This window comes from Accipiter gentilis, chromosome 1 (assembly GCF_929443795.1).
Source record: "Accipiter gentilis chromosome 1, bAccGen1.1, whole genome shotgun sequence".
Lineage (NCBI taxonomy): Eukaryota > Metazoa > Chordata > Aves > Accipitriformes > Accipitridae > Astur > Astur gentilis.
Window position 1 is genome coordinate 20,243,378 of NC_064880.1, and position 268,227 is coordinate 20,511,604.

The following is a 268,227-nucleotide window of genomic DNA, read 5'->3' on the forward strand; positions in this document are numbered from 1 at the left end:
GGCAGCATTCCTCCTTTGTTCTCTACTGGCGTCTGCAGGAAAGAAAATCTTTGGTTCCAGGCTGAAATAATTCCTACGGTGGTAGCTGTATGCTTTCAGTGTATTGGGAGCAGAACATCAGACTAGAACAAGGCCTTCTGCTGAACTGGCTTTAGAAGTGCACTTGTTAGTGCTAACTGCATTTTTTAACAACCATGGACGGGGAGGTTGAACACTGCCTTGGCAAATGAGTTATTTCACATTTAAGACTTGTGCTTTTACAACTGGTTCCCTGTAGCGTCGCATCCTGAAACTAGGCTTACTGGTATTGTCTGGGGCACGGCACATGGATCTGCAGGACCCTGTTTGACTTTCAGTACTTTTTGTTATTGCAAGTGTCAGCGTCATACCTGAAATGAAATTATGCTTGTAACAAAGCCAGGCAAGCCTCGTTCTGATGTCCTTGGTCCTATTATCAGCACTGCTGGAAGAGGCATTAGAGCATCCTGAAGGAAGTAGCTGGGGCAGAGGGAAGGAGATGCCAGGACTAGGCAGAGTGAGCATGAGGCAATGCAGTACCACCGTGGATGGGACGTGAATGAGCTGGGCCTAAAGAGTCTTGGTTTGGCTGCCAGTTCTCTCAAGTGAAGCTTGACTACAAAATTGTGAACCTCAGGCAACTAGGAACTGTGATTTCTTGCTTAAAGCTGGTGTATTCCCTGCCACAGAAACTGGATTAACTCCTTTAGTGACAGTTTGTAGCACAAATCCTGGCTGTTTAATTGGATTTATCATGGCTATTGGGAGCATAAATGTGTTTATGGATTTGTTGTGAAAGCTTTTTTGTGTGTTTTTCTCTTAGCAAGTCAACTTCCATGTGGTGCAATTATGTTCAAGATGTTCCCTGTAGCACTGGAATAATGTCAGATTATACTGTGTGTGCGTGTTGTTCTTCAAAAGGATTTTATCTGAGGCATGATGCACTGTGTTGGAAGGAGAAAGGGAGCTTAGTCTTTTATTAAGAAAGGCATGTAAAGCTTAAAATGCAAGAAATTCTATCAAATCCTGGTTTATTATAGAGAAATGCTTGTCTCTGTCTACTGAAAAGCAAAACTTTTTCCCTGTTAACTTCCTTCCTGCTCCATCCAACTCTGAGAACTAAGTCCATCTATCTGCAGCTTGCTACTTTTGTGCTGCAGCCTTTTTGGTACTGAAAGGTTGAAGCAAACACAGCGAGACATTTCAGAGACAAGAGTCTGGGGCAGGGGTGGGGGGGGAGGAGCGCAGGGAAGAGGTGACTTTCGTTTGGTTTGGAAAGTTTCTTGGTTTTCGTTTGGTTTATCGTCCCGTATAGTTTGGCCTAGAAACTTGCAGCGTGTTTAATGCAGTGGTACAGGAACCCCACGTGAAGCCTGCTCATGTTCCCAGCCGCAGGGCTGCCGCTGAAGGGATGCTGTGGTACAGGAGCTGCCGTCAGATGTCAGGGGCTACAGCAAACAGTGCTGTGCTAGGGATGGAGCTGGCCCCTAGTGCTCACTGTCAATTTTTTTTTTTTCTTTTAATTAACTTGGATAACAATGCAATTTAACAATGTAATTTCCTGTCTGATGGCAGTTCAGATATTAAATGTCACGTCTGCCTAATACTTTCATTCTTAACTATGACAAGTTTTCCCAGCACTTCTAAAAGAGATAGTTGTGATACATTTCATTCCGGGCTGAATGATAGTCAGAAAACCAAATTTGTTCTGTAACTCATTATTATTATTACTTATTGTTGTTATTAGTAAGCCTTGTAGAGGAGTTACTCGGAACAGCAGCACAACAGTTCTCCCCACTGTGGTAAAAGTCAGGATTTTCAGATGCTACCATTTGGAGCCTGTAACCTATTACTCTGTGTGTTGGTTGCACGTTTTCTTTTTTCAAAGTTGCGCTGAAGGGCAATTTCCAGGGACGTGCCTCTGCTCTCTCCTGCCGCCTCTTTAGTCCATCCCCACCTTACAATGTCTCTCTGTCCAAGGGAAAGCTGCCGAGCCCTTGGCTGAGGTTGGCAATGCAGTGAACGATGCAGGCATTGGAAAACTAGAAAGCTCAAAACTTGTGTTCCTGTGACCAGAGAGATGGATAGAAAGATCAAAGAAGAGGACATGCAACTTGAGAGGGCATAGCGGGCTGTGGCGTCTTAGGGAGCGAATAGAAGACGGGCTCAGTGCCTGTGATGCACAGAGCATTGCTGTTGCAACAAATAGAGTACCTGTGCAGCAAAAATGCATATAGAAAGGCACAAGGAGCTTGCAGCTGTGCTTAGTCTGCCTGTCATCAAGGAGGTCCTGGCAATTACTTGCCTTTCTGTCATAAGTACTAATGAGGTAAGGGAGCAGGAGAAAGGACCTGAGCAGATCAGTGCTAAGTGGAAAGGAAAATCCGTATAGCAAGTACTCACTAAAGATAAAGGTGAGGGATCTCTGGCAGTCAGATTTCTGGTGGGCCTATAGAGATTCACAACAGCTGAGAATCAGGCCCCAGAAACTGAGTGGCAGCAGAGCTGCAAGCTGAGTAACTGTGTATGCAAGCTTTGGGTAATATTTCTCATTGACTTAGTAAACCCAGATCTGCAGATCTACTTTGCTGATTAAAAATTTGGCCTTGCTTTTAAAGACAAAAAAAAAAAAAAAAAAAAAGACAAAAGCCTGAAGCTCTGTGCAGGTATGCAAGCGTGTACCCAAGAATGTAGAAACACACCTTTGTGGGCTTAATCGGATAGATATCTGCCAAACTTTCCAGAACAGTTTGTGTGTTCAGAAGAAAATCACCTTTAAAAAGCACAAAGTATACTTTACAGAAGCTCAGTGTCCAGGCTGTTTTACAGAAAGCAGGTTTTTACTCTGCTTCAATCTGGTTAAAAAGCCTGAAAGATGGGCCATTTTAAAGTGTTTCACAAGACCCACGAGTCTTGTAAAAATCCTATCACATTTTTCCCTCCGCTGAAATCATAGAAGTTATGAACAGTAAAAGAGCTGTTAAATCACAGATAAAGAATGCTGCACAATGGGTTGGTGAAAATAAATAAATAAACCCCCCTACTTTTCCTCCAGCTTCTAATTCCCCGGGCATGAATTCAACTGGTAAAAGCCAAGTATTGCAGCTCACACTCAAAAAGGAGTGGCACGCAGCTGTATCCCTTGCAGAGTTGCCATTCCTTCTCTTGGTTTCTTTACTGCTCCGGGCAAACAGAGATGTTAATACCACTCCTTTATCTAGCACGCTTAATTTCCCCACCCTCTACCAGCTCAACTTCTCTGGCAGGTATGTTGGGGGATGGTGGACCCAAGCTTTCATCTGCTCCCAAGTCTTCTGCTAACAAAATTGCCTGTTTGTGATCCCACAGAACCTGCTCCGTGCCCGGACCCATCCGGGCAGGCAGGTAGGAGGTGACACCGTGTCTGTATAACTCAGCTCTATCAGTGCTGCTACTTCAGTAGTGTTAGGGTACCCGCACCCCCTAGATATTTTTATGACTAGAATAAATCCTGCCTGGAACTACTGCTGGGATCTGTGGGTAAGTGCTAGGCTGGCCTTTCAACTTTTCTTTTTCTGTATTTATTTCTTATGTCACTGTAATTGTTGAAATCCTTCTGCTTTTAGTTTCTTTTCCCTGAAATGCTGTGGTCAGATTTCCCAGACATTGTGTTCCTTGTTGGCCAGGAATTTCTAAAGACTGAGAAAGAATTGAAGGAAAGCACTAGGCAGGGGGTCTTATGTGACCGTAACCATAAGAGCATTTAATCAGAGGGAAAGTCTCAATTTCTATTTCGGTCACCATTTTGGAGCATGTATTGGAGGTCGGGAATTACTTTTGGCACAGATAAAAGTAAATTCAAATAATAGGAAAAATGTGTCATTTTTTTGCCAGTATTTTGTGAAAAATTGAGGAGAAACAACTATTTTTCATTGCTTATGTGTTGAAATCTATATGATTAAACTGGGAATATAGCGCAGTTCAGCAACTTTGCTTGTGGCACAGAGAGGAATAGTTCTGCTTCTCAACAAACCTGAAACGTTCTCGCTATTTAAGAGATTTCTAATGACTTCTCGTTGCTACTTTTTTCAGGTTCCCATTTTCACACATTTTTTCTTTCCCACAGGCACTTCATCCTCTCTGTAACCGGTTCCTGCTAGAGAAAAGACAATGGAAAAAAAGAAAAGAAACCCAAATCACTGTTAGTCATGAAGTTAGAGTTGCACACAGTGTTTTTGGTGACATCCCTCAGAGCTAGATCATTGCCACCAGCCGTACAACAGACAGCAGGGAACCCCAAACCCTGGTCCTCAGTTAACGTGGTGGGGAGGAAGCAGGGCTCACCAAGCATCGCTGACAGTGTCCTCTTCTACCATCTTGTAGTGGTTGATCTAGAGCCTAATCCACTTCTCTGTGCAACGTAAGGTGTAGCAAAAAGGAGCGGTTTGGACCACTTAAAGAATCACTTCCAATGGTATTAGCAAAAGAAAAATTATTTAATAGGAATTTATGTAAAACCATGACTTCACAGTATTTGATGGCAAGGTTCACTCTGTTACTTAATGCATGGATGAAATGCACGCAGGAAAATTAAGTTAGAATCAGACTAAAATTAGGTATTCAGAGACCAAAAATGCAATAGGTTAAAAAAGAGACATATACAAAGAAAAACCGAGTTAGACTTGATTTCTCATGATTTGTACAGAGATCAGGAATGTAAAAAGGGTAAGGGAGACCCTCCCGTTGAGTCACGAGGTTCAGAGAAGACCCCCTTGCTCTCTGAACTCCTGTCGGAGCTTAGGTGCGGCTGGATCGATTCCTAGTCCCGGACTTGGTCAATGGTTTATATCTAAAGGGACTGTAAGTATAACAGCAGCCTGAGATTCATGCACGGTTGAAGAAAGTTCACGACAGTAATGCAAGTATAGATTTGAAAAGCAGTAACTTGTGATATACTTGCTATAGAATATTCAGGTTAGTACGCATACACGTGCATAAAGGCACTAAGATATACATAAGCAAGCAAAAGAGGTATACCTGTTAAAAATTCTCCTCAAGTTCAGTGAAAATACTCACGTTGAATGCTTCAGCATCTTTCTCAATGGGCGAAGGTCAAGCCTCAAGGAGCGGAGAGTATCAGCCCGAGTCGTGTCGGCTTTCGGCAGCAGAGCTCCGATTTTTGCAAACTGGAGAGTTTGCGAGCTCTGACAGGCGTCCTGCTCGGAGGGAGATGCTGGTCACAGCCCGCGGCGGTCCAGGAGAGCTCAAAGGGTCTCACTTAGTACCGCTGCTTATAGGTCCGGGAGATGATTGGCTTTAATCATCAGCAGATTACTGGGATTCCAGTAGTACTGGTACCGTTTCACATGAGTTATGATTCAGATAAGGAAGGCTCTGGGGCTGTCCGAGAATGACTCAAGATTCAGATACGGGATGCTCCAAGGGGAAAACTGGCATACGTCCCAAGGTTGTCAGGAGAGAACAAATTATCTCTACTTTTGTTTTTTTTGTTTGTTTGTTTTTGCCAGTGGGAGTGCTTGGGACGGTCTGCATGCCCCCCTGTCTTAGTCGTGTGAGAGTCCCTGGCATGGCAAAGGGATGCTTAACCACCTGACTCGTTACACTTGTGCTAAGGCCTAGCGAGACTTCCCAAGTTCGTAGATCAGCCCAAAGAGGGGAAAGAAACGCACCACCACGTAAGGGGAGACAGTTAGCAGCAACCTTTGGCTGTTCAGCTTCTTCCTTATTGCCCACCACCGTGTAGGCTCTGCCATCTGATCTTCCCTTTAGCAGTAAAAGTGGAGGGTCAGTAACACCCTTGAAACATCCTTCCATGTAAAATTAAACGTGTCCTGCTTTCAGATTGTTGCAAAATTCCACACATTGTAATGAACTGCGATACTAATTTATTGTAAAATATCTTCTGTGTATGTTAACTTAATGATCCAGGTCTTGCCAATGGTAAATAAGTCCAGTGTAGAAAAGGCTTATGGAATGCGCAAACTGCTCATTCCTACAAAAATGTCATCTGTTGTCAAAAACATCTGATCATGTAACATCTCTAGCTCTCTCTTTCTTGTGGAGTAACCCCAGAACTACTTACACCCACTCCTGCAGGTAGCGGGTCTAGTGAGCAATTTTAATGTCTTGCATAGTGAGGATGCTGATGTAAGACTTCTGAAAACAGGTACAAAGATGTATTGATTTTAAGAAATAAACTTGAGGTAAATACCTGGCATGGAAAACTTTAATCCAAATGATTAAAGTTTAGCAAGATCAAAGTATCTCAAAACAGGGTTTTTTTACAGGAAATGGTAGGTAAGAGATGAAGCTCTCAGCCCTGCTAGTAATCATCACCTTAAGATGGATCAGCACCTTAAGAAGATCGTATAATTTTCTGTCTCTGAAAATCTGGCAGCTGATTTTGAAAACAAAAAGGTCTGTACAGCAATTATTGGAATGTACCTTGTAGCTATCCACATGTTACTCAAAGGTGACCATGTCTTTTCTGCTTTGTTTCTTAGCAAACCCCTTGGAAGGGGTTCTGCATGTATTTTGGTGGTGTTCAATACCTGTATGTGACCTTTCTCACTGATGTCAAACTTGCACAGAGGAGAGCAAGCCGCAGGCTTTGCTTGTGTGTGTCTGTTGCTAAACCCTGGGTGTCAGATGTCTGTGTTGGCCACCAGTTGCTTTCTGACAGTTCACAAAGCTAGTCTTTGTTCCAGTTCATCCAGCTGTCACGGGTGCTCTCTGAGGCACCGCCACCTGGGTCACATAGCAGGAAAAGACAAAATTTGCTGCTCTACCTGAAGGAAGCAGCGAGAAGAAGAAAGAGGTGGGTCTCCTTACTCCAGATGCAGCAGAGGTGGCCATGAAGCTGGTCCCAGCTGTCAGAGCCGGTGATGCTGTGGTGCGTGCTTCCAGCTGCCTCAGAGGGGTTCGCTTTGATGCAAGCATGTGAGGTGACCAGTCATCTTTGTGGATTAGAGGACGAAAGATTGCGGTTTATTTGTGTGTCGGTCGCACCAGGATATCCCAAGCATGGGTCAGAACCCCATCGTGCTGGATCCTGTTGACAAGACAACCCCCGTTTTAGGAGTATGCTGTGTGGATTCAGCAGGTACGGATGGTGGGGATCAGTTTGATGAACAGATACAGCGTTTAGCAAAAAAAATAAAATCCCCCTTTCCTAAGGAGAGTGATTTGTAGGTACTGTGGCAGGACTGCCTTGAAAGACAGCAAGATGCCCGCTTTATACCTTTGGACAGATGTTTTGCCACATGAAGAGCACTCTCTCTGAAATGCAAAGTGCCTGTTCCGTGGTTATTGTGCAGTGGATTTTCCCTGTGCTGGCTTGTCACCATGGTGCTGGACTGGGAAAGCTGCAGATCAAAAGATTTACGGAGCTGTATGGCTGAATTGTTTCTGCTTTCATCGTCCATTTAAAAAAAAAAAAAAAAATCTAAAGGGAAGATGAGAACCTGCCTGCTTTAGGTTCATATGCAAGTAATTGTAGGACTAGGCAGCAGCAAGGTACTTTCTCAAAGATGAGTAGATGGTTGGGCCTCTTCAGGAAATCTGCAGCAAAGAGGTCATTCAAAAATAACTTTTTGAGGCTAGAGAAAGTGGGTGAAAAGAAATAGCTAATGAAAAGGAGAAAACACTGATGAAAGGAAGTGTTTTATCTGATAGCAGAAGCTGTTGGCTTTCATTCTGATCCTGTTGTTTTTTCTGTGTATAGCTTTTAGAGTGCTCTTAAGTTGTCTCAAAAGGTTATTACTTTTCCAGTAGCATTAGAAGGGCTGAAATGATATTTGCAATAAGGGTAAGTGACTCTCTTGAGGTTTTGGCACCCACAGCTCCAGATTAACTGGAAATGCAGGCATTTAGTAAATCTGAAAATCAGTGCCTCTCGGTCCTGCATGCTCCAGAGAAGCCAACCTAACTTTTGTGAATAGGACCAGAGCAGGAACACAGTATAACGCCACACAAGGGACATACATCTGGAAAAATTAAGCCACCCAGAATGAATGCCAGCTCATTAAGGTGGTGGCCTCTGTTCTTTTTTGTCCAGACTATCTCATCCATGGAAGTCAGGGAAGCCCTGCTGTTCGTTGCATCAGTGGGAACAGCGAGATTTCCCTTTCTGGTATTAGTTTTGGCTGACCAGAGGTGTAATTCTTACAAATTTCTGTAATTTAAAATCACCTCAGCTTTACGGTTCCCAGGGTAAAAGAGCTCCATTCAAAGTCTGGAGTACATTAAAGCAGTGACTGCTAATCCAGAACTAGTTCTTGAGGCGCTCCGTGAGTAGGGAGATGGCTTTAACCACAACAAGGTGAAAGGCCAGGGAGGACCTGGCAATAAGAAAACCAGCACAGGGGACAAGAGGATAATACCAATGAGGTATATGTATATATGTACTCCCATATACGCAGCTGTATCTCAATTGTACAGAAATGTTCCCTGCTTCGCCAGCAGTTACTAACTTGTTTTCCTTCCAGAAAGAAAATCCTTGACAGACTTGAAGTGATGAGTAATGACTCCACTTTCTTCCATTCCAGCTGCCACACAGGCACGTAGGTTGGTCCCTCGTTGGCCCAGCAAATTTGAACATCTTAATCTTTTTTTGTTGTCCCATGTCTGCCCTATCACTTACCGGTTGCTCGCTGTTGTGGTGTGGTGGGGTCGTCTTCCCTCGGGAGACCCTGCAGTTGTTTTTGCAACAAGAAAGAATATTACTGATAAACCGTGGTACACGTCTAGGGAAAATGTCAGCGCTTAAACCCGAGTCTTGCTTTTCCCTCTGAGTTGTCATTGCTGGATCCTCTGCCCTTCCTTACAAGTGGGTTTGAGGAGGTGGTTGTTTTGGCTGGAATTGGAGAGGCACAGGTGGTACCACCAGCTGTAAATTGGAGGAGGCACTTCCTGATTATGACCACTGCCTACATGCAGAGCGCTGCCAAGAGAGTTGCTGTGGAAGGCACAGAAGCCTTCTCCTTACTTGGAAAAAGGGCCTGGAGGATAATCGTCGCTCCCCTCTCCCGCAGGCTTTCACCTGTAGGCTTCAGGCTTCTTTGCAAGCACTTAGTTTCCCAAAATGCTGTGATGTGAATAACCCTCAGCCGTCACTGAGAGGTGGATAAACTGAGGCACTGAGTATTTAAATTCACGCCTCTAACAACATTTAGGCACTCAGGTCTGTATAAAGACACCGGGAGCTCAGGAGATGTAAGTGCGCGGTGCATTTGAAAGCCAGCTTACTTTTTTAAGGGACTCTGGTGTGGATTCAGATGTCTGCTTAACCATGGCCAAAGAAGTGGTGAATAATACCTTGACCTCTGCAAGGTCAAGATTTTGCCCTCCAGCTTTATATGTCAGTGGCGAGAGGCTCCTACCAAGCTGCAGAGCGAGCACGCACTGGGCTCTCCTGTGAGGAGTTTGGGATGTTGCTCTTGGTGGGGGGGGGGTGGGGTGTTTTCGGAGGGCACTGCCGGCTACCTGCTTACACAGGACCATCCTGGTCTCAACCGTGAGCACCCACTGCCATTTCCAGTCATGTATTTTTATTGCCAGGTTACAATTTTTTAATTATTGTCTGGTGCTCACGTCTTCCACCTTCACGTAATAGAGGCCTCTGTTGCTGGCCCTGACTTGCCTTGTCTTCAGGAAATTTGGGGTGCCTCGTCTCCTCGTTTGCTGAAAGCCCTTTCCCTGGGATGATTCCTCGGCCCGTTGCCGCCTCACGGTCTTGGTTTTCATCTTTTGTCCTAAACGTGGGTCTGCTGCACGGCGAGCAGCAAGCGAGGGAGAGGCGTCGGAGGATTAACCCACCACCGTGTGCTCCTCGCCCACGCACACGAGGAGGGAGCCAGATTAAAAGATTAAAGTTACAAACTGAAAACCCCCTCGGGGCTCCTGATGAGATCTGAGCTCCTGGCTGCGAAGCCAAACTCCCACTCCGGAGGTGCACTGCCGCGCACGCTGTCGCTCGCGCCGGCGCTGCCGGCTCCCGCCATCCCTTCCTGCTGCTGGCTCCGGCTATGTTTACAGACCAAGAATTAAATAATAGACCAGTTTTGCCCTGAAGGAGGGTCCTGGGCAATGCCTCGGCAATAGCCAGCGTCTCAGGGGGATGGCTGTATGCTCCCCCTTGTTGTACTCCTGAGCTTTCGGGGTTTGCAGCCTCTGCTGGCACCTTGTCCGCTCACGTTGCGGCTGCTGGATTGCTTCGGTTGGGATGAGGGCCGGAGCTGGTGCGGGAGGGGTGGCGATCGGCAGCCGCTGATGGTGGCAACCGTGTGGGGAGGCTCGCAAGTCCTCTGATGCTTTCCTGTCCCTTCATTAGAGGTCTCATACAAGCCTTAGCCTAGCAAATGTACTGCTAGATATGCTCACAGTTAGTGTACTTTCTTGCTTTTCTCCCCCCGCCCCACCCCCATATCTTCACTAGGACTGGGCAAAGAACGTCCTTTTTGGTTTTATGGCTGAGAGGCACAGAAGTAAAACTGTGTCCCAAACCACAAGCGCTATTGCTGTGACTGTGCCTGTATTTTTTTATTTGACCAAAGCAGCGAGTCTGAGCCAAGATGATGATCCTATCACCATCACAATACTCAGTGTACTGAGCTCTCAAAAGCAGTTTTTCTCTGATTACACACACACACACACACCCACCCCGTTTTTACATTTTGGGGTGCTTTTTATCAGAAACGGGCCATTTCAAAGCAAAAAGTTCAGCCCTGCTATTTTGAAAATGTTGAAATGGTATATTTTGACATCTCAGCAGTTGTTCCTCCTCCCTGTGCTCAGATGAAGATTCCCAGATGAAGCTCTTCATCAGACACAGGCTGAACCTGTGAAGATGTTCAGCTCCTCCAGGGCTCCATGTTTCATCACATTCCCCAGCTATCAGATGTTTTGCCCAGCTCATCCCAAGTGCTTAGGTGACACTGGAGCGGAGTGAGCATCAGAACCTTCTCACCCTTGCAAGAAACGGTTCGGTGGCTGGACAAGCCATTGTTAGTTTGACTATCAACTGCCTGCCCTGCTGCCCTTCCCCACCTTTGGCTGTAGAAGCATGCATCGCTCGGGTCTGTCTCTCAAGGGAGGACAGCAGCAGGACCTGTGTTTCCCGAGGGACTGAAACGGGCATGGCTAAAACACCATGCAGGTGCAACTTTAAAATGGAGTAATTTCCAGGCCCATGCCTGTTTTGATGGAGACTAAATGAGAAGTTTTAGCAAAGTCTTGTTTTACGAACCGTATGCTTGCCCAGGTCTTTGCCTGTGATGAATCCGCATCCTCTAACTGATTATAATTAGCGCACTATTTTATTTACATAGGATTGATCTAATTCAAATGACTAGATGAAATTCTTTGATCTTCAGGGTACAAAAGGTGAGACTATGATGATTTTAAACAGTTGCTCCTGGCCATAAAATCTATCTATTCATTTGAAAATCAATGGAAAGATATCACTTGCCGCGTTGATGAGATAATTTCCTCTGCTCCTCAGCCCTGACCCTGTTCTCCTGGTTTTCACCCTCCTGTCAAGTTTAAATGGCTCTTTTTCTGGAAGCTCTGCTCCACACCATCCTGCACAGCTTTCTGTGTGTGTGTGGTACTGTCCTTTTCATTTGAACCCACTTTCTGATTTACGTGCACCGAGCACACAAACTCTTTTTCAAAACTCTTTTCCCAACCATGCATTCAGTCAAGCGTCGTAGCTGGCAAAAATACACGCTGCTCCATATTTGTTCTTTGTTGCATTGGATGAATTTATAGCTATAGTGTTTTGGAGACTGTAAACTTTCTGGGGCATGGTCTCTAACGAGTGCTGTCGTCTGTTCAGCAAGTCCTGCCCGTTGCACGATGCCATGAATATTTATGATGCTAGAGAATAATCCTTGCCTCTGACCCAGCGCTCTTCATCAGCAGTTCTAGCATTGCTTCACTGAGGAAGCAGTCAAATCATTATCCTAATTTCCAGATGGGGAAACTGAGGAGCTGCAAGGTGAAATAACTTGCCTGACATTGGCAGGGGGGAGCTAGGAAGGGAGTGCAGCCATCTCTGGCCCCGGCTACAGGGTCCAGCCACTAAAGCCCGCAGCCTCCTCAATGACAGCTAATAAAATTTGTGTTTATGCAATGCATTTTTCTCTTCCCCATTAAGAGTGAACAATTTAAAGTGTTTTCTTCACCGGCATTAATAGCTTCCCCGAGAAATATGTTTCAACACGCATTTTCAGCAGTACTTCTGCGTGTGTTGTGCCCCAGCTAGCAGCTGTGACCTGCTAGCAGGAGGCAGACTGGGGCGAGGGGGAGAAGTGGCACCTACACCCCTGCGCTCCGCTTCTCTTCCTCCTCCTCCTCCTCCTCCTCCTCCGCCGCTCCTCCGGTGGCAGCCGGGGAGGCTGGGGACCGACCACGGAGATGTTCTGCGTGGAGCTCCTTGGGGAGCTGTACCAGCTGCTGTGTTGGCAGCCTTGGAGTTGCCTCTGGGTCTGACTTGCCGTCTTGTCTCCTTGAATATAATTGCTTGCTGCTGATTTTTTTTTTTCTTTTCTTTTCCTTTGATTCTGTGGCATTCATATCCTACTCAGATTCTTTGTCAATCTTGCAATCTGGGGAGTCTGAGGAAACGGAGAACTGATCATCTGCAGATTTCTTCTGTATATTACGAAAGTGTCCCTATGCCATGTGTGATTCCAATCTTTTTTTGTTTAATCAGACAGAACATCAGAGAGTCAGACTGTACCGGCTAGGCCTGCGTGCCGAGCAGAGAAGGAAGGAGCCGCTTCTTCGGAGATACTCCCTGCTCCTGGCTCCGTAGAGGTGACAGCACATCTGTCGCTTCCCCCTTTCTAACCCTGCGCTTTGCCTCCCCGCACTGCTCAGCCTTGCAAATTTTCTATGGCTGAGCACGTTATCTCTCTCGCAGAGCCCGCTGGGGCAGGACTGCTTGAACAGCAATGGCTACGGGGAGTCCTCGAGGAGCAGCAGAATGCGTCTGCCTCGAAATCTGCACGTGCCATGGATGAACCCATTTCTTGGGCTTTGGAGGTCTTGGAAACCAAATCGCTTCATGGAACTGGCCAGAATTTTAATGATACCCACCCAGGTACCTTAGCACCGTGGTCGGAAAAAAGCATGTGTAGAAGGTTGGGTGGGTTTATTTGGGTGCAGGGGTGTGTGTGCTCTTTAGGCGTTACATTGAATGTTCATCACAAGCTTTTCGGCATTCTGTAGGGCCTGTGTCATGAAGATCAGACTAGACAGTCCTCACACTAGGTAAGGGTCTTAACATTTGGCATTTATTCCCTAGCTGGCAAACATTTTAGGAAAGAAAGGAGGTCTGAAATAGAGGTTGTCTTCTGAGCTGTAGTTCTGCTACCTCCATCGCTGGATCCACCTGATTTATTTGCTTTCTTAACGTTACAACTTCTTGCTTTCACCTGCCTACTCTCAGTACGCTACAACCGTTTCAGAATCAAAATATAAAAGCGTAAAACCAGCTATAAAACTGCCAGAACTCCTTCCATCCCTCCCTTCCCATTTGTGCAGGGCAAACATCTTCTGAAGGACACTTTTACCTCCAGATGTCAGGACATTTGGGGATCAGGCTGGGTGCTGGTTTGTCCTCTGTGGGATGTAAGCAGAAACAGTACCTGGGCGGGAAAGTATTTGAATTTAAATGATAGGATAGTGCTAAAAAACACTGTAAAAACACTTCCCTGCTTTTTGCTGGGAAAGTTTCAATTTGTCTCATTGGCTGCCTCTGGCTTTTTGCCCGGCCTTCTCAGATCTGCTGGTGAAGGGAGACAGCAGAGCACGTTTGTCCTATTCCTCTTCCCCAGCGTGAGATGCCAGACTGGAGCAGATACGGCACCGTTCCTGGTCTAAGCACGCGCCACAGAGGGGGGCTACAGTCTACTCAGCCCTCTCCTACATCTGCCCTGCTATATTCAGTAGCCCAGGACGGGGCTGGGTTACACCTCGTTCGCTGGCAGCCGTCAGAAGCACAGCTGAGCGTCGTGAGCATCTCTGCAAATCCATTTGAATGCTCCCGAAGCAGTAACGTTAGTCTCCCTTTCTCTAGGATAGGCACGTGCAGTTCCAGGTGTGCAGGATCTCTGCCCGAATCCCAGCACAGGATCGCCCTGGGTGGACTTCAAAGGTGTCCTGGGAGCTTCTTGCGGGAGAAGGGATTTGCTTCGAGCATCCCTGGTGAAAATTTGACTTCCCATCTTGACGCGCACCGTCCCCGCACCTTTTCTCCACAGGAGTGGCTGCATTTGTGTGGCACTGGATGCATGGTATATAAAGCATTTAGGACGAAAAGTCTATAGAAGTGTGATACTAATAATATTTTACAGCTTTAATTACCATGATTGTAGTGCCTAGAGGCGTATGCAAAAACATTTTGAGTGGGAGGAGAGAAGGCAGCGCTGTGAACATTTTTGTGGTTTTGCTGGGCAATGTGCAATTGAGTTTTCTCATGGGAACCACGGCACGCCAGGGAAAAAAGCTGCCTCTACCTCCTCGTCTGCTCCGTCGGGATACTGGATCACACCCCGAAGTCGAGGAGACAACCACAGTCGCTCCCGTTTCAGGCAACGGCTAGGCTGACTGTGCCTCCCTCTGCTTTCAGAGGGGCTCCAGGTGCAGGTGCTGCCCTTTTCCGCAGGCAACAGGTATTTTCCCTCCGGGAACATCCCTTCCCTACAATCAGCGATCGGATCAGCGGCAGTTTCGCCTGCGGGATGATTTCAGGATTGGGCAATTGCCGATTTGTGGCGTGGATTTGCCAGCAGCCCCAAGAGCAGCGTGCCCCTTTCTCGGTCAGGGTATGCAATGCAGAAGGAGCCCTTGCTCCCGCCCATGCCATGCGTACGGGGGCAGGGGACAGACAGAGCGGACAGACAGAGGGGCCTTGTGCGGCTGGGCAAGCCCCCCAGTGCCCGCCTGGCCCCCCCCCAGCACCTGCCTGGCCCCCCCAGCACCGGCCTTCCAGCACCCTTCCCCGCGGGAGGCTGCGTGGCACCGCCGATAGGCCTAACGCGAAGTCACTAGCTCGATGGTCACGACTAACTGAAAAATAGGAAAATACCCCAGGCAGGGAGGCGAGTTCTTGAAGTTCAGGTGTTACAAAATAAAAACCGAGATGGAATAAAGATGCTTGCGTTTCCCTAGCTACAGAATGCAGTCCTGCATCTTTAGAAAACTTTTTTTAAACTTTGTTCCTAGATCACGTATTAATTTTCAGACGTACTGATGTAGTTTCTGGGACAGGGATTTGCCATAGGTTCATTACTGAGATTCTACAAAGGCAGTAGCCTTCTATTTGGAAAACCGAAATTCAATTTTATCTGGCCTTGGTTACCAAAGAAACAGTCTGTGACACAGCTTCCTCATGGGCCGGTCCCTGCTCAGACAAACACTCTCTGACAGCCAAGGTATGGATTGGAAGGCAAGGAAAATGGAAAGGAAACCCTGTGTGATAGGTATTCCCGGCTGTGGGAAGAGTTGGATGTTGCCTACAAGATGAGCACTTCCCCCTCCACCCCTGCTTCATCCTTTTTTTATTGTTACCTGCACCAAACATGATTTACATTATTAAAAACTTATACTTTAATCAACTCTCCACCAGTTAAATAAATACACGTTACCATTTCTCCTCACTTGAGCTGACACTTGGTATTTTGTACAGATTCTTGTGTATTTTGCTCAGACGCAAAAACCGAAAAGAACAAATTTCAGTGAAACCCCAGTACCTTAAACAAGGGACCAAGTTTTGCCCCCAGCCTTGCTAAGACTCCCGTGGGGAGCAAGAACGCCATCTCCCATTGTTGTATTAGGTGTTGTACGTCAAGTTTGTATAATGAAAAATCTACCGCTGGGCAATCGAACAGCTAATGGAGATTAGCTCGTAAAGCCATAGATGGAGATCCTTGACATCGCCACCCGAGCCGTCGCCGTGAGCTGGTATCACTGCTACACCCCGGGAGAACGAGAGGCGGGCAAAAAGGAAAATCGACTTTGCTCCTGCTCGGTGTTTTGAGTTCTGCCACTTGCCGTGCTACCCAAACGCATCTCGCAGGCCGTGGGGTACCCTCACCTTGGGAACCGCCGAGGGGTAAGGATGTCCTTCCTTCCTTCCTTCCTTCCTTCCTTCCTTCCGGAGGGGGGGCACTTCCCCAGCAGCAGGCGGGGGGCTGCAGGAATAGGGCTGGGCAGCTCTCCGGCCACCGGCCAGTTCGAGACCGTTGGGCGGCAACACCAAACTCCGGCCGCGGAGCCCCCCTTTCCCACACACCTCACACTTGACACGCAACTTGGACCCAGCCCCAGGGCTGGTGCGTTTGGGGCGTGCGGGGCAGGGAGGAGGAGGAGGAGGAGGAGAAGGAAGGTGGCGTTTGCCCCGGAGAGGTGATGTCTGGTGTCCCGCAACCTGGGGGGCGATGGGTGACTCGGGCCGGCGGGCCTTCTCCTGGCCAGTCCCGCAGCCCGGGCGGTAGCTGGCTGGAAGGTGTCACCCCGCGGCGGAGCCCGGCCCGGGGGCAGCGGCCCTGGGCGCCGGGCCCTGCCAGCCAGACCCCGCTGCTGCGGCCGGCGGCCTCGGCCGGCCTTCCGCCGGGCGCTCGCTTCGCCGAGGGCGCGTCCCGTTCTACCTCAGCGCGGGGTTCACCGCACAGCTCGCTCTCCGCTTCTGCCACCCCCTCCGGCACCGGCCGTGTGCCCGCACCCGCGGGGGCTCGGCCGCGCGGGTCCGGTCCGGTCCGGTCCGTCCCGTCCCGTCCCGTCCCGTCCCGCAGGGGTATGACGGACCGGCAGGAGCCCCGGCCCGGGGCGCACCTCCTTACGCCCCCCGCAGCGGCACCACCTCCCGCCCGTGCCAGCGGAAAGTTTGGAACCGCGTCTTCCAGCGGGGCCGCCCGCTTCGTCCCGGCCTCGGGGGGGGGGGGCCCAGAGCCCGGACGCCGGAGCCCGGTCCGGCCCGGCTCGGCTCGGCTCGGCTCGGCCGCGGCGGGGCGCGCTGCCGGGCGGCCGGTGCCGGTCCCGCCCCCGCGCGGCGGCGGCGGCGGCCCCCGCCAGGCGCTGCGTCACGCGGCGGCCGCGCGTGGGCGGGCGGCGGAGCGCGCGCGGGATCTCCCCATGTGACCGCGCGGGAGGGGGCGGTGTGTGTGCGGGGCGGGGGCCGGCGGCGGGGCCGGGGCTCGAGGGGGGGGGGGGTGGGGGGGAAAGGGCGGGGGCGCCGCAGGCCGCTCCCTCCCGCCGCCCGCCCGCTCGGCCTCCGCGCACGGCAGGCGCGGCCGCGACGAGGCGAGCTGCGCGGGGCGGCGGGGCGGCCGCGCGGCCCCCCCCCGGCGGCAGCGAGGCGGTGGCGGGGACCGGCTCGCCCACCCGCCCCGTCGATGGGAAAGGAGGAGCCTGGGCCGGCGGCGCGCAGGCGGGGGGGGCGCTGGCAGGAACTTCGGCGGGGCTGAGTCTGCGGCCCCGGGACGGCATCGAGGGAAGCCCCGGGCAGCCGGCGGCGGCGGCGGCGGCAGCCTACTGCAGAGTACGTGCGGGACGGCCGGGGGGCGGCGGGGGGGGGGGGGGGGGGGTGGTGCGCGGGGCCGGGGAGCCGGGGCAGCCCGGTCGCGGCCCCGCGGGGGACGGCCGGAAGGAGCGGGCGGGCCGTGCGTGGGTGATTCCCGGAGAAATCCGGCGCGGGGGGGACGGGGGAGTGGGCGGAAAGTACTGAAACGTCCCTGCCGTCTCCGCTGCCGCGGGGCGGGGGCGGCGGGGCGGGACGGGACGGGACGGGACGGGCCGGGACGGACCAGGCGGGCCGGGCCGGGCCGGGCGGGGGCGGCGCCCCGGCGGCGGGCTGCCGGTACTGCGCGGGGGTACGGGGTGGGGGTGGCGGCGCTGTGGTACCGGCCGCCCCCCTTCCCCCCGGGCAGTGTGGTGCCGTGTCCCTCCGCGGCCGCTCCCCCGCGCAGTGGTTCACCCCCTCCTCCCGCCCCGCGGCCCTTGGCGGGACGTGAGGGCTTGGCCGGGCCCGGTGGCTCCGGGCGCCGCCGGCCGGGCCGGGCCGAGCCGAGGGGGGAGACCGCCCCGCCTGTCCGCCGCCCGACCACCCGCGCCTCTCGGCGTAGCCTTTACGGAGAAGCGCCCCCCCGGGGAGGCTTCCCGCGGTCGGCCGGGCCCCGGCCGGCGGGTGTTCCTGTCAGCGGGCTCGGCCGCTGCGAACTTGGTGGCGGGAGCGCAGCCCCTGCCCGTGCCCGCTGCGCCGGTTTCCTCCGCGTCGGCTCCCTTCCGGGGCCGCCGGCGGCCGCGTCCCGGCTGGCGTGACCGTCCCCGCGGCCGGCTCGGGTGGGAACCGTGAAGTGCCGGGGCCCTTTCTTGCTCCGTGCGCGATTTTATTTTTATTTTCATTGCACGTTTCAAGTTTCTTATTAGTTGTGGCGTGACAGGCATCTGTATTTGAACGTGAAACTCGCTTAATAGGTTGTATTTTGGCACATCTCAGAGCTAGACAAGACTACTTAATTTGCTAAGTCTCGCTTCTGCAGCTACGTGTAATTTTCTTCTCCTGCGAAAAGTCCTTTGGAAACGCTGCAAAAATGTAATGAATATGCAAAGCAGCCAGCTCTCAAATCCAAATCCGGTTTGTCTTCAGAGACTTTTCAGAACGCCCAAAGTGATCAAGATGTATTATGAAATAATCGCTTTTCCCTAAAATACAGGAATGGGGTATTTCGCACTTTCTCCTTGTGCATATTCCTAATTTAATCGGTGACAGTTCAAATATAGTTCACCTGAAATGAAAATCTCTAAAAAAATCACTTAGGGTTGCTCAATTGCTTTTACTCCTAGTGCAGCCTTAAAAAGCAGGAAAACTGCTAGTGAAGTCCTTGCCCCGTGCTTACATCCCACAACTCCCGAGTTTTCCTTCTCCCAATACTTCACCCACGTCCACCACCTGCTTACTGCAGCCGCCTGTCTTCCTGCCACCTCCGGGAAATGTGCAGCTCTGAACTCGGACCAGGCAGAACGGGCAGAAACGGGTGTTTTCCCGTGGTTAAAGATGTTGAGCTGGGCTGCCGCCACTGCCGGTTGTCTTGATAGAGGGAGCCGGTTGCAGAAATAGGTTGCGATTCCTACACTGGTTGTTTACAAATATTTAGTAGTGCTGTGTGGTGTCTCTCTGTGGCTTTTGTTTTCCTTTTTCCTAGGAGTTACGTTTGTGGTCAGAGTTAATTTAAGGTGACATCCAGCATTTGGAGAGGAGGGCATGGCATGTGGGGTGATAGGCTGTGGATGTGAATGAGGTAACGTGGAAAATCAGAATGCATGGTTGTGGGTTGCAAAGGTTGAGTGAAAATCTAACTTGTGATTTCCTGGTTCTTCCGTGGCTGTAACAGTATGCAGCCTTGCATGTATTTTAAACAGCTTTGTCTGGGGAATTTCGTAGCTTCTTTGTTTGTAAAAAATGTAAAAGACAGCTGCTTTTCCCTCTGTGTTCTCACACTCCTTACTGGTATGGACAACGAGCAAAGAAGGGGGAGAAGTAGCAGCTCAGCTGCCATCGCCGCGTTCATTTATTCCTGCAGACCCTCCCGTGCCAGCTTCGCGTTCCCGCCTTTTGCCGTAAAAGGGTTTGCAGTTGGCCATACCTTAGAAGATCTACCTGCTCGCTCCTAAGGCAGCAGATCGTTCTGGATAGCTTCTTAGGGTTTGCCAGAGGACATTAGCAGGCTGTTACTCTTGAACCAGGTTTGTCTGGGATCCCAGATTAGAAAGCCTAAGACTTAGAGGGCAGGCTGCGGAAGAGGGGGAACACATGCAGTGCCCGGGGGTCTTACGCGAGGTGCTCTTCCCAGTGAGGAGCGCACACAAGTCTCCTGGCTGCGAGCTCGCCCTGTGTCTTCTCGTTGCATAACCTCTTCTCGTGCTCACCCTTTGCCCCCAAAGCACGGCCCCTGCTGCGCTAAGAAGTGAGAACAACAGTGGTGGAAAGCAGTACTTTAGGTGTCTTAGATGCAGCTTAAAGGTCACCCGAAAGACATGTGGTGCTGAGACTTAAGTGGGAGTGCTAAGGGTTTGCCGTAGCCGGGTAGGTAAGCAGAGCCAGGCAGCAACGGCAAATGCCGTGTGTCCCTTGGCTTAACGGTCTCTTACGATTCAGGCAGTGCTGCGCTGCTTTCTCAGCGAACCTTGTTTGTTGCTTGTCCTCTTCCTAAGCCTCATCTTACTCCTCCAGGTCGACTAGCTTACCTGCTTTGCTGGCTTTATAGGCTGCGAGCTGAGCCGAACCAGTGGAGTGGACCGGTAATGTCTGGAAAAGCAGCGTAGCTGGTGGCATGGTGAGGCTGTCTCGGAAAGGGGAGGGAGCCTTCCCCTTCTAAAAGTTTAGAAATACCTGGGATGTCGTTGAGGTGAGTGCAGAAGGAACTCTGTTTAATGAGAGGAGAAAAGAGGTCAAAAGGAAGAGTGTTTGAAAATGCCTTCTCTGCAGAAATCGGTAGCAGTCGTAAATGGAAAATTTGCGTGGCCCTTTCAGGAGTTACTGTACTAAATTTGGAAAACAGAATTGGTCTTTAAAGTACAAAACAAAGGGATTTCAGTTTTGCTTTAAATGCAAATCTCAATGCAGTCTGAACTGTGGACTCGCTACTGACGCCTCCATAGTACATATTAATCCAGTTTTATCTGTCATGAGGAGATTTGTTGATTAGAAGCCTCTAGGTAAAGGCTGCTCGTGGACTGTTTCTGCTCTTCCAGCCTGTGGGCTGGAAAAATGAGCTTCATGCCTTGCCTGGAGCTCTTGGGCCGTGTGTAATTTCACTGCCACTGTCCTCCCAGGATTCAATTTAGCTCTCTGCACAAAGTCCATTTATGTAGATTTATGTAGATTTTGTGCTAAGATGAATGACTTTCGGAGCAAATGGGTATTCTTTTAACAGTTGCATAAGTTAATTTGTGGTATTGATGGTAGAAAGTCAACATTATTTGAAATGGGAGGGTAGGAACAGTTTATTGAAATGCCACTAAACTGTAATCTGTTAGTTTTGTTTGTCTTGTCAAAGTTTGTATGGAATGGGAGGATTTTTCTAAGAAATTCTGTGAAGTAATGACAATTTTTAAAATACTGAATTATGTACCATTTGAAGGATTACCTCAAGTGATTTTCCTCATTTTCCTTGTTGCCTCTCACATCTTTGAGTGTAGACAGTACTTAATTTTCTGAAATTAACTGTTATTTTTGAAAGCTAAACTGTATTTCTAAAATATGTAGCTCTTAAATGCTTCCAGTTTCACCCTGAATTCCAAAGTGTGTGCAGTTCATTAGCTCTTGAGCTCACCAGCAGCTCCTTGCAATGGCTGCTCAGATCTAAATGGCTATTGCTGTCCATTCCGTTTTACAAATACCAGCGTACAAAGAATTATATGTGCAGCTGGTGGTTTTGGGGTTTTTGTATTTTTTTCTTTTTTTTTTTCTCCAGGGCTCCATATCTCTTCTTGAAGAGATTGTTTGTAGGTATCCCATTGCTGCCACATACGTTTTTGTGAAGTTTCTGTTGGCCTCCTAATTTTATTTCCCTCTAGTAGAGTTTAATCAAAGTTTTGCAGCAAAAGCCTGGTATTTCAGATGCCTCCTGAATAGACTTGAGTGCTGTTTGTAACATCTGTACGTTTGAGTTGCTGAAGAAGAAGCACATATCGTAAAGGAAAAAAAAATATGCAAAAGTGCATATTGTAAAAATAAGTTCTGCCTTAGTTTTACTTTTGATTACCAGCCTCCCAATGTCCCTAAGCATACATATATTCTTTCACCGGAGTTTTGGGGGGAGGGGGTTTGCATGTTACTAAAATAGTTTCCCCCCCAGTGTGTGCAAATCATTCTGTAACTGCTGATTTTTGGGGTTATTACTATGTGTTTTTTAAAGTGCAGCATGATAGTAGAGCCAGAGTAATGCTAGCAGACCAGCTCTGTGTTTTAGTTCTGTTACTTTCCCAACCAACTATAAATTACATGCTTTAGACCTTATTGATTGGTGGTTTAGCTCAATACAGTAATACTGGAAATTACCCGCCTGTAGTTGTGAAAGCCATCATAGAGTGAAGTGGTGTGTGTGTGAGAGATCTTAGAATTCTCTGAAGAGTTTATTATTTGTGGGATAACTGTGGATAACGGGTTTTATGAAGTTGAAACTTGTGCAAATGTTTTTTCTGCAGCCGTAAGTGTAGAACACTGCTGCAGTTTGTCTGTTGGGAGCCCTCGGAGCGCAATTGCTGCACTGCTGAATGGTATTTCATGTCAGAATTATCAACGCCATGCAGGTCTGTTAGCAAATAGAATGGGCAGGTGAATTCAAAATAACATTTTTAAACTGTATGTGTTGGAATCCATCAGTATTTTTGCTTTGTCTGTGGATGTTCCTGCCATAATTGAGCTCAGTAGAAGCATTAGGTCCTTTTTATGCGAAATGGGGAAAACTGTAGAAATACTTGGTTCTGAAACACCCTTTTACTGACCCAGTTCATTAATCCTCTGGGGTTCTGTGAAGCACTTTTCTTCTTTGCTCTCCTTTTACAGTCCTCCACACTGCTATGGGGGGAAACGATTTGAGAATTCAGAAGAATTGAAACTGATGAGCTTTTTTTCTTCAGGGGATCAAGTATTCAGTAATTCTTTGGAGTGTTTTGTGATCATTTTGATCTGAAGATATAAAAGAGAGTCAAGTAGAAGCAGTGAGCAATATTGAATGACATTCTTGGGAACAAACATGAAGTGGCAATGCTGAAAACAAGGTGGCTTTTTGTTTGAATCATCTTTTTTGTAGGTGCATCGCAACTATCTGCTGATTTGTTTTTTCACAAATGTTTCCATTAAGTTAACTAGTCAAAATATCAAGCTTTCACCCCTTTTCTCACTTCGTACGTGTTCTTATAATGAGAGAAATAAATCCTGTCCCCTGAGTTGACAGCCTTACGGAAAGATGGGCGGTGGGGCGGGATGCATCTGGACGTTGGCATTCTGGTGCTCATCTTCCCTCTGTTTTTACTGTTTGCAGGTTCTGTCATCCGTGATGGCGTCAGCTCTACCCAGAACCCTTGGGGAATTGCAGCTGTATCGAATACTACAAAAAGCAAATCTCTTATTCTACTTCGATGCCTTCATTCAGCAGGGTGGCGATGATGTCCAGCAGCTCTGTGAAGCAGGTGAAGAGGAGTTTTTGGAGATAATGGCTCTCGTAGGCATGGCTAGCAAGCCGCTTCATGTCCGAAGGCTGCAGAAGGCTTTGAGGGACTGGGTCACAAACCCTGGTCTTTTTAACCAGCCTCTCACCTCCTTACCGGTCAGCAGCATTCCAATATATAAGCTGCCGGAAGGGTCTCCTGCGTGGCTGGGGATATCCTGCAGCAGTTACGAAAGGAACAGCAGCACCAGAGAGCCTCACCTGAAGATTCCCAAATGTGCTGCCACGACATGTGTGCAGAGCGTGGGCGCAAGCAAATCTGATGTGGTGGGGAACTTATCGCTGCAGAGCGGCAGTGAACCGAGACTCTGGCAAGGACACCACACCACAGAGAGCGAACATAGTCTTTCCCCGGCTGACCTTGGCTCTCCAGCTTCACCAAAGGAAAACAGTGAGACCCTGGATGCCGCTGCTGCTCTGTCAGTTGCTGAATGCGTAGAACGTATGGTTCCCTCCCTGCCCAAAAGTGACTCCAATGAAGTCAAGGAGTTACTGAAAACAAATAAGAAACTGGCAAAGATGATTGGTCACATCTTTGAGATGAGTGATGAGGACCCTCACAAAGAGGAGGAGATCAGGAAGTACAGTGCAATATATGGCAGATTTGACTCGAAAAGAAAGGATGGCAAGCATCTCACCCTCCACGAGGTAAAATACCATGAGCGACAGTGGGCTTCCTCCCCTATTCCTACACCTTTTACAAGATGCTGTTCACAGGGTACACTTTGTAAGGGCACTTCTCACTGGGTGACGAGAGTTGTGTGTTTTACAGGACCTGTAGGCAGTCCTGCCCTGGGATAGAAATCTTGGGTGCAGTAGAAGTACCCTTTCTTGGGGCTGTGTGTGCACTGGTGACCTCACCTTGGTGTCATCAGACTGCTCCGTTACTGGTGCGGCCTATCAGACAGAGGTTTTAAACAGTTTGGCACTGGAATAACAAATCAGCATTGCACTGAGCGTGGCCCTTGGGATTCTAAGCATCTGGCACATTTTTAAAGCAGTCCTGTCTTGATATTCCCTTGCAGCTTTGAGAGTAGACTGGTTGTTTGGGAGATGAGTAACGAAAATTGCTTGTGTCTGGTAACAGGATCACCTGGCTTGGTTACTACCCTCTGCTGTCTTCCCTCACCTCGAGACCCTGCTCTGTAGCTTGTGCCCTTGAGGTAAAAAGGATTCTGCTGATGAGGTCCCTAAGCCTGGTGGGGTGGGATTTTTTTGTGTTTGAATTGGGATGAAGCTTAATTATACAACCTGTGTGGTTTTTTGGGCACAGTGGTCTTTAAGCCAGTCAGGTGAATTGCAGACTGTGTGAGGAGGAAGGGAAAGGACCATCTCCGTTATTGATCAGTGGCTGTAATTTGAAGGTTTGTCCTGTAATACCTGCATAGCATCTGTTCCCTCTTGTCCTTAAAAGTCCACGCGGGCCTCCTTTGCTTCTCTTCTGGCATTCTTGAGGCTCACACTGCATACATTGTAATGCAATAGGTGTGTCTGTGTGGGGAATAGTTCCCTAGTGCCAAAGTACAGTACAAGAGGAGAACAAACATTAATTCAAAGCAGTGCCAAAATGCTGTTGATATGAATGCTGCATCAGCATTTTCACAGTTAACAGTGATTGCAAAATTTCAGTTGGATTTAAAATTTGGCATGTAAGGCTTAGCTCCCAAAGGGAAAGGCAATGTTTATGTTACAGGAGTGCCAAAAAAACTGTACTGGCTTTAGCCTTTTTTTGCTTCAAGAAGAAGTTTTTGTAGGTGTGTGATCCATAGCGTAAGACTAGGTTCTCTTTATGCTTCTGAGTGGAAGGGCAAAAGGAAACAAGGCATATTTCTTTACATTTTTGTTTATGTATTTACATTTATAAGGCAACTGCACATCACCAGCAGTGACTTCACAAGGGCTTTTACTACAGACTGGGGAGACACTTCCAAGGGAACTTGTCAGTAGTCAGCCGCATTTCTACCACACAGTTTTAGCTGTGCAGCTTTCACTTACGTGCTTTGTGGCTTTATGTTGAACACTTCTAATTTATGAATTCATCCAGTGTGCAAGAACAGATCTCGTCCTACTCCCCTGACCTTGCGGGACTCTCTCCCATAACAGAACAAGTTGCGTATGAGATGGAGGCATGATTTGAAAGGATTAATTGTGTAGATGCCCTGTGTACATTGCTGCAGAGTCAGAATTTGGAGAATGGGGGTCCTCCCCAGCTGAGGTTGGAGGCAGTCAAGGTGTACAACGTGTACAGCTGTGCGCTTTTGCAGTTTCTCTCTGGGATAGCAGCTGCAGAAAATGCTCTGAAATGTGGGCAGACATCTTGTAGGATAATTTCCAAGCATCCAGCAGCGTAATGGGAGGTGGGTGCCAGGGGCAGCTTTTGTATCAGGCGTGTGGTAGGCTCAGGAGTGGCTCTATGAAGCTGGAGGAGTGAATAGTGGCGTGGCAGTTTGAAGGAGCAGGGTAGCAAAGAACTGGAAGAAAGGACGACTGCTCTGCCTTGTTAATTTTTCTTTAGTACTGCAGTACAGATCTTACTACATCATTGTAAAACCATATTTAAAAATGGAATGAGAGCATGGTTTGGCTTTAGGAAATATTTCTATCGCTATTATGATTAAGGGCACAAGATCAAAGGAGTATGTGGTTGACTTATGCCTCACTTACGCATGTGGGGCCTCGCTGAACTTGATGGGAACAGCACACATGCAAGCAAGAAGAATTTGCTCATAATTGGTTTACTGTTTGCTTAAAGAGGCCAGATTTCACGAAGTTTTGTCTTGAACAGTTTTCTCTCCATTTCCGTTTTAAAGCAGCAAATACACAAATAGTAGCAATGAGACCATTTTTTTGTTTAAAATCTGCTAAACCAGAGTTTGCCTTTTGGAAACTCAACTTAAGTGGATTTTTGTTTTTGATGGCTTAAACAACTTGCTGCTCAGAAGGAAGGACCATAAACAACCAGGGAGGTAAGTTTCTGCTTGTTCAGAGACTGTGTTTCTGCACATGTTAATACATTCCAAGGCTGTCATTCTGCCTCGCAGTTCAAGGTTTCTCCTTGCAGCTGGCAATGAACAGCTGAATAAACTTCACTATGAATTTAAAAAGCTTAAGTAGTGGTTAGCTTCTTAATGTAAAGATCAGGGTATCTCTGGCTTCTCAAGCAGAGTGGAGTTGCATGCAAATTAAAATCAGACTTGATGGAATTATTAGTGGTGAATTAGTGAGAATAATCTCTGTTTCACTCTGAATACTGGAGTGTCTCAGAGGGCTTGAGCAGCCATTAGAGGCCAGTGAGAGCTGTAAACACTGAGCTGGTTTGGAAACGTGTGCTGTTGGTAGGGTTATCTGCGTAAGGCAGTGATCTAGCATAGAATCTGATGCAGAATCTTTCAGAGACATTCCAAAACTAATAAACATACTGTCCTTAATCCATCCCATTGTCTTGGTATTGCACAGCTTTTCAAGCACGGAGAACACTTTGTGTTTAAAGTTGGACTGGAGGAGGGATGAGTATGAGGCATGCCCTTGAACTTGGTGACCCCCACGTGTTTGAGTCAGATTTGTAATTTGCGTGTTAATATTTCAGTGCTTGTCTAGGTATCTATAAAACTGAAAAAAATGCTGTTTAATAGTGTGAGAAACAGGAATAAGAAATGCAAGTAATACATTTTGTCTAGCTCGGTCTCTTCCTTTTCTTTTGCTGACTCACCAAAACAGTAGGGCTCAGTATTTAATTATGTGTATTTTAGTGGGGGAATCTATGAACCCCATCAGATGGGAATACACCCATCTCTTTCCGTAGAGCCTGTGTGGTTATGTGCTGCTCCATATCATTAAGGCTTCCAGCAAACAGAATCTTTATTTTTAGGCATGCAACACTTTCTAGCTGCAGTATTATGCCTCCTGAAAAGGCAGGAAGCCATGATGCACTTCAATTCAGTAAGTCTGGATGTGACCTGAAAGAAGAAACCGGGAAAAACAAACAAACAAACAAACAAACATTTGGCTTTTCTCATATATTAGGATAAACAGCATTTGCCTACAACTACCCAAAGCATTTGCAGTCATTTCAGCTTTTTGCAACCTTCCAGCATTTTATTGAGGGATAAAAAACATCTCAAATTATTTTGTAAGCATTAGCCATATTATTCATCCTCGGCAAAGCACTAGCTATCACTGTTACTGAAATTAATGCCTGCTTTGGATGGTAAATCTTTTCATCAGTGTTGTATTAACCTTTTATTTTTGTATTGTGTGTGTCCCCCCGTCCCCCCCGTGTTTTTTCTGAGAAGATAGACATTGTAGAACAACTGTTCCTGTCTAAGGGGTAATAGTTTGTTATTTTAGCACACTGTATTGTAGGAACATAACCACCTAGAAATGTTTCACAGATTAAACCTGAACTTCCCACCCTTGTACATCTGATCTCTGTGAGATTATTTTTTTTTTGCCTGTGCAGAGACTAGAGGATCAGGCAACATACCTAGTTCGCCTGTTAAAGACATGTTTGCCCTCTCATTAGCATTCAGGTATTGTGGGAAGTGCCCTACTCGGATCAGAGACTTTTATGCTAAACACAGGAAAAAATGCTTATTAAATATTAAGAGCAGCAGTTCTGTGTGAGGTTTTACTGGAAATACTGCATAGGCACAGGCCTCTGAGAGAATCTCAGCTCTTCCGATACTTGTTTTTGTTTTTTCAACCTCCCTGGAGAACAAGTGTTGCATTAGGCGAAATATATTTTTTCTAATTTGGATGACCTCAAGCACTGTAGTGAAGGACAGCATGGTTGTGTGTTGTTCATGTCTTACGACAGCTTCCATCCTTCAGGGATGGAGCATGCGGTGTTTCAGGTCAGTCGCTGGCCTCTGTGATTTAATTCACAAGTAACATTCTGTGGTGCGGTAGACGGTGGGGTAAAGGAGCGCGTTTCTGAGCCTTCTCCCGAGAGACACCATTTAACTGCAGACCTGCTGGCCTGTCCTCAGCTTCACCTTCTGTCCAGTTCCATGAAAAGCGCTTCTTGTATGAGTAGTGTTTTTGGTGTCTGAGGTCACACGTGTGTGGTCCTGCGTGTCCTCAGCCACATGACTCTGTGCTGAACTGCGGCTGTTCTTTGCACTGCCAGATCAAGTTTTGGGGATGGCACATCTCGATCTGTCATGAATATTGCTGACTGTGCTGTGGAAAACCTAGCTGCTTTGTAATATTCAGTAGCCTGAGAGACGGAACATACTGTTGACAGTAGCAGCAAAGCAGCTGTGCTCATTTGCGAGAAGCCAAGCCCATTCAAAGCAGCTTAATTTCTAGAAACAAAGAGTAGAAGAGTTGCGGGCACTTTGGGGAAAAAAACACCTGTAGTATTCTGTTGCCCTCTTGCTGTTAATGCTTCATTACAAGTACTGGCTGTTCTTCAGCTGAGGAAGAAGTGAAAATGTCTCTTCAGCCCCGCTCACTGTGGAAGGAGCAGGGAATCTCCTCTCCAGCATCTCAGTTGCAGTGTCTCTTGCCTTAATAATTTTGTTGTTTGTCCATACTGTTGACCGTAGGCTTTTCAGACAGCAGTATTGTTAAGCTGGTATAATCCATGTCAGTATCACCACTTCCTATAGGCTTCTGAAGAGCATTGCGAAACCATTTTCAGCCTCAAGGCTTCCCCCCCCAACTCTGCTCTTTATGAAACTGTTGCCAGCACCAGAGGCAGTAGAAATGTGTCCCGGCAGGAAAACATCCTTGAAACAAGTTACATTTGATTCATGTCTGAAGATAGTCTTCACAAACACAAGGGTGAGAAACACAGCTAAAAAAAGTTTAATCGTTTCTTAAACCATCACCTTCTACAGAATTTATGCTGTATTCACCAGGGAAAGCCATCTGTACCCACACTGTCAGGGTGGTTGTTTTTTTTTTTTTTCTTTTTTTTTTTCCCCCAAGTCCTGGGCATATTGCATTTATAAAAATAGTATTCCCTGTAAACCAGGCTTTGGGAGCCAAACACTGTGAACGTTCAGAGCTACTGTTTTATACTGAGATTTAATTAATGCTGGGATGAGGCACAAGCAGTGCACATTGAGAGAGTCTTACAATAACATTTTACTTTAAAGGACGTTAAATGCACCAACTACATTTATATCTTTCCTCTTCCCAGAGGTTTACCTGGCTTAGTAAGGGTATAAATAAACTGAAGAAACCCTCCAGGGTTTAGTATACAATTATAGGTAATTTTAATTGCAGTCAAAATTTTTTTATTATTTCAGAAGAACAGGTACTTTTACAAGCACAATGGGTGAAATTATGCAAAATCATGAATCCCTGTTTTTGTGTTTGATTTCCAGCTAACAGTTAATGAAGCAGCCGCTCAGCTGTGTGTAAAAGATAACGCGTTGTTGACCAGGAGAGATGAACTCTTCGCACTAGCTCGGCAAATCTCTCGAGAAGTTACATACAAGTATACTTACAGGACCACCAAGTAAGGTTTTAATTAACTCAAAAGGACCTTTACTTTCAGGGAGCTAATCAGTCTGATAGCATTTCTTCTAAAGAACTGGAGGCACTTTCTTCTTGCTCTTTAGCGAGCAAAGTGCTCTTCTGAGGAGGGTAGGAAAATGCTGTTTAAGTTGTGAAGCTTTCAAACTGCTAAGATTTCGCTGTCTTGAATTACCTTTTTATTTGCTCTCTAGTTTTCCAGATTTTGCGGTGATAATGCATGTTGAGAGGCATCTGAGAGGCTGGTGTTTCAAGTATTTGAGGCATTTGTGTATTTCAAGGTTAATGCAAATAGGCAGAGTAGCCAAACCTGCTTAATGTATCAGTTATTCTTTTTTCCATATACAGATTTGCCTTCTTAGTTTCCAGGGAGTGAAAAAGATAAGGTCATAGGGAGTGGCTTACAAACTTGCTTTAAAGGAACTGAAGCTGAGTCCTAATTTCAGTTGTTACTGTTCTGTTAAATGAACTACTTTTATGAAACAGTAACAAAGGCAGCTTAACAGCTTTTAAATCCAATTAAAACTTTAGAATTAATAAATATGATTGAAAGTCTTGATACTTTCTATATAATATTTTTAAATGTTCACTCCCTTGAGTAATGCAGTATCCTTTCAAAATACATTTTCCTATACTTCTAGGGGCTTTTTATGGTTTTCCTTTGCTCCCCTTTCTTCTACAGTGATTACTGTAAATATACATCCATTCTGGGTAAGCAATGCCAAAGTAATTTCTGTAATTCTCTGTGCTCAGGTAGCTTTCCTTTCTGTTCGGAAGAAGAGTGCATGAATCTCTTGACATTTTTGAAAACAACACAAGGCGCTTATATTCCTCTATACTTGAGTGACGTTTATTGTCGTCTCCAAGTGAATTGGAGGCTTTTTCTGTGCATCTCACTTGTTCTTGCCTGATTTATTATTTTTTTTTCTGTGACTCTGTCTTTCATTATTATTTCTGATGGTCAGGGTTAATGTGCTGTTTACTGATATTGTATGTGTCTTCTCTTCTAGATCTAAATGTGGAGAAAGGGATGAGCTGTCACCAAAGAGAATCAAGATAGAGGTACAGTATTGTGACTCCTGTATTTTGACCTATGCATGCTAAATAAAATTCACTTGTTTTGAAGGGATCTGTCTTAAGGAAATTTGTCAGAAAAACATTTGACAGAGAGTTGATGGGTGTGAGAGAGAGAGGTGGGGAACATCACCACTGTCTCTGCAAATGTAAATGCTTGATGGAGAAACCTGTAGGAGCAGGGATAAAGAGTAGGATTTGCTTAATTGTAAAGTTACTCTGTGTTTTGCGCTCTGAGTGAGTAGGAGGGGGAGGAATGAGACTGACTGACTTCCTGTGGTGGAATAAGCTTGAGCACTATGGGAAGTGTCTTCCCAAAAGGCCTCCTGCTTTTAAGTCAGTGTGAGGTGGGGTTTGCTTAATTTGCTTGAGTCAGCTTGTGATCCTGTCCAAAATCCAGAGTTCTGGGTAAGGATTGATGGCGGAATGCTAACCATTTCTGACTATGCTATAAATTATAAACCTGATCATATTGAAAAGTCAAAAGCTAACTAAAAGCTATATAAGTCAACAGAAATGTTTGTGCCTGTAGATATTAATTTACAGTTTTGTGTAATTAGTTTTGTGTAAAAACCACATGTACACATGGCTAATGTATACACCTGCACAAGATGTTGCTTAGGGAGATGCTGGGAGTTTCTTGTTAGGACTGCAAGAGCAACATATATATAGTTTATCTTCTTCTTTGGTTACCACTGCTGGGAAGTAAATGTGAGGCCTTTGAAAAAGTCACTTTTAATTTAAAAAAAAACAAAACAAAAAACCCCAAAAAAACTTGGGAAGTATATGTACCTATGTACCTTATAAGAATAGCAGATCTTCCTTATAATTTATTTTTTAAACAAATCGCTGTTTCACTGTTACATGGGTATCTAATTCATCCTTAGTGCTGTGGGGTTTTTTTATTGTACTTCTGCTCCAAAAGGTGTAGCTTAAATGTGCATTAGAATGTAAGCTAGGCCTGAGCTAGATTTGTATGTGACACAGATAGGCGATATATTCTTTAACTGTAGAGAACAGTTGCAGCATCTTCTGGAATGCGTTTTTCATGTGTAACTCATTCTATGAAAAATGATGCACTGAATGTAAGGCTTTCATTTTTTTCAGTAGTGCGATCCTTTGTTACCTGTACAAAGGCTTTTCCTGTGAGGCAGACCCTGGTGAGAGCAGTTAGTTTTGAAAAGGCAATTATGAATAGGTATGGAGGAGTTAATCTTATTTATTTATTTATTGAATTCTGTTGGTCTGTGTACAGCTGTAGTTTGAGTTTATATTATACAAAATATACACATGCATTGAGGATTTACTGGTACCTTTGATGATAAGTCAGTAATTGTCATTTAGATGTGTTAGGATTTGCTTTGACCTATGCTTGTTCTTTGATCCACAAAAAATAGCAGGGAAATGCTGCATTAAATGATTTTATCCACCTTCAACATTATCTGCCTTGACCAACACGTTGCAGGATGGTTGCTTGAGTGTCCCCTCTTTTGTCCAGTCTAGTCCTACCTTATAAGAGCTAGTGGGGAGCTGCTGCTCCTCTGCTTGAAATAGTATTTCACTGACTATTGGATTTCAGCATTAGGAAGTTTTTCCTTCATTCAGTAATAATTGATGATGAGCAACTATCTAAAATGACACACTGCAAGGGAGGTGCTTTATTCCACAGGATCTTCATTGAAAGAAAAAGTAAAATTAAAATCCTGAAAAATACAGGATGAAACAGTTGTTTTGGAGAGCAGGAAATTTGGACAGCCTTTAGGGGATGTGCATTCTCTTATTTTCTGCATGGTGAAATCTTAAGGTCTGGAAGGCCTGCTTTCTCTAGACACTTTTTAGTTCAGTAATTCTGAGAAAGGATGTTTACTTGATTTTCTTTTTATCTAAAATTACAGTCATATTTTAAAATGCTTGTGAAAATTCCATCTCCTAACTGTATAAATGACTATTTCAGAAATAGGACTTTTTTCCAAAATAAGAAATTGAAAATTGAACTAAATGAAATAATCTTTCATTTGATAGCATAGCATTATTAATTATGACATTACCAGTGTTGTTACCAGCATAAATGTCTTTTTCCTTACAAGTTTGGGAGTCTTCTAAGGAGTAAACCATGACTTCAGTGCATTACAATTCTGAGGTACACTGTAAATCATGGACTTTTCTTCAAAGAAATTAAAAAAAGATGCAGCATTACTAAGTAGGTCACTTTTACATGTGGTGTTTTGAGTTCTTGGGGCTTGCATTTTGCAAAAAAAAAAAGGTCCTTTTTTTAGTAGTATGTTTGGGGATTTTTTTGTGTGTTGTGTTTTGTTTGTTTTTAGAAAAGTGGAGATAAAAATGAAAATGGTAGCAAAAGCTGCAGATTTTTCCTTCTGTTCTAGATAAGAATTCCTCATCCTGTTTTTAAAGTTGTAATGCTTCAATGTGTCTCTATTAGCTCACTATCATGCTAATATCATGCAGAGGATCTGAACATGGGTGGATTGTGGGTTTTTTGCTGTTGTTGTAACTAGGTCTGTCTTTTTTCTTTTTTTTTTTTTTTTTTTTTTTTTTTTTGGTAAAGGTCATTTTGCCTTTCTGTTTTAAGGCTGAACTCTGTATTTTGATTCACCATTCCTTTAACCATTAGTCATTAATGTCTCTGCAAAGCGTGGTCTAAAATACTAGTGCTTGCATTTGGAAAGACTTCGCACCCTGTTTGCATAGTGTAAAAGATTACTGTAAAAAAAAAAGATGAGTTAATTTCCTGAAATATAATAACACTTAAAAAAACCTCCAGAGAGACTCTGAAGGTCATCGTTGAGCAGAGCTAGCAGAGCTGTGTGTGCACTGCCAGGTTACAGCCGTCATTGTAAATTTATCCTCTTCATGAATATGAAACTCACACAAGCATTACAAAGAAACAATATGCCATGAATTACATCAAATTACCTGTAAAAGCCTTTCTCTTCCCCTGCGAGCTCTCCCCCTCTTATTCGTAGAGTGGGTGGGCGAGCTGTGGGAGTGAAGTGTAGAGAGGAGAAGGGAAAAAATTCCAGGCAAATGACAGACTAAAGGTGTGAAGGGAGTGAAAAAGGGAATGGAGTGAATTGGGTTTTGGAAGCAGATGATAAAAAAGGGTCGTCATTCCTAAACCTGCTCTGGACAAGAGCAGGACAGGCAAAGAGGGATGGAAACGTTGCACCCTCCTGCAGAGCAAGGATCTCTCCTGCATAGGTGTTGCGGGGTGGGGGCACCCCTTATTTTGTCATCTTCTGTGACTCAGTACCAGCACTGCTCAAAGCGATGAGCTGTTGTGGCACCAGCTTGGAAAGCAAAACAAGTCACAGGTATATCACGCAGAAGTCATGGAGGGAGAAGCTACTCATCGCTGCTGCTGCTGCTTTGCATTGGGGTTGACGAGGTTCCCCTTCAGAGTCAGTGCGAACAGCCAAGAGAGCAAAGAAAGAGAGCTTTAAAAATATTCTTGCGGTCTGCGGTATAAAGGAATTGTTCTGTGTGTCAGTGTCTCCGTTCAGCTGAACGAGAGGGGTGGGGAGAGCTTGCAAAAGCTAATTTCACAAAGCTCAGTGGGAGTCAGGGGGCGCAGCCAGGGAGACCTGAGTGGAGGCTGCAAGGAAGCGTCTTCCCCTGGTGCCGGTACGGGTGGAGGGAGAGGAGAGAAAAGGCCCACCTCCACTTGTTGTTGCCGAGAAGGTTGAAAAGAAAACCAGTCGAAGTGTGGGATATGTGTTTTTCACAAAAACAGCAAAAGCAGTAGAAGCTACTGTTTGCATAGGAAAAATGTCATTAGGGGGAGCGAAAAAGCACATGTGGGACTGAGAACATCTGCTGCACGAAGCCGCTTGAAAAACAACTGAGCAGCAGCATGGCAAAACAAAAATGCTGTACTGCATGCAGCAGGCCCTCCTGACCGCAGAGGGAAAAGGAACCTCCAGGCGGCAAACATGGTGCAGAGCAGGTCATCGCCTGGCCCAGCCTGCTCCTCGTCAGCCCTTACCGACGGAGCAGTGGGGAGGAGAACAGCCAGCGGTGGGGAAAGGCTCCAGGAAGGTGATCCAGAACTGCATCGTCACCAGAGTTATCTGCGTGACTGACGGGTGACGGTCGCGGCAACAAACAGCAATGGGTTGCCGGGCCTGCTTTTAGGAAACAGCTTTTGGTTTGGTATTGGCAAGTGATCACAGATGCGTTATAAAGAGCCGTGCTACCTGTTTTGTTGCAAAAATACGACCCTGAGTGATAGGTTTTTGTGTATGCAGTTTCTCATCTTCCTACACGTAATCGTTCTCCTCTCCCAAACAAATTCAGGTCTAACTGTGAAAACGGTCAGTGCTAATGGAAATGTGCTGCAAAGCCTTTGTTTCTAGAGGATGAGGTTTTGTGGCAATTTTACCTGGTTATGAAATTTTGCATACCTGTCATGTTTATTTTTTCCCTGAGGGAGTATGTTGGGTGGATAAAAGCAATATGTAGTGTTCAGACAGATTTTTTTTTATTATTATTATTTTTCCCCCTCCCCTGAGCATAAAGAATAGCTTCATTGGCATTATGTTGCACTGAGGGTCTGGCCACCTGACATGGGTCTGACCACCGCTCTGCAGGTCAGTAGGCAGCCTGCCAACGGCATGGACCTTGTAGTCCTTCCTCTGTGTTTTTTCTGAAAGATGGCTTTTCTTGTTCTTGGGCTGTAGCCCATTTGTCCAGCTATTGTCAAAAATGTTATTATTTCAATGCATGACCTCTAGAATCCACAAGGAAAATATACCTGATTTGGCGTACTTTTGATACCTGGGTCTACAGATCCTTGGTGACAGGTGTCACTGTTTTCCAGGTTTGGGTCTATCTGAAGATCTTTAGCTTCCTCTCACATTGTGACAGTCACCTGTACTGTGCTTTTGTAAATGTTTCTGAATGTTCCTCTATTTTACATGAGCTTTACTTTTGTAATGCCAAGTAGGATAAATTTCTCATCTTGAACCTTTGCTTCGATGATTAATTCATTTTAATGGAGTCTGGCAGGCTTTCACAGGAACTTTATTTGCTTTATTGGTACATATGCAAGCTGCAAAAGAGCTTTGCATGTCATAAGCATTTGAGACCGAAAGAATTATTGAATCATGATTTCCCATAGTATATAAACTCTTTGCTACCCTACTTTTAAAATGGTGATATTTCATTTTGTGATACTAGTATAGGTTCTGTGTGAAATACGTTGAATTTCAGGAGGCTTTGCTCAGTTTCTCAAGGTTAGTATATCCAGCTGCTGTGCCTCATTCTCAACTTCATATCAACTTGATTTCTTAAGAATCTCTAAAGCCGCTGTATGTAGAGAGTGACAGAAGCCATGGGCCTGAATCCACCTGGCAAGAGTGAATGTGAACTAGTTTAATGTCAGTGACAACAGTAGTGTGCGTTCACCTGAAACTGTAAGAGATGAGATATGATTGCCTGTGTATGCCATTTTAGATATATAGCAGTTGTTGTTGAAAGGCTATGTGTATTTTATGCACAAACTTAAATGAAATGGATAGCACGAATATGTAAATTGCAGTCCAGAATTTTTACAAAAGTTCAGGAATGGTTTTAGTTGTTTTTTTATTTCTTTTGAGTATACAGAGAGGGTGAAGAAAAATCAGTAATATGTCCCTCTTGGTGTTTGGTTTCTTCTTATGCTCAATAGGATGGCTATCCTGATTTCCAGGACACAGTCCAGTCGCTCTATCAGCAAGACAAAATGCCACTTGCTTTGGCTAAAGGAAAGAGTGAAGACTCAACAGCTCTTAATTCCCAGGTAAACCAACTGCACTACACTGTGAATAAAATAGACCATGTCTTTCTTTGTACATCAATTTTGATGTATTGTTTTGATGACTCAAGTAATTATTGTCAATTTTCAAAGGCTACCTAGCTTTGCTGTGATTGCATCACTCTTAATTTGGGTTTACCTTCTGAAACTGTTCTGACACAGTGCTACAGCTTTACCCTTGTTAGTTCCAAGAAGGTAAGATCTAGTGTAGTAGGCTTGAAAATACGCAATTGCTTGTTGGGAGCAAGTAGGGTACTGTTGGTACAGTATGTGCTGTGTTACTTGCTTTATTAGATAGAAATGGAAAGTTCAAGTTACTGAGTCTAGAGGAACAGAGTAGGCGATCTTGGAGTCCTCAGTTCTGACGTTTCTTGTAAGAAGAAAGGCCAATATATTTAGGAAATAGTGAACCTCTGGATCCGAGAGGATAATTTGCTTTCGAAGTAACATCTAGCCGGGTGGAAGTGCAGTGTTTTCAAGTATCCAGAAGGCTTTTTATAAATGAAGACAGGCTTCCGATTCTTTCTTTGTCTTTTCTGTAGTGTATCCCAGCCTTGAGGCAAAATACGCATCTCCTACTGCCAGTTGTTGCCAAGGAGGGATTTCATGCTAAGCTGCTACAAATTTATTTTGTATAGCTGATTTGGGCAAATGTAATCACCAAATTTTCATGTAAGATTACATTTAAGAGTTACACTCCTGTTTCCTGAGACTAGATGTGTTACCCTGTCTTTTACCTTCTTCTATTGCAAAGTCGTGTACAGTCATAGAAATCTGTTCATTGCAATGCATCAAAAAGCAATTATGCTACATGTTCTGATGTCACATGATTAAATGAACTTCATTTTTGCAAGCTTATTTTCATCTGGTGTATGCTTTAAAGTTTTCATAGGTCACTGCTACATAACAATGGACTAGAGATTTATTTTAAGCTTAAATGTATCGACAACTCTACACGTTTTTCTACAGTGATCAAAAGCATTATTGCTGTTTAAAATTCTGGTTTTATCCCAGTTAAACAACAAAGATGGCATGATTTTATTATTTTTAAAAATTATTTTATAGTTCAAAAGTTGTAACAGGAGTGACAGAACAGCAAAATTAAAGCACACTTGAAAGTAAACTGTTTGAAAATAGTTCCTTTTTTTTTATGTACCTCCCAAGACCAAGCTTGAGCTATCAGTGCTCTTCTGCAGAACCTGATGAGCTCTAAGCCAGAGTAAGTAAATATCGGTCATGTCACTACCCTGCTGTCAGGGTCATCACTGTACTGGAGAAGCTCAGATCTTGCTGGTCTATTACGCTGTCATTGTATTTGTAAATTGTTGAACTATGCTGAGTAAGCAGACTTTCATGGGAAGTCAGGGCTTTCATCATCTCCCCAGAAAAGTTAAGTGCTCTGCAATTAATAGGCCTCTGTACTAGCTGAAACAATTATGGCATTACCTGAAAGAGAAATTATTTTTTTTCCTATCAATCGTAGATGTTAAGTTTGTACACTTTCTGTTCTTATGTTCATTGTGGCTCTTCTAAATCAACTTTCTTGACTTGTGATTTTCTTTTTATTTTTGCAAGATGCTTATTTACATTCTCAAGAACAAGATTATATTGAAAGTTTGAATTCTCTTGGCATTAAAGTCAATGACAAACATTCAGACACCATTGCCTCCCACGTTGCACTGCATTGTTTAGTTTCACTCTCTAGAGGTGTATAGGTCTTGTTCTTCTTCTAGACAGACATTTCACACCTTTATCCCCCACAAACATACTGTCATCCTACACTTTCAGAATGGCAGATTTTTAAGCTTGTGTAGTGCTGTTTCCTAAAATAAAGATTCCAAGATGTCTGGTGAAATCTTGGCATAAGTTTTTAGCAGATGTTGCCATTGCTCTTGGAATACTTTTTGGAATACTTTGTGAAGACATATATTTGAACAGAGCTAACTGGATAATTAAGACGTTATTTCTTGCTTTTCTTGAGATTCTCTTCACGTAACCTGCAGTCCTAAAGTGCAGAAAGTGATTTTTGTGTGTTTTCGAAGAACAGAATTTAATGTTGCATTTCTGCATGGATGAACTACAGCAGCTTGCATTTTAAGTATTCTTGAGTGACTCAGATGTACAGTATGAAAATCTTTATGGGTGCAAAAATATTTTGTTTGCTTGATAGTTTTGAAGAAACTGTAAAGCACACATCTGTACATCTGAGTCAACAAAAACCTATATCTAGGCTGTTAGTGTTATCATCTGATATTGTTTTCTTTCCCTGTTGTGACTCGCTGTATGTATGTATATATAGAGAATTCTTTTTTGCTTTATTTGCAGTCAGAAAAGGTGATGGCAAAACAGATGGAGTTTCTTTGCAACCAGGCTGCATTAGAAAGACGTCTTTCCACAGGGTGTTACAGACAAAACTCAGAAGAGCACAGCCCCAATGGCATGTCATTAGATAATGCTGATGGACAAGGTATGGTAGCTTCCAGGCATGGCGTTCCTGCCAGCAAATACATTTGATATTGTGCAACCTTTGTCAGTGGTGTTATTTATCTAGTATAGAACACTGAGCACTGAATGGACAAGACAAGATCTTTGCCCTGAAGTGCTTACAGTCTAAATAATGCAATCAGATGTACAGTCGGATTCTGCTCTGTTACTCTAATGTGTCTGGGCAAACTGCTTTCCCTATGGATAGCATGGGGAGGGAAGAAGGCAGGGTGCACTACTATTCTTGAGGGCAGAACTTGGCACTAGCTTTATCCTAAGTTTTGAAAACAGAGCAGAATGTTGCATGTCTTTCTGTTCTTGCTTTGTGGAAATTGAAAGTGAAGCAGATCGTGTAGTTGGTACCCTTTTTTGTTTACCTGTTTGTGCAGTCTAGGAACAAAACCTGAGAACCTGGCTATGTAAATGACTTAGAACTAAGCAGATTCTAACGATGTTCTTAGTAGCTTGTTATTCTTCAAAAAAGCTTATGGTTTTGTGGTTATCTCTTTGATTTACCAACTGGCTATTCCTTAGCTTGAATTAATTTTCGGAGTGTTTGTTTTGTTCGAGAACTTTCTGTTTGGATTTCTTTTTTTCCTGTTGTGAAATGAGACAAAATGTTATAAAAACAAGAAATACAACCAGAAGTTCTTGTATCTGTTTTTTAAGAGCTAGTTTGTTTAAGGGGGGTGGGGGGGAGAAGCAGTAGAGGGAGAAAGAGAAACTAAGGGAATCCATATAAGTGAATGTTAAAACATAGGTTTTCATTTGGGTGTATTGGTCAAGCAATGCAGTACACAAGTATACAGGAAGAATTAGGTGTGTGGATCCAGCTCTTCTTGATGGTACAAGCTTCTTTATAACATTTATCCATTGTGCAGTGGGAGTGGGACTTTTTAGGATCTCAAAGGGATTGTGCAGCGAGAGCGGGAATTTTTAGGATCTCAAAGGGGTTTTGAGCAGAATAAAAGAGTTGGGTTTTTTTGGTTCCTTGGTTTGGTGGTTTTGGTTGGTTGGGTTTTTTTGGTATGGCTGAGTGTCCCTTTCTAGCAGTACCTGTGGAATAGTCTGCAAAGCAGCATATTTCCATAAGCCTTGTTTTGCTAGAAATCTTCCCTGAGCAGCTGGAATTTAGGATGCGCTTTTTGCTGATAGAATTTATGTCTTTAAGTCTCTACCTGTTTTTAATATTGTTTTGCTTTTAACGCATCAATGTTTCACTGTGAACAACTTCCAGGTGAAAGACCGCTGAATCTCCGAATGTCAAATCTGCCAAGTAGACAGCTGCAGCATGTTTCACTTGATGGAGAGCAGCACGTTGGAAAACCTCTGTGCAGTGATTTGATCCGGCTTTACCCCAGTGGTGAGGCAAAGTCCCAGTCCTCGGGTTAGTGCTGTCCCTTGTAAATTACCCACCATTTCTTACAAAGCCTGTGGTCAACTTACTAATACGTGGTCTCTCTGAGTGAAGAAGCCAGTAGCTCAGACTGGCATGCTTTGTGTGTAACCTTTTAATCAAGGCTTTGGACGGAACTTCAAGAGGAGTGTTACTTGCTAATCTAGAATCAGATTGAATATTATTTGGGAAGAGCTTAAAGGATTCGTAACTAGGTTCAGATAAGCAAGTTCTGGCATCTGTCTGTCCTCAGATAGTGGTATTGACCCAAACTACTGCTGTTAAATACTTCTGTTGCTGTCATTGTAATGCAGTTTGATTATAACATGGCTTCACTCTGTGTAAAGGAATCAGGCTTCTTATAAAGACTTTTTATTCTGGTTTGTAAGGACCTAGCACTGTTCCTGTTCTGTCAACCAAATCATGCATTAAGTCTTTTGAACTGGTTTTCCCATTCACTGACTTCTGCTCACTGGCAATCCTGTCATTTACCTCTGGCATGGGGGGAAACTCATTATAAGGTTGATAGAAGACAGCAAGAATCCTTTGTGAAATCTATATGGGTGGTTTCAATTTAATACTCGGCACACTGAGATAAAGCCAGGAATTCTTGACACTGTCACAACTTCAGGAATAATAATAAAATCCCACCTGAGTATGAAAGATGCAATGGGAAAGAGGTTATTTGAAAGACAAGATGCAACAGTAGTTGTTTTCAAGACTGGGCAGAATCTTACATCTTCCACTTTGGTATATTGCAATCTTAGCTCACCTTTTTTGCAGTTTGTCCCAATCCCAGTGATAATTCACTTAGTGGAATTTCTAGTTGGGGATTTTACCAGTTCCCTTTCAAAATGCAGGTGAAGAGTGCATCTCCACTAAGCCCTGATGCCAGAGAGAACTGAAGTCAATCTGTGGTGATTACTTTGTCGTTGTCACTGCAATGTAACTGAGGTGGTTCTAACCCAGCTGGGTTAAAGCCCAGTAGGAGGAGGCAGAATTTACTGCTTCAACTCTTAGTATCCATATGGTTCATGGACCGTTTTCTTGAATTAAGAACAGAATATATTTGTTTCCAAGCAGCATCTTTAACATCTTTTTTTTTCTTTCTTTCTTTATTTCTTTTCTTAATGCAGAAGGCCTTGGTATTTTAAAGGATTTTCCTCATTCGGCTTTTAACAACATAGAAAGGAAGGTCATAAAAACAGAACCTGAAGACACAAGATAGTCATTCTGCTCTGGAAAATGGTGTCATAGTAAAGAATGAAACTTCACAAGAGAAAAAAAACCAGCCTTAATAACCAGTGTTGCCTCATTCAAATAAGAGATTTCAATAGCCAAAGCCTAAGAACTGGTACAGTAATCTGTGGAAACAGGAAAGCAAGAGACACTGCAAACTAAAACAGTAATACAGGTGGATAAACATTCCTGTAAAAGTGGTTTTATAACGTGGGAAGATTCACAAATTAATATTGTGGGTCTTCATTATTTAAGAATGTATTATGTATTTGTATAACTTATCAAAGTAAATCTAGATGTCGGGACGTGTATTGAGTCCAGTAGATGTGGCTACAGTTCATTTTACTTGAAATTTCAATGTCTACTTTTAAGTGTACCTAGCGTAGATATGGTTGTTAAACATTTGAATTAAAAATCCTTGGAGAATTAGGAATGCGAACCTTGTGACACAATTAACAGCAAGTTTGCAACAATATTTGTAGAAAAAAGGAAAATGCATAAAATATTTCATGGTTTAAAATGTTATGTGGATATAGCATAGACCTAGACCCTGATTCTGTATTATAGCGGACGTACTTGACACTTAACTATTGTTACATCACTTTCAATGGTTTCAGCAGCCTTTGTGTAACACACTTACAGCATAATACCTACCTACAGTTCAGGAGTGTAGAAAATGCCAGTTAGAGTATGGAAGAGTCCATATGATTGGCTCCCGTTTTGCTGGGAAAAACTATGGTTTGATATACTGTATAATTACTAAAAATCTCATTTGGTAGGAAACCCAAGAGACCAAGTAGCACGGACAGGGCTGCAAAAATTGTGATTCAGACCATTATAACTTTTCGGACTTCTCTGTGGATCTTAAAAGAGAAGGGGGAAAAAAAAAAATAAAAAAGCAAGCCTCCTAGGTGTGGCAAAGATGAAATATGATGCAGGATTTGTGCCTCGGTGTAAAAGGTTGCACCTGATATCCAGAAACCATAAGATCTTTTGGAGGAGAGAGACAAGGAGTTACGTCTTTAGCATGTGACTCCTTATTAAGTGCTGTCCAGCCCACATGATTCTATGAATATACCGTATACTGCATACAGTATGCCAATACGTTTCTTTATATATGTGATTAATTAACATCTGTATTCTTTATTTATTTGACAGTTTTTATTTTTTGTACATTTTCACTTTTGCAGATGTCATTTTATCTAAGGAGAAATAGTCGGCATATAACTTTGGAATTTACCATGGTGTGTTTGTGTGCATCCATTTTTCCTCTGCGCAACTCCCTCAATAAGAGTTGCTTTCCTGCAGTCAAAATGGTTATATGCCTCAGTTTCTGAATACAGTTTTTGCCTACAGTGTGTTCTGGAGGGGGAAGGGAGGGCTGAAGAAAGTAAGTTACCATGCCAGTGGGTAAACTTCCATATTCAGGTGTGCACTTCATGTCTGCAGTTTGCTCTGTGTCATAGATGTGTGTTAACGATTCAGTCACAGTCTATGTTGTACTGAAAGGGTCAGCAAAATGTGAGCTGAAATGTCTACACTGCAGTCTCTTATCACTGTAAACGTATCTAATTATTTTATCACTTTTGATTTGTGGAACAAAGCTTTATAGTAGAAACACCAGTAAACAACTTTTTATACTATTAAAATGTTTGGTTTTTTAAAAAAATGTTTCTTGAACTGTATGGTACTGTTTCACTTACTGAAGTATCTTACTTTAAGCAACGGAGTTTGCAGCTTTGCTGTTAGAAATAAGAGATTGAATGTGTAGTTATATTTCCTCTTTCCTGTTGTGTGAGCTAGTAATACGGATAAGATATTTCTTCAGTTTGTAACGTTAGCCAGTGCCCTGGTTAGTATCCGAGTAGCTTTCATGAGATGTGTATGGAACTTGTTAAAGGACAGTTTAAGGTTTGAACTGTACTGGCATGATCAAAAGTTGTGCGTGGATCACAGAAGAAGCTCTTAAGCTTGCTGGTCTCTTCAATTAAAGTGAGAGGAAGGATAAAGAACTTGCTAAGCAGCACGCTGTTTCAGTTGAGTCCAGAATTTATTTTGTAAACACTAATGTATTAAATTTGCTATAAATTAAAGTATATAACAGTTATATTTTTGAGTTGTAAATACAGTACTTTGTGTCACGACCAGTTGGTTATCTCTAGAATGATATTTCAGTTTATAGTCCAACAGGCCATTTCAGTCTCAATAAGCTGGAAGCAATTTTTTTTACTGGTTTGCAGCTGTGTGACTTTTTTTTTTTTTAACCTGGGGGGCGGGGGGAGGTGGGAGGTACATTCCGAGATTGCACATACATTTGGTAATAGCAAATATTCAAGCATTGGTCTTTCCATGACAAAGGTCTTGGTGGACTGCAACTTGGCTAGCCTCTGGAGTCGCAGGTGAAGCCTTGCCCTCATCTGCTCTTGAAGGGTTGCTAGATTCAGGGTACTCTGGATCAAAGGCCAGCCCTGCAAATGTTGCCTGTTCTTATCCACATGTTTATGTTGTTGCTTACGAAATAAAATTCACCGTGAGAACTCTTTAGTTTCCCCAGGGGTTTTTCCTTCTCTCTTTTTTTTTTTTTTTTTTTTTTTTTTAATTTTATTTTATTTTATTGTGTTTTCTAAAAGGAGGTGTTAATTTTCTGGGGATAAGGGGAGGAGGGAGTAGCTTGAATGGCAGCTCTCACTGGAGGAAGCCTTTTCCGGCTCTTGTGGTTGAATCCTCATTTATGGGTGGCCTCGTTACGTGCACAGCCTGCGGGGCTTGAGTGGGCCACGGCAAAGAGGCAGGAACTAAAACCCAGGAAGGGTCTGCAGCGTGCCGGTCATATTTAACGCCCTTCCCACCTCCCGGACTCGTGCTTTTGCGCGCGCTTATATTTGCACAAGAATGCCAACAAAGCAGATCTGCCAGGAGGTGATCCTAGGCAGTTGTCGGTGTTTGTTGGGAATGCAAGAGACAAAGCACAGCTGCCCAGCCCTGTGGCTGCCCTCGACGCTTGTCTTGGTGATCCACCCTGGTTCAACTCGCTTTCTAAATGACGGCCCACATCTCGATAGTCAAGTGCTAAAGTGTCGCTGGAGGACAGAAACCGAAGGGGAGATGGGGTATAAAAAGGGAAGAGAAACAGACCAGGGAGCAAAAATATCAAAGAGAAGGGGGGGGGGGGACACCCCACCAAAACCCCTCAAAAATGGGCAGCTTGCTGCGATGATGTAGAAGTTGGGTGTGATTTAGAGGGGAGGGGAGAATCCGCTCAGCCCGACGGGGTCAGAGTAGGGTGCCATGCCCCTGCGTTCTCCCAGTCCAGAAGAGATTAAATGTGGGAAATTGGAACCAACGGCTGAATGTTTTTGTCTGCACTTCCAGTGTGATCCTGGCCGGTTCTGGGAGAGGAAATAGGAGGGGGAAGGAAGGAGCTAGGCACTGTCATCGTGAAGGATGGGACAGAATATGGCACAAGTTAGTTATTGATCTTCCAGACTGCACACAAGTAGAATTGGAAAACCTTTAGGTACTTACTCTCTTTTAACTTGCGGCAGCTGGCTGAAGTTCAATAAAAACACAGTGATGCTGGGCAGGCAGGGTCCTCCTAGGGCCCACAGGCTTGCGTCAGGCCCACCAGATCCAGTGTCTCACCCAGGTGCTGTGAAGCTTGGCGCCGTGAGCTCCTCAGCTGGGAAGCGTTGTTGGATTAAACAACTATTACAGAAGGGTCATTAATGTTAATTTCAAATTCAGGAGGTGCCTGTTCCTCAACGCAGCCAAAACCCCTCTTTGTCATTTAAATTTTTATGGCTGGCTAACTGCCTAAAGCTCCTGTGTCTTTTTCTAAATAAGGAATTGATATGAGGGGCAGCAGGGAAGGTGTCCGCTCGTGGGGATGGCTTTGCCCACGACAATGGCTGCAGAACTCATTTACTCCACATTTTCTTTTAGAAATGCAGGGTACACATACGCTAGGTTCAGGCACGGTGATGAGATGTCTTCCAGTGGCCCCTAGTTAAAGCACAAAGGCTCGTTCCCACACTTTGGCTTGGACCCGGGCTCCCGTGGCGGTGGGGAGAGCGCACCGTGCTCCGGGCACCCCGCTCTGCTCCTTCCCTTCTGCGCGGAGCGATTTTCCAGCTGAAAGAGCGGCAGCGTCCCTAGCACCTCCACGCTGGCCGCAGGCAGGCTAGGCTGTGGTTTCGGGGTGCTGGCTGGGGGGGGGGGGGGGGGGTGTCTGCTGCCCCGGGCATGCCTCTGCCGGGGCTCCTCGCAGAGGATCCTCCTCGGGGTCGGGCTGCTTCCCAGCCTTGAGCTGGCGGGGTCGTGCCGTGGGGCTCGCTGGCTGCCTCCTTAAGCAGGAAAATGAGGAGAAATGCCATGAGGCTCTTTTCTGCTGTACAGAAGGGTTGGAAAGATGTTGTGCTGCAGTGATTCAGTGGGGAAAGGATAAATCCCTCACATACACCTACGCACCACCACGAGAAAGAACTCCGTGGGCAGAGAAGGAGCAGAACATGAAATATGAATTTCCTCGAGCTGCTCGGGAGGAATGGCTTTCCAGAGCCCTTCCTCTGGCGGCTCTGTGCTCCCTGAGGAGAAGGTCTGCCCCCGGCCCGGGCTGCTCGCCCTGTCCCATCGCTCGCACCTGCAGCCTTGGCGAAGGGCGAGTCCCCTTCTCACAGGGTTTGGGGCTGCGGTTCCCGCCCGAGGAGACGGGTCGAGGCTGCTGCCCGTCCCCGTGTCAGCTGGCAGCTCCAGCAGGCAGCAGCCCCAGGGCCGAGGGAGGCGGCGGGGGCGGCTCCCACGACGGAGAAGCTTGGGAAACCCTAACGTAGGCTTCTGCCAAGTCCTTGGGTCATCAAGTGGTGCCCCAGACGACTGCTTGCCCCAAAACCACCCCTCACCCCCTCAGCCAAATCTGTGATGCTCCTGACTCCCTGTTCTTTGGTAAGTCCACAAAGAATACCCCGCTCCAGGGTGGGGTGGGGGGCTGCGGTTGGAGATGCCGAAAGGGTCGACGGATGCTTCTGCCCGGTTAACGACACGTATGGAGGTCCTTAAAGTGTGTTCATCCGAGATGTGCGCCATGGTCTCCGGTGGAGTAGGGGCCGCGCAGAGCCTGGCGCACTTGTGGAGTCCCCTGGAGGAGCTGTTGCAGCAAAGGTAGTTGCTGCTGGTTCGGGTACATTTGATTTACATTGCAAGGGGTTTTATTCAATTTTGTTTGCTTTCTTAAATATTTTATATTACTTCTCAGCAAATTTGAATTCCTCCTATGTCTTTAGAGTGCGTGTATATGCAGTTAATTTCCTATTACCTTGGGGATTTTAGACAGCTTCATTCTCAGAGCTATTTAGAAAATTATTTAATCACCTTGGAAAATCCTCTGTAGCCGAAAAATCTTGTGTTTACTTATTACTCGGTTGTAAATTGGTGGTGCGAAACATAGCAGTACTGGGTTGTAAAACTGCACATAAGCCTCCATTGAAATCCAGTGCCAAAATTTAGAAAAAAATAAAAAAATTAACTCTTTGCATGCAGTGACACGAATGCAAATGAATTTTTTCATCTCGAGGTTGGGCAGGAATTTCCGAGGTTTCTGCAGAGCCGAGTAACCCCACAGATTCAGGGTAGCTCATCGGTGACACACCGAATTAGGATGTGATCATATTTACGCATTTTGAAACCCCGTAATGACTCATCCGCATGCCATTAAAAGTTTGCGCTTCGTACATGTGTGTTTGGCTGCTGAAAAGGGGCCGTGTCGAACACCCACGGGGTATCGGGAAGACAGCCCTTCCTCCCGCCGCCGCCGCCGCCTCCGGCGGGCAGGGCACGGAGGCACGGGCACCGGGACGCTGCTCGGCGGCGGGTGCCCGCCTGCGGATCTCAGACCTCTTCCCCCTTGTCCCCAAAAGGGGATTTGCACGGACAGAAAGTAAGTCGCTACCCGGGGGGCCCTTAGGTTCAGCATCGCCATGCCGTAAAAAGAAGCGTGAGCTGGTCCCCCCGGCTTCATACAGAAATACCGGGGGTTACGTTTCTCAAGGACCCACTGAAGTCACTCGTCTTCGTGCTTGACAGCACCGTTTACTGGACCCAGTGCGTGTACAAGAACCGCCTCAAGGGACAAACCCCAGCCTTTTCCCCGTGCACAAAATGAAAGTCCGCGGGCGTCTGGTTGAGCCCCCGGCTGAGCCCGGGAGGGGGCACGGTCCCGGCCTGGGGGTGACGCGGTCGAGGGCTCCCACTGGTTTCGGTGGAGCAGTGTCAGCCTCACGCCCGCTCGGCAGCCTCGGGATCCTCCTCGCGCTCATTCAGGAGCTTCAGCTTTGCCGCCACGCACAGACTGATCTCAGCAGCATCCCTCTCGTATCTCCCCTCCCTGGCTCACTTCCAGCCTCTCCCGCGTGCGCCCGGTTATTACTGTAGCATCCAGCATGTTTTACTTCATATTCATCTCTTTTGCACATACCGGCCCACTCACATATTAGATCCGAATCTTTCTTTTCTTTTTTTTTTTTTTTTTTTTTGCTTGTTGCTCGACGAAGCGGTGAGGCACGACACGCCGCGTGTTGTGACACATCCTGACAGGTCTCGGCGGTACGGCACAGAGCAGCCGTCTCCGCTGCGCCCCGGCTGCCTCGCCGGCCAGACCCACCGGCTGTCGGCAGCAGCCCGCCTTCGGGGAAGCGGAGGAGAGCGTTGGATGCCATGGACGGTGATGGCACCAAAGGTGTCTTCGCTTTTAATATATACCTCTTGCCAAAGCAGGGAGAAAGGCATGGAAAACCACAGCTGCCCAAAGCCTTGCTGCAGTCTTCTTCGATAATATTTTGGCTTTTCTTTCTCACGGGCAGTGGCGGCCACGTTAGCTGAAGATGACTCCATAGGGCTGGTTGGGGCCGCATAGGATTCCCTGCTGTGTTGCTAGCACTGAAAGGTGAAATGCCAGAAATAGTGTGAATAGAGTTTTCAAATTAATTTTGCGTGTTACACATGTGGCCAGTTTTAAGGGAAAGGTTTTAAAGCTTGATAGGAACGATGAGTGGCAAACGGGAGGGAGAGCAGATCCTATCTTCTTGCCGAGGAGCGGTCACGACTGGCTGGGGAAGACGTACCAGTGCATGGCTTCAGCAGGGGTGGCATCCCTGTGGCTGGATTTTTGTCTTTTTTGCATCTTCTGAAATCTCGTTTTTCTGTTTACTGATTTGCCTCTTCTGGAGTGACCGACTCAAAAGGTCTAAAAAGTACTTCTGCTGGCTGGTGGAGTCTGGGTTTTATTTAAATTTGTAGAGGAAAGAAGTTGGAATGATATTCAAAGTGGCCATTTTAAAGTATGCATCCGTCGCAAGAGATCTCTGATGTAACTGTAGACATTTTAATTATGAGATAGAGAAGAATTCATGTCAGTGCTTGAAACCAAGTTTACATCTCATCCTCATGCAGATGACTTTCTCTTGGTGTCGGAAAGGATCCCCTCGGTCCCCACGGAGCGGGGTCCCATCTCGTTTCCCAGAGGCAGTTTGTTTCTTCCCTCAAATAGAGGTTAGGAGGCTCGAAGAGCAGCAGACACCGTGCGAATCGCCTTGCTGGCTCCCCGCTTACCTGGAGTCATTTAATTTCACCCTTCGCTGTACCGAACAGTGGCTGGACAGTGCTGGGTCTTGGGTTGGACGCTTGTTGGGGTGGCTTTGGTTTTTTCCTAGCCATTTCCGTGCATTTGGGGGCAATCAAAGAGACAGAGTCAGTGAAGCAGGTGGCAAGCCTGCGTTCATTGCAGGGAGGAAAAAAACCTGCAGACCAAACTGAAAGGCTTTTAATTAAACCAAAAGATTAGATCAACGAAGTATTACAACAGGTGGTTAAATCCTGCGGCTAAACAGCCCGTGCTTTGTTCTCCGAGTCTGATGCATGAAGAGAAACTTTCTACAGGGCAAACAAGGGATCCTGAATACATGGCATTAAAAGTTTATTACTGGTAACACAGCAAAATTGGCACCTGCGTTTCACAGGGAGAAAGCAGAGACATGTAAATGCACGGCTTACATTGACGGGGCCTCTTGAACGATGTCAAAAGTTTGCATTCCCATGGGACGGAAAGAGACTGATTTGGTTTGCTCCTTGCTGCGAGGAGCCGCTGGCCCCTCTGTGCACCCAGGAGGCGCGTGCTGCTGGCCGGGGACACGGGGGGACGTGGGTCCGAGGCCGTTGGGTTTCCCTGCCGCCTGCCCCTGGCTGGCGGCGGGGCCGGGCACGGCCATCCACCCCCCCGCTGCCATCCCCCCTGTCCGTTAAATTAGCGTGAAGTGTTTTGCTCCTCACGGGCTGTGCTATCTGCAAAGCACTTTGAAGCATGCGTCGTTGGCAAGGGCTTCTGGGCAGTTCTGCAGCCCTGGTGGGGAAGAGGTAGGATGCGTTACCTGCTGCAGCTTACCCTGCTCCCGACCCCGCGAGGTGCTGCCAAACCACCTGCCAGAGACGCCCTGTTCTTTGTGGAGGAGCTACACCTTGATTTTCGGAACGGTTGAGCGACGTTTCACCCTCCTGATCTTGGACACTCAACGCCATATACCTGGAGGGAGATGATGATGAGAAGCCGTGTGCACCCAACGGTGCGTGCATCCAGTCTTTCAACATCCAGGTAGGCACCCCCTGCAGCTCGTTGCTTTTTCAAGCTCAAGAGGAGAAGTCTCCTGGGTCGTGCTGGGCAACACGGCCTGCACGACAGAGGACACCCACGCGGGCCACCAGCCTGCTTCCCCTTGGTCGTGCTGGTAGGTTGGCACCCTCCCGCAGGACCTGTCTGGACCGCGTCCTCCCCTCTCTGGAGCTGCTGCAGGTCACCCCTGTGGCTCAGTGCACGGTACCTGCCGCGGCGAGCGCGGGCAGGGCGAGGGCAGGCGATCCGCGGGCTGTTGGCAGCTCCAGGGGATGAAGTCAGCGCCATGGGGACGTGCCCTCGCGGCGGCTGAGCGGCACAGACAAGCCCAAAGGCATTCCCAACGCCGCTTGTGAGTCCTCCTCCGGTGGTGCCCGAGCGTCAGGACGTAGGGAAACGGGGGCACGTCGTGCCTGCTCTCACAACCGCAAATGGTACCGGGAAAAAGAATCGCTAGTCAGAATTGTTAAAATTTTCCTTTGAATTAAGGCTGGAGCGGGGAGGGGGGGGGGGGGGGGGGGGGAGAAAAAAGACACCCACCGCTGAAGTGTTTGGTTGCTTTGCTCTACAGTCTGCATTCAACAGAATTTGGGGGCATGTCTGTCTTCTTGAAAGACAACAACTCGAAAGCCCAACCCCAAACCCTCTTTACAATGTTCCAGAGGGAGGAATTGGATTAGCTATGGCTGTGCGCCGGGGAAAAAAAAGCAGAGCTCTCATCCGATGCTTTTAAAGCATCTTCTGAGCCACCATGTTAGGAGGCAGGTAAGTATGGCAGGTCCCCGAGGAGGGATGCCGCTCTCCCATAGAGCGGGTACCAGCAGGCACAGCCCCAGCTTGGAGCGGAGCTGCCGGAGCAGGAGCCCCGAGAAGCGGTGCCGTGCCGAGGCTCAGTGCCGCCTGCTATTTTTCGCGGAATGAGGAAAGCGCTCTCGCCTGACCTGGGGGCTTCTTCCCCCTGGGAGAGGACAGATGGTCTCCCAGTGAAGGCGTGGGACTGGGAATCGGGAGCTCTGGATGCCTTTCCCGGCTACATCAGAAACGTGCTATGTGGCACCACCTACTTCTGTGCCCACGTTTCCTCCTCCTCCTTCCCTCTCACTTGCCGCTTCTTCCAGACCTTTCACCTTGCTGCTCGAATGTTTTTTTTTTCTTTCACAGAGTGCTTTTCGCAGACTCGAAAGCCTCCCGGCACGCTGTCGCCAGTACCTGGACCAGACGCCCACTCCTGCCCAGGCTTCTTCCCCCTCCTCGCTCTTCCCATCAATCTCTCCCTTCCCCTCGCAGAGCTGCTGCCATTTGATGTCTCCCCCAGATACTGCTTGTGGCCAAAACTTCTCCTTGCTCTACTTTCGGAGCGTCGCTATCGGTTTTGCCGCTGGCGGTGCACTTGGAGGCACGGGCGATCGGGATGCCGAGGGCAGAGCCGGCAGCGGGCGCGGAGGGCGGTGGGCAGCGGGCAGGGCTGAGCCCCCGCTCAGGCAAGCCTGCTGGCAGGAGCATCCTGATACCGGTGGATGTGACTCACGGCGGAGCAGCCTTGACTCAGCGTATGGGTTTTCTGCTCTGGACTGAACAAAACCTTCAGAGCTGGGTACTGCTCGTCCTCTTGGAGGCATTTGTCCCCATTTGGCTCTGGGTTTTGCTGTAATTTGCTGCTTCAGGGTGATGCTCTTCACTTTTGGCGAGAAGCGTGTGCTTTGTGGAGCAGGCGCTGCCTAGCTAATAAGCTTAGGGCACGGTTTTTCACTCCCCAAAGGCGATCTGTGTGACACGACGCTGCGCCTCCCCTTCCCAAGGGCTCCTCGCAAAGGCTTTGCTTTCCGTGCTCCATCCAGGCTGCGGCTGTCAATGTCAATTGATTTTTTAAGTGACTAATCGCAACATCTAGGTTATTTATTGCTCCCTCAAAAGGATGAGACGCCCACTCCAAAGCAAAAACACCTACGCGGTTTCTAAAGCCGGGTCCAGTCCGGGCTGCCCAGCGTACGTTGCCGCTCCCGCTCACCCGGGGGACAGATCGTCGTGACGAGCCGTGGTTAGCAGTGCCAAAACCTTGGCGGTGTCAAACCCTTGAGCAGCATCCTTCACAGTCGCTGCTCGCCGCCCAGCGCGAGCACCGGGGCCCGTCTGAGGCGGCGTTGGAGGCACGGCTGGCGCGTCGCAGCTGCTCCCGCCTGGGACGAGACTCGGGCTCGCTCCCGCTCCAAGCCGCGTTCACGCGGCTCACGTCCCTCGGGGAGCTCTGGCCCGGCAGCCCCATCCCTTGAGGTCCCGTTCGGTCGGTTTCGACCTCGGGCGCGCGCAGCAGTGACTCCCCGTCTTCAAATCCCGGTGGAAGCCTCCCCTTGACAGACTGAGCGTAGCTCTGCCGGGGCACAGGACCCGCGCAATTAATTCAGGTTTTTCCAACGGCAAAGCGTGGGGATGCAATAGATGCTGTAGTCCTTGTCTTCAGCGTGGCTTTTGGTGGGGTCCTACCTGGCAGTCTCACGAACAAGCTGGGAGGATGTCTTCTGGATGCAAACGCCCGGCGGGGCTGAAAACACCAGAGATCCACACCCGAGCGGGAGAGTGCTTAGAGAGGAGACTAGAGGCATTTCCTAGGACCACCGGTCCTCCAAAGCACGAGGGTAAGGAAAACTGGCTCATCCAGTCTGCAGAGAAAAGCTGGGGATGAGGGAGAGGAGCGATGCCAGCAGGATAAGGGGATGCCAGCGTGTAAACCTTGAACCTACAGCTCGAAGCTTTGGTTTTTCAGGAGCGACCCAAAGGTGGGACGAGCCCGGCGGTGCTGAGGACGGGGTCTGATGCTGGCGACGTCCCCACGTACCACGGAAAGGCAGTAGAGCAGAGCAGCTTGTGAAAGTGCGGCAGAGCAAAAGGTGAACCGCAGGGCTGGTTGAAAATATCTCTACTTTTCATAACCCAACAACACGTCTTGCATGTAAATTAGGTGTCTGATGTGTTCCCACCACCATCAGCAGGATTTTTATCTGCCTGCGAGAGAGGGAGCTGGGTAAGAGCCTTGTGTTACTGAATAATCCTGCAAGAGAGGAGAATATAAGAACTAATTAAATTAAATCTTATTTAATACTTGGCTCAGGGTTAGGAAGGTAATAAAAGAAGAGAAACTGTTTCCTTGTTGTAATATGGTAGAGCGTTAATTAAAAAAAAAAAAAAAAAAAAAAGCCCCAAAATTGTTGTGATGCCAAGTTGCGTTAATATCCAGCTGTTGTGCTTTGCATCTGCTGAAGTGCTGGAACAGTCCTTTAAAATGTATGGCTTTAAGTTTGCATAAATAGAAGCAACGATCAAGGCTGGGGGTGGCAAACAAAAGGGAAAGCAGAGATGCTCTACGGTACAGGGGCAGGAGATGGGGTTTCTCAAGGAGCTTTGCTCTCCAGAGGAAAACACAAACCTACCTCTGCCACTGCAGCCTCCAGCGAGGAAATGTTTCTGCACAGTGGAGGTGATGGGACTTTTCCTTTCCCTATTCAGCAAAAGAGATGGCCAGTAAAGCTGATGAGAAAGCCAAGGGAATATTACTTCATCCCTAAACTTGTAATCTTATAACCTAAAAATTAAGGATTCCGAAACGTCTTTTGACCTTCTTAAAACTTTATTTTATGCAACTCATATAGAAATACTTTATTTTGATATTTTTATAAAAATATTTTTTATTTGTTTTGCTATTTCAATCTAAAAATGTATCATAAATTTAAGGAAAATCTTAGGTTATTTATCTTGGGCCCTTCCTGATAAAACTGAAATGTGCCTTCAAAATATTCTGGACTCACTAAATCTGCCTCTTTTTTATTATTATTATTTTTTTTCCATGGAGATCTGCTGGTTCAGAAAGAATTCAGCAAATTCCTGTGATAACACGTTTGAAGATGATGTTTTGGAAAACCAGTAGGTGATACAGGTATAAAGTTCATCACATTTCAGGATTCTTATGAAATGTCACAAAGGAAAATAATCTGTAGCTGCAGATTTAGAACAAACCCAGATATTTTCAGTTTTCCATAAATCAGAATTTTGGAAAAATCTGATTGTTTTAGAATTTTGAGGAAAACCTGTTGGGGTGTCTCAAAATTTGGTTAGTGCGTGGGGATGTTTTGCCACTCCAACTTTTCATGTCATACCTGCGAAGGCGGGGCGTTACGTGCCTTACAATTACTGAGACATCTTAGTAGGACATAAGAGCTTCAATAATTTTTATTTTTTTATTTTTTAATTAAGAGCAGTTTGGGCTCGATACTGACTAAACTACCTTGCCTTTGTTTCTAGATCAAAGTGGCTCCTGTTCGTGTTGTAATGAAACGGTTTGACAGCTTCACTAGGGCACAAGCAGGAGCCACTTTGATCTAGAACAAAGAACAGATGTCTCAAATAGTACCAGATAACAGCTGCTCTTTGTGATTGTACTGGAAAATAAAATGAGAATATTTCAACTATTATTCTTGTCATAATATGACATGATACAATGACTACTTCTGACATGTAATTTAATAGGTAAAAATAATATTATTAGAAGGAAACTCCACAAAATAAGAATGATTTTTTTTTTATTTTTTTTTAAACGGAGAATCCTTCATTTATAAAGTGGCAATTTTCATCGATAAGCATGTTTCGTCAACAACTGAGTTCTGTTTCAAGTGCCTTTGTGATGGAAAACACTTCGTTTGACCAAAAATAAGGCTCTTGTTAGCTCGGAGGCCTCAGTGCTCAGCCGCCTGGGACGCAGGGATGCTCTTGCAGACGTGCCCTGGGTCAGGGGACAGTGTAAGAGCTTCACTCTGCTGGGATGAGAAGGGGGATGCTGACAACATTGACAAGCGGGGAAGCTGCAGGATTTCTTCCCAAGAGAGACTTACTTGCTCAGACTTTTTCCGAAACTGCATGCAAACAGCCTTTGTGGTCTTAACGGATGACTTTGCGGTCTTACTGTGTGCCTCTGACCAAGGTCTCTCCCTGCTGAAGAAAGCTAGTAGAGGAGGGGAGGCTTCCCTAGCCCGCCGGAGCTGGGGTCTCGCTTTCCTCACTCCAAACCCAGAGACTCCAGGTTGCCAACAGCCGCGGCGTCGTGTGGCCACGACCCGTCGAACGTCCCCCCTCGTCCCCCGGCAGAGCCGCCGGGGCAGGCGGGGACCCGACGTGGCCCGTCCCCGCGCCCCGCGGCATCGCGCTCCTGCAGCCTCGCCGCTGGCACGCTCGGAGGCACAGCCAGGACCGGAGAGGCTTCCTGGGGTTTGGGGAAGGAGCCAAAAGTCAGTCTGCTCCCAGCCAGCTGGTGAAGTTCGCTGAAACTTCAGGAGCTGTCAGTGGGGTTTCTGGCCAGCCTTAGCCTCAGGTGCTCCGGTGAGGAGCGGCAAATAAAACCTTAATTATTTTGTGTGTGTAGATCGTCTCCCGAAACAGGCTTTTGGCAACCCTAATGGTTTTCTGCATGCCGGGGTGTAGCCAGGCACTAAAATAAGTCAGTCTGTAGGAGGGATGGGAGGTGGGAGATAGGGAAAACTCTTTTTATATTACTCCCCTTACTATATTAGGAGGCACCGTTCCCTTTCCTGGCTCGAGAAAAGGCTCTCCCTCGCCTTGCAGACAGTCTCTTGTCCTGGTTTAACTGCTCAGAAACCAGGATCTAGGAATCCTCGCTCTCGGCATCGCCACCCGCATCCCTGTGGCCTGCAGGGACGTGAGGAGGTCTTAGCCAAGTCCGGCTGGCGGGTAAGGCCGCGGCGGTGCCGTTAGCTGACGCCGGGGTCTGGGGTCTGCCTCGTGTCCTGGCTTGGTGGCTGGTTGCAGACAGAAAGAACACCAGGAGCTGGGCGTTACAGGGAGGTCCTGCTCCTCCCGGAGAAGGGTCTGATGGCTGAGGGGCACCTCGGGCACTGGCCTTGCTTCTTGCTTTTTTCACCCCCTCCTCCCACTTTTTTTCCTTTTCTTTTTTTCCCCCTTGAAGCTCGCAGCTGGGTGTCGCGGGGGGGGGGGGGTGAGGCTGCCGGGGGGTGGATAACTTTGGATGTACGTGTTTTAAATAATGGCGCCGGGCCCAGAGCTTTTTGGATGGGCGCCGCCTTAGTATTGTGGAAATCCGGGGAAATAAATAGCAAATAAGTGACTCCGCCCCGCAGCCTTTGCTCCTGGCTGGTTACTCCTTATAGGTGAACTTCACCCCGTAAGGGCGAGAATTTGCAGCCCCTTCAAGCACTCCTGTAACGCCCCTCCTTGGAAATGACTCAGGGAGACGTTTGACCTCCTCGGGTACGTAGGGGTGTACCTGCTCGGCTGACACGACTTCCCTACCTTGCTGGAAGCCTGGCGTGCTGCTGGCAGCCGACGCGAGCGCGGAGGAACGGAGAGCAGGCTGTTTTCTTCCTGAAGCGAGTGGGAGCAGGCAGCGGGCGATGCTGCACCCCCGCTCGTCACGGCTGTTGTTTTCCGTCAGAGCGAGGGGGAAGAGATGCAGACATCGCCAAAGCTGGATCGCACCAAACCGCTGTTTCTCCCCACCGTGCCCTCCCCCCCAGCCGAAACTCATCCCAATCCGTCACGCTGCTCAGAGTAGAAATTAATAAGCGTGCATTGTTCCCAAATAGAAAAGCTCAGGTGAAAAGCGGGGCAGGAACACCGACAGCCCTGGGTGCCCGCACGGATCCCGGCGTGTTTGGCATGGCCCTGCGGGGGCCCGGGACCCCTGGGCTCCTCACCACAGCGGGGCCGGGGGATGCTGGGTAACGTCCCCCCTCAAAGCCATTCCGCTGAATGTAAAGATTCGTTGTCGTTTTTCCACAAAGCCTCAATATTGAGTTGCGGCAGAGGTGACGGTGCCTTTTATTTCACCGGGGTTTAGGATAAAAAGCAAGTCAGAGGCGTGATCCCACAGAGACATTATGCATATTTATTCACCCTACTCAGGAGCGGAGATGTTTGTGGGATGCAGCCTTAACATAGCAGCTGAAATTACGCTGCTTGTCTAGATATTGCTATTAACATCTACCCATAACAATAGCATCGTCATTTCTACACAAATCTACCTCAACAGAGAAAACGCAGAGGAGACCCTGCGGTAACGACAGCCTGGCTCCTGAGCCAGTTGCTCCGCCAGAGCCCGAACTCTGCATCCCCCAAACGCTCTCCTTTCCTTCAGTAGTGCAAAGGGAGTGAACTGTGAGGGTCAGGGGGTTCTGCGGTCTGGCCTCATACCGGGAGGCAGCGGGGATCCTCGCCTCTGTATTTTTGGCAGGAGGAGGGATGTCGTACCGATGACCGGGCTGTGAGGAGGAGGAGGAGGAGGGAGCAGGATGCTCCGACTCTTCCCGACAGGAGTGCCAGCTCTTTGCTGGGGCTGCCTACTCCGATACATCGCACCTGGGGCCGGTAGACACCCGGTCCTTGTAAAATGATGGTAACTTCCAGGAGTGCAGGAAACACATCAAAGACCTTCTGTCAAGACTAACTTGATAATAACAAATTTACTTTGTAAAATGGGGCTTTCCCAATGAGCTGATTCCTCAGTGGTGTTTAGAGCCTTTTCCCCGTTTACTCGCATTGTGCAAATGCTGATTTTTCTCAGGAAATCCAAGGAGCCTAATATAGCATTATATTGACTTTGAGTATTAATTCCAGAAACGATCCATTTCTGTGGTTGGAACAAAACCCCACCAATTTTCCACCATAGGGACCACGTTTACCTTGTGCTTCATGTAAGAACAAGGCGTCCAGTGGAGCCTCCAATACTGGGAGACAACTGATCCGGTATTTTCCATCAGGCATGTTCCTACAGGTAGCAAGTAAGCCATTTGTTAGCCGTGACATCTATGTAAGTGTCATCCTGTATTTTTTTCCCTTTTTTTTTCCTCCTTCTTTCCCCAGTCACTCACTTTTTCTTAAGCTCTTTAAAAAGGGCTCCCAATGCTACATGGAGCCCCAGCCTGACAGTGTGAATATTGAGTACATCCAAGATTTCTTCCTACAATATCAGGTGTGCTTTGCGGATTAGACAGCAGAGTCCTCACCAGACGACTTTGCTATAAAGCCTTATGAAATCTGCTCTGACAGGGGCAGGCGATCCCCGCAGAGAGCCTGCTTACAGTGCTGCCTGACTTGTGATGCTCAGATTTATTTTTGGAGTGCTTGGAGTCTTGAATGTGTTAGGCTCTGAGATGCCATTTTGCTTTCTCCAAAAATAAATTTGCAGTCTTTGTGGTTGAGGGCAAAAGTACCGAGTTTATATTTTTCCTTCCATTGTTAAATAGCAAACAGAAGAACCATCCTTTAAAGCTATTCTTTATGTGTATTTCAAAGAAGAAAAACAAGGCACGAGGCCCTTTTGCTCTACAGATCACCTTGGATTCCCATTTGCCGTACACACACCACCCTTTTCTTGCTTGGTGAGTGGAACCAAATACGTTCATTTTTTATCTTTTTTTTTTTTTTTTTTTCCTTTTACGTTTAGCTCCCCAGCCAAAATCAAAGTGGTGGTGCTGGCACAGCTGGGAGAGGGACAGCAGCTGGTCCCTGTTCTCCAGGGGTGTTGCTAATTACATTTCCTCTGAGCAGGGTGGGAGGTAGTCTGTCCGTTCTTGGGCTTCCAGCCAGGGTGTTTGCTAAAATCTCTTTTCCAAAAAGAAGGCAACCCCCCCCCATATTTAAGCAGTCACTGCGTTTCAACCTGTTTTCTTCTTTGCTGTGTTGAGGACTTTCCTTGGGAAGAATGGAGAAGGGAGGATGCAAGAGGATGGATGCTACCACACTGCCTAAGGCTTTGGTGAGATTAAAGCCTCCCTTGCTGTTACCGGCAGTCGTTAGCAGAAGGTAAAGGTGGGTGAGACTGGCTTTTGCTTTGCCTCTTGTGTGAGCATTGCTTGTTGTCAGCTTGTCCCGTGCGAGGCTGATTTTCGTGTCAGCAGGGCACCAGCAGTCCTGTAGTACCAATCCAGGCTCTGTTCGTGGCAGAGGGTACCCAACAAGGGGAGTCAAGTCGTTCTGCTGACCAAGCTAAAAAGCCACCTAATTCATTGGGGCCACAGCTGGGGTCACGTATCACATCTCTAGGAGATGTTATGGGTTTCCTCGCTGTTGTAACTAGATGGGAAGTAAGAAGATACGTGGCACTTAGGGACGTGGTTTAGAGGTGGACTTGGCGGTGTTATGCTTACGGTTGGACTGAATGACCGTAAGGGTCTTTTCGAACCTAAACGATTCTATGATTCTAAGATAAATACGAAGGAGCGTTCAGATATTAAAGAGGTGGGCCAATACCCCATAAGGTGTACGCTGCCACTGGGGTTTAATCTAAAGGACTGACTCTCAGGTGTAGCTATGCACAGATTAATTGAGGTGTTTAATTTAGGAGTGTTTAATCAGGCTTACTGTAATCAGGTTTACTAGTGTTAGTGCAAAAGCCTTTCTGGCTGCCTTCGTTCGTTTAAAAACGGGATTAATCGATGTCAATTAAATAGACTAGGACCACATTCAAAGTGAAATTAGCCATTCTCAAGATAAATAAATGTTCAAGAAAAGGTCCGGGCTGGTTTAAGAGTCAGTGGCTGCGGGAACACGGGGAGCTGGTGGTGGAGGGAAACCTCCAAGCCCTGTCCCTGCACTGGGTGTCTGTGGGCTGCCTCCCCTCTGCGGAGCAATGCTGTGGCTCTTATGGCATGGTGCTTCCCAACAAGCCTATTTTCACTCCCCCGAATTGATTTAATTCCTGCCACGAGCAGTGCCAGCCATGCCTGCGCTTACGCGCCCGCGTTGTTAAAGGCTACATTGATTGGATTTTTGCACGCTGTACCGACGTTGTTTCTTGACACACAGCTTTCTCCCTGTGCTGTAGTGAGTAGGAACAAATGTTCCCCCGTTCAGTCGTGGCCAAGGCGCTTTCAGCAGCTCTGAATGGAGAGGGAGGGCTCACAGTGAGAGCAGTTGAGTGCCAAGACGTTACAGCCGCGGCGCAGAGGCAAGCCTGAAAATAGGTGTTCAAAGACCACAGATGTGTGACCCTCCACCAAAGAGAAACAAATATCTCATCTTATCCCAAGAGAGGTACAGCCCAAAACCCCAACAATACGCATCTTGATCGCAAATAAAATTTGCAAAGAAAAGATATTTAAAAAAAATTAATATAAATAAACAGGGAGCGTTGCGCAAGGCCCTGGGAAGACTCTGAATTTTAACGTTCACGCTGGCTTGCTCCAAACCTCTGCTCCAACAGGCAAACACCCACCTCCGTGCCCACCCACGCGCGCGGCTGTCACGTTCCTTCCGCATCCCCGGCAGCCCGGGATGCAGGAGATGATTAATGCTGGCAGAATAGGCATGCGAGTAGTATTTGTCTCGATCTTACATAAATAAGATGCGTATGGAAATCATTGAATAAACAACAATGGTTTAACTGCATTTCCTCTGGGGTGTATCATTTAGAGCTGATGCGTTAGGAGTAAGAAGGGAAAATGGGCAGTTTCCATCTGGTTTTATGATTCTTCTTGATTCTACTAATATATTGCATATCATTTATAGACCTGGAAGACAAAAAGTCTCCCACTTGAGCCTTGATTGCTTTACTGCTTCCCGCTCGAAGCACTGCAAGAGACTGGCAAGGGCTGCGTGCTGCTTTCTGAGCACGACGCTCGGTGCTGCTGATGGCCACCAAAACGCTAAAAACATTTGAGACTCTTGAGACTTAAGTTGCCATATAATATCTTTTTCTTAAAACCCCTGGTATCACAGATTGCAGTTCTGGCTATTGAAAGGACTTGATTCAATTTCCAGTGAATCTGGTGAAAATCTGGGTTAGGCCCAAGGCAATATTTTTCAGGCTCCTGAAATGTGCTGTTCTTTCCAAATTGTACGCGTCGCTCCCATTGAGCATAAAAAAGCACAAGGAAAGTGCAATGCAATTGAAATCAAGTCACACAATGTTTTTTCTACCCCTTTCTCTTCCTCCTCCCCCGGTTCTCCTGAAAATAAACAAAAACAAAATGAAAGAAAAATGAACAAAAACAAGCAGGAGAAAAAAGGTAGAAGGCGTTGTTCGGTACCAAAGTGCTACATAATTATAGATTTCCTGGAAAAAAAATGCTCGGTGGGGCGTTACCCCAGGCTGCTGAGCCCTGCTGTGCACCCCCTGGGCCATTCAGCCTATTTGTGGCAATTTTTGGGGTGGCCGGGATTGGGGCACAGCTATGTTTTGCAGTAAGGGCCGGTCACCCTCCTGATGCGGATGTTATTCCCGTGACAAATTATCCGATTGAAATCCATGCTTCGCTAGTCCAAGATGTTGAAAATAATAATCATCCCACTCCGCCCCGGCAGCGCGTTCCCCGTGATGCACCACGCAGCGCTCGCCGCGATGCGTGGCTGGGAGATACGGTGCTACCTCTCTCGCTGGCTGCCGGGGAGAGCTGAGATCAGCCGTGCCTGGCGCACGGAGTGCCCGGCCCCGCTGACTTTGTTTAAATAAAGCTCCGGCTCCCGGAGCTCCTTTACAACTGGGCTGTGCTTTGCAGGGGGAGGTGGATGTGCATGGTTACCCCCCACCCCGCTGGTGCCAGGTGTGATGGCAATGATGGGACCCATTAGGAGGATGGATGAATGGATGGATGGAGAAAATAAGAGGGTGAGCCCAAGCCTCAGCCACTGGGAAGCTTTGAATCTAGCAGCAAGATTTGGCTTTCAGTTACTAATCTGCTGTGCAGAAGGGAGTTATTCTGGATGTATACCCAGGGAGCAAAAGGAAGCAATTTGGCCCTGGGTTTCCCATCTCTAATTGCCTGCCTGCAGCCCTCTTCGTGCAGGGTGATGACGGGAGCTTTGCCACTGACTTTGGGAAGCTCAGGTAGAAGGTTCCAAGTTTCACATCTTTATTTTTTTTCTTAATATTTAGCATTTTAGGCATGTCTTGGAATGATCCTTGTGACAACTTCATGAAACCCATCTGGCTTCTCTCTTTTTTTTTTTTTCTTTTTTTTTTAAATTAATTTTCAAATGCATCTGTGCAAATCTAAATAAGCTGTCGATGGTGATATAACATACACTCTGTAAAAGCGTGAACTCTGTGTGCTCGGCGCTTATTACCACCAAGTGCAAATCCACTAAGAAAGGCGTTTCTAGCTGGGCCTCCTGTCCTCGATAACTCAGGTGGTATTTGTGCAGATAAATCATGGCACCAAAGCATTTATTTGCTGTTAGTGACAGGCACCATCTGCTACATGCCTGCGAAGCATCCAGGAAGGGATCCTGCCGCGTGCAGGGAGGCTGTGTCGATGAGAATAATAACAGCGGATTTAGCAGCAATATTTGCAGGCAGCCGAGGGCAGAGGGTACGGCTGCGAGGTCAAGCGCAGGCACAGCCCGCAGTCCTGCCTGCCGGCAGCGGAGGGGCAGGTGGGCTACCTCAGGCACAGGCTGGCGTGACCTGGCAAACAGCGTCCAGGTGGGAACGAGCATCCCCTGAGTCCCCACACATCCCCACATCAGCATCCCCCCCCGAACCATGTCACGGATTGAAGAGATTGCAGGCTTAGAAAGGTTCCCCGATGGCTTTTGCGGATTCACCCCCAAGTGCTACGTGTGGATAGATCGCCGGGTGAAAATACCCACTCGGGAGGAATTCGGGTGCCCCTGGGGCACAGCTCTCAAGATTTGGGATAATGAGGGACCGCCAATCTGCCAGATAGTAGGTGTGAAGTCTTTGACGCGCGCGGCATCTCGGTGGTAGCCTGGGTGTCATTACTGCCTTCCTCTGTGACAGCAGCCAAATCACACAGCCCCCGAGGTGCCTGGGACTGATCATCCCCACCGCCTTAATTAAGCTGCGCTGCTAGTGGCAGGCTGGCTCCCGCTCCTGCTGAAATGGGCACGTTAAGGTTTGGCACCACCATGTCGCCATCTGCAAAGCGAGGGAGAGGGTATCGAGCTGGTAGGGGTGGGAAAAGGCTGCGCGGTAAAGCGCTGCAAGGGGCTTTGACGGAAAGGGTGCCTGAGCACCGCTGTGACCTTGTATCTCAGAAACATGCTATCCCCGCTATACAGATACTTATTTATTTTTTTAGAGCACAATAGGACCTTTTAATAGAAAAGAATCGCTCTTCTTTTTGGATAAGAAAGCGATTCCCTCCTGGAAGAAGCTCCCAGGAATTTTCTGCTCTCACATGCCTGTGCATTACAGCAGGGTCAGCTCTCTGTGCAAGTCAAATTCATGCAAAACAACATACATGTAGGCTCTAGTCTACTGGGTTTAGATCAGAGACGGATCAGATGACTCACAGGAATCTATGGAAATAGATCAAAGTAGCAGCACACGTTTGAAGAGAGCGTTTGCATTCGGCAGGGAGCGGGGTTTTTTTGACAACGGCTCGGAGCATGAGTCAGAGCGTGGGCCGGCGTGGGTGGCTGCGTGGGCGGCTGCATCTGTGGGTGTCGGACCGAGACAGACGCAGATAGATGGCTGCAATTAAGTAGTTAGTGAAATGACTGTAATAGTAAAATGAATTTAAAGGCGCAGGTTGCGAACGCAGCGCTCCCAGATAGCTCCTTCCCGGCAGCTGGGGGGCCGGCGGGCGTTTCCCGTCGGATGCTCCGCTTCGGGAGCCGGTTATCCCTGCTGATGTAGGTGGCGAGTCGGGCGGCTGCTTGCTGGAAACCGGCTTGTTTCCAGCTGCCGTGCACACCCTGAGGAGGGCACGGGATGGGTGGTGGAGCCCTGCCCGGGGCCGCGGGCACTGACCCCGGCACACTCCTGCTGGGGAAGGAAAGCCGGGAGGAGGAAGGGATGCCAAGCAGAGCTGGTAAGGGAACAAGGAGAGGAAAACAGATCTACATTCGCTGGGAATGGCTGCAAAACACCCACGTACTTCTGTGGGACTAGGATCACGCCCAGAGCTCGCAGAAAAGCTAAAGTTGGGGTTTTGTCTTTTTTACGGTGCCCATTACTATCGCTTCTAAATACTGGCGCTGGATCCCACTCGTGACGTGACCCTGGTAATCCGGTCCAGAAAACCTGCTCTTGGGCTGTACCTCTGCCTTTGCAGCAAATGCGAACCACTTGCAATTAACTGTCTCCAAAGGACCTGGGTTCGGCTCCTTCACTGTTGCTCTTGGTGCCCCCAAAGTGGCAAATAGCGCCTGTATTACACCGGCGTGCCAACTCCGTCCTGTGGGACCCCACCTCTCGGCAGCCCCATACGGGAGCTTTCGGGGGTCAAAAGTGGAGCGAGACTCTCTTCCTCGCTGCTATTTTTAGGTATTGCTACTTCATGCCCTGCCACTCAGATTTACTAAATCTGCATGGCGTAAGAGAAATCTGATTAAAATAAATGAATCGATAAAGGCCTCAGTCAATAAGCGATGAAGGAAACGCAAAGCTTGCGGCCACTAACCTGTGCACCCAGCTGAATCTCTGCACATGACCTGGGTGAGAGATCGGCAGTGCCAGATACCTGCTTTGGATTGACATCTGTGCTTTTGACGTTTAAGCTACGTTTCTATGCAACGGTGCCGCTGACTTAACCGATAATATCAACTCGCTCAAGTCTGTTAGTAATTTTTGAATGGTTTGGGGGCAAAAAATTTAAAAAGTCATTCTCCAAGCCCAGCTTTGCCGTTCTGTAAAAATGAGACGAGAAGGAAATATTTCCCTATGTATTGTGCTGCCGCATTTAACGACGAATCGCAATTAGATTTGCTGCCAACAGGGGGGAATGGCATGGGCATCCCATGAGTTGAGAGGATCTCATGTGCTGAAGCACAGCTCCCAGAAAGAGATGTCCTCCCAGGTCCTACGAGTGGGTTCCTGCACGTTTCCAGACTGCGCAGATCTGCCAGTTCAGGATTACCTGTGTGCTCCAGAAAACCTCCTAACTTCTGGAGGAAACCACCCGTGTCTATCAGCAGTAATTTAATGAGGAACTTTTAAAGATATTGCTTGGTAAATACCTATTATTGCCCTGCACCCCCCTCAGCTGGCCTGCAAGGAGACATGTATAGTGGGGATTTCCTTCTCTGAGCAGATGGCTGTTCCGCGGAAGGGAGGATTTATAATTTATTGATTTTTTTTTTTTTTTTTTTTTGCGATGTTCTGCACAGACGAGGGATGAAAGGATTGCTCTTCACTCTGATTGCTACACAGAGCACATTTTAGCAGGGAGAAAGGGTGCTATTTTGAATAATGAAAAAACCCCCAAACCTAACTCTTGAAGTAGTAGATGTGTAAAATTAATGTATTTTTAAAAGTGTCAGTATAAGTGCTTCTAAATGTGGCCACTGTAGCATACGCTGCCTACGCAGTTGCAGCATTTCCCAGCGCGTGTGAGCAGCACCGTCCTCTGCCGAGTGCCGTCAGAGCTGGGCACGGCCACCGCCGACACGGCCACCGACAGCTCCAGCGCCAGAATCTTGCCTCGTTTCTAGAGAAGTCCTGGGTGCAACAATTTGCTTTTTGTAGCTAAACAAGGTCTCACTGAGACGATTACCAGCCCGATACCTTTACGGCTGGTTATCCCTGCCAGCAGGAAGGACAAACACACGGTGGTGAGCAGGAGACTCTCAGGCTGGGTGATGGATGTCACCTGTACCAAGGTGAGGAACTGTACGGAGGTGAGCTGAAACTCGGGCAGTTTCAGCTACCCTGGTGCTCACCTTACTTGCTGCAATTCCTGGGACGTTGCCTGCAAGCAATTTCATGGACTATGAGTTACTGGAGGTAGTCCAGGTTTACTCATTACGTAGCTTTTTATTTTCCCTTTTCATTTTCAGCAATCTCTGGTCTACAGAGGTGTTGCCCGTCGTAATGTAAAATACTTCTGTGTCAAACCATGGATTAGAAAGGCAGAGAAATTAAATTGCAACATGATTTTTTTTTTGCAGGCAAACTTCCATTCCTGTCTGTTCTCGGACTGGGGTGCAATTAGAGTTTATTGGAGCTCAGAGTTTCATTTACCATCTTTGATTGTCAGGCAGTCAGATGCGCGCCTTTCCCCACCTCTCAGACCTGTAATTTAGCTCGTGCTCTGCCACGACACTTGACTCTGCTTTAATTACAGTGATCGCTCGATCTGGAAAGCTCTTTCAAGGGGGCTGAGGGCTGAGCGTTTTGAGCCCTCTCCTGCATGGAGGCTCTCCCCACAGCCAGGGTTGGTCCCCCAAAGCTTTGCGCTACGGGCCGGGATGTGGTGGCCGTGCACCCCGGCAGGAGGCTTTTGCATCTCGTGGGAGAAGCGTTGTAGGTCTAAAACCAGGTAGCGATGACTGCAAAACCGCCCAAGGTCTGGGACGCAGGATAGAGCCTGCAGCCGTTAACCGTCGGAGCTCTCTGCTTTTTAAAATTATTATTATTTTACCCTGTGGCAACTGGGGCAGATGTGTTTTGCAAGGACCCTGAGCGAGAGCTCGCCGGGGCGTGCCGGCGGGGCCGTGGGGCCGTGCCGTTGCCGTGCCGTGCCCTCCCACCTCCCCACTCCCCCAGTCCCACGCGTGGCCCTCGCCCCAGCCCGCTCACACTGACTCATCCTCCTGCCGCCGCACCCTCGCACGTTGCTGTTTGCTGCTCCTGCGCTCCCTGCGTCTGTCTGTCTGTCTGTCTTTTTTTTAAGGCTCTTGAAGCAGTTAAAAACTCAAAAGCATTCTTTCGTGCTGTTCCCCTCGGCCAGCTGGGATGACAGCGAACGGCAGCCTCTCGCCATGCTGGTTTTTTACCTCGTTCTGTGTGTGGTTTTGTCGAGATGTCAACCGACTCGTGGATCTGTGCAGATGCTTCAGGGGATGATGCCGAGATCTTTAAAAACATGGGCGCCCCGTGTACGGGGATCCCACGGCCCTGCAGGGCCAGCACCCCCGTTGACTTTCATTCTCCTGAAGAAGGTGGTAGGACACCAGGTGGAAACCTGGTGGGCTCTCCCAGGCCGCAAACCTCCATGGCAATGAGTTTTGGGTCTGTTTTTAAGCCACAAAAAAGGGCAGGGAGGAGTATGACCTCACCGCGGTGGTTCCCTGTAACGGGGGGGGGGGGTGGGCACAGACCCCCGGTGCAGGCAAGCAGGTGGGGGCACATCTCCCAAGGGAGCAGGGGAAGGGGCTGCTCCTGCTGTCCCCTCACCGGCACCCGGTGGTGGACCAGCTGCAGTCAGCAACTGGGGAGGAACAAGAAGAGAGTGCTTTTCCTCTGCACTCACACAGGTTATTTTCCATTAAAAAACACGCTGATTTATCTTTTTTCTTCTGTTTCAGAAAATGTAAACAATTATCATTTTTATGCTGCTTCTGCCAAATGTCATAACTGCATAATTGTTGAAGCATTCGACTTTTAACATTTTGCAAATTGTTGATACCAAACCATCCCTCTCATCTCTTTTCCTAGACCGAAGGGTCTCCTGTTGGGGCTTCCCTGGTGCTCCCCTGCCAAGTAGCTGCAGAAGGACCTGGTGGTGGTAAAACTCCAATCACCCCGCACTACCTGTGCCACGCAGGCACAGGGTGCTTTGGGTTAGGGAAAAAAGAAATAATTCCAATTTAAACGTTTATCATTGAAGGGAGCATTGAGATGAAGAAGGGAATAAACAGGATGGGTGATACACTGTGGATGCTGGGGGCTAATTCGTTCCCACCAGACACCATCCCTGCCCCAGCAGAGCTCTGATACAGCCAAGCAATTTGGCTGCGGCTGCCCTGGGCTCACAGCAAACACTGAGCGTGTGAAGAGGTCAGGGCAGCTAATGGTCTGTAAATGGGAGTGTTTAATGCACAAGGGCTTTGCCGCGCTGCGACCCAAGTGACCGTGGGAGAAAACTGGTCGTGGGAGGATTAGCTTGGCCAAGACAAGAGGAGCTCTGGCACATATGGCTAACAACAAGGATTTTTTTCATCTAAGCACACAAACAAAAAGTGCTTTCTAATGATAACAGTTCCCCTCCTGTAAGGGGAAAGGGGCAAGTCATTTTATGTATAGCGGCCAGGGCCACATTTCCGGCAGTTTGGGCTTTGGTCAGGAAAGACTCATATGGAGAAAATCATGATCTGTGTGCTTGTAGTCTGGTCTTCCTGCAAGAGAAGAGAAATTTGAGGAGCAAAACACAACCGTGCTCCTCCTGGTGCCCTTCCAGCCACGATCCGTAAGGACGACTGGAGTGGAGCAGAGTTCATCTGGTACATGACCGTACCAGGGTCTGCCAGCCCTGACGCCTGCCCCGCTGCTCTGGCTTCAGAGCAAGGGGCACTTGAGCCGCCCTGGCCCTGCGGGCCCCTTCTCTGCCCCCCCCCCACCCCCCCTACCCCCTTGTCCTCCGGGCAAGCAGAACAGGGTCCTCTGGGCCCCATGAAGGGGTAAATTCCAGTCCCTTCACTGATGGTGCTGCACTTGATGAAAAAAGCACAGGGAAATAATCAGTCTTTGCAAAAATATGTCAGAGTACAGCGTAAGCGACAGCTTCAAGGAAAAACTTGGTTTGCTTTTCAGTGTTAAATCAGCCTCCGTTCAATGCCCATTAATATGCGGTTGGAAAAGACGACATTTAATTTTCTTCTTATTTTTCCTTTTTCCTCCTTCTCTTTTTTGCGGTTCCAATCACTTTTGTCTCTGCCCTGTCACAAGGCTTGCTTTTTGCTCCCCAGAGCTGTTATCTTCAAGCAAATAGCCTTTACCGATACGCTTCGTACCAGCTGAGGAGCAGCTCCGTGTGCCTTGTGAGATCCGGTTTGCCCACACATAGCATTTACAGAGCGAATTTGTTTATTTAAATAAGTTTCTTATTTTCTCCCTACCGGAGCATTGGTAGACATTGGGGTGTCAAATTCAGTTATCCTCTGGAGAGCAAGACGGGAACAGTTGGGCTTTCGCTTGCTGCCTGTAGCCGCTGCAGCGGACTTGCATGAGGACGTGTTCCTTGCCATGAGCCTCCTGGAGCTGCTGATCCCAGGATGAATGAGGGCTGGAAAGGGAGAGCTGGCAACAGTTGGTGGAGAAGCAGACGGGTGGTGAGATGATGTGAATAATGCGGCCATGCGGCACTTGAGCAAAGCCACTGGGGTCATGCAAACGCTTCCGCATGCATGTTTTCTGTCCGCTCCTCTCCCCTGTGCGTGTGTTGCATGTGTGCCTGGGCACTCCCACCCTGCATCCCTGATAGAGCATCTCCATCCCAGGATGATGACCTCAGTTGAGAGCTTGCTTCCTTTCTGGCAAAAATGAGCGTGGGTCATTTCAGTGCCAGTGCTGCAGAGCTGCGCTAGGGCCACGTGCATTTCTGCACCGCTTGTGCTACTCGAGCTGGGCTGTTTGCTTGCTCAAAGCCAGCGAAGCACAAATCTCTTGTGTTTTGCTTTCCTGAGGTCCGTACTGGTAACATGCCAGCCAAAAGGAGAAGCGGAGGGAGGGAACAAAAGCTGTCCTGTAGTGGAAGCGCAGAGCGAAGGACTGGCTCCTGTCAGGCTGGCCTCACGCAGAGCAGAGGAGGTGGCAACCACAGGAGGGCTGGCAACCCAAACCTCAGCTGAAGCAAGTGCTGGGCATGCCTGAGCCGGCACCGCTATTCCCGTGCCGCGGAACGGTTCGGCCGTGAGGAAGAGGTGCTATAAACCGCCAATGAAAATGCTTGGGAAGTCCAGGTGAATTGTTGGCCATGTCTAGCGGAGATTGTGAAAGGAAAACAAATCCCGTGACCAACAAGTAGAGCATTGGCCAGAAATTTAAATCTCCTTTTTACCATCTTTTCCTTCCCCCAGCTGTAGGGAGTGTGTTGGTCACCCTATTATTTTATTCTTAAGTTTTAAAGCTTTGCTGGAGCATTTCATTTCAGTAAAACCTATGGGTTTTGAGTTTCAAAGCTTTGCTGGAGCATTTCATTTCAGTAAAACTCATGCTTTTCTTGGCCTTTTTTTATTTTATTGTAAGTCTCTTCTCTTGCTCAAAGACGGTTGATGGAAAAAACGCTAGCCAGGAGTTCTTACAAATGAATCATTTCTATTTCAAGGTATTTCAGGTTAGCATAGGCTGATGGAGCCTGTAAGCAGTAGATGGGCCTGAGGATGCTTGAAGCTATGCAGGGGGATGCCAGACATTTGTACTCCCACACTTTCACAGAGCTGTTGAAAATTGATTTCTATGAAGCATCCATCCTCCCCTTTGTATTTGTTCCAGGAGGGGAACAAAATACAAAGCTGTATGGATTCTGGAAACAATGCCCACTTTTCTGGCAGCCAAACCTATCTCCAAAGCGAGATAACATGGCATAATTCAAGAAGTCTCCTGACTTTATGAACCGTGCTAATCAATGTTTATATTTAATAGAGTTATAATTGTCTTGATTTACTTCACTCCTAGTCACTCGGCAGGTGAGACTTGGTGGTGCAGCGACCACTGACGTGGAGAGTTCCCGCAGGTAATGTCTGCTTTCTGGGTATTAATGAACTAAAGCTCAGGTTTCTCGCTTTGGGCAAAGCAATGGTTGCCAGTCCCTCTTACCAGTGGTCCAGCAGAGCTGAAGGCACTTACCCGGGGCCAAATTCCCTTCATCCCGGTGCTGCTGTCCAACAGAAGGGTTCCCCTGCAGAGCGGAGGTCCCACGGCACCGCAAAGTCCTTGGGCGCAGGGGAGCCTGCAGTGCAAGCGGTGGTAGAGGTTTGGGTGAGTTCCTGGCACACACCCACGCAGGTTTCCTTCCAGGAGATGATGCTCTGAAAGTGGCGGGGATTAGTGTAACTCCTGTGCAACCGTGCTGAGGCCCACAGTGTTTCTGGCGGGCTGACTGAGAAGAGATTTGGGCTCCATAGGACCCCATTGAGTGGGAGCAGCTGGCAAAGTGTTTTAAAAAATCACCTAGATGGTGTTTACTTGAAGCGTAGAAACTGCTGTGAGATGAGAAGTCATTATTTGCCTGTATTTTTTTTGCTCACCATCCACAACTCACATCTTGGAAAGGGACGCTTGGGGAATCTCAGAACTTCCGAAAAAGAAACACCACTCAAACCCTTGCGCTCACATGTCCTGCTGAAATCCCCCATCCGTGTATTTCCACTGGGCTGGGCAGCGGGGCAGCCTGGCACCAGGCAGCCTGTAGGACCCGGCTGTGACCCAGTGTAAAGAGCAACGCAGGCTGAAGTGGCACAAAATAGCAATATTTCCCAGCAAAAACTTACAAGGTGTCTGTAGGGTAATGTTAGTGCCCCTAACGAAGCAGCTAAGTGTCGGTTGTCAGGCATCTTTGCCTTATATCAGTAATTATTCATATGAGAAAGAAGGGTGGTGTGTCCTGTTAGAGAACTGCCTGGTGAGAGGCGGCTTCTGAAACGCTACCCAGGTCCCCTGCGTGGGATGTAACGCATCTGTGAATGATCACAGCCCTTGCCCAGCTGGAAGATAACTCCATTTATCTCCTCGTCAGGACCGTGTACCCCAGAGACCTTGAACTGGGGACAGGCTTGTTGCCCCCGGGGCAGGGGATGCAGGGTTAGCTGAGAAAACATCTTATTTCCATATGACACCTGCTGGTGAAAAAAAGGCACGGCTGCCCTTTAGAAACAAGATCTGCTTTGTGACTTTTTGTTTTTCAAAAAAGCGTGCATCTCTCACCGCTTGCCCGTACGGGGTTTCTCGGTGCTCCGAGTTGGTATCCTCAGTACTCTGATTCATTTTGGCAGGTTGGAAAGTACTTGTCCAAGGCACTCATGTGGACAGGACGTATCTCTAGATGTTAGATTTCTTTGATTCTGCAGAAGATGAGCTTTCAAAAAAACCCACCCCTAAACTAATTAAGCTTCAAATTATTTCAGCGGAAACAGAAACTCCTCTGAGCGTGAACGAATGCAATATAGCTTAATGCCATCACCATAAGGAAAGGTGACCGTATTTTCACATCGAAACAGAGCTCTTGAACATCAGCAAATTTTATTTTATGCTTGATCATTTTTCTGTGAAGATGTTATCGGCTTTGTGCAGCCTCTGCCCTCTATGTTTCCTTAACTGCCTGCTGCGTTTGCAGGAGGAAGGCAGTAGTGATAGAGAGTAGGAGCGTGGAAACCCCCGTGACTGCCAGTTTGCTAACCTCCGTGGGTCGTGGCAAAAACCTGGTGGACTGCTCTGGTGCAGGAGGGACCCGCTCAGTCAAAGTGCCCTTGAACGGCATTTTGCAGAGCCTGGAAGTGCTGCAGAGCTGCAAAGCATTATTTACATGCCAGTTTTCTGCTCCAGCTGGAGACGTGAGGCTGGAGTTGAGCAGGAATTACAGGCTGCCAGATCTGACCTGAAAGTGGTGAGCACCTGGGCCACAGACGCTGGCTTTATGTCGGTCCACATTTGAGTAAAAAAAAACAAAAACAAAAACAAAAACAAAAAACAAAACAAAACAAAACAAAAAAAAAAAAAAACCAACCAAAAAAACCCCCCAAACAACCAAAAAACTCCACACTGGCTGGAAAAAATATTCTGTGTACAATACTTGATAATGTTTGTGGTGAGGACTGCTCTCTGGCTACATAGCAAATACCAACTTGCTGAAGGCCTGTCTCTGCTTATGCAAATCCCCCTAAGCTTATTCTTAAATCCAAGATCGCCCTGGGTGCGCTGACAGGTTTCAAACGTGGTCCTGAGTGCAGCAAAGGTTGCAAACCCTTGATTTGCAGTGTTGCTATATTCTTTGGCTGGCTGTTTAAGAAGAATATCGTTCAACAAACAGTAGTTGAATGCATTCGTGTCAAGTGAAATCATTCCTTTTAAAGGTTTAGTTGTCAGGTATTCATTAAAGCGGGTTTCACATCAAAATGATAGTCACTAATACAGCGAAAACATCTTTTATAGCTTTCAAATTTTTATGTTGCATTGTAGAAATGCCAGATCTCCACTGGTACAGAAATGTCTTCCTGGACCTACATGGTAGATATGAGACTGGATTTCTCTGGTTCCCTTCAGAAGAAAATTAAATATGGTGGGAACAAGGACATTCCTGAAAGTGCTTTGTGTAAATAGGGTGCAATGGACTGTAGCTGCAAATGTAGCATAACATTCCCATCGCTTCTGCAAACCGTTTTCCACCTTGTAAACACTAAAACTGGAGTTTGTCTTTCATTATCTCCGTAAGGTGAAAATTACCATTCTAACTTCTTCTTTTTTTTAAAGTAACTGAGCTAAAAGGTACTTCTGGCTTAAGAAATGGAAAGTCAGTAGCAATCTGGCCACTTGAAACTCTGATTGTCTGGATGCTTTGGAGAATTTCATTCATCTGGGAGAGTGCTAAATCAGCATTTAGTGCAAACCAGTCCTTTTTTGCTAGTCCCCAGGCTGGAGAAACCCAGAGGACACCGCCAAGGCTGCAATGGCAGGGGGCACCGAATTCAGGTTAATGGGAGCTGCAGCACGCTCAGCTCTCCCTGAAAGTCAGGCAGGTGCCTAAATATGGATCGAGGCATCTCACTTTAGACTAGCTATTTTTGAAACTCCTGGCCCTGGTGTGTGAATTGATGGCATTTCAGTTGCAAAGAGCAGATGGTACTCGCTAGTGATCCAGGACAGCTTTTTTGCATTAGTGTCAAAAATAGATCAAATGCCAGCTGTAGCTCTTTTGGGTCAGTGGAGGTGAATTCACAGAGTGATGTGCACACTATTGCAACGTGCAGTGGCAGGGAAAAATCAGGTGTTACTTTTAGCAGCACAAAGTGCTTTTAAATGGCTTCAAATGCTATTCCTTGTGCCTTTTTGCACAGCTTAATTCCTTGTGTGTCTCACTCAGCAGTAAACTAAATTGCCTGATACTATAAAAGTATTATTCCGCATAGATTTAGCTTTCAGTGTGGTGCAATTCAGCATTTGCACCCAGTTCTTGGAGGCAGCTTTGGCCGTGCTGCTGATGGGGCACTTTGGAGAGGCACGGTCTCTTTCTCAACCCTGTGAGCTGGAGAGAACTCACTAAATTTAATGGTGCTGAGCAGCGTCTGGAGGGACCGGGGCGGAAGGAGGACCTGCGGTGCCCTGGTTTGCCTTCCCAGGAAATCTAGTTTTAGAGGTCCTGGTGGAAAGGCTGCCGAGCTGATCCGTCTAAGAGCAGGCAGTGTAAGGAGGAGCTTGAGAGTATTTTATGTTTATTAGAAAACCAGAGGTGGTTTCTGTTTCTCGGCTTACTGCTCATTTTATGTATTGCTGAACTTTAGTTGTACTCTTAGTGAGAAACTACAGAAAGGTGGTGTACTGTCAGCAAGGATGAGCCTTTTTTGTTAGTTTAGTTGGGTGCATAGCCTCCTTTTTTTTGACTGAAGAAAGCTATGATGCATAAAGAAGAGAGTTTGCATCATTTAAGGCAAAAAATGAGTCGTGTATGTATGAGAAAGCTGGTCCGCAGGCACACCCTGCTGGTGTGTAGGGAGAGTGCAAAGAAAATGTATATATACATACTTCCTAAAAAGGCAGATTTCCTGGGTTTTATAATCTACATTAACTTTTTTCCCATGGTATGTCTCTCTTGGTTTTCATTCCTGAAAACGTGAGCAGCGATGCAGAAGTCGGGGAGGTCGCCTGACCAGGAGGACTCCCACAGCAGATCGCAGTGCTTTTGGAAATCTCAATCGGGTCTGTGTGACTACCAGAACAACTTTATCACGGGTGTAGATGACATGGCTAAGATCTAAAGTAGGTTTTATGTGACACCTCTACGTGCCCTAAGAGAGGTAAGCAACACTGTGAGCTCGACTGTTGTCAGGATTTTTCTGCATGATGAAAATTACTGGAATAGCAACAGAGAAAAAAAACCTGTTCTTTGATTCTGCTCTGGAATCTCTCCCAGATGCCCATGTGATGATTACCTCCATATGACTTTCCAGCCCCCCCAAAAGAATAAAGAATAATAAAAAAAAAAAGAATCAAGGAAATAATTCTCCCTTTAACCCCAAACAAAACGTCTGTACTGATTTGGAAATAGTTATTCCAGGTGATTTCTGCAGGCAGACCTGCTGCTGTTAATAGCATGACTGAATTATCTGGGAGCAGTAAGTGTCTTCAGATTGTATCTGGCCTTCACGGGGCCAATATTAATGCTGATATTTTGAAGAGTCCTAGGCGAACATTGGCCATCCCATTTGAAACTTCTCAAGTGGAGCCAATTTTGAAAAATTGCTATGCAGCAGAAAATCAGGCTTTTTTAGAGATGTCAGACCAGAGATACCCTTGTTCATTAGTCCTGGAATGGCTAAACACCTGCATTTTTCGAGACATATACAGCAATTTTCATACACTTGGGAGTCGTAAGACTGATGGAGAGATAGCGGCCCAGAGAAGGGGGGGAATTGAAAAGGACCCCTCATTTCTGGTGTATGACCCCCAGGGAGCACAGCTGGCAGCACAGCTGCCTGAGCATTAGCATCTGCCGGGGTCTACCCTCTTGTTCCCCCACCCATGATTTGGATAACCACGGCAACCTGGTGCCAGGATGACCCTGCCCGTGATAGGTGGGTGTCCTGCAGCCTCCGGGTGCTCTGGCTGGAGCAGCTTGCTGGGATCGTGCCTCAGCTTGCTGGCCCGGAGTGTGCTGGTAGGACTGGAGGAAGCTGTTGGGGTGTTCTTGGTGTTCCCTGGTAATAAAAGGTATGTCCTGGGGATGCAGGAACACAGAGTTCTCCCTGTGAAATCTCCGTGGGAAAGGGGATGGAGACGGAAGGGGTAGCCGGCAGGGTGAGCAGGCTGCATCCAGAGGTGCTCGGGAAGATCCCTGAAGATCAGGAGCCTCACCTGTTGGTAAGCCGCGTTTCCTTTTGCCATTTATCATCTCTGTATCTGGTGTAAATAATGCTCACGTGGACTCAAGTCTTCCTGACTTGTTGGAGAAGGAGGTGATGTTACAAATTACGGTGCCTAATTCACTTCAAGGGAAAATCATCATTAATATGATGATTCAGCCTTCATTCACCCTTTCCCCCAGTACCCAGTGCTTGTGTTCATAACTGGAAACAGTTTGAAAATTGTTTTGGTTTGGAAATCCTCTTTCAGCCCCTTCCCCACAAAGGGTAAGTGGCAGGCCTTTGCTCTTGCCAGGGTGCATATCATAGAATCGTCTAGGTTGGAAAAGACCTTTGAGGTCATTGAGTCCAACTGTCAACCCAACACCACCGTGCCCACTAAACCATGTCCCGAAGTGCCTGGATTTGGATGCTACGCCCTGGGAACCGCGAAGCTTGTATCCCGTTCACATCCGTAACCCGTTTTTATCCTGTAAGGAGGGCGTTACCTTCATGAACAAACTGGTTTTCCATAAGCATAAGCTCAGTTTGAGCCCTGCAGCCTGAACTGCAGTCTCGGTTTACACCTGTAGGTTGTGCTTCTGGACAGCTTTTCTCAGCAGCAATAATTGCTCTCTTGGACCCGTCCTGTAAAATGACGCACTTTCTGTCTGTCTTCTTACAGCTTGTATTTGTCGGGGAAATTATTAATCGCTTGCATTTGCCAGATTACCTTTGCATTTGTATAAACCTATAACAAGCTTGTAATAAATCAGAGTGAGATAGCCACTGCACGGCAAAATAACCAGCAAATACAGCAACGTCCTTAATAGTAATAATCTATGCAGATATATGCTTGTGTATATTTTATGATACTTTTATATGATGCCAACAGTGTGCTAAGCACTTCAAAGCCTTGGAAGACAGATCTTTGCCCTGCAGCACTTGCACAGTAAACAGCCGTTCAGGGGAAGGGCAGCAAGGAAGTGCCTGATATAGTTGGGATGTTTGAGCAGTAATGTTATTGCTTGCATAATTAATGTCAGTGGCATGAGGAAAATGCTGGGGCTGATACATTTTTCTATGGTTGAGGGGTTTGTTATGTTTGTTTGTTTTTCATGATGAAAGATCCCTGTCAGTGGCCATGCCTGATAACGTGCCAGTTCCCAAACTTTGTGAAATGCGGTGAAAAGCCTGTGCTTGATTTTGCTGTTACAGCAGCGAAGGGCTATGCCTTGTGCTGCTAAATGGAGAAGTAACTTGGATATGGCAGGCACAGGAGGAAAGAGGGAGACTGGCTCAAAAGAAGTTGCATTTAATTACAACAGGTTTTATTTTGTTTTGCTTGATGACTTTGTAGAAGAAACAAAAATATCCCTTGCTTCCGCATATCCAGTTTGCGTTGTTTTTACAGCATGTTCCTTTCTCAGTTCTCCTCCTCCTTCTCTCGCACACACAGAAAATGTTATTTTGGAATAAGCCGTCACTGTGGTATGCATGGTGGTACTACTCAAGGAAGCTTAAAAAAATTAAAAAATAGTGCACCACAACTCTTTTCCTCACACTACAAACCTACCCGTCAAAAATATTTCTGTTGTCCTCCCGTAGCTTTTATGATCTCCTGGCCTTCGTTCTGACTGCTGCAATAGTATTTGTAAGATAACTCGTGAAAGCAATGGGAGATAACTACATGCCCTGCCTTATAGACTCGCCTCCTGTAACACAGTAGCCCTGATTGTTATCTTCAGCGAAGCGCAGGCTGATGTACAAATACCTTTGATTATGATGAGATTAATTTTGGGTGGAGCGGTAAATCCCCCATTGACTCTGCACATGTCTAGGCACTCGTTCAGCAGGGCTCACGTGCCGCGGCTGCCGGAGCGCATGGAGGCTGCCCTTCTCTTCCAACCGAGCACGGAGCACCGGCGGTGCGGCCTCCTTGCTGCACAGCTCTTTTGCGGGGGAGGAAAAAGGATCACAGGACTCCGGAGGGAGAGTCTGTTTCGCGCTGTTTTTGCGAAGCGCTCATCAGCGTTCCTTCAAAAAGGAAACGACGCTTAGTAAAGTGATGTTCCACCAGGCAGGTAGCAAATAAAGAGGGCAGCGGCTGCAAGGTGCCGACTTTCAGCTTGTCCCTTCAGCTAACGTGACTTTTTTTTTCCCATGACTTTATTCCAAATGAATGCTCTCAGGGTTTGAGAAACCGCCACATAACTAACGGCATTTCAGCTTTGGAAGTGAGTCATCTCCAAGCTAAGGGGCACACAATGACTCCTTTCAATTGCCTTGCAGAGCAGGGTGACTTGCATTTGTAGCTCCAGTTGTCAACCTTTGAGCAGACCAATGGCAGGCGTATAGAAAAATCACTGGGGATATTGCTAATCGCTTACAAATAAATGATAAATTACGTTATTTTGCTATCCTAAAGTAACTGCTGTTGCTTAGGCAGAGAAGGCTGAAGGCTAAAGATACTCTTGGCCGCTGGCTTGCTATCCTCAGCTGCCCTGTCTGCAGCAGATTATCATCTTCTCTGTCACCTTGCTTCAATAGTTCGTTGAATCTGTGCCCGAAACAATAGTTGGTTTTGGCTAAAGGCTCGAGAGGGAGTTAGTTGGGCTGGTGCGTGTGTTGTTACTGATTCTCTGGTGCTCTTTGTGAGAGGGCTCCTGGGAGGGATGAGTAAGGGCCCAGCCCAGCCTCCTGGTAACTCAAGTCATGGCAGGGCATTGTTTGATGGGGCTTTCCCTGTTTTCTGTGATGCTTCCGTGACTGTAATGCCCAGGGATCAGGGACGAGGGGCAGAGCTCTGTTGGAGTTAAGCGCTGTACCAACATGTGATAAAGAGACAAGTGCTGAAGAGTTTGCAAGCTATTGTTGGTGGGCAAAGCTAATGGTACAAACGTTACGTGTTCTCTGCGCTGTTTGTTTTTGGGGGGTGGGGTGATTCCTTTTAAATGGTGACGTCAGCTGGCATTTAGCAAAGGAAAAGAGTAATTCTGTGTTCTTCTTTCCACTTTGAGACCGGTACAATGGACACCAGAGCGCAGGTCTATTTTTGCAATGAAGACTAAAGACGAAGGGAAAGCTAAGCCGGGCTGAGCCCGAAGCTTTGCCTTATAAGGGAACTGCCAGGCAGCGCAGTTCTCCAGCGAGCCTCTCCTCGGCAGAGAAATCCACAGAGCAACAGGGTGATGTGTCAGCAAGGAGGTTGCAGGGATGGCCAGAAAAACCACGCTCCTTTAAATAACTTTGCAAAACTTCAGCGTGAAGGAGGCTACAAGTTTCCTTCTGAAGAGCAGTACTGGTGTGCAGGCACGCCAAAGAAATATCTACAAGTTTGCCTGAACAGGAGCCTCCTTTGTCACAGCCGGTGCAGAGAGTCTCTATTGCAGAGTGGTACTTTAGCTGACTTCTCCTCAGCTGGAAGCTATAAACACCTCCTGGACTACCAGGCACTTTCAGCTGGATGGAGAGAGCTCCTTCCCCTGGTTTAGGAAATGTTCCTGGCTCTAGCTCCTGGTTGTCCCCCCGTCCCCCAGTCTGAGATGTCCTCTCTGGCTCCTGGGGCAGATCATTCCCGCTGCGGTCCATAAGAGCCTCATCCATCTGCAGACGTTTCAAGAGGGGAAATCGGGCCGATAGGTCCTCTTCTTGTGCCACAGGTCCCTTCCCGAGTTAACGTGGTGTTAGACAGAAAGGTGCTTTGCAAAGACTGCTGGCTCAGCAAAGAAGGTAATACGCTTTTTTTTACTAAAAGGCCAAGTGGTTATGAAATGTTCCTGAAACCATAATCTAAATAGACATCGACAGCACCAGTTTTGTTTGCAGCATAATCAATTTAAATAGATCTGCTAACGTCTGCCACGCAGCCACGTGACTCCCCTGGGCTTCAGCGTCTCAGCCGCGAGGCAGCGGTTGCCGAGGGCTTGCTGGGACGGGGCGGGATGAAACGCAGCCTCGGTGGGAGAGTATAAGGTCGTCTTTGTACGGAAGGGAGCCTCCCAAAGCAAGAGCATTGTGGCAATGCTCCAGCTCCCAGCTCTGCTTGTGCTTCCTCTGGCGCTGTGATCTGCGATCGCAGGCTAGTAAAACCTACTGTCAGACAGAAACCGAACTTGCAAGCGAGCAGATGTGGGGAAGTTCCCTTGCTTGTTTTAAAAGAGAAGGGCCAAAACTGAGAAACCACTGCCAGCTTGCCGTGCGTGGACTGCCACCCAACAGAAGAGCTTCACCTGATCTTAGCTGGTGTCGAGCCCAACTTTGAAAACCACAGCACGGGGAAGAGACCTCCAATGCTTTGGGAATTCAGCTTGATTAGCCCCCCTGCTTTGGAGTTAAACGGATCCTCCCTGAAGGGGAGAGATACCTCTGAGGAAGGTGTTTAGTGCAGATCACCAGAGAGGCTCTGAACCTGCTTATGACTTTGGGGGGAGCAGGTTCAGCTCCCAAATATACCTTGAGGGCAAGTGGTTGCGTAACGTGCGAAACCTGCTTGTGAGAGCACTCCTGTACCACCCGCTGCTGTTACTAGGTATGGGTGATGTTACTCTGTCACATGGCCATAAAGCTGGGATAATTTTTAGGTGGTGATGGTAAGCAGCTGGTGTTATGAAATGAAAGCTACAACTCCCCTCGCGAAAGGATCAACAGTGTAAAATGGTAAATATATATGTATACTTATACTGCTGTGCATGGAAAAACTTTATTTGTGCAGAAACATCTGATATCCAAGAGCTCAGTTAGGTCTGATGAATGAGGCTGAAGTTACACTTCCAAGAGCAGTCTTCAGAAGTGCAAGGATGTTTCCCCACGTTAAGTACGTACATTAAGTGGCTCTGCAGAGGTCTGAAACATCACCCACTGAGCACAGGTGCAGGAACGCTGCGCCTTGCCAAAAACTCTTAACAGGTTTTAGCAAAACCTAAGCCCTAGGAATAATTAAGAATAATAAATCATTTTTCACAGCATTGTTTCTATTAACGCTGTAAAAAGTTGAATTTAAATTAAACCAGTCCCTATCTTATCCCCATCAGTACTTAGTGCGGCGTCCTTTCTCCCAGTGGGCCTGCTTCACTGCGTGCTGGTATTTAACCTCCTGCGTGGGAGCAAGCCACACCAGAACCTGTCAGATCTGGAAACACGATGAGGTACCTGTCCCTCAGGAAAGTGAAACCTGTGCACTTCCATCTCAGCCTGCAGTTAATAATTGATCTTCCTCAGATGTAAGCTACATGCTTCTGAGGAAACAAAACCAAACACACATTCCTGCCCTGAACAAATGTCCCTGTGTCTGAATGTGAACTGCTAATGAGTAACTTTAGCATGCAGTTTGGGAAACAGGGTATAAGCTCTTTTGTATGAACCTTGGTTAAAACCCTTAGCTTTGCCTCTTGAAATTATTGCAGCTTCTAGAAAAGTATTCTTGAGCATCTTTTTTTTCTAAGCTCTGATTTTTGTGTGTGCTTTTCCTAACTACTCTTCTCCACCCGGCGTCTATCCCTAAATGCATAATGTAGCTTTTTGGAGGGGACAGCCATGCAGATGTCAGGCATACAGTGTGACTTGCCTTTGACTCACAGGCTCGTCTGGGCTGATTTTCCGCAGTGTCTGCCGGGGTGACGGCGGCAGCCGCTTGCGCTGTCTTCTCGAGCGTCGCGGCTCTGTGGGCTGGGATCTGCTACCCGCGTTGCTGGCGAAAAGCAACAGCCGATGTGCCTCTGCCGTCCGCCAGAGATGCTAAACACTTTGGGCTGTGGCCTCCTCAGCATGGGGGTCTCTAAACCCTTGGAAAGCGTGTAGCAGGTAGCACTGCCGCTCACAGCAGGCCCAGGGCAGCCACTGTGCTGGCTGCAGCACTAACCTGATAGCGAGGATGGTCACAAAAGCAGCTGCTGAGGTCCTGCCGGTAGCACCGCTCCTGCAACAGGCATCAAAACCGACCAGAGTCGGTGCGGCATGTACTGAGCACTATGTCCAGTAGCCTCATGGCTTAGCATCTCTCTTGGCTTAGCTGAGCCTTCGTAGGCCTGTATGACCTCCACAACAGTACAAAACAGCCTTGGTATTTTGCAGCACTTTATCCAGTGTTATAGGATGACAGCTTTTAGCTAAAAGTTGAAATGCAGGCTATATTTTCTTGCACAGCAGAAGAAAGATCCCAGCTGTTCTTGAACTGGTGGTCATCAGAAGCTAATGCTGTAGAAACCCAACACCTTACCCTGACAGCAAAAAGTAAGACTATTGCTTGCTCTGCTCTTCATGAAAAAAATTGGTTTTGAGCACCCATCTTAAGCATCTGTCTCTATGGTCAACAGAATGCTCAATCACCATGGCCATTCCTTTTTGCATCTGGAAAAATATACTGTGCGTGATCTATGTCACTGTATTCTTGTTATAGCTACCTGCCTATTAACATAATTCTTTCATTGTCATTACATTGACAAATTACATGCCAGGTGCTGTTGCACACTTCAGCAAGGCAGTTTTCCTTCCAGACATGGCATTTTTTTCCTCCAGGTTAACTGGCAGTGCCTGTCTGGAAGCGATGGAGTCACGCCTGGCAAACTGGGGGGCTCCTGTCTCACCTCGTTTCTGCTTCTTCCACGTCCTTGTTCCTGAAACAGCGTGTCTCCCCTCTGGTGTGTGTGGGGTTTTTTCATGTTTAAATTTAGCCAAAATTCAGGGGCCTCAGGCCTGGCTTTAATCTGAAGACTATAATTTTCACATGTTTCTTTTCACATGTTTTCACATGGTTTCTTTTTTGTTGTTTTCTTCTTCCCTTGCTCATGAAGCCCTCCGTTCCATCTCCTGCCAGATCTACTGCATCCGAGCTCTCTGCCTGCCTTTCTCTGTGATTAATGTACTGTCAGTTTTATGTGCATCTTCAGTGCCTGCTTTCCCAGCTGAGTCCAGCCAGCTGCTGCAGGCTGTGGGTTTAGCTCCTGTACCTGCCAGCCTGAGCAGAAACAGTGATTCTGTGGGAGAACGGTGGCTTTGACTGAGCACCTGTTTGATGGAGTGACACTCGGCAATATCTTAGTGCTGTCAGGGTGCCAGTCACATCTCCAGTGCTTTGACTGTCTGGTTAGGGAGGGTGTAACGGTGCAGACCATGAATGAAATCTGTATTGCCTGATGGGCCTGACTCCACAGTGCTGTGTAGACCAGGTATCTGTCTTAGTGTTTTGTGAACATGTCTGTTGTTTAAGTCTGGCTAAGATCTGCACACATTCTGGTATTTAAGCAGGGACTTCAGAGAGTGTAGGCCAGTTAGTTAACCTGGGCTGTAAACCTTTTATTTTTGGTGTAGGTAGGTGTATTTTGGCTGTGTCGATACATACTTCTCTATCTAGACAGCTTTGCAGATAACGTTTGTGGTATGAATCTTGTCTGATGCTGCCAGTCTAGGAGGTGATGGCGGCTAGCAAGATGGTCAAGTTGCTGTACATATGTCTTCTGGTGGCTTTACTGTCTTGTATGTTCTGCAGGGCAACATTGACTCTGGGTAGCAAGAAAGCAGAAGGAACTTCCCTTGATGCTGCCAAACCACATGAGTTATGCCGGACACATGCAGTATTAGGGGATGACTCACAGGATGATATGTCAGCTATGTGACCTTCTAAGCTGGGGCTTGGAGCCAGTTGGAGAGCACGAACTAGATCACTCAAGATAATTCATGCTTTCTTTGTTATTGTCGATAATGCTGTGGCTGATGTCGCCTGCATGTCCTGAAGCAGCTGATGAAGCACTCGACCACTGGCAGCCTTCTCAGGAGGGCTTGAGTATTGAAATAAACGCGGGGTGGGGTGTGCGTTCACCCCCAGATGAACAAAAAAGGATCTCTTTCACTTGCACTGTGTCAGAGCTCTTGGGACGGTTTAGCATATGCAAAAATGCACATGGTTAATAACACCACGCATATTATTGCCAAAGCTTTCCAGACACAAGACTTTGCATTTGCTTTGCTACGGCTATAGTATTACAGCCTCTTTTATCGTGCACCTTTACTGGGGCAGGGAAAGCTTGCTTTGTGCAGTTGCGGCACTATCGGATTGCTGGAAGCCCTCGCTTCATTTATCTTCAGCTCCTTGGAAGTGCTGATGGCTGTCAGCCAGGCTGCAAAAGATGGCTGCGAGGTGAGGGCGATCGCAGCACTCTTATTTTTCCAGCAGCAGCTAGGAAGGATGTTTTTGCGGTGAGGGGGAGCCAGGCACGCAGCACAGGTACGTGGGCCCTGGCTGTGCACACCTGAGAACGTTGAGGGGAAGCCTCACATTTTTATTTTAATCCTTAGGGTTTAGAGCCAAATAGCTGCATGGGTTCATGACTGCGTCGGTCCCGTATGCAGGAGGGCTGCCCAGAACTGTGGAAAGGGGCCAGTAACTCTTACTTCAAGCGCTGTGATAGGTTATGTCTGTGGTGTAACTGACTGAGCCGTGCTCCCACTCGCTTCGTGTCCTCCCTGTGTCTGACGGAACGCCGCCGCCGCGGGCATCCAGGAAATCCTTTCTGCTGGGCCAGAGCAAGGGACCCTGTCGCATAATACTGGGTTTGCGCTCTATCGTGGCTTCCACGCAGCATTAGGACAGCATCTGCGCTTCCCCTAAACTAATCTTCAAGTATGCTGGTGGGGCGGTAGCAGCCAGCCTTCGTGGGGGTGTCTCCAATAGCGTAAAATGAATTAAAGGGGTGCCGAAGCCCCCTCTTTGCAGGGACGAGCAATGGTCACAGAACTTGCCAGGGAGAGCCAGCAGGCTCCAGCTTACAGCTGCTTCCAATCATTTCCATTTCCTGGATAATGGTGTTCATTTCCTTCCAGATTTTACTTGCCTGGGAATGCAGTAACATCTGTTCCTCCAGGTTTCACAAAAGATGAACTTCCTCATGGCAGAAAAGGCTTTTAAGGTTTGGGGTTTTTGTTGGTTTTTTTTTTTTTGTTTTGTTTTGTGGGTTTTTTTTTCTTCTCAGAACAGTTGCTTTAAGCGAGGTTTAGCTCTGAAAGACAATTATAAAAATGATAAGCTTGCCTCTGTGTTTGGCTGTTTGCTAAACAATTTCAGCTCCTACTTACTCATGACACCAGCCCCAGGTCCAAAAGCCCATCTTCCCCAGTGTTCAGGGCAGCATGCAGAGCACCGACAGCTGCGTCTGTGCCAGAAGCAGCGCTCCCATGCGCTGCCTCGTGTCGTACAAAAGCTGAAAACATTGGCAGTGCCACTAAAATGTACCTGTATTGTAGCCAATTCTACTGAGGGTGCATAAAATGCTTTGGAAATAAACCTTTCCAATGCAAAGGTGTGTACAATCTGTTGCACCAATATGAGTAAAAACTGAAAAGATTCACAATAATGAGAGTGAACTAATTAATTGCTTAGTAAAAAAAATACCTCTTTAAATGGTCACTCTTTTGTGTAAGCTTGCACTTAGAGTTCTGGATTATTATTTTTTTTAGTAGAATATGGCATAGTTCATCTCTGTAGTATCACTTGGGAAACATAGATCACAGGGTTTGGGTTTTTTTTTCATAAAACCAAACCTAATTAGCTTTATGAAAAATGCTGTGGACCTCATGGTTACCAGTAACATCATTCCTCATTGCTTTTCTCCTCTTGTCCCTCTATTATTATACGGTAAAAAAGTATGTATCTTTTCAGGGAGAGGAAGAGAGAAGTAAAGAGTAAGTTCATTCTCATGCAGATCAGTTCTAAAGAATTCCAAGCACCTAGATCTCTTACTGTCTTCAGTGGAAGCCTAGCATCTCCTACAGCTTTTTGACATCTTTGAGGAAGGCATTTATATCAATGACCTCTCTTTTTGGGCATCACGTGGCCTTTTAACAAACTTGCCCAAACCTTTGCACGCACACAAGCCGTGACCCGGTGGACTGACTGTTTCCTAGGACATCTGTTTCTGCTCGAGACAGAGCGCCCTGCCATCCTTCTGCCCGCTCTGCTTCGAGATAATGTGTAACAAACAGCCTGCCAGACTGTTTGGAAATTATCTTCTCCATTCATGTGCAGCTCCGATCTGAGAGCCTCTGAGTTGAAGGTTAAGCAGTTTGAGTTCCAGCTGGAATAAGCAGGCTGACTTTATACATGAACTCTGAAACAGGCATTCAAAGGTTACACCTGTAACTTCTGTGGCACAGTTGCCTCTTGCCCATGCCCTTGAACGCAGAAGACCAGTAGGTAACAGCAGCACAGAGAAACCAGCTTTGTCCTGCTATGGGCAGCCTGAAGCCAGCCTGCTCTGCTGCTGCTCTTTTTGGAGCACAAAATTCTCTATGTTGGGTTGCAACTGTACTTGGCTTAGAATTTGGTTCATCACTGTCCATCTGGGTGATGGCCATCCAGTGACTACGAAGGGTAGTCACCCCTGGGTACACATCCAGTGACTACCCTTCATCTCACGCATGCAATGCTCTTCCGATTTTTAAGATGTAAGTCTCAACATGCCAATAAATGTTGCCTAAACATTAGAAGTGTACAGGGGACAGAAATAAACAGGTGGGAAAGCACAGCTGTAACGCTACTAAAGGTGGCCATTCCTTTTCTCCTCCCTGTAACGTTTAAAAGATGGTGTTGGAGCCAATTGCGTGCAATCTATTCAGGGATGCAAAAAAATAATGCTAGCAGTCTTTTTTCAGCACTACTACGTGGGAAGAGCACTGTTCCTTGTGGTTTTCTCTTTCCAAACAACTGCTTAAGTTGATGGTAATCCTCAGCAGAGCTGACCACTGTTCAGCTGGGGTGCATTGGGCATCGAGAACTGGGCCAAGTTCTTGGGAAACGATCAGCAGCATTCCACCACGCACATCCTTCTGCTTTTCCCAAAGTACAGGGTCACTTGACTGAGCTGGTGGATGTATCGGTTCATTAACTTCATAAGTTAATGGTTCTCGCTATGCAAATTAGTATCGAGATGTAAATTAACCTTTTCCCTGTTAGCTGTTAAAATAAAGGGTATAACCTGTATATTCAGGATGTTTTTACAAGATTATTACTCGTGAGCGTGTGGATTTTGATTGGTTATTTCTAGTAATCATTAACAACTACTGATAGTTTAAGAATTACTTTTTATTTCAAAGGGTAGATTTGGCTTAACATCAAGGTAGATTAAGGAAGACACACTGAGCGGTTATTACCTTTCCCTTCAATCATACTGCTGTGTGAAGAGGCAATACGTTCTATTGCTTGCGCTCTTTCAACTCTGAATTTTACCTTTAATAGTTATAAAATACGTTGACATATCAAACAATGTAACTAATAGGTAAAGCAGAACGAGTCACTACTTAACTTTTTTTTCTCATGCTTTCTCTATTAAAGTATGTAAATCAAAAGACAAAGAGATACAACTGAGAAGATAGATAACCAGAGGAAAAACTTGCAGAAATGTATAAGGCGAGATAAATTGAACAAAAGAATTGCATCAGAATACACACAGTGAAAATCCAAGAAATAAACCAAATTAACTTCTTGATTAAACGTGACTAATAGGAGGACATGTGCTCTGTCCTGAGAGTTTGTAATTCTGCCACAGACATGAAGCAGTAAGTCAAAGCTGGGGAGGAAATAGAAGGATGGCTGGGTGGTGTTTATCTAACCATAGATACGTGAATAATTAAATGTGTCTGCTCTGCATGCCTTCTGGCACAAAATACTCAACATAGTTCATTTGTCATTTGTTCTCTTTAAAGTCCTTTTAGCCCCAAATATCCTCCCTAACACAGCCTGGTTCTCGTCTTGTTGCTCAACTGTGCCACTGTTCTTCTGACTCTGCTCTAGCAGAGCCGATCCTCAGCTGTCTGATGAGAGTTTAGTCTAATGCAGCTTGTATAGCAAAAAGCCTGAAGACAAAAAAAATTTGTATCAAATAGACTAGTGGTAGGCTCAATCAGATTTGTTCTCAGATTAGGCCCATGATGTCTTGGGTGATTACTGTAGGGTATTACAAGATTACCTTGTGTGCAAGTATGTGATGGAATAAAGGACATTCCAGTAACTCCAGAACTGCTTATATTTCCTCCTAAAATCAATATAACAGTATTATCCAGGCAGACAACTGCTTTGGCTTCATGCTTTATTATAAGGATATCTAATTGCCTGAAGCTCTGTTCACTGATCAAGCAACCAGATGAAATTTTATCTAAATATTCAAAATATCCAAGCACTTGGTCATCGTTCAAAAACTGCCTCTGACAGGAAGGCTGTGAAGTCTGTTGTCCGACAACATCCCTTTCCTGTGGTACAAGGCCAAGTATACAGAGAGAAACAAAATTATCAAAATTTCTTGGCTACTGCTCTGCCTTTGAGCCATCCTATGGCATGTTTAATTCAAAGCTCCTCAAGACACGTTTCACAGATTTATTATGTGAAACTCCTCTTTCTCAAAGAGGAGAACTATCACTCATCAATTTTTAACCTAGGTTGTTTCACTCAGTTTACAGCATGACCCGATTCAATAACTGCCTTGGAACAACTGAGGGGGTGACAAGCCATGGCACGTGCGTGGGAATGAGTGACTTTGCCACCAGAGATCATGTAATGTTAGAAATGCTCCAAATTTCAACAGCACAACCCAGTCAAGGCAGAAGCCCACATAATTGGGTTTAATACTGCTATGGAAACTATGCTAAGGGCTAAAAATACTATTTGAAAAGTAGAGATTCTGTTTTTGTGTGTTTTTCCATCAACTCCTCACTTCAGTGAGAGTGGTTTCAAGCACTGTCTGAAAAGATGGAGCATTATGGAGCAGTTGAAGATGATGTGAAGGTGTTCTGTGACAGCAGTTAACTCTAAAGAAATACAAATTTTGGGCTTTTACAAATGTTTCAAATGCACCAAAAATACCTTACAAGAATTTTGAATGTTTGTCTTCTTGGAAGTTAGTATGAACATACACATATTTAAGCGTTAAACTAGTTACTAGCAAAAATATGTACTTAATCCGGGCTAATTTACAACCTTGATTGCTCCATTTTTTTTTTTAATCTTTGAATTCAGTTTTGCAAATCTTCAGTCGCCACTGGCCTACTGTTGAACTGTTCAGAAGTCCTTGTTTAAATATTAAATACCCTTGGAATGTGATGGTACATTGTGTGCTACTGGAAGTGCTGCTGGTAGCATGTCTGCAGTCACCAGCAACATGTTGGCTCGCCCACTGGTAGGTACCATGAGTATCTGCTTTGCTATGCTTCCTTGCCTCCTTCCTTTCACCTCCGTAAGAAAGGTAGGTGTTTATAAAGAGAGAGTTAGATAGGGGAAAAAAAACAACTCTTCCTTCAAGGTTACATCCTTCAAGAATTAAAAACATTGGATGTTTTCCCATCAGTCTTTATGAGACTGTTTCTTTTTAAGTCAACGGGAGACTTAAACAATCTTGCAGCTTGCAAGGAGACTTGCCACTCATGGTGGTGGCAAAGAAAGGCCGAGCCCTAAATCACCCGAAGTGTCCGTTCTTCTTCCCGTAGTGTGTCAATAGAAACAAGAAGGTGCCAAAAAAAAAATATCTGTGTGGTTTTACTGATTGGTTTGCCATTTCAGAAATATTGGGGTTTGTTGGTGCTAGCATTATTCTCTGCACCCGATCAGAGTGGCTTCTGTGTACTCCAGAGCAGCCTTCTGGAGGTCAGAGACCTTTTAACTGTTTGGATTACCATTTATGATGAGACAGTTTCCCTTACAGTCTGATTGCTTGCTTTGCTTGTTTGATTTTTTACCTTGTTTGTTTTGTTTTCCTCCAGGATGTGTAGCCCTGCTCCTAAGCCTGGGTGTCCTTGTAGGCTTAAGCTTCAAGCTTATGGCTTAAGCTTCATAGCCACAGGTAATTTCAACCTCGATTGGCTAAAGGGCAAAACCAGATGTGTGAGAGAGGTTTTTTTCTACATGAGAACATTAAACAGGATGCACTTGTGTCTTTGCTTGAAAGACTGCATCTCTCCAAGTGCCTTTCCGTACGGTGCAGGAATTCGGAGCTGAAAGCAGCCAACTTGGGACGAGGTGTAGCTGGCAGTGCACTGTCATCTCCATCACCTCAGCGATGAGGTGGCACGTGCAGATGTTACCGAATCACCCTAGTGATCACCCAGCACTGCATAGCTTTGTATGTCCCCAGCCAGCTTGTGGTCAGCCTAAGTGCTCTGACCTTTGCTTAAATGCAGGCAGCAATTTCACATGTCTGTTCTCAAAAGCAGCTAGATGTGAGTTGACAGACTCACCTGAGCAGCCTGTCCTTCTGCTCCCAGGTCTCTCATGCACGCTTGGTGCAGACATCTGGGATACAATGGAGCAGCCAGATGATGTTGTCGCTTGTTTCTATTTGCTAGCACGAGGTTACCAAGGCTAGTATTTGAGGATCAGGAACACAAACAGAAGATCCAAGTTTGCTCCAACTCCCTGGCCTGCTGTAATATCAAGTCCTGGACTGCAGTTCGGCAGGTGTCATCAGAATTAAGCATTAAATATGATTGTGGGTGGAATGCATGGGTTTTGTAATGCTATGATTTAGGTATATTATAGCGCAAATAATATGCGGTGTGCTGGATGCAGCAGAGGATGCTTCTCTGCTAGGTAAGCTGTTGGCTTCTGAAGGTGAATGTTCTGATGTGTAAAGAATTTTGCATCTGAAAAGTGCTATTACCGGTAATGTGCCTGGGGAACAATGAATGGTTTTGTCTCACTGGCGAAGATGAAAAGGAAACAGGTTAACAAATAGAGTAATGGGAAAAAAATCATCTTCAATAAACCTACTTCTATTATTTGCTTGCTCTATTATTTGCTATGCAGTGGAAACATCATATATTGTCTCTTAATCATGCTAGGAATGTCCCAGGCCCTTGCAGTCTCTCTTCATGTCAGCTTCAGCAAATCCTCCAGATATTCTTCTTGCTTTCCTTTGAATTATTTCCTCACTGCCCCTATTTTCCTGGAATGAGAGTGATGAGAAATGAGCTATAGTTTCATTGAAGCACTACACGGGAAAGATGATTTTGAATTTTTGCTATTGCTTGTCACTTGAGGTCACTCCCTCAGCTATTACCTTCCAGGTACATTATTGCTCTGAGTATTTTCCTCCTCATTGGATTTCTGAGGTATTATGCCTAAACATTCTAACTTTCATTTTCTTAGATTAAATAGTAACTTTATTTACTACTTAAGCTTCTATGCTCAGAGGAGGCTGTTCTGTATCTGTACAATCCAACAGGGAATGTTTCTTGTGACTGAGCACCTTTCATTTGAATCGCTACCAAAACGTTACCCAAATGTGCAGCAAGTTAGCCTCACAAAAGAAAAATTTAGTTTTAGGAACTGCTGTTAGAATTGGTAGGAATACTCGAGTCCAAATTGCAGTGTATGGTCCTCAGTTCTCTTTTGGAAAGCATTACCCAGCAACAAATGAAATGGAGCCAACATAACCATTTAAAATAGCAAAGTAAACAGTTCATGTCGTAGCCAAGATAATCCTTAATTTCTGCTGCTTATCTGAGATCTGCCCTGCCGATCTGATGGGAGGATTTAACCTTCCTGAAAGCTGTTATCAGTGTATGTGCTTGAACTGGGAAGACCTCTCTCCACTTGCTTTTCAGAGCCCTTTCTCCTGGAAGATTAACACTGCTATGCCCCTTTTAGAAAGAAAAACCTCTGAAATATGGATTATTTTTAGAAGGATATACTAGGAGTATTTTGCTACAACACAGCTTAAGGGAAATACTTAAAAAATAATGCCTATTTAAAAGATTCGCTTTTTTCTTTTTCTTTACAGAAGAACCATGCTGTGTTAATTTCTCATAATTTCTGTCTTACAATAAAAGTACATGTATAGTTGTGGAAATTAAAAAGAGAATCATTGACTTATGGTTACTGTGGGTTGTGTAACCAACTCAAAAGCTACAGGGAATCTTAATTTCAAATTTCTTTGCACTAGGTTAGAAACCATTTTTGTAATTTTCTGCTTCTCTTGGGATACTGTGTGAAACACAGAATGGCAGAGCAGATGGCCTGCCTTTTATTTCCAAAGAGACGAGTAATACCACTCTGTTCAAGTGGGAAGTCTAAAGGGGGTTTCTCTGAGGTATGGGAAAACCCATTTTAACATCTGGGTCAAAACAAAAATCAGTTGGTTTAACAGGTTTAATGTGTAACACTTTTCACAAGCAAATGGACGTATTTCTCACGTTATCTTTACTCCATCTCTTATGGCTTATTTTAAAAGTAAAAAAAAATTTTCCACCTTTAAATTAAGACTCCCTAGTATACCTGTGCCATTGGGAGAGGAAAGAATCGCTGGCTGAAACTTCTTAGGCTTAGTCATAGTAGCAGCCAAGGAGTGATGACTTGAAATATGCAGCAAAAGTTCTCAGAATAGGGAATGAGTCACTATTGCCCTTCAACTTTGTGAACCTGAAACTATATTTATCACTTTGCATTGTTCCTGATCTGTGTATTTGTAGTTCCACACACAGAGCAACTTGCATTTTCTGCCCTGAGGAGCTAAAACACACACATGGGAAATTTCAGGGAGAGAAGTTGCGGATTAATTTCTTGAAGTAAGTTTTAAGAAACGCTTTATTGAACAATACTCGCACTGAGAGATTACTGATGTGAAGATGATACTCACAGGTTAAATAAAGGAATAAGGCAATAGCATATGAAGTAAAAAAAAAGAAAAAGGAAATGAGTAAAATTAAAAGGGTTCATGTAGGGTCAAGAATGTGTAACACGGGGTACTGTTATGAAAGGCAAATATTTTTGTTAATGTGGTACTTTTTTTTTTTTTTTCCCCTTCCCACAGCCTTATTTGCAATGTTCTGAACAGAAACCAGAGCACTAAAAGGAAAGCTCCAGATCATTACATTTTGCATTCTTCTTCTTCCCCCTCTACAGTATAAGAACTGAATTAGACAACTTTTTGAACCAGGTCAGTTGCTAAACAGCTGGCTTGTGAAAGAGCGCAGCTGTCACACCAAAAATATCACCTTGGCACTAAAAATCAGCAGGGAGCCTTGTAAGTGTCTGCAGAACTGTGTGTTCAGTTAGTGACCAAATGCACATACTGGAAGCGCGCTTGCTGTCTCTGGTCTTATGGCAGCAGACCCTGTAAAGAGAATGGAAAAGGTGCTTGCGAGACTTCTATCTTTAGAGTATTTTACATAACGGAATTTAAAAAATGAGAAATATTATTATTGGGTGGCAAGATAAAAGGGGCAGTTATTGGCTTGCCAGAAAGACTTAGCAAATGGAAATCCAGAATTAGTTCCAGGAAATATAAGTAACATACTTATTATGTGAGAACTGTAGGTACTTTGCATTTTTGTATGTGAAGTAAGTGCGGCACAGAATTGCACATCCCACACTGGTATTTCAAGTTTCCTTGTTCAGTGGGAAGGAAGAAACCATTGGTGTGCTGAGGCTCGTTTTATAGGCCTAGATTATCAGCTATCTTTAAATCTGCTTCCCAAAACTCTCATGGCTGTTGTGACAATTTATTAGCATAGGGAACTCCTGTGGGTATTTGTGCTGCAGTGTCAGTACAAGCAAAGGCTATTCTCAATGCCTATTTGTAGCGATTAGCTCAAACTCAGACTGCACGGAAAACTGGTAACAAAAACCCCTCTGTGATTTACGTGGGTCTTTAAGAGCGATTTACCATGCCTAGAGAACTGAAACTTCCAATCTGGGAGGTGGTGGAGAATATCAGTATCTTCAGAGTAAAACATTTCCAATAAAGTGTGCAGCAAGATCATTCTAACTCAGAACTACAACTTCTCCACCCCTACCTCCCTTGAACATAATAAACATACCAAAAGAAATAAACCTCAATGCACGGGGATATTGTTCACAACGAAATTTAGCAGTAATAGGTTCGGGACGCCAGAAGCATTTACATTTTTGCTCAGAAAATGATGATTCCTGAAGTGAGAAAGCTAGTGGCAACTTAAATACTGGTTTTCATGGTGGCATCACTGATGAAGCAGGATGACAACAGATCTCCTCTTCTACTCACAATGGATACAATTTACTAGTATAGATTTGTACTCATCTACGAGAAATTTAGCAATTGGTTACACGAGCGAAGACTTTCACCAACTGCAAAATCTGTGACCTCCCAGATGCTGCATACTGGCAAGCAGCACGCCGGGATGCTGCGACAGAAGCTTACGCATACGTAAGGAGTGACATTTATACCTTGCGCCGAAACCCGGCTCTTTTCTGCTACTCTTCCCGCTTTGGCCATTGGCATCGCGTTACTATGGGCGAGCGGTTCCCAAACGGAGACCTGCAGATGAGCAGTAGCAGAACTTTCGCGCTCTGATTAAATGTCTGATGATGGGAACGTGAAGAACAGCCGCGCCCAGGTGTTTTACTTCTTGTCTGTGGGTTGTTTTGGGTGTTTTTTTTCAAGTTGTACGCTTTGGCCTTCGCAGCAAGCTTTGGCAACGAGCTACGCGATTACGTTTTCGTCGCCAGCGCGTGGAAGCCCACGAGGGGATCCGGGCGCCAGCAGAAGCGTTTGGCCCCGGCGTTGGGGAACCGCTCTTCTGCCGCTCAGGGCATCCCCGACGCGCTTTTGTTTCCCGAGCCCCTTCCCACCGTCCCTGAGGGGTAGGCCGGGGGCGGCTGGGGCAGGCCTGCGGCCCGCCGTACCTAACCTACCGCCCGCCCGCCCGGGCGGGAGCCGCCAGCCGGCGCCGGTGACCCCCCTGCGCCCGCCGCCCGCCCCTCCGTCCCGCTAGAGGCGGCGCACTCGGCAGCTAAAAGCGGCGCGTTTTGGAAAGCGGCCCGCATCCGTGGCAACCTAAGCCCGACGCCGCCGCAGCCCAGCCCGCTTCCAACCCCTTTACGCGCCGCGGGGGAGGGAAGCGCCGCCGGGAGCGTTTCACGCCGCCCCGCAGGTGCCGGCCTCGCCCCGCCGCCCCTTCCCCGCCGCGGCCCGGGCCCTCCCGCGCTGCCGGTGCGGCGGCGACTCCAGTTTTCCCCCCCCATCAAGAGCCGGGGCCGACAGAAAATGGAGGCGGCGGGAAGGGCGGGGTGACCTCGGTGCGGACGGACGGCGGCCCCGGCCCGCTACGCGCCGCCGCTCCCCTCCGCGCCCTGCGGCGGATCCGCCCCACCGGCCGCGGGCGGTACCGGCCCCGCGTCCTCTCCCGCCCGTCCGTCCCCCCCCCACCGCACGCCGCCGCACCGCCGGCCTCGCGCGCCCAGACCCGGGCGGCTCGGCCCGCGCCAGGGGCGCGGCCCGTCACGGAGCGGCGTCCGTGCTGGCCAGTGAGGGCGCCGCGTGCCTGACAGTTACGCGGCCGCCGCCAATCGGGCGAGCGGGGGGCGGGGCGCGGCGGGGCGCGAGCGGCGCCGCAGGCCGCCGCGCTGGGGCAGTCGGCGGAGGGAAGTGGCGCAGCATGATGCGGCTGTGGCGCTCGGCGCTGCTGCGGGAGCTGCTGCTGCTCGGGCCGCCGGGGGCGGCCGGGGGCGGCGGGCCGGGTCCCGGCGCCGGCCCCAGGCGCCTCCCGCCGCCGCTGGCCGCCTTCGGCGCGAGCCCGCCCGCCTGCCGCCGCGGCCCGGGGCTGCCGCCGCCGCCTTCGGCGCGGGGTTTGTGCACTCGCTCGGAGGGAGCCTTGGAGGAGCCGGGGAAGGGGGCGCAGGCGCCGCCGCCGCCGCCGCCCGCCGGCGAGCCCCCCGCCGACAGCGGCCACAACAATAACCACGGCGGCGGCAAGGAGCTGGCCGGAGGCGGCGGCGGGGGGGAGAAGTGAGTGCGAGGGGGGCGGCGGGGGCGCGGCGGGGGCGCGGCGGGGCCGGGCCGGGCCGGGCCGGGCGGCGGGGGATGCGGAGGCGCCATGTGAGCGCCGCCTTCCCCCTCGGACGCGTGGTGCCTGCGGAAGGGGGCCGGGCCGGGCGGGGCGCGGGGGCCGGCGGGCCCGCTTCCCCGGCAGGTGCGGGGGCCGGGCCCTTGCGCCGCGCAGGCATCGCCGCTCCCGGCGGCTCCCGGGGCCGCACCGCGGCGGGCCGGGGTCTGTCACGGCCGCGGGACGGGGCGCGCCGCGGTGTGGGCCCGGCTGCCGGGTGGGTGCTCGGGGCGCCCGCCCGGTGCCGGCCAGCCCCGGGCGGGGGTGCCGCGGGTGGCGAAGGGCGGGCTCGGCGGGGGAAAGGAGGCGCAGACGCGCGGCGCGGGGAGCGTGTGTGGCTCTGGGGGCTGCCCTCGCCGCTGCTCGGGGTCCTGTTCCCCCCCCCGCCCCGCGCCTGGAGCTTCCAGTCGGCGTGGGGTCCGTCCCGCATAAGGCTGCGCGTATGTGCGCGGGGTGCCTGCGCTTTGGCCCGGAGGGGACAGCGTGCATTAGCGTGTCTTCTCTAGCGCTGCGACTTGGTAAAATGTTTTCCAAGATAAGTGAAAGCTGTGTCATCTTACATTAATTATTAAGGGCAATATACGTGGTGTGTCGTTCTGCGTTGGAAGTTTTGCAGCACCCGTGTTCTCCACGTCTACACCTACTGCAGCTAGGGACAGGTATTACCACCCGTTAGTGGTGTGTACAGATGTTTGCAGGTGCTGTAGAACGTGGCCCTGTGCCAGGAGGTCCTGATGTGTCCCTAAGTGACAAAGGTTCATGCAGCTAATAATATGCCAAGACTCTGTATGTTCATGAAGTTAATGTTCCTTCACTTAGAACCTGAAATATGCTTAAAAAAAGTGGTCGGAGAGAGGTGTATCGGCTCCAGTTCACATCCTTGGTAAGGCCCAGTAATGGATACTGGGAATAGAGTATAATGATGAGGCAGATGAATTGATGGTTCTCCTTGGCACTCTGCTCTATTAGTCCTCAGCACTATGGAGGTCTTGAAAAAGTCTTGTTCGTATATCTACGCACACACCACTCCCCCCCCCCCCCCATCTGACAGTTTGCCCATTGTTTATTTGAACCTGGGATCTCTGGTAACCTTTTACAAGAAGTTTGACAGCTTAACTGCAAGCCCCATGAAGACCCATCTCCTTTGTGTGTGCTTGAACATGCCCCTTGGCTTTCCTGTAGGCAGCCCATGTGTTGTCTTTGCACTGCTTATGGGCCAGCATAATTAAAATCTAAACCCAAGCCACTTTCCCAGGCTTTGCTATGCTTATTACCTAGATGAAAAAAGCAAAAGACAGAGGAAATAAGGCCGAGAAAGGAATACCTTCTTTCAACACTGGGAAAAGTCTCTGTTAGCTTAATGCCAAGAGGACGTCTGGAAAAGATTCCACAAGGCCAGTCAGGAAGGCTTCAGCCCTTAGCTTGTTAATAGTTCTGCTTTGGAGTTGCGATTTTTGTTTTGGTTTTGTGTTTTGGTTGGTTTTTTTTATTATTTTTACAGCGAACTTATGCTCCTTCAACATGGCAGGTGGGGAAAGAAGCTATCTTGTTCTTCTTCCCTTTTTCCCACCAAATGTCTTAGCTGCTCAGCTTGGTTCAAGCCTTTCGTTTCAATCGGATGTAGTCTTCTTTAAAGGCATCACTTATAATTTCTCCTGTCAAACTCCTTAAAAAACGTGTGCGTGTCAGGCTATATAACCATATACAATATAATACACAACCATGTGTGTATTATTATTATAGTTGTGCTATTATTTGACATGTATGAAGTCTTGTCTTTGAATTAGCTCTTTACCTAATGTTCTGGAACAAAAAAATTATTCAGCTGTGGCTCAAGGAGGTGTGGTTTATAAAGGTTGTGCTTCCATTTTCTGTGAGAAATACAGATGGTACCATTAAAGACTTAGGAAAAAACAGTACGCCAACTGTGAGGGGTTTTTGAGGATGTTGAAAAGGTGATTTATTAAAGAGGTAACATTTTCTTCAACTGAGCTTTTATAACAGCTTCCTACAGCTAGCGTCAATTAGGGAAATCCTATAATTTCTAGTATGTCTGGTAAAGCTATGCAGTCACAAACCAGTTATACACTTTTAATCATTTTTGCTTTTGACAAGAGGATGTATTTGAAAGTCAGATGCTTGTTCTTTGAGCCTTACTGCAAAATGAACAAGGAACAATTAAATAAAACATATAGCATGTAGTTATGAACAAGGAAAAAACTGGTAACAGTTTCTTTTCAGTTCAGGGTGTGCAGGAATTCCTGGTGGCACATTACCCAGGCTGCTGGATACTTTCATTCTTAATTTTCTTAATGCAGAATTACGAAAATCTTCCTTAAGTGTTTGTAAATGGTACAATACATGTGGAAATCATTGCTATATTAAGACAGAGCGCAGGATTCAGAAGAAGAGTGAAGTTCTTCACAAGACAGGTCTCTCGACTGAATTGACAACTGGGCTAAGTCAGTGCAGTCTGTGTGTTCTGCCAATTCCAGCACTTTGCCATCCAGCAGTATGTAACATTTGAGTTGTGTTTGGCAGATGGCTTGTGGACCCAACTGGGAAGGCAGTAGTCCTTTTTACGCTTTCCTTTTTTTTGTTTGTTTCAGGGGATTATTTTTTTCTATTTGGTTCTAAGGTAATGGTTCTAGGACACTGACATAACCTACAATGTTAAAAGACAGCACTAAGATTTTTCTTGTTTGCTTGCTTAACAGTGCTTCTGTACAGACAGTAGGAGTTGCAAGTGAAAACCTAAAGTGTTTTCTGCAAAGACTGTACAGAAATTTAGAACAGTTTAATTCCTCGTAGAGGGAATGAATTATGAGGTCTGTGGCTGATGAAATAGCTAGTATCCCATTGCATAACCAGATCCCCTTGTGCATTTTTTCCTAAACATCTTCCACCACCTCCTTATCCCTTCTATCCAGCCTTCACTCTGTGTATCCACCTGAAACTTAATATATTTTGGAAAGGAAAAATGTTTGAGCTTAAACTGAGGGTGGTCACAGACTGGCAGTTTTGATTAATGAAGGCTGTGGATTAAAATGCAATCATACCTAAGTTCATGCTTAAATAATTAAAACACAATAACCTAGTACAGTCCTAAATGATAAACTTGTATAATATTTAATAGCGTTTACTTCTACTTTCAATATAACTGTGCATTGTTCACTTTTACTTTCAGTGTAAGTGTGCATTGTTCTTACATCTTATGCTGGACAGTAGGATCAAATGTAGTGTATCGTAGAATAAGCTATTTCTAAATTACAGTGGCCTTGGGTAAGGTGGGAGGGAGGAGCAAAACGTGAGCAACCCTGATTTTTAAAGTATACCTAAATTGCAATAATGATGGGTACTAGTATATGGAATATAGCAAAATGGTTAATGGAAGTGTTTTATTAAGTGTGGGGTGGTTGGGGTTTTTTATGTTGTTTTTTTTCTTAAAATGACAAGGAAGTGGCAGTGCTCCTTTTTAAGGACAGGGATGAATTGTGGGGATACCTTTTAAAATTAATCTTGCTTTTGCACCCAGGCCAGAATCCAGAGGAATAACTGTATAGTAACCAGGCAGTGGTTCGTCTCACTGGCACTCCTGTTGGAGTGTGGCTATAATACTCGCAGATGCAAGAAACTGTTAGAAAGTGCACTTTCATTAGACCTTTCATAACTTCCTTAGAGGCCAAGGTTTTGAAGCAACAGTTCTTGTTTTTACCATAAACCCTTTGACATCAACTAAACCATGTTCATCTTTGATCTAAGTTTATAAATACGTAGTTTTTTCTGAATCTTTGTAAGTTCTCAGGTGAATGGTTACCCACCACTGTTAATGGGATCAGTGTCTTAACTATGCAAGTGGACAGAAAGTAGTTACTTAGTGACTTGACAGGTGTTTATGTCTCCGTTGGAGATCAGTTATCTGTAGTAGGGTGACAGCTTCTTCAAGATGCCTGTTTTAGAGTGGCCACCGACTGTGGGTTGCAGTCCTTGCAGCTTTCATAGGCTCATAGAATAACGTGGGTTGGAAGGGACCTTTAAAGGTCATCTAGTCTAACCCCCCTGCAGTGAGCAGGGACATCTTCAGCTAGATCAGGTTGCTCAGAGCCCCGTCCAGCCTGACCTGGAATGTTTCCAGGGATGGGGCGTCTCCCACCTCTCTGGGCAACCTGTTCCAGTGCTTTACCACCTTTACATTTTATATCATTGTAAAAAAAATTTATTCCTTATATGTAGTTTAAATCTACCCTCTTTTAGTTTAAAACCATTACCCCTTGTCCTATCACAACAGACCCTCTTTGTCCCCATCTTTCTTAAAAGCCCCTTTTAAGCACTGAAAGGCCGCAGTAAGGTCTGCCCAGAGCCTTCTCTTCTCCAGGCTCAACAGCCCCAACTCCCTCAGCCTTTCTTCATAGGAGAGGTCTTCTGTCCCTCTGATCGCTTTTGTGGCCCTCCTCTGGGCCCTCTCCAACAGGTCCATGTCCCAAAGCTGAACACAGTACTCCAGGTGGGGTCTCACCAGAGCAGAGCAGAGGGGGAGAATCACCTCCCTCGACCTGCTGGTCACGCTTCTTTTGATGCAGCCCAGGTTGGCTTTCTGGGCTGCAAGCGCACATTGCCAGCTCATGTCCAGCTTTTCATCTACCGGTGCTCCCAAGTCCTTCTCCGCAGGGCTGCTCTCAATCCTTTCATCCCCCAGCCTGTATTGATACCGGGGGTTGCCCCAACCCAGGTGCAGGACCCTGCCTTTGGTCTTGTCACATGGGCCCGCTTCTCAAACTTGTCCAGGTCCCTCTGGATGGCATCCCAGCCCTCAGGCGTGACAGCTGCACCACTCAGCTTGGTGTCATCTGCAAACTTGCTGAGGGTGCGCTCAATCCCACTGCCTATTTCATTGATGAAGATATTAAATAGTACTGGTCCAAGTATGGACCCATGAGGGACTGTTGTTTGTGACAGTTGTTGTGACCTCATATTTTTATGACTGGTGTTTTAGGATTAATAATGAGCCTGAAACTACTGTTAGCAGTGTCATAGCTTTATATCTTTTGTTGTTCTGGAAGTCATGTTCTGTATTTTGCCAGTTACATCTTGAAGTACAAAGTAGGAACGTTTCACTATAGTTGAAATGTAACCTCTTTTATATTGTAGAGATTATAATTCAGCTTTCCTTAAAATGAAACCCTCCGTGGAATCTGGTATAAGCATCATACTGATGCAGAAGGAAGAGCTGAAGGAAGGAACGATTGATATGAACTGCAAAGTCCTTATGCTTGAAATTCCTGCATTCTTTTTTTCTTTAAATAAACAGAGCAGTGTGGAGCATCCACCAGTATTCTAGTCCACAGGTTAGAGTACCACTGAAGAAGTCTAGTTGTGTAATAGTCTGGTGCTTATTTATTTTTTCTTTCTTAGAGAAGGGAAATAAGTATCAAAAATTATTATTCATGAAATAGAATAAACTGGAATTTCCACTTTAATTCAACTGTGGAAATCGCAAGTTTCCTGACTTGAAAAACAGCTCTCTACAATGTGTGCTGAACAGCACTATCTTGCTAAGTGTGCTCACGGTGCCAAAACATAGCTTTTAGGTTAAGCAAACATTAGTTACTGACATCACTGACCTGATAAACTGCAGAGCAAGCCTTTCCACTTCTATTTAGCTGATAAACTTTATCCAAAGATGGGTTATTTGACAAAGAGCAATTTTCTGTAAATATATTGAATGCCATCCTCTTTGCTTTGGCAGTCAGTGCAGATCCATTGTTAAATTAGGCTGACTGACCCAATATTGAACAGCACCAGATGTGAAAGATATGGAAACTATGTCAAGAGAGAATTTATGCTGTAAAGGTGCATATCTTTGTAATAGATTAAAATCTTACAAAGAGACACATAAAAATCTTTGTCAAATGTCTGAAGTTTTTTTCTGCACCCTTCCAGATACAAATTCCACATCTGGAACAGCTGTAAAATTCTGAGTAATAGCTCAGAAACTTGTAATTAAATAGGTTATTGGTTAAAATATCTCAATGTGTTTGCTGACTTGTTTTGTCAAAGTGAAATATGGAAGTTTCCTCTGTCAGACCTTCAATCCAGTAACAAGTCTTGTAGCAGAGACATTCCTTAAAACATGAAATCTTAATGCTTTGGGGACCTTAGTTAAATGCTGTGTGTAAATGGGGAAAATGTCGGGGTGTAGACTATGTAATTCAGCATAGCTTTAAAAAAGTACGTAGCTCCAGAGTTAGGATGCAGATGCAGGATGAAGCTTTAATTGGTATGTTAGTAATTTTGGTTCTGTTGGCTTGACTGGACATACTGTTCTCAAAAGATTTAAAGTGCAATGTGCTGCGTGGAAGACTTGAATTTTCTTTAGGAAAAAGGGTGTTCAGTACTTTGCTTGAGGTAGTTGCAGGCGTTTGTCTTGGTTGAATTGCCAGCCTGTCTGTGCATTAGTCAGTCAGCATCACTTAAAAAAAAGAAATAAAAAATCCAGGCTGGAAGACAAGGAAAGTTCTGTTGGCTTACAAAGCTGTCTTCTGTTCTTAGTATGTAAGTACAGTGTTTTAAATAAATTGGAAAATGAGAGGTGAGATTTTTACTACTGGTTTTCATTGCTAGTTATGAGGAAAGGAGGAAGGTGAGTGCAATCTAGAGGTTGTCTTAAATTTAAAAGGGTATTTGGATATAATCAGATTTTTATTAAAAATAATCATAAAGCTGACCTGTTGTTGAGCTAGAGTAAGCTAGTATTGGGAGAGGAGGGAGGATTAAATGTCAGTCTGTAAGACTGCATTGGCCTACCTAGGGTCTGTGCTTAGGTGTAGTATTTTATTTTCGTAGTTATAAACTGAGTACTGATATTCAAAGAATTACTAATCTTGTGAAAACTTTCATGACTAGAATTTAGACCTGCTTTTTGTACACACAGGAATAGGTGTATAAAAATAGATAGTTGCCACTGAGCATTCTAGTTTTGGGCAATAAGTTTTATATGTTAAAGTATAGTAACAAAGTATTGCCAATGTTATTAGATTATAAGACTGAGCTTTAAAATTGATGGCTAAAATAATGGAAGACTGCATACACTGCATTTTAGTTAGTTTATGTCTACATTTACTAGAGAACTGTTTTGTTTTGATTTTATGTATTTTTGCTTGTCAAACATCAGAACATTGGTGTTCTCCAAGCTGGCTTTGTCTAGAAGTAAACTTCAGGGGACTAAAAGAATTGATCTGAAGCCCTTTGCTGTCACTGCCCATAGCAGTTTGGAGGTGTACATTGCTATGATGCCGTACTTACAGGGGAAATGTGAAGAACTGAGTACAGGCTTGTGCTCCTGCCTGCTTCAGGGTGTTTGGAATATCAAGGAAAGGCAAAACTCTTGAGGTTAAACCTATAGAGAACTTCCAAAGGCTTTGATGGAAGGCTGTCAGTATTGCGGCTTTCTCTCTTGGAAGGAATCTTGATGCTTAATGTGGTAGGTTTCCTTCACGTTTCACTAAAAATGGAAATAAGTTACAAAAAAATGCAGCCATACAGAAAGTGTATCTGGGAGTCAGGTAGTTAACACATGGAATACTTGGAGAGCCAGTGTATTTACATTGATAAACACAGTGACAATGTATCTACACTGCATGTTAACTTTGTTAAGTACCCACGATGAGGGTTGCTGCTTCTGGTGCCTGAGGTGGTTCAGGTTACTGTATTATGCTGCAGATGGCTTTGCTTGCTTTCACTGTTACTGATGTGGCTTACATAAGCTTCTAGAAGGACAAGGGCTTTTAGGACTCCTCTTAGGAGTTCCTAAAACCAGGACTATTTTGAAGAAAATAATACACATTCATCATCTCTTTCTCTTTGTGGAAGTGAGGCACATAGGTCTCTGAGTCTTAAAAATACTTTATCCTCTGTGCAAGTAACATGTCTATACTCTGTAACATCAAGAAAAGGGGAAAAACAATTCTAAATATAATCTTAACAATAAATGTATGTTAGTAAAAACATGACTATGTTGCAGGTAAGAGTGTTTGCTATTGTAAAGTATATGTATGCTACTTTTAATATTACCAAGTTTTTCCCCTACTTAAAGCTGAATTAAGCTTCATGTTCAATGATAAAAGTGTTCTTTGAAATTAGTGGTAGCAGTTATATTGGTAGTGAAAAATGTGTATAAATAAAAATATGCACTAAACTAATCTATGCATGTGTGTGTTTGTTTGTTTGTTTCAGTAAAATGAAGCAAGGTCTCCTTCCTAGCTTAGAAGATCTACTTTTCTATACTATTGCAGAAGGACAAGAAAAAATACCAGTTCATAAATTCATAACTGTAAGTTTACTGTTCCAGAGTGCTGTATGAAAGCTAACTGCTACAAAGTTTTTTAACTTCCTAAATGCAAGAATACGAAGCAAAGGATTTGTATTATACATAGTTTGCTGCAGCAAGGAATGTAACATATTTTTTTTTTCCCCAGCAAGGTTTCTGTAATTAAGAGAATGAGTGTGCTACTGTTGTTACTCACCTCCTTGCTGTGCAAAAGAGTATGCTTGAAAGCATCTGTGTCTATTGCAGGGCTGGGCAGTATTTGCACTTGCATAAAATGTAGTTGGGCCATTGTGGATTTCAAATTACATTAATGCTTTGGCATAAGATGCAGCCAAAATGGCAAAAGGATCAATAAGGTGTAAAAATGTCTCTTGTGTTGATAACACAGCGGCAGATGTCTCTTACCCTGAGAAATAAGACTGAGCAGTAGACAACTTGATTGTAATAGCATATCTTCTCATTTTAATAATTACTGTTTTATTGTAATAGGCACTCAAATCTACAGGATTACGTACATCTGATCCACGATTGAAAGAGTGCATGGATATGTTAAGACTGACACTTCAAACAACTTCAGATGGTGTTATGCTGGACAAAGACCTTTTTAAAAAGTAAACTTTCTGTCAATAATGTAACTGTATAATTCTAAATGAATGTTGTCTGTGTCTTACTGACTACTGTCTTAGGAGAGACATAAGGTATCTAAATCATTGTGTAATTAGAAAGGGAGTCAAACATACACTCCTACTGATGCTATTTTCATATGAGTTTGTTCTATGGTTTCAGGCAGCAGGCAGATTGTATGATCTCCACAAGGGTTTAATGTATCAATGTTGTTTGCATGTGTATCTGACCCCATACTGCAACTCTTGGTCAGATGCCAAATAAATTAATTGATGCAGCATGGAATATTTAGTAGGAGTACATAAAACTCTCTTGCTGCATCATCAGTTTTTAATCTGAAGTTCAGGATGCTGCTTCTGTGTATGTTCGGAGTATGTATGTAGTTAATTCTAAAAGTGAGTGTATGAAAAATAGAGTGAAGTTAAATTTCAAGATATGTAGAGATGAGAGCAGTTAGGACTGTAGACACTGCTTTGGTCTGTTCTGGGAAAGACTTATGTGCCATATTTCATTGATGCTTTTTTTTAAAGAAAAGTCTGTGGTCAGTTAGCTGAACAATATAAGCACTGTTCAGGTTGTCTTCAGTTCATTCCAAGCACACTCCTTTGCTCCCCTGCTTACAGATCTTGTGTGCCAAAAGATTGAAAGTTTAGAGGCTCTTGAATCTTGAAATGAAATTTGTAGACTGTTTTTGAGTCTATGTTTTTATTCCATTTACTGGGTAAATGACGTAATATCTAAAACTTGCTTCTTTCATGAAGAGTATACTTTTGTCAAAATTGGTACATTTTTGTTGTTCTGTAACATTTTTTGAATTTGTGAACTAATGCTGTTTAGTGTTATTTTCTCTCAGTTAACAATTTAAAATCTATGTGTATGTGTGTAAAAGAAGGTGCACTTACATACATATAAGTATATAAAATATACAGTATATGCTTATACTATATTATATAATTACCTGGTTTATGTAAATATAAAGTATATATGTTATATTTTTTTTAAATATATATAAACATTTTTGGAAGTCCCTTGAGGAAAAAATGGATGTCCGTGTGTGTGACAAAATAACAAACCAGTCAACTCCTTAATCAAATGTGGGATACTTCTTAAAGGTACAACATGGACTAACTTTATTTGTGTATTTAAGTTCAAGAACAGGTCCTCATTGTTTATTCGTCAGCACAGTAAAAACTCTAAATTGTTACAGTCAGAAACCTTCCTGGGTATATGGTTGGATTGGAAAGGAAATACTTTCTCTATTATGCGTTACATTCATACTAGAAAGCTTTTTTTGTAATAGTAAACTATAAATTATGTTTTTAGGCAAGGGCTCTGTATTAAAAAAGGACAAGTGATTGCTAATTAGGAAGACTAGCCTGTGTTCTACCTCACATCTCTAGGATTTGATCCTCTGTGTTAGGGGAGTGGTTGTTACTATGATAATTCATAGAAAGGTTACACAGTTACTTCTTGTGTAGGAAGAGTTTCCAACATAAAGACTATATAGAAGGTGGAGAGGTGAATCTTTTTTCACATAGCAGATTTTTCCTTTGCAGGAGCAGGTGTGAACTTTTTTATAAATTAAAAACCCCCAAACTTCAGTTATATGTTTCTCTTAGGTACACTGCATTTGCTGTGTACAGACTTGTACAGGGTTCCTGTATTTTTTTCTTCTTTTCCAAGTGTTTAAGGTGTGAAATATAACAGTGTATCTACTCAGCTGTACTTACATCAGGACTTTGAAGCTTCAATTCCCTGAACATAGAAGTTAGTGGTGTAATTCTCCCATTGAATTTGAATCCAAAGCTGCTAGATCAAAGAAGGCATCAAGGATAAGTGACGTGGAGTAGTGCTAGCATAAGCTTGACTAAATCAATCAAGTCCAGTAGAAATTACCTGTAAAATATGTTAGCTTATGCATCTGTACTGTCCGTCTCTGTAACAGAAGTTTCAACACCTTTTTAGAGGTTCTAACCATTAGGCTCCAATTTGACTAAAGCTTTATTTTGAAGATTATTGGCTTTACAGTGCTCTCCACTTAAATAAAAATTTGGAAAAAATCTCTGTTACAGGCAGAACAACTTGGGGTTTTAATCTTTCATCTCCAGAGTTTCTTGGATTGAAGGCTTCACTGGTGCACATTTCAGAGAGAGCACTTGACAAATTTCTTGAATTAGCTGTTCATGTTGCGTCTGTATAACATATACGTGGTCTTTGTAGCATGAACAATACCTTGCTGAGAACAGCTTGCTTACTGAAAGCAGTGAAGCATGCTAGTTAGCTTGCTATGTGACTTCTTTTCTTTTATTTTTCTTCTTTTTTTTTTGGGTACCCTAGCTATGATACTACTTAATAAAGTAGTAGTAGTATTACTATCTAACTATTGTTAGATGAAACTTAGGCAACTTAACAAATATGGAAGATTGTACATGCTAATCTTCCTCATGAATTGTGCACATTTTGATATATCCTATTTTTTTAGATCTGTTTCTATGACATTGTAGCTAGTTTGTAAAAAAATTTCTACTAATCTTTGTAAGAAATCCTTGTACCCCTCTTAGTTTTTCCTTTAACTCACAGCTTGTTGCTAACAGAAGTATAGAAGGCTTGCAAAAAGCCCTATCTCTTAACTAACAATATTTTGGCCAAGAGGGTTGGGGGGTGGTGGGGAGGGAAGGAAAGGCATGAGGCAATCAGAATTGAGTTATTTTGAAAATGGCACACTTGAATGAAATAATAGCTACTGAGTAACAGTTATAACTCTGAGGTTTAAACCCAATTCTTTTTCAGAATAACTTACTTGTCTTTTTAGACTTAGCCTTTGTCACAGGGTGGTATCTGTCCCGCTTTACTGACCCAGAACTGTGGTCTTGATAGCTAAATCTTCTCTGATCTGCAGGTAGGAAGCAGCAATCTGGGTATGTTATGTTCTAAGCATAAACCTGACAATCTGTTGCTGGATATCAAACAGGGTTATCTATTTGCTGCCGAATGGCTGTGCTGCTCTCTCATTTTAGGTAGCAAATCCTGAGGAAGACTTTCATTTTAGATATACTTAACCCAGTTATTAATAAATGTGTTCATCCTATTTGAGCAGTTAGAAAGCTTTTGACAGATGATGTAGAGGACTTCTGCTATGTTATAATATTACTACCTCATTTGTCAAAATAATGTCACTTTTTTTTCTAAAATGTCTAAATATAGTGAAGACTTCTACAGACCTAATCTTGCTATTTGGAAATGAAGTTTCACGTTCCTTTCTGTAATGTTTATACTGTAGCTTTTTAAACAGGAAAAAAAGATGTCCATTCAGCTATATAGGTAGCCTAACAGTTCTTCAGATTGGTGGGAGTTCAGACTGTGTTTTTAGCAGGTATCTACTTTGTGTAGGGAAGCAATAATCAGCAGTCCTAGCCAAAATTTGAAAAAGAATGGGTAAATGTAACAAGTTGTATGATAAAGGAAACAAAGTGATCCTAACTTTATGCTAGAGACCAAAGATGCAGTATCCAAAAAAACTGCCAAACTTATCTATATATAATATATATAGATATGTATACCTTCAGGTTATACAGGTCACTGAAAGTTATTATAGATCATAAGACTTGCATCTTAATCTTCCTAATCCAAATGCATCAGGGAAGTTTTATAGTTTGAAAAGATATGTTTTCAAATGGGGGAAGAAATGCTTGGATTGGGGTTTGGCAAGACAGAATTTTTTAGGATGAGATTATAAAGTTTGGAGACAAGGAAGAATTTGAGGTGGGAAGTTTTTAGTGTACCCATCCTGAACAATTCTAGGGAGATAAGGACAAAGTTGTTTGTAAAATTTGACTGTAGAAAGATTTTTATTTATCAATATATTGATTTACTTGAATTCCTCCCTGTGATCTTTTCCTACTGCTCCAGTTTCCTGAGCCTGAGACCATTTGTCTCCAAAGGGTTACCTGGAACATAAAGTGGTTAGAAACTCCAGTGGGGAGATGTCAGTTGCAGAATATTAGAGGCTGTGAAGGCTAGTGTCCTCTTGTTGACTGAAAATATTACTGCCTTGTTAATTGGAGCTTACTAAGACCCCTGTTATTTTGTCTATGCAGTAATTGTTCCAAGTACCCATCTAGATTAACTGAACCCCTGTATTTAATTTGGTCTGTGAATTCATATGATTTGCCTGGGTTAAGGAGTACCAGGATAAATACCCACACACTGACCTTGGCAGAAGTCTGGGAACAACAGCTTCTTGCAGAAATAGGTAATGTCCTTAACCAGCATAGCTACTTCTGCAGTGAGTTTCAATCTCTAGCTTAAAATGATTGAATTATTGAAGTCGGCATCCTAGACTCGATGTAAATCAGTAAGTGTATAAATGCCCTTCCTGTTTCAGAAACATAATGTGGTATTAGAAGACTGTATTTCAGTGCATACTTCCTTCTTGTTGTTTTCCACACTTCGTGTTGAGTCGTTTTAATAGGTTTGGGTAAACTGAATTTATTTTTTTTCTTACAAGAGTGCTTAATGCTGTCCAGGTGGTACAGACAATGTAGAAGTGCATCTGAAGTTTAAACCTAGTGCACGTTATGTTGTTATTCCTTCTGCACACATAGCTGCTGTAACTGTTATTAATTACTTTTGAAAAGGGGTTGGTGCACCTGGAGTAGGTAACTGTAATTGGAGGCTGCTGGGGACAAAAACGAACAGGATTTTTTGCAAGATGTGTAAAAAAGGAGTGGATAAGCATGGCAAATTGCAACAAAACCAACTCAATTGCAATTTTAACGTAAAGAAGTGTATTTAAGATGCCAATGTGTACAATGGAAACTTCTCTCCTGTTTCTCTTTCACTCTTGGAGAGTAGTGCTTACCAGCATTTGAAACGGCTGTCATTTGAATTTGAGGTAAAGTCTTCTAAGTAGAAAAGAGTTGAATCTGAAGGTTTAAAAAAAACAGAATGGGATTCAAAGGGAAGATAATTCTGCCCACTGGTCTTCATCTTCATGCATCTTCATTTTGTGCTGATAATGACTTTTAATAATAGAATTATTGTAATTATCTATTCCAAGAGAAAATATTTCCCTAGAAATTAATTTTTTACTTCTCTGAGTAAGCGTTCGTTGGAAGGATATGTTCTTTTTTGTAGTAAGGGCCTAGATGTTTTTAACTTTCCATTTGTCTGTATTACCAGTACGTTTCTGCTTTTGTCAACATTGCCAGAAAGCGTAGTATGAGCGTGTTAATGAAACTGTTTGATGTTAAACCTCTCTTTCTCTTCCTTGCCCTGGGATAGGGCTGTTAATACCCTTTATCAGGTCATATTTCAACTGATGTGATAATACCTCCCAATTCCCACCCCTGCTCCTGCCCCCCCCCCCCCCCAACACACCACTTACAGCAACATGTCTCAGCTTGTGTTTTGATCCTTCCCTTCTGTTTCTCCTAGATAAGTCCCTTCCTTTTTACCTCATCAGTTTTTTTAGATGTACCAGATGGGCTGATGTTCAGAGGGTGTGGATGATAATGTAACTGTGTTCTGGGTTAAAAGTCAGCAAAGATTCCATAAGTGGTGGTAGTTTGAAGCAAGAGACTTGCAGTACTGCTCAGTGTTAACTTTTGCTTAGTTTAGAAGATGTTATCCAGTACTTTCACAGGGTTTTGCTCTTATTAGAGTGGAAACTCATTCCAGTTTTGTCTGTTGACAGCATTCAGTGAAACCAGTTGAAAGTGAGAGAAACCAACCCTGAACCTCAGAAGTCCAATCTAACTCTGAAATTAACACTTCTTTGGACAAGGGCTGGGTTAGATGACCTTCATGTGTCTTGATCCTAAGAAATGGGTGGCTTAGATCCCTCTTACAAGCTTAGATGCTGCTTGAAGGCAAATTGATAGTACAATGCAGTACAGTCTCACAGTTGAAACTTTGAAGAGGAGCTCTAAGTAAAAAGGCATGAAAAGGAATGCAATGAAACAATGTAAATAATTTTTAAAAAATAGAACTGACGAAGTGGAAAATTGAAAAGTCTTTCTAATAAAGACCTGTTCTGGTAGGCGTATAACTTCAAGGGATGACGGTCCTTATTTAAATAGCATGTAATTGCTGCTTAAGTAGGCTTTTTGACAATACTTTGTCAAAAGACTAATAAACTTTTTAAACTTTTTGCAGGTGCGTACAAAGTAATATTGTGTTGCTTACTCAAGCTTTCAGGAGGAAGTTTGTCATTCCAGATTTTATGTCGTTTACTTCACATATTGATGAGCTGTATGAAAGTGCTAAAAAACAATCTGGAGGAAAGGTAACCTGTTTGTAAATTCAACCTCAAACTTCTGTACATTTCTGGATATTAACCAAATACGTTCTTTGTTAAGTAGACAGATTTTTCTTAATGTTTTTAGCAAAATGTTAAACTGGTAACTTAATAAAATAGTTTTGGAAGTTCAGTTATGCCTGCAGCCTGCAAACTGTGTTAGAAATACAGTTTCTTAACTCTAACAATCTTTTACAGTGTTGAGGTTAGAATGAGAAAATAGTGTTGTTCTTTCTTTATTTTACATAAACTATAAAACTGCTATATAATTTGTCAGACTAAACTTAGTCTATAAAAGAATTACGCTACTACACAACTGGTTGGGTTGTGTGACACAAATAATTGTTAACACCATACCTATGTTACTAATTAAACTTTATTCTAGTGCTTATTTTCAATAAATTAGTTGAAAAACCCTGAACTTTTTTACAAGCTAAAATTTCATATGATTTGAAAATGCTGAACGTGCTGTAACAGAGAACAGACATTCTTCTTAGCATGTGCTGAAGTTCGAAAAAAGGTTTTATTTGATAATGATCTAGTGAATATAATAATCTGTAATGAAGTTTTAGATATACTAGGTGATTATTAGTGGAATAATTCAGTTGTACTTTGTGTATACTTTCCATTGATGTTCATTTTAATTAACGTATATTAACATACAGTTAAATATTTTGGAAGTTGTAATGTCTATCTTTTTTATTTCACATTGTGATAGGTTGCTGACTATATTCCACAGCTGGCCAAGTTCAGCCCTGATTTGTGGGGTGTGTCACTTTGCACAGTGGATGGACAGAGGTATATTCTAACTTCTAGATTTTGCTATTTCAATTATTTAAACTATCTGACACATAAGAGCACTTCATGTTATCTTATGGTTTAATTAAGAAAAAGCTTTGCTGGAGTTGTTCAAGAAGTAAAATACACTTGGTGATCTTAATGTTCTTTCAGCTTCTCTGCTTAAGCTGAATTATTTTGCTATTATAAAATACTGTTTAAATAGTATTTGTAAATACTGTATTTAAAGCTGGATTATATTGCGCTTATGATCCAAACACAATAATGAAGCTGTGAGTAATTTTGGTGATTACCAAAGGACAATACTTACATAGTATTAATGTTTGGAAGTTGAAGAGCTTTGTCTAATAGTACCCGTGCCTCCAGCTGTATTACCTTTTCTGTAGGTCACGATGTACTAAAGTTAGTTCCTCTTCTGCATATTAATGTTCTTACTGTAGCATTATTATATTATCACTATATGTCATTGAAAAAAATCAGATCCATGTTCTTTAAAATGCAAATGTGGAAACTGGACAGAACTTAACGTGATTTTGCTTTTCAAGTTGATTAAACTTTCTCCTGTGAGGGTGTATGTAGGTCTTAGATATAGCTAGAGTGATCTTATTTTTATTTTTTCTTTATTAGTAAGTAAGTGTAGCAGGGACAGTTAAGAGCCTAAATGTAAAGGAGTATATCACACCATCTAGCTGAGAAGTAAGGTGAACTGTTCTGTGTGTACCTTTGTGACTAGACAATGTGAGATAGTCATCAGTTTGCATGTGTCTGCTGGCCTGCAGTTTGATATGGTCATACTGCATATTCCGAGTACCATAATTTTCAGGTGTTGGCTTATGTTCTGGGTGAATAGGGCATTCCTGAGAGAGCATCAGACTTGCTTATGGTGACTATGGATTGGGGTTCATTTTAATGTGATCGTTATGATCTGTATGTTTGTTTCTTATTAGCCATATGCTTTATAATCTCTAGGGGAAGAACTTACAAGTGACCTGAAGTATTTTTCAGCTCCCTGCTTAAGTGTCTGAATTATAATCTATTCATAGTAGAACAGCTTGAAAAATAAAATTGTTCTCCCTTTTGAATATTTTAAATTGGCATTTTGCTTTGTTTTGGATATTATAACTTGTACTAACGAAAGTTTTTATAATGCTAATTTCTGTAATGTTTAATGTTGTGTAATGTTAATTTTTATAATGCCAAAATGGTTTTGCGAGTTTCTCTGAAACCTTCTCGTGTTTTCTGCAAAGAAAAGAAGCAAATACACTTCTGATTTTGCCATCAGACAAGTGGTTGCTTGGAGCCTTTTGCTCTAGATGGGTCTTATGCTGCTTGTATAAGTCATTCTTTAATGCAGTCTGACTTGGATGTTGAAAGTAAACTTTCCAAAAGCTAGCATTTAATAATTGTAATAAAATACCTATGCTATTATGGAAAGGAATGTAAATACAGCTATGTAATTGTTGCCCTCGAGTTCCAAAACTGAATTGGATCTCATCTTTGTTTATATAGACATAAATATATATAGTGGCTATATTCAGGTCAGCTGTACCCTGTTGAGTATGCAGTTTGCAATTCAGTAGGGTAAGTGTGATGCTAGAGGTCTGAGGTGAATTTTTTGCTCTGGTACAAACCAATTTCTGACCTTGCTTTTACTTTGTTACATCGGCAGTAATCACCACAACTGACTTTGTTATGCTTAGTTTATGGAGGAATTGTTAAAACCTTGAAATAGTTTTGTTATGGTCTTTAAAATGAGACTTAGTAATAATATGCTTCTGAGTTTTTTGGTGTTTTTTTAATAGCCCTAGTATGCTGAAGAATAGATGAAGCATTTTACACTCTACTTGCCACAGCTGGCAAACAGGAAATTTCAAACCTCTTCATCTTGTGTTTTTCCCAGGCATTCTGTTGGCGATACCAAAGTTCCATTTTGTCTTCAGTCCTGTGTAAAGCCTTTGAAATATGCCATTGCTGTTAATGATCTTGGCACAGAATATGTGCACAGATATGTTGGTAAAGAGCCTAGTGGATTAAGATTCAACAAATTGTTCCTGAATGAAGATGGTAAGAGATATATAATACTTAATAATGCAAATACTCAATTTTAGAAAATTATAAAGCAAGCTACACAGTTTGATTTTGAGTCTTTTCATTTTGCTGTATCCTCTTAAGTCTTCTTATTAGACAGCGACCCAAAATATTTTGCCATCAGCAAGGTGTGCTTATCCTTTGTCACTCACTTTTGTGTAATTTAGAATGCTAGTAAAAGAAGCTTTATTACTTCTGTTCTATTTGCTAGTTATCCAGCTGTATGAAAAAACAAAGAATTTTGATAATGCAGGTACTGGAAATGTATATTTAGTTGAGTTGGTAGCAAGTGTTCCTTAATCATGCCTTCTGTAAAATGATGATGAAAGAATCAAAGATGTTAAACTGATTTTAAGAAACACGTTTATCACTTTCCTTCTCAGGCCTCTAAGAAGCAGATGCTGATGCCAAAGGCCAGCACTGGCTAGTTTCCAGAAGGCAAAATTGATCACATCTTCCCACAGATTATTCTAAACTGAATTTGGCTACCGATTCAAAACAAGGGGTGTTTTTTTGTTGTTTTTGGTTTTGTTTTTTCCTGTGGCAGGAGTGCTTTAGCAAGAATTTCTTGTACAGTACTTAGCTAGATTATTTCTTTTTCGTATTAATTCTCAAGCATGAAAATGTTATTTTTAAAAACACTGGCAAAAATTTGAGAAGGATGACTCATGTAGCTTTAGAGGAAATACTGGATGGTATCTCTGAAGCACAAATGTTTCTTCTAGCAGATCTTTCTCAGTAAGGGAACAATGTTTCTGTTGCCATGGTATTGCAATTAATATTTAATTAACAGTGTAAGGCTTGGATGATATTTTTGTCAAGGACTGTATTGAGTTCTGACTTAAATATCTATATTACTAACATATTAATGCTACATAATTATATTTAGTACATACCTTAAAATCATCTTTCCAAACTTACAGATATAATAGATCTTGACAATTTATTTCTTCTTTTTTGTTATGTTAGTAAGTGGTAATGAAATACCAATGTGCATGTGTATTGCCAAGAGGGCATTAAGCGTTTTATCAAGGTTTGCTGTCTTGCTTTCCTAGTTTTTCCAAATACAATATTGTACAGTGTGAAGAAGACCATTTTGAAAATTGCCCATTTTTCCCTTTGGACCAATATAGGTGTGGGGGTTTCTTTTTAACTTTTTTTTTTTATTTTTAATGAAATGCCAGAAAATATAGTAATCATTCTCTTCTTTTTGTTGCTACTTTTAAAATTGAACTATGAGAGAAGATGAATTGTTAGGCTGTGGTTTTTTACTATATTACTGTTAGACTTTATGAGTGTTTATAAGACTGTTATGCAATAAGAAAATTGGAATTATTGAAAGTTGTGCATGAAAGTAATAGAGAAGACTACATGATAAAAATTATAATTTTTAAGTATGTGCTTGTGTTGCTGATACAACTGACATGAGAAAAATGTGTTAGAACTAACCTGAACAGCCTATTATCTATACAGTCTTTAAATGAAAGACTAAAACAAAAGATAGAAGTCTAATAAATAGGAACATTGCAGTTATAGGGAGAGAAAGGGAAGCTTGAGTTTCTGTGAGTGAAGAAAGAGGAGGGAAGAAGGGATTACACTTTACTTGTAGATTTAAATTGATTTATAAAGTTTGGATATGCACAGTATTTGGTAGTTTGAACATGCATAACTACTTGGAAGATCAGATTTAAAAATAAAATATAATATAGGTATTTATTATCTTTCAAATTATTCTGATATAGTTGAATTTCATGTTTGTAAATAGGATTTTGTGAAGTGATATGCAGGTCTTTGAAAACTGGTTAGACATGCATGTGAAGCTATTTTTTGTACTTGCTACATTAAAAATTTCTAAAACAGGATGTTCTTCCATTTCTTTGTTTACTAGTATTGAGATTCAAGCTGGAAAGAATGGAGAAATTACAAGACAATTTTAAATTATAGCTAAAAATGCCAACTTATAACAAAAAAGCATTAATATGAATCATGTACATTTTGAATAAGATCTGTGCTCTGCGATGGAAATTTGGAAACTTCTGCAGCCTTGTGAATATTCCATTTTAAAACTTCCTTTATCAAAGGGAACATGTGGCCCATCGAACAATTCAGATTTCTGGAGGACTAAAGCAATTCCCATGTTAATTAAAACCCTATTATTCTAGTTGATTGAAGTAAATCAGGAATTTTACATAGTAAAATGTGTCTGAAATAGGCATCATCAGGAATAATTTTCCTGGTTATGGTCGTCAAGCAGTTTGTAGGTTTCTTCATGCTGATTAAGTTCATGATGCAACATGTCTGACAATACCTGTATATATGTACAGTTAATATCTCTTATCCATACGTGTGACCTTCTCCTGATGATAATCATTTGCAGAATTAGTCCAGTAATATAATTGTTTGTGGAACTTAGTCCAGTAATAAATGCTGCGTTGTAATTGAATGAGGGGTTGATTGCCAGAAAATTGTTTATTCTGTTGCAGGATTTTGTTAACCAAAGATTAAATTCTTTCTTTAAGTTTTTGTATTGGACAAACATATTCAAACATGTCATTTCAGGAAGAGCTTGCCATGATGAACTGTTTTGTGTGTTAAAATATCTGTATTGTTTGTGTGGCAACCTCTGCTTTCTGTGCTCGAAGACTGCAAGCCAGTTGTACAAGAAGGGCCTAAGGCCAATGATGGACAAAAAAGGTCAGAAGAACTGTTAGAGGAAAAGCATTGTAACTTGAGCTTGTTAGGGGGAAGGTCTAGTTCACATATGGCATAATTGCATGGCACATTACTAAAGCAATAGGGCTAATTGTCCAGCAATTTAGAGGTATTAAAAAAATAGATACTTTTCACCATTAAATAGTGATGTCTAGTGGGGATATTTTTAGGTAACTAAATAAATTATATTTTCTTTTATTTTGAATTTAGATATACCTGTTAGATACATTGCAGTTCTCTATGTAAAAGGCTGTTCTAGACAAGTATCTCCTTCCCACAGGAAAAACAGAGCACTGTATCAGTGAAGAATATATTCACTATTCAGAGGCTGTTAGGTGGGTTGTTTATGCAAGAGACAAATCGTTGAATCAGTGCTAGACTTAATCAGGGCACCCCAGTTAAAGGCAAAGGGTTATTATAACTTGTGCTTTTCATTAAGAATAAAAAGATGAATTGACTCGAGTATAATGAGATGAGACAGCAATGTAAGACACTTGCAGAGAAGCTGTGTAAAAGACTTTTTTTTTTCAGTCTGAGCAGATCATTGCCTTTATTATTTGATTATATATAGAAGGGGTATGTATGTGTTTTTGTTTTTAGTGATGTGTGTCAGTTAGCTTTGCAGAGTTTGATACCTCTTTCTAAAGATTAATAGATGAGTTTGTTCACCTCTCTGCAAACTGTTGGAATTACAGTATCAATCTTCTCTTGCAAACTGTTGCAATTACAGTATCAATCTTAATTCCTTGTCCTTGTACAATGTGGAATCCCTTGCTGATGGAACCCACTGTGAAGTAAATTGGTAGTTGCTGCTGCTTTAGAAAGAGACCTGTGTATGACTCCCCTTAAAAATTAATGTAGCCTCAGAACCTACACATCCCTAAGAGGTGAAAAAATACCTGGGAACGGCAGTATTATTGATGGGAGTGGAAGACATCTCCTGTTTGAAATTAGCAGGAATCTTTCAGAATGTAAGATGTTATTTAGGCACCCTGGCCCTTAAAAAGGGCCAGTATATCTTAAGTCTGTGGAGAGGTTCTTCACTGTAGAATAAAATAGAATATTTCAGCTGGAAGGGACCTACGACTGAGTCTAGTCTACCTGCCTGACCTCTTCAGGGCTGACCAAAAGTTAAAGCATGTTGTTAAGGGCACTGTCCAAATGCCTCTTAAACACTGACAGGCTTGGGGCATCAACTATCTAGGAAGCCTGTAGCTATCGTGGCAAGGTAGAAGGGTTATCTGCAATTACAGATATCTATGTATGGGAAGTGTTTGGGTAGTATTAACTGGTGCTATGCAGATAACAGTGAAATTGCTTTCCTGGGACCTGGGTACCCTGACAGAGTTTACTCTGCTTAGAAAAGGCAGCAGTGGATTAATGGAAGGTGTCCTACTCAGCTCTGTGATGTGCTGGTGTTAGGCAGCAGTGAGAGAGACCCTCAAAGAAGAGCTTTTGTTAGTGTGTGGTAAGCTGGACTGCTGTACCTCCACTTCGCTGCTAAGGCTCCCACAGTGATTGTTCCTTGCTGATTTGCCAAGGGGGGAACAAAATGCAACTTCATTTCAGAAGCACATTTAGGAAAGTCCATGCTTCATTTCATCAGAAGGTTCTTGCCATTCTTCATGTGAGGGCAGCACGTGGAGGTGTATTGGTTGTAAAGTGGCCGGAACTGGTACATGTAGTTTGAGATGTTAAGCAGTGAGAGACAGGAATCTTCAGAGCAGAGGAAAAGGTAACCAAGAATGTCTTGTGACACTGAAAGTTAGTGGTGACATCTTCGAAGAAATGAGATGCAGTAGAATCATGAGGGTATATTCTGTGTGTGGACTTAGCACATTGATACGCATTTGAGTTGCTGAATGCTAAATAAACATTACACGTCCTTTTTATTCACATATACATGTGATGTGGGGTTTGGGAATTTTTTAATTTGCTTTATACTGTGTGGCAGATTGAAATCAGAGATGTGCAGAAGAATCAAGAGCAAAACACTTGTAAAACTACTTTCAGAATGGGCTGTATACAAGTAAGTCGTTAACGTGTTTATGGGCTGGAATGATACCTGATGTTGATGTGAGGAAGCTGTAAAAAAAAGAGAATCCTAGCTAGAGCAAGAAATGAGGGTGACTGTGTTCTGACCATGCATGAGGCCAATGTTTTGTTGGACTATATGTCTGGAGTTGGGATCCCCAGTTCAAGGAGAATATTGAAAAACTAGAGGGGGCTCCAGTAGAGGGCTGCCAAAGTGCTGTGGGGTCCAGGGCACATCACTCCCAAAGAGCAGTTGAAAGGGGAGGTTAGGGGCTCCCCTGGGAGCCACTTAAAACTTTTGAAGAGCAGTTGCAAAGTTGAAGATGTGTGTAGCTTTTCTTGGTAGTGACAGGTGATACATAACAAGGGCCAGCGGCCCCACACTGTGGCTTGGAAGGTGCACGTTGGATGTTAGGGTAAATTTGTTCTCTAGGAGGAACAGCATTGCTAGAGAGGTAGAGGATTTGCCATGTTTGGAGGTTTTCAAGACTCAGGTAGATAAAGGCATGACTGACAGGATGTAACCTTGGCAGTAGGCTTGCTTTGAGTGGGAGGGTGGAGGAGATGACCTCCAGATGTCCCTTCTGGCCAGCAGTCTCTGATGCTCTGAGTAGTCATTTGACTTGTAACATCTTTGATTGGTGTTCATGTTTCTGGTCGCTAGGGAGAGAGAGAGCTAGGAAGCTAGGGAGATGCTACTTCTTTCCTACTCAGAATCTGGTTTTAATTGAGTGTCAAATATATTTGACCCAAGTTGCTTGCATTATTGACATGAGTAGAACAGGACGTTCAATATAGGTGGATCTTAAGTACAATCAGATGAAATCAGAACAATTCCTGAGTCTGTTTCAGAGAGATAAGGAATGGCACTGACAACTTTAAAAGTAGTATACAGACATTCAGTTTGTGTTTTAGGGGAGCTTTACTTTTTTGGACAGAAGGTATTGGTCTTACCTTTTTGCTAATAGATCTTTTTAAAAGTTCTTTTTAATATTGATTTTCTGAAAAATACTAAAAGGAACTTGAGATGATTAGTTTTTTGAGATGATCTGATAGTCATAGATGGCTAGGTGCCATTGACCATGACTAGTGTAATTCTCATGGGAGAATAAGTGTGTGTATGTACTGTGAATATCAGATTAATCTCCAAAAAGCAGTCATCTCAAGTTCCTTTTAGTGTGCATGTGTATGTATTATATATAAAAATAGTGAACGCTTTGTGTATTTTTTAAATGAGTATTTTTTTCAGATCTGGACATAAAGTAACAGCAAATAAAAAGAAGAATTCAAGCCTGTTTCAGTATTAAAGTATTGAGAATTGGTTGAGGTTTTCAGACACCAGAACCCTCAAGAATCAACATCCTAGTTAAAAGACACAGCAAAAATGTTAGTTAAAAAAAAAAAAAAGATAACTGTAGGAGGTAGATGTTGATGAATGAAAACTTGTATTTGGGAAAAGCAAGACAGCTGATACAGAAATCTTTCTGGAAAAAGAAGAAGAAGAAAAAATTAAAAGGTGATTCATTCACATGAGCAGCCAAGAATGACTGGGAATGCAAAAAAATACTGTTAATAGGGAGATTAGTGCTACGAAGAAAAACACAAGTGTAGCAGGTATATGCAAGTCAGTTATAAAGTAAGTTAAATTCTCATGAGGATGAGTTAATTGTTATTTCAGAAGCTGCCAATAGAAACTTCTGATTCTTAAAAAGAATCAGGATTTTGTATTCCTGTACAGCAATAAGTAAATTAAAGAACTGGAAATGGTTTGGTTTCGTTTGGTTGGGTTTTTTTGAAAGGACCTGTTTGAACACTTTTTAAATCAGTGAGACATGCTAACTTGGAAGAAAAATTGGAAGGTCCTTTAGAGGTTGTTCTACTTGCAAATGTTGCATTGATCAAATCTTGGAATGCTGGAGAAGATTCAAAATTTTCAAGAAAAGAAATAATGCCAAACCTATTAATTTACTGGACTGTTAAGTAGCATTAGGCTGAGTGTGTTCTAAGCTGTAAAATACTTTACTCAGAATTTTAAAAATTGTGTATAAAGTTGGATTACAGTATTTTTAATTTAGGATTATATTCCATAATGATAGCTTTAAGTGATACATTAATATTTATCATTTTTCACTTAAACACTTGACTGGTTTTGTTTGACAAATGCATCTTGGGATATGTTTGTAATTGAAAACTTCATTTCACAGACAGGCCTCATAACCCTATGGTGAATGCTGGAGCAATTGTGATCACGTCTTTAATCAAGGTAAAAAGTTCACTTTTAGTTTCTCTCAGAGTGTAGAAAAAGTATCTTGTACAGATTATGACTGTTTTCATTTTATGTGTGCAATATCTGATGGCAGTTTACTCATTAGCAGGTAGACAAGCTCTGATGTTTTGGAAATAGTAACACATCCAAACAAATCCAATATTAGACTAGCAGTTTTTAAACAGTAACAGTGCAGCTGAAAGACTCTTTTTTCTTAGCATTTTTAGTTTTGCTTCCTTCTTTAACTGCACAACAGTCGATGTTCTCTTGAGAGAATTGCCTCATACTTGTTAAATGCTAACAGTATGTCCTCAGGAATATACTTTATAGCACTCAAATATGTTTCTGAATGTCTAATGCTCTTATATAGCATAAAGTGGCAAGAGTATTCCTTGCTGTGCAGAAGAAATGGAAGATACTATAATTTGTACAGGAACAATGCAGCTATATTTGCACGTCAGTCTTAATACTGAATGTGTCCGCTATTAACATACTGTACAACTAAATTATGTTTAACTTCTATGTTACATAGTTTCTGTTGGGATGTTAAATATGCTTTCTTAAATAAGTGTGTTTGGAAACAGTTACCCATATTTCGCTGAGTAAACCACAGCTGGATAATGACTTAACATCTTTACTCCATGATCTTGAGACTTTAGAAAGCTATATTTTATTTTTCCTTAGAATAGCTGAATATATCTCTTGAAGTTGTAAATGGCATAAATTCCATGTAATGCTAATGTTTGCCAGATACCTTACTTGTATTTTCTGCCTTTTTCTGGTAGCCACTGGTATAAAAAACTATTTTTTTTTTTTTTTCTAAGGGTACCTGCTTAGGATTGTGGGGAACATGTCAGTCCCCTGGAGTTTTGAAGTAGAAAACCTAATACTGTTAACTTCAGAGGTCTAAAAATATTGTTTACAGCCTTTTTCTTGGTTATGTTTCAAAGTCCCTTAGCTACAGTGTGTTTCCTACCTCCTATTTCCAAGTTGTTGATTTTAAAATTACTTAGCTCATGATTTTCTGTTATTTTATATTTAAAGAAGGTGTAAGAACTCCTGCTTAAAGACATTTATCTTTAATAGCTGTAGGTGAAAGAAAATGGCCTTAAGTATGACAGGTAAATTTATTCACATTTAATATTTTTTTAAAGGTTGACTGAGCATTGAAATTCACTTGGATAATAGTGAATTTTAAAATCTGACTTAACACATTTGTCTGCAATGTCAAAATGTTAGTCCTATTACAACATGCCCTACTGGTCATAAGGCAAAACACAAGCATGTGCCTCTTGCAGAAGGCACATAGTTCTTGATAAATGGTGTACTTCTGAATAGATAACATGGATTTGTATACTGCATGCAATTGTGATATTTGTTAGAAGGTTGGGGGATTGTTTTTGCTGTTTTTTTTTAAATTTTTATTTATTTTTTTGCTGTAATGTTCTTATGAAGAGTATTGCATTGCACTAACATTTTTGCATGTGGTAACTGCACGTCTAATGGACACGTATCTTACTTATCACACTCCATTATTTGTTTTCAGTGTGATTAAAAAGTAGATTATTTTATGTACTGTTTCCACTAAGATACCATTTATCACTTGAATAACTAACCAAACTAGACATACTCTGAATAAAATGACATAGAGGGTCACATGTAAAAAGTAACGTAATAGTTGTATTTTTTGTGAAATAACTGCTTTACAATCTACAATATTCCTACTAACTATTTAGTGATTTAATTAATTCACATTTATATTCAATCTAATCTGAGGCTGACTTCTTTTTTCTGGAAAAGGTGGCTTCATTAACCTATGTTTTGCCCTCACTTCCTCTGCATTCATTCTGTTTATTTGAGGTGTTACTTGCATATCTCGAAGACTGTGTATGGCTCCTAGAGTCCCAAGAAAATTAAGGGGTTGTTAAGCATGACTGAATTCACCATGTATGACAGATCTATCTAATAATAGCATGTTGATAGCTATAGAGAGATTATTGCAGTATTTCAGTGTTGAGTGCTTTTACCTCCTTTGATATTCATTATTTTATCTTTCTGAGAAACTGATACAAGAAGTCTTTCAAAATTTACGTACATTGTACTGAATTTAGCAGCTGTTGGTATGCATGATCTTGCACACAACTGCCCTTAGAATCTGACACAAATTACGATTACTTGTGGATAAGAGATGATGCTTGGAGTAATCTTTTTGTCAGAATTTGTAATATGTTAACATTTTAGGGGAAAAAAGGGTTCTTAGCATCACATACCCAGTTCTGACTTCCATAAGAATTTGGTGGACGCACCTTGGAGCAGAGTCTGAATTGTAATGTTATGTTTAGTCCTTGCTACTCATAATAATAAATAATAAAGCATATATGCATGTTAAGTTGTATATTTATTTGGTTTACTTTTAGGCATGACTATGTCATACTTTTACCAGCTTAAATGATTCTCCAACTGTCATGTGCTTGGAACTACAACATATTTACATTTTGGTGCCCTAACTCCCAGCTCTGTTCTAACTGTACTTGCATTACACTCCAGACTGTTCCAGCAATTTAAAGCCTTTATCTACAGTGAAAATGCTTTAGCAAAAGGACATCCTGTGGGCCAGTTTTGATGAAATAAAATTTTCAAAAAACCCTAAGGACCTTTTCCCTTGTTTGTAATTGTACAGCCATTTGCCCTTACATGCTAGTTACATAAATTACATAGTTATAACAATTTTCAAATAATGTCATCAGAAGAAAATTGGAGTGACAATTACAGGAGTTTGTGGAAAAGTGATATTAGATAAAATGGTAAATTCTTCCAAGTCTCCAAGGAAATACAGGTGCTTGAAAGAAGAAGATTTAGCTCCTGTACAGATTTAGTACAGATTCAGTGCTCTGTAACCACACAGCGTTCTGTACCTCACATTGACTGGGAAAAGTCTTTATTGCCTGTGGTATGGATAGATTTTAATGCTTTGATCTGTTTTTTTTTTTTTTTTTCTTAAACCTTAAACTCAATTCTCAAAGCGTGTCAACTCCAGGAATATCAGTGGTTGCGTCAGCTATTGCCTACTTTCATGTATCTTTACTAACTGGGGAGGATAGCCTGTTAGAGATGCAAATGAGATGAAGAGGAAGGGTTCAGAGCGACGTGTAGAAGGCAGCAGATGGCTGTGGAAGGAATCACCAGAGGACAAGGGATTAATCTTAAGTCATTTTTATTGTATGCTTCAAGATTCCATCTCTAGATAAAAGCTTTCCTAGTATAACAGCAAAGGTTTGGGCAAATACAGTCTATATAAATCCTGTAAGTGCTGACAACCACGTGCAGAATATTATACACAGCGACAGTATACTTGAATGCTCGGTGAAAGGAGGTATTCTATGGTGATCGATTAACGTGGGAAGACTTTAGACATGTTGAGGGCATAACAATATTCATAGTCCTTGCAAAAAATTTGGTGTTCAAGAAAATGAAAATGTTGATCTTGCTGACCCTGAAAAAACTTAATTCAATGAAAGCTTTTCTTCTTTGTATAAAACATAAAGAGGTATATCTGATATACTTAAGAACTTTCTAAATATGCTGGTATATCATAAAATAAATGAGGCAGAGTGGTGGAAAATACCTCTCCAGCTGTGCCAAGGGTCTGTTTGTTGTCAGGATACAGTTATTAGGAAACCTATACAGTTATGGTCTAATACTTGAGGGGTGGGAAAATGAATGGTTTATTGGGTTTATTTGACAGTATAGTTACAATAAATAGTACAGATTTAGCTTAATTGGTCTATGCTACCCACTCTAGTTATCCTTCCTTATAAACTGATGTGTAAATGTACATACATACCACTCTAAAACATGTGTTGGTGTTGTGATCTTCTCTGCCAGATACTTGTCTTTATTTTGGTGAAGTTTTCTCTCTTCCTGGGTTATTCATTTTATTGTAGTAACTAATTTTGGATAGATCATTCACATTATTCTGCACTTGCTTTTTATGATGAGTCAAGTGTATTGGATGTTATTTGACATAGGGTATCTAGTAGTGATAATGTAACTGACATGTATTCACTGGTCATATATGCAAGTATTTCATACCTGAAGGACGCAAAAATAATCTTACATGTATTTGAAGTAGTAATAGTACTGGTCATAGTGAGTCAAATACTGTCTGTGACAGTGTGCTCTCAAGTATTTCAGAGCTGAAAATGGCACACTAAGCAGTCAAGACACCAGTTTTCACATAACAGGCCCAGATTAACAAATAAAATTAAAAATGTGTGTAAGTACAGAAAACTAAAATAAAGACATTAGTAGTTAAGTTAATGTAAAATGCACAAATGTAAAAAATGTTTTCTTGCACTGACATAGCGTTATGATTTTCTTCCTGCATGTCTTCATCACAGTGTAGTGTTAGATTATAAATTTGACTTAAAAAAATCCAGAAATTAATTTTTGAATAATCTTCTATTATTAGAAGATTATAAACTTCTCATGATCCAGATGTTTTTATTAGCTTGGCTTAGAGTAAAAATTTAAAAATTATTTTAACAAGAGACACATGGTAAGAGCTTATGTGGTCTAATAGTATAAATACTGAATGTCAGTCAATGAAAAGTGGCTGATATTAACTACTATTCTAATAAATATTGCCTGATTTTTGTTGTTGCAAGCTCTGGGAAGTACCCATGGGTCTCTTCTTTCCTATGTATGTGTAGGCATGCAACCTATGCAACTGCTTATATTTTTCTAGTAGAAATACAAATTATAAAAGTACCTTGTTTAATTAAAAAAAAAAAAGGGAAGATCACTAAAACCTGACACAGTCAAAAAATTCAAATTTGATTGACAGCCGGAGTGTCCACTGTGGTTTTTAAGTGTTTACAAAATTGTATTGAGCTGTCTTCTGCAAGTTTGAATTTTCTGCCTATCAAACTGCTTCAATCTTAACATACTCAGTTTCATTTTGTATTCATTTAGAAGTGTTTTTTCATATGTATATACACACAAGCATGTATACAGTAAGTGTGTATATGAACATATGTTCCAGTAAATGTACTAAGTGTTTGTGGAGTTAGTGCATGGAATGTTTCCTTTGATGTTCTAGACAGATGAATTGCATCTGAACTTAAATAAAAACGCTTTTCAAGAAGTATTGTCGCAGTGCCCCCAACCTTATAGGCTTACAAAATGAAAATAAGAAGTACTTGTGCAAGAACAGAATTTTTCTTGTCTCTTATATTTGTTTAAATTATTATGGAAAAGTTGTTGAGTATTCTGAATGTTAGGATTTTATGTTTGCAATTGAATTTTAATCATAGAATGTGTGTTGCCTCTGTGTCTCTTCAGCTTTTTAGGAGGAGCAGCATACCTCTGTCAGCTGCTGAAAGAGGGGAAACTAATATGTTGGCTTTTTTAGTCCTCATGTGTATGGAAGCAAAGTTCTGCGTTTTAGTTACGCGTTATGTTAAATCGCTACTGAGGTCTGGGTCATGTGATTGCTTAGGCAAATACTTTAGGTATACGAGCAGTCTGATTTCAGTAACAATGCTTTTCGGTTTGATATAAAGTACCTATACAAGTGTGTGGAACATCAAGGACTAAAACCACATCATCTGAGTTAGTATACAGAAGATTTTCTTCCCAAAATACAAGATTAGATGTAAATTTTAAAAAGAAACCTTTTTTTATAACAAGTTGATGTGGAAAAGTTTGCATTGAATCTTATGCCCACCAATTTTATATGCTGCTAGTAAAGCCAGGTTTTTGTTGAAGAGCTAGGAAATTTTTTTTCAACTGGGAAAAAAAAAAGTGAAGTATTATGTATTTATATTTTTGCAGAAAGCATGATCCCTTTCTCCCTCTTTCTTTTTTTAACAAAAGAACTTGTTTCAATTTATTATACATGTCTAACCATACAATTATCAATGCAGCATCCCATAACTAATGCTGACCCACTTTCCCAGAAAAAGATGTTCATTGTGCATTTGAAAGGTTGAAAAGGTTTTTGTGGTTTAAATGTTGTTACATATTTTACAGCATTAGGATCTATGGAATATTTTGACAACTGCAACAGTTCAATGAAGTTGGTAATTTCTTCTTTTAATTATTTTTCATTGAACAGATTTGGAGTTAAATTTTTAAGACTTGTGTTCTGGTATATTATACAGGAACATTTTGATGAAATGTATCATGAATTTTTTTATCTTATTGCAAATTAGGTAGAGATTATTAGCCTTTAAGCATAAGGTAACCACTGGCGTATAATTTTGACAAAATAGTGTGGTGTTCCTTTCAGCTAGTGATCGTACGTGAATGACTGCACATCCTCTTGTAGATGAGCTGATGCATGGGCTTCAAAGATTATCTGCAATACCCTAATCCACATACAGAGTGGGAAATGAGACTGGCTTTACGCATTTCATTAAGTAAAATACTGGTTGATATAAAGCTTCAGTTTTTTCCACTTTCTTCCCCATTCCCATACTAAACACAGTGCAAGTAATGTTGAATTGTTTGAGATGTTAAACAGAGTTTTGTTATCTAAATAGAGTATCTTTAATACTAAAATTATTTATAAAAACATCTTCTCCAAATACATTGTTTCCACTTGCATATGTGATGCCACTGTTTAAAAAACTTCCTCAAAAAGTTCTACTTGGCTTCTTCAAAAAATTAAAAACGCCCCCAGTAGACCTTGTGCTATTTTTTTACCTCCCACCCCTCTTTCAATGTCTTGCTATAGGAATTTGTGAAAGGTCGCCTGTCAGAGACCTGTAAAGAATTGATAAGTCTTTAACTGGCAACTACTAAATTTGAGAATGTTCTTAAACTGGGGGGGAGGGGAAGCCCCAAAATAACACCCCTTGTCCTCCTTAAAAAAACAAACCAACCAACCCTAAGAATTAAGTTTCACTAGCATTTTTATTAAGTTGGATTTAGATTTTTCATTACATTGTTAGCACAATGATGTACTCCATGATGTGAAATTCTATTTTTCTATTTCATTTTTAATAGGTAGGACATTAATCAGATATTAATCTAATCAGATTTTTTTTATTAAATGCAATTATTTTCATAGTAAGGGGTAACACTTTATTTTAAGTCTTCAATCTAAATTCTTATATGGGCGCTAGCCATGGAAATACTTTAACTTCAGTAGCCTGAACCTTCCTATGCTCAGCTCTGTTGGTAATATAAGAATACCTTTGGGTTACTAATCTATAAAAAGTTAGTGGTTTTGTTATAATTATCCTGATTGTAGTTACTTTTGTATTTTTTGCTTTAACTACTACATTTACTTATGCTAAACGTGTGAAGTTGAATAGAGAGCACTTAAAATAAAGCATACCTTTTTCAGTTTAAACTCATTTCCAATGTACAGGTGTTTAATAAAACTCTTATAGGATTATTTAATGTAAATGATAATTAAAGATTTACTTATCTAACACTTTAATTTTTTCATTAATATATGAAATGATTGTAGTACCTTATTCTTAATTAGCCTCATACCTTAGTTATATGCATTAAAAATCCTAATACTGTTAAGTGAACTAACTTCTTTCTTATGTTAACAATTTTTTAAATTATTTTTTCTTTTCTTGCAGCAAGGAGCAAACAATGCAGAAAAATTTGACTACGTAAGTTAATGTTATAACATTCCTTTTTAAACTAAATTCAGTGGTAAAAATCTCAAGTTGGCAAGGGAATTGCAAGTGAAATTTTAGTAATTTCAAATGTTTTAGTTTTTTTTCTGTACTTGGTTGTTTAAACATTTAGTGATTTGGATTGCATTTGTAAAATTGTGTTACAAGATTCAGGGTGAGGCTGGATTGGATGTTCATCAGTTGTAACTTTCATGTCTGAAAATGTTAGTATGCTCCCCCCCCCCCCCCCCCTTTCTGTCTCTAACAGGTGATGCAATTCATGAATAAAATGGCTGGTAATGAGTATGTTGGATTCAGTAATGCTACGTAAGTATTTTTTTACTTACTTAATGAAGTCAGGTGGAAAGTGCCTCAACTGATAGTTGGCATATTGAGCTTATGGCAAAGTTTAGTTATTTACACTGAAACCATCATTTTCTCCCTAATATTAGAGAGTTTCTTTAGTTCTTGTAAATTTTAAGCCAAAGTTGTGCATGTCTCTGACATCAGTGTGGCTAAATCTCACACAGAAGTGTTGGTTACCTCTTTGAAATTTCATTATTCTGTCTTAGTGCTCTGTTGATGCTATGGCAGTGAGAGCTGTAATTGCAACTCCTATTTTCCTGGCATTCGTATTAAAAATTAAACTCTGCATGTTGATGGCTGCGTATCAAATGTTTAGAAAGCATATTTTATACAATTGGGAGTCTTCATGCTTTTTTACTTTGCATATTTAAATTCTTTTCTAAAACAGTTCCCCTCATTAGCTCAATGTACAGCGTTCCAAAACTCTTGAGAGCTTTTTGAGGCAGCACAGGGAAAATCATAAAGATTCCATACAGCAGAGTTGCTTCCAGGTTGCTAGTTGGCATGCACATGTAGAGAGGCAGAATGAGATAATTAGTGCTTTTCCTGAACTTTGTTCATGTAAAAGCGTTTACCATGGAAGGAACCAGACAGGAGAGAATTACCTACCCTTGTATCATACAGATTCCTCCTTTAGGTTTCATCCTTAACTTAATCATCATGATAAACAGTGCAGCCACCAGTCTGGCTGTTACCTGACCTGCAACCTGATCCTCAGATTCCTCTCTGGTTTGGTTAGGGTTGTCAGTGAATGACCCTTTTACTACAGCTTGTTGTGGGATGTTTCATTCCACTATGGACTTTTTAGAAAAGCTTCCAAGAGTAGGATCTTACACTTTGCCTTATCTCCAAGTCAGCTTATGTATGTGTAGGTAACCAGTACTGTGTATTTGTGTGCATTTGGATGTTAAAGCTAATTCACTCCAACTGGGTGTACTGGGATGAGCTTCTATGGCAACTTCTGTCCTCTTAGTAGAATGTTTGTGTTCAGAACTAACGTATCCTTTACATGCAGTTTTACTGAATTACATTATGTGTCTCTGAAGTTTAGCAGTGTTTTTAAAGTTTGACGTGTTGTCTTGTTGTTTTGGTTTTTTTTTTTTTATTTTGTTCTAAGGTTCCAGTCTGAAAGAGAGAGTGGAGATAGAAACTTTGCAATCGGCTATTACTTGAAAGAAAAAAAGGTTGATCTCTTTTGTTTATTGTATTTTGAGGACTGCATGGTGGGGTTTTTTCATAGTCTATGAAGACTTTTAATTTATTTAATGTACAGTAGGGTATAAATTATTCTAATACTGTATATGTTTTCATACTTTATAAATGACAGCATTTTGAGTAACAGTGATACTTATGTAATTCTAATAGAACACCTGTAATCTCTTTTTCTGTATCATAGCCATGATAATTTGTTTTATTTGTTGTAAAATGCATAATCTGTGCTGTTCAGATGACTCTAGAATAGATGCAGTTTGCAGTTTTCTGATTTAAAGATGTTGAAAGCTGTACTAAAAAATATTTTAATACCTAGCTTATTGATCTCACTGTGCTGTGTTATTTTTAAATCTGATGTGATTTAATATCTCTGCTTGTTGCATTTAATTAAACAATTTAAAATCTGCCTAATGCTTAATATGCTGACAAGAATATAGCTTAATTTATGTCTCTCTAAAAGAGGTATTTAAAAAAAAACCAACAAAACAACCAAACCATAATTTTACTTTAAAGACTCTCTTCATTTTTCTTCCTCAGTGCTTTCCTGAAGGCACGGATATGGTTGCTATACTAGACTTCTATTTTCAGGTAAGTGACTTCAAAATTGAGACTCTTTATAGACTTAAAATTAGTATTATAAGCAGTAGAAGCTGATTTGTTCATAGATATGAAAGCTTTAATGGCTTATAGTTAAACTTGTCAGCTTCTGTTTAAACTCTGGAAATGAATGATGTACATTTGATGTATCCAGATTTGCTTTTTTTAGGTGATGTACTTAGGTGTCTTTATTGCTAATGCAAACTAGCAATAGTCTTTAAAACACTAGTAGTTAGAAGATTAAAATGTCTCATTACTTCAGTGAGTTCGACAAAATACTTTTGCTTCTTTGGGTTGCTGCTCTTTATTGTACTGTGAAGTATTTAAACTCCATGTGTAAATAGATAGTATATGCATGCTCTATTGTAAACTCAAGGGTACTGTTATAAATGAAATAATAGTAATATCTCCTTTTTGTTTAATTCAATGCTTATGAGTAAAACAAAGAATCTAGTCACATATATTCTCCCCTCCCCCATTTTTTTTTTCTTTTTCACTTTCAGCAAGTTATTTGCAACTGTCACAAAATGAGAACTTGGCAAGTGTGAGGTATTTCCTCAGTAAGGGTTTCCTAATATTAAAACATTTACAACTCGGTTAGCTCTGCAGCATGTAGTTCTCAAGAGGCAGTTCAAGTTGTGTTACTGATTCAGTCCATCTGGGATAGTTTAAAAAAAAAAATAAATAAATCCAGAGTTTAGTTCTCAAAATGAATCTGGTTTTGAATCGTGAGACTTGCTTTTACTTATGCAAATTATAAACAATACATCTTAAAATGCAAATTTTATCTGAGTTTTTTTCCTATTGGGATGCACCTGCTTTAATCTTTGGATCAAATGACTGTTTATGAAGTAAGGTATATGTGGTTAGCCTTAGTTGACCTCTTGTTCAGCTGGAAACCAGGTACAAGCTAATACTCTGAACGTCTGTTATTACAGGACAAAACTAATAATTTATTTACTGTTTAAACATGCTTTTTAAATGCTTCCTATCCCACTGCCTCAAGTCCTGATATGCTTCTGAGTGCAAAGCTATTCATAAGTTAAGAAATGCCAAAACTAACTTTTCTGATGTATTTTACTTTGGCGTCATTTTCATACATTATGATCTCTAATTTCACAACTGCGTGTCATTCTTTTTTTTCCCTTGCAAAATCCCCTTCCCACTTCATACTCAGAAAAAGGGCAGCTCATACACGAGCGGTAATTCTGTTTTCTTTTCTTCTCACTGTACAACGCTTACTTTTCAACACTACTCAGATTCTACTTAAAAGGCTAGTTACTTCTTTTCTTTGGGTCTTCTGTAATGCTCCTTCCTCCCTTGTGTAATTGGAAACTTTCTGAACAGGAATAAACTTACTTTCCTATTATCTCTGTAAAAGTGAGGATGGATTATTCTCATTTTAGAGAACTGAGGTACAAAATGCAGGTGCTTAAACTGAGAACCTAGGAACACTTTTTTTCAAAGTAGGTGATATTATGTAATACTTCATATGTTTAAAACACAGTTGCCATTTTAGATGCGTCTCTGACAATCTCTTGATTTGCCACTCCAGTTGGTTGGACTAGGATGTATTGAGTTTGGCACCCGGAAAATAAGAATTCCAGGTAGTAACTACTCATGTAAACGTGGCTTAGGTAACTTCCTGAAGTATCATGTAATGACTGTTGGCAAAAGCAAGAATACAAGCACTAGTTTGTTTACTTTTCAGAGTAGCATTTCAGTTTTAGGTTGAAACCAGCTTATCTTTTGGTTTCTGCAGAAATGAGGCAGCATCAGGTGATGGCATCATATCACATTTCCTGATGTGTCACCAAAGTATGTATAGTCTGTACTGAAGCAGGGATCCTGGGAGAAACTATTGTGTGGTCGTATCATTAATATATCATAAACTATATATGAGAGAAAGGTGAAATAAGGCTGCATCAGCAGGAAGTGCTGGCATTAAGACTTGCATGTGCTAGAGTCTGCAGCTTTAAAATGTACTTCTAATAATGTGTGGGGTCTTCTAAGGCTTAAAAAAACCCAAACCACACAAACTCAAATTGAGAAAAAAAAACAGTCATTCTGTGGCTTTGCCATTTAAGCAGATGAAAAATACTGAGATTGTTTTCCAGTCCTCTTCCTCTCAAAGGAACATAAGGGGGGTGGGGGGAGGAATCACGCAGAGACACTAACCCATGAAAAATACTGTCCCAAACTATTAAGAGGGCTTACAAACACTGTCACTGGGATCTTTATAGTAGGAAGATTCAGACTATATTAATTGATGCTACTAGCGTCATCTGTAATGAATGTTATGCTACAGGTTATTGTATGAGATATTATTATTTCTCTAGAGACATATTGCTGATCCTGCTGTAGTTGTCCTTGATGTGCTGGAAGTATCGGTTCTTATAATCTCTATTTCTTTTTCATAAGCTCTGCTCAATAGAAGTAACATGTGAATCAGCAAGTGTGATGGCAGCAACTCTGGCTAATGGTGGCTTTTGCCCAATCACTGGTGAAAGAGTACTGAGTCCTGAAGCAGTCCGGAATACCTTGAGTTTAATGCATTCCTGTGGCATGTATGACTTTTCAGGGCAGTTTGCCTTCCATGTAAGTAGTTTTCATATATTAATTATAGGCGACCAGGAAGATTAATCTGTGCTCTTGTTTTCCATGTTCCAGGGCTTGCTTGCTTCTGAGGGAGAGGGGAGAGTGTTAAATGAATTGTTTAGAAATTGAACCCACCATATGGGAAAATCTCACCTAGGATTCATGGCACTATTAGTACCACACACCTTATAGCACTTACTATTCTCTGCCACTATTCTTCTGCCACTTCGCATTTGGGAATCCTTTTCATGTCGAAACACAAATACTGTCCCATAAGAAAGGCTGTTCATGACAGAAACAGGTCATGATGCAGATGTAACTGGAAACAGCGTAACTGCCTTTGCAGACAGTTGCTTTTTCTTCATGAACTCAGGCTCATGAATTGTCCTCATGTGTTGTAAAAGTGGCTGTCATACACAGTGTATGTACCACGCTTCTATTTTCCAGCAGTATGTTTCTTACATGTAAGTATTTCAAGATGTACTGCATTGTTATTTGTGTTTTCAGCATTTTGTTTTTGAGTGGTTTTAGTTTTTCCTTATTGGATTCACATAAAATTGATTATGACACTTTGCATGACCTAAAAGTTATTGCTGACAGAGCTATGAGGATATGTGACATGTTAGTTCCTATTGGAAAAAAACAATACTTTTAACCAGATTGTAAATAGGTAGGTTATTGTATGATTTCATGGGCAGACTCTTCTGTTTTCCTGGGTTTTTGTTTTTTGCCTTTTCCTGTCAAGATTTTTTTTACATGTATACCTTTGTACTACTATCTTGTCGCAAACTGTTCATGACAGATACACTTGTGTAGTACTGCTTAGTCATAATTGCATTTTTATAATAGATCTAAATTATCTTTTCCACTGTATTACTCAATCTCTGTGTTACTGAGAGCAAAAAACTTTATGATCGTGTACCTTGGATTGCCATGAACTGTGCTTCAGGTTATTGTCTATCTAAAAAGACATCAGTAATAATGCTTTTCCAGCTTAAAGTGCTTTCCAGGTCTACATTTTATAAATACTGCTTAATAATCTTCAGTATAATTATTCTATAGGTTGGTCTTCCTGCAAAATCTGGAGTTGCTGGTGGGATTCTTCTGGTTGTTCCTAACGTCATGGGCTTGATGTGCTGGTCACCTCCTTTGGACAAGATGGGCAACAGTGTTAAAGGAATTCACTTTTGTCATGTGAGCAGTATTGCCTTTAGTGGTTTTTGGTTTGTTTTGTTTTTTTCCCTTCCCAGCTGATGTTTACTGAGCTTCAGTTAGTATAGCTGAGATCTAAGTGAATTAAATAGTGATTTGTTTCTCTTCCATACATAGCAAGTTTCATCTGATCCAAGGGTGAAAGTCCAAGAAGAGACATTTGCTTTTTAGTAATAAATAACACTTTAATTCAGTGAGCTTTAAGAAAATATGATGCCAGAAACACTGGAGAAATTGATTGTGGAAAAGCTTTGAAAAGGAACACTTCATGAAGTAATGAAAGAGCTGGTGTCTTGTATACTGCATTAGAAGCTCTAGAGCTCTATTTATAGACTTCTTTTGCTCTCCAGTCATAAAGTAAACGATTTTCAAAACATTGGAAATGCAGCTCTTATTACAATAAAAGAAAGATTCTAATGAAATAATGCTACTCTGATGTATTTTTTTAAACCAATTTTTGTAAACAGTGTCACATAAAACATGTCTTCATAGATTAGACCCAGTTGTTCGGCAAGCTCCTCCTAGCTTTGTCACTTGCTTTTGAAAGGGCTATGGACAGTCTGTTGATAGCAGCATTAGAAACAGGAGAGATTTTGTAGAGTACTTTGTAATGATTAATAAAGATGTTTTGTGGGGGAGGAGGATATAAACAATGTTGTCTTCGTTTTTTATTTTCTCCCTAAAACTGCCTTGCGATACTGATTAAGTAATTACAGATGGCAACCGGGGGGGAAGTCTCAAAAAAAGAGAGTAGTAGGCTATCTAGAGCCCCATAGGAAATGTAAGATTATTGGTAATGGTTTGGAAGTTGAAGGCATAACTAGGCTCTTTCTTCCCCCCACCCCCCCTTTTTTTATAGTGATGACAGTTAAGCTGCAGTGATACTAGTTTGGATGGACTTCAGTTCCTAGCGTGAACACTTACTTGTATGACTAGTGTTCACTTAGCTTATTGACAACAGCATGGGATTTACAGTATGCAAGGGTTTAGTTCATGTGGATGAGCAGCAGTTAAAACTTCATACTTCTATTTATCTAACATCTGTACAGCTGCAAGTTAAAGAGTACTAAGAAGTTACTAATTCTAGTTTAAATACTTGAAAGTTTCATATGAAACAGTCTTGATAATTTAAAGGTAAAATCACAGAAAAATAGGTAGGTGAGGGTTTTGCTACATTTATTCTGTGTTATAATGGGACCTAAAGACTGATAGATGATCATGGCATACAAGTAACACAAACGTAACATTTCCGTTTAAATATACAGCAGCATAGCAAAGGTCTGTAATTATAATCTTTTAAGTTGTAGTTCAAACTGATTTAAAATCCATTATGCTCACGTTTTCTTGTTTCATCCTTTTGATTCAAATTTTATGTACTAGACCAGTCCAGACTATTCTTCTGGTTACTGAAGGGTTTCATTCAGCTGGAGTAGAAATATACTAAAATAGATATTTTGCTAAGTGCTACTTTTTTGTACTTCTTTAAAAAGGAGTTTAAAGGTGTTATTAGAACTTAATTATGTCATTGTATTATGTTCAATGGGCCTCAAAGACATTGGTATTGATTTATTAAATAAGCTTGTCTTATTACTGGTTTAAGTTACTAGGCTATGATGTAATACAGAAGTGGTAGCATTACTACTATCTCATGCATTTGATTGTCATATCCAAATAATAATGTATGTTCTCTAAATATTTGCAGGATCTGGTTTCTTTGTGCAATTTCCATAACTACGATAATTTGAGACACTTTGCAAAAAAGCTTGATCCTCGCAGAGAAGGTGGTGATCAGCGGGTAAGTTAATATGTGTGTTTAGTGAGTATTGCATGTAGACATCAAGAAATACGGAAAGTTTTGTCTAAATGCAAAACTGCTCAATGACATGTATTGCATCAAAGCTTTCAGATAAACTAGTTAGTTTACATTATTAGTGGACACTTACCTGGGTGGACCACGCTATCACAGGATTTAGTATAGTAGAATTTCATATTAGATTTGTAATTCCGTTTCATACAGTTCATCTCCCTTGCTAGACTAAGTATATGGTGTCTGATAAAAGTTGCAAAGAGTTTTACTGTACTGGTTGCCTTTAATATAAAGATTTGACCAGCTGGTGGGCTTAGCCTTTCTGTTCTGTGCTGCAATGCATGAGATGTATGTTTAGCGTTTTTTGACAGTGATATCTCTGAGACCATATGACTTGCTGAGAGTTGCACAGGCAGTGAATTCAGGCATTTACAGTGCTGTAGACAAGTGCCAGTTACTAAGGAAGCAGTGTAAGCAATGAATGAACTGAATCCACTGCAGCTACATGTAGAAAAGATAAAAGTGTGAGGGTGCCTGAGATAAGGAAAACCTCTTCGCTTTTATTATCATTAATGTTTTAACTAAGGCATGAAGATTTCAATAGGAGAAGATACAGTAGAAGGATTTTTAAAGTGCTTCTATTTGCATGTATACGTCTAAAAAATACCCAATTTGGAATTTGAATTTTTTATAACGGGAAACAAGAAAATAACAGTTTATGTGAAGAGGTGAAAAACTTGAGTCTGTTAGCATTGACTGCAAGTATGGATTTTTTTCCTTCAAATACACTAATAAATAATGTATGTTGCTTGAACAACTAGCATTCCTTTGGACCAATGGACTATGAGAATCTCCAGCAAGAACTTGCTTTAAAAGAAACAGTATGGAAAAAAGTGTCACCTGAATCAAACGAGGACATCTCCAGAACCGTAGTGTATAGAATGGAAGGTCGGGGAGAGCAAAACTAAATGAATGGGTTCTAGTTTCATTAAATTCTTCTTTTTAAAAACCCTCAAGCATCTCTAGATTTAACTTTGATTTTAATATTGTTTGCCTGGTGTTTCATTTATATATACATTTTGTGTAAATTCTGTATGCTATACCAAAAAGACTGTCAAAGTTCAAGGGTGGTGGGGGGGGAAGCACGTGCAAACAACAAAACCCAAAACTGTTAAATGACTTTTGTAGTTATTTAAAACACATTTACTTTAAAAAAAAGAAAAAGGTAAATCAATCTGAATGTTTTCAAAGATATACCAGTTTTTGTGTATATCTGTTTATTTTTGTTTATATCTGAGAATTTTAAGTAAATTAACTTTAGAGCTAAGCAAGACTTACAGTGTGCGCTCTGATCAGGGTCAGCATGTAAAGATACAAGAATTTTAATTAAAATATAAACTAAAATAGAGTCAGCAAAATACAGCAAATTCATGTATCTCTAAATTGTATATTAAGTGGAGATAGGTTCTGAGTCATGTTATTACTTTAACACGAGCTTTCAAATTGTTTTGAACAGAAATGGATCCTTTGGATATGCCATGCTAGTGAAGATTTTTCTTTTTTCTTTTTTTTTTTTTTTTTTTTTTAATCAGACCTTTTAATAATTATTAATGCTAACATTTAAATAAAAAGAGCAAAAATGACTGGGGAGGACTGGCAGAAGGGGGAAAAAACCCTGCCTTGTTTGCAAGGTAACTAATGCAGCGGAAGGATTTCGTACCGAACTCTTTTGAGTGTCTTGCTAGCTGCTTGTACTGGCAGCTGGTAGTTATGACTCAGAAGTCTGCCTTACTAATAATGCTGTGCTCCACCCTAGAGAGGAATGTAAGCAGTCTTGGGTTTAGAGTGGTAACCGAGTAGTGAGCAGGAAATACATTCAGAGTAAAGCAGATAAGTAGATATTATTAAAACTGTTTACAATTAACTTATTTTTCAACTGCTAATGTGTGCACATGTTCATATATATGATCAGAGGTTTCATTTACTTAGACATGAGCAAATTTTTAAAAAGTTATCACTAATTGCTACTTTTTAAAATGATAGTGAGTTTGCACCTCTGTCAGCTTGCTAAGAAACAGGATTTGCATTATTTGACAGGCAACTGCGTCTGTTCATCTGCATAATTTGATAATTTTGAGTATCTTGAGTAGGGTGTAGCTTGAAATGGTGTACGTAAGCTTCGAAAGGCTCAATAGGCAATGCTGGACAGAGGGCACAGACTTACTAAATTCTTGACACTTGTAGCTATTAGATTCTTAATGATGCTAAAAATCTTAGAAAATTCTTCTCTATAATGCTTTCCCCATTGTAAGTTTGCAGATAATCTGATATATCCCATGCCCAGTACACGTCATGCAGAGTCTTGGTTTATAAAACTGCAGAAAACTTGTCCGAGTAATGATAAATGGTATTAGCTTTTTGAGGATTTTGAGAGACAATGACAGATAATTTCTTAGTAACACTTCCACCCCTTCTCCCTGCCCCCTCCCCCAATCCCTCTCCCTTTTTAGTTTATCTAAAACTCCAAAGTGTGTTCATATGTGAGTTTTGCATAAGGGGAGAGTTAGGTTTTTCCTGCCCCTTTTTTGACCCATCTGGATGTTTGTGAATTCCGGAAGATGCTTAAAGCAAAGCTGATGTTCTCTGAGAAAGCAAGCTGTTCTTAATTACTCTGTTTAGGTATTGTTAGTTTTGCATAAACATTTGAAATAAGCTCTGACTAAACCCTCAATAATCTTCATCTAGCAGTGTATTGTAAAAGGATGGGCTTCCTGTCTTTGAAGCCTGCAGGCAGATTAAAATGTTTAAGCAAAACAATACAGAATGTCAATTTTCAGTGAATTTGAAGTCCTGCTGGGGTGAAGAGGTAAATCTGTGGTGCAGATGTCAGTAATAAATGTGAGTCATAAATTGCTGAATAATAGCTGTTTTATAATCTTATCACTGATGATAAGGTTAGGTTTGTCAGTGCTTATCTTGAAAATAAAGTAAAATAAGTAAAGGCAGAGTCTTGAATTATAAAAATGTTTCACCTGTTTGACGATTTTACAGTAAACTAGTAGTTACAGAGACGTAACAAGTGTTCAGATCCTTCAAAACTACATGTCTTTACCTGAAATACCCTCAACTGCAAGAGGGAACATAATTGTGTCTGTGCTGCTACTGCAAGTATTTACAGGGATGACATGTTGCTGGTTAAATTACTAGTTTAATTAAAAAAGGAAAATGTATGATGCAGGGTTTGCTTGATCTAATTCTGCACACGTTATTTTCTGATTTTTAGTACTATTTGAAGCTCATTCTAAAAACGTGGTTGCAGATGGAAAATTGTTCCTTCTGGGTTTTAACTTTAAAATAAAAATCTTTACCTTATTTATGTTTGTCAGTTACATACCAAACGTGTGGTAGAGGCAAATCCTGCATGGGAAATATAAAATTAAGGAAACAACTAGATCTTTCATATGCATAATAACAATAGTTAGGGTACAGCTTACACAATCTTTACTTTAGATATATATATATATATATATATTACAGTTCTGTAATATATGCTTTTGAAGCCTGTCTCAGAATTTAAGCCAGCCTCTAGTTGGGAGGGGTCAGGAGGAGAATCCTTTGGACCAATTAGTTTGTAACTTGCCAACACTCACGGTTTCTTGTTCTGGCCTGCCATTTGTGCAGATGGCTCTTCTTCATGGGAGGGTACGCAGATAGCTGGGACCACGGTCAGGTCTGCCATGATGACTTACCCATTCCTGCATTATGTTTGGTGAGCGGGTCTGAAAGAATGTGGTGATAGAGGCTAGTCATTGAGTGTTTGAAGTCTGCAACGGTTTTAGTGTTCACCTGTGCTACAGTAAGAGCAATTCTTGATATTCAAGCATTTTAGCTGTTTGTTTGTTTTTCTTTGTCAGCATCATTAACATTTCATTAGAAATGTAAATGCTTTTTAAAATTTTATTTTAGCATTTGTGTTGTACCTTTTGGCTCAGTTGTTAAGTTACCTGTCTCGTTTTCCATTTTTCATTTGCATTGTATGTTATTTATGTATCTTGATTTCCAGCATGCTTATTTTTGTATTGTTTAATAAATTTATTTTAAGCTGATTTTTATTGTATTTTTTTCTCTCAATGGAGAACAGATTTGTTCAAACACATTTTTGAGACTGAAGTGAGATAGTGAGCACTCCCTTCTAAAAAAAGATAAAGTTCTAGAACAGTAGGTGGAATAAGCAGATTTAGTTAAACCAGTCATTGAAAACCTTCCAAAGATTTCTTAAACATTTTGTACAATAATCTAATTATTTTTCTCTTTGAACTGTTATCTTAGAAAGTTGAAAGCAAAAATCAAAGTAGCAAAACTTTCTCACCGTGACTTTTCTAATAAAAATGTCATGGTGCAGTAGGATGTTAACGTCACTGTGTATTTGTGTGGTTTTGAAGGTACTAATTCAGTCACTTGGAAAATATGTGGTTAATGGTACCAGTGCCAGGTTAGTAACTGTTCATCATGAGCATTATGAAGTGAAAAATACAGCTTGTAATAAATCACATATAGCAAGGAAGGTGGTCCAAAAACCACATCCGTGTAGTAGCAACAGTGGGGTCTGAATAATGGTTAGTTGAATCTGGGTTCCTGGCAAAGTGCTTGCCCTTTGTCCCAGGCTTACTTTATTTTTCCGTGAAAATTTATCTGAGATACTAAATAGTAGAGGTATTTGTAATGAGATGATTCCGAGGTAAGATTTTGTCACAAGACATACGCCTATACTGAGGGTGGCCATAATTATTAACTTTGCCTTTTCTGTAGATGGGTTTATAAACTGCAGTTACTTAAACTATGTTTTTAAAATTAGCTGTATGTTCATTGTACATAAAATATCACATACCAAAAGAGTTTATTCTCTAAAAGTCATAAAGATGAGCAAAGGTAGAAGAGTAGTAGATACAAAGAGAGAACCACAGGTGATTTATTGTAGAATTACTTTGGCTCTTATGTTTAGGTTTTCATTGTGCATTTGTGTCCAAAGACCAGTGGGTAGGTAGATGAATGAAAAGGCAATGGAGTCAGAGAGGGTGGGCGGGAGGGGGGATAGGGTGTGGTGTTTTTTCATTGCTCTTCTTTCTCTTGGTCTTGATACATACATGTCATTGATGCACAGGAGTTAGCTGGAGCAAAGTAGTTAATTATGAGCTTCATAATTTATATATAGTGTTTTAGTATCCTAAACCTTGTTTGTAGGCTTTTACTATTTTATTTTTTTAATTTTGTTTAAATATCTCTAGTTTTTTGGTGGGAGTTCAGAAACAGTTACTCCAGTGAAAGAAGAATATACTTTTCAACAGAGTTCTTATTGGGATGACTAAGTACACCTAATAATTTATCTTCAGTGCAGAGTCTTTTTGAGAAATTTGTCACAAATGCCTATATTAGTTGCAGGGATGGCCAGAGGCTTTAAATCAGGTAGAAATCTAACTAAAGCTTAATTTATTTCTTTTTATCATGCTGGTATCTTGTCTGTTCTATAGTTTTTGTCCAGTCTAGAAAAGGCATGAATAAGCAGTGTGTGTAATGACATGCTTTTAAAGGATGGGTCATGCACAGCCCCATTTTCTTTCAGGAACTTATGTCCTGATATGTTGAATATTCTGTTGCAGTGTAAATTATTAAAATACCCACTTTGAATCAAGTGTGGGTTTTGATTTACCATTTGCTCCTTCTAGGGAATATTGCGTGCAAAATAGAAGTGCCCTGTTGGCTTTTGGTTTACATGCAAGTAGAAGTTAATTTTATTGGTGTCTAATACTGCTTTATGCAGACTTTTGATATCACTTGAACCCTTAGCATTTAAAAGTTTTTGCAAGACTTACGAGTGGCACAGCTCTGCACGTAGTTCAGTTACTTCTGAAAATGCACATGCATTTCTTCTGTGAGTAGCAGGCCTTACGTAATGGTTATAGCTGAAGCTGCAGTTTAAGTAAAGCCCTACAATAGAGTTTAGGCCGGCAGAAGAGTGGTGGTGGCAAGTTTGCTGGGTTTTTTGTTTGTTTGTTTCATGAGTTTAAGTAGTTAAAACAGAACTTCATTTAGGTAATGAAGCTGACATGGACCATGACCTAGAGTAAGGCTCTTAAGAGTTAACTGGACTGTGCGGATTTTTAAAAAGGAAAAGACGGGTGTCCTGGTTTCAGCTGAGTTAACTGTCTTCCTAGTAGCTGGTACAGTGCTGTGTTTTGAGTTCAGTAGGAGAAGAATGTTGATAACACACTGATGTTTTCAGTGGTTGCTAAGTAGTGTATAGTCTAAAGTCAAGGATTTTTCAGCTTCTCATGCCCAGCCAGCGAGAAAGCTGGAGGGGCACAAGAAGTTGGCACAGGACACAGCCAGGGCAGCTGACCCAAACTGGCCAACGGTGTATTCCATACCATGGGACGTCCCATCCAGTATAGGAACTGGGGAGTGGGGGCGGGGAATCACCGCTCAGGAACTAACCGGGTGTCGATCGGTGGGTGGTGAGCAATTGCCCTGCGCATCATTTGTACATTCCAATCCTTTTACTATTCCTGCTGTCATTTTATTAGCGTTATCATTATTAGTTTCTTCTTTTTGTATTCTATTAAACTGTTCTTATCTGAACCCATGAGTTTTACTTTTTTTCCCTATTTTCTCCCCCATCTCACTGGGTGGGGGAAGTGAGTGAGCGGCTGCGTGGTGCTTAGTTGCTGGCGGGGGTTAAACCACGACAACTGGCCCTTTTACATGTTGGGAGAGTAATAGACACTCGGACACCTTGGCACTAAGGCTGATGAGGAAACAGGGTTGAAGGAAGGACAAGGGGAAAAGCAAAGAATTCTAGAAGACTTTTCTACCCTCAAAAATGTTCCAGTCAGCCATACTTTCATGTATTTCACTTATGCAGCGGGCATGGGGGGGGCGGCATATCTGTTGTAAGGTAACGCTTCCCGGTTTACCTGCTGCTCTGCTCTGATTTTGACCTAGCTGGCACATAGCTGGTGCCTTCTGTAGTGTCGTCCTCATACTTTCCTGATACCAGTTATGTTTGCAGAAGGCAAAAGCTGTCTGCTGCTTATCTTCTTTCCAGATTTCCTCTGACCCCTTTATCTGATCACTTACAGTGGATATTCTCCAGTTAAGTAGCACTGTTATTTTGTAAATTACAGGCAGTTGGCAGTGCTTCTCCTGTTAGAGATCAGTGTACATTAATTTCATTGTTATTTGGTCAGACTTGGAATACAGTCTGACTTCCCTTCACCCCCCCCTTATTTGCACTTCTGTTAATCGGTTTGGCTTAATGATTTTTCAGTGAAATTGCTTGAATTTGATTCTTGTTTTTTCTGAAATATTCCAAAGATTTGAAATAATTGTTTTGATAATACAGTCAACGAATACCTGTTATTTTCTATGGAAGGTTCTTTAATAGCTAAGTGCTATTGTTAAGCAGGCTTTTCACTTGAGTTGCCAAACAGCTGGTATACAGAATTTGAAGTATTCGTATGTTGTTAGTAAAAAATTCTTTGCACACTGTAAATTGGGAATTTATCTTCGTACTGTATCTTCTCTTAAATTAGGTCAGTTTTACTTAGCTGGGTGCAGTCATCATAACCCATTTGTATGAAGTGCAGGAGGTTCTAGTGGCTGTAAGCAACCTGAGAATGAAACCATAACATTGTAGAGCTTGGAAGGCACCTCTGGAGATCCCCTAGTCCAACCTCCAGCTCAAACCAGGATGTAACATCAGTTAGATCATGTTGCTCTAGAACTTGAAAACCTTCAAGGATTTCTGTAATCTCACTGGGTAACCTGTCCCAGTGCTTTATCACTTCCATCGAAGAATTTTTTCCTAATGTCTAGCCGAAATTTTCCCTTTCTGCAGCTTGTGATGGTGATTCCTGTCTTTTCACTGTGCATGATGAGCTTACTGTCACGTGCAAGTCTGTTGGCCATAGGGAGTCCTAGAAGTGGCATAGGTAAAAATGGCTTTTGGTCAGCAATAACATTTTTACCTCCTGCTGTATTTTTCTACTGGATCCTAGGATGTTTTTGGTTTTGTTTTGGGGTTTTTTTTTCATTTAATTGTTGAAAATAAAATGATTTAAGGATTTGAAAATGTCATATTCCCTTTATTTTTCTATTAAAGCATAACAGGCTAAATGCAAACATGGAAGTATGTTATTTCTGAGGGACAGCATGTTACTGTTTGATCAGAGCACTTATCAAAACACTGAACTGAGAACACAAGTGGAGTGATAGGAAGAGATAATGTTGCTTGCTTCCTGTTGATGTCATTTCGCTAGTCCAGCTTTTTCCTTGAGGCAGGCAACTTTTTGTTTTTTCAGGAATTACTCATTCAGTGTCAATTTTTTTTGGACTGGTAGGCCTGGTTTTGGTTTTATGTGTAGCTCTGGCTTTCTATATGGGAAGTGCATTTCACGCTTCTTTTAAAGGACTTGTCTTTTCAAATTTTCCAACCTGTAATTGTTGGAAAACAACTATTTAAAATGTAATCTTGGTCTGAGAATAAACTGTTGTGATCACATGTGTTTTAAAAAACCACCCATGCCGTTGCAGAAAAGAATTAAGAATTATGATTGGGGACATGGAGAAGTAGACTAGAACAGCTGAGTATGTTTTGTCCTATACACCAAAGGCAGATGGGGATTAATGTAACTGTTCCCAGGGTTTGAAGAGAAAACCATGGAGGCGGAAGATCTGTTTAAGCAAATAAATATTTCCAATGCAAGAAAAGCAGGTACTGAGTAAATAGTCTAAAAATTAGAAGAAGGTTTCTAGAAACTTGTTCCTAATACTTTAGAAACAACCCCCCCAACAAGAGCAGAGTGCAAATTTCTGGTAAGGTTTCCCCTATTCTGCTTTCAGCCTGTAGGGTGTAGTCAGTCTCTTGCTAGTAAAATTTCAGCGAGTGTCTTTAGAGAACATCATCTTTTATTTTGGGAATAATTCTAGCTCTGGCTCCTGTAGTTAAGGGTAAACTGTTGTCCATAAATAGGCAAAGTACCTACAGCCTGGGAAGCGGGAGCATTACTCTACTGGGCTGTATGGATATCAGGTTGTGTGGATATCAGTTGTAGTCAATAGGTCCTTGAAAAGGCAGACGTTCTTTTGTCCTGTCTGCTTAATACAGCTAGCATCACTAAAGCACCCATCAGCATTCTGCTTTATTCATGTGACTATCGTTGATCCCAGTCCTTTGGTCCCAAATCTTGCAGTGTTAGTAATGTCTGTATCCACTACTTCAAAGGCTCTTGTTTTTTTCCCAGCATCCGGAGTCAACTGGTCCGTGTTCGTTCCCCTTGACAAGGTTTCTGTATATATTCTATATGTTTTTCAATGCAGAGGTTAGCCTATGAAAGGACTGATCAGGAACTACCAAAGTCTGTATCATGAGATGATGATAACCCTAAGATTCCTGTAACAGTTTACTGCAAGAATTATTATTTTACCATTTTGGAACTTCCTGTCATCATAAAATATTGACAAAACATTATTTCATTACTGATAAGAAATGCTGAAAGAGTTTGACAGCAGAGTGAGTTAAAGCCTTTGAGAGGGTCATTCCTTTTTTTTCCACATAACTTTGATCCTTTGGACACGGCAGCAAGATTCAAGTATTTCCATCCAAACTACTGGTGGTGAGTGCATACCCCCTAAAACTGAAAATTTGCCTGGTCTTCATCTTCTGACTTGAAGGGTGAAAGTCTTTATGACTCTTTATGCCTTAAATGTTTCACTTGATCTAGTAAACTTTTTGTCGAAGCAATTTGTCTACCTGCTATTCCATTGTCATACTTTTCATGGCAAACAACACAGCAGTAACACTGTTTGTCGTAAGGACAGGAGCCAGGCTGGATTTTTCTATTACTCCCTCCTGTTACGTCATGATTCTCTGGAACTGCCTGATACACTATAGTTATTCTAATTTGGTTTTCCTTAGGTCTTCAAAAATTTTGCTTGCTGGCACAATTTATGAGTTTATGAATGTCCATGAAAGTTGTTTTTGTTTATTTGTTTGAAAAAAGAAAGTGGAATCAGCTAACTTGAGGTCTTAAGTCTAGTGAAAGATGGTTACATTTTTACTTCTTATTTTGGGAGTTTTGTCAGTGACATGCTTAGTTCTGTTGTCTCCAAACGTAAAAAGTGTGTTAATTCATTGATACCAGAAGAAATCAGAAACAGCAGGTGGAACCAAACATGACCGTGTGCATTGTAATCTAGTCAAGGCAGTTCTGGTACTCAAGTTTCGCTCCTCTTCGCAGTATTCGTACCTTTTGAAATCAACATAATTGTCCGCAAAACAAAGGTTATGGGTGTGAGGCAAAGGATGAGGCACCTGGAAGTAACTGTTAGTGAGTAGCTCTTGAGATCAGCTACTCTTCTACCAGACTCATCTGTTTGTCCAAGCACACGTGTGCAGAGGGAGGGAAGCTTTCGAGTCATTACATCATCATCTAAGCCCTGGTGAAGCTTCAGCATTAGTTACTAAAGGCCTCCTGTATTGAAAAATTTAGGATCATCTGTGAGTTGTTCAGGGGTATCTCTGACAGAGCAATATTGGCCGTGTTCATCCTAGTACCGGTTCTTAATATTGCGTACCGTAGTTGTGTATAAGGGAATCTTTAGGCCTTTCTTGCAGGAATTGTCTTCCAACTAGAGAAGTTTCTGTTCCTGGGGTCTTCTAATCTAAATCTGGTGAAGTCGATTGCTCTGAGTCTTGAGCTCTGACTTGTGTGGTTTTTTCTGTGTACTCCTTGAACCAGTTCATCTTTTATGGTGGTTTTAGCTGCTACAAAGGGGAAAGACAAAATCAATCATACACTGCTCTTCCCACAATGTTTCCTGCTGTCATGCCGAGTAATCCCTGCCCCTAATGATGGTACGGGAAAGGAGAAACTGCCCCATCCATACGCTCTGGACATTCTTATGATACTATGTAATACCTTCTAGTAAAAATAGGTTTAAATGCTCTGTTTTTTGGGGAGAGTGTTGTATGCAGGGATTCAGCTAAACTTTGGTTTGTGTGACCCACTCTCTACCTCTGGAGCTCAAGTTCTGGAGTCAGTATTGGTGAAGAATTGATTCTTCTGTCTCTGTTGGAGGAGGCGGTGGTGGGAGCGTAGGGGTTGAGAAACACGGCTGGCCAAAACAGCCTCGGCTCACCCTATGGGGTTTACACATCTCAGGAGTGGAGTAGATGGGCATGGTCTTTCTGAAAGAATCTCAGTTACTGAAGGTAAGTAGATGTCTCACCTAATCTAGTAAATATTTTTTTTAATTGTTGGACTGTTAATTCATTTTAATTAGTCTTATCTGTAATTTAAACAGAATCAGTTTACTAATACTTTAGAATTCATCAATAGCCAGAACTGTAAATAATAAGTGATTGCAAATTCACCACATTTGTTGCCATGAAATAAGGTTTCTGCTTCTGTAGCTTGCCATCTTCAAGGACAGTTCAATTGGTGCTGGTTGCTACTGTCTTTCAGGCACTTGAGCAAAACCAAACATAATATGAAGTAGACTATTACTTATGGATTCACAAACTATACTGGAAATATATAGTATTTTAAATTTCTTTTACAAGATACTAAATCTCATCTATCATTTAAAAATCAGAAGAATTAAATGTAATAATCTCCGAGCATGCAGTGGCTGAATTAATTGTAGAACTGAGCTCAGTCCTATCTATGACTCTTGCTTTTCTCTGTATGAGTTAAAGGGTATTTCTTTGACTACTTGAAGAGCTTGCACCTCCTGCCTGTTAGTATTTAAGATGAATTAGCCTTTTCACAGGTAGAGTGATGTTGTTTTGAGGAATACCAGTGACACAGACCCTTTCCAGAAATTTGTGTCCACTTGATAACCATCTTATGAGCAAGAGGTTGGTATTGGAAGAGGTGAATTCTGGTTAAGTCTGTCTTTCATGGCTCCAGATGTGATCAGAAGAGAAAGTACCTTCTGCTCCCAGTTACCGCTTCTTGTGTCCTTGTTAAGCTTTTAAAATTTTATGCAAAATAGTATGGTAACAGGCCAGAAAAGATGGACAAACAGTTAAGGTGTTGTGCTAGTTTGTAGCAAGTATCGTTTTTAGATGCTTTTAAAATACCTAGATTAATTTGAAGTATTCTGATGAAAAAAGGACGTCAGGCAGAGGTGGGCAAAGAAACTCAGTTTACTGATGGTATTGATACTCTAATTATTTGCAATTTTGGGTGCCACAGTCTAGTACGTCAGACTTTTTGACCTATCTCTAAAAGGTTTGAAACTGAAGGAAATACGAATGGTAAGAATCCATTCAAAACTGGTAGATGGGGGGGCGGGGGCGGACGACGGACGACGGACAACAACGACCGTCTCTGCTCAGCCTTCACTTTCAGGAGGGCTGCCCTTTTCCTTTTGTGACTTCAGTCTATATGTTTTCCAGTAAAGGAGATTGACAGTTGTTCTTGTGTTGAAGGAAGGGGCTTATGATTGTTTTTTTTTTTTTTTCTGGTGTCAAGAGAAGCCTTCAGTTTATATATTTGGTTTAATTAAATGTTTCTTCTATTCAGCTACACGTACAGCTTCTGTGATGAGTACTGAGATGGAGCTACCAGCCCAAGCTTATTTGTATGTTAGTGTTCCTGTGTCTGAACTGAACCTGGTCAAAACTCCCTGCTCCATTTTCAAATTTTAAACGGACACTTCTAGGACCGTAGAAATTTTGTCTGTCAGCGTGTACCAGCTGATTCAAAAATGTAGGCAGTCAGAAGAAGAAAATGACCAGCCTTATTCTAAAAGATTGAATTTGGATTTGAAAGAATTCTGAAAGTCAAATTGCAATAAGACATTTAAAATCCTGCTGGGATTTTGCTCAGCTTGATACACAGTTTTAACAACAACAAAAAAAATTCTTGGTACCACGTAGTTTTTCTGTTGAATTGATCGGTTTGTTATTAAACAGTAACACCTGTCTCGTAACTTCTCCCACCTTCCTTCTCGCTCTGTCCGTCGTGCAGTCTGATGCTGGGGTGAGAGGCAGTAGCCACAGTGCTAGCCCCTCGGGGGCTGCCCTTGAAATTCTGTCTCATACACTGACTGCTAACGGAGCAGCCGTTCATTTCCCATAGCCTGTCTAGCTGCTCCTGGCAGCTGCCCACTGCTGCCATCCTGATCTGTAGTTAGATCGATAATATAAAGGTCAAAAAAACTCTTTTAACTTACAAAATTATCCACCACATTTGTATCATGTTTAGTAAAGTAAAAGCAGTAATATTACTGCTTTTAAAAATTATTATGATTTTTTTAAATAATGCATACCTTGTGTTTCTGTGTCATCAGCTCAACTATCCAGATGCAGTAAGGGTCTGCGTGTGGACTACAGAGCACAGGTCTTTGTTGCGGTCATAAATGCAATGTAACTCATAAAAGTGATTCCAGACTGAAGGCTGTCGGTACTGTATTGCCATCTGATAGGGCCAAGGGGAGACTGAGAAGCTCCTTTCTGAACCTGAGTAAATAATGAAGTGGCTTGCTTGAGGTTTTTGCAGCTCTAGCAGTACAGTTGGTTTAAAGCTGCTTTGGGTATGTATACGTGAAAATACAGCCTCTTGTGTGGCTGCAGTCTAGACACAGCTCATGGGAGAAGAAACTTGCAGTATTCACACGAACTCTGTTTGAACATGGCTGCTGAAAACTGTAAGGCAGTTGACTGAGGAATAAATAAGTGTTTTATGAGTCCGTTAGCTTGTGCTGTTGGTAGAGAACGATGTGAATAACTGCTGTGCAAGCAGCATTTCAAGTTAACTCCACCAGGGAGACTCCAAAAATAAACTCCATGGTGGCAGCATTGAAAGTTACTCTTGCAGCTTTGACTCCAAAAATAAATGCTGTACCCACAGCTCGTAAAACTAAAGGAGCCTGGGTGTCATCCCCTGTCCCAAGCTGTAAAGAGAAGCTTGCACCATCTAGAGGAAAAGAAATGATAGTTGATGTGTTAGAAAATGGACCGGAGAAAAAAAATCACAAAATCTCACTTCCTGTGTTAGTTTCAAAACACAGAAGAGTAAATATTTGCAGATTCTAGAGCTATTTTTGCACTTTCCTCAAATCACATGAGGAAACAAGGATCAGCAGTGCAGAAAATAGGCTAAAGAGATGGGGGAAAAGCCCTGAAGAAGAAATGAAAGTTTCATGGAACAGCTAGCCTTGTTTGTATTTTCAAGTATTTTTGTATGTTATTAATGTGTGTAAGTGTATGCATTGATTTATTAACATATCCTCTAATTATTTCTAGTATAATGGGAACAAAGACTTTCCCAAGGAGTTCTAACTTCATAAACTTCTTGTGAGCCTTGTGTTCATTTAAAGTCGGGGCAAGAGGCTCTGTTAGAGGTGGTTGGTGCTGGGTTGCTCTAGAGGTAGGTGGGGTCTGTTGATCACTCTTACTCAAGCCGAAAGACTTATTTTTGCATGCTTCAGGAAGTTATTTAGAGAAATTGTCTTTTCTTAGGTAACTTAGTTTTCCATAGAATAAGGTAATGCTGTGGCTTAATCCAGAGGCTGCTCAGAGTGTCTTCCTGGACTGTCCATCCCGAGAAATACTCGGGGGCAGAACCTCGCCAGGTGAGCCCTGAGACCGCTGCAGAGCCGGCCGTCGCCTGGGTGGCACCTAAACTAGTCTGGGATTTGGTGAATAAAACACAGCGCTTAAATTTGGCTGTCGTTTCCTGGCAGGCTGCTTGCGTGGGGCTGGGGCACGCGGGTAAGTACAAATGTTCACGTCTCAGCTGTGAAATGGGGATAATGCTTAGCTGTGCTTGGAGATCTCTGCGTGAGAGGTGTTACACGTGCACTTCTCCAGCAGTGGCACGTCTAAATACCAGTTTGGATGTTAGAGAGACCTGTTTGTGCCAGACCAAAAACTTGCAGTTTTGGAAGCTGGAAGAAACTTCAGTGGGAGGGCAGAATAATACTGAAGTCCTTTTGACAAACTCGTATTGCTTTGGCTGGATATTTGTTGGCGGTTCAGTCTTAGTTTTTACTTTTAAAAGTAAGTGTTTTACTTACCCTTAGGTAATAACTTTCACTTTATTTCTTGGGAAACAAAGCAGAAGCTCAGTTGCAAAGATACTGACTTTCGATTGGGATTTCTTTGCCTACAAAATACAGTTTACCTTCATATTGAGGAATGGTATTTTAAAGGATAACTATGGCTGTCTCTTCTAGACTTGAACAGTGATTATTTTTTTATTTTTTTTTTTTTTTTACTAGCCTTGTCAGCAGACCCCGGAGAGCAGATTCCAGTTTATTGCAAATTAATTGTAAATACAAACATGGTCAATTTTTAAAATAGGTGGTCTTGTCTCGTCTGAATGTACAGACACCTGCGTTCCTCTTTGAGATTCATCCCTGATTTATTTTTGTCCTTTTAGGGACTACTTGCATTCTCCTTTTAATTTCAAAGTTGAAGCTTCAAAATTCATTTTGAGCAGTTTTGTTTGGGTTTTGTTTTGTTTTGAAACCTTACATGCAGGAAGCAAGTAATCTATAGGCTATGCTTCAGCATAGTTGAATTAGAAGTTCAGTGTGTAAAAACTGGATGACTAAATTGTTTAATTTGTGCTCTAGATTTACTTTTTTCTAGTTTTTATAGGTCACCACTGCTGTTTCAGAATTTATATTGGCACCTTAGATTTCAGGAACTTTTTTCCACTGATAAAATAAACATCTAAAAATCTGCAGTTTTTCCGGAGAGCAGGAGGAATGATTGTTTTTTGCTACCTACTCAGACGGCCCTTGTCAGGGGATCAGCTTTAGGAAAAGCGGCAGAACAGTGTTACTGTGAAGTTGTATTTCTGTTGATTTTAGAGCTTTTATTACTTTGCGCAGTCCCTTTTGGCTCACATAAACCCCTTGCTCCTGCCTTACTTGTCAGTACTTGGTCATTTGCAAAGGTCAGGAAAATAGGAAGAGTTTACAGCAGTCAGTCTCTGCCCAGTATGAAACGTTAATCCTCGTTCGCCAGACACACACTCACCTTAAACAGCTTAAAAATCTATTTTTTGCGTTTCACGGTTAATCCAGCGCTGAGCCGGATTAGCGATGCCGTGTGCCGCTAACAATGGGTGCGGAAGCTCGGCGCGTACGGCGGCAGCGGCGTCAGGCCTTTCGGCGTGGCGGGGGACGGGACCTCTTGGCGAGCGGGACCTTTGCTGATGTGCTCAGCACGTCGGCGTTGACCCAGCTGCCGGACAGCGGTGGCCTTCAGCGGGGCGAGGAGAGAGCCTGGACGGCATCAGAGAAATGGCTGAGCGCCTTGCGCTCTCGTCTTTCTCCAGGTTGTAACAGTGCGCAGCCAGGATCCGCGGTTTTGAAATAACATCGGTTGGACTTTTCGTATAAATAGGGAAATTGTGCTGCCTCGTCCTCGGTTGTTGGTGCAGGTGCCGAAGGAAGATAGCTGAGGTATCGTGAATGCAGATTACCTGTGCTGTGGCGTTGGTAGGTTTTAGCAGCGTGGAGAAGTGTGCCTCGGAGACGCTTTTGGACAAGTCGGTCCCATTTCTCCGGTGTATTCTGTCTACGCTGGCGAAGAGCTGCAGAGCTTTAGTCCCACTCCAGTGCAGCTCTCCTGCAGCTGGCAGCATTTTTCGGGAGGCTGGGTGGTGGGTATCATGCACCAAGAGTCTTGCTTATCTGGGACCCGCTCTGAGATCCCAGTGCATCGGGACCTGGGGCCGGTATGAGAGTTGCTTGTCACTAGGGAAGTGCTGAGCTGCAAGAGCTGAAGTTTATTTCCCGATTTATCTCTGCGCCCCTGTGCTGTGCAGAGGAACGTTTAAAACTTTGCTCTTCAAGCCAGTTCGCCAGGAGGGCAGGGTTCCCAAACGGAAACACTGCATCCCATTTTAGGCACAAAAAAAGAGATGTGAGAGAAGAGAGTGGTGGCCAATTTTTCTCAACTACCTCTACTGTCTTTCTCTCTTCCCCCCCGCCCCCCTTGTTGTAGTTGAAAGTCTCCTGTCAGCACACTGGGTCTGATGCATAGTAAAGTTCAGATATGGTAAAGTTCTTGAGAAACAATATGCATTCAAACAACCTTTTTTCCCCAATGTTTTGAACACCTTTTTTGAAGGTTAACCTGTGGCGTTGTCCCTAAATATTGTGTAAAGACCACTGGAAAGATTAGGGGGTTCTGTTTGGTTTTCCGTGTTTATATTGCCTCTAGCAGCGCCATTTTAAACTATTGGGCTTGTCTGTATTCCTCAGCCACCTGGAGAAACAGTAAAGTTGGAAGTAATAGTTTTTTAGACTGTAAATTCTGTCATGTTTTCAAGAAATTGGGGGGGGGGGGGAGGAGCGCTCTCAGGAAGCAGGATGCAGTAGGAAATTAAAATCCAGATTCAGTGACCTTTTTAGCTAAGAGCTTCTCATGGAATTAATCCAGCCCTGAGCTAAATTAATTTTTTTCTAAAGGATTTGTTTTCTTTGGATGCACAGCTGTTTGGCTTTTCTCTCCTGACCCAAGCGGAGTACGGAGTGGAGGTTCGCCTGCTGTGCTGGCGTCGTTGCAGCCATAGCAGTGCAGGACAGATAGCCCCGTAGCGACAGGGACACAGGGGTAGGTATGGAGCGCGGGGCTGGCATGGCCACCTGCTTGGGTTTGGTTCCTACTTGAGGTTTGGTTGTTTTATACGAATGCTGAAGCGTGTGAGGCAGTGGGCAGAAGGCGCCAGGTCGCTCTTCGTTTGCCTCGAGACCGTAGCAGTTTGTTTCCATCTCTGGGCCTCAGTTTCCCATCTTAGTGCCAATAAGGACAGCAGCTTGCTCTCTGAAGTGTTTGGAGAGTCTTCTGCTGATAGCATTAGACCTAGGCAGTGATACACATGCTGTTTTGCGTTACAAAAAAAATCCTCTAAACCCGTCTGTGTTACGAGAGAAGTGATTCTCAACTCAGGCTTGTATGGGGATTTGCTATTAGCCATCATGAGACTAAGACTATTTAAATAAGTCTTCTCGTGTCAGCTGGATTTGGGTGTGCAGCTCAACTAGGAAAGATGATAGCCCACCAAGGTTGTTCCCACATACCAGTCAAGCCTTTCAGCTCAATTAGATGTGTTGAAATTTCACTTGTGATAAGTAACTTCAGCATATTAATACTGAAGTTAAATGTATTATTTCATTAGGTTTTTCAGGTTGGTACACTGAGAAATTGAAAAAGAAAACAAAAACTATCATGTCTTACCAAAGTACTTTAGCAATGTGTTTACAGAGAAGGGGGGACAGCGATGTACGTGCTCTGCACTGGACACGTGCTCCCTGAAACGCTGAGACAGCCCTTGTGTTTTGCTGTGCTTCCTCCATTCATGTGCAGTTGGTTTCACATCTGAATCCTGCTGCCTGAAGGAGACTTCTTCAAACCTTTTAGCACAATTAGGCTTAGGAGATACTTAGAATAACTGTGGTATGAAAGCTTTGAACTAGGAGTCACTTAACAGTCAGTTTTCCTTTGTAACTTTCAATGCTGTATCTTACTGGGTTTGTGCTTTTGGGATTTGGGGTTGGTGTGTTTTCTTTTTTTTTCTTTTTTTTTTTCCCCTTCCCCTTTAGGCCCCCCATGTTTATGTTTATCTGAAACATCTGCCACAGCGGTGTGACTTCCTGCTGCTCTGAACTCCGAGTGTTTCCTTCCTTTAACTTGACTTCGGTGTAGTTCTTCAGCAACAACAGTCTTGATTTTTCTTTCTTGTGCTGCTTGCGTTCCTATCTACAGACTCACAGAACGGTTAGTTGGAAAGGTACTCTGGAGGTCGTGGTCATTTGGCCAGCTCTGACGTGAAGCAGGACTGTTGCCAGCATTAGACCGAGTTCATCGTAGCTTCATCCAGCGGAGTCTGAGACCTCTAACACCTGCTAACCTGAAGGTGAAAATACAAGGTGTGGGGTCTGGGACTTCTGATCTTTAGTGTTGAGTGACACAAATATTCCTGAGGAGCCTTTCCTTGCTGGTTTCACTGCCTGGATGACAAGGCTTATATCCAGCACCCAGGAAAGAGGGTCGTACAGGGAGGGTTTCATCCTAGCTAAGTGAGTAGTGCTCTCTCTTTCTGGCATGATGACAAGAGAGCTGTTAAGTTCCTCTGGTGTGGTGCATGCAGGTTTTATCTCCCATTTGACAAAAGGTGGAACAGTTTTTGCTCTGGGTTTGATACTGCTACGTAGCTGTATGGTAACGTTTGATCCAACTCATGTATAGCAAAGAGACTCCGTCCCTTCTCCTTTTATTAAATTTTCATAGCTAAGGAATTCTGTGCAGTAGAAAAAGGTAATTCATGGCTGTCAAGTTGAAGGTAAACTTTCTGTTCCTGTTTCTGAAGATGGAAGGAGAAATTGAGTTAATCAGTGCAGTTAAGAGAAACAGCAATACTGAGTATGGCATGTAGAAGATAATGAGCCACTCAGTGAGAAGCTCAGTGACAGAGTCTCTAAACACTTAAATTAGTTGCCTTGACCCTTGTGCCCTACTTAGGTTGAATGGATACAGCTGATCTGTTGTTCACTGGTTTATTTTGCCCCCACAGTTAAAATCATATGTTTGCTGCTCCTACTTCAGAGTTTCTTTGGCTCTCGATTTTTGCAATGGACCTGTTATTTCAGGCTGGTAGGCTGTGAGTTTGGGGGCAGAGAAATTTTTTTGGCCTTTTTGAAGCCTTGATTGTGCTTGATGTTAATGGCAGTCTAAGATTTTGTTGCAGCTTCTGGCAGCAAGCTGTTTTCACATAATTTTTTTCTCAATGTAAATGATAACCTCTTACATGATGGTTTACTATGTATGCTGCTTAGATTAATATTCTCTTGAAAACTAATTGATGCTCCAGAAGATGCTCATGGAGACTTTATGTTCTTTCTTTGAATTCAAAATGTATTTTGTGTTTGCGGACTTTTAAATTTTACTCTTGAATTCACTTTCTATGTCCATCTTTGTTGTTTATGGCTGCCTTTTGAGCAATTTCATTTCATACCTTATAAAATTTGTTTATTTTTTGGCCTGGACTATGCTGCTGAAAGAGTAGGGTACAGCTACAGGGTCTAGGTGTGTTTTGTTGCTAGCAAATCCAGCCTAATTCTTCCATTAAATCATGAAAGTCTCATTTGAAACAGGGCAAGTAGCCCTGGGGGCGGGGGGGTGTGTTTCAGCTACGATGGCTACATTCTGTCTGTTTTTTTTCCAGCTTCAGTTCAGTCCTGACCAGTTTTGGATAACTATTTTGTCATAATTTTCCTGCTAAATTTGTTTTTCTCCTGCTTTTTGTATCCCATTACCTTTACTGTTGTACGGAGAGCTGTCATATTTCCCCTCAAATTTCCTTCTTCTGAACTGAACAAGAAAAGATTTTTTCTTTTTGTCTGAACTTGCATTTCTTTTTGTTTTCATCCATCGAGAAGTTCATTTGTGATAAGATGACCTTGGAGATTTTACATTATTTGTCTTAAGAAAGGAGTGGCTTTAACCTCTCCCAGGTTGCTGAGAGGCACGGCTGAAGATGATTGTGTTAGAAAAGCCTCAGGAATCTCCAAATTACATTTCGTCACATCACTATAGAAAATGAAAATGTCTTCTTAGCAAAATGTTCAGCTGAATCCAGAGGGATTCTTGGCTGCAGTTGCACTTGGAAAGTTACTTTTTGTAAGGAAGGAATGCATGTTATTTTTATTTTGGTATTTTAACACGCATTTGCATTTCCCAGAAGCATAAAGCGTGATGCTTCCCAGCCAAGATGATCAGTTACCTCTGAAATGGTTTTTGTTAAAGACGTAACGTCATTTGCTCATCCTAGATCCTGCAAAAGGGAGTTTTCAGCACCGGCAGGACCTGAAATGTCTGAGTGCAACCAGGCAGGTCTGCCTGCGGGGCACCAGCAGCAGAGCCACGCTCAACTTCTCTCTCTCAGCAAGGAAAGCTCCTGAATCATCCTGATGAAATTTTGAGATTATCAAGCTAAATTCCCCTTTCATGCCTGCGTTTAAGTAGAGTCTGCAGCCCGGTATCTAGCAAAGATGCTTTTAGGAGGTTCTAACAGCTTGGTGTGACTGCGGTGTTTCCTATCGTGCTCCTGGGTGTTCGCTGCCCTTCGCCGGTGCTGGAAGTGACGCCGTCTCCGTGACACCTGCAGGTTTACCACAGGAACGATGAGAGGCAGCATCCCTGCGCGGCACCTGTAGCGGCTTATTCCCGTGGTCCTGTAACTGCTGTGCTGAGCCCGGGGCTGGAGAGAAGGCGAAGCCCAGCTGTGGGGCGTGGGGCAGCCTGGCGAGGAGCTGCCCCGGGGCAGGGGGGAAGGCTGTAGGGGTGGGTGGGTGGGCTCAGCTGGGGACGGCTGGCTCTCCGTCCGGAGCAAAGCCCGCGCTGATACACACTGTTGGATTCTTAGGCGCTGGTTTTGGGGAGGGGGTTGTGTGTGTGTGTGTGTGTGTGTGTGTGTTTGGTGGTTTTGGGGTTTGTTTTGGTTTTTTTTCCGAAGCTTTAAACCAAAAAATCTTCATGGGAGGAACAGAATTACTTCAGGCCTGCCCTCTGTAATGCTTGTGAGGAGGGTCTGGGAAATGATGTCAGGCCCAGCCTTTGGAGCCAGTCGGGTTTAGGAGCAGCCTGGGGCATACTGAGCCTCCCGAGAAGGGATGGAGACCGGCAGATCCTGCCGAGCAGGTCTCACGCTTGCTGGGCAAGGCTCCTCAGCCTGGTGAACCTCATGGTGCAAACCGAAACGGAGCTGCAGGAGTTCGTGGATGCTGGAGTAAGGAGAGTGGCTCCGTTTCCCTTTTGCGTTTCATCCTGGCCTTTGTGCCTCCGTCTCCTTTTGCTTCGGTCCTTCTTTGCGTCAGTGCATATTTGAGATGTAAAAAATAACAAGCAATTCCACTACTTCAGTTTAGAAGAGGCGCAGATGTTGGTTCATCTGTGGCCCTGTGAAAATAGGCCAGTGTTTTTGCAGAAATCTGTGGGAGACTTGCTTGTGGGTGGCGATTTTAATTTTTTTTTTTCTTTTTTTTTCTGTTCCTGCTTGTTGTAGAAGGTCAAAGCAGCATCAGCTCTCTCTCCTTTATCTCTGTTACATGGCTGGTAGCAGCGACAGAACTTTGTAGACTCAACTTAAAAAGCAAGGCAGCATTTAGAATGTTTACTGGAAATGACTGTGAAATGGTGCCTAGAAGTGGCTCTATCAGTTTGTGAAAGAAGCTGCTGTGGGATGCTTAAAACCATCTGTCTTGTTGGTTTTGGCTCTTGTTAAAACTTGCAGAGTTGTTACAGCCAAGACGTGTTAAAAATGTGCATGGGATGAGATTGGTGTAGCCTAACAGTATTGTTTATTAATTAATAGAGCTGAGAAAAGCACTACTTGCCTGAGACCTTACCTTTGTTATTTGACCTAGAAAGATCCTACTTTTGTCTGCCTTGAAACCTCGCTTTTCTTGTAGTGGCTCATTATGTGATAGAATTTAGAATTGCTTAAAATTGTTTATTTAAGGAAGGTCTCTAATATTAGATATATGCAAGGAAAATCTGTAACGCAAGCAAAACCAGTATCATTTCTTCTCTTCTGCTAACAGTTTTCTCCTAGTATTAGGAGTATTCTCTGTTTAAAAAAAAAAAAAAAAAAATAAAAAATCTTACTTTTCCAGAATGAGTTTATCTTATGAGGTGTTTCTGGTTTATGAATTGTGTAAAGTGATGCCGTCTTTGTAATTCAATACTCAGTATCACTGGGCAATCAAAGAGAGATTTGGTATGTATGGTTTGTCCATACAGCAAGGCTTATCTTTTTTACCACAGTAGAGTAGAAATGCACGCTTTGTGGTTCTTTTACTGTCCTTGTGACTTCAACTTTGGAAAGACAGACCTAAAAGTACTGGTAGCAAAGCAAGTTGGAATGAATTCTTCCAGTGTTTTACACTATCCTGCAAAATGCAGCCAGGGAAGGGGATAAAATTAACAAGTTCATAAGCGCTGGACCAACCAGCCATGCTGGGCTTTTCTGGGTTTTCTGTTTGTTTTCTTTTTGAGGACAGAAGCTAAATAAACTGGACTTCATCTTTCTTTGTAGGTGAAATCTGTGATAAATCTGCTGTTTGCTGCCTACACAGGGGATGTGTCTGCACTCCGGAGGTAAAAATTGGTGTGGGGTTGGGAATAGGAATGCTGCTTGTTTGGTACCTGCTGTTCTTGTTTACTTACGAATATGCACACACACTTTGTCCCCCTTGGGGACGTCTGAGCTGCACTGGAGATTGAATATGTTCACCCCAAAACCACCAAACAAAAAAACCCAACCCAAACCTAACCATCAGAAAGGTACCCTCACCTATCCTGCAGTCCCATTCGTTTTCTGTTTCTTTGGATCATAGTGAAATACAATTCCTTAACCAGTTTTTTTATAGTGATGGCAGAAAATCCTAGTTGTACTCTCGCCTGCTTTATAATTCAATTCTGAAACAGCCACAAAAATTCAGGCTGGAAAATGCATGTTGTTGTTGCAGAGGCTAGGAAATCTAGCTTTGCTTTTTAAATCTGGAATAGAATCTGTCAACATTTAAAGTAATAAGGGTAAGAGACTAAATAAACATATTAATCTGGCTAGAATATATCTGAACATTGTTAGTGGGTGGAAAAATGTATATAGTTTAATTTTGCTGTCCCAGAGCACTGTAGCATGATGAAAGAACTCTCCCAATATGTTAACGCTGTTCAGGATTTTCAGACTTGGAGTCCTTCCTGGATTTCCTCAGCTGGCGTAAATTTACTTTGCCTTATATGACTTAGCTTGTCCATGTTAGATTTTAAATCGGATATGTTGACTGTTACGTTGCCTGCAAAGACATTTCATTTTTCTTTATAACAACTAGAGATCAGAAAGAAAGTTAAGCCCCTACCTTTTTGTGTTTTTTTTTTTAAAAGGCAAAGCAGTAAGGGCCCCTTTCATTATAACCAAAGGTATGATGTGCTTTTGGTGCTGTTGATATCATCTTGCAGCAGAAGTTTCATCGTTTCAGCATAGCAGTGTTGTTCCATGCTAGTTTTGTAACCTGTTTTAATTATGTAAGACTTTTCTCTGTAATCTTTTTTTTTTTTTTTTTTTTTTTTGTATTTTTAGATTTGCTCTGTCAGGAATGGATATGGAACAGAGAGACTATGACTCACGAACAGCCCTGCACGTAGCAGCTGCAGAAGGTAATGTCACCTCATAGATGATTTGCTATCTGTTAATGGAAACGTGGTCAGCTTTCTTTAGAGTATCCTCACTCTCTATACGTGATCAGCTTTATTTAGAGCATCTTCAGTCTCTATATGTGCTACATGGTCAGCTTTATTTAGAGCATCTTCACTCTCTATATGTGCATCCCTGCTTTTTAAAACTTTGTATTTATAGATACTTGTAAGTATGTACACTCACAAGCCTGCTTTTCTTACAGGACATGTGGACGTTGTTAAATTTCTACTGGAAGCATGCAAAGTGAATCCTTTCCCTAAAGACAGGTGAGCGGTTTTATTGCCAGTTGGGAGGACAGAGGCTCTAATAGCATCTCTCTAGCCCCCACGAGGAGAGGCAGCTATCAAATAAGAGTGGAATGTATTGAGCCAGTACACTGAAGCAGAAGGAACAGGATCCTGCTGGTTCTCTGTAGGTTCTGCAGAGCAAACAGGGATAGAAAAAATGGTGAAACCATTAAAACCGTTATTTAAAAGGTTATGCTCAGCTTATGAAGTATTTTCATAGTCACTGAATTTAGTGTAGTCTGTGTGCCTAATTATTAGCACAGTAGTATGTAAAGAACTAGATTTTTGGTGCTTTTGTACTTAGAATGCTGATCTTAAATACTGTGCTCCTTCCTTCCTTCCTTCCTTCCTGTAGGTGGAATAACACTCCTATGGATGAAGCTTTACATTTTGGACACCATGATGTATTTAAAATTCTTCAAGAATATCAGGTCCAATACACACCATCAGAGGATTCCAACAATGGAAAAGAGAACCGAACGGTTCATAAAAATCTAGATGGCTTACTATAATCATCTTCAGCTAGATCCTAAGAATCAAATCACTTACCTATTTAATTGTGGTATACATAAGTAATGAAGAGCGTGTGTGTTTCTATCTGATAGTGGTATATATTTTACAGAAGTCTCTGTTACTTCAGTGTTATGTTACAGGAGTTTCTATACGCACAGGACAAATCCAATCTCTCTCAAAAGAAACAAAACCAACTAAGAATCTCCCTCCATAATGTGAGCAATATTACCTCATGCTGCATATAATTGATGTATAAAAATATTTAGCTGTTGTTGGCTTTACTGTGCACTACTTAATTTATTTTTGTGTTCTATGTGAACTCTAGTCTGTGGTCAGGAATTTTTCTGCTGAATTTTTGTTTCTATAGCCCTCTGTTTCCAGTATGGCCAAGATGAGCCAGAGTACTGTCAGGTATGAGCGTCGGTGAGGTTTTTCAAAAGCTGATGCTGCTGATGTAGATTTAGGCTGGGTGTGTTAAGTAAGGATCTGCACTTAACTTTGGGAAGAAAAAAAAAATAAATCACACAACCATGTTTACATAATATAAATATCAACAGAGTATATAGCTGACAGTTGTGAATGGTCTAGGCTTGTTCTTAGAGATAGTCTTGTCAGGGAATCTGTTTTAAAGTTTGTTTGACCAAATGGCATAGGGGAATGTGACTTGTAACATCAAATGGTGTTTAGTGGGTCTTTTGTTTTTGAAGTGTTTCAGTTCCCTTTGTCTCGCCTCCCTCCTCTCCATGTTCAGCTGCTACAGTACTTCCCCTGTGCCTGGGGAAAGCGGGTGCTTCCACTCTATGCAGTTGTGTTCCTTGCAGGTATATTTGCACTACAGCAAGCCTTGACAAGCTGCAAAACCCCCCTTTTCGGCTCACGTGTGGTGTTCTTGGCGGTTGCACCAGGAACAGCGAGGGGAATGGAAGTATGTGAAAGGCAAAGTACTAAACCAAATATTACATGTAAATCTGACTTAATTTAGGCTTGTAATAAGGAACACGGATGGAGTAAAACAGCTTTAAGGAGCATAGAGCCAATCAAAGCATGAGCAGAGCGGGAGATAAGCCAAATTTTGGGGTATGTTCTCTTCTTGCACTACCATCAACCAGGGAGCGGGATATTGCATCAGTGGGATTCCGCTGGTGTAGAACAGGAGTTCAGCATCAGGAGCACAAGTAGGAGATGCCTTTCGTGGTGAACGGTGGCATTTATTGTCTTGGCACGTGCCCCGTCGTGGGAAATGCAGATACTGGTTGTTTGCAGAAGTACAGTGTTACAACAGTTCCCTATTCTGTGTGCAATTGCTTCTGCCAATGCTGTGGCATAAAACCTCAGAAGTGAGCAGTTGCTTAAAGTTGAAGAGTTCAATATTCACAAAACACCACAGTTGTTGGACATAAGCAAGAATTTTAGCACAAGAATTATAGGCAAGAATCGTTTAGCATATGGAAAAGGAGATTGTGCTTGAGAATTGCGTATATGGCTATTTTTATCCTAGCACATAGTGTACACATCACTAGTAGATCTCAAAGTTCAAATTTTCTGTGTGTAGGCACCAAAATCCTTCTGAAATAATGCCCAAATTCCTTCTAGAATGGCCCAAGCACTTTATAAAGATGAACCACATTACCCTCCTTTGCAAATGTGTACACTAAGGCATAGAGAGAAGTAACTTTTCAGAGTGACCCAGCAGGTCAGTATAGTTGAGAATAAATCCTGTTAAGTTCCTGTACAGTCTCTCGTTGATATGCCATACTGCCTCCCTGTCGGGAGGACAAATCTCATGGAAAAGTGCTTGATACTCATCACGAGCAGTGACTGTCCTCACGATGATGAAATCTTGGAAGAGTCCGAAAGTCTAAAGCTCTGAAATAGCATTTCGAAGCTGGCTGGCATGGTTATCAAACACTTTTTCTCAAAAATCTTAACTGTTCTTAAGCAGCTCTTTTTTTTTTTTCCCCCCTCCTGTTTCTTTTTTTCTGAAGATCAGCTATTTTTCTGAAGGCTTTTAACCTGATCTCTTCACGTCCTGTGTCACAGTCACCTTAGTTCTAATCAAGAACTAAACAAAATTTCCTCTGGCTCTTTATTGAGCCACATTGGTCACTGAATAGCACAAGGCCTTTTCTCTGCTGCACCCTGAACTAAATTCCAACATATTTTCTCTGGCAAGGGATCTGTCAACTTTAGCATAGAGGAGTATTTTCAGATGGATTCTAGTTTAGTGTTCTGTATCTCAGTGCTAATCTGACTTCTTCCATATTTTTTTCCTATTAAAACAGATCCTTTAGCTTCTCAGAAAAATACCTGATTTAGCTTGATTTAACTGAAATCTGCATTGCTCAAACTGGCATTTTAAAAAGATACACATATATAAAAAAAAAATCCCCAACCTACAAAAGAAGGATTTTAACTGAGTTAACATTAAAGATCATGGCTGTCCCTAAGCTTAACGCTTTCCTGAATCATACTGAGTGCTTTTAGCCAGTCTTCGCTTCAGTGCATTTTTGCTGGTTAGTTTTAATATTTTCTCATTGTGAGAAGATGCATTATTTTGTAATGTCCAATTCAGCGATGCAGCTATTTAGTCATGGCATTATTTATAAGTATATGCAGTACATTGGTTTGGCTGTTTATCATTCATGACACTGACATGTAGATTTTACCGTAAATAGCTTTTGGTTATCTTATCAAATGCCGACTTCCTATGCTCCAAAGAGGATTCCCCCACGCCTTTGTTTTTGTCATATATGTTTCTTCTGTATCACAACCTAAAATTGTTACGCTAACTTAATGCTTTGTACTCAGCAATATTGTGATAGTCTTAGCATTAATTAGCCTATCTTTGTGAACAAAATGTATTGTACCAGATTTTTTTGCTTCAGAGCTGGACTATCGGTGACTATACTTCTTGGCAGTGTACTTCTGGTCATTGTAACTGACTGGGCTGATCTTGACTTCTAGATTCTGTATTGTGGGGAACAGACAGTGATGAATGTATTTCTAGCAGTTTCCCATGAATGAATGAATCTAAACTTGAGCTGTACTGGTTCTGAAAATGAAAGTTATTTATTTTAAGAAATAAAATCCAGATAGTGTTGCTTTTTACAGCATAATAAATGGAAATACCAAGATCACAATGATGGTGGTGGGTTTTATTGATTATCTACGTGACTGCCATTGAAATAAGCCTTCAGTCATAGGGAAGGCTGCCCAGGAAAACCTACTCTGGTCATTTCCATTGTGCAAAGCTTACAGGAAACCAAAATGAGTTTATCTGATCTAGCTTTGCTTTTTTTCCTTTTTTTTTCTTTTTGTTTGTTTGTTTGGGGGGGGTGGGGGTGGGGGTGATTTCTTGGGGTTTTTTAACCTGTACTTCTAGAGTTGTGTCCTTTCAGTGGTTGCTTTTTTGTTAATGCTAGGGTTCTTAAGTGGATTGGCCAAGTGCCCTCAACAGCTCTAGCTCTCTTTTGCCTACTCTTCACTCCTGCTATCCTTCATCTCACGAACAGTTTCTTTCCTTTATTATTCTTCTGGCTGCGTAGTTAATATAAAAGCCTGACAAGTGTGAGGCAAAGAATCATGTCACTCACTAGCCCCAGAGAAAAATGATGCAGCAGTGGGCTGGCTTGATAGCTCACAAAGTTCAGCTATACATCAGTTATCCTACTGATAGAAATTCAAGTTGAGTTTATTGAAGCTTGGTTGGGGAAGAAAAAAAAAAATCAGTGTGCTACAAGCAAAAATAAAATTATACTAACAGCCACCTTCTAAGAACTCTGTAATGCAGACTGACCTGCAACAATGCAGTGAATTAGAAGCAACTATTCTTGCCTTAGGCTTCAGAGCTGTAACTGTTGAGTTGCACAAACAAGTTTAAAATGAGATGCACAGTAAACTATTGGCAGATACATCATCTTTATAACAGAAGTAGCGAAACATGAGAGAAAGGGCAAAAGTGTCAACTGACAGTTCCATTTATTTAAAATGGCAAGAGAGTACTCCATCGGGGAAAAACCCATTCTTTTAGAACTATTGGCCTTGTAAAGACAAAGCCATGAATAAGGCCATTGCTTTAAATCTCACAAGAAAGTTTCACCATGGTTGATAAAATTGAAGTATAAACGTAATGAAAACAAACTGCTGCATATAGAACATCAGCACAAGGTGTAGCTCAAACAAATACTGGATTTTTTGCATTACAATACAGATCCGCATTCAGCTCGTTATAATAAGATAAAAGCATTAAGTCACCAGTTGTGATATTCTGTATCACTGTTAACCTCAGTAACCCAGGGCACCAAAACTAAGTCAGTTTAGCAATGCTTTCCATTTAAATACATACTACATGCTCTAGATAGGTCCTTTAAATTTTCTTTCTCTTGAGCTTTTGCAGGGGGCACATCGGTCCTCCTAGGCACAACACACTAAATTGAACCAGTCATTTATTTTCTAAGCAGCAGCTGATCAATCTAGCATTTCTGAACAGTAGAGAAGCAGCTCTGCAATCCCTGTGAGGCACGGTGGCCACTGCTGCCCTCCCAGGCATTGGGAATAGACAGCAGTGGCTTGAGAACTTGCAGAAGCAACTGGGTCACTCGCAGCCAGGTTGAGGTTGGCAGGGACCTCTGGAGGTCATCTTGTCCAACACCCCTGCTCAAACAGCATCACCTAGAGCTGGCTGCCCGGGTCCTGTACCTAACACATGGGATCCAGCATGAGTGTTTGTTGCGCCTGAACACTGTCTGGTGGGGTCACTATTAGCTATCTGCATAGGCTGCCATAGGGCTGTCAGGATGCAGAGCGCAACAGAGCCAGTAGCTGACAGGGTGTTGATTTTGAGTACACTGAGCGGCTGTGCGTCGGTAACGCTGTCTTATAAGGCTGTACCCTGGCTGGGGGCTGGTGAAGTGATTCACTGGCGCTGTGAATCTTTCCTGGCCAAGGGCACTTGACCATATTTTTAATTGTATCCTTTAATTTCATATCTGCTATAAGGGATAAGATGCTTTGCATTAATGAGAGTCATGACATTCATGTGATACCAATATGATCGTTACCATTGTTTTAACTGTAGTATTTTGCACAATAATAGTAGCTGTAAGTGTTGTTATTTTGGTAGATCAATTAAAGATTATACTCAGACAAATAACCGCTGAGAATAATGTCTCTTACTCGAAACTTAGGAATGATCAAGATTGAACCATGATCCTGTAAGATACCTGTCGAATGTTTTCAGACATTACTAACCAGATATTGAGTATTAGTTATCCCGGCTCTATTCAGTTTGGTTTTTGAAGCTTGAGTAGATTGACCGGATTTGGTATTTTGGAGACAAATATAGCAAATTGAATTGGGTGAAAGTAAGACGAGTGAGAAGAGCTACAGGCTGAAAATTTTAACAAAGTTGTTATGAACCAGCCCTCAGCTACTTAACCTCCCCTTTCTGAAATCTACCCAACATGATCCCCACTTTTATTGGATTGTGGCAGTGTTCTGCAGTCCCTCTGCTCAGCTGCATGCTAATTACCAGTCTGGACTAATACATGCCCTTAGTCGAAGAGACCAGCTGCTTAAGATAACTTTGCCTCTTAACTGTGAGTTAATTATCTTCAAACATCCTGAGAAGCAAACCTGTTCCTCCTCTGGTGGAAGCACACCTTTATCCTTCTAAGTACTAGGGATTGCATATCCTGCAGCCATTATTCAGTATAAATGTAACTAACTTCTTCACTTCCCTGTGCCTTATCCCCAGTTGCAAAAACACTTCATTATCAAAGCCTGTAGGGTCTTCTAGGTATTCAAGTCAACAGTTAAATAAAAGCCCTGGTTCATAGTACATGAGAAAATAAAGTTCCAGTCCACCTGTTACAACCTAAATGGGGCATGTATTACCATAAAAGATAGGAGTGACCAGATCCTCACCTTAGTAGATTAAGCACAGTGAGTAAAAACATACTCCATCCCCTTTTGCACTCTTTAAGAGTAGGTTCTTGTTTTGTCCAATGCTGTTGCTAGACAGCATGACTGCCGTTTGTGGAGGCTTTAGTCTTGATTGTACAGGTTGAGTTGCAAAGCTCAGCATGTGCCAATGCACCTTTAAGGTGGTGTCCTAAGAAGTGCTTGTTCTGAGAAAGATTGTGCTAAACATCCTACACAAGACCTTGCCCTAAGAAAAAAGCAAAAATGAAATGCAGGTAACATTTTTGGCTTAGGTTCTCTCAGTATGCTATGCCCTTAGAAAAGATAAAAACCAGGACAAACTTCAGCAGCACGTGGATTCAGTGTGGCATGTACCTGTGGAGTGTTTCTCTTCTCCTTTCTGTGATGCAGATGAAAAATCAAAGCTATAGAAGTTCTTCAGAAGTAGTTACGCCAAAGATGCAGGCTTTCTGAATAGCACCTCTGCAAAAGAACTAGCTTTCCTTTGAAGCCTTCTATGTACAGTCGACTGTTTTAAATGTTAAAATTAACTAACTCCCTTAAACAAAAAAATGCATGTTTCTCCTGTCACTGAGATCTCTCATTCCTATCCTCCTCTCTGGTACAGTTATCTCGTTAACTGGAAATTAAACAAAGAATTTCTAAACAAAAAAACTGCACATAAGGAGGCTACTCAGACTGCTGTTTATATTCCCATTAGTTAAAAATTGCTAATGGACCTTCAGGTTGAGAAACCAAAGAGTTGAAGTGAAGCATGTCACCAAGTTATTGACTGCAGAGCAGGATGCATAAGCTAATCAGCTGTGTTAATGATGCAGTAAAAAGCTCAACCTTTAAGTTGAATATGCTGAACACATCTGCAACAAGAAAAATAAATGTCAATTAAACAAGCCAAGTAAAGCTGTAATACTCTAGTCTTTGCTAACCACAGAGCACAACCAGGTCCTCCCCCAAATAGCACCAGATTCACATCTTGGGATCAAAGGGGGTGGGGGGAAGCCATGCTTTAATTTGGAATTTTTTTCTTAAGTACAACACAAAAGGACAACACTGCTCTGTTAACCAGCAGCACCTTGCCAGCCTTGGCAGGAGAACACTTCCAAGCTGCATACCTGCTCTAGCTTCCCTCCCCAGCCAGACCCCACAGAAAGGACTACAGCGTTATTCCTTCCTCCCTTCCTGTCTTCCCTCCCTCTGCAACATATACACTGGCAACTTCTCTCTCCTTCATCCGTATCCCCACAAACAAATGGAAAGAACATCTGAGAGCAATCCCAGTCTAACTCTGGATTCCCAGCTTTTCCTACACATTTGAAGAGATGCGTTCTTGAAGTGTTAGTTTGTGTTAAGTGTCTGATGTACGTTTGAAGGGGAAAAAAAAGGAAAAAATTACGTTCCAGCTCAATCCTCTTGCAAAAGGCTGTTTTATGATACATACCACAGTGTCAATCTCTGCTGGGCCCACCATCCGAGAAACCTCATCAAATTCTTCAGGAGACATGGGGAGTAGATTTTCTGGAGACTGAAGCCTGGAAGGGTGGCTAATAGAAGGAGAAGAGCAGGGACAAACCTTCACTAAAGAATTGAGGCACAGCTGGGCTACCATGTCTGGCTCTTGAGTCCAGAAGGGCTGCTAATGAGGTCTCTTGTGAAGAAGACCTAGCCTGTGAGCAATACACCATGCTTTGCAAAGGCAGCATGGCTTTAAATGAAAACTGGGACTACTCAGTGATCTACATTCTAATCAAACAAGTCCAACAAGTCTTTAACAACTTGCTTTTCAAGCAATTATTTTCCAGTACAACTTCCTGCAAGTTTCTAGGATTTTTACCTAAAAGTGATGTTTCAAACACAGCACTGCATGAATGTGGTGTGATCGGATCCTTAAAGAGAAAGAGAGGAAAGATTTGATGGGGTACCTACACCTTAAATACTGTGAAGAGACATGAACTACAGCTAAAAAGTTAGGATCAGTTCCAAGAAATCTAGCATTTTCATAGAAACTTACACTTCAGATACAGAGATTAACTCAGTCTTGATGTAGCCGTTTCCCTTGGGACCATCCAAATCCATAGGCTCTGGTGCTTCAAGAAGAAAAAAAAAGCATGTTGGTGTTTTTTTTTTTTTAGCAAGCTCACTTCACATTGCCATCTTTATTGTACCAAAAATAAAGCCTGTGACCCAGATAATATGCAAGTCTCTCTCATGAATTTTACAGCACTATGGTTAATTTATTCCATTTTTAGTCAGATTTTCTTTTTTCCTTTTATTTTCTTTTTTGCTTTTCCCCTATAGAAAATGGGGAACAAAACCTCCCCTAAAGTTTGATGTAACTGTACCAGGCCCACACAGCCAGGCTTTTACACATTAGTCCTGTGTTAACAGTCAAATACGAGCCATGGTTCCAGCTGTTAGTGAGAACCTACATCTCTGAAATACCTCACAGGCTCCCATGAAAGCTGAATTAGAGGGCAAGTGACAATTATGTTTTCAGTTTTTGACCTAACTAGATTTCATGATGTGCCTCTTTAAAACCAGACCTTTTCTTAACCTACTAAAGCTTAGGTGCCTGTTCTCACCTTTCAGCTGAGCAGCACTCAAGCATGGGATAGGCTGCCAAGATATTCAGTCCAACTGCTACCCTTTCCTTCTATGCCACAGAAATTATACAGCGCCCAAGTACCTCAAGAACACCACACACTGTATGAGGTATTCATAGCACTCACCCTCCTTAGGCCTGGAGTAGTATTTGCCAAAAGCATTGTCTTTGGGTATATCTGGGTACAGAAATCTCAGTGGATTTTCTGGAATGTTTTCAGCTGCCATCACTTTGTAGTTGCGAATGATATCAGGGAAGGTAACAGCAGAGAGCTCCTTCTTGGTGTACGGTTCTACCGAATGGAACTGGGGCTCTGCAGATAAGAGAAGCAGGGACTCTTAAAAGTGGTTTCAAAGTTTATTCTGAAACTGTCCAGAAAAGCTTCAGCCACTTCCATAAATTCAGAGGTCATGTGAGCAAAAGGCTTACCTGGATGACACCTACTGTGCTGCAGGTAAATATTTAATGATTGTCAAAGGGAGCCCAATTGTTTCGTGGGGTAGGAAGGCATATAGGGGGATAGCACATAGTGATGGCTCTTGGTGTATTTTGTATTCAGAATGACTGGGGTGACCTGTCGTGGAAATTAACTGCAATATTTCATTAACTAATTTGGTGCTACCTTTTCAACCTCCTTCCAAATGATGTCATTGAAACTCTACTGCCTATTAGAAAGTTTGATCCCAATACACCACTTGGAGCTCTGATGAGTCATAAAGAGATAAAGCCTCCTTGAATGCTCTAAATAATATCACCCTTCTTCGCTTAATTTTTGGATGTCTTAGGTATGAAGGCAGCGAAAGGAAAGAAATCATGCAAGTACATTCAGCAGTTTCTCTTCCAGCTGTTGTAGGACTTGGGCTCATTCAAGTGAAGTGTCAACAGCTGCACCATCCTGGCAGGTGGGGTTGATTTAAGTTGTATGATAAGGGAAGAATGCTGGTTGGGTATAGGGGAGGTGGGTGTTTTGTTTTTGTTCTCCTCTTCTCTCCCCCTTCTCCCCCCTTTCCTTCTTAGCTTTTAAGTCTTTAGGCTTCCTTGAAAGAGGATGGTGGAGTAGTCTAGCTAACTGAAGAAACAAGCTCTTCATCAGTTCTTCTTCTGGAAATGGGAGGAAGGAGAAATGCTTGGAAAATGAAGTAAGTGAATATGTGGTTTACCTAGGGAGAATGTAGGAAGGAAGGAACAAATGTGTCAGACCACGCGGTACAGAAAGCTGTTTCAGAAAGGAGCCTCGTACGCAAGGTGAAGTAGTGGGAGATAACGATAATACTGAGATGATTGAATGTGGCTGTAGTGAACTTTTGCTGGGAAAGAAGTCTCTGATGAGGAAGTCTCTGATGCTATGGGTTTGGAGGGAGATGCAGGTGTGTATGTACTAAGGGTGTCTTGCTAAGAGAGAACCTAAGGGGGCAGGGGAGATGGCCTTGGCAGTTTGTCCTCAACAAACCTCTGGGCTAGAAGCAGTACCTAGGAAGTGTTTCTAGCCCTATCTGAAACCTTGAAGAAGCCACCATGTGGCTTATGAGCTACACCTAGTAAGGTATCTGCCTGCTATTGCTTGTGGCCTGTTGCTTGTAAGGGTGGGGGCTGGTAGAGTAGTGTATTGTACTGGTTCTTGGTGTGAAAGAGAAGAGCATAAACACTTCTTGTTCTGCTGTAACCTTGTATTTTGAGGACAAAGATGTTCTCTGTTACTGACTTACCATTTTGAGATCCTTCTACCCAAGTAAATGTGATTGCTCCCTCTCTGCTGCTTTCACTGAATCTTAGTAAAAATGTTCCTGGGCTCTGGTCCTTCAATAAAGCACGTTCTTTCTCTTTACTGATGAAACCCATGATGCAGCTGTAATGTTGAAAAGAAAAAGTTGAGTTTACTTCTTCGATGTAAAATCTAAGCTGTGCTGGGCTAGCTAGGAAAACTAAAAAAGTTTTGTCACTTAAAAGAGCAGAAGTACTTGTAAAAGCCTTACAGAATGCTTTGTCCTGTGAACAGCTGCAAAGCTAGCAGTAGGACGGACAGGCTGAAGCTGCCCTGTGGAAGCCATGAATCGCTACAGCTTCCCTCAGCACTCTTCCTTTGGCTCGGTGGCTTATACAAACATTTTTCTGAGCTCGGAATAAAAGATATTGTCCTTTGCTGTTAAAGCTGGGCTGTGGAAGCAGAAGTTCTACATGTGTAATATGGTCAGATCCCAGCTAGCAGTTTTAACTTCAAAAGTATATTAAGGAACAGTTGTTTCCCATCTTTGGGTGATGAAACAGTTTGCTAGCTACCAGATTGCATTCATACAGGTGTGGGGTTTGTTTTATTCCTTGTGCACATTTTCTAGATGAGCTGTTAAGCTTGTGTGACTTCTATGCCTCAAATTCACTATGCTCAGCAAATGTCACTGCGTAGGCAGGCAAGGAGGCCAGTGTGGTAATTATAAGAAATGGACTGGTCTGAACAGGTACTGGGGAGGGAGTTGTACAAGCTAGCACTAGGGCATAACCCTGGTCAAACCCCAACTGCTTTTTTAAAAAGGTCAGAATTCCTTTGCACTGCTTCTTATTCCTCAAAGTACTCTATCAATAATGAAGTTTTAAGGAGTTTTACTGTCCTGCACATTAAGGAAAGTGCTTTTTGCACAAAAACTACTAAATAATCATGATTTTGCTTAGAATTTCAGATGATGTAAGCTATCCTGTTTTATGGTCGTGTTTTGTTGGGAGTTTTTTGGGGTTTTTTTTGTTTGTTTGAAATGGCATGCTTTAAGTAACAAATGTGTTGGGTGGTAAATATCCTGTGTATAATGAAAGTATTTTGCCTTCCCAGCCCTCAAGTATAAAGAAAGGCAAGTGTTCTTGAGGCTGTAATACTTAATCTTTTGTACACAAGGGGTATCTCTATCCTAATGAATCCTATATATTTGTCTCTTTCCCACTCAAGTATCTTTACAGTTGGCAAGAGTTTTCCCTTCAGTTTCCCTTTTTGCCTTTCTAAGAAACAAAGATCTGTGACTACCCAATAAAGCCAACGGAGAGGAAAAACTAATAGTACTGAATTTCTGGTTTTGATGACATTCAGGATTTAACTTGCACCTCTTCCTTCTGTTAAACCCTAAACAGGGGATTGCTCTCATAACTGAGAGCAATGAGTAATTCTATTCAAGACTGTATACTATCAAAGCCACGAACCCAATCCTGTAGGCACACAGCCATACTGAGGCGGAACACCAAATAGGACAGAACTGCAATTCTGCTTCAATAATGGTGGGAAAAGTTCCCGCTGCACTGGTGTCCACTTAGTTAAGAAATATGTAGGTTTTAGGTGGTGAAACAAGGCTTTGACAGAACTCATCTGGGGCTAGGGGCTAATAATTTGAAGCCTGCTGCTGAATGTAGCAAGACAGAGCAATCCTGATGTAGAACCTGCAGACCTGTGGGATACTAGGATGCTGCATTGTAAGTGTGCTACTGACAGGGTTTCATAATGTGGCTAAACCTAAAATGCAGGATTGTGACCTTGGCTAAACTTGTTTCTGGCAGCAATTACTTCTAAAATTGGCAATATCAGAGTCAAAAGTTTACTAAACCAGTATTAAAGGGAAAATAGAACTCATTTTCCATCTGGCAGAGTCTTACTGCTTAATATACTCTACTAAAATCAGTAAAGACTACTTTTTGGACTCATATTGAAGATACATAAGTTCAGAGTCTGGCTGCTGCCACCTACAGGAGGCTCACGATAATGTTGGCTTGTGGGTAGGTCTTTTGTTTGTTTTTTGGTTGTGGGGTTTTTTTCCTTTGGTTTGTGGGGGTTTTTTGTTGGTTTGTTTTTTTAAGATGGATGATGACTTTATGACTTATGCTTTGTTGTACTTCAGTCTTCCCTGTCAAACACAAAAGAGGCTCTGTTCTGGGGTGTGGAAAGAACCTACCTGCAGCAGGAGCAGAGGCAAAAAAAATAATTCTAACATTCAAAGCCCTGCTCTGTGACTTAAATGGGACAGCTTGGTCATCTGACGTTTATGCTTTAAGCAGTTGCCTCATTAGAGGCTTCCTCACTACTAGAATTCATTTGCCTTGGACTTTTCTGGTTGCAAGTTCCACTTTATTGGATCCAAAGTTATCTGCACAAACAACCTCACAACCTGAGGATGCAACTGCTAGTCTAAATGAGAGGTCAGAGGCAATGACCACATCTTTGTTAACTTCACTCATGTCTTACCCATCATTCCAGAGACACAGGAGGTGCTTCTTAATAAGCTCCAGGATTCCCTCAATCCACAGCCAAAAGGGGAAATTTTTATCGTTTATATTTTCCTGAAATTCAGAATATGGAAAGGTGGGGGGTAGGAGGGGGAGAACAGGGATAATGTGATGTCAGTTTTATTAAGCAGAGAGAAAGCAAGCTCTCAATCCTTTCAGCATCTACTTGTTCTTGCATTTTTCTCCCCTATTTCTTCTTCCCACCCTCCCTGTATTCTCTTATGATTTTTTTTTTCTCCTTTTCTGCTTCTCTACTCCAGAAGGACAGAAACTATTGGGAATGAAGCATGTACTGAATCTTAAGGCAAGAGGCAGTGCGAGAGAAATGCCTGCTTGAGCCTACAGTACCTACAAAAATATGATCCATTGCCTCTCATGCAATGACACTGGTCTAAGAGCAGAGGAAGGGCTCTGGTTCTTGCCTGGGCACTGTCCTTATTGGAGCTCTTGGACACCCAAACCATCCCATGGGGCTTTCTGCCAGGCTGGCTAGCAGAATAGCTTAGACACTTTCTGTCCTGACTCGGATTTCCATTCCTTGTGAGACACCCACACTAATGAACTCGAGTGCTTGTAGGTCACCAGAGCTTTGCTCTTCCCCTTGGAGTCTGCTCCTGCCTGCTGTCATCTCCTGCTTATCTATACCAGTTCAGGGTCTAAAGCCAAAGAAAAGGTGAAGAGTCTTCCCGTCTCGCTGCAGCCATGGTTCTGAAATCTCATTATGCGGCTTTCTGTCATCATGCTGACCCCTCTTGGCTGCCCTGTGCTAATCCTTACCCTAATCTGGTCTGGTCTGGGAAATGTCCTTCGCTATGACAGAGAAGAATTGTTCACCTTGCTGGGTTTTTTTTGACACTTTCTGTAATAGTTAAAAATCGAGAACTAGTCTATTAATAGCAACTGCATTAATAATAATGAAGATACTGTGTTTGAAACATGCCTTTTCCTATATAGTTTACATGACTCAAAAGCAGTCTCAAAATCACCTACTCCTTGCTATCACAAGCCGTTTTTCCTCCTGCTGCTGCTACTTTAACCTTACCACCAAAACCTCCCACAACCATGTAAGCTCTAGAATAACTAGGGTACACTTCTGAAAAAAAAAAAAAGCACCCTGAAAAAACCCAAACCACAACAAACCCTCCCCCCCCCCCCAACAAACAAACCCCACAACAAACTAAGACAAAACTCCCTCTTCCATCTCAATTTTTAAACTGTGTACATACCTTGCAGAATCTTGTCCAAGGAATAAGGCCATCATGAGATCCTCCGCTTGTTGGCCCTGAGCAGAATAAATTGACTTCAGTCATATTCCGTAAGTTACTTAGTAAGGCTGAAAGGAAGGTACTTATAGCACTAAATTCTGAGTGTTTATTTACACCTCTGAGCTGTTGGACTAAGAAAGAAAAGAAATGGAAGGCTACACAGCTAGTGCAGGGAGAGCTTGCAAAGCTTCTCTCTGGAGAAGTTCACTGCATCAGAATGACCAAATATATTCAAACAGACCTTGCGTAACGGGCACCAATTCATTCTGACACTTTCTATGCTATGCTACTCCTAACACTTGCCAGTTCCAAAATGCTTCCAGGAAGGAGACTGAAATCTTGCACATCTCTTCTCCAGCAAAACAAGAAAACTGCAACCCATAAGCTTTTCAGTAGGAGCTCAGCAGACCCTACAATATCCTTCTGAGATTAAGCACTGTCCTGTCTTGATTCTGGTGGCTTGTAGGCTTTTGCCCCAGAAACTCTCTGACTTCTAGGCCTACCCCAACCACAGTCTCATCTCATTCCTGTTGCAATCACTTCCCACTGCCTTCTTATGTCAACAGTGTTTCACAGCCACATCCAAGCCACAAAGAAAATCCTATGCTGTGACTACAGCAGCTAGAGCTTTGCAGACCCTGACTGTATTCAGAACCAAATTCTTACTGTTACAGATCAAGCTATGGATTTCAATAAAGTCAGAAATATGCTGCTTTTCCCTCTCATAGCCCTAAACATAAAATGGATTAGGGAGCTTGTTTCTGATGCTGCTAGTGTTAGAGATCAAGATTCTGTCAACTTTCACACCACAAAAGCAGCAGGTGAGTTGTATCCTGGCACCCTGTTAGATTCTGTGTCCCCTTGCACTAAGGAATCCTGAATATATAATGTTCAACTACCTGGATTTTTTCTGGTAGTGAAATACTTTTAGCTGTAGACATAAGATTTAAATAGCATCCCTACTGTTACCAGAGCTTTAAAAAAATCTCTGAAGCTCTCAAATGCAAGCAGACCATAGAAATATGTCAGTGGTCACTTTGTTTTCATGATGGTTAATTAAACTAAAAAATTTACTCTCCTTGCAGAACTCTGAAAAGTAATCTATTAAATCAGTAAGCTTTTGTCAGATCTTATGTTTTGGGGAAATCAGAGGAAGGGAATTAGACTGGAATGCTGTACTTACCACCTAGACCCACTAATGTTAAATCCCTTTAAATGCTTCCTGAAATTTAAGGTGAGTGGAATACACTGAATCAACAGTATTTTTATCTAGGGTCTACTATGCAAACTCAGTAGCAGTGTCAAGTGTCCTGCCTATCAGGCAAACTGACAAGGAGTTTGGAAACAAAACTCATGGTTGATTAGGCTTTTACTAAGGACTCTCATCTGGGAGATGTTCAATTTGATATCCTTCAATAGTTTCATAGTGTGTGCACTTTGGTATTGCAACTGTGTTTATGCAGATAGAGTAAACCCCCACTGTAGTTGGGGGCATGCATGAAGTTAAAATAAATGGAGACAGAGTTAAAAACAAAACCAAAAAATTGCCTAGAAACAGCCATCTCAAAGATTGACTAAGCATGTGCATTACTTCTGTAGCTCTTTAAAAGGCAGAAGTAGTCCCAATCTGCACTGCCCTAATGCATAGAACTCTTAAGTTAGAACTGCAGATTTTTTTCACAACCAGACCTTCATTTACAAACTCTACCATATTGAAAACTGAAGAACATTTCATTGCTATAAAGTGATATTGTATGAGGGGAAAAGGTGTGAGAGAAAATGAAAACTTAAAATAGAATGCAGAAAAGATGTAGAATTAGCTTAAATTCAAACAGGCCATCTATGATGGAAGCAGATCATACCAAGTAGCTTCTCTCCCAACATGTTCAGCTGATCTGCATTAAGTCCTCTCTTTGTTACAGAAGAAAACTGCCAACTCAGAACTTCAGAAAGTTTAGACCACTTTGCATAAGGTGGATTCAGAAAGAAGGACAAGTTCTGGAATGGAAGGGAAAAATATAATCTATGGTTAATAAACATTAATTTCAGAATGCCATTTGAAATTATAACAGTGTATTGCCAAAGCAAAATGCAGATATAAGAATGGATGTCAGCTTGACACAACTCTGCAAAAGCAGGCTTCTATTCTGACAGGCGCTTTTAACCAGGAAAAGTAATCTCTGGGACTCTGCTTTGGACATGCCTTCTCCCAGTGGGTAGAATTCCTAGATTACTCAAGTGCACTGAATTTGAATTCTTGAATGTTTATTTGGCCTCTTGCTGTGTACTGTATATACTGAATACAACATATACGATCCTTATATGGGTTTCAAACATTGCTGTGTTTTAGGATAGGGAAGTAAGTCACTGTGCCTCTATCTATGCTTGAAGGCCATTAAGAGTCATCTGCATGGAAAAAAATGCAGCAGCCACTTGTATACAGACAAAGCTTAAAAATTACACAGTTATTTCTGATACAATTTCTTTTTTCAAATACCTTGGGATCAGTAGACAGCATGTTGAACCACAAGATAGAAGCCCATCCACTTGGAAGCTGGCTCACATTTGAGATCACAACAATGGGAAGGGACGTGGTCTGAAAGTGACCCAAAAGGAAACATGTCAGACTATCCTGTACTGCTGCTGCAGTCCTCCTCTAGATTACCCACAAACCAATTTCTGTTGTAATTCCCTGCTTGCATGGTCTTTAACTTTTTCACTCAAAGTTTGTATGTAGGGGAGAAAATGTCAGCATGATGAAGTACTAGAAAGACTTAGGTGATTTTTGTCTGATAAAGACTTTCATTTAGTGTCAGTTATAGCACTGATTTTAACGGTAGAGTTCATAGCATATTGCTTCTGAAATAAATGGAAAGCGGTATCTAGAGAGCTTAAAACACAGGGCTTGTTATCAGACACTTTGGAAAAGCACATCTACTCTTATTTACCCAGAAATTTGACAGCATTCTCACTGTATGTGTCTATACAGAGATGTTGTGAAGTGTCATTCATATATTTTGAAATAACTGAAAGTGCTTGATATCCCAGTACTTAAAAAATAAAAAGATAGTTTAGATTGTCAGCATGAGTGACATAACAGGAATTTAAGTCTATCTGATTCACCTAAGACATACCTCTAGGTCTATTACCAAGCCAGGCTGGCACAGCTGCGTCTCAAAACTCAGAGAGTGAAGCTCTTCAGTTACAATGAGAGGACCCTTTAAAAAAAACAAACAAAACCTTTCAGGGACTGAAAATTGCCTGGGGGGAAGGCAAGGGGATATATCATGGGGAAAAACCTTTTCTGCCCAAGATTACTTGCTGTAGACTTCAGAAACACTTTACAAGTTGTCCTAGTTTCAGCTGGGATAGAATTGATTGGCTTCCTAGTAGCTGGTGTAGTGCTGTGTTTGAGTTGGGTATGAGAAGAATGTTGATAGCACACTGATGTTTTCAGTTATTGCTAAGTAATGTTTAGTCTCAAGTCAAGGATTTTTCAGCTTCTCATGCCCAGCCAGCAAGAAGGCTGGATGGGCACAAGAAGTTGGCACAGGACACAGCCAGGGCAGCTGACCCAAAGTGGCCAAAGGGGTATTCCATACCATCTGATGTCACATCTAGTATAGGAACGAGGGGGAGTGGGGGGCAGGAGCACTGCCGCTTGGGGACTAACTGGGCATCAATCAGTGGGTGGTGAGCAATTGCATTGTGCATCATTTGTTTATTCCAATCCTTTTATTATTACTGTTGTCATTTTGTTAGTGTTATCTTATTAGTTTCTTCTTTTCTGTTCTATTAAACCATTCTTATCTTAACCCATGAGTTTTATTTCTTTTCCTGATTTTCTCCCCCATCCCACCGGGTGGGGGGAGGGAGTGAGTGAGCAGCTGCATGGTGCTTAGTTGCTGGCTGGGGTTAAACCATGACACAAGCCAAAGTCAAGTGACAATGCTAACCTCCTAAAACTGACTGTTAGAATGGCAGGGGTTTGTCGGGTTTTTTTGGCTTCTACCTAGAAGCCAAAGAAAAAATCTGTCTTTGCCAGAAAGTCCTGTTAAAGCTAGATACCAATGAGGGAGAGTCCAAAGGGACACCATTGTGGTAGTAGTTCTCACTTCTAGATACCTCCTACACAGATCACTTCCTAGAAACGCTGAAGTCCTTTCCTATTGATCTGTCATCCTGTGTATTTCTTCTGGGGGCTGAGCAGAGCATTATCTTAAAAGTCCAAATGCCTTTTTAGTATTATGCAAAAGCTTTACAGACAAGGTTAGTGCTGCTTACCTCATTTGTTCTGCTTCCTGCATTTTTCTGTTCTTTCAGTTGCTGCAAACGAACAACAACAAAGACCCCATCACTCATTTACCTCAGCCACAAATAAAAGTGGTAGAGGATGGAAATGTTTTGCATGCCCTAGTTGCTCAACTGTATGCAAGCTTGCTGCATTAGTGTCTGATTCTATTTAGTTCTAAGCTGTGGAAGCCAAAGGATTAAACTGTAGGTAACTACTGCTCTTTTATAAACTATTAATCTGTGAAAATAGATATTGCACTGCTATAATGTAACGCCTTTATGTAAAGAGGCCTTATAAGAACAGAAGCAGTGTGAAATCAGGAAGGATCAGATGAAATACTCGTTTATCAAAGTACCTCTCTGAATTGGACAATAAACTCCAGACAGTGTCTGTCTGGATGAGGAAGGGAGACTTCCTCTGAAAGGCCCCAAACAGCATTTCTAGGTTTTCTTTTTCTCCTTCCTCCAAAGAACTCATTGCAACATAAGCTGTATGGCAGCAAATACTCTTATTTGCATTTCTGGCCCTGTTTCAGTGACAAAAGCAATAGCATTTCAACTGAAACAAGCCAAATACTTCAAAAAGTGAAAAACAAAGAAGGAGAGATGATCATAGTTCCTCTTACACAAGGGTGAACAATGACTTCAATAACAAAAGCAATTTCCTTCCTACCACACCCTCTACCCACACAATTAAATGGATGTGTCAATAAAAGAAAAAAAAAACAAACCAAAACCCTACCAAGTGCCTGAATTCTGCTGCTAGACTTCCATTAGTAGATTCTTCCATGTTCATTACTTTTGTGTTTGTTCCCAAAATATTAAATTTCCTGAACCTTCAAAAAGAGAGAGAGAAAAAGAATTAAGTCTCAAATTCACTGAAAGAACCCAATATTAACATACCAAACTGTGATGCCACATACCCTTTGACGGAGTTCTTCTCACTTACATCTCTGTCAACAAAAAGAAAAGACAAATCTTTTCAAGATGCTGCCACAGAGAAAATGTGCACGTTTGTTTTAGTAGCTGACAGCTGACTGAGAACTGGCAAAATGCTTCTGTGAAATCTTTTGTGTAAAAGAGGAGGCCATTGGTTCAAGCAGTCAAAATACATATTGTGCTACACAGGCTGTCTCTTACTGAGGCTTAAATTTTGCTATGGGGCTTTATAATCAAAGAAAGTCTTTTCTTTTACTACATATGTTTTAACTCTTGCTCTGAGAAAAAACCCTACACAGTACTGTCATTCTAAATCTGCTTTCAAACCATACAACTTGTTGAATAAATTGCTGCTTCACTTGAATCAGTTTTCCTACCACTCAGGATTTTACTGAGTTGCTTTATATCTGGTGCACTTCTCAAAGCCTCAGCTCACGCATCCACCTAAGAATTTCTTTTCCTTTTCCCCATTCCATGCAAGTTCCTGGAGCCCAGAGCTGTTTCAAGTGAACAGAATGCCCCCTAAAGGCTTGAATGGGAAGACAGAAACCCACCTGCTTTCTTAAAAGCACAGCCACTGTCATTATTTTGGAGAGCTTGTTACATTTCCTTCCCTGCCCTTAAAGTGCTAAATTCATCTGAACTGTAGCGCTTGTAAAAAGCTGAACTTGCTTACAAAAGATTAGTAGTAGACTGTTTAGACTGCTTTAAGTTTTTCACTAATTGAGAACGTGTCACAGGTTAAAGGTAGACTGTTTATACCCCTAATTCAAAGACAGCTTTAGGATAGCCAGATTCCTCACTAGAGGCTACCCAAAAAGTAAGATATTTTAAAGACAAGGCTGAATTATGTGACTGGAAACAGTGGAGTTTGATGCTACGCTTTCATCTAGTGCTAGCCCAAGTGAAACACTCGCAACAGAGAAGTGGTTTTGCAGTGCCTTTGCTGTCCAAGTGCTGCTCTGTGCATAGACTGATTTAGCAGTAGTGAGCTCTCCTCAGCGCACCTGAGTGGAGCTGGTGGCAAGAAGCTGAGGCTGTCTGTGCTTTGTGACATGTCTCTAACAGCAGAGAGAGATTTAGAGCAAGGGCATGGGTAAGAAAAAGGGAAGATATACCTGCTGCCATGGAGAACCAGCCTGCTCCTGGCCAACTCAACACTATGACTGCCTTTTGGATTTCTGAACATGGGGACCGCTTACCATTAACGTACACAGGGATGAGAAAAATGCAACGTACTTATCAAATAAAACTTTCACTTTCAAGTTGTAGTTCAACTCCTGCAATTTCACCAGCAATCTGGAAAGAGAATTTTTTTTTTAATAACTGAAATTGCAAAACACAGGTTCTCTTCTATTGCATTGCTTATCACAGGTATATTTAAGCTGCACCACTCAGGGCCACATACAGATTCCAAGCTTGCTCCATACAAGATGGCATTTAGAGAGGAACCTAGATGGGCAAATGAGTTATTCTTTTGCATGACAAAGTGGACTGCATGTGTCTTCTGCTGTTTGGCTGTGTTTCTTATGCACTCAATACCCCCCACTTCTGGTAAAGGGTAAAAGCTGAATGCAAGTTAAAATTTGCTAAAAGACATCCCCCTGCCACATGGCACTTTCTTCCTCCTGACCTTACCACTTGGGCTACAGTGTAAGATGTGCAATCCTTTCAGCTGTAGAAGTCAATGACATGAAAGGCTTACCACAAAACAAGAAGGGGGAAGGGGAAAACATACCTCAGCTTTACAGTAAACTGTACTCCTGTCTTCAGGACTAATGGCCTCTGAGGATGTGTTGGCATGCAAGGCTGCCTCTCTACCACAAAGGAGCTATGGAAAGAACAGATTAAAGGCACTTTGATTTATCAATGTTGTCTTTAAGGAATAAGAAATTACATTAAAAGTGAACTTTGAAAGAACGGCGATTTACCAGTAGTACTATAGACTTCATTCATTCAGTTTCAGTCTACACAGAGGTCTATGCCCTGGTTTCTTTCATTTGTATCAATGGGGCTAGAAATATTCCAAGTATAAAGTGATTTCATAAGGCTTGGCTTTTCCTAAATACACTGATGGCTTGAGGAGGGAGAGTGCTACCTCAAACTTCCCTGAAATCAAACAGCATGTAAACACTCTGATGTAACTAGCATAATCTAAGTGAAGAGTGTTGCTTCATTTGCCATTTGCAGTGCTTGCCAAATTCTTATGGTTACGGTGCTGTGAGACAGTGCTACATAACAATGTGTGCCCAAGGGCTAAATAAGCTAGCTGGGGATTTGACGAGGGCTAGCGAACCCCATGAAGCAAACTCCTGAGGCTAACCTGTTCTGATACACCCCAAACTGTTTCTGTCTTAGGCACCTTTTGTGTAGCACTGTGCTGTATAGACATAAATCCTGAAGTATTTCTACCGTTAACAAGTCCTAGGCAGCATGGAGACTTTTCCTTCCACTATGCTCACAGGCAAGATAACTAAACAGCAGCTGAACTTCTACAGCTCTTCCTCATTGCCTTTGCTTCATTGAAAAGCAGTACCTGTGTCTTGCAATTGGAGATTAGTGGTCAAAGCATTTGAATGGGACTCTGGAAACCTGTGTTCTAGCCCCCTGTAACAGGATGTTACCTACTGTATCTAAGCCCCAGCTCTTGTCTGCTAGATTCAAGTCTTCTGCAGCATTAACTTTTGTCTACTGTATGTCTACAGAATGGGACCCTGATCTTACGTGGGGCAACTACCAGCTACAGTAACTTGCATCATAGAGAATATACAGAGGTAGGGCTGGCCTCCCTACACTGCAGACAAGGAGGATGTGTCCAGAGACAAATGGTTGGAGAATCTAGTGTGTATTTGTCTTGGGCATAGCTTCATGCAGATGGTTTCTTGCCTCCATTTACTTGAACTTTGCAGGGCTGAAGCTTAAAGCAAGAAATGGACTAACAAACTAGGAGTTTGATTTTGTAATCAATGCACGCTGTAGCACAGCTTCTCCGAACTTAATGATGACTGATCACAAACCCTTTCCATGGGCCTAAACCTGTGGAAACCCTAGATAGGCTAAATCTCAAAAATGGTCATTTAGTTTAATGTTTGTGACAAACTTAGGAAAACCTCAGAAAATGCAAAGTTAGCATGCAGGAAATACTGAGGGAACAGAAGGGAAGGAGCTCTCCATCCATTTATTTATGCAAACAAAAAGATCACTCTTGACTGTTACCTCTGGATGAGTTGTTTGAAAAGACTGTATGTTCGGTCCTGCAGAACTTGTTTATTTTTTGTGATGGGATCAGGGTCATAGGTAAACTTCTGTTCCAGTTCCTCAAGCTTTTTGAGCTGCTGACGAACTTGCTGTAGACTTTCAGCAACAATGGTGAACCTACAATTATACAATCTTATTACTTTTAGCATGTTTTTGTATTGTACTAATGCTGAGACACCAGTCAGGTGTGCCTGACTGGTGCCTTTGGACTAGGCAGTGCACAAAGAACGCTTCCTGCTCATTGCAAATGTGGTGAGCTAATAAAATCAATGAAATGTAGTTACGCTGTGACAGAATGAAAATGTGTAATGTAAATAATCAGTCTATTTCACAGATCTGGTGTTCCTTCATAACAAGTGTTCAAGTTCCTGTCCAGTGCAGTCATTGACTAGAGACTTACCAGTTCTGTAGCTGGTCAAGACAGGCATTGGGTGGGCCACCAATGCATGCAGTCTGTTGCCTGTGTTTCCACTCCACCAGCTCCTCATTAATAAGAGCACTCTGTGTGTGCTCTGTGGTGTTCAGTAGCTGGACTATCTTGTTCACCACTTCCTATAGAGAATATTAAATTACCCTGTTTATTAAAAATACTTCATACAGGAAAATAAGTACTATTTTACCTCATGCTATCTGTCTTGCAAAACTCCGCAAGAACCTCGAAGTAATAGTTTCTGTCAACACATGATGTTTTCTAAAAACACCTTCTTCTTTTTAGCTGGAGTATTTGCTAGATTAAGGGGAGAAACAAAGCATATTCAGTATTGCTGAATTCTGAAGAGCTAGTGTCTTGCATCCAAGTCCCAAGTGTATATCTGGGATCACCCAGTGCTTGCTGTAGATTTGAGCACTGCAGTGAGAGTGGGCACATTTAACTCTAATAATAGCCACAGTTTTTTAAATCAGTGTTTTCCTCAAGAACATGACTATTGATATGACATCTTTTTCCTTTCATTGTTCTTTTAGCTTTACCTGACAGTTTGATAAAGGTTGCTAGAAGAGAAATGAAATTGCTTACAGACATCCTAGACCTTTTAGTCAGGATGGAAAGAATGAAATCTTAGTTCAACTGAAAGTAGTAGAAAAGTTTTCTTTTGCATAATTTGTTATGTCAATCCAATGAAAACAAACATATGTTCAAAATGAAGTGCTGTTGCCTTCTGAAAGAAAACTTGAGCATTACCTTTCTCTTGAGGTCAAGTGATAAAAACATCTTCTTGAGATTCATCTGTTCTTTCTTGAATTCCTCCTGCGACACACCATTGGACTCAAGCTCTGTAAAATAAGTCCCAATTGTGAAGGTGAGGCTGAAGGAGTGCTGAAGTATGCATGGCAGAAACACTGCGGGGAGGAGGTGACCTGCCTGGCTAATGTCAAAATGAAGTATATTTTTAAAGCTTAACAGTCTCCTAGATTTTTTTTTCTATTCCTCCTTTCCCCCTTCTGAAAGGACACAGTCTATACGTAAAGCACTAATGCAAGGAAAAGCCACTATCCCAGTAACTGAGATGTAAATTTGCTTGTTTTTCAGAGCAAGAACTTGATTTAAAATAGTGATTACATTGTGTAAAGATACACACTGAGCTATTTGCTCTCATGCTGACTTCAGACATGAATTGTTCATATTACTCAACCTGGCAACAGATGTTACCTGTTATTTCAAGGGACAATGTTTACAGCCTCCTGAGGGTAGCCCAGGCTGACAGATCCTACATAGTCACCCTAGCTACTACCTCTGCTGCCTACTGACCTTAAGTTAGAGGTTCCCATCCGCCTCACGGAAGTGCTCCCTGCCCCCAACTACAAAGAGCAAGACTGTGGCTCAATGCTCCCTTTAGTATCTTCTGAACATGTCCCTCTTCTGAAGGACAGTCACTTGTCAATTTGTGTTGGAAACTGAAGCCTTTTCTAGAACAAAGTAGTGAAAAAGAGAGACAGATCTATATAATGAAACCAGTGTGGGCTTACAGCTGCATGTGCTTCCCTCAGTACACAAAAGCCTACAACTTGAAGCAGGAAGGCATTTGTGAAATATAAGATGGCAGAGAAGCCTAAACTTAACTATTTAGGTGTATGGTTGAACCAGTCAAAGTCTATAGGGTTTGCTATTTCTAGTAGCAAAGGGACGTAAAGGACAAAGGAATGCTGCGTTAATAAAGAGGCTCTTGTCAGAACAGACAGATGCAGAGAATGCATTTTTCAGGAATTTAGGTTTTAGCATAAAGTAGAATTAATGAAGGAGGGACATTACCAGTAAGTTTGGCTGCATATTGTTAGGTTTAGTTTCCTGACATAAGACAGCAGAGTTTACTCTACAAACCATATGCAATAGGGTATGTCCTTGATACTCACCTCTATTCTGCAAGGTTTTACATTTAAAGTCATATTCATCTTGCATATCCTCTAATGTCTTGATGTCTTGCTCCACATCCTATAAGGCACAAATGAAGGTGGCCACAATTATTCAATACTTTCATGTAATGCAAGACTACTTCTGATTAGGAACTGCCTGGTACCAGCCCTTTACAGAGACGAAGCCCAGTTTTGTAGCAATGCATTTTCCTGGAACTCCCTAACAGGAAATATCCCTAAACTTAATCACCTTCTATTCACTCTCCCTCCCTCTTCTCAGCTAACTAAAATCTGTTAATTATAAAATACCAAAAAGCCCTTACTGTCTAGCCATATAAGTTTTGGAGAGTTTAAGAGTTTACGAGAACCTAGGCTACAGTAGAAAAACTTGGAACAGCACACAGAATTTTAAACAAGATTTCAAATTCTTGGATATTGCTTGGAGAAAAGCTTTCTGTCATGACAGTATTTGTTATGAGAATAACCATCTATATACTAAATGAAAATCTATCTTCTAGTTAACAACAAATTGGTCAGTATATGATTTCTTAAGAGGTTTTTTTTCAGTTGCTAGTATTTCAGATAGGCAAAATGTTGCTAAGATTTAGGCACAAGAAATTTGATCTTGCTAAACCAGTCAAATCCCAATGTGTATTATGGTGCTACTGATAAATAATTACTTTCTATTTTCAGACAATCACTCATTATAGACTTGAAAACCAAGCCATTCCATTATTTTTTGTCATTTTAGGCAGTTTATGTACTGAAAGCTTTTCAACATATGTGAATCAACAAACACTACTTTAAATAGTTATACTATACTTACTATAACACTGTTTTTTACAGCCTTAACTTTTGCATCAAGCTCCTTCTGTTTGTCCAGCATCCCAATCACAGTGTTCTGTATGCTCCCCACTTCCATCTGAGGGGGAAGCAAGTAGAACAACAGAAGTCAAACCAGAGTGACGCATGACAGCAAATACTTTTTTCATTAATGTAAGTTAGTGGCTTTTGTTGACAAACAACATGATGAAGTATGGCTTGTTCTGATAAATCATACTAAGGTTTTATAATTTAAAATCGAGGTCAGGTGAATTTGCAAGAAACAAGGGAGGATTAAGAATGCCTGTTGTGTGATAATGCTGCATTTTTTCATCATAGCAATACAAGCTATAAACATATTCCATTTTCTCTCTGCACAAATCCATTATTTTGTTTGCTTATCTTCATGTATCTTCTAAATAAATCTCAAGAAAACAACAACCCTTTAGGTTGGATGACATCAAGTATTAGATTCATCTATACAGGGTATGGGGGAAAACAGGCTAAGAGCCAGAACAAGATAGGTCTATGTATAGGCAAATGGGGTAACCTGGTATGCAGTTTCTTTCCATCAAGGGATTTGAGCACATTTTATCTCTCTGTATAGTTTCTTTGAAAGCTGATCTCAATACCATTCAGGAAGTTTATTGCATGACATCACTCAGGGAGAACTGCAGTAATTTGAAAGACAAGATTTTCTGTTCCACACATTAACAGTACTATTGGTGTTAAAAACTTGCTGTTCCTCCAATGTGGGACAGTCAGGTATGCATTATTGCTCTGATTAACGCTTCAACTTACACTAAGGTCATCTAAAGTACTTCTTTTGGTAAACTGCCAAAGGTCCCCCATCATAGATTTAAGTCAGACTATTACAGCAATCTAAGCATACTCTAACATTCAGGATTCTCCTTTGGTTTTTATGATGCTTTTAATTGTGCCTGCTCTGCATTTTATCTTCTCAGCTTTGGGAAATGAGAACACTTACCAGAACGCAGAGGTAGGGCATGGTGTTGTACCTACTGCCAACAGTAAGTATAGGAGGACTTATTTCTCTTTTTGATGACCCAAATATATTGCATGCTGCCAGAATAGAAACTGAACAGCTGCGCTGCAGCTGCAAGGGCTTTGTCAGAGTCACATTTTTAGAGGAGCTGTTTTGGACATAGCTGCATCAGGAACCTTGTTGAAAGCCTGTGCCCGAGTGCTGCTCTCACTCTAACACTACGCATTCAAAAACTTGCCCTAAAGGGAAGTATGTAAGTATTGAAACTTAACATGCTCGATTAGTCATCACTTTACTACTACATAAGTAGATTACATCTAGCTATATAGTTTCCATGCTTTTCCCAACTGCAGAGGTTTTTTTTTAATTGCAAAACAGTTCTCCTTGCAAAGGAAAAAGCAAGATGATGAAAAATCAGAGAATAGATGAGGAAGGAGAAGAATATGGCTTTACCTATGGTTCAGAGGAAAGAAATAGGCTTCTTTTAAAAAAAACAAAAATAGAAAGAAATACTTGGAGATAACTGGCAAGGAGAACAATGCACCATTTTCCCAGAGAGACAGTCCAGAGAAGCACCAAAGCTCAGTTGCTTAATACAGAGTAAATTAAGGAGTAAAATGCAAATGAAAAAAGCTAAAATCTTGCTGGAGAAATAAGACAAGCACTAATTATTAAACTGTAATAAAATCTGATGAGCACATCAGGCTATGGTACAGAAGCATTAAAAAAAACACATAGCATCACTCAAGGAATAAAAATTACATCCTGGCCATCTCCCCTCCAAATGCTTCATACAGCACAAACAAGCCACACTGTCCAGCTGGTACATATAGAGTATTCACTCTTCTGTCTTTAAGAAACATATTGCTGAGCAGAGAGAGGACAGTCTGTTTCCTCTTTCAGTCTTCTTCCACTCCTCCTGTCCCAAATATTAGGAAAGGGTAGATACAACTGCAGTAGACATTCCAAGACTGTTACCTGATTTGACAACTGGGCACTGTTCAGTATTTTCCTCTCTTCTTTCAGACAGTTGTAGATGATCATTGCCATGTGTATTGGGTCTTCTTGGAAGTTATCCTGGCATTAGAGACAGTCTATCGTTAAAGTTCATGCCTGTAATTTCTTGTCCTTCAGTAAACTAATTGGCAAAAAGATTAGCGGGTGACTGTGTGTGACCCTCAGGGCACATACTGCTCATAGCATGCTCGAAGACTACAAGGAGTTGTGACAGCTACAACCATCTCCAAGAATGAGTTTCTATTTAAGTTCATTACTGTACAAAGAGATGGGACTTAGCACAAAACAACAGGAAAGGGTCAGAGACATTACTGGGAGAAGTGGGAGAAGTGAGATACTACCCTGCAGTCCTAGAGAGAGCTCATCCTCTCTCTCGGAGCCACCCTTCCACACCTTTGAGGTATAGCTGCTGGATTTAAAGGGCACTTGTTCTAGTTTGACAGGTACAGCTCTCGCACAGTGATCTAAAGATGATATGTTAGCTGTGATTTATAAATGCGTAGTTAAGGCTGGATACAAATTCAACCTTACTGTTCTACATGCATACAAAGTTGAAACATGCTCTGGATTGAGTGCTGCCCCAGGGGGTTGCTGAGCTGTACCGGCCTTCTTGACTGACCTTTCCTTGCTGACCTATAGTTACTATCAGGTAAGTACAGCCTGGTCATGTTCTCCTGTCTTCAGAAAGCAGTCCCCTCATCACTGACTTGTGTTGAGGAGAAGCTAGGTGTGTGGGAAATAGACTGTGGAGAAGGTGACTCTATGGAAGATCCTTTGGCATAGAGCCATACAGGGAGGAAGCGAGGTCTGACTAACGAAAGTAATTAAGTCCACTAAGGGTATGTTCTGCATTGTCACACTCACTACCAATTGCTTTGGCCCTTTTCTTTGTCAGTAGAATATGATGCACAGAAGTGCTGTCTAATGACAAGTCCTTTGCTATTAAATGTAGTTCTGCAGTTATATGGGAAGAAGTCCTTCCCCCGTGTTTCTTCTGCATCAGAAGCTTATTAGGACACTGACGAAACCAGCTGGGGAAGTGGTGGAGTAAGTGAAACTACATTCGAGTAAGTGCTCCAAATATATATAGTAAACACCTTACAAACTACAACTTTCTTTTTTTCTAGAGTTCTCAGAAAATGTATCTGTACTGGTAATGAAACTGTAACTTTCTAGCCAATTAAAACAAAAATGGAGCCACATTTTAATTCTGACTTTTAAATTAGGATTCTCATACATTGTCTGTGAAAATCTCTCACGGTAGGGTAGTTTGCTTAGAGGCATCCAATTGCACTATTGAAGCAATTCAGGCAAACGTATAGGCATATACCCCAGCCATACCTGAAGATTACGTTTGCTCTTCCTTATGTTGTGTTGCAGTAAAAAGTTGTTTTCTATCAAGAATCTACTAAATTGATCATCCAGCTGTGACAGCAGGTCATGGAATAACACCGTAGCAAAAGATACGTTGTTGGCTGCATGTTCCCTAGAATAATTTAAGGCATGCTTGTATTAAAAACACTTTCAATAGAGCATTCAAGAAATGCATACAAGAGTACCTTATTTTTAATCCCAAACTCCAGTTGTAGTAGATGCAATCAGTAAGAATTACCTTCAAACATAAGCCAGTTTTTTTCTCTCAACTTTGACTTTACTTTCCTTGATATAGAAATGTCGCGTTTATCTGTATTATTCTTGCCACGTTCTGTGCAACTTCATTTACTCATTCTGTGCACATCAAGAAGCTAAAAGTGAACCTGATGCATGTGCATGTTGTACCACTCTTCTATAAGACGACACTGCACAGAAATCTTGGCAAAAGCTCAAAGTCTGCAAACAGCAAGAGACTGAGCTGCCAAGGTCTGATCGATCTTAAACCAGCTGCTTTTGTTAGAGACCAACCAAGGGAAATATGAGATAGTACACTTGTTACTCTAGGTGTCAGGCCCCTCTAGAAAGCCCTGAAGACGGGCAGGAACACAGGCTATAGCACCCACACATCTACTGAAGTGTCCTACCAGCAAAGGTTCACCTAGCAGCTTGCTTCCCCAGTGTTCTTCTGCTGCCCATAACAGCATGTACAAGAACATGGCTTATCACACAACTTGAAGGCCAATTTCTATGCTTACCAATCCTGATTCTCCAGCCACTGTGCCAGGTACTGCCTGATTTCCATAGGAAAGCTGTCATCGTATAGCTGGTGAACTTGCTCCAAAAACTTGGAATCAAGTTGCTGTAGCTGGTACCACTGAGTCATCCTGAGGAGGGCAAAACAAAAATCAGTGTAAATGTTTAAGTAGTATTTGGACTAAACTGCTGAAAAGTAACTCATTTAAAGTTTTCATGAACAATGGCAAAATTGGAAGAGTAGGAAGGAAAAGTGTTTTCAGCAAACAAAACCATTTTATTTTCATCTGTAACAATTGTAGAAAGCTAATGATTAAAACTAAACACAACTTCTTCTGTGCTTGTTTTAATAAAAAAAAAAATTTGCAAATTAAGAGAGTGTGCTATTGCATGAAAAATAACTCAAAGCTGTATCACCCTTCCCTATGAAATTTTTTTTTTTTTTCCTTTGAAGCCCATTTCACAGCATTTAGGGTACAGGTAGTGTTACTGCTCTCTTCCTTAGTAGGGATATGGGAATGAGGACCTATGTGTTTGATACCTGTGATCAAGACCCTATATGTGGAGTTTCACCTTTTGTTGGTGCAGATGTATTCCCCATTGCCACAAGGTGGAAAAAGTGTGAGTAGAAAATCAAAGAAACCTTTAGTGGCCCATTTTCAGGTGTTATGTGCGTCATCACTTTATGCTCTGAAAATGGACTAGATCTCAAGTCAGTTTAAATGGAGACTTACTGGAGAGCTGGTTTTTTCTACTATATGCTTTAGTTCTCATGATCAAATTTTCAGACACAGGTTACTTAAAATGAATTAATATGACTGAGAGAAGTCATGCTGTACAATAACAGTTCTATAACAGAGTGGTTGTGTGTTCCGATGTATGGCCTCTGGCTGCAGACCAGTTACCATCTCCTCACTGGGCTGCAGGTTAGCGTCCTGTAGTGGAAATGGCATGTAAAGATATGTCCAAGGAACAGTCCAGGCTGAGAACGTGGGTGGTGAGACACAAGTCTAATTGCATCTGCAACTTTTAAAAAAGGGTGACAGTTCCTATGCAAAGAACAGGGCAGCACTGGGGTGGAGGACTATCTTATACATGGCTACCTGCCAAATTCATTAGTGTTTGTATGTCAGTTCCCTCAGCTGCTGAGTGGCATACGCTATGCATGAGAAGCAAATGAGAATTAAAAACGGTATCATGTTTAAAGTGAGGGCTTTGAGGATTTTGATGTGCATGGGATTCGGACTACAGGTAACATAGCACTTGAGTATGCTGTAGTGGCATCAAGGCAAACAGTTAAAGATGACATTGGTGAGGAAAGCTGGAAGAATTTGTCTCAATGCATGAAGATAGACCATTGTTTTCCCTAGTGCTTAAATGAAGATGTACTCCAACCTCTCTGTGTCTTAAAGCGACTACACTGGGAGAGGACCTGGGAGCAGTGGCGGAGAACCAGCCAAAGAGCCGGTTACAGAGCAATACGATATTGCAGCAAATGCACTCCTTGGGGATGCAAGATGAGAAACACTGAAAAAGTGGTAAGTCGGCACCTTTTTGTAGAGAAAGCATTAGAGAGACCAATAGTGGGATACAGGGCTGAGCCTGCCATTGACAAAATGACAAGCGAGGTGGTGTAGGACAGAAAGGCCATTTTGCTGTTCTGCCTTCCCTTGGGTATGGGCAATAGGATCGCAGTCCGTATGCACCTCTGGAGAAAAGGGGCCTTATCTGCAGCTGCGCGGGTCTGCAGGCTTCGGTAACACCCGTGCTCGAGGTTGCCTTCCACCGCTAAGCTCGGGCACCTTCCTGGCTGTGCTCTAACTACGTTTAAACCCCCCCATCTCCCAGCAATTCCGTTCTTCGTGTCGCCCCCGACTTCCCGGGCGATCGCCGCCCAACCACGCGCGGCAGTTCGGGAGCAAAGGGCGAGGGACAGCCGTTCCCTGCCGCCTGCGACCTGGCACGCCTGCCCCCAGCCACCGCGTCGTGTGTCCCGTCCCTCCCCGGGAGAGCGGGTAGACCTGCCAGCCCCGGCCCGCTCTCCCTGCAGCCGTTGGCGACCGTTAGCCACCCACCCCACGGCGCCCGCACTTACTCGTGGGAAGAGGCTGCGCTTCCACTCCGCGCCGCGACCCTCGCTTGCGCCGACAAATACCCGCAGAGCCGCGGAGCTGGCGGCTGGTGGCAGGGCCAATCAGAGCCCGGCCCCCGCGGCCGCGGCCAATGGGAGCGCGGCGCCGCCGGGCTGCCCCGCCCACGGCCCTTTCCTTTCCCCGGGGTGGGGGGAGGCGGGGTGTTCTCGGCGCGGCGCAACCCCTCTCGGCGCGGCGCAACCCCCCTCGCCTGGCCTCCGGGGCCGCCGGCCACACCGGCGAGCTGCGCCGGGGCCCTAATAGTTGCGCAGGGTTTGCCGGCAGAAGCACCGCACGTATAACGTAGAGAGAGGTTGCACCTGTTAGGGAAAGGCTGTCCGGCAGCGCGGCGACGCTGGCAATGGCAGGCGAGGCAGAAACCGGGTGAGCGCCGTCCCCGGGGACCGGCCTCCGCTTCTGTCGGCTTGTGGCGCTCCCGAGCAGCGTTCGGAGCGGGGCGGTGTTAGGAGTCTGGAAAGGTGTGAGAGAGGGTGCAGCCGTTGAGAAGGAGCCAGCAGACGTTTAAGAAGTAGGATTTGTCAGCAGATGTAAGGGGTGCGAGGGAAGCCCGGGCTGCTGCCCGGGAGGAAGGTGGTGCGGTCCCGGTGTCCCCACGGGAAGGGGGGCGACCCTGTCAGGAGTGAAGACCGTGAGGAGATGAGTCCCGCTGTCCCAGGAGGAAAGACGCTGACGTGCGAAGCTCAGCGGCCCATCTCCAGACGGCAGCCAAGGACGGCAAGCTAGCCCGCGGGGGGGCCGCTCTGAGGACGCGACAGGTTCCCTTACACTCCGCGCGCACCCCGCGGCCTTAGCCCCTGAGGTGCTGTTACTGCACCGCCGTGCCGCTCCCCCCACTCTCCTTCGGAGCCAGCTGCCGTACCTCCCCCCCCACCTCTCGGGTAAGGCTCTGGGAGCCGCGCTCACCAACCCTTCCCACAGACCAGCCCGAGGGTGCGTGCGGGGGCCGCCTCCCGGCTGCGCCCCGCCGACCCCGGCCGGGCGCAGTGCGCAGGCGCGGGGGCGGCGGCGGGAGGGGGACGCCGAGGCGGGAACAGCCGCACCACGTGACTTCGGGGAAAGGCGGCAGGGAACCAGAAAGGGCCGGCTGAGGGGAAGGCGAAAGCGAAAGCCGTGGCGGCCCGGCCGCGGCACCGGCCCCCCCCCCCCCCCCCCCCCGCCTCGCCTCGCCTCCCCCCCCGCTGGCCGCACGGCTGGCGACGGCCACCGCAGCGTCCCCTCTCTGACAGCCGAGCGGTCGGCCTCAGCGGCGAGAGCAGCCGCTTCGGGCCCCGGGCGGTAGCTGGCACCCGCGCCCTGGCCCCTGGCATGGCGGTGCCAACCGCCCGGCCCGGCCCGGCTTTCCCTACCTAGGCAGCAGCGGCTTGTTTTCCTCATCGTCGCGATATATTGGGGTTGAAAGCGCCGGGGGCTAAAAGTAGTTCTGAACTGTAAGCAGTAGGAAGCGACCTGCTTCTCACCTTTGCAGTAAGAAAATCTTCCGGTTTTCAACACCTCTTGGCGAAATACTGGGTTGGTGCAGTAATGGGCTGGCCCTGGGAAACAATAGCTGGCCCACAGAAGTCTGCAAGGGTGGCCGGTCTCAGCCGGCTGCGTTGCATGGGTGGAAGAAGGCGTGCAAGTGCCGTAAAGGATTGTACAAACACAGTCGCGATTGTTAGTTTATGAACTGTAACACAGATTTCCACCCAAGTTATGGAAACTAAGAATGCTTATGCAGGTGGCTGAGTGTTTTAATTGTTCCTGGCATTTTGTCAGTTGAGAATTTTTATCTTTGGATAAAAAGGTCTCCTTCACGGTATCTTTCTTGCATCAGTCTTACTCTAGGATGCCGTTACTGCTACTTAGACACATGTTGTCTTGTTTGATCTTGTCTCGTGTATGAAGTGTCAACAAAGACAGGAAGAATGAAAGTCCAGGCTTTGGTGCAAGTCTCCAGGATAATTGGATCCTTTTTGGTATCCTTTGTATCCCCCTCTCTCCTCAGATGGAGGAAATAATTCTTAGTCCATGGAAGAAATAAGTAAATAGAAGGTCTGTTTGGTAAACATTGTGGTACGAGATGCTACTAAGTAGAGATAAATGTGGCTTTAGATAAAAGCTATCGTAGAAGGTAACTGACAGTTTTTACATTTGTTTCATTTAAATCGTTACAGTGATGTGGCAAGACACAAAACACAGAACAATTATGCGATTTTTCCCCCCCCGTTATTTTCTGCTTTGCTGCTGCAAAACACAGTGAAAGCACAAGCAGGGTTAGTAAAAGTACTTGAAAGCAGATGTTTTGTTTCTTCTGGCAGTACCTGAGGCAACCCTTTCAGCGTGCTTTTCCGTGCCCCACCCCCCACCATTTTGCTAGAGAACCCTGTTCTTACTCAGTAGCATAAGGATAAAATTCTCACTTTTTTAATGGAAGGAGGCTTGGGCTGTATACGCTTAACTTCTAGAAAATGACTAATGACTCCAACGTTCCTCTAAAGCGGGAACTGATTTGAAGTAATATGCCTTTCACGTAAATGTTAAATCTACCCCATTGCAAAATCTGTTTTAAAACAGAAACTGTAATGCCAAAACCTGATCCACAGTGCTATTCAGTAACACGAAATATATTGTGTTCAAGTCAAGACTTGAGAGTTTTGAAGAGTTGCTTTGTACAGGGAGCAGGGAGGAAGGAGAGAGAAGATTGATTCATGTGCCACGTGTGGACCTTTTTTACAGTACTTCTCATGAAGGTTAGGTGGTCAAAAGCATAGGGTACCCTCCATTTTGTTTGTATTAATATTGTGAGAACAGGTTAGAATGAAAAGGCATGCAATAGCTGATGTGAGGTGAAGTTACATTTGCTGCTTTAGAGATCTGTTACTGCTTGTAGTTCAGACTCGAGATCAACAAAATGATGGCAAGACTCTATTTTTGTTGTATCTTGAAAAAATTCCACAGAAGTCCAGTATCCAACTTTAAGCCAAAATCTGTTTTTATTCATACTGGTCATATAAATTACAGACGTTTCCAAACTATATACACAGTTGCTCTTATTTTTCTGGCAAAATATTTATACATGATGCTTTCTGAGAGGAAATTACTTCCTATCTGCAGCTTGCTTTGAATCACTCAGATTAATGAAGAGAGACATGGTTGTTCGTTTAAAACCTACTCCCATGTATCAGAGAAATATCTCATTACTCTGTTTCCATTCGCTTGCTTTCAACTAACGTCAATAATATGGGTGAGTGGAGTGAGTAAAAAAGGAGAAATGAAAGTAAAATCCAGGTCTTACTGATTCAAGGAGGTTATGTTTTCATCCCAAATGTCTAATTTGTACCTACTCAAGAAGACTGTAAGGTGCAAATGCTCAAGTGTTCGTATGTATTTTAAGAACTTTGCATGCTTTAACCACGTATCCCGCAGACAACAATTAAATCTTGAATGAGCCTGCATATATGAAATACGGTGGTCTTTAATTGCCTCTTTATTTTATTAACTGAGTTTTTAGAGATAATACCAGGGGAAAAAAACCAACAAAACCGAACAATCCAAACACAGCACTAAACAGTGACTGAAAGAAAAAAAAAAAAAAAGCTTTAAAAAGGTAGTTTACCACTTATATATAAAAACTAGTTTTTCTGCTTATTAAATGAGTCTCTGACAGGCATGTAGTATTCTGTCATGTAGCATGAATTGCCCAGTGGTCAGCAAATGCTGCAGCTCCTCACTAACTTTAAAAACTGTGCTTCCCAATCCATATTTACCAGGTAGTATCCAAACTCTGTCAGATCAGGATTTTTTCTTTGTAGACTTTCTGATAGTACTTGCTGTAGTACCTGAGTGCTTCATGCACAAATAGATTTACTTCTGCAGCTATTTTGTGAGAGGGGTAAGTTTTACTAACCCTCTCTTTCAGTGGCAAAATGGAGGCAGCCTTTTTCACACCACAAGTGTTGTGTCTGTTTCCTTTCTGGAACTCCCTTCTCTTCCCATCCTTGCCTGCCTGCCTGCCTTCCACAGCTTCTGCTGTGGTGGCAGATAAAAATCTATGCTGAAGGTCGTTCATCTTTGGGAAAAAAGCAAACCCTGGACACCTATGGGACAGTCAAGCTCAGGGGGATGAGAATCTTTGCTTTAAAATAGAAGCTAAACCAATGGTATACAAGGTGATGATTAAACAGAAACTATTTAACATAATAAATCCTAATTTCCCCCAAAACATTAACATCTCCAGTTATCTTGTATGCTGTTTTCAGAAGCAAAACATTTTGTTCTTATACTCTCATATTTACAGCAATTCTATGGATGTTAATTCTGCAAGTAAAATTTATACCTGCTGGACCCCACTGAAGTCAAATGACTTCCAAGCCAGAAAGGATCTGGCCTTTTATCAGTGAGGACAGCAATTCTGACTTGCAGGAAGCTATTTGTAATCACTGGGGAGAAGATTCCTGGTTTACATGGTATTGATAACAGAAAGAGGCCCAAGAATAACATAACGGTTTCCAGGAACTGCTGATATACAAAAATGACCAAAAAAAAAAATATTTACTGCATCTTTAACCCATCCAGTGTTCACGTGATTACTAATTTTTCCAGTATGTGAACTTCAGTCAGTTGAATAAGGAGAACTCAGCTAGAAGAAAAGAAGGAAAAGATTAGTCTCATGGGAGTTACTGCTGTTCATTCAAAAATAATTGCAGATGAAACCTTTTTTGGCTCAAGGTAACTGCTCTGTCATTTTGACAATGTAATACAAACTGGTAAGGATCTGAGGATCCTGTTTCTAATTCTTTACAAAATATAGGAATGCTCATTGGAAAACACTGTGTGGGAAATAGTTGCAATAAAAATTATACATATTTTTATATGAACTTTTCTGGTTCTTGGAGCCTATGAATATGGATATGTATAGCAGGGTTCTTACTGGAGTCTTGTTTTCCTGATGGGTAGGGGAATCGGTGGGGGCGAGGGGGGGTGCAGATAAAAGGGAATTCAGCAAGAGTGCAGAAAGTATATCTTGCTAAGACTGAGTTACTGAGTTGTAGGGTATTTTGTCCTGCTGCAGATTTCACTCTAGTTCTCTGCATCTTACGCTTCTTTTTTTTTATTGGCATCTCATGGAGAAAAAGTATCGCTTTAATAATGCAGATTGTGTGCTTACTCTACTTAGACAGCTCTTCACCAGGGTAGATTGTTGTGTGAATTTGGGATGATGGAGAAAAAACCTCCATATCTTCCTCATTTCCATTTAGCAAAGTAAATAAAATGGAAAAAGGAAGATAGGAAGAAATTTTTTAGAAATCTTTCAAAACTATTTCCCCGCCCCCCAATTTCTAGCAGAACTTGAAAATGTTTCTAGTAAGAGCCTCCAGAAATTCACCTAGCATCTAGCAGCATTGAACCACTTATCTAGTAACCTTAAAAACTGCAACATGATTGTATTTGATTGTCTCAATTCATCACCTAACACATTCTTTTTGTGCAGTTATGACCCCAAAAGATGGTAATGGTCACAGCTCATTTGGAAGCTCTGGACAGAACTGGTTTGAGAATTACTGTGCCTGCTAAAAGAAATCAAAAACGTTTGGAGCCTGATAATAAACAAAAGTGAAGCCAACTATTCTTTTCACTGCTGAAACTTTAGGAAATGCAACACAAATGCAGTTTAGAAGGTCAGAGCTGTTTTCATATGTACAAACCAAACAACAAATGAGTGGGAACATGTCTCAAATTGGGTGTGGTAGGTTTTAACGCAGAATTTTCATTCAGGCTAGTATTTCAGTTTTAGCTGAAGAACTAGTCTGTCATGAGCGTTATCAGAGAAAAAGGTGAAGAAGCAAAAAAAGATACTTTGCTCTTGAATAGATCTTCAGCTTGGTGTATATTAAAAAACTCCTCTATTTGTATATATAAAGTTTAACTGTGCTTCCAATCATTGACAGTCAGGATTCTGGTTTAGTTTTTTTCTGTTTGTGGGTGAGGAGGAGTGTTTACAGAAAGGCATTTGAAGGGGGTTGACAGGCTTTTAAATACATAACCATTTTAAGATCATAAATCATTGAACATACAGAAAACTAAGAGCTAGTATTAAGAAAGGAGGTTTTCTGTTAAAGCTGTTAAAGCCAAACCACTGTTGCATTTCCTAATAGAAGTCTGCTGGACAAATCCCCAGTGGGTATACATCAGTGCTCCAAGTACTCTAAGCCATGATGATTTGGAACACAATTTCTAGTCAGTAAGTAAAAGAGGAAAATATTTTTAATAGGATATTGGTACAGTATTTTCCCAACCTTTCTGTATACTTAGTGAATATTAGTTGACTTTTAATTTCTCACTCTGGCATCCCATGTAGAAACTTGCAGCACGGCAAAGTTTTGCAAGTTTTATGTTCCTTGTGCAGCTTCCCTGAGCAAGTTGAGTCCTTTGTGCTATCTACAGAATTAGTGTAATTGTTATGTATTTGTCAGTATAAAGGCTTTGTTTGTGCAAGAACTATGGGATCTCTGAATAATGACATTCATGGTTCATTGGCCAGTGTGTCAGACAATTTCATATAACATAGTGCTTCCAAGTTTGCTTGCAGCATCCTGTCCCATTTAGAATAGGAAACGTCTGTACCATCGTTTCTGAATGTAATACAGCAAATGATGAAAGAGCTCTAATTTTTTCATAATTGTACAAGCAGTCTTTTTATAACCAGCATCCGAGTTGTACATGACCTGTTTGCTTAGTATTAACTTATGAATGGAAAAGTTTGCAACATACAGCAGTTTCAATCACTGTGGGACTCAGGTGTTCTCTCAGCACAGCATAAACGCTTGGAGACATTGGAAGAAGATCTGACGGAGAATGTGGATCTGTAGAATCATTTAAGCTTAAAAAAAAAAACAAAACAAAAACCACAAGAATAATCTTAAAAGCAACCTAAATCCCTCTAACTTGATGCGCAGCAGTGGAGTATGGTGAATGCTTATTAAGTTAGTTAAGCCTGTACTCGGGCTTCCTGGTGGCCCTGTAAGCACATGCCAACAACCTGGCAGACATTTAAAAATGTAGGAGATAGATGGGACCAAGGGAAGGGAGGATAAACCTGACTCTCTAATGTCAGCTGCTGGAGAGAAAAAGGAGGCAGTGAAAGATCAGAGTAGATCAGAGTACTGGAAAGTCTGCATTCAATTTTTTACAAATGTTTTGCCACATGGATGTGAAAAGCACTGTAGAAGTGAGGTTCTTTACTTCCTTTTCTTGTCCTTAGCAGTCCTTGGCCAAATAAAAACATGTGATGTGTTGCTATCCCAAACTATTTGAATGGGGGAAGGGAGGCAGGGAAAACTTTGAAACAGTATGTAAATTTAATAAAAATACCATTTGAAGTGTAATACATCTGTAAGGATACTTACATTTTGGAGACTGGGATAAATACAGAAGGAACATAACCTTTGCCTCCTCCATCTGAGGGCTTTGAGACTAAAAAAAAATGTTAGAGAAATTAAATATTGCCTAGTAATTTTATTATTTATTTGAAATTGTTTATCTGCTTTAAGTGTTGCAGACCGTAATATGTTAAAAAAGAAATGTCCCTGTTTATGCTTAAATAGGCAGCCACAAAAATGAGGGGAATTCCTGAGATTAGTCTTTGAGTTCAGGTCTTGGTCACATAATGGACTGTGCTCCCTTGATATGAATCGCCATCCCAGAATATAATACAGCAACTGATGAAAAAGAGCTCGTTGGGGCTTCAGTAGCAAATATAACTCTACAAGCTTGGTACTTTTAAGCCTCTAGATTTCAGTTCTGCAAATGCTTGCATGGAGCTCTATTTCTACAGATACAGCTTCAGCAACGTCTTTTGCATGAAATTAAGCATATACAGAAATTTTTAGAGGACTGCAGCATTAGGCAAAGTCTGCTAAATTAAAAGGAAAAGGCAAAACATTTGTAGCCTCCAAATATTTTTTAGTAGTGTAGGAATTTGAATTCAAATGGAATTGTAACCTTTTATACTGAAAGTCCAGAAGAATGTGTATTATCTATTTAAAAAATCTCAAGGCTTTGAGGGCTTTTTTGAGAGGCAGCAAGTTTGATCTAAAAATGTAACTTGCACACGAAAGAACATGGGCCTGAATGTATTTGGAGCCATTCTTGTCTAGCCTTTTCTTAATTTCTAGTGCAGTTGCCAGGGGTTTTCAGGAACGTCTGCCATAATAATTTTGTAATTGCGCAGTATGTTGGCAAAAGGCAGTGCAGATAAGCGACCTTTGTTACAGGGTTCCACCAAATGAAATGAAATAAAGGAGATCTTCCAAGCTGTTTGGAAAACACAGAATTTCCTTCAAATTAAAGAGACAGCATAGTATAGCATAACACAATTATGAAGCCAATAAACAGGATGACTTTTGAGTTTCATCTCCTTTGAACACCTGAATCACTGAATTTTGTAATGCATCAGTCAGGAAAAAAAATAATATTATTTTTTGACTCTTTCTACCCTAAGATGTATTTCTTAGCTTCTTTTAAATATTGTTGTCATCACCTCTAATGTAACCTCTAAGACCAGGGATGTATTTACAAAATGAAGCTGTCTAAATGATAGACATGCGTTAAAACAGTTCTCTTGAAGTTGCCGATTAAGGGAGGCATCTTAATCTCTTCTCTTCCTCCTCTTCCCCCCGTTCCTCAAATTGCCTCTTGACTTTGCAGCTGCTTTGCAGAAAGGGTAAATAGAGAAATGGAGCCCAACCTTCATTTGGCTGACAGCTGTAGTGTTTGCCAAAAGCCTTATCTTTGGGAATGTCTGGATACAGATACTTCAGAGGGTTTTCGGGAACGTTGTCTGCCATAATAACTTTGTAATCACGCAGTATGTCGGCAAAAGGCAATGCAGATAAGCGACCTTTGTTATAGGGCTCCACTGAATGAAATGTTACGTCTCCTGTAAAAATACAAAGGCACCGTAACCACTGATAACTGGTAGATCAGCATCTGCAGCTGGAACGTATTTTTGCCTTTCTTCTGCACTTTACACTGATGTGGGTTTTACCTGTTCATATCAAAGTAAGTATCTTTCAAGATATACTTTCTGCACAAGTGGAAGCAAATTTAAAGCCTGCAGTAAGCAGGTACACCTCCTAATAACTTGTATGTTAATATAGAGAACTGAGAGGTAGACTTTCAGAGTTTTGGCTTATGTTTCAGTAAATATGGTACTTGTATCTTGCCCAAAACCATACTAAGACATAGTACACGAGTTTTACTTTCTAACCAAAGAAACCGTGGCTCCTGTATTACAGGTGTATTGCAGAGTTTGAGTTTTATGTTATTTTTTAAAATTATACTTACCATTTTCTAACTGATCCACCCACGTAAAGGTAATTCCACCCAGATTGCTTTCACTAAATCTTAATAAAAATGTTCCTGGTGTCTTGTCTTTGAGCAAAATTCGTTCCTTCTCTTTGCTTACAAATCCCATTACGTACCTGAAGTGTAACAGGAGATCATGGGTTTACTTTTGGAAAAAAATACAGACTTCAATCTGTGCAATGTATCTGGCCAAACTTTATATAGGTGTTCAAAGGCTGGTTACAAAAGCTTTATGAGGTCTTGAAATGATGACAAAAGCTTCATGTGATTTACATGTGGAGTATGGCATTAAGCTCAAAGTACTATGAAGCATGATGAAATTTATCACAGTACTTGACTGTACACCGACAGAACGGATAAATAGATCTAAACCTGCATTTCTGAGAGATTCAGTGGTGTTGCCTTTTGGCAAAAATTTCCAAAAGTTATAAATGGGAAGAGGGAGACAGAAGTATTAAACTCTTTGCAAATTCTCTTCTGCATAGCTAAAACTGAGATTAGTAAAGAAAAAAGACAAAGCAGAGAGAGATCAATATGCAGCAGTTTCCTTGTTGCTCACCCATCAATCCAAAGAGGAAGAATGTGTTTTTTAATTAAGTCCAGGATGGCTTCAAGCCAAACCCAAAACGTAAAAGACTTTCCAGGCAAATGTTCCTAATGGTTAAAAAAACAACAACAACAAAACACCAACAAAAAGAACACACACAAGAAGAGAATTGTGAGAGTGTTGTTACCCAACATCCACATGACATGGCTATCTCAGTTTCTTAAGAATAATCTAGTTTGTTCAAGCGAGAATGAAAAATCTGAACTGCTGTTTTGAGTAACATCTCTCTCTCAGCCTGACATAAAACCAATTGATTTTTAAGATATGCATTGAAAGTGCCTCATTTTTCAAGAAAAAAATAATCACATTTGTTCCTTCTTCCTGGTTATGAAATTACATTTTGAGAGAAACGATGACGAGAAAGTTGCACTTCCTTCCAAGGGTCTATATTTGTTTAAGTAATGTAGTTAATATGAACAAAATGGGTTTACCCTTTTTTCTCAATAACTTGTCTGTTCCTCATCAAAGTTACTGAATATATCAACCAACTTGAAATAATTTAGGTCATAACTGAGCATATGAAAAAAATTACTGTATGCTTTATGAAAGACGTATGCTTTGATAGCACAATCTATTGATCATTTACAGGAATATATAGGGCACGCTATAATGACAGTTTCTGATATCTGTAGCAATGTAACTAAGGAGATTTCTTAGCCCAAGCTTTAAGCTTCTGGAAATATTATTCTCCTAGTTAAATTTTTACAATGAATGTGATTGTACTGGGCTACAAGTCCCACATATGGCAAGCGGGATTCTTATCTGTAGCATCAGAGAGACAGAGTTAGGCACACATGTGGGCAATAAGAGAAAGAAGAATCTAGTTTTACTTTTGCAACTGTACCTTGCAGAACTTTGCCCAGGATAGTTGATAATCATTGTAACTGACTTGTTGTCCTGAGGGCAAAAAAACAACAACTGGTGAGTCTATTTTTCTGAAGTTTTGAAATAGCTATAGCTTGATATCTGTATAGTTGGTGTGGGGTGTTGGGGGGAGAAGAATAGTACATCCAGACTTGGAGAGGGATTGAGAGGGCCATGCTAAGGGGCTGTAGATCAGTTTCTCTGTATCCTTTTGAAGCAGCCGATAATGGTAGTTTTGGGAATATTTGCCTGAAGTAGTCTGGGATTTTGTTTCTACAACAAGCACTATGTGCTCAGTTTCAGTTTTTAGCCTGAGTGTTACTTCTCTTGGCTTTCACTCTATCTTGAACTTCTGTATTTTAAGACAATTTATTTTTTCTTTCTTACGGTTCTTGCTGATTTACATGGCACCTCTCAACTCCACTACCTCCACTCAGCAAGAAATCTCCAAGAAACCATCAGAAAAAGTGACTATTACACAGGGAAACCAGTCTTCGCTTCCCAGCTTTGAAAGCAATAAAAGCACAGATTCCCCCCAGTCTTTGACAAATGCTTCTGTTCTTGTCTGACAGTAGAGGTATTGTTACACCCTCAGCTTGGAATTTCTTACAGCTCACAATATATTTTATAATTGTTTCTTCTCCAGAAACACATAAAGCTTCCTCTTCTGCCAGGTTTCCCTAAGGCCTCTCCCTTCTGGGGGACAGTCAGCTGAAAGTGTTCAATAGTTCATCTTGCTGAAGTTGCATGGCCTCTTTGGTATGCTGTCACCAGTGGAGGATGGGGCCCAGAACTAAACAGACCCACAAGGATGGGTACGTAAAATGAAACAAAACCCAGACCAGACCAAACCCCATAAGCAAGCAGAATGACTTCCTTTTGATTTCAGATGTATGAGATAATTACTTGCTAAGGAAACAAAATAACATCACAGTTCAGTGTGACTCTGATGCCCTCTTTCTTCAGTTTAGCAGCCTGAAGTTCAGAAGTTGAATCACTTTGTGGTAAGAATAGGCTGACGCGTGCTTTTCTTTAAAGAAAAAAATGTCATTGTGGCATTTTTGAAGTCAGCTCTGGAAGTGGAGGTCATGCTTAAAGTCATTACCTTAACTACCAAATATAAGAGCCCCAAACCAAATAAAATCTGTTTCCATACACGTACCCATAAGCTTCTCTGCCAGCATGTTGAGTTGCTCAGAATTGAGTCCACGACCAACATATGATGAAAATTGCCAGCTCAGTACTTCTAAGAGCTGACTTAAAGTGGCAGCAGGTGGATTGTTGAAGAAAGACAAATTCTGCAACAAAATTAGTGCTTTGTTTAGACAGTTAGCAACCATGAAACACACTGCAGGCTCTAAAAGAAGGCTGCAGGTACTTAAACAGGATCTGGAAGTGTTAAAAATGAGGTGGGGGGATATACTGGGGCAAATATGTGCTGGCCTTCCCACCTGCAGCCACCCAGCAAGGTGCGCTCAGGTGCCTGAGCAGAGTTGTAGGGGGAGAGTCCTAGAGAGAGTGAGAGTCTGTGTGTGCATCTTGGATGATAAAATACCTGGCTATGCTTCTGGTATTATCGTACGTTAAGACACTGAAAATATGCTTAAATCCCATCCAATAAATGCAGATATTCTCACTGTACCTTAATGTGTTTGGTGCACGGAAATCTTAAAACTGTTACATACTCAGATATGTTGTTGAATTGTTTGGCTCATCTTAGTTTTTCGTTTGGTTTCTGGGCTGTTTCTGTACATGTAACGCACATACTGAAGACTGTGCAAAGAGTGATAATGAAGCACAGGCTGCTGGTAAGCTGGCCTGCCATCATTCTTAGGTGCACTCCATGGTAAACTGTCTTACCCTTTCTCTCCTCCGAACATCTATGTGACTGCCACTAATCCCCGACTGAAAGCCTGAGAGCTATCGACAGTACTATTCTACAGTCTGCAAATACAGTAACAGCGACTTAATCTAAAACATGTGCTGAGCCAGCTGGAGCCTGAGAAAGAACGATTCTGCGTTTGCTCATGGTTAGAGCCACTAGAAGGTGCTACTTGACACTTACAATCTTCTCCATAGAAAGCACTCGCTCCTATAAAATGCATGAGGAAAAGCAGCTTAAGTACATTACAGACCCACCTATACACCTACTTTGACAGTTTTGAATTGTACTAGTAGAATTATTTTGTACCATTTAAAGTTTTGGTCAACTGCATCCAAATAAGGCATTCAAACTAGAATGGCTGTGGAGAAGGGCTATCACCTTTCCTTTGTTTAAGAACTACTACTTTAGCCTACAAAAAGGAAGGCTACGTGTGCATATGGTTTTATATCTGGGCAGGGAACAAAAGATAAAGCGAACAACATTAAAGTATGATGTTGAAAACAGTGTATGTGAAGAAAATAAGGCCAGTTTAAGAGGGAAACACAGTCTTTTTATAATGAATGTGTTTGGCAACCAAATAATAGAAATGTGAAAATGCAGAAAGTCAGTACTTGCAAAATGAAGACCTACCTGAGGATCATTGGTTGACAGATTGTACCAAATAATAGAAGCCCATGCGTTGGGTAGTTGGCTGACATTGGAAATCATCACCACAGGCAAAGAGCTGGTCTGGTGGAAAGAACGAATGCAGAATGTAAATGCTGCCGAGGAAAGTGGTAGTGCTGTGTTATGCTTTGGGTTTTTTAGCCCCCTTTTCCTTCCTGAAGCGTATGCTTCTGTCCAGAAGTTCTGGAAAGCTTGCATCTGCTTATGGCTCCTGCTGAAGATAGCATCTAGGATAGACAGACCACTGGTCTGGCCCAACACGGTTGTTCTGTAAGCTGCTGGAAAATGCCTTTTATTCTTGCCCCAGAAAATCTGGCCAGAATACTCACTTCCAAGTTTATAGTCAATCCATACAGGCAGACCTGTGTTTCAAAGCTGATGGAGTGCAGTTCCTCCGTCACCATGTGAGAGCCCTGAGGGAGTAAGTAGGTTATAATACTGTAAATGCACAGTTGGCATTTAACACTGTTTTAGTGATCTGACTGCTGAGATTACACAACTTGGAAAGAAAACGTATAATCAAATATATAAGTAGAACAGAAAAAGAAGGAAGTGAAGGAAATAATTTGTTTATTAAACTCTGACATTAAATTAGTCCAGAAGTCTGGTGTTTTTTTCTGATTAATCTAAAAAAAACCCTTGACATTGTTAAAGCAATACTTTTAAACTTTTAACTTTTTCTAAAATGGTGCTTTTAAACACAAATTTGCACACAAAAAGTTAACAGATCTTTTTTTGTGTCTGATGAAGATTGTCTCCAACTTTCCTTTTCCTTAAAGTTTCTTTACTGATTGACAATTCCAATTTAAACAGATGTTAAACTTCAAGGAGAAACAAATTAGAAACAAAACAAAAAGCTACAGCTTTAATGACAAAGTAGGCCCTCATCTAGGAACACAGGTTTGTTGTAAGTATACTTAGAAGTTACTAGTTGAAGGAGTAGAGGCCTAAATCATTAATCCAAAGTAAATCTGGTATTAAAAACCCAAGCTTTTCTTGGATGGGAAAAAAAAAAAAAGAAAATCTGTTTGTCATAGTTGATTGAAGTTTGTAGTACGAGTGTTTTGTTTTGATTACAAACAAGCATAGCTCTGTAAAGATCCAAATCTCTGCCCCTTGGGAAATAGATCTTTCGAAATACATTTCCATCCCCAGAAGTCAAAGTATAAAAATCTGGGTTTCCTTTTCCTGTTTTCTTGTTGTTGTTGTTTTTCACCTCCCCATCACATATTTGTTTTGTCAGACTTTTTAAAAAAGAAACAAAATCAAAAATCCCAAATCAAAATGCTTCCATTTAGTGAAATACTCTGGTTTTAGTCAATGTAAAATAAAACTATTCCTTGGGAAAGTGCCTCGTGGCCTTATCTTTCCCATGGAGCACCTCCTCCAGGACGTGTACAGGCCACTGCAACAAAAGATAGTATATAAATGAGGAATTGAGACCACAGGTGATCCTCAGGCATCTGAATAAGTCTGCCTTGCAAAGAGGAAATCCACCTTAGAGCTGAAGGCTTTTACATGAAATACTGATCCATCAAATGAGCTCAAGTGTTTTAATACAGATAGAATCAATCCAGTTCAAGCCATATTGCTAACACAAAGTTGAGAAAGGTTGGTGAAACTCCCCTTCCTGCCCCATCGTTATGATTTTTGCAAAAACTTAAATTTTTCTCATGGAAAAATCATCTAGGCAAAAAGTCAAATCTACATCAAAGGACAAATCTCAAATACAGAGTGCTTCTGCCTTTTTTTTTGGGGGGGGGGGGGGGGCAAGCCATACTTAACTATACTCTCAGCTTACTAAACATCCTGTAACAAACCAAGTTTTTGAATTATTATGGTTGCTGTTAATAAAAAACCCCAACAACCTAGTTCATGCTAATAATGACTTCACAGACTGTGATTTGACCAGGGAGGAAGTCAGTTAGCAGTTAACCATGTCACAGCTCAGCTGTCCTAATTCTCCACAGCCCTATGTTTTATGTAGGTATAAAGGCACAATGTGTGAAAGTGGGAGTAAAATGCTACCAAAAGTAGAGCACCAACATTTTTACACCTACATTTTCGCATTTGCTTGTCTTGATGCAAATGACTTTGTAAGTGGCAAAGTAATGGGGAGGCAAGTCTTGAGTTTCAGTCTTGCTAATCAGGTTGCAGCTTACTCTGTTCAGAGACACTGTGTGAAGCATGCACAAGTATCTTCTGCTTTAGCATTTTGGTTAAAATTCTCCATGCTGATCACACCTTTACTTTGTACTTAAAGACGACCTGTAGTAACTTTTCTGTTAGTATAACTACGTCTATTTGGGCTGTGATATGAGTGATTTTATTATTTAAAACAAAATTTATTTTTTTTTTAAACTTGCCAATACAACTTTACCCTCAGCGCTTCTACTGTGCTAAAAAGCTGCACTGGTGTGGAGACGCCTTAAGCCAGTACAGGCTATTTCACTTCCTAGGTAAGTAGGTGGCATTCACAGAAGCATCTTGCGATGTCAGCTACCTTGGGAGACACTAATTGTTCTGGCAGCTTTGGCAGAGGCTGTATCATTGGCTGCAAGCTTCTGACTCTTGCTTCAGTCAAGAGATCTATCTGTAGATCTTTGCTGTTAAATAGCAGTGCTAAATTTACGGCGCCGGTCCGCGGCCACCCTAGAGTTTGGGTGTACTGGTGCCTTCCTCCGCCCTGCCTACCGCCTCCAGTTGCTGGATGAGGAGGACATGCTGCCTTCTCCCCTGCAGGGACAGTTCTCCTTTCCCCTCCCGCCAGCGATGCAGAAGGTGAACGAAGGAAGGCCGTAACGTTCTTGCCCGTGCTTCGGATTGTGTCTGTGACAGCCCGGGCGCGCGGGGGAATCACGGTTCGTAGGAAGCCAGAGCCGAGAAGAAGGATGGGGGGCAGAGCTGCGCAGGCCGTGAGGAAGGGGAAGGGGCGAGGAGCTGGGCAGGGGAAGAAGGACGGGGCGGTGGTCTTGGTGCGGGGGGTGCTGGAGGGTGACTCAGGACTGGAAGGAGCGCTCCACGACACCGGGGAACGCTGGGGCACGGCGTTCTGCGTGTGGATTAGCGCCGGTGTTAATACTTCTGCCTTCTGCTCTCCGCAAAGCAAGAGCGTACGGATTTTAAGCTCCTCTTGGTGGGAAGCAAGCACTTGCAATGCCTTTTCGCCTTCTGTGCCAGGGGGTACGTGCACGTATGTCTCTGAAATCTGGGTACTGCGAAGCACCTGCCGGTTTGTTAGGGCTACCGTGTGATAGTACGGCGTCACCACAAGAGGGGAACCTACGACCGGATTCGGATGAGTATTGGTAAACTAAGCACACTTTTGGTCCTGGTTGAGGCGAGCAAACTTCTTCGATGCGAATATAATTATACCCTTACTTCAGCTGTAAACTTGGCCAACGGAATATGTAATTAAAGAAAGAACCGTTCCTATAGGAAAAGCTGTCTCAACAAAAAAATCAAAAAGCTTTTTTTTTTCCTTTTTCAAAATGTAAATGACCAAAAAGGCTGCCTTAAAGAGGAACGCATATGTTCAGATTATTACTTGCTACCTTCTGTTGTAACTTTTTAAATATACAAATTTAAGGCACGTAATTAAAATTTCTGTGAGTAGTTCTGAAAAGTTCTCATTATACTTACACCATCGGATGATAATTGGGTCCTATACTTATTCTAAGAATAATATATACTTCAAAATCTAACATGTCGTTGCTCTTTGATTTAAATGAAGTCCAATCTGAAATACTTGTGAGAGTAATCAAAAATAACATGTAAAATAAATGCACAAACCTCATTTCCTTTGCTTCCAGCACTTGATTTCATTTCTTTGGGTTGCTGTATAAAGCAAAACAATATTTATATGCCAAGGAAGCTACAGACAGAAGTACATATAAAGAATATAATTTGTAACCATGATGTTCTTAATATAATAAGGTTTTATTTACAATACACAAATATGCTGTAATGAAGGCTCTGACACTATGCCTTGAAAAGTCTATTCAGTGAATAGTATTTTGATATTTTTAAAGAAATTTTTAAGAAATTAAGTTAACGTAACAAAGTGTTAATTAGGGTGCTTGTGAAGTGTATAGTACAAAAAAGCACTAAAGACCCTCCATCTCCTTTTGCAAAGCTACACTGAATGTACTGCATCTGTGGTTAAGCCAAAAAAAAAATACCATAGGTGAGGGAGTCTAGTCAGAAAGCGTGACTCACTGGAATATTAGAGAAGTTACAGAAGCAGTACTATAGTCTCTCAGAAGACAGTTATTGCAGGCATTATTTTCAACTAGATCTAAAGCATTCAATTATATATCTCCCCTAGACAATGCTGGCGTAGTTTGGTTTTGTTTTTTTGGTTTGTTTGTTTGTTTGGGTTTTTATTAACAAAACTCAGTTTCTGAGAAGCTGTGTAATTCAGCATGATTTGTCTTTTCCTTTTTCTGGTATTAATTAGGATTTGCTTTGTCATTTCTGTGAAAATACATAGTCTTATGGAATGGATAAAGTATGGAATGGGATAAAGAGGTTCTAGGAGTAAACTGTCTGTATAAGGAAAAGCAAAATGAGTGTAGACTTGACAGTAATACAGTTCTCCCTGCATAGTTTTTAAAGAATCTTTTATTTCTTTACCAGAGGTACATGACAGGAAAAAAAAGCAGTCAAACTTACCAAATGTCGAAATTCTACCGACAGGCTTCCATTTGCGGATTCATCCATGTTCATTGCTTTCACATGTGTTCCACACAGAACGAATCTACGATTACTATGGAAGAAGTTACACTTACTTACGTACTCAAATAACATGGTATTGGATAATTTAAGAAATATGATATTTTATTTTCTTACCTTACAGTTGAAACATTCCTAAAGTAGAAGAGAGGCAGGGGGGAGGAAACAGGTCGTGCATCAGTAAATGTGTAAGAAATAACTCGTACTGAGAAACATACCTTGAGTTAGTAGATTTTGCCTTGTCAAAGTTAATTCGTATTACCAATACAACTGCAATTTTTAAACTAAAGAATTGAAATTTGTACTGTCCAGTTAGACTTTTGCATCTGGCCAGATATAAGTAGTATATTTTATCTAGCTTTTTTTCCCACCATTGGAATGATACGTGTGTATTCAAAGCTGCAGTGCTCTCTAATTGTCTGCGTGCCAGTGTTCTGGGACAATACAAGCCTGTGTAGATAGCTCATAGTGTACTGGGAGAACATGTGCACAGCAGCAAATTGGACGGTACACAGCTTTTGAGAGAAACAGTCCTGGCTTCTTGCCTGCTCCTTCCTCACTGCCTGTTTTCCTTCCTTTTGGGCCAACATCTATGTCTGTGTGGTCAAGGTGTTTTTTAGGGGACTGCAGAAGCACAACACCCAGAAGAAGGGAGGGTAGCTGGTACCTGTGGCTGAGGATGGTGGGTGGTGAGGACTCAGATCACCTTTGCTGATTTTGAAATCATACTTAGACAGCAAGTCTTCTGCCCCATGTTTTATCCTGCTAGGGTGCCCTGACCGATCTGTAACCAACCTTGCTCTACTGTACTGGGTATTGCTCAAAACAATACACCTTGCTGAGAGAAGATGCATCAACTCAAATAGAAATAAATACTCCAGGCAGCATTAACACTGTTTTCACAAACCTAGTATAGACAGGCTCTGAGATGCTTTTTGCTCAGGAAATTATAATCAACAAAAGAAGCTGGGGATCCTGTTCATTTGGGACTGCTGTAAGAATTAATGGAAACACAAAGGAGAAGCAAACACCTTAGAAAGGAGGAGTTTATGTAGCAGTCTTAATTTCAGGCAGGGGTAAAACTCTGTAAGCTGCCATAGTTACTAATTACAGTGCTAGCTTTTCAAGCACAAGCTTCATGTACTACTCCGAGCAGCTGCATTGAAGGTACTGGGCCTATTAATGCAAGCAGAGATAAGTGGTATTTCAAAGCTGACTATCCCATAAATGCAATACAGTTTGATTTAAAGTTTTCGTGTGATGCTACCATTTCAGACTGATGAATTTTATCTAAGTCTTGAAACAAATCTTAAATGGACTTCTTGCTTCCAATTTGAAAACATCAATTAGACATAGCAGCTTTTTTTAAAACAAAGGCAAAGAAATCTTCCACATGAAAAAAAGAAAATAATTTCCCTGATGTTTTAGCTGTTTTGGTTTGTTGGGGTTTTTTTCTTTTCCTTTTTAGAGCAACCTCTAAATCAGATACGGTAGCAATTGAAAAACCTGTGTTGTCTCTGTAGGGAGAGAGAGAATATCTTCACTTTAAAGTTTCTTACTTGTCAATAGTTGCTTTCACTCTGATCTGGTAGTTCAGCTCTGGCAATTTAATTAGCAACCTTCAAAACAGAAAATGTAAAAGTTAATATTAACAGAATAAATTTCTCACCAGAAAACATTGAAGACCAGTAGCTCCACACTAAAGTATCTGAAATTATTATAATCTGAAAACAGATTAGGCATCTAGGATTATATCACAATTTACAGGGTTGTATACTCAGAAAGAGGAGCTGGGCTGTTCCAGTGACAGGTGTTCTACCTTCCCTGCAAGTATGTGGAAAAGTTAGTATACGTGTGAGGGAATGGCTAGAGAGACAACAAAGAAGTAATAATTAAGAGATGGATTTGTATCATCTGTGACTGCACCATAGATGTATGTGTACTTTCCTTGAGGTACCCTTTCCACAGCCCCTAACCCTCCATGCATTCTTTTTGCTGTGAGGTGGAAATGAGATGAGAGTTCCTCTCCAATCTTTGCTCTTTTCACAAGGTCAGGCAAGGAGCTAGTGGGAGAGGAATAACTTGTCATTGATTCACCAGAGCTGCCCCCCCAAGTGCAGTTTCTGTTTCCTACATGCAAAAGTGGCTCTGAGTATTCTGATGTTGGCTTGTATGATGTGGATCATTATTTACTCAGTTTGCAAAGTCATTAAAACAAGAATTCAGTGCATACAGAACTCTGAAGGTGCTAACTTTTGGCCACAATCTGCCTTTCTTCCTCACACTGATTTACTCTTTTATTGCCACTTCCTAAGAGTGACAGATTCTGTGGCCTTTATATGCCCATTCCAGAGAATCCACCTGGAGTCAACAGGATCTCTAACATAACTTGATCTGCTTTGCTTTATAGATTCTCCCAAGATAAAATACAGTATGCAATGAAGGAGTTTATATCATATTTCCTTTCCTTACCTTAATTTAACAGTGAACTGTATTAATGTTTTAAGAACCATTGGCCTCTGGGGATGTGTTGGCATGCAGGGCTGCCTTTCAACCACGAATGAACTGTGTGAAAAGAAGTGAAACAAATACATTGTTAGGAATATGCATACACAAACAGCCGTATTAGGGGCAAAAAAAGTGCTGGTATCTCTTAGAGACTTATTTCTCTACAGATGCTTAAGTGGGAGGTATGTATTCCAACTCTCGGTTCTCAAAATGATCCAGTGGTCTAACTTACAGTTGAATTGTTCTCATGAGAAACAGATATTTGGAATAAATACATTAAAAATCAAACCAAAACAAATTCCGTAGTCCTACAATACAAGGCTGATAAAAGTCTGGAAGACTGAGACTTTTATCAGAACCATAAAACAGAGTATGAAAATACACTGAGCCTGGCTCCAATGAAATTAAACAATTATTTTATCTTTTTTTTCATTTTTTATAAAAAAACAATTGACCATGTTTTGCTTTCAGATAGTCACCTGTGGTATATCTCTAGTATAACCAGTATAAAAAAAAGAGGAATGATGATAATATTCTATCTATTAATAGAAGCATGAATGGTGGTGGAAGAATGTCTTGGTGGGAAGAGGAAAGACAAGAAACAAATTAGCACCTGCCACTTTACTTAAAAAAAAACCCCAAAACCAAACCACAACTTTTCTCAGCAGTATGTACACTATTCCTACTGAAATAAATGGATTTTGTGTGTTCACTTAAGAGTCAGAACTCGATCACAAACCCTTAACTGCTACACAGGAGAAGCTGCCTGGCACCTTCAGTTTCTAGGAGTTTTGATGACAGCTCTACGTACTTTTTATTTTGGAAACTCAGTCTTTAAGATCCTCAGAGACTCAACCTTTTTTTCATTTTTTTTTCTTCTTAACAATATGGGCTCATTGTTGCCAATAAATTCGTGTCAGTTCAGGTAAAATTATCTAAGTTGACAATGGCTTACGCACTTCCGGAAAAGATTGTAGAGCAGAAAGTTGACTTTTTCCAGCAGCTGAGGTCTTTGCAGTGGGATAGGGTCCCCATCGTAAGTCAGTCTGGTCAACAGTTCATCCAGTTTTTCTAGTTGCCTTCTAACTTGAAAGAGACTCTCTGCCAACAGTGTAAAACTACAGCAAGACAAAAGATTAGTTTGCCATCTTTCACGTAAACCATTTCTTAGAACATAGTGGCTACTGAAGTTCTTGCTTAGGGAAATCAGAATCAGTACCGATCGGTGCTTTCTTGCTTTATCCAAACTCATGTCCATTCATCTTTCGTTTACAGGAGTATATAAATACATCAGGCAAATTATCTACTTTACTTTTAAAGATAAATAATTATGCAACAGGCCTCATCAACAGCAATGCAATGCTGTCTGTAGTAATTTGCAAGAAATACATACATGGTCCTGATGTTTTACATGCAGGACACTTGTGCCAGTTTTAATTCTTTCCTACAGCTCATTAGTTTTGCAAAATGTACTCTTTAAAAGATAATAGTTATATAAAATTAACAAGTTACCAAGACTACTGAGGAAGTGTAAAAACAATAAGGAAAATCTAATCCAAACACACTTGCTAACACTTTAATAGGGTATGTGCGTATAAAATCACATTTTTAAAGCTATTTTTAACATCTTCATTGGAAAAAAAATACTTCAGTGGGAACAAAAACCAACACAAAAAAGGCAAATTTTCTTCAAACCTAAAAAGGTTCTTGGTTGTTTTCCTTCCTTTTTTCTTCTTTTTACTACCTTTTCCAGAAGAGAGGTTTGATGGGAGAGAAATGAGCAGGACATTGACATTCTCTGGCTGCATTATCTTTTTTAATATAATGCTATTGTCTTTTTATTCACAATCACCTTTAGAGTTGCCACCACGGAGACTACTACCATTCAATTCCTGTGTAGTTTGAAGTCTGGAGGAGTGATGTACCTAATGAGTCAAAGCATAAAGTGTCTACCCAGCTCCTGCCTAGACAAAACTCCCACTGTCCTCAGTGACAAACTCAGTCAGCACGGTTTTTACTCAAGCAAAACTCCCGAGAGGGTATGTATCATGTATCTGGAACAACAGTCAAACCAACAAATACGTGACTGCCACGGCTCAGGCTCAGCAGTTCACTGTGATGTTATTAATTCTGAATAGCAAATGTTGTCCACCAAAACAAATTGTATTTTTTGTTATTTACTTGCTTAGCTGCTAATGAATTTGCTGCTGTTGCAAGGTAGCAAGGCAACTGATCTAAAGGAATGATCATTTCATGTGCAGCAGACTTCCTGTGGTTTTCAGTGGAAACACAAGCTCAAGGCAAGTTTACCAGTTCTGGAGCTGATCAAGCCCACCATGGAGAGGACCCCCAATGCAGGCAATCTGCTGCCGTCTCTTCCAGTCTAGCAGCTCTTCAGTCAGCATGTTGCTCATAAGTGTATCGATTTCATGAATCACACGCCCTATTTTACTGAGTACTTCCTGTAAAATAGGAAAGGTGTCACAAACTGACCACAGGGAACAGCCGCAAAATTCAGCAATTATCATAAAACGCTGATTACTTTTTTTTTAATTATTTTGGAAGTAATGTATTTAGTCCCTACCACTTCAGTTTCTTTAACTCGGAGGCGACTGGATTCATCACCCATTGTAATTGAAATTAATCCTGAATCTCTACGAACTCTTCCTCAGTAAAATTTCTTTTTTTGGGGGGGTGGGGGAGTGGGAGGGAGGATTGTTGCATTCTTTGTGGGCATAACACCTCCAACAAGTTGACACTTGCAAGCCCTGTCAAGGTCAAAAAGTTCTCCTTTTGTTTTGCATCATATCCAGTGCATTGGTTTTTTGGTTGCTTGCTTTTAACTGTAAAAAGTACATGGACTCAAACAAATTGCCTAAATGTACTGTCTTCTGTGCCAGCAAAGACGTAGTCAGTGGAATATTTGTCATATTTGCAAGTCTCAGTTGCTGAGAAGAGCAAGGTACCATTGGTGAGTTGTTGGGTTTTGTTTGTTTATTTTCTTTGCAATTATTACATTTACTTTGAATACTTTTTAAGTTAAAAGCTACAGACTGCCAGCTAAGTTATCCACTTAGCACAGTACATAAGAGGTCCTGTGAAGTGATGCCTTCGCCTCAGAACCATATCCTTCATTAAGCCATTGCTTAATTGCCAATTTCTTAACCACTAGTCAAAATCACCCATACCCATCCAAACCTTTTGTGGATTTTTAAGTCCTATGTTATTTGTCTGTTCTTCTGAGAGGACAATTGAAAAAGGCACCCATACACATTTGAGTATGCAGTGTGGGAATAAAGGGAGAAAGCAAACGAACCACAAATGACAAAATGTGTCACTAACCTTTCTCTTGTAGTCTAAGGTATTGAGCATCGCCTGCAATGCCAACATTTCCTGTTTAATGAGGGCGCTGTTTTTGTCGCTCTGCTCTGCAGGGGATGAAAAAAAATCAGTATAAATGCGTGTGTGGGTGCGTGTGTGTGTTTATATAAGGGGAGGAGGGGAAAAAACCACGACCAGACTGCAGTATGAACCAGTGAAAAAACAAACTGCAGACATCAGTAGATTATGTAAAAGTGTATTTCATTTGAATGGACTAACTTTAGTACAAGTTAAAGATAAGGTTTTATGACTCCACTCTTTAGATGTGTGTGTGGAGCAGGAAAAGGTAGAAAACATACGGATGATGCCTAGAAATCCATACATTTCTTATTCATGTGCATACTTATGTGTACTAGGTACATCTGGCTTGGATCAGTGATTGATCTGTACACTGCTGAAATATGCTTGTGGTGTCTGCAGTTAGACTAAAGCTCTTTGGACTTGATGTGAATTACACATCTGGCTGAGAGAATGGAGGTTAGGCATTTGAAACGGAGATAAAGTGTTCATCGCTGTGGGGATTTCAGCAGCCAGGAGTACTGATCGCTGGGTATTTCCCCCTCTCCGTAATGTTTTTCCTTCTCTGGATCATGCACTAGTTTCAAGCTTCCCCAAACTTGCCCCCTGCTCTTTCATATGCAGCTCTCCCCACCTTTTGCTCTACTTGCATCTTTCATGCTACCTTCAAAAAAGAAATTGGTGCCAACTGTGTCTCTGCTAAGGTCTGGACTGACATCTTCCCATTATGTTAGGGTAGATGTTTCAAGAGAGGCAGACAAGTAACTGATTGTCAGCTCAGCCACAGCAATTGCTCACACACATTGTAAGGTACTGCAAATTGGCTGTGCTGGTATAGCGCATTTGTAAGCCCTGAAAGTAATTTATGTAAGCATGTTTTATTTTGCAAATGAAGCAGGCTTCAATCATCTGCGTGGTCAATAATTATGATTGGCCTGATGACTAACAACTCATTAAACCATGGCAACTTGATCTCTTCTGATTGTCTGGCCATATCCAGCCTTAAACATATAGAACTGATGTGTTTAAGAACTCGGACGTTTCAAGCCCAATATCTTTGCATGTTCAAAGGGAGTTAATGTGAAAATATCGGAGCAGACACAAGTGGACCTCAGTTTCTTTTCTGAAAGAGATCATGCAAGGACTGTTGCCATGTGCAGATCTCAACCATCACAGGCTGGTCAAACATGCATTCAGAGTGCTTACCAGCTGGTTATCACCACTGTGGTCAAAAAAGAACAGAAAGCCATGTTAGAGTCTAAAAAATCAGTTTTGCACAACTCTACTCTAGCAAGTAAAAGGCTCTTCCACATCCTGCCAAGGAAGGCCCATGTCAAAGGTGAGGAAATTGAAAAATAGGTACTTTAAATTAAGAAAATTACTACTTTTCATGCCATTATGCAGCTTATCTACAGAAAATAACTATACTTGCTCAACAAGATCCTCTTTACCCTCTTAACCCTAAAAAGAGTCATTATGTTCCATGACTATAACTTTATATAAACTAAAAATCCGTTTTTATGTTTACATATATTATCTGGGTAATGCACAAAACCCCCCTGATACTGGGGTCTAGCTGCGGAATCAGCCATTTCCTAGAGAATCTAAAAGTTATTATAAAAACTCTTACCTAAGCTTTGTATTGTTTTATATCTGAAGTCAAATTCCTCTTGCAAGTCTTCCAAGTATTTGACATCTTGGTCAGTCATCTTTCCCAGGAAGAGAAGGTAAAATTACTTGGGTGTTCACAGTGACATAAGAAGGTGTTTGTTTTGTAATGGACAAATGCATAACGTAGTATTTTCCTTGCCTACCATTTGAAAATCCCTAAGCAGTACTGTGAACTCTCGTTTACTATCTTGTAAACTTTAAAAAAGATGATTGAATTATAAATGCACATTTGTAACAACAGATTCATTTTACTTGTTCAGAAAGAATTTTACTAATTCGGAAATTATCCTCTCTCCCACAGTCAAACACTAGTTGATACAGCTTAACCACTTCTTGTTTACCAGTTCAATGACATAGTGGAAAATAGGAATGATTACATTTAGCCTGAGCTAAATTAAAATTATTATGCCAATAATGTAACTTTCTTCTTGGAACTTTAAAACAGGGCAAATGGATAATTTTGCATTGACATCAATGGAACTTGGAATGGGCTGTGCAAAACCAAGAAAGATGGAGCCAGTGACAGCAGCAGAGCTCAGAGACTTTATTTAGAGAATTACTTAAGAATTTGGGTAAAGAAATGAAACATTTTTGCTGCTTTGACTTTTTGCAAGGGTTTGTTTTCATATGTACTGCCAAAAGTTTAGAAAGTGTTTTCTAGTAACAAAACAATGATAATTCAAAAAAAAGACACATCAAAAGAAGGAAAATAAAACCGTAGGAAATAATTTGTTTTACTTCGAAGATCTGTTTCTGTGCTGTTTATAGGAAGCCTTGATTCTGCCAACAACTCATAAACAATCCTTTTTAGTTCCCTGAGATGTGCTTGTTAAGTGTCTGTGAAAATACAAAAACTCGTTTGCTAAATTAGGACACACAGAATTAGCCATTTTGGTTTCCTTTTTATTTTGGAGACTAAACTTTTAAATTATATGTGTAAGGTATGAAATTACATACACAAGGAGCTGGCTGATTTCTTTGTTCAACTTAATTACCTACTAAAAAACCCTTGTATCTAGAAATCATTCTTATTTTCACAGGTCTTTCAGGGATGGCTATACTTCCCCACACAGAAGGAGCAGCATGGTAGGCTGCTGGGTTGCAGGTTTGTCTGCTTTTGCTCTGCAACTCTTATCTTACAACTTTATACGTAGATAGAGATCTAGTATCACGTTCTTCTAAAGCTAGCTTTATCCTTTTAAGGGTTTCATCTCTCTAACCCTTCTTCCCCATGTAGGGAGACACTGATGAGAGAATGCTACTAGGACCTCTTCCCAGTATACCAGAAGTTTTGCTCTTGAACGGCATATGGACAGGTATTTCAAATACAACTTCTACATTGAGGCTACTGCAAAGCTGAAAGTGGGGCTGGGATAGCAAAAAGACTATAGATAATCCTGCCTCGAACTGAATAGGCAGGTATTCTCTGACTGAGCTTTCAAGGTCATTGTGGGAGATAGCTACAGGTTTGGCTCAGCCCAGCTCTGCCCTGCAATGGCATGGGAAACTCTTGGAGAATTGTCACCATCAGCTCCTAATGTTCTTCTCCCCTCACATCTGCAAAACACGTAATTATGTCTCGTAGCCTTCAGCTTTACAAAGATCTTGGTACGTGACTCAGAGGTCACGAAGGCTAACTACTGCTGACCCAAGTAAAAGAGGTGAAGTTGCAGAAACACATTTACGGAACCTCACATCTCTTTAGAGACGGTAGGTATGCCTGCAACTCGCATAGGGATGAGTGTGATAGCTTTAAAATAGGTAGCTCTCATGCTGAATGCAGAGCAGCTGTAAAAACCTGAGGATCCAGGTACATCCTCAGCAGTTAGTCTGGGCCGAGATCCTCAAAAAATGGAAAATGGTTGGAGCAGCTTGGTAGCAAAAGTATTTGTGCTACCCAGCTTAAAGATAGTTCAGGTATGTCTGTATGAAAATCTGTCTAAACAGCAGACAGGACAAAAAAATACCTGAGCGCTGTTCTTGATGGCTGACACTTTGTGTTCTACATTTCTTTGTCGTTCTGAAACCACAGAGTTTTGCAGAGACTTTTCCAGTGGCCCCTGGAACACATTGAACAGGTAAGGGGTGGATGACTAATAATAACAAGTGATAGTAACTGTACTGCAAGTTCTAGCATAGAGAGGGAATTCAGAAGCTGGTCTTCAACCATCTGGAGACTTGTGTAAACAGACAAATCTGTTTAGTTCCACAGATTTAAAAACATGCCACTTTAACTTTGGAATCCAAAAGGTGAAAGGGTGTGGGTATGCTGCAAACATTAAACATCTAGTAAATTAAAGAAACTGAAACATAGCTTATTAGACTTCTGAAAAAGACCCATGTCACAATATTCGTAGAAGAATATGTATTACATCCACAGGTGGTTAAAAAGAACACAGTTGACTTAAAAATTCTATCTGGGTTTTAACTATGTAACAATTCCCCCAAAATAAATTTTATATGTAATTTTAAAGTTTCTTTCTTCAAACAACATAAAAACTATCCAATGCCTTTGCAAGGTATCAGATGGAATGTCTTTTGCATTACATAATTAATATGAACTAATGCATTGCACAATTTAAACTATACACATCTGCTTGTAAAGAATAATCTCTTTAAAGCCTTTCCCACAGATTAAAGTCTTTGAAGATTAACTGTGACATAGAAGTCACTTATAGCAATGTTTGCAGCAGTAGAGCCACTAATGGAGTACAAACATGAGTTTAAAGGGCAACATTTGGCAACCCCTAGTGCACACAAATCACTCTAGTGGAATGAGAGGACAGCATTTGGTCCTAAAAGCACGTGAGCAGACCAACATGGAGCAGATTAATGAAATGTAATTCATTACCTGTACAGGCATGCTAGCTGCAGCCAATATTCTTCTTTCTTCTCTTAAACAGTTTGAGATGATCACTGCTATATGCATGGGATTACCATGATATTTGCCCTGCAAGCGCAAGTAAATACAACTTTCAAAAACTCAGAATTCAGGGTGTCCCTCTGGAAATCACAAACGTGCTTCAGTGTCTATCAGCTACAGCTTGGTGCAGGTGGAAAAGACTCCCTTACTGTTCTCGACCTTTGTTAGTGCTGGTTCAGCCTTGCAGTGCAGCATCAGTTAGTGCCATTGTAATAAAATATTCTTAACAATGCTCTACAGAGATCGTAAAGATACAACTCCAAGATGTACATCATCTGATGATCAAATTGCTCCACTGCTAACACAGCTGTTTTGAAAGGGCTTTCCTGTCAGCCTATTCTGCACGATTTTATCACGTCTTCCATTTTCAATACGATGTTGTTGTTAGCACGTAGCACTTCTGCCAACAAAAAATGGTAAGCATATCAATACAGTAATGATGCAAGCAGAAAAGCTTCCTCAGCATAAAGCAGAGATTTAAATTTTAATGTCTGTGAATGATTTTTCTCCTTCAACAAATAATGCGCCTAAGATGAAGGAAGAAACAACTCTTGTCCCGAGCCAAAGAACCAAAAAATGTCTGTATTTTTACACCACCATAAATAAGGTGCAGAATTGCTGATGTGTGACTGAGGACTGGGCACAATTTGAAGTAATATTGGTTTGTGCTGTATTTATCAAATTGGAATGATTGAGGACTCTCAAGCAGCTTCCTTCATGGTGATGTATTTATTCAGTGTTTCTCAATATCCTTCATGCCTTTTATTCAGTGTTCACATGTCATTCATTCAGGTGCCCTTTATTCAGTGCTTATACAGTTTTCAGCTATCCATTAGAATTAATCCAGTTCATTTCTTTTCCTGTATGGTTTCCAGTTCTGGACTTGTTCTATTTTCTTCCTTTCTGATTAGTTTTTATTCTCATCATATTTTGCTGCCACTCAGAACTTCATTTATTTTTGCTTTCTCTGAATGTGGCACAGTAAGTTTATACATACTTAAACTTATGCTGTATTTTCTGTAGATATCTCATACAAATTGCTGTATTAGAAACAAGGGTGTGAACACATCCGATAGAAATGCGAACACACTACTGCTATATGCCAACTACTAGTATGGCAGTGAACATATATTTCTAACACTTTTTACTAGACAAGCAAAACCGAATCATTTCATGGGTGCTTTTGCATGAAATCCAAGTAATCTGAAAGACTTTTTCATAATAAGTTTTGACTTCAATTACAGGATAAAGAAATATTACATTAAAAATGGTAATTTTAATCATCGAGACTTGTTCCAAGCTGCTTGGTATTAAATACCGTGCTGTTGGTTATACTGTGGTTCCAGGTAGAGACTAAGGTGAAAGACATAGGACTCTTTAAATTACTGACGTACAAAATGTTCCCTTCTAGAGAAGGTTTGACTGCCATGGCATTGTTAGCAACGAGACTAAGCTTTCTAATATTTCTAGGGTTTCTGAAGTCTTCCCAGGACAAACAAAGTACATGCCCCACAGTGCCATCAGTGCACGCTCAAAGTAGTCCTAGTGCTGTGCCTCCTCTGGTCTCTTTAAAAGCAGTTCAGGGTGGTGCTTTACTCCAGCAAAATCATCTGTATTGATTACCCTGAGGAACGGGAGTTATGGACAAGACTGTGATTTTAGGAGTTTCTCTGGAGAAAAAAAGTGGTGAGTAATAGCACCCCAGGACACACAGATGAAACACCTGCTCCTTGCTGGGCAGTCAGGGGGGATTTAACATTAAGGACACACTGCTGACTTCCATGTCAAACGACAGTGCCAAAGATCTGCCATTACTGGTTTCTCCCTGCCAGCTTCTTGGCTCTACGGGTAGTAACGATGTTTTGCTGCACACTTCCTTCAGCCCAGCTGAACTTCAGGTCCAGGAATATATCTGTAGTCCCCTTCACTGAACATATTCCCAAGCTGTCTCTGCGTAGTGTCAGGACGTAACTTTGGGAAGGGAATACAGGCATGTGGGAAATGGCTATGATCTTCCTGCAAAAGATCAAGAGTGAGTGGAGCTTCATGTGGAAGTAAGGTAAAGGTAGGGTCCAACAGCAACAGCGAGAGCAAATTAATTGCTGCAAAGAATGGTTGCGCTCCTGGCTGTGGGGTGCCAGCCCTTGCCTCGTGCCAGTCCACTGCCTGTCTGACTCCTTAGTGAGCCAATCCAGCTTGCTAACTGGGATGGAAACCACTCGCACTTTTTTGCGGAACGGGTTTTCTGCTCCCCAGTGCACCGAAACTGCTCAGCAAAGGATGAGCTTATTGTTAAGGACTAGCGCACGTGAAATCAGTAGAGGTTGGCTGGGAGAGGGGAGAACAGGCCTGCCTTGTTTTAGCTGCAGTCAGTTGTATCGCTAAGCCTGTCTCATCTATCTGCACCTTGACAAGAGGAAAAAAAGGTCCTGGTTTTATTAAGGCTTGGGATGAAAGCTGTGGTGAGAAATCTGTGACTGGTGTCAATGCACTGATGTGCATATTACTTCCGCAGTTAATGTCTGTTAATTTCTGCTTGTTGCTGTTCTTTTTTTGCTGGTAAAACAGGGTCCCACCTTCTACGTAGATGGCTAGTATACGAGGACCATACCACATGTTGGTATCTGCAGCCTATCGGAAACCGCAAAGCTTCAGGAGTGTTTAGTCCCAGCTTACCACTGCCCAACAGAATTCAAGCGCTCTAAGGGCTGATGGTTGCCTTTTGTCTTTGTCCTGTGACAAAAAGGAGTCAAACAAAAGCTATTTAACAAAGTCGAGAAGAAATAAAAATCCTCTCTTGGAGCTGGAAAATGCATTTATGCAGAAGAGGCACTTCAAAAAAAATCTTCTGACAGTAGGATGTTAAAAAATCCCCCACAAAAATTGCCAGGTATTAGGGACTTTCCTAGTGTTTCTAGATACTATTCATATGCAAAACTTTTAAAAACTCTTTCTCTCTTTTTCTTTCTTTCATTAAGAGAAAACCATCTGAACCAAGAGATGAAGTGGAAATTCACTTTTTTCCCCCCTCTCTTCTCTAACTCATAAAGGTCTAGCAATAAGCTGCGCCCGTAGTGATTCCCATACTTGTGCCTGTCTGGTGCTTGTTCAGCTTGATTCAGTTTGAGCAGACACCAAGCAGGTTGACAGGGAACTGCCACCTGCCCTCCTGGAGCAGCAGCTCCTCAGACAAAAGCTGGAATAATGGTGGATCTGCAGTACGAACACTTGTGATCAAAGGCTAGGAACAGACCTTGCCTTTCTGACAGACAGATGCTCTGAACGCTGGACAGCTGGCACGGAGCTGAGCTGTGTGCCACAGCCTGAGTGGGCATCCCCTTCTGTCGATCTTGAGCTCTCTCTCCCAGAACCGGCTATATTTATACAATACATGCTATATCAGCAGCAGCCTCTTTTGAAGTAATCTAGCAGATGGATTGCAACTCAACAATAACAAACTGATAAATAATAAATAAGTTGTAACATTAAATATCTCAATTTTAACTTACTAAGTAACGATAATTACTAAAAGTTATAATAACCAATGTGTTTGGCTCCATCAAAATAATAACACTGAATTTCTTCTCCCCATGTTTTATACTTCTCAGAGGTAATTACACTTCAGAACGTGCCACTCAGTATTCCCTTATTATCTGTCTGCTGCCAACTCTTGCTGTTCTGCATTTCCATTTTGTCTTTGGTTGAGGGCAGAATTTGCTCAAGATGACCTTGGCTTCTGAATGACTAATTGAAAATTATTTCCTATCATTGAAAGAGTAGTATAAGCTGGAAAATAAAGGAAAATTAACCAAAAAAAAGGCTTGAGATGGGGGAATCCTAACTCAATGTGACATGAGCATTGGCAGCCAGGAAAGGAGGAAAGGTGTGGATTCTGTAGTTCTGCAAATTGTATTATTAAGTTTAGATTTTATAGAGAAAACTTATAATTGTATTTTGATAAATACCAACAAAGAGAAATTGAAGATTCACTTTTCATCTGAAGTTTCAAATGGAAACATTAGTCTTATCAGCTAATATTACTTAATTCTGTTGTTGTTAGAAATTTTCTTTCTCCTCTTCTGTTTTGATAAGCTCTTCCATATCATGATTTACAACAAACAACAAATGATCTTATTTGCACTGGCTTCTTCTCAATAACTACCAGCATGATGATAAATATAACTGAATGGAGGAAATTAAACTTTCATTCTGAACAGGTGAAAATTTTCTCTCAATGCTGATGACATTTAGTCAGGAGAAAACCTTTCTACCACCGCCCAGCATGCACTCTCTCTACTCCAGAGACATCTGTTGTGATACCATCTTACTAGGTCATGAAGAAAAACAAAGAGGCATTTCTGCAATAACAATTTATACATTATAATGTGTGGAGTTTAGACCCTTTAGCAAAATTTTAAAACAGCTTGAACGATTTGGGATATGTTAAGATGCATGAAACAGTGCTGGGGAAATGCAAGATTTGATTCTGTAAGTTGTAAGATCATGGAGAAACTTTAAAATATGAATCATGGCACTTTAAAACACATGTGCTTTTAAAAAGAACACCAAACAACTGTCAGTCTGAGTATCTGAAATTTACTGCTTTTCCTGAGACAAATGAAGAAATCTAGACCAGAGATTCATTCTCTTACTCTTTTTCCCATTTTTTTAATTTTCCAAAATTTAGCTTATTTTCCTGTGGGCAGCTCCATCACAAAGTGGATCACTCCCAGCCACAGTAATATTGGCCAGCTTTCTTTTCATGTGTCAAAGGTCTCTATGTACTGGGCATATCTATAAATGAATACTATATATGCACTACTTCAGTATCCTGGCTCTGTTTTCAGTGATTAAAGTAGAGGATTAGGTATTAGCGACTGTTGGTGTCTACTCGTAATGTAGAAGGATGTGCTGCGCAACCTTTAGAAAGTCAGTCAGGGGTTTATCTGGTTATCTCCTGGTTTTCAAGGTGACCTAAAAATTACTTGAGTAGGTTTTAGTGCTTTCTAATTTGAAAAAGCACTTCAGAATTTGGTTAGGTTTTCCCTACTTTTTTTTTTTTTTTTTAAACTATCAAAAACATCAGCTATACTTTTTCTTGTTTCTGCTAGGAAAGCCCTGCTTGAGCCTTTTAATTGTATACAAATAAGAGCTTTACTTGGAGGCATGGAACCATTAACTAGTATGACTGTTGATGTATTTGTTGAAGTTGAATGATTATTTAAAGAAATTGATGGAAGGGAGGTGGGACATGGAAAGACAGGAAACAGGATTAAAAAGTCAAGCAAAAATACATTTCCTTCCCTGTTGCTCACTTGAGATATGCTTATTTTACTAAGTCCGATACTCCGCATCTTTCTAGATAAGCAGACGTCTCATCTTTCATGTAATTAAAAAACAGGGAGAAAAAAATCTTTTGTCTATCATTTTATTTTTGAAAGTAAAAAACCTTTGGTATAGTTTTGTATCTCAAAGATATGTGTGGGTGGGAAAGCATAACCATACACACTTATTTCCCGTTTTCACCTTCAAATATGACAAACAACATTTTGCCTTGATTTGTTTTCTACCTTTGTTTATTCATCCAGGCAGAAAGTCTAATGAAGACAGTACTAGAATACAAAGAAAGAGTTGGTCCTTATGTTACCCTGATATAGGTAAAGTGCTTGGGAGTTTTTTGAAAGCCTGTATTTAAACAGGCAGTATTCTTACTAAAAGAAATCTTGTTCTATTGGAAAGATGGCTCTGTTTTATGTAGGTTTTTAAGTCACAGGAAGTACCTGTGACACTATCTATTTAGACTTCTCTTGTTAGACTTTTATTTTTAGATTTCCCTTTTCCCCTCTCAAAATACATGAGAGAACTTAAAGGCAACCTCATTGTTTTAGACAACTCCTATGATGTGTGGGAAATCCTGATACAATGCACGACTTCCAAAAGATCATACTGGGTTTTTTTTTTTTAGGGTACGTGCAACCAAATTGCAATAGGCAAAGCTGTAAAAGCACAGTGAATGAGCTGTGAAGACAGAGATCTTTTTTTCCATCCTCCAGTTTGCCCCCAAATTCCACTGCTGAGTCCCTACCAGCAGACACTAAAACCAGTCCAGGAACAGCCTATAGAAACCACAGATTTCTAAGCAGGTAGGCTGAGATACAGCTACAGAAAATACATATGTCTGTAGATCTCATCATAAGACAGTAGAGCTGTGCTGCCAGTCGGGATGAATAATGTAGCGAAGCTTCTTATTTAAATGAGATTTATTTCAGAATAAATAGAAGTACAGTATTCCATATGAAAAAGGGTAAAACAGGACAGGAGAGAGGACTGATCCCCCCCCATCTTCTGGACACAAAGACCTGAGTATTATTAACTAATCTGTCGGGCAGATGTTTGACTGCAACTGGGCCTTTAATACTCCAGAATGGACAAAGCCTTCAAGAGGTTGTTTAGTTTGTTTGCTTTTATTTTCACTTCTGTTTGTAAGTTAACTCTTATTCGTTCTACAAAACCAAACTGAAACGTTTATAAACTGAGTTGTGTTCTTTAAATAATAACTAGGAACTCAAAAATATTTTACTTCTAATAAGTAAACCTTTTTTCTGGTCTTGTATCAATCATTTTTAAAAATCTTTATTAGTTGATGTGCAGTTGCCAGCCTGCAATAGCTAACAGCAGACAGCTAGCTGCTTTTAGCATACAGATTTCTGTGTGGGGTTTCCCATTTGTATGCCAATATTTTCCGTAAACAGCTTTAATGGTTGAACTGGAAAACTCACTGGGGCAAGATGCTAATATGAAAGATCAGTCTGAATTGTATTAGACAGCAGGACACACTGGTTCAAAACACACCTCCTACTATAATTTGTTGCTTTGTTGATCTGGCAGGTTACACGCGTGCTAAATACATATAAATAACATTTTGAAATGGGTCTTCTGTGGTGTATTAGAAACTTTCTCTACTTTGTTCCATTCTCACCCTGTTGTAAGCTTTAACAGGAAACTGCAACTTAAACATCAATGGCTATGTTTCCATTCTTTGCAACTGTTTCTCAGTACAGTGCTTATTAGAATTGTTTGTTAAGTACCAACTGGAATGTCCTATTTCAGACCTAATGCTCTTTTGTCCACTTTCTTTGATGTACTGAAATAAATAATCTTAGGATCCCTAATGCATGTACGTTTCTGGTACAGTGACTTGCGTAAACAGTCACCTAAACTAAAAAACCTTTATATGTTCATTTTAGTTCTAACTGGAGAAGCACAAAGATGTTCAGTTCTCATTACGGATGGAAACAAGCTGGGCAGTATAACTGAGAACTTGAAACAGAATCAGGAACGCACTACAGTTACTGTTTTAAGTAGCATCGTGTAAAGTAAGATGCTATTTGTACTACTTAGAAACAGGATGAATTTTATATGGCAAGAAGTGCCATAATATTAATACATATTTTGATTAAGATGGCAGAAGATACTTTCAGATGCTATTCCAGATCTTTCCATAAAAAAAGGAGGGCTATGTAGGAGAAAAAAATATAACTAAAATATTATTTCTGAACTCCATAGTGTAACTACAGTGCTTCCAAAAGCTCATTTTGATATAACTGGTTGGTGTGAATCAGCAAATCTGGTGATTCTGCCTGACCTCTCCCTTTGTAAGCATACCCCAAGGTGTTAATGGCGTGCACGCAGACTTGCTCGTTCAGGCAGAATACCCATTGCCCTCCCTCACCTCATCTTAGGCTCTAGCAGGCCTTGTGAGCGGATAAAGTTCACCAGCACCTGAGAATCTGCTGTGAGTATTAAATGAATATCATGAATATATATCATTTACAGCAAATTGTTCCCCAGAGCACACAGTATGCTCATTAACTCAGGCTTCAATGGTAAATGAGCAGAGCTGCCCTTCTTATTCCTGAAATCTGTTATTTTACTTTTATAAAGGAAGATTTATGTAATCAGATTTTCCCCCGAATACCATAAACAGTGATGTGACACAGATGCATGTTGCCATTAATGAGAAGGGATTGCTTTCAAAAGTTATCTTGAGGCTAGAGCATAAATGAGAGCGTCAGTTATGAGTAGGACAATTCTGGGAATTTCTGCTTTTTCCTGATGTAGCTGTCATGCACCCAGTGGCTCTTCAGTTCCTGGGAGCTCACCTGAGCCCACGCACGGGCCAGGCTGCCTCCCACGGAGCTACATCTTCTCTAGCGGGTACCTGCTGAGTGCTCCAGGTATTTCCAGCTTGGAGTGGGGGGGAAGAGCATCCCCGAGATGAACAGCACTGGAGACCCACAGGCAACTTCCCACCAGCACCGTCCCTAAATGGAGCTGTGGGACACTGGGGTATAGTGGTCATCTCTGATTCCCAGGCTACTCTGAGCCTCCCCTGGTGCACTGCAGCTCAGCTGCCCTCCCCTAACCAAAGGCTTTGGCACGTGACTCGGGAGCACGGACAGTGCCTGTCTTACGCGAGTGTCTCTTTATTTCACCAGTCATCTTTGTGTACTAAATCTACTCAGGTATTGCACAGGAGCTTACATCAGGGACAGGTACGCTGTCATTTAAAAACTTTCCTTCTGAAAACTAAGATGTAATTGTTCATGGGCTAAGGTCGTGTCGACTGCTGCATCTGCAATTTGGTTCCTAGAAGTGCTAGGCAGCTCTTCTGAGCTTAACATCTGCCCTTTATGTTTTGTTGTCATGGCAACAGCACAAAACATCTCCTTGTGACTAATCTGCTTTGCTTTTCTCCATCTAGGTTTTAAGAAGGAGAAAGAACCATAGACATAGTTCTCCCCCCTCCTTCCCCCATTGCCACCAAACATTTTCTCTCCTCACCCCCTTCCAGAACCACTGCTGGGAGAAGGAGGCGTTCTGTAGGAAGATAGAGAATTTAACCTCAGCAAGTGACTGTGCTGTACTGTCTCCCACCAAAGAGCACAGCAACAAAAGGCTGCTCTGCTATAAAAATGAATCCAATTTACTGACTGGAGAAGTAATAATAATGTAAGAAGTAAATATGAAGGATTTTAACTTAAAGTGCTGACCCTGATTTTAATATAATATGTGCATTTATACCAGATTAATGTCAAGAAGCGACGTTTCAATGAAAGCAAGAAATAGAGAAGCAAATTACTGAGAGCTAGCAGTAACCTCAGCTGCTTAGCTAAGTTTCTCAGCACTTTTTCAAGTGCTTATAACTTTGTCAAATCGGATTTTTCCTGGTCAATGTTTCTTTTTGCCTCAAGATAATTTTGGAAATGTCAGCAGTCTGAGCAGAAATGCCACGTTCCATGGTTATTTCTTCAACGGTGAGAGAATCGGGATGGTCCCTGTGGCCTAAAAGCAAGGGTGCCAGGCAGACCCATCTTCCTGTTAAGAATTCTGCTCTTTGCCTTTCACAAATCCTAAGATTGCCCAAAGCTTTGTATTGTGAGTATGAGACAGGCAAGTCCTCTCTTCTTCCGCTACTTCCATCATTATTTTCACGGGGCAACTAAGATGTTTACGTAAAGATGTTTCAGGTGAAACTCGAAATAGAACATTTTCTCCATTTTATAACAAAAATGAATCCTAGGAAGATCTTTCAGGTGGGCTGTGCTCAGCTGTGGTGCTGGTAACTCGTAAGCATAATTCTCTCCAGATTCAGCAACAGCACCAGCAATTTTGATCCTAACGAGTCCTTTGCTGTCTAGCAAACAGCTGCACAAGCCATTTGTAAAGTGTGCGTTGCTTCCTCTTGTAAGGCTGCTCTTCATTAACGATCTAGCTGTATTTCTAATTAAACACTAGTCCCTCATTTTGCTTTTTGTCAAGAATTACAGATTGCTTTTGAATGGCTTTTGTGGGTTCTCTAATTTTAATTGTTTTATTATTGCTATTGTCATAGTATTTAGTAACCTATACCATAACTCAGCATACTACTCTGCATACTTAGTGATAAATGCTGGTTTCCAGCATTACCAAGTTTGACTAGTATTACTTAGTATTGTAACACAATTTGGCTCGAAATAATGAACAAACATTGCACTCTGATCATGTATCGAGGTTGAACAGCTTTGTGCGTGTACACGCTGTACATGTGTCTGTACGTCTGTGAGTGTGGTATAGAGGGGAAGGAAGAGGAGTGAACTGTGAAATTTCAAAGAAGTGCTTGCGCTAGAGAGCAAAGTAGAGATAAAGGTGGGCTCATGGTAACTAACCTTCAGAGAAAAATCAAACCAACACTGTTCACAGAGTCACCAGAAATAAAAAGATGTTTACAAATAGAGCTTCCTCTCCTATTTTGGAACCCAGTCTTTCCCCCATCAAAGTTGGTGAAAAATCTCTCTAGTTTTACAGCGTACCCTTCCACAGTCTTCCTTTCTCAAGGTGGTATGCTGGGACTAAAGGGACCATAGCACTGTACCGTGTACCTCAGTCACCTTTTTCTGGTGTTGTCTCATGAAACTGTCACGAACTAGCTCAAATTGCAAGAGTTGGGTATCTGCCGGTACATCCAGCAGGTGAGTGTGGAGCCAAATGCCCAGTTACAAACTTCCCATATATTGAGCAATAAAATACAATCAGTGACACGTTAAAAAAATTAGACGCATCATTACATAATTTGCATAGTCAAATTTAAGGACATTACAGCAGATACTGTCCATCCTATGTGTCATATACAGTTTATAGTCCATTAATAATACTTGACAGTTAATAACAAGGATAGGATTTCAGCTGATTACAGCTACTATAGCATTTTTTCCTGAGGTACTTACCTAACCAATAAAGAAATAATTTTAACAGCTGAAGCTCAGGAGACTGCCTGTGCAGCTCTATGGAACATGCAGCCCATACTTTGGCTGAAAATGAATTTATCATCGATGTTTTAAAAATTAGAAGTTGTAACACAGTATTTTACACAAAAATCCAAAATACCTGCGTCACAGACTTCTTAAGACATAGTTTAAGTTATTTGCCTTATCCAAAACAATAATAAACCCATTGCAAGAGTCTGGGCCTACTCCAGCCTATAGAAATTATTTTGAAAATCAGAATGGACTGTGGGTTATAGTGCTAACAGTCATGAGAAATCAGGAAAAGCTCTAATAGTGAAAGTGCTGTTCAGTATCTGGTGGTTCGCGTGTGTATTTTGAAACTGAACGAGTAGCTTGTTATCTAAATGCAGGTTATCTGCTGTCTTGATATAATGGAGAAAGGCCAACATTATTAGTGATGGAGAGAGCTGTTGTATTTTTTTGCTCAACTGGAAACATTTTACTGCAACGCTCAAGACTGAGATCCTTTTTACTAAGCAGTATAATTCCAGCGTCACACATGTCCTCTCAAGAAGTTCATAATGCTTTAGACTGCAAACCTACAGACCTTTGCAACCCAAGAGAGCAGAGAGACCTTGCTGCTTGAGAAAGCTTGCTAAGTCACAGCCTTACAGTGCTACAGGGTGATAAACAAGTTGGCGCATGCCACAACTTGTGTGGCATTTCTTTTGGGACCCAGCAATCAAGTGAAATGATGGGTTAGGCTACTCCACATGGACCTTTACTGTCACTTTATCTAGAGAAGGAACAGACCAGCTCTGGTACTGGCTCTGCTGCTGCTGTAAGTACTCTATGGTGACTGTAACCTAGCTGTGCAGTTGTAATGGGGATGCCTGAGTGTTTTGCCTTGTTCTGGAACTGTGACTCAGGTCCTCGCCACCTGAGAAACCACTTAATAAGAAATCACTCAAAACTCCCCTTCTCTTGCTTTTCTGCAATAAGCCTCCTTTGCTTTGTGCTCTTTGGGAAGCACACCTTAATATAATTTCCAAACATGCCAGGACATAGAGAAAATGGTTTTCATTCTGGCCATTTTCACACTGGCTATTACATAAACTCCTGTGTGTGTGCCCAAGGCCTGATTACTTGTCTCGGTATGCCAAGTTTCACAGGGCATGCAGAGCTGCCACTTCAAGTTTTGGTAAAAATTTTAGCATAAAATAAACGGTGTGAAGAAAAGAAGGAACTGTGAGAGACTTTAATTTTGTAGAGCCTGTATGTAAATATATACCAGTCCTTCTGCATGTGCACATTGTGATGGTATAATCATAAATGCACAATCTTTTAAGCCAGGAACACACCAATGAACTGCTTGCTTCAGTGCCCTGAAATGCTCTTTCCACGTGTATGCTACTGTGGGAGAATGCCTTTACTAAGGTGATGCAGCTCTGTCTCAGCCCTACGGTAGTAAAGCATGCCAAGACCATGACAGAAATAACCAGATTAACCTTTCTGCAGTTAACTCCAAAAGCAGTGAAGTAAATTTGGGGTTTGAGCAGTACTGAAATTATAGATAGTGCTGCTACACAACTGAGAAAAGAAACAAAAAGCAACGTTAGTTTTAAGTTACATGAGACTGCTTGCATAACACCGGAAGAAAAAGTAGTAGCGATGGAAATAGAGTCACATTTTTAAGAGGCCACCATTAGGATAAAGAACAGAAAGACACACAGCCATAAAGAGAACAAAATAATTGGCAAGGTCATGCTAAGATTTTCCAGACCAGTGTGTGTGTATATATATCTCTCAAATAAAGAAAATGTTTTGCAAGCAATATAATTGTCATTTAAGTACTTATGGAAAACACCATCAAAGAGGAGAAAAACCCCCAAACTTTCATTAAACTCAGATGCATATCTGTTCTATGCAGCAGACACATAAATGTCAGGAAGTAGGTGACTAATGAAGTGGAACTCTGAGAATCCTTGCCTTAGATAAACAATTATTAGAGAAACATTCAGCCAATCGAAATAAATACCATTCTGCAGAAGCCTAACGGAAAATCCTTTAAGCCATTCATAACAAATAATCCCAGCTAAGCATAAAATAGCAAACATGCTAATGATTTACAGAGGTTCCTTTTTTGGGGTGCTGCTTTAAGCCCCAAATATGCATTTTCATTCCATAGTTAGATATCTGTATGTGTCTGAAAGGTGGTAATTACATTTGTAATAAACGTAAGCATCCATAAGCGCTATACAGTCTTATTCTTAAGAGCTCAGTGAAACACAGATACACACAGAGCTAAGAAGTCACAGCACTTGTATCTGAGCAGCATGCATGAAAATGTGAATTATTGTTCCCCAAAGTAACAGACAGTGGGATTATTATTTTGAATTATCTTATTGAAGGCTTGGTCTTCCCATAGCTACTTGCAGTCTACAGCAATCAGGACAGCTCTGAGCTGTGCACGTGAGCAAACTGTGTTCAACAGAGGTTGGGCACTACCTTTAGAAACCAGTAAGAATATGCAATTTGTCATCTGAAGTAACGACCCACCTGCAGCAGCTTCCTGATTCTTTTCAGGTTGTGTATCAAGAGAAGATTCTTCTCCTGTGAAACCCGGTCCAGCTGTTCATCCACTTGTATTAGCAAATTCTGTAAAAGGATCATTGCCATTGCTTCATTGTTGGATGCAGCCTCCCTGAAGAATCAATGAATGAGAACCATGTGTGTTTAAAATGTCGTAAGAAGTATCAATCTATCTCTACAGAAAATTATAATCTATTCAGAAATCTAGGCAGCAAAAAAAAGGCTTTAAGTATATGGTGACTTGCATATAGTTAGAGGTTTGTGAATAATTGATTTTATGATCCTTTTATTCATATTCATGTAGATGTGCAGCTATAAAGACAGGGTGAGGATGTTCTTAGCACAGGCTATGGAGTCAGCCAGAGGGGAGACAACTGCAGTTTTCTAGTCTTTGGTCCAGTGAATATTTAAATAGTTTTAGCTCACTTCTCAGAAGAAATGGGCTTATGCATACCATCCCTCTCACTCTGTCAGTCAGAGAGATACAATCTCTGAATTTGCTGCCCAGTTTCAGACAAAGTTGACACTGGGCTCGGAGTCTAAAAGATAGTATGTTCTTACAAATTTAACAGAAAACTGGCAGGTTGGTAGAGGAGAAGAATCCAAATTAGTGCCTCCGCTGAGGCAAATGGCAGTAATAACTTGCTCCAGGAGGTAACAGCCAGATGGCCAGTCAGCAGATATATATCTTCACACCAGGCACCAGATGAGCCTTTGCCTGGCCAAACTATTTGGAGATATGGGAAGACTCTGAAGCTACTCGTGAAGGGTATGTAGGGGACAAAGGACACAAACACTCACAGAACCAGGCTTTACTGGTTCTGCTGTTTATAGAACAGCTTGATACACAAAGGGCAATAACATTAATGAGCAAAATAGAGGAAGACAGACTTTGGACTGCATGGCATCCTTGTCCTTGGGATATCGTGTCTCCTTGCCCCCCAAATGGCAGATGCCTGTTTCAGATATGCCTGCTAAATCTGGCAAAAAGGAGATTTTAATGTTTCCCATGTTCCTACAGCCCCATAAGCACTGAGCTATAAACTGTAAGGAAAGATTATATTCCTTAGCAGATTTTTTTAATTTTTTTTTGCAGTAGTCCTCCAATAGCCTTGTGGATTTAGCTTGAAAAATTGAGATGTCTCCTTCTGGTACGACTAATATAAACTTTTTTTGGCATTTAGTTCTGAATTTTCTGAAGATAACCATCCAGTGAATTTGATCCAATTTTGTGAATAAATTCACCTTCGAGAGAGCAGTTCCTGAAAGTAGCTGGCTTGTTCCCCCAAATTATATATCCTGCTTTAAGTGCAGTTTCGGACAAGTGAATAATTTTATGCTGCAAGAGGTAAATGTATAACATTTCCATTGAAAACTAACTTGCATTATTTTTTTCTATGAAAAGCCTGTAATACCATTAATTTGCTAGACCATTTTTATTGGATCTTGTTTAAGAGCAAGTTCAAATGAAACCTCATGTTCAAGCACTCCTTAAATTTAAACTTTGACAGTTCAACGGGCTAAATCCATAACTAGTGGAATACTATTCTTGAAGTACAGGTGCCTGCCCAGCTCCCAAATGAGCACTATAAAATCTGCCAGATAATGAAAGAATTGTTCATGACTGAAATCATATGAGAGGAAGTAAATTTAATCCTACCAATCTTGGCTTTCTATCCATTGCGCTAGTAGATGCCGGATTTCCATGGGGAAGTTATCATCATAGAACTGGTCTACCTGCTCCAAAAACTTTATTTCCAGTTGTTGAACTTGACTCCATTGGGACATACTGCAAAAGATTAAACATGTTTGTCATTGAAAGTTGAATATGAATTAATAACCCAAAGTGCATAAATCACTTATTTTCACTGTAGTTCTTATCATATACTTTAATGTTCCTGTTTATTCTGTCTTTCAAAACAAGTGGTACTTGGCTAAAGTTAGTCAGTTAAAGGGAAGAGGGAGAAAAGAAAGCAAGACCATTAAAAGAAATTCTAGCCTTTACACTTGAATGGGCACCTCTGCCAATTTCCTTCCTTAATGCAAATGTTTTGGGGTACAGTATGATGCTTTTAAAGCAGGGAGATCTACACAGCATCTCTCATCAAGAGAAGTAGGTTAGGATTGTACTCTTCAAATCCAGGTATAACTATTCTTATAAAAGAAGAGTGGAAAGCAATGAATTTGCTCTCTCCTTAGCGAACTCATACCACTCAAATTTTTCCTAAAGCCATAATGGTTGTATGCTATTGTGCTGTTCCTAGAGCCCCACATCTTCTGTTTGGAGAGTTCTGTTTGTTTTATGAACAACATTTATAAGACAAGCAAGAGTAGCATCGCTCATTGCCAGGCTCTGAAATTCTTACTGAAAAAACTATCCCCAGTACGTTTTGGCTGTTTACTGCGATACTGGAGTTAGAAGCTTGGTTGTTCCAGATTTTAGGTGGGCTAAATTAATGCCTGCTCCTCTCCATGGATTAAAGAGATTGCTTTGGGTGAGCAGGCTCTCCACGTAGACCCCTCAGCCTGAGTGACTCTCTCTCCACTTAGGAGAACATTACCTTTCTGATACTTGCACTCTAGGGTTGTACCACATCATCATTAATCCCGCTGGTGAAAACACCATTTTCATTGTCATTTTTTTCAGCGCAGGGAAAGACTAAGATAAAACGTTGCCTAAGGGCAGGCTATGCCAGGCTGTAATTCTAGACGTGGCATGCAGATAAAAAGTCAGGGGTAGGGTTGAGAGCAGGCGGTCGTGGCTGAGCAGAGAAGAGGGATGCCCTAGGGCCTGTGCCCTGGGATCTCCGTCCTCGAGTGGGCTCTGCTGACACCCTGATCCCATACCAGAGGTTGTCTTCCCTTTTGTTAGGATGTTTGTTCGTGTTAACAAAATACACAAAATCCAGTCATGAACTAAAAATTGCACTACAGTAGGTCAACATATGACATCTGTTTGAACATTTTTGATAGAAATTTTTCCTGAAAAAAAAAAGATATTTTATCAAAATTGACGCTTTTATAGAAAGTTGACCTTTTTATAAACAGCTTTTCTATTTCCTATTCTGAATCATAGTTTCAGAATGTCAACAGTTTGAAGTAGAGACGACATCGTGTTTTTAATGATGCGGTCTTTCATTTTGCGTTTTCTTAAGTCAGAGGGGAAAAAAAAAAAAAAAAAGATTAAGTATCTCAAGGTGTAATGGAGTCCTGAGTACTTACTCACGCAAAAGTAAAAGTGACAGCTTTTAGTTTCTCCTTAACAAAGGCTGGATGGGATGATTGTGTGTGTGGTACGAAGGATGCTGTATGTAACGTCAGTGGAAATGTGCCCAGTGACATTTCCCGTCTCTTTATTACCTCCATTCAGGGAGGCAAAAATTTTGCCTGAATGTTTACTTTGTTTCTTTAAATTGTGGGGAAGGAGTAAGGCATAGGAGCGTTTCACTGTCTTTGTTGCCATACTGATAGTTACAGGCCTTATTTCTTGAGATACATACACGGAACCAAATCACGACGCATTAATAACTCGTGCTCAGAAAAAAAATTAGGATTTGTAAGCTTTCAGTGGGACTTTTCACTCCCAGCTTTCAGTGGGACTTTTCATTGCAATTTCTGGTGAATTTTGGTGATTACGATATCCTAAAAGGAGTAGTAAGAAAACTTAATGTTATAACCTCCGGGGGGGGGGTGGGGGTGGGGGGGGGTGCGCCAAGATTTTGTCCAGATTTTGCAGCCCCCTTAGGCCCTCTCCGCAACGCCCAGGGACGCTGACACGCGCAAACGCTTGCAGGGCACAGGGGTACAGCTTGTAAATGTGGTGGGTTTTTTGTAACGTGCTCGGTACAACGCCTCCTGGCATCCTTTTTCCCTCCGTGCAGGAGCGCTCGAAGAGCTCCGAGAGCTGTAGTTCGCTCCGGCCGGCCCCGACGGCAGCCGGCAGAGGCGGCGGGCGGCCCGGCCCGGCCCAGCCCGGCCCGGCACGCCATCAGCGGCGCTAGCGCTAGCGCAGCCGCTTGTCCTCCCCCTTCTTCGGCGGCGAAGCGCTCGCCTACAGGCTGCCGGTTTGCCCTGCGAGCCTCCGTCTAACGGTACCGTCGGCACCGAACGCCGCGTGAATTTTCTCCCGTCGCCCCCCGCAGAGAAGCGCTTCAGCCCTTCCCAGCGCCCGGGCCCGCCCGGGCCCACCCGCTCCACCCCGCCGGCGGGGGCCCGGCCCCGGCCCCGGCCCTTCATCCCCCGGGGAGCCCCACTTGCCTGCGCCAGCGGGTCCCGGCCGAGCCCTTCTGCCGGCGGCGGCAGCTCCCTCCTGCCCGGCGCCTTCCCGCCTCGCCGCCGCCGCCCGCTTTATGCCGCGCCCGCCCCCGGCCCCGGCCCCGGCGGCCGCGGCCTTCCTGTGCGTCAGGCGGGCCCTCGGCTCTGCGGGCACGGCGCGGGGCGCCGCGTCCGGGCCCGGCGCTCCAGAGCCCCCGCAGAAAGACCCCCCGACCCCCGCCGGGGTCTCGGTACGGGCGTGGCTCAGGAGGCGTGAAGCGTGCGGGGCAGGGACCGGAGAGGGAGAAGGCGCGGCGATTATCTCGGGAAGGCTCAGCAGGGGGAAGGAGGTTATTTGTCTTCAGGAGACTTAAAATACGTTATGGTCTCTCCGACTCGCCTTGCCCCGGGGGAGCCCGGCGGCTGGCGCTGGGCTGAGCGGCAGGGAGCCGCCGCGCACAGCCCGGCCGCCCGCCGCACCCCCCGCCCGCTTCTGCCGCAGCGAGCCCCGGCGCAGGGCAGCGCTTCGCGGGGGTCGGCGGCGGAACGTGGGAGCGGCTGTGGGCCCTGGGTTCCCGCAGCGGTCCTCATCTCGGGTCGTACCTGGGATGCGGGAGCTTCGCCCCGAAGTAAAAGATTTGTGCCCTGTCCTGAGGACCTAACGGTCCGACGTCGTATCGGTAAATAATGCTCCTACAGCAAGGGTTATGGCGACGCGGGCGTGCTCCAGGTATCTCTTCCCTAAAGAAGTATATTATTGGAAAGAGGATTTCTGTAATGGCAGGTGCGACGCCGCTAAAACCAAAGCGCGTAGAAAACGCGAAATCATGACCGTTTCAAATCCGCCTTGCCTCGGCACAGAGCGTGAGTGCTAGCATCGTGGCTCTGGCGTGATGCAGAGCAGCTGCAGTCTGCCCTAAAGAGGATCCTTTTGACTGACTGTTGTTTTGTTTGTCATATTTTGTCTTACCAGAACCCCCAGCCATGAGCGAGGCTTTTCTGCGCCAGGCTGTGCAAACCTGGAGTAAGAGGCATGCTCACAGAACCCGACAGGGAGCCGACCAAGCGGTATTAGGCTCTCTGTGTGCTGGGCGAACATGAGACCTTGTTCAAGTGAAAACGCCAGGTGCTGGAGATGCAGTTAAGAGGAAGGTGCGTGTCCCCGTTGATGTGTAATTATGTTTTTCCAGACAGAGCAGAGGGAGAATTGAAAGTGAGGTAAGAAGCTTTGATACGTAGGCAACTTCTAGAGGATCGTATGCAGGTGTCAGCAGCTGACCCGTGTCTGAATATTGGCTGGGTAGACACCATATTCACTGGACATGTGCTTGAAATGAGATTTGGTGTTATCTTTAATAGCACTTAGCAGTTTTTCAGGTGCATTTGTATACAGAGGGCCAGGATCGTAACAGAAGTCTGCAAAATCCTAATTTATAGCATTGTCTGGTCCAGTGCATATTTCAATAGACTCTCTATTTATTTCTGTTATTCTTTTATGTTGTATCATTGCATATTTGTTTATTACCTTTTTCAAGTGAGATGAGAATATAATGTACTAGAGGATTTTCTTCAGCCTCTTATTTTTTTGCTAGATGTCCAGAGTGCAAAATCATGTTAGCTTTACAGCCCAGAAATGAAGGCTAGGCGTACAAGGCCAGAGGAATCCTTCTTTTGCTGTTCATAACCAGACACACACTAAACTGCATTTCGACTTCTCTAAGCGACTGTTCTTGGTTCTGATTTAACTCAGCTGCCACTGGCTCAAAAGAGCTGACACTAGAGCAGAATGACAATATTTTCACTGCCTTTTGTTGGGATCTGGGGACCAGAATGAATGTCAAACTTGCTCTTTGTCCAAAGAGGTCAGTCCCCAAATACAGACAGAGTTTGGCAAGTCTCTGCTCAGACCTGCCATCTGTTCTTTAGATTTCAGCAAGCATCGGAAGCTATACAACTGCACTTTACTTACGGTTCTGTTTTTGCTGATGGATATCCTGGCATTCCATTCAGAACACATACATTCACACACATTTTGTAATCTTTCCATAGGGCTGCATGCTGTCATATTGTATATGTGATAAGTAGTCTTAGGGATCAACCCTAAGTCAGTTTTCTCAAATTTTGTTCTCTACCATTTGGCAAATCTTCATCGTTTTCGAAGGTGGCTGATGTTCACGTGGTTTGCTGTGTACTGGTAAGCTTGTGTAGGTACCCCACTGGGACATTGAGTAATTTGAGGACCGTCCAGGAAATAACATTGATTAGTAATTTGATTTCGTGCTGTCGGTAGGGGGAACTATTGCACTGTACTTTTTTCTTCAGACTTTAAAGAAATATTGGTAAGTATTTATTTTTCTTTTTAGATTAAGTATTCATTCTCTGAGCATCCTTACGTAACTGCTATCTGTAATGATAAGAAGACAGGTAGTTCATACCATCCCAATAAAATAAGACAGTAACAGGTTTCCAATCCCCTTTTTGCTTGCTGTTTCTCTGCTTAACCTAGAGAAGCAGCTATATGACGGAGTGGTTGCTATTAAGATGATACTATGCTTCCTATTACCTGATGCAAATATCTACTCAGGCTTGCTTCAAGAGACCATGAGAAAAAAGTTCAGTTAGGTGTCATTCCCAAAACCTAGGGTAATCAGAGGTCATTCTTCATCTGAGGTTCAGAGATCAGTTTCTGGGAAGATGGTTCCTATTCCCCTCTTCCCTCCTTCCTCTCCCCACTTTCTGGCAGCTATGGCAGTGGAGGCAGGTCAATTGCTGGGATGGAGAGCAGCTGTGGAACCAGCTGTTGGGGGTGCAGGATGCTGGATACGAGCCATGGCTGTGGAGGCAGGAGAACAGGGTGTGATCCTCGCAGCAAGGGGCGCAGAAAAATGAGTGGAGTCGCTTGTGACGTTACAGTGAGTCGGGAGGAACCCTGGGGCTTTACAGAAGCTCGCTGGAGACTGGGGAAGGGAAGTGCACTTCATCTGCAGGAGGGGAGTAAAGACGCTTGTGGTCCTAGGGTGTTAGAGTTGGATGGTCAAAGGGGTTGAGGTATGGCTGAATGTGGAAAGGCCTGAGGTGTGCATGGGAAGATAAGACAGCCTGAGTGGGGGGCCTGTTTGAGGAGCACAGGTGGGAGAGAGGAGTGTGTGGAGCAGCAGAGCATGCTGTCAGGGTGCTGAGGGCTAAGAGGTTCCCTTCCGAGGTTGAGAAATGGTTCAGCTCTGTGCTCTTGGAAGAAGGGTGAGTGGGGTTTATTAGCACACCAGGAAGGATGCGATGGTGCTTGGAGGTGTGAGGGAAACTGCCGTGGAGCAGGACTGAGATGAGAAGAAAGATATGGTCTAGGTCAGTTCAAGGAAGCTCAGGAGGAGAGCTACGTGGATAGGATCCTGGAGGAGATGGCTGGAGGCACGCAGTGATTACTGCTGAGCTAACACATGAGGAAGGTGTGAAGGAGGCATCCACGGGGGCTGAAAGATGAAGCTGAGGGGCAAGGAGTTGTGGCTCACTCTCAGTGGAGGAGTTCAGTAAGGCACACTGGCAAGGCAGGACAGGCTGAAACGATGCTTGCAAAGTGGGGGGCAAGGAAGTAAAGAGCCTAGGGCAGCCCATGGAGGGGAAGGAAGTTTTTCAGCTGCACTGAGTCACAGTAGTACGGTGAGGGTGCAGGTTGCAGCCCCGGAGAGTATGGATAGGTACAGGCCAGGGGAGCTTCAAGCCACTGTTGAGTTTGGCAGGTCAAGGTTAATCTTCACTGTGTAACATTTCATTCCACTTCACCAGTGTTTTAGCACCGGTCGAAGCAGGAGAATAAGAAGTGTCTGAATTACGTGGGCTATTTAAAGGGAACAAAAAGTCTCAAGAGATGGAGAAGGAATTCATGACATGATAATGTTCTCATCAAAAGTTCACAAAGTTGTTTCTAGGAACACTGAGCCAATTTATTACTTTGATCTTTCTGACCAACCTGTAATCAAGATTATCATCTCTTATGTTTGGCCTCTAGTCATTACACTTCTTGACTAACCTTTAATTAGAGTATGTGTCATCTATCTTTTACATACAGGAGACATTTAGCTTGTGCATGCTATACATGCATTATGTCTTGTATCTGAACCATTCATAGCTTTTCTTCTTACATTCAGAACATGGACTTCTGGTCTCAGTGAGACTAGTAAACACTGTAATCATGAGAAATTGTCTTGCTGACAGTGTAGTTCCTCCTAGTCAGCACAGCATAAATCAGCAATTGTGCGTGCAGGTCACATCCCTTACTGTCCTCTATTTGGAGAAAAAGACAGGAACAGCAATGTTGTCCTGAAGTTACATGTTGTAACAAGCTGTTTATGAATACTGGAAAGAACTCTTGGCTCTATATTTGTGTGTAGCTAAAAGAATGATTGTTATGCTTAGAAAAGATGGGGTGGGGGGGTGGCTGTTTGGTTGTTCTCACTTGCTGAAAAACTTACTGTTTTCCCCCTTCCGATAATGAATGAACCATATGTGCAGATGTATAAATGCATATGAAGTGAAGATACATATCTCACCCAAATTGAAGATGATATCAACTAGAAAAAAGTAATTATCTTGCCGTGTAGAGAATAATGAGAAATCAGGAATTGTAGAAAATGCAGTTTTCTCCCACTGAGTTGGGCTCAGGTCTCTGCTTTTGTGGCAGTGTGGCCTTTCGATACTGCAGTCTCTAGCTTTGCTTTTTTTGGCAGGTACAGGTAGAGCGACCACTCAGCAATGCAGAAGCAGGTCACAACGAGTGCCCTGTAGGTAGAGGACTTCCCTTCTGAGGCTTTTTGCTGTGGTTTGTGCCTGTGCCCAGACCTCTTTGGCCCTAATGCAGGGTCCATGCCCATCCCTGCTGCTGGGGAGAGGATCTTCTGCAGTGGTTCATAGCAAGATTAAAGTGAGAAGTTCTTCTGTCAAGCTGGGACATCAGGAGTTCTTTTATTGTTATCTTTGAACAACAGATATGTTGCTTTGATGCATGCTTTATTTACTTTTTTACCTCTTGATGTCATATTTGCAATTTTGCACTGGGTGGTTTAACGTGTATCCTGGGAAAGCTTGGAGGTATTGGCTCTCAAGAGGAAAGATTTGGATATTCTGGTGAGTTTTTTCTGGGAAGGAGGTACTCCACTAAGGAGAAAGAAGCCTGTGCATCTCTCTTGTAGAAGTTAAGGCCAATGCCACTTGGGGTCCTATGGTCACCATGCAAACTTACACACTGACAAAATTAAGGTAGGAAGACATTATCTGAAAGGCCTCAATTCCACCTGAATGCCTATATGCCATTGTTTATGGAAACGGCATGTGTGGAGAAATGGAGGAAGCATGGAAAGAAGTGAGGGCAAAGAAAGTAGTTTAAAAGATCAAGGAGAAGGAGGGGAACTCTGGGCACCTTCTATGAATTACCTTGTAGTGTAAATGAAACTTCCTTTTGATAATGAATAATTGCATATGTGGAATATCATTGTAAATCTGCTTTGCCTTGTATCCCTCCTCCAGTAACTATTTTTTCAGCACTTTTCATCACTTGATATATATGATTGCTTTAACCCTTCCACTTCGTCAATGTTATCGTGCAAATGTAAGGTTTACTTCTCCTGAATTACTTCAGAGTCAGGTTTCCTTTTTTGTTTGTAGTTATGTAGATTATTAGGAATGCTAGTAGTACTATTTTAATAGGCTTTTCCACTCAGGCTAGTCTGTGGGTGCTCAGGAAGCTTTTTTACTTATTTTATACAACGGCTTCCCTGTCAATTGGTAATGATCACTTTTTGTTTGCACAGAAGCTGAAGACTTTGTGATTAGTGGTTTCCAAAGTAGAGTGTGAGAAAGGAATAAAAAGTCAGTGTGATTTGGAGAATGCTGTGGTTTTGTATGCATGTCCCTGTGAAGTACAGCTTGGAGGGCAAAATGGAGACCCTTGGCGATGCAGCGTGATTAGTATGTAAGTCAATGTCGGCTGGACAAGAGAAAAGAGAATTTTTTCATAGTAAGCTCACTTGGGATTTGTGCTGTCAATAGTTACTTAAGTTCTTACTGCCTTCCTTGCCTGGGATCAAGATGACTATGCATAATGGTAATTTCTGAGCATACTTAGGAATATTTTCATTTTGCAGTCTCTTAGGTCCTTAGAGGAGTCCTTGAGTTTTATTACGCTTGCTAGCAGTTTGATGCCGAACAATGACTTCCAAATGAAAAGATCAATAATTTTAGAATTAGTAATGGATCGTGCTCTGAGAAGATAACTTGGTTAATTAATTTAATAAAGTCTTTTCACAAAGGGAGCAATTAAACCGAAGTCTGATTATCTCTGCTTGATGATACTTGAAATATTCTGTATTAAAGTTACAGGTTTTAACTCTGATGGTACCAGAAGAACCTCTTGATTTATGTTACTCTCAGAAACACCTTATCTTTTTATATTATTTGTATAACAGACCACACACCTTCAGAAATGCTGTCAGCTTTTTCCTTGGCTAGGCAATAAGATATCAACAAATCTGAAGCAGTTGTACAGTTGACCGTAATTGTATTGTTGGATATCACAAGGAGGATGGCAATCCCATGCGCGTTACGGACTCATTGTCTTCCTCCTAGGATATACGAAAGTGGTATTTGCTTGGATCCTTCTATTCCTCTCCAGCCTCCTATAACAAATCCTAGTCAGATGAGATTTTACTTTTCCTCCATGAATCTGCTTTTTCCTGGATCTCAGCCCCTCAGCATGCTGTAGGTACGGGTCCTGGTGATGGGAAGGTTAGCTGCAAACTGGCATGTCCCTCAGTGCAATTCCCATGGCAGCAGGGAAGGAGAAGCAGTATGGATGAGTATAGTGATCCTGTATTTATTTTGAAAATCATTATTGTTCCTAAATTTTCCATGTGGCTTTTTATAGTATGTTTCAAAATTTTCAGTATGAATCAATTTTTAGTATGATCGGTTCATACCAGAAATGAAACCGAGCTTGTTTTCACTGGGAGACAATTGGAGTGTCTGCAGGTGTAGGTTGACAGGAATAACTTAAGACTGTATGTGAAAATTTAGCATTGGAAGTTGTTCTAATGCTGTGAACAAAACTTGTGTTGTTCTCTTGTCTTCACAAGGAGAAAAAAGTTATTTCTAGAGCAGGCTAACATGAGGTGAAATGCCAGTAGGGAAGAAAGCAGCTTCAGCCCACAAAAGGACATAGGTAACACCAAAGCTCAGTTCTTTTGTCAGCCTCTGGTTATTCAAGCTCCCATCTTGCACTGTCCCTGAGGCTGCTCTGGTCCTGGGGCTCCTGTAGGGTGGGAATGCGTGTTCTCCTCTTTCTGCTGGAGAAACAGATTTGAGGTTCAAGGAGGGAGCTTGCTGATTCACTGTAGCCTGTTCATTCAGGCAGTCCAGCATCAGTGTCCAAGGACTTTGCGCTTCATATGAAGAAGTTATGATGTCTGGGGTGCATGCAGTGGGAATCAAAGCCCAGCCTTCTTCCCAGTAAGAGCTGAGGGCCTTTGTGGTTGGGCATAATGCTGCTTTCATTCCTGGTCTGGATGAAGTGGCACAGCTTCAGCTGTGGGAGAAAGTACTCGTCATCTTCCCTCTGTAATACTCTGAAGCAGCCTGCAGTTTCAGGATTGCAGGAGTCTGTTGGGAGAGGAAAAGAGGGAGTATGTCTGGGTGCCTCAGTCTGGTAAGAAAATTACAACGGGTCTTTGAGTTCTGCTGAATGGTTTAAATACTGACTTACTGATTTATTTGCAAAACAGTGCATGGATTTGAAGGGAAGGGCGACGTTTGCAGCAGGAATTGCTCCCTGAGACTGGTGCGTGTTGTGTGTTGTTTGAGCTTGTGCTCTGCGTTAGAGCATGCTGAGGTTCTTGCCAAATTGGAGAGTCCTGAATCAGAACTGGGTTAGGGCTGAAGTGGGCAGCAAGCTGTTAAACAAACCTGGGTACCGGCGGCACAGCTTCAATGGCATCACTCAGACGCCCACAAATTCTAGGTGTGTAAAAGACTGGGCAGCAATTCTGAGGATTGCGTTCCTCAGCTCAACTCCTAAATGCCACCCAGATTTCATTTTAAGTGAATTTAGGATCTTGTCCAATTAAAAATGAGGCTAAGGTTTGCTTTGATATGCTGCCTTGTGTTAGACAACAAACTGCTGCATTGTTGCTGTTCTTTGCATGTGGTCAAGTTGGGTGGACATGTCACAGTAAAGAACTACTTGGGTATTTCTGCATCTGTCCTCATCAGGCCTTTGTGTGCTGGGGGAGCATCCCAGCAAGCAGTCTTGTGTTAGACTGACACTGATTATCATGAATTAAGCAAGGGCTTTTTCTCTTCCATCCTAAGTGTCGAGTAATGTAAATGTTGCCAAAATATGAAAATGGTAGGTACTATGAAGGTACTCCTTTAAAATACAAGCCATAAATCACTTTTTTCCAATGTTCTTTGACTCATCATTTCTAATACTTAGTGGTATGTATTTCTCACATATCTCAATACTTTAGCACAGAATAGAGAGTTCCTCTTTCTACAGTTTATATCATTGTTCCTAAAATCAGCATGAGTGGAAATCTGTGATCTCAATTTTCCTCTTCTCTCCTCTAGTTCAGGATCCCCAGCATCTGCCTGGTGAGAACCCGTGACTCTTAGATTTTCAGACAGGGAACCCTGATGATGAGGCCATCTAGACCAGTGTTTTTCAAGGTTTTTTTCATTCATATGGCCTCCTAAACTTATTGGGAAAAAATGGAGAATTGCCTAACTTCTTTGGGGGGAAAAAAATAATCACAAATGCATTGTGGAGTGCTGCCACAGTAGTTATCATTTGCAATCAAAAGAATGAGAAAAATCTTTTGAATTATTATCATTTTTCCAGTGCTGATTTTGTTTAGTTCTTTCCACACCTAGGAATATACGCCTATCTTTCAAAAAAATCTTACATTGTGTTTAGTTGTTTTGCAAACTGCTGCATGAAGGTTTATGACCTATTTGTGACCCAGAGACTGAGAAGTGCTGCTCCAATAGCTACGGCGGTGCAGATAACCTACGCCACTAACGCTATCTTTTGTCAAAAAAGAAACCGCTGAGTTCTCTGTACTCCTGAGAACTGAGCAAGAGGTTCTCAGTTAAACTGATGTTAGTATATCTTGTGGTATTTTTTTTTCAACTTTTTTTACAAGCCATATGTTGTTGTTTTTTGAACTGTTTTTACTGGGAAGGAAATAACGCTGTATTTGAATGCACAGAGCGGTTACAGCACTGGGAGGTGCAGGGCACTGAGCGATGCCAAAAGGTGTGGTATTATTGAAGGTTGTAGTATTTTGTAGAATGTGGCCCAGCTTGTAACTTCTTTCCTTGGAGCGCTAGAAAGAAGACAGACAGCTGAGGGGTTTTGCCCGACCTACTTGTCATGCCTCCTTTTGCTGGGAGAGGTGACTGTGCAGTGGCTTGATGACTGGCACAGCTGTGGGGGGCTGAGCCCCGGGGGACACCTCAGAAGGGACCTGCACAGACACTTGAGGGAGGGAGGTACCAGCTGGAGTCCGTGTGCTGTATAGTTTGAAGACTACATCTTGAAGAGTGCCATTCCCTTGTACACAAACATCTTTTTTTTCTTGAGATTGTTGGAGCCAGGAGTGTAAGTGCGCATCTGGAAGGAGAGGACTACCCTGTCTGAGGAAGCAAGTGATCTCTGCCCCTTGGCAGCTCCTGTGTCATCAGCTATGACTACAAGCCATACATATGAAAACATAAAAAAAAAACATTTCTTAGTATTAAAAGAATAGTTAGCAATAGGAATTAGCTATATACGCAAAGTTAAGTGGTCATACTCAGCTAATGAAAAGAACGATCTTAATGTGTGGTGGTAAATTTTGCATGCTTCTGCAGCTAGTATTGAATCTTCTGTCTTGAGCTCACTACCAGTGTTGTGTAAATCATACCATATGTTAAGCATCTTCAAAAGAAAACTAAGCAAACCACACAGTAATTAAAATTTTTTTTTTTGAAAAATCAGACTTTTTTTGCTTGTTTGAAGATTTATTGTTTTGCAGTTCTGCTGAGAACAAGTATCTTTACATTGCTTTGCAAACTGCATATTTTTTTCTCAAACAGAGGATCCTAATTCTGAATAAATGTGGGAATCTATGGTCTTTGTGCTATGTCCATTAACACTAAGAGGGGAAACGACTATGAAGGGAATTCCCAAATTCAGCAGATTATAGCTAGGGGACAGCAAAGGCTATCGCCTTCTCAAAACTTTTCCCGTTTCATCAGTCTGAAGAGATACAAGTGTCGATAGGTTTAATGAGGTTCTCAAATGACAGGAGGTTGTGTGCTGATGTGGGAGTTGTGTCATGACTCAGAGGTGACCACATCTGAGTTGCATGAATGCATTTGTTTTCAAGCAATGTGGTTATATTGCCTGACTTCACCAAGGTAAAGACTGTGTTTTCCATGTGCCTTTCTTTACCAAAAGCTAATGTTTTGCTAGGTAGTGAGTAATTAGCAAGAAGGAAGCTATAAAGAGATATCCTGATGAAATTACCAAAATTAAGAGTAAAAGGACTGTGCTGCCATTCAAAAAGATCCTGTTGAGAAAGACAGTACGTAAAATTAGGCTCTTCGTCATGTTACAGAAAGGTAATACTGGTAGGATATAGAATCATAGAAACATAGAATGGTTTGGGTTGGAAGTGACCTTAAAGACCATCTAGTTCCAACCCCATGGGCAGGGACACCTTCCACTAGAGCAGGTTGCTCAAAGCCCCATCCAACCTGGCCTGAACGCTGCCAGGGAGGGGGCATCCACAGCCTCTCTGGGCAACCTGTGCCAGTGCCTCACCACCCTTACATTAAAGGATTTTTTTTCTAGTATCTAATCTAAATCTACCCTCTTTCAGTTTAAAGCCATTACCCCTTGTCCTATCACTACACGCCCTTGTAAAAAGTCCCTCCCCATCTCTTCTGCAGGCCCCCTTTAAGTACTGGCAGGCCGCTATAAGGTCTCCTTGGAGCCTTCTCTTCTCCAGGCTGAACAACCTCAACTCTTTCAGCCTGTCCCATAGGAGAGGTGCTCCAGCCCCCTGATCATCTTTGTCACCCGCCTCTGGACCCACTCGATATAGCTTATTTCCAAACCAGATCTTGCTCCCATAGCTACCTTTACTGGCCTAAACATTGGCTTGGCTTCATAGTCTGCCAGCTGGGTGGGATGTGGAGAACCTCTTGAAACTAAGCCAAAGTAATGGGTGTTATGAGGTGTGTTTAATTCCAGTATATTGGAAAGCAAGTCACGTCTCACACTGAGATTCAGACTATCCAAGGAGCTGTTATCCATTAAAACATACGATCAGTATTTTTTTCCATGAGTTGTAAATATTCTTTCTGAATATGGAAAATAGGCTGAAGAGAGTGCTGCTTGGAAGAGGCACTTCAAGCAGTCCAGGAGCAAAGTTCAGATTCAAACTGTAGAAACCCATTTGGTCTTCCATGAACGTTCAGGTTTGTGTATGTCGTATCTGCCAGATCACAGCAGTAAGAATTTCTTCACTCTAATAAAATGTTTCATTTGTTCTAGTATCTGCTTTACTATTTTGGTATTGTCTTCAAAGAGATTTTCCTAATCATGGTTCCGTTTTTTGTTCCTTCTTTTTTAGTGTTTATGACTTTATCTCTAGTAGATATGCTTATTTGACCTGGAGTTAAAAAACCACAATGACGACCACAAAGATGCTTCAGGGTGGTGAGGTTGTGCATCATTTATGCAAACTGGAGGTATCAGATTAATATATAATGAGCTTTATTACAATAAAAATTCCCTCTTGCAATCTTTCCTTCCCATCCAGCCTATAGCCAGGCTTAGGACTGTTACTACTCTCATTGTGTGTGTAGCGATGGTGCTTAGAGGCCCTGACTCAATTTTGCTAAATATTGTATGCACCTCTCGCCCTAGTGCTTATTGTTTAAAAGTAAAACAGTGCGCAGTTGAATGAGTACTAGAAATGTAGGAGAGGGAATAAAAGGTGACAGCGGAGTAATGATCAGCATTCGAAGCAGTAGTCATGTTGCTCAGCTGCCTCTGACTCAAACTTTAAGGCAAAGCCCCTTCAGATAACATGTTTGGCTTTCCGTGCCTCTGTTTCCCCATCTGTAAAATGAAAATACCTACATCCATCTGGCAAGTGTGTTGTCCTGCTTGTAAAGTTCTTGTTGTTTTTGCACGAGAATGCTATTGTGATGGCACAGCCACTGTTTTTGTTAATAGGGGCTTCTGGTATAATTAGAACTGCCTTCTCTAATTTTTTTCAAGTAGATGGTGTTATTAAAATCATCACGATATAGGTAAATAAGGAAATTCAAGTACAGTATAGGTCACTTTAAAGATCACCTCAGTCATTATCTGTCAACTTTTGTTCTTCACTTTGTTTCCCCGTTAGTCTTTTGCCAGGGTGGGGGGGAGCTGTGCAACTAGGTATGAGGGTCCTGTGACACATGGACCTCAAACAGCCAGTGTTTCTGTTGAAATTCACATGTAGAGATGTGATATGTAACAAACCAAGGAAATACTGGTGAGATCACACCAGCAAGTGACTGTTAGGTGTAATTTGGCAGGTTTAGTACTAGAAATGTTTACAGGCATCTTATTAATTTAACTAGGGGAAAACTTCCCAGATTATTTATTATTGGTTTAGTATTCACACTGTAGTTTCTACCCTGTGATTCTGTCTCTCATGGATTCCAAGATTTCAAGCCTTAAAAACTAAAACATACAAAAAATAAGGATTTGAATCCTGCTAAGATTAGCATTGAAACAAACTGTTTCCTTGTACATAACTTTCTTAATATCTTCTGTGAAATTTTAACAATTCAGTTTTTCCTGCTCCCTCTCCATTGACCTTGACTATATGGAAAGTATCTTTGGAACATACATTTAAAAGAGGAGTTCAGAGTCATGAGCAGGCACCCACATACACTCATCGCCTGGAATTAAGTACTTTAATGACAAAACAGGGTGTAGCATAAATCTGTTTGGATGTATCATTTTAATTGAGCAAGAGTTGCTTGTAGAAACACTGGTCAAGTTGTGTTGTTTTTTTTTAATAAGGGAAAAGATGATGCAAGTGCAAATTGTTGTAATGCTGAAATACTGTAGGTGTAGTTTCAGTGGAAAAATAATACAGTCAGGACTAATGTCTCTGATATCTCATCCTGCTGGTTATTTGAAGGTAGTAAAATACCATTTCAGTGCACATGCTAAAACTTGCCACTATATTAACTACTATCATATGAATATTTAATTTAAAGAAAATATTTTAAAACCTAAAGGCTTATTTTTCAGAGCTTCATCAAGCTATGCTCACCTACAAATGGTGCCCAAGTTCCCTCTAAATTCTGTTGAAGTTAAATAAGAGAGAGCTTCTCAGGATTTTGAGGCTTGCTGTGAATTTAGACAGTTTGGCTCTTAACTCTCTGGCTTTGAGACATCCTGAAGTCCATTACCTCTCTTTGTGTTGTTCTTCAGCAAGAACTGATCTAGCCTGATACACTGGCAAAGCAAAACTTTAATTGTCTTTCAGTACTGCTCTTGAATGTACATGCCTTTTTATGAGAAGGTAGTCTTATTTGCAGTAAAATCACTTCTTACAAAGCTGTGCAGTGAAATATTTAAAATGTCACAAATCTGCAGTTATGTCTAAATGAGAGTAGTAGCTAGCCCTCTACTATAGGCATGTATCTGTATAATATTGAACTTACCAGTCGTGACTTCCAAATTGGGAAAACCAACATGTGCAGCACTGTATTTATAAATCTAAGTGATGTCAAACTTTCTGTTGCGGAAGGGGAAGTGCCCAATTTACTAAACCATGTTATTTCTCTGAAGCCTACTGATCTCTTCTTGTTTCTTTTCTTTCATCACAAGGCTAAATGCCCTGAGCTATCTGTATAATGATTTCAGGCAGCAATCCTCATTGTCAGTTTATTTCCCCTGGGTATATTTGGTGTATTTTTGAAAGACAATTTAAAACTTGCATGGATCCCTTTGAAAGGAATACAGCAGTTTCTGTTCAATTTTGCCTTACGAGTGCCTCTAGCAGGCTGAATTACCAAAGGCACACAACTTCTTGGAAGCCTAGTGTGGAATGGTAGAGCACAGCTCAACAGGAAAGGTGGTGTTAACACATCATGCCTCTGGTATTTGATGCTCTGGGCAAAGACTTACAAGACCGGGAAAAGAAAATAATGTATAAGTAGTAGTCACCAAGTCTGCATAGGCAGATACCGTTGCTTGCACTTATGCATTTCCAGGTAATTGAGCAAGGCAATGAACACACCTGGCTTTAGTCACAGATTTTCAGTTGCACCTTGAACTTTGAAGAGCTGAACTCTTAGTTGAGACTTAACCTCTGATTTTTCTTGCCATTAAATAAAACTACCTGGAGATTAACAAGTTCAGCAAAAGCAAATTTACTGATTTTGTATTTTCCAAACCAGAGCTAATTAAAATGTTCAGCTCAAATCTGCAAGGATCAAGGCTGCTCAAGATGCTGAGCTCTGCAAATGGCAACTAAATGGCAGTGGCAACTCCAGGCACCCTCCTGGACCTAGCTGTCCCTCTGCACTGTGTCCGCTCTTTCTGCCGAGCTGTCAGCATGACTTCTAGCCACAAAGAAGATCTTGTACGTTGTGTCTGAACTGGTATGCTGTGCTCTGTGGCTTGTGCAACACAGGTCTTTGGTCACATCTCACCCAAAGGCTCGGACAGCAATTTGCTAAACCCCGTGAGCACTTGTGTTCAACCTTGCTGACTCTTACAGTTACTGAGCTCAATGATGGCTGGGCTGCTTCCCTCCCACCCCCTTTTCTTCCTTCCCCAGCTAAGCAGCTGTGAACTTTGGATCCAAAAACGTGGCAGCATTAGAGATTGTCCTGCCAGAGCTACTGTCTCGTGAAGCCGTGCCATCTGTAAGGACAAGTCCTGTGCTGCTCAGGCTTCAGAGAGAGAAGTCCTCTGAAAAGCTGGCCTCAGCTAACCCATCCCCAAACATTTCTCCCACCATTAACTGCCTACCGAAAAGCCCCCCCTCCAGATGCTGTCATACGCATTTCCATTTCAGATTGCTGTTCCCCAGTGCTTGGTGCTCATGTTTCACGTCACACCTTGCTAGGGAACATGTGCTGGTTTCTTTCTTGCCTCTCAATTTCACAGGTGCCTGTGACTAAAGGCCACCACAGCGGTACTGTTCAGGTGCTCTCCTCTGCTTTAAATGTCACTACAGCTTGTGGATGATCTGCATTTCTGTATCTGGATTTCTAAAAGATTTTGCATATCTGTTTTGCCGTGTCCTTAGTATTTGGTCTGGGTCTTACTCCATACTAAAAGCAGAAGGACTTTCTGTCATCTTCTGCCAAGGAACTGGTGATTGAGTATCAAGCTTTCCATCTGTTAGTAGCTCTTCTTGTGATAGCTGTGGAAATGCTGTTATGACTGAGCAGAAAAAGGAGATAAATAGGTTTGCAGTCCAGAGATGTGTGCACTGCTGTTCTGCTGTTATTTTTAGAAAATTTGTTCTTAGTTTAATTAAATTCCTTGTTCGGTTTTAGAAGAAAATATTTTACTGTGATCTGCGATATAATTGTTAAAAAAAGAAATTGCCTCAATAAGCAGGAGGAGGAATTCAGGTGCTCAGCCCACCATGTGTGTCGCAATATGCTAAATACAAGAAATTGTCTTCTTTACTGGGTTTACGTTTCCTACAGAAACTTGAAGTACAAAACAGCTCACCAGTTTATGAAATCAAGGGTAAAGCTGAAGTATCACTTGCCTTGCCTAAGGAAAGAGATATTATGAGACTGGACTTTAAAAAAAGGTGGTGATCAGTTCATCTTACAAAAGAATACAAACAAGCCTCCTGCTGGCCAAGTGTGAAGAACCCTATAGAAATGTTGGATTTGTTTTTGTGTGTGTGTCTGTGTATAGAAGGTGTTTCTGCTAAAATTGACCTCCAGCTTTCTGCTAAGTTCCTGCACAGCTCTGAAAAAAGCTGCACATACAGAGTCAGAGCTAATGGATTTTACAATTAACACTTTTGCTGACTTACAGGACTCTAACTCTTGATCAAGACACGTGACATCTCAGTTAATGCCATATGGCTTGCTGATTGACAGTTGCATAAACACAGACTTCATAAGGATTATTGCTTGCTTTTCATAGTGCTTTGCATGTTTCACAGGCATGCAATCTATGGACCTTAGGATGCTTTTGAAATTTGCCTCTTTAGTGGCCTGAGTTGATTCTGAGCTTCACAGAAACAGGGTTTCCTTTGTGTTTAGGTGGTATAAAGATTTCACTGGTCCACTCACAGGCTTGTATGTTTAGTGAAACATGTAAGTTCTTCTATTTTACAAGTATATCTATTTTTAAGCTATTCCACAGAATCAAGAAAAATTTTGTGGGAAATGTAGTTTAATTGCAGTGGCCATATTGAGGATGGACTGACTCATGAGTGATGAAATTTTGGATGTGTCTGATGAAGCGTAATTCAGATAGAGTTGTAATCTAGGCTTAGGTGACCCTGTTGGGACAGAGGTGATGTGATTTTTCCTAGTAAATGAGACATCTAAATGGAGTCCTTTCTTAAGGAATACATAGCACCAGAGGATACTGCAGGTGTGAAGCGCACACTCTTGCAACTCATGCCAAGTAATGCTTCTTAAATGGTACACTGGGGCACTATTTTATGTAACTTGCCATCAGATGACATAAATTCTCTGACAACTCTTAACTACACTGAAGCAAGCATTCTTGGAATAGGTTGTCGTACTGGAGCCAAGCAGTTAATCAGGTGTAACATGAGGCTTTGACATGATTTACTGCCTGCTGGTAGCTTGTGCTGGGACTGTATTGTCCTTCTGTATGTACTGTATAATAGTTTTAAGCTGTCCTTGGACAGGGCCCTATTGTAAACAAGCTGTCTGGCTTAACTGGGATATCCTGTAAAAATATGTTAATAAAAACTGAAATCATTGTAAAGGATCCTATTCCTACTATTTCTGTTTCCCAGACTATTCCCACCAGTAAAGTACAGCACATGCTCTTAACTCTTGCTGTGCTGATGCTTTGCTAGTGTTGTAATACTTGTTTCAAAACTGTTCAATCATCGCGTGCCATCTCAGCTGGCTGGGGGTGTGTGTGAATTCTCTCTTGCCTCAGCTTACACAATGCAGAAATTACCACCAAAATAAAGCTTATTCTCAAGGGGTCACATAACTTTATTAGCACTTATTTTATTTCATGTCCCTTCGTGTCTCAGCTTAGCCAGGTCTATGGAGTGAGCTCTGAGGTAGTGCTTTATTTAAGTTAAGGGAGTTTTTAAAATGAGGTAACTTGTCTTTGGTATTAGTATATTATGTCAGGTCCTTGTAGCCTGGAGCTAGTAGGTCAAGATACTGCAGTAAACCCTTCATGGGGTGTAATTTTCAGAAGGAGATTCTGAAAGACGTCATCAGACATCAGTCACTGAGGGCAACCTCCACTAGACTTTCTGGCTAGGGAGAGATGCTGAAAATGTGAGTTCTTGCAAAATGAGGTGTTGTTTATTTAAATGGAGAGATGTGCTCCGGTGGGTTTAGACATGCTGAATTTCTTGAGGAAACAGATGCCGAAAGGTGCATACTGAGAGTCTTGTCACAGAAATCACTGAATTTTTTAGGCAAAGTGAGACATTTAGGAGACCCTCAGAGGAGACAGTGACCTGCATGAAGGGCTCTTGTTTTACTAACCCACCTATGGTTCCTGGAGGAGCAACACCTCTCTTAAGAGGGACTTGCCTCAGTCTGCAAAGAGTAGCACTAAGCAGTAAGCAGAGCGTGATGCTTTGGAGAGATTTCCGGTTCCTCCCTCTCTTCCCCTCACCCCGGATCTCTGCAAAGCACAAATCCTCTGGAATATGGGTACTAGGATTTCAGCAGGACCTCAAAGGGACCCACTGGCAGCTCTAGAGAAATGCATCAATCCCAGTTTGAAATAGCCCCCTTCCACACTGTTCGTTTTTCTTAAAGACAAACGTGATATCCTTCCTTCTGTAAATTAATATGTAATTTTGAATGTAAAGCAGGCATCAAATCTTTTTAGTAAGGATTTGGATCATCCCCATAGTTGGAAACAATACTTGTGTGCTGCGTAGTGGTTTGGGGATGGGAGGGTCATGTGTGTGCAGCTGTTAAAAGCCATTAAAAAGTGACTTGAGCCCCCCTGAGAGCAAGCCTAGGATTAACTGTAAATTGATATAGCAGTTCTTAAACAAAAATTTCAGATTTCTGCATGGCAGAGGTTTGCTAAATGTTCTTATTCCAGGTATTCTGGTTACACTAATCTTTCATGTACTTTTAAAAATGGACTGCACAGCAAGCCGTCGGGTGTTGATACAATTTAATAATTGAAGAGTTAATCTTTCAAATCTGAATTAGAAGCGTGAATGCCCTTGATGTATTTCCAACATAGTAGTTAATTTAAAACTTATCTTAAGAAATAAGGAAGAAAAAAAGGACTGACAGTTTTGATTTTATATTACAAAAGGAAAAAAATATTTTTCTTGCTTGGTTTTTAAATTTAGAAAGGTATGTTGTCTTTGCTCTGGTAAACATTTGTCACTGAATGCTCTAGGACTTAGTGTTGTGATTGTGCTGCTTAAAGGTTGTGTGGATTGTCCAGCTCATAGTTCACAAACGAGTTTCACCATGTCTAGTGCACACAGGCGACTCTTGGGGGGTTACAAAAGTGACCCAGCCTTGGGCTGTCTTGAGGCCCTGTCTCTCTGCAGAGACCACTCACGGGGAGCCATGTAGACAGCTTAGCCCTGGGTCGTCTGATAAACCCTAAACTAAACAGGGCAGCGGCTGCACCATTCAAAGAACCAAAACCTGAACTGAGCCTTGAAATCCCTTAACAAATAGTATGCCTTGAGTCTCAATCCAACCACTATTCAGTTGCTTGAGGAAGCAAGGTTAAAAAAACCCCCCAGACCTGGAGGGTTTCAGCTTCAGTTTCAAATGACAACCTTGTGTATTCCAACAATCACAGACCAACAAAGGAAAGACAAGGGGAAGCTCCACTCAGATATACATAATCTGTTTAGGCATATATCATAATCCACTCAGACATAGTCATACACACCATTCCACAAGTCAGGGGATAAAATCTCTAAGATTCAGGTTGGAAATGGGGGAGTCACTTCTCCAACTATACAGTTGGCTAGTGAAGGAAACCCTTCCCCACCTTGATCGGGACGCCGGTCGAGGTAACTTCCCTGGGATTGAGAGCCCTTACCTGGAGGGGTAAGTGAATATTGTTTATGCTTTAAGTTTGTAAACACGCATGTGCTTGTGGTTGTCTGTGAATTGCTTGTGGTTGTAATAATGTACTACTCTTGCCTTAAAAAATTGCAATAGTGCATTCCTCCATTGTATCTGTAAAACCTGCAATAGTACTGTGTTAAGTCTGTAAGTGAAGTTCAAATAAATCATTTGTTTGAACCCTGCAGTTAAGTCTGCGAGTGAAGTTCAAGTCGTTTGCTTGAACCTTGCAGTTAAGTCCTTTTCCATCACATTAAAGGTTCAGTAGAGCTTGGAAGAAAATTTGGCAGTGTTGGACAGAACAAGATGGTGGGTCCTGATTTAGGTTTGAAGGAAGCTTGCAAGCAAACCTCCTGTGATGTAAACACTGCTCCCTTGGTTCTGGCATCTTTTTTTTTTCTTCTTTTTTTTCCTTTATCTGATTAACTTGAAGTTACTGGGGTGAACTTCTAAAGGTGGGTGCACTGGTTGTTTTCTGGGCATCAGTAACAAAAGTGAAATTACTTCATCAAGACAGTGGAGCTGGGCATCTGAGGTAACGTGTTCACTGGGTAAGCAAGGAGCGCTTTCGGGTGGAGTATTACCTGCAGTGAGACACTTCCCTGTAAAACCCTGTAGCTTACTGAATCCGGTTATCGTGCCTCAGTATTGCAGTGGAGACAAAGCGGAGGTGTTGACCTCAGCCAGCAGCTTCAGACAGAAATGGTACTTGCGCGGGGCCGAGGGGCCAGCAGCAGTGACCTGGTGCCGATACTGGCTTCAAGTGTTTCTGCTGAGGCGAAAGCCTCGCGTGACCCTTCTCTGCGAGGGTTTGACGAAATAGCAGCTGCGTGGGTTGCCTTGCTGTGGAACGGTTTGATGACGGTGGTGTAGGCACGAGTCGCAGAAAGGACGGGGTGTCTAGCCAGGCTGGTTAACTCTTTGTAGGTGGCAGCGTGGCCCAGGCCTGGTGAGCCCAGAGCAGCTCCTTCAGCCACGCCGGTTCCTACACACTCGTGTTGATGGACAGCTGTTCCCCCAGGAGCTCCTGGGTATTCTGGAGACCTTTGGGTAAGCCCACGAAGTGCTTCGTGAGGTAAGAGTGAATAATTTTGAGGTGCCAGAGAGCTAGAAGCAACTAAACATTTCAAACAGCCTGAAAACGGTGGCAGTTGGCTAGCTGTTGGGGCTGGCTCTGTAGCTTACCTGTATTTGCAATCACCTGATTACTGCCACTTGAAAGCCAAAAAAGATTCAGGAGGTAGAAAACCATATCCTTAAGTTCACGGAAGTGTTTAATATTTAAAAGGCCACAGTTTATTATTTCTTTTGATTCCTGTGAGTAGGACCAGTTCCAACAGCTCTGGAAGCAGCTATGCAGGACAGTGACAGCCGCTTTTCAGTGGGAATATAGAGCTCATGAGTTAGTGTGTGCCTTTTGTGTCTGCTTATGTGATTTTTTACTTTTTGTTGATGTTTCTGTTAACCATTAGCTTAACGAAAACACAAGGAATGGAACCTAATTTTTAAAATATAACCGTCTTCAGAGCAACAACAACAGAAGCAATCATATAACGTTGCATGTAAATGAACATCAATGACTGTTGGGGGGGAAATACAGACAAATCGCTCATTTTTAATAAAAGAAACTGTTTCCCTCCCCTAACATACTGCTTCTTGTTTTTGTTCCTCAGCTCCTGTCTGCACCTGTTTGTATGGGGGTTGGACAACCTATTTTCAGCAAGGTAAAGCTGTATGCTTTCCCATTCATATAAAAGGGTGATGAACCATGGTTTTCATAACATCGTTTATTCACTCAAATGTGATAGTCATGATAGTCATGTCTTGCAAAACATTTTGCTCTAACTTGTCTCTAAATTTTTCATTGACGTAGTTCAAGTTCATCATTCGTTTACCTCCCGAAGCCAATGAGACTCAGGAGGGAGTCATGGCAGAAGGTTAAAGCCTATTGTATAATTCGGTATTTAAGCTGCATGCCTTTTGCATACAGTAAAAGCATCAGGGATTAATGAAAGCATTTTAATGGATTTCTATATTCATGAATCATAGCAGAGCCGTGAGATCATGAGAGAGAGCCTGACTACCAGATTTTTAGATTGGGTAGTGGTACTCTGTGTTATCAAGCATAGTTTTAATATGCATGTGAAAAATTACCTGATGAATGAATGGTGGTTCTATTTCCCCATTGTATTTTTATACTGTATAAGATGCATAATAAAGCTAATCAAAATAATTTTGACAAATAGAGAATTGATACCTTAAATTTGATCACAAGACCAATCCCTTGCCTTCCAGACTAATGTGTCTTTTATCCTTTTTCTGAAAAACTGAAGCTACTCTAGAATGTCATTTTACAATTCATACAATAGATTCGCTGGATTCACATTCATTCCCAATTAGTGATAAAATAAGTGATATTTTCCTATAAATACATTCAACAAAGAGCGTCACAGTAAAGTAATCATCTGTTCATTTAAAGTTAAGGTAAGAAGACAGGTTAAATCTGCCTGTGACATGTAAGTTATCTCTTGGCATGTGGAACAATTACTCTGTGTAATGCCCAGAAACCAGACTGCTCAGTACACTGAAAAGGTGATGTAAAAAATGGCTGGAAGTGTACAGCAGAGGACGGTCTTGCCCATGAGCAGTTTTTGCTGCCTCTGAGTTCTGCGACTAGCAGAGCAGAGCTTGGTCTGCAGCCACTGGAAGTGTTTAGAGTAGCAATTTAGAATATCCTGGATCTGAAATAAGTTAATACTTCTATTCATTCTTTTAACAGTCTTAACATATTGACCTGATTTATGATCCCCCTCAGATTTCTCTAAGAAGAGGCTGTAGGAAGCTGATTTACCGTTGATCTTGAGGAGTGCAGGAACCTTGTTGTAGGCTCGATAAATGGGGTTTCTTTTATCCTGTATCTTGTATGCTGTATCTGTATCTTATCCGCATGGACTTACATAGCGGGATTGTAAAAATGCTGTGGTCTGAATTACCGTCATTCTGCCACCAAATTACAAATGCCCAAGCCTCGGAAGTCAAGGATTCTTGTAACTTCCCTGCCACAAGTCCACTATAGCATTTTGAGGACAACAGTATGTGTTGATTCTGAACACAAGACTAGAAAGCTATTACTTAATATTGCTAACAAATACAGAATTCATAGATGAAATGTCACCTTATGCATCATTGCCATCCATGAAGAAAATAGAATCAGTGCATATGGCTTGTACCTCACTTGTTTTTCTCTTGAAATGCTAGGGAGCCTAACTTCTCCCTTTCTAATGAGACCCCTTTACTTCATTCTGGCATTGTCAATGGGCCTTAGTCAGGCTGAGTTTTATGCTGTTCCTCGAAGGTCCCCTATACTGCTGGAGGGAGTAATAAGGAGTATTTAATACAGATGTAAATCAGACATAGTGCTCTATCCAGGAGACAATAGCCCTGTTCATAGCTCTGTTTATAAAGTCATTAAAGAACGAGGAGAGTGACTGCAAAATAGCAGAATGAACAGACATGTCCAAACACCATTAGAAACTGAACAAGCTGGACAGAAATTCACGTTTTCTTATAAAGTGATAATTGTTTCCTATAGAGACCATATGGAGCTTGACAAGAACAGTCGAGATGACCCTTACGGTTTTAGTCATGAGCTTTCCTTAACCAATCATTAAATTGGTTAATGGCTGCCTCCCCCCCCAATCAAGATAAAGCTACAGTGAAGCACATATAGTGGATAATGCTATGAATGCTTTCCATGTAGATATAAGTTTGCCCATTTGAGCAATGATGTCAAAATGTCTAACAGTGTTCTAAAGAAAATGGCAATGCATACATTTAGGCAGACCTTGGTTGATGGCTTACAATTCTTTGTAAGATCTTGTTTGCAAAAGATGCAGGGCTTGCAGAAATGAAGACCTATAGAATACAGGATTTAATACATAGCACTAGTCCAAATCGACTGTTTTAGGATGTGGGGGAGAATTCTCATCTAGTTACTACTATGCACAGTTTTTTTCAATTTTCCTGATAGTTTCAAAGCATAGAAATACCATTTTGCCCCTCTCCTGATTGCTGAAGACATTTTGATTGTTAAAATACATTTTGTATAATTTCTTCACTTAGCCTTACAGTGCCCCCTTTGAGCATCTGTTTTAATTATACTGAAGCAAGCTATGATTTCGCTGGCTTAACATTTCCAAGACTGGATGCCAGTAGCAATGTGTTTGGCTACTGCCTTACTCTAGTTCTGCCAAAGCAGAACTCCCCAGGCTATTCACTTCTGATTTTTTTTTTAATTTTTCCTTTTTTTTTTTTTTTTTTGCGGGTGTCAAAACTTAAAACAAGAGATGCATGATCCAGTGTTAATTTTGATTGGCTTTCAGTCTCATTTATCAACACATGTCCCTTCTTCTCTACAAAAATAGTACATAGGAGATCCATAATAATAGAAAAAAATTCCACTAGCTTTAGCAATGAGAAGAGAAGGGATCAGAATAGACCCAGCGTGAAAATGTTGTGATGGTGAATATTAAGCCTTGCAGTTAATGTTTATAGCTGTAGAGGATGTTTTCTTGTAATCTTATTCTTGTCTTTATAGTTATTATACTGAGTAACTTATTCTGTTTGCTCAGGAGATGTCTGTGTTTGGTATCCTGTGGAGCTGGAATATGTAATGCTTTCTTCTTTTTTAGGAAGTGTACTCTGAAGAAAGAGAATAAGACAATATTTAACACATCCCTTGTGCAAATAAAATGAGTTACTATGGAATACTGTTATGTTTGAAATCAGCTATAGCTAACTGGTTAACAAGGAAAGCGGGGAAGGAGATGCTGCTTGAGATTTCTTGACACAGATGATGGAAGGACTCAAGCAGATGAGCAGGATTTCTCTTTTTTTTTAAAAAAAAAAAAACCAACTTGTTTTTTGTTTACTTTTTAAGTGCCAACTGAAAAAATGTGACATCTAAGATCAGTGATTAGCCTTACTTTTTTTTTTTTTTTTTTTTTTTTAAGACAAGTCATAGATATGCATGGTCTCCCTAGTTAAAATTACAAACTGCTTAATATTAAATTAAATGAGCAATTATGCCTCAGAACACCAACTCTGAAGGAATGTCTGCAGTGAAGACTAAAGCATGACTTCAGTTCCTGCAAGAAGTCCTTGCTAGACTCCATTCTGCCGTGACTACGCCCTTGGCCATATCAGAGGTGGTTCAGAGGCAGTCTGGGGGCTCCCATCCATGGGTTCCAGCTGCTGTAGCTGGTAAGTATTCTCCTAAATTTAAAAGTTCAGCTGGCATCTGGGGGCAGACTGTTTCTTCTTTCTTTCTCTTATTCAGCTTACATTTCTGTGGGTCCTTTAGGAAAATAGAAGTTGAGGGGAGCAGTTTCCTCAGCTGTGTCATAGTCTTCTGCTAATGAGGACAAGCAAGCTGCATGTCCTGAAGGAAAAAATTGCTATTTAAGTGATAATTGGGTGTTCTTGTGTTGGATATCAGTGTGGTGTTGTATTTACCCCTGTGTGAAGCAGTGGCACAATCCTAGACTGTGCTTGGGCTTCAGGAAGTTTGTCTTGCTGTGTGCTTTTTCTTAAGTACAGAGATAAAGTTATTCTAAACAAACTTTCCTGGAATGGGTGTCTGTTTTGAAATATCCATGTAATGTGGACAAGGGACAATTATGTTGACAATGACATTTCCATCACATCTTTATGTAAATAACTTTGAATCTGAGCTTCATGATGTGTTGTATTTGGAGTGGTGGCAGATAAGAGCTTTGGAACAAAACCAGACTTTCCTGAGGAAGTGTTAATGCAGTTGCGGGATCAAGCTAAAAGGTGAAGTCCTTCACCACCTGATACCTGCAAAGCTCCCATCTTAGAGCAGAAAACAGTTTATTTGCTGAATATGTATTTCACTAAATTTCCTAAAAGTTTGGTTCCAGTGAGGGCTGAAAAACCAAGAGGGATAAGAGGTGGCAGAAGTAGCTGGAACCTTTCTTCCACTCCAGTTGGAAAGGATGTAGAGGACTAAATGAGCTTCACTAGCAAGTAAGAGTGCACTTGCCCCTTAATTAGTTGAATCTTGCTTGCAGACGATAGGGCTTTGTTTCTGTGGGTGGCTGAACATAGTAATTGTTATTTCATGCCCTTTTCTATGCACATCTTTCTGTTGCAACTTTTTTCTTAAAAAACTTCAAAGATTAAACTGCAGTATTACTGAAAAAGTCAATAATACAGATGCTGAGTAAGCCAGAGCAATAAGAAAGGAGTCTACCCTGAGGGAAGGAGTATGAAGCCTCAGTGCAACATATTGAACGTTTCAACAGTGATATGTCCATGTTTAATAAATTCTTGAGAAGCTGTTGTGCAACAGTACACAGAACAGATCAGTGAGTAAGCATTTGAAAAGCCTTGTTTTAGTAGATTAATAATTATGCAGGGCTATTCTAATTTCACAGGAGATATTTTAGTGTATGATCTGAACTCCTATATATGAAAAGTATAAGTTCAAAAGACTTCATAAAAATCTAATATTAGTAGAAACAGTTTCATGATTAAAAAAATTGCACAAAGGCCTTTTTATTTTAAATTAAACACCTGTGTGGTTTTTGCAACAATATTGCAGCTGTAGACTAGTGGCATAATCAAAAAAACCAATAAAAAACTAATCAAAGGATAAAATGAACCTATATAAATTCACCTCATAAATGGGGTGAAGAGACTAGTTTTCTGAAGGGTTTGTTTTTAAAACTGATGTGATATTTAGTTTCTGGCTTTCAGTATGGCTTTTAATTTGGAATCCTCTGCTCCTAACATGCTCAAGGAATTGCAAAACCATAGCTAACATTAGTACATCCAGTTGTGTTGGTATTGTTACCTTTGGTACAAAGATTCAGCATCTCTTTTTAGCTTTCAGATACGGGAGCACAAAGTAAAAGCCTTTTAGGGTGAGAATGTGCCTTTCTGTTTTCCATCAAGGCTCCAGGACAGTTTCCTTTAGTCTCTGGGTTTACAAGGACAGCCCAAAACTAGGCCTACACGGCTGAGGCAAAATTGCATCAAATCCTGAACATTTTGCTATCTGAAGTCCAGCCACTGCCACTCAGGATAAGCTCATTCCTTTTGGCTTGACCAATGCTTAGCAAATAAATCTGGCTGTTTAGAAGATTGAGGACATGATAAACTCAGATACTTGCCCATATCCCAGTCTGGATGTTTAAACAAGACCAAGTTGTTCATTAACATTGGTAGCCTTTAAAAGAAATTCTTCCTTAGGTCTGAGCTTGATTAAGGGCCCATGCCTCTCAAACTGCACTGTCAGGAGGTGAGCAACTGCGGACTAATCAGGGTTGATATCCTAGTTTCTGCTCTGAAAAAAAAGAACCAATGAACCAATGCATTTTCCTCACAAGCTTCGAAATGTCAAAGTGGCAATAGTTGGTGAGTGTTTGCATGAAATGTGCAGTGGTCTCTGCAGTGCTCATTCATTCCTCTGAGGCCATGTCTGCTGGACTTTCTCACATGGATAAAGTTATCTGTTCTTTAAAGAAGTAAATGTAAATTAATGTCTTTTGTAGGAAACGTGCTGAATAAGGATCTCCTGCAGACCTAGTTCTGTATGTAGGCAGAGACATTTTCTGGACTCAAGCCATTCATTTTTCTCCCTACAGTCAAAAACATTCATTATAGCCTACGTAGTTTTACTTGAAGTCTACCAGCGTTGTTTGCAATAAAGAATCCAGCCTTTTGGAGACTTTTCTATCTTTTCTGGTATGCTGTCTTGATAAAGTTACCAGCCCTAATTCTTCCAATATGGCAAATGTGTTTTATCCGTCCTTTCATCAGACCACAGAAACTCCCTTGCCGTGAGTGTTTTTTTCAAGGGCTTGAATAGCATACATATCCTCAGTATCTGCTTCTCTGTTGCCTTTTTACATTGTTTGTCCTGTGTTTCAACAGCCTGCTCTGTTCTGTGACCTTGCTGACACATCATTGACTTTGACAGCATGCTTGGCATGTTGCTAAACCATTACGCAGAATGGTTCCCTGTAAAGTACAGTGCGGTAACCCTCATCATGCATCGTATAGTGAAAGGTTTTCTGGCATTGTCCCTGCTGAGGTAACTGCTAGATATGAGGCAGTACAGCAAGGGCGCTTCTCATTCTTTTTGCATAGGCATTAAAGAAGCAAATGAGATGAGGAAGAGGGGCAGGCACCCTTTTCTGTCATCAGTTTCCTAGTATTTAAGATGTATGGCAGGAACAATCTTTGTGCTCTACTAAGTACAACGCATCTAACCCTCACTGGCTCTTGGGATGGGTGATGTGCTGGACGAAAGGTTCCTTTTTTATCTCTTTCTCTCAGGACCCCCTCTCATTAATTTTTTAAGGCAAAAAGAGTAATTCGTCCCTTAAGCAGGTGCTTCAGAGCTCACAGACAAATTATACAGACGAAATGGCAGCTTTCTAGCTATTTTCTCTCTCAGTTGTGCATTCCTAAAGAGAATAATCATAGAAACCATAGGGTCATATGTGAGCCCTTTCTAGTTGCGTGTTATATTAAAACAGTAAATCACTTTCTTTCATTAATGTGCTTTTTCTGTGTGGAAGCTGTTGAGTAATTTAGTCCAAAGTCAACTGAACATCTTAATTACTTCAGAGATAACGTATCCTACAGATGGTTTCAATTAATATTTGTTCCGGGCTGTCTAAAGCAAGTAGCCAGTCTTCTTGTTTAGTAAGTGTCAGTTAGAAATATCTCTATTTATGCACGTGAAATGTGACCTTCAGACCTGTTGTGGTCTGTGGGGTAATACCCCCAAAATGGCTTGGCGCAGGATTTTAATTTATGTCCTTCGCTCTTTACCTTTCTTTACCCCATGTTGGAAGTGGGCACAATACCCAGGGCTTGTGGGACAGTCAGTCCCAAGCCTGTGCATCTGTTCAAGGAACAAAAATAGTGATCTTTGTTAAGCAGTTATTATGGATTTTACAGAGTATATTTTTGATGTTCAAAGCCTGGTTCAGCC

At 42.3% G+C, this 268,227-nt stretch overlaps 5 protein-coding genes and 1 long non-coding RNA gene across 17 annotated transcripts in view; 4 read left to right on the forward strand and 2 right to left on the reverse strand.

Moving 5' to 3' along the window:
* Positions 1 to 17,344: 17,344 nt before the first annotated feature.
* NAB1 (NGFI-A binding protein 1) lies at positions 17,345 to 43,853 on the forward strand. 3 transcript variants are annotated; one of them, XM_049803630.1, is made up of 8 exons: positions 17,345 to 17,563; positions 23,070 to 23,903; positions 29,591 to 29,724; positions 30,752 to 30,803; positions 36,502 to 36,612; positions 38,953 to 39,094; positions 40,349 to 40,498; positions 41,644 to 43,853. In XM_049803630.1, exons 2-8 carry the CDS (start codon positions 23,085 to 23,087, stop codon positions 41,733 to 41,735), a joined length of 1,500 nt encoding a protein of 499 aa, XP_049659587.1. In that variant the 5' UTR covers positions 17,345 to 17,563; positions 23,070 to 23,084; the 3' UTR covers positions 41,736 to 43,853. The 3 variants fall into 3 exon arrangements, with proteins under 3 accessions (XP_049659587.1, XP_049659603.1, XP_049659593.1); XM_049803646.1 differs by having other exon boundaries at positions 40,349 to 40,474; XM_049803636.1 differs by lacking the exon at positions 17,345 to 17,563 and adding an exon at positions 19,883 to 20,429.
* Positions 43,854 to 95,457: 51,604 nt separating this feature from the next.
* Positions 95,458 to 164,735, forward strand: GLS (glutaminase). 2 transcript variants are annotated; one of them, XM_049810418.1, is made up of 18 exons: positions 95,458 to 95,839; positions 104,169 to 104,265; positions 104,752 to 104,873; positions 111,043 to 111,172; positions 111,903 to 111,982; positions 113,883 to 114,046; positions 121,021 to 121,079; positions 128,684 to 128,716; positions 128,991 to 129,049; positions 130,206 to 130,272; positions 130,838 to 130,888; positions 133,319 to 133,495; positions 134,558 to 134,689; positions 136,410 to 136,502; positions 159,635 to 159,696; positions 160,682 to 160,758; positions 161,001 to 161,064; positions 161,441 to 164,735. In XM_049810418.1, the coding sequence occupies exons 1-18, from the start codon at positions 95,490 to 95,492 to the stop codon at positions 161,595 to 161,597; spliced, it is 1,974 nt and encodes a 657-aa protein (XP_049666375.1). In that variant the 5' UTR covers positions 95,458 to 95,489; the 3' UTR covers positions 161,598 to 164,735. The 2 variants fall into 2 exon arrangements, with proteins under 2 accessions (XP_049666375.1, XP_049666365.1); XM_049810408.1 differs by lacking the exons at positions 159,635 to 159,696; positions 160,682 to 160,758; positions 161,001 to 161,064; positions 161,441 to 164,735 and adding an exon at positions 137,336 to 140,576 and having other exon boundaries at positions 95,462 to 95,839.
* A 538-nt stretch (positions 164,736 to 165,273) lies between these two features.
* STAT1 (signal transducer and activator of transcription 1) lies at positions 165,274 to 194,597 on the reverse strand. 9 transcript variants are annotated; one of them, XM_049810338.1, is made up of 24 exons: positions 194,527 to 194,597; positions 193,923 to 194,073; positions 191,473 to 191,601; positions 190,685 to 190,829; positions 189,305 to 189,403; positions 187,325 to 187,420; positions 186,499 to 186,577; positions 185,330 to 185,421; positions 184,550 to 184,701; positions 184,108 to 184,266; positions 182,630 to 182,722; positions 182,131 to 182,190; positions 180,876 to 180,905; positions 180,695 to 180,788; positions 179,944 to 179,985; positions 178,794 to 178,877; positions 178,157 to 178,255; positions 177,522 to 177,657; positions 175,621 to 175,676; positions 174,354 to 174,448; positions 171,847 to 171,986; positions 170,268 to 170,453; positions 169,550 to 169,625; positions 165,274 to 169,082 (listed from the first exon to the last, which is right to left on the reverse strand). In XM_049810338.1, exons 3-24 carry the CDS (start codon positions 191,598 to 191,600, stop codon positions 168,887 to 168,889), a joined length of 2,337 nt encoding a protein of 778 aa, XP_049666295.1. In that variant the 5' UTR covers position 191,601; positions 193,923 to 194,073; positions 194,527 to 194,597; the 3' UTR covers positions 165,274 to 168,886. The 9 variants fall into 9 exon arrangements, with proteins under 9 accessions (XP_049666295.1, XP_049666284.1, XP_049666279.1 ...); XM_049810327.1 differs by having other exon boundaries at positions 194,483 to 194,597; XM_049810322.1 differs by having other exon boundaries at positions 194,233 to 194,597.
* A 1,226-nt stretch (positions 194,598 to 195,823) lies between these two features.
* Positions 195,824 to 239,924, reverse strand: STAT4 (signal transducer and activator of transcription 4). The gene is made up of 24 exons (XM_049810395.1): positions 239,841 to 239,924; positions 237,244 to 237,372; positions 235,551 to 235,695; positions 222,154 to 222,252; positions 221,270 to 221,362; positions 219,262 to 219,340; positions 217,575 to 217,660; positions 216,543 to 216,694; positions 215,192 to 215,350; positions 214,197 to 214,289; positions 213,284 to 213,343; positions 211,842 to 211,859; positions 211,665 to 211,758; positions 210,783 to 210,827; positions 207,320 to 207,403; positions 206,955 to 207,053; positions 205,602 to 205,737; positions 204,420 to 204,472; positions 203,528 to 203,622; positions 202,948 to 203,084; positions 202,349 to 202,540; positions 201,009 to 201,075; positions 200,374 to 200,482; positions 195,824 to 198,241 (listed from the first exon to the last, which is right to left on the reverse strand). The coding sequence occupies exons 2-24, from the start codon at positions 237,369 to 237,371 to the stop codon at positions 198,215 to 198,217; spliced, it is 2,250 nt and encodes a 749-aa protein (XP_049666352.1). The 5' UTR covers position 237,372; positions 239,841 to 239,924; the 3' UTR covers positions 195,824 to 198,214.
* On the forward strand, positions 198,235 to 205,548 carry LOC126042768 (uncharacterized). The gene is made up of 3 exons (XR_007507287.1): positions 198,235 to 198,330; positions 204,877 to 205,016; positions 205,114 to 205,548. It is a non-coding gene; the product is annotated as an uncharacterized LOC126042768 (long non-coding RNA).
* Positions 239,925 to 266,620: 26,696 nt separating the features above from the next.
* Positions 266,621 to 268,227, forward strand: part of MYO1B (myosin IB) — a 124,390-nt gene continuing 122,783 nt past the window's right edge. The window contains exon 1 of the mRNA XM_049801254.1: positions 266,621 to 266,639. The gene's annotated coding sequence lies outside the window, so the exon portion shown is untranslated. The remainder of the gene's footprint in view (positions 266,640 to 268,227) is intronic.

Excerpts from the sequence above, each read along its gene's own strand:
- STAT4 (XM_049810395.1), bottom strand. The coding sequence starts at position 237,371 with ATGTCCCAATGGAGTCAAGTTCAACAACTGGAAATAAAGTTTTTGGAG. Across the intron at positions 216,695-217,574 it reads CCTTAGACTACAAGAGAAAG|GAAGTACTCAGTAAAATAGG; the intron begins GTTAGTGACACA and ends CCTATTTTACAG. Across the intron at positions 213,344-214,196 it reads CAGTTCACTGTTAAATTAAG|GTTGCTAATTAAATTGCCAG; the intron begins GTAAGGAAAGGA and ends TCTGTTTTGAAG.
- STAT1 (XM_049810338.1), bottom strand. The coding sequence starts at position 191,600 with ATGACTCAGTGGTACCAGCTACAGCAACTTGATTCCAAGTTTTTGGAG. Across the intron at positions 178,878-179,943 it reads CAGGAAGCAGAACAAATGAG|GGTCCTCTCATTGTAACTGA; the intron begins GTAAGCAGCACT and ends TTTTTTTTAAAG. Across the intron at positions 177,658-178,156 it reads TGCTGTCTACTGATCCCAAG|AACTTGTCCTTCTTTCTGAA; the intron begins GTATTTGAAAAA and ends CTTCCATTCCAG.
- NAB1 (XM_049803630.1), top strand. The coding sequence starts at position 23,085 with ATGGCGTCAGCTCTACCCAGAACCCTTGGGGAATTGCAGCTGTATCGA. Across the intron at positions 29,725-30,751 it reads TATACTTACAGGACCACCAA|ATCTAAATGTGGAGAAAGGG; the intron begins GTAAGGTTTTAA and ends CTTCTCTTCTAG. Across the intron at positions 40,499-41,643 it reads GGCAAAGTCCCAGTCCTCGG|AAGGCCTTGGTATTTTAAAG; the intron begins GTTAGTGCTGTC and ends TTCTTAATGCAG.
- GLS (XM_049810418.1), top strand. The coding sequence starts at position 95,490 with ATGATGCGGCTGTGGCGCTCGGCGCTGCTGCGGGAGCTGCTGCTGCTC. Across the intron at positions 128,717-128,990 it reads ATGCAGAAAAATTTGACTAC|GTGATGCAATTCATGAATAA; the intron begins GTAAGTTAATGT and ends TGTCTCTAACAG. Across the intron at positions 136,503-159,634 it reads GAGAAGGTGGTGATCAGCGG|GTGAAATCTGTGATAAATCT; the intron begins GTAAGTTAATAT and ends CTTTCTTTGTAG.